The sequence below is a fragment of the Falco punctatus genome (assembly GCF_963210335.1).
Source record: "Falco punctatus genome assembly, chromosome: Z".
Classification (NCBI taxonomy): Eukaryota; Metazoa; Chordata; class Aves; order Falconiformes; family Falconidae; genus Falco; species Falco punctatus.
Genome location: NC_137586.1, coordinates 55,146,334 through 55,434,691, shown reverse-complemented (window position 1 = coordinate 55,434,691; position 288,358 = coordinate 55,146,334). Strand labels below are relative to the sequence as shown.

At 42.7% G+C, this 288,358-nt stretch overlaps 2 protein-coding genes and 1 long non-coding RNA gene across 11 annotated transcripts; 2 read left to right on the top strand and 1 right to left on the bottom strand.

Annotated features, from left to right (window-relative positions):
* Nucleotides 1–131,405: 131,405 nt before the first annotated feature.
* LOC308056867 lies at nt 131,406–141,970 on the top strand. Its single transcript, XR_013925007.1, has 2 exons — nt 131,406–131,773; nt 133,307–141,970. It is a non-coding gene; the product is annotated as an uncharacterized lncRNA (long non-coding RNA).
* Nucleotides 141,971–150,280: 8,310 nt separating this feature from the next.
* Nucleotides 150,281–212,659, bottom strand: PCGF3 (polycomb group ring finger 3). 8 transcript variants are annotated; one of them, XM_080372739.1, is made up of 11 exons: nt 212,092–212,229; nt 206,941–206,995; nt 178,432–178,474; nt 169,637–169,754; nt 163,506–163,602; nt 161,260–161,315; nt 160,192–160,302; nt 159,645–159,733; nt 158,231–158,368; nt 157,419–157,499; nt 150,281–155,656 (listed from the first exon to the last, which is right to left on the bottom strand). In XM_080372739.1, the coding sequence occupies exons 4-11, from the start codon at nt 169,743–169,745 to the stop codon at nt 155,609–155,611; spliced, it is 729 nt and encodes a 242-aa protein (XP_080228865.1). In that variant the 5' UTR covers nt 169,746–169,754; nt 178,432–178,474; nt 206,941–206,995; nt 212,092–212,229; the 3' UTR covers nt 150,281–155,608. The 8 variants fall into 8 exon arrangements, with proteins under 8 accessions (XP_080228865.1, XP_080228862.1, XP_080228867.1 ...); XM_080372736.1 differs by lacking the exon at nt 212,092–212,229 and adding an exon at nt 198,656–198,814 and having other exon boundaries at nt 206,941–212,013; XM_080372741.1 differs by lacking the exon at nt 178,432–178,474.
* On the top strand, nt 212,159–287,775 carry SLC49A3 (solute carrier family 49 member 3). Of its 2 annotated transcripts, XM_080372732.1 has the most exons (11): nt 212,159–212,256; nt 219,700–252,262; nt 261,325–261,483; nt 262,409–262,628; nt 268,508–268,584; nt 268,702–268,839; nt 269,406–269,522; nt 271,111–271,263; nt 273,349–273,506; nt 274,420–274,532; nt 275,368–275,981. In XM_080372732.1, exons 2-11 carry the CDS (start codon nt 252,134–252,136, stop codon nt 275,526–275,528), a joined length of 1,425 nt encoding a protein of 474 aa, XP_080228858.1. In that variant the 5' UTR covers nt 212,159–212,256; nt 219,700–252,133; the 3' UTR covers nt 275,529–275,981. The 2 variants fall into 2 exon arrangements, with proteins under 2 accessions (XP_080228858.1, XP_080228859.1); XM_080372733.1 differs by lacking the exons at nt 212,159–212,256; nt 275,368–275,981 and adding an exon at nt 275,989–287,775.
* The last annotated feature ends 583 nt before the right edge of the window (nt 287,776–288,358 follow it).

The following is a 288,358-nucleotide window of genomic DNA, read 5'->3' as shown; positions in this document are numbered from 1 at the left end:
CACACTCCATCAGTGGGAGCTATTTATCAAAGCACAGTATTTAGAAAAAAACATTGTTCGAAGTATTCATTAGCTGCTTCAACAGAGACGAACATTACAGAAAGTGACCCATAGCAGTCTTTCTCCAAATATTTAGCCTGTTCTTATTTTGTCTCTCTAATGCAGTGATGCCTCTGACCTCCAGATCATACCCATTTCGCTATTCAACATCTTGATGTCAGCTTACAGCAGATTTGTGAAAAACAATGAAACAACCCAACCTCAAAACCCACAAAAAGGTTACTGAACTGTTTACAAATATAGGTCAAATTTAACAAATACTTTTGCCCAAAAAACCCCCCAAACAACAACAACAACAAAACCAAAACCCAAACCAAATAAACAAAAAAAACCCAAAAACCCAAAACAACAAAAACAAATGGAAGAAGTAGCAAGAAAATGAAATCAAAATTTTAAGTCAAATGAAATACTTTGATACTCTCTAAATAACTTACTGTTTGTCTTACTAGTAAAAAAAAGCAGAAAAGAACATGTGTTTCATGCTCACCTAGAATTAGGCCACCTGCATAAGTACTAATAATTACTTAATAACTGCCAAATCCTATGGGTTTTGTCACTTACATACATGAATTTAGAAACACTAATCCATGTTCTTCACCATTCCTATAAACTGAATATGAGTCTTACTTTTATGTTCTGTCTCCAGTTCACACCATCCTGCCTTGTAAGATCTCTGACCTTGCACACCCTGGTGGTATCTTGCTGACATCTCTTTTTATCCTACCTTTTAGAACTTGCAAAGTAGTGGACGGTTTTCATTCCCACTGTTTACATACTCCATTTTGTATTATCCTTCAAAAAAAATAAGAAAGAAAAAAGATGGTTATCTAGCACAATATTTGATAGTGACTTTAACAGACAGCCCGACAGAATTCCTATAATGATATCTAATTTGGATTCTGTGTAGGCATCTCCACTTATGTAGCCTATTTGTTCTGTTTGGGTTTTGTGGTTTGTTTTGGTTTTTTTTAACCAGCCCTTAGTCTGACTAATCTGCTGTTCCCTCTGCTGGCTGGCCACTTACCCAACTATCTAATCTGCTACAACTTTCTCCTGCTAATCAGGCTAATCAGGGTAAACCAAGCCTGTAATTGTTTCTCAGCCCTGTAGTTTAACTGTTGAAACCCACTCCTGCTCCACAGCCACTCATGTCAATCTCCCTAGGAGGTAAAGTTTTTATCTGATTTGCATAAAACCTTCAGAGCTCCTGAAATATATATATGAAGTTGAGAAAACTGCAAGGGAATCCACTTCAAACCAAAGAAGAGAGCTGGTAGGAAAGGGAAAAACACTTGAAACACAATATGAACATAATCTATTTATCTATGAGCTCCTTTTTCCTACCTCTAGTCACACTAAAAGCCTGCCCAAACCTCCACCCATTGCAAGGATTCATGTCCTTTTTATTTGAAGAATGGAATTGTGTAAATTGCCCTCTTAAACCAGCTGCCAAAAACACATAAGTTTGATGTAAAAAAGCCAGACAAAACAAAAATATTGCACTTTTCAAATTGCATATATCTTTTTTAAGAACCTATAGCAAGCCTTATCCAAACTGAGATTATGAAAACATACTTCTTTGAAGTACACTGTGATTTCCATTTTATTATACCTTACAGTACTAGCAGAAGCTACAGCTAATGTTACATTTCTATTTTTATTCTAAACTATTCCCTTTCCATTCCTTTCTGCTCAATTGAGCTTTCATTGTTTTCTTTATTCTCACACCTAGGAAAGAGTAAGAATGACAAAATCTTACATACATTTGAGGGTAAGAACCAAGATTTTTGTATTGGAACTTCATGACAAATGTCTAAATATGAGAACTGCCCAGAAGGCCAGAGAGCAGCACTTACCTCTGAAATGCATGTAATTCTGAACTAGCTTACCGATGTTGTCTTTTTAAGGCCCACAGCTGCACTTGAAAAGAGCAAAGGCAGTCCCATCCATGTTCTGTCTATTTTAAGGACCTTCCCCACTATCACTGAATTCTTTCCATAACCAGTATGCAGACTTATTCTCTCCAAAATTCTGCTAAATATTTCCCTGCAAAACTATACATGACAAGGAAATCATGACAGTATACAGGACTGCATTAGGCTGGATGCCCATCTAGCTGTTTTACATCTTGACCCTTTCAGTGGCAAGCAGAAGATGCTATAGGTGAAACTGCAGACTCCTTAGTAAAAGATGAGAGAATTGGTCTTGCTTCCCTAAAGTATGTCTTTCCAATACTGTCATCTGAGCTTGCAGAGCTGAAGGCAGAGTTGAGCCCAGAAGCTTGACATTAAGCTTTACTTCCAGAGTACACACAGATATATGTAAGCACTCTGTGATGAGAATAGACTTGTTTGAAGATGTAGTTTGGAAGACCAGTTCTTAATGATAACCTGTTAAATTCAGCGAGCAGTTGAATGAGGCCCCACCACATTTCACCCTGATCCCATTCTTCTCAATATCTTAACTATCAGCTTGAATAGCACAACCTGCAAATGTTGCAGCCAATGCAAGAGTAAGGGCAACACATATATCAGCCATCTGATGCTGGGAGCCGAGATCACAACACAAGAAGTAGTCATTGGCAGTGACAGCAGCAAAGGCAATAACCAGTTCCAGAAATAAGGAAGAAGTTAAATATGCGAATAAATGGGGAAGTACCAGTAAGCCATCTAGAAGGCAGCATTGCACCCAGCATATGAGGTAATTAATTCAGAAATACCCAGTCCTCCCTAACATGCTGCATGGAGTCCTGGTGTTCTGCACTACTCTCAAAACAAACTGGGAAGCATGGATCTAGTTCTAAGTATCTAAAGCAAGAGCATACACAAAAGAACACCCTGTGCTGCAAAATCAGTAAGCTTCATGTATCGATCCTGATTGGAAGACCACTGTACATTGAAGAGTTACTGATTCATGTAACAGCTGATGTAGAGTGGGCCCAAGCCAGGGCTGTGCTATGTGACATACACAGCTTGGCCTTCAGGCTTGTCTTGTGCTGTGCGTATCCATCAGCTGCAGAATAAACTTAAATGGTTGACTGTAGCAGAGAAACCTACAGGCAGCTCCCATCTGGTATCAGTGACTACACCACGTGTATGTCCTTGCCTTTATCTGATAGTGCAGCAACAAATTCCCAAGGGAACATCCTTTTGGTGCACAGTGGAATGATGAATAAAGCTACTTCCCTTGTAAGAAAATCCCTTAAGAGCTCAGAGGAGCAAAGTGGGATAAACTTCCCATGGATGGATCTGTGGAACGCGCCACACCCATTCAAACCTGTGCAACTTGGGATTGCCAGCACCTGAAGTGATGTAAGTTTGTCTGTACTATGCTTTCTTTCTTAATAGTGTTATCTCTAACAAATGTTGTTTTAAAGTGATATTTTACAGTCTTTCATAGTGTCTTTCATTTTGGGATCATAACAAACCAGACCCTTCTGGTGCTAAACAACCCTGTCATTCCTTTATCTGTATTTTCCACTCCAAATCCTGAAATGAGCAATCATTTAGAACAATCTTCAAAGACCTAGGATATGATGGTGTAGGATATGTTCATCAGGTTGCCATCCATATTATGGAAAACACTGGAACCCATGTTAAAAAATGGTTAGGATGGCAGAAGGAAATCGCTGTCCCACTGTATCATGAGAAAGCACCATTGTGCACTTTTCTACTCAAAAGAACTTCTGCCTTAAACTTAAAAAAAAACCAAAAAACCTATTATGATTGTAATAAATAATTGTCTTTCTCAGCTGTTTTTACAGTGCCAGGTGGTGTTTAATTGGTTCATTTCAGTTATGAAACTTTTTTAAATTGTAATATGTCCTAGGTGAAGCCTGCTTATTCTTACAAACCCTCTGATATGTGCCCAGCATCCGTCATGGAGTCAAGAAGAGATTCAGCTACGGAGCTGACCACCTCCTTTTGCCTCTAATTGTTGTGAGGTTTGGGCAAGAAGCAGCAGTCTTAACTAGCTACCTCATTCACATGCAGGACAAATCACAATAAAAAGAAAATGAAGCTGGAAGTGTTACTGTGGATGCAACAATACTGTACGATTGTGATTAGAGAAGGGATGGGGCACTGCTTCCAATGGTCAAGGAATGGAGCAACAGCCATTGTCCCCTCCTCACAGAAGAAACTACATGAATCAGATGGATGTGTGGCATCTTTGCAGAAGAACCCAAAACCACAGTGACATAATTTTTTCTTGGGAAGGTGAATGGAAATTCCGTGCCTAGTTAATGTGTGTCACAGACATACAATGATGTGTCTCCCCGGATAAAGATTTCAAATGGTCTAATAATTCCCACAGCTGGTCTATCTATTATCTGTTACACTGTTACCTTCTCTTGGGATCTTCATTTCCAAAGGTTCTTTTACGATTTTTTTTCTGACAAACATCAATGAAACATCCTGAATTTATGGAGTGAAATTATCTAGAATTCTCCAAGATCAAGATGGTTCTTCACACTGCCTCCAAAGGATTTTGCATCAAGCTCTAATCCACAACAGAAACGTTCTGGAGTACACTTAAGGATGAAATTAATGCATCGTGCAAATAAAACTAAAATTTTGTATAATTTCAATGATTATATTCCTGCTAGTCAGCATGCATTTTAATGCATTCTTCCAGCACCTGGTGCCTGAATAACACCTAAATAGCATGCTACCAGCACAGCTTATTTGCTTTATTGAGTTATAGATGGATGAGTGAGAGAGGGACCCAAAATGTGTTTCATGTAATTCAGATTTCTGCTTCAAAGGCTGTAGAGGAAGGAAGCTGGGTTAATTAGCATTGATAATATCCAACTGTGGGCTGGCTTCAGGGGCTTCGGGTTGGCTGATGTAGATAAGGCGCAGCTGTGGCTGGTTCTGTTAAGGGGTTGAGAGCCAATGAAGAGAGGGCAGCTGAGGAAGAAGCAGAGAGAGGAAAAAGCAAGAGAAGAGAGAGTGGGCCCTGGATGAGGAGAAGGCAGCAGAGGAACTGGCATGAAGAGTGTGTTGGTATGAGATGGTAAAAGACCTTGTTGCAGCTTGATAGTTTGGAGAATGATGCGACAAAAGGTTACTGTTCTTCCTACCTGTACTTTTCACAGCAAAATAGTCCAAAAACCTGCCAAACATCTGCAAGGACTGTCATTCTTTTCCACCATCTTACTTGCATGAATATATGCGGGGGTGCTGTGGTACAGGTTTGGCTGAAGTGGAACAAAGTCCCAAAATAGCAAATCATGCATTGTACTCCAAGCCAAACGAACAGTCACAAGACAACTAATTCTACTATCAGACAGGTGCCTGTATCTGTACAAAAGGGTCCACAGTGAATTTCTGGTCCTTACAAATTAACTCTGGGCAGCTGGAGATACAGTTCATCCCTGCTCAAGCCTATTATCTCTGTATGCACTCCGATGCCTGTATTATTCAGAAATAAACCTGAACCTTAGGAAGGGTCCTGCAGAGGCAGGTAAAAGTCACTCATGTCCAGCATCCCCGGATGGCCAAAGGCAATCACAGATCCCTGCTAGGTTGCAGTAGGTGTTGCCTAATGAAGAACTTGCAGAAATTAACTTGGCTTTTATTTTATTGTGTTTTCTTAAAAAAAAAGGAGGATGACTTTTTTGGAACAACACTAATGTGGCTTTGTAAGGGAGTATCATTCCTTATCTTATTGGGGAAGCAAGGTTTTCTCTTCACAGCAGTCCTCACTTGGCCACCCTGTGGCAAAGGGTCGATGAACTCCAGTGAACCACAGTGTTTACCCCACTTGGCCTAGCATGAACACAGAGGGAAGGACAGGGACTTTAATGTGTTACTGGGAGGAAAACAGGAGTCGTTCTACAGCCCTGAGCATCTGTGTGAAGTGTAATTCTTTGTCTACTTCTCTAAGTATTGCAGCCTGCCTTGGTGTCAGCTCAGGAGGTCATACCCAGCTCTGCAGGGCCTTTATAACTACAGCTATAGAAATAAAAAGTCCTAGTCCCAGAATGAGATAAGCAGACTCCATTACTGAGCAAATGTTACTAATAACAGGACCAGCTGTCACAAGGAATTGCAAGAGCTGGAATAAAGATTTCCTTACACATTTGGCTCACAGAACCACAGGAAAGGAATTAGAACAGGCATCTTATGGTGTGCTGGCCAGAAACACATCTGCAAAATTGAGCTAATGGATTCTTTTTGCACAAATTGAAACTTTTAAAGTGAATTTAAAGTCCTATATAGAACATTCCACAGAAACTGAAAATTAGGCCAGCATGACAGATGACTGGAGAAAAGGAAAGGAAAAGACTCAACTAGCAAAGATAGAAGAAATGGTGGTCCCTTTCTCCTTGATGTTCTGTAGCTGCACACAGCAATTGAGGACTGAAGAGAGAATAAAAACTAGCCGAAATAGACCACAAAGCTTGGGAAGATCCTGGCAGCAGGTCTAAGACCTGCTCATGTTACTAGGAGTTGGTCAACATAACATTGCATTTCAGCACAAGGGTTTGCATTTACTGGTCTTGAAGACACTGTGATCTTCTGCTGAATATTGTCCAGGCAGTTTTTCTTTGGAATGGAATGTCATTTAATTTGTTAAAACACAAGTAATTGCTTCTCTGCTTTCAATGATTTTCAGAAGCTTTGTCAATTCCAACCACTCACAGTTCTCATGCTTTAATCCCAAAGTCTGAGATTGTCTTCAGGCTCTAGTCCCTGGAGTAGCATCAGGATATGAACAATCAGCTTCCACTAACAAAGAGAAGGAAAAGAAACAAAAGCCTATCTTCTTACAGGCTATTTACAAATACAAACCTAAAGCACTGTGTTCTTGCATGTATTTAATTTTGGGCACACCTAAAATAATTTTTCATACATAGGATTAGCTTAAAAATAGATACCATTAAATGATATATGGTTTCCTTTTTTAACTCTGTGATTTTTTTCTGTTTTGAGTCTTTGAAGTTGAATATGTTTTATTCTCAAGCCTTTGTGTGTACTGAAGACTTCTAAATGCCTATTTTTATGAACAAAATGTAGTAACCCCACAACTCAAGAAACTGGTGTTTTAAAACAAGAGAGCTGATGAAATGCCATGTGCTGATCATTATGTACTGCTTCACACCCCTCCAGGAACAGATCTCTGCCACTAACACCATTCTTACCAGACTGTCACTCACCCATCTTGGAGATTTGTTAATCCCACTAAGAACAGTGGAAGCAGGGTACACAAAACCTGCAGCTCAGAAGATGCTCCTGTCAATTCACTGCACAAAAACTGTCTTATTCCTGCTGAGACAATGCTAAGGAGACTGCAAATACCTACTGTATCTGAATAATAACATTTACAACTAAACTCATGTTTTATTCAGAGGATTAGATTTGTTTGACAGTTTCACAGATTCAGACATGATTTAATTAATATTATGAGGTAAGCTAATAGTTTTTTTTTTCTATTTTTCTTTTTAGTGACTAACTACACTTAGGTGATGAAAGTCATTACTATAACCTAATGCTGCAGCATCTGGTCTCCTTCAGTTTCTATCAGAATCATCAGGTGTAATAAACAGATGTGTAATTACAATGAAGACCCTACTATTTAGTGCCAATTGAATTTCTAAGCATATTTCTAGGGTTTTCTGGTTTCTGACATACAGGCTAATGTCCAGTGATAATGATCATCTTTCAGTGACCGGTAAAAAAGAAAAAGCTTGAAGCAAGCCAAGGCTCACCATGACAGTGCATGCCTTGCAGTTCCAGCAACGCTGCCTCAACATGTTCTGTTTCACTGTCAAAAGGCCAGGCAACAGCTGCAATTTCATCAGCTGAGTACAGTGTCCCCCCCTCTCAGGAAAGATGAGCATCATTATCTCTACTGAGAAAAAAAATGTAATGAAGAGTAAAGTGTGGTAACCTATAAGTAACTTAGATTTTTTTTTAAGATTTTCTGGGATGAATGAAGTAACCTGAAGACAGAACTAAACCATAAAATCTGAATCCCTCTATCAGTAACCATTAAACTTAAGGATCTACACTATTCTTCCATTGATATTGTGGCAGCATGGAAAGGGAAGTGTCTCTGGTAAGGCTCCATGGAGATACACAGCCAGAAAGAACCCCTTCCCTGAATGACACGGGATAGGGTTTACTGATGTCAAGCATGAGTTAAGCAGGAGAGGCAACCTCAGGATTTGTCTTGCCTTAATGACATGCCAGTGTCTAATGTATTATGAGATGCTGTAGTCTAACTGATTTTGGTCTTGTTTCATGATGGACTTAACTGAACCAAATAAACCCCCACAAGATAATAAAGCAGTAACATTTCTAGCCTAAGACGCAAACTATGCAGTCTCTGTCTCATCAGCTTTATAGTACAGAAGACTCTCGTATACCTCAAGTCTGATGCAGCAGAAAGCAAAGGTTACTTGACAACCTAGTCTTCATCCACTGCCAGTGGGACATACCCTGGGTTTCGATAAGTCTTGACAAATGAGGAAAAACCTGGAGAGTGGAATGCTTGTGCCCTACTGACATTTCATATGATACTAGCAATAGGCAAAAGACTGCTATATTCAAACCAGGCATCAGTACTTCTCTAAATTACTGTATTGCCCACAATTATACAGGTAATACTTCTGTAATGTCTAAAATAAACAGAGGAAGCAGGAAGAAATACAACTTCATCAAAAATTGGATGCAAGCCACACACTGAGTTAAAGTTAGATACAACTAATTTTAGTTTCTTAGAGATAATAACACTTTTACCTTGCTTGGGGAATAGGCAGCCCGATGAACGTGGAAGAATCTAACCTCCAATGGGACTTAATTTACCAATAAATGGCAAAACCTTCCCTAGTGGAGCCTGCAGCACACTCTAGTCTTCAGGTGCTTCTGGAAACTATGTATTTTGCTGACTCCAAAGAAAGAGCTTCAGTACATGAATAGTTCATCATAATGAATTTCTCTTCTGCAGCCCCCAGCCAGCACTGGAAGGCTGAGCACCACCTGGATAAAAGCTAGATATGTAACAGCACACAAGAGAAAGAGTTGAAGAGACTATAGACTTTGGCTGTTAAGCCTACTTCTGGATACACTCTGGCTTGTTGCTGATGCTGGCTTACAACAATGACCAGTTAGTTTCACTTAAGCCGTCACTCAGTTTTCACATTTGGGCTTGTAAGCTGACTCACATGAGGCTTTCCTACATGACAGCAGACAAAAATGATCCTAAGAAAGCAAAGCCGTATGTACCAGGGAAGCAGAGTTAATCTCAATTCAGCCTCTCTCCCATATTCTCATAAAAACTTTCCTGCCTGAATCTCACAACAGGTTTCTTTCTCCCTTGAAAACCGTGCTCTGATCCACTGGCCAGTGATGGAGAAGTCAGCTTTGTCCCCACTGCTGCTGCAGAGCTGCTTGGCTGTGTATGGATCAGCCAGGCCAGCTAGCTCTACCTGCTATTTAATATCATTAACACAATAGTTTATATAGCAAGTTTAGATAGCAAAATAGGTCTCTTGCAATGGCCCAGATTTTACCTACCTCTCCTGAGAAGCGTAACTGGTTAGACACAGCTTAGAAGGCCAGCAGCCTTAGACCCCTTCAAACAGAAAGTTTGCCAATCAACAGAAGACGATAGTCCCATTCCAGAGGACAATTCAAATCATAACACGGAATGAATCACAGTGATTCTTTGTGCTGTCCAGAGGCCTCTTTGTTGCCAGATTGCCTGTCAGACAAACCCAGGACAACCTCGTTCAGATGCTTTGTGGAAATCAGGATCTATTACACTAGCAACTTTCCTCTTGATCTGCAACACCAGATACAGTGTCAGAGAAGAAAGTTTTATTTGTTTGATATGATTTAATTTTGGCAAATCCATATCAACTGCTTTCTATCCTTTTAATATGCTCTTGAGAGCTTGTAAATGTATTTCTTAATAATGTGCCTAAGAATCCTTCCCAAGTTGAAGTTGTTCCCCATGGTCTTGTTCTCCCTTTTTTCAAAAAATTAGGATACCCGACTTTCTCAGACTCCTGGGAATTTCTTCAGCTTCCGTGACTCATTAAATATTGTGTGGTGGGCCTCATGAGTCTCTATCTGGTTGCAAAGAATCAGATCTTAAGAGCTTCTTAAGGGATTTTACCACTCTGTGTTGACCTTCCTCCAGTTAAATTAGTAATAACTGGCTGTCTTGTGTCCCAGGTCATTTTTTGTTTTTCTGTGATTTAAAAAAGATATTTGCAGAGCAATCAGATGGGATGGCACAGACAGTGGTGGTGTGAATGAATACCTTTGAGGCTAGCACAGGCCAAACTGTTCAGACAGCCAGAGACTGAGTTCAGTCCTTGTTTCCTAGTTGTCTTGTAGATGGCTCTTTCTGATGCAGTTCATTTGCTAGGTCCCTATCATTCACCAGCATCAGTTCCTCAAGATTCACTGAATGACTGTGGAGATCTAGTCCAAGTCCTGGGAGAAACTAGAGGAAGAAAGAACACCTGTGACTTAAAACAGTGAAGCAGCATATGTTTGTGATAAGTATTCTGTGATTGCCTTTTCTTTTCAAGCTGTGACTGAATTTCCTTCTTCATTCTATCAATGCAGCAAGCTTCAAAAAACTCTAAGCCTTTCAGAGTCTTGGTTTTGTCTTCAGTCTTTGATTCCTCACATATAGGTTTCCAGGTCTGAAAGACCATGTATGTTAGGACAGTGACCACTGCAGTGTGCCGTGATTTATTCATTATCCAAGCATGATGTTTGAAGTCAGGTCTGAATCAGAGCAACAGCACAAGCCACAAAACTAAAATGACATACGTATTTAATTATACTAACATAATATATGTAGCTTATATAATACACGGATAATAACATACAGAATTTTTTAATGTCTCTGAAAATCTGCACATAGCTCAGCTCTTTGTTCTGCACAGTGTCACATGGCCTTCCTCTCCAATGTGAACCCACAGAGGGGATCTAACCAATTGCCATTCCCTCAGCAACATAGAGCAACTATGTTCACTGTACCACAGGACGTTTTCTTATGGTTGGATAACCAGACTTCATGAAAGGCATCAAAATATATAGATAATATACAGATGCTGTCACATCTTTGAACAAATTCCTGCAATGGTTAATTACCTTCCACCTTAAAACCAGGAGCCTTATTTCTAATCTGAATAAAGTCTAGTTATAGTTTCCAGGCACCAGTTTCTTGTGGCAGATCTTGCAACTAAAGAAGCCTTAGTGATCTAAACCTGTGGGTCCCATGGGCTTTTATTAAGTTCCTGGTTCTCGACCTTTTCACTGGTTTAAGTGGGAGAAAAAATAGGTTTCTTCCCACTTAACTGAACTCTTTATGTCCTCCTTTTTCTCCCAGGTATGCCCATTTACTTAAATGAACTCTTTATGTTCTCCTTTTTCTCCCAAGTATGACCATTTCCAGAAACTGTTAGAGGGACTGCAGTCATAATGATAGCCTGTGATTCAATGCTGGATACCGCTGCTGGTATCTTCCTCCAAAGAATGAGCATGTGACCTCTGACTGAGAAGTTGAACTCAGGTGTGGTTACCCCCATGTTACAGTTTTGGTTTTGCTTTTTTTTTTCCATTTGTAAAAAAAATATGAAGAAGTATTTTGTTTTCTATAATGATACAAAATTTCCATGAAATTTTCTGTATTGGGAATATTTAAAAAATAAGTGTAACTTGCAGGTCCATCTGCAAAATTTGTGTTCTCCCACTTAGAATAAAACCCTCATCTATAAAAAAAATGTAAAAATTTGATGTGTCTGCCATGCCACAATGACAGAGTGCAGTGCACTTATAATAAGTGGGTTGCAATGTTTAATCTCAGATTTCATCACCACAGCACAATGTTCTCTTTTTGTAACAAATAACCACAAGTAAGTTGGCAAAGCATTGAAATGGAAATAAATTTCAGAATATACACAAATGAGACAATATATTCTGGGATTCTCATCGTAGTGCATAAAAAAATGTTTGCTTGTGTTTTTTGATAATATACAAAGACATGGGGAGATATTCAGTTACATACAAGTCCAGCTCCAAGAAGTAGTGCATGGATGGATGGATGGATGGATGAATGAACAGATAGACAGATTCATGGAGGAATTATTTAATGAACAACTGACTAAAAAGATGGGAAGATGGATGTGCTTCAAAGCTAAGAAATTTCAGAAAAAGTCAAAATAACAAATTACAATATCTTTTATATTACATGTATAAAAATGGGTACAAGTATTTTATTAATATTATGACAAGGTTGAGGTCAGAACATTCTTGGAATTACCTTGAAAACAAAAAATTACATTACTGAACATTATGAATTTGTTCTTCTCTGTGCCCTCTACCACCTGACAAAATAAAGGTGTAAACCCTAAAGACTTTAAGATTGTGCCTGAAAAAACAGTTGGGATTCTCATGGAAACATGACCACTAAAGAACTGAAAAGTGGCTCAGAGGCCATTCTGCAAAATTTAACCTTCTCCAGGCAGATATAGAGCAGAACAGTCTGATCTAAAGGAATTAGGACAATAAAACACAAAATATGAACTTAATCTGATATCTGTAAGGAGATTAATAGATTTAACAAGTATAAACAAAAGGTAATCTCTGCTCAAGCATCATTGGGAAAATAAGGTTACTTATCCTTTTCATTATTTAATCAAATCCAAATGTTCAAGCACTAGCTACAGTGCTCAAAAACTTGAGCTAGAAAATTATTCTTCCTGGAACAAGTGAAGCTCACAATGTATATTTTTACTTCAGTTCCTTCCCTCTTAATGCTTGTTTTTACCACTGGGGAAAAAAAAAAAAAAAAAGAAGTCAATGTTCCTCAAACTTTTTTGACTGTACAACCCTATCAGAAAAAAAATTTTGAGCACACAATGCGACTATGTTCATTTATTATATACATGTACCACTGCAACAATATAGTATGTATATTATAAAACATGTATGAAATCAGAAATTTTTAAAGATGACATAAAGATTAAATAAGCAATGTTTTAAGTTTTTATTTATTAATGGTACAAAACCCAATGGATTGCCTTGTGTAGCTCCTGCAGTGTGTGCACTCCACTTTGAAGACCACTTCCCTAGAGGATGTCATTCTAGACAGAGATGGGGAGAAGTGACAGAACTGCAGGAAGGTGTGTCCTAAGTACCTATTGGAAGAGAGGACAGATCTGGGATTTAGGCCATGGGAATGGGAACACTTGGCAGGATTACCAGGTACAAGCAGCATTGCCTTATTCCAAGCATGAAAACACCATAATTCAAATCTTCCAATTGTTCAGCTGTGTTTAAAACAGGCAACTAGTTCATACTTGTTGCTTTGTATGATATACTCAGGTCTACATTCAGGTCTACTTTCAGATATTCTCCTCAGCCAGGGAAGCTAAAGTTTTCTCAAAAAGAAAAAAAGAGAAAAAAAAAAAAGAAAAATAAAATAAAAGAGTGCTACTCTTCCTAGTCCAGCTGTTGGAGCTTTAAGAAAGGCTTCACTCTCAACCTGTTCAATAAAATCCCAGGAACTGAAAACATTTGGCTATGCCCTTTGGAATCTTCCCTTCCCCTTCCATCTCACTCTTAAAAGAAATGGTTAGATGGACTAAGCCATTTATAATCCACAAAGAGGACACCCAACTCCTGAAGCAGATGGGAAGGAAGGTACACAGTGCATGAGACTGCAAGGTTTCTTCTCTTGCCATATGTTTTAATTACCCTTGGTGCTATACACAAACAGGGAAAAAATGGCTCACTGAACAATACCTGAAAAGCTATTGCTCTCCAGCAATACAGGTGGGTCACATTGACAACACATTAGCTATTTACAGTTATCATTCAAGCAAACAGTAGACTCCAAGCTAAATGGAGTTCTACTGGCACAAAAGTTCTCATGAATTCAGTAACAGAGAGGTTATCAGCTACCCACTGTGTTTATTTGGAAATCAGAGAGGTGACTGCATAATGTGCAATAGGCAGAAAAACAGGATGAACTTCACACAGCAAACCCATCTGATAGATTCCCAGAGGGCTGCTGCCAGTACAGCCAGTGCTGCAGTCCCTGCTGCTTCAGTTTCCCTGTTGTGGTACACATCGATGCTAGTACAAGTCATCTTTGGAAACAGTATCTGCTCTTGCTGTTGGCATCACCCTAATATAGGATCCATGTAACACGTTTTCCTCTTTGTATACAAAGCTGCTGGACTGTAAAATGTGAACAGTAGAAAGATGGCAGCTCTTTCACAGTTTTCCAGACTTGTTCACCATGAACCTATAACCGAGACAGTATCTTCAGTACCTTTCCTTAGTTTCTATTGTGACAGTTAAGATGGTGCCAATGTCTGTGGCAAAGTTCTTAGGTCTGCCTTTTTCTCTTCACAAAGGTAACAATGAAATAATGTTGTTGCTTGACTGTTTAGTCCTCACCAAGGGCCAAATTTGCTTCCTAATCCCAGTCCTCACCTTCATTCTCTGCTAGCTAACACCAGAAGGGTAGAAAACTAATTGAAGGCAAATAGAAATGGGATTGAATAACCCAACAAAGTGCCAGTACGTCTCTGTAGAGGACCTAAAGAAAACCTAAAGAAATGAAACCAGTCTTTATCAGTATTTTCCAAGAGGATCATTTCTTGGTGAATACTGTTATTCCTGCATATGATATATTCAATAAAAAATCTGCTTCCACATTCTAAGCAAAATTCCTCTATGACTGCAAATCTCTTGTGAGACTGAAAATGCTACAGCATTAAGAGCTAGGGCATAGAATGCTTTATCTCATGATAGGTCTTTCATAAGAAATGTCAAAAAGGGATTATGTATCCAGCCTGTATGTGTTCAGAAAGGTCTATCAGGTTTTTTTATTTTCTTCTCTGTCTCACACATAGCTTCCTTACCAGATATAGGAACCTTGCTGTTTTACACCATCTGATTGTACCTTTCAGCGCCAGCTCCAGCTCCCTCTCTAGCTCTTTCCTAAACAAAATTAATACTGTTCCAAAATTCCAGATACCACCAGGATGTATTATTACTGTGCTGTCCAGACAGATACGCTCTGTGGTCTATTTCTACGCATGCTCAGACTGAGGGGTCATCCCCTGCTGGAAACAGTTTACAGCAGAGGTGCACAGGGAAAGCAAAAGGATCAACACCTAACATTACTGAAGTAGGGAACAAAGGTAGTATTTTCCCAGAGCTATACGAGCAGACTGTGATAGCACTGAAAAAATGAAAAGCCCTTAGATTTATTTCAAAGACTTATAGAACCTTAGGATGCTTTGGGTTGGAAAAGACCTTCAAAGATCTAGTCCAAGCCCCTTTCCTGTGGGCAGAGACATCTTTCACTAGATCAGATTGCCCAAAGCCCCATCCAACCTGACCCTGAAAACTTTCAATAATGGGTCATCCACAACTGCTCTGGGCAACCTGTGGCCATGTCTGTCCACCCCCATCATAAAATATTTCTTCTTATGTGTAATCCAAATCTACCTTCTTTTAGTTTATAACCATTTCCCCTTGCCGTGTCACTACAGCCCCTGGTAATCTGTCTCTCTCTGTCTTTCTTATAAGCCCCCTCTATACTTAAAAGGCCACCATGAAGTCTTCCTGGAGCCCTTCTTCTCCAGGCTGAACAACTCCAACTGTCTAAGCCTTTCCTCATAGGAGAGGTGTCCCATCCCCCTGATCATTTTTGTGCCCCTCCTCTGGACCTGCTCCAACAGGTCCATGTCCTTCCTATGCTGAGGACTCCAGAGTTGAATGCAGTGCTCCAGGTGGGGTCTCATGAGAGTGGAGTAGAGGAGCAGATTCACCTCCTTCAACCACTGGCCATACTTCTTTTAATGTAGTCCAAGATACGGTTGGCTTTCTGGGCTGTGAGTGCACATTGCCAGGTATGTCTAGCTTTCTATCCACCAATACCCCTAAGTCCTTCTCTACAGGGCTTCTCTCAATCCTTTCATCCCCCACCCTGTATTGATACTAAGGATTGCCCTCACCCAGGTGAAGGGCCTTGCGCTTGGCCTTGTTGAATCTCATGAGTTTAGTGGCTTGTCAACTACATTGGCCAGTTCCCTCAGGAAGCTGTGTTCCTTCTCATTCGGTCTCATGGACTTATCTATGCCCAGGTTCGTCAGCTGATCTTGAACCTGATCTTCATTCCCCCAGTCCCTGCATTTCAGTTCAGGGATTTGAGAGATGTGGGAAGTGGGATTACCATTGAAAACTGAGGCCAAAAATATTGCCGAGTACCCCAATCTTCTCCACATCTGTTGTCACTAGTTCTCCTGTCTTATTTATTGGGGAGCTACATTTCCTTTAATCTTCCTTTTCTGTCCAACATACCTGTATAAGCCCTTATTATTATTCTTTGTACCCCTTGCCAAGTGCAGCTTCAACTCTGCCTTAGCTTTCCTGTTCCCATCTTTACACATCCAGGCAGTATCCCTATATTCTTCCCAGGACACCTGTCCCTGGTTCCACTGCCTTTGCATTTCTGTCTTACACTTTAGTTTGACCGGGAGGTCCTTACTAAGCCATGCTGGTCTCCTGTCTCCCTTGCCTGGTTTCTTACACATGGGAATCAAGAACTCTTGCACTCTGAGAAGAATGGCCTTAAAGAGCTGCTAGCTCTCTTCAGCTCCTTTATCCTTGAGAGTAGTTTTCCAGAGGGTCCCAATCTACTAATTCCTTAAACAACTGAAAGCTTGCTTTCCTAAAATTCAGGAAACTTCACTTGGCCCATATCTGTCACAGCATGATCATTGTAGCCCAGACTACTACCAGTATTGACATCTCTGTTTAGTTCACCTGGGCTGGTAAGCAACAGGTCTGGTAATGCTTCTCCTCTGGTTGGGCTTTCTATCACCGAGATTAAGAAATTATCCTCAACACACTCCAGGAGTCTCCTGGACTGCTTACGGTTTCCTGTGCTGCTTTTCCAGCAGATGTTAATTGATTGAAGTCCCACAGCAGGATCAGAGCCTGCGAGTGTGATGCTTCCCATAACTTTTCCAACAGGCTCCCCTTGGCTGTGTGGCCTGCAGTAAACATGAAGGTTTCTTTTGTTGGCTCAACCCCCAGTTTTTACCCATAAGCTTTCAATCAGTTAGTTCATCACTGTTTTTCAGTGACAGCTCTGTGCAGTGTATCCATTTTTGTAGAGTGTAACCCCCCCTTGCCTCTCTTTCCTTGCATATCCCTTCTGAACGGTTTATATGCACTGATTGCAGTGCTCCAGTCATCCATTCTGTCCCTCCACGTTTCAGTGATAGAGATCAGACCACAGCATTCTAGCTGCACAGTGGCTTCCAGCTCTTCCTGTTTGTTACCCGTGCTGCGTGCATTGGTACAGAGGCACTTCACCTGGGCTGTCAACTGTTTCACCTTTTCAGATGAACATACCCTAAGTCTTTTGAGGCATTTCACAGGTGTTTCCATGTTGGTTCCTAATATACCAGCAGCCCCTGGCTCTTCTCTGTTGTTCAAAACTCCTTCCTTGCTAAGCCTAGTTTAAGACTTTCCATCTAAGTCTGGCCAGCTTGTTCGTGAATGCCTTTCTGTCTCACTTGGTCAGGTGAAACCCCCCAGCTCATAGCAGAACTTGCTTCCCAAAAGTAAATCCATGATCACAGAAGCCAAACCTTGAGCATGGCAGCAGCCACGGAGCCAGGCATTCACCTTCTGTCACCTCCTTCCTGAAACCCCTAACTCTGACTGGGAAGATAAAGAGGAACATCACCAGCAGTCAAGATCCTTTTAACATTGCTCTGAGGGACATGCAGTCTCTTCTGAGTGTTCAGTTGCCTTGTCACAGACCCTACATAGAACAGTAGGACCAGATGGTATTTGTAGGGTTCACTAGGCTCAGCAGCCTCTCAGTGACATTATGAATGCAAACTGCTGGTAGGCAGCAAACTTCTCTGGAAAAATCATCTGGATGGGAAATGGATGCTTTGGTGCCTCTCAATAAGAAATCTCCAATTACTTTATGTACTTTTCTGTACTTTGTGTGCTTTTCTGGTGGCACTGGTTTTAACATGGGTGGTTGGATTAACTTTGAATGGTTGGTTCTCCCTGCATGCTGTCCATTACTGTGTCATTCTCCAACCCCACAGCATTGTATCTGTTATGTACAGGCACGGCGGGGGAACTTCTCCATGCAGAGACAAGATCCAGTCTCCTTCATCTCATGAGATACTACTGTCAGAAAGCTTAAGTTTGGATTCAGGCTTACCTTCCTTTTGTGCAGCCTTAAGGCAGGGCTGTTATTCCATCTGGGACAACACACAACGCCACTTACTGGTCTGATCACATTCCCAGATACCGTGCTGCCTGGTGAGCTCCTCGTGGAACAGCTACTTTTTTGAAGAGTTCTTCCAGCTGAGCCCACTTGCACCTATGATATCCACTCCTAGGAGCAGATGCTAGGAGGGCTTCCAGGTGCTGGAGCCACAGCTATTTCAGTTCTTGGGAAGTCTCTTTGGGTGGGGACATCAGCATAGGTGTTGTGATTCTGCTTGGGTTTCAGCCTCAGCCTTCCAGCTGCAGTGAGTGGACACCATTTTCTCTCAGGAGGCAGTCTCCTTACAGCTTACAGGAAGAAAGGACCACGTATAAAATGGCAATTCTTTTGAAAGACTTTGTCCTTCTGATTCAAATTTGAATTCTCTGGAGACCTCAGGCTTCTGGGTAGGTTTGCCCAGCTAGCAGCTAGCTGGGGCGACTGTCGGGGTTGCAGCACAAGCAGGTGAGCAGAGCAGGCAGCAGCCAAACAACCGGCAGAGCGCACTGCCCTTCCTGAGTTGTTTTTCACGCTAACACCCCTTTATCATGTGGACAGTTCAACATTTCCAAATTAAGGAAACTACATTTTTAAACTTTTATTTCTGTTTTGCATTGCTATCCCAGGCAAATCCCAGTTTCCCGCAGACATTAGAATCAGGTCTTCTGCGTGTTCTGTAAATTATACAGAACCAAATGCTTTCATACAAAGGCATACAGAAAAAATAAATTCAGAGCTCTTTTAATTCTTTCAGCTTTGTGCATAATCATAGGTGTTCCAGATTTCTAGCAGGATCTAGGGACTATGCTTTTTTCCAGAATCTTCTGCTCTACATTTTTTTAGATTTTTATAAATGTATTTAATTATATAGTGCTTTATTTTACAGGAAAATGAGAAGTCATAAGACAAACTTCAGCACATAGCAAGCAGCAGCAAAATCCCAGAAGTTTAAAACTTCTTATTAATGTATTTTTTAAAACTTTCTAAGGGAGAGTGGAAAAAAAATAACTACAGCAAACTTTGCTATTCCTTTTCCTGTAATTTGCTGTCCTGTGGAAAGCTCCCCAGAATGTTGCAACATTATGCAACAGAATGGTACAATAAGAATGCAGAAACTTTATTAAGGCATTAGGACTAGAGCCAAGAAATGAAAACTTAATGGACCACATTGTGAGTTTCAGCAAAGGACTAAAGTACTGTCAAAATTACAAAGGCTATCTCCTTTGCACCACTTAGTATCTAGTGTAAAGCAACTTAAGTTTATTTAGTACTGTAGCACTTTTTCAGTATTGTCTTTCCCTTTTATCTTTTCCCAAATGACATAAAAGCAGTTGGTAGTAGTTTCATGTATAAAGTGACAACTGGCATCTTCTGACAACTGATGTCTTTTCATAGAAATATGATGTAAAGCAGGAAATCTCCAGCACTCATTGGTGCATTATGACTTGTATCTACCAGATAGTGCAAGGTTCACAGCACACAGTAATTTGGCTGAAGTCAAAAGCAGCAGGACTGGGAGGTATATTAAAAAAAAACTAAGGGGTTAACACATATTTGAAAGACAGTTTGTGCCCTGGGAAAATGCCGAATGCAAAAGCTGTGTCTCTGAATCATCTTAAAATGATTCAGCTCCTTGATTTTTCTTCTTTGGTTTAGCAGAAAACAGAAAGCTGTGCTCTTCGTCCACATAACCCCAGAGACTTACAGCTGTCCTGGATTACAAGCAGAAGTTAAGACAAGGAGTGACAGACAGTTTTGCTACAAGATCAATCAACCTACCTCAATTCTGCCCTGACCTTTGGGCCAGTTAGTCTTGTGGTCAAACAAAACCACTTAGTGTCTTACTTCTTTTTAAGATAGCTCACACATACAGTACTTACTCCAAGGTAAAAAGGAAGTCCCATTTTCATAAGCCATGAAGGCAAGCTCCATCTCTGGGCTCTAACTCACCTCAATATTGACTTAGTGCCTCATAGCCTGACTGATGTCAGACTTGCCAGGAGCTAATCTGTACCCAATCCCTATGTCTCTCCATCTCTGTTCTTCCCATTTGAGCAGAAGAGTTTGTTGTCACAAATCAGAAATCCTTTAGAGACATGTGTCATGAAGAGAATGATCAAAAGGAATCAGTGTTCAGAAAAGGGTACATAAAAGATGAATGCACCTATGTGTTATGCTGTGTGTTGTGCAAGAGATTTATTGGTGACATTATTCGGTTTGGCAAAGTAGTCCAGACTTAGAGAAGATCAGCTAACTTTCATGAAAAATCAAATGTTTTCTAAGTACATTAATAAAAGTGCATTATATTTAAGGTCATGGAAAAAAAAAAGAGTAGGGTAGGGGTGCAGTTGCAGACAAAGCACTGGATGTCACTGACCTTGACCTTAACAAGAATTTCAATATAGTTTCCTACAGCATCCTTGTATCCAAAAAAGAACTTAATGGTCCAGACAGGCAGATTACTGCCTTGGTGAAATGTTGGCTGGATTGTTGTGTTCAAAACATAGTGGCTGATGTGTACTCCACTTGGATCGAATGACAGGTGGCTTTCCTCAGGGATTTGTCCTGAAGCCTATTTGATATTAGACATTGTTATAAATGACTTGCATGAGAAGATAATGCATCTCATCACATCTGAGGATGACACTAAATTGGGGGTGCAGTTCACCCATTTGAGGGCAGACCTGTCCTTCAGAGGGACCTAGACAAGCCAGAGAAATTGGCCTGCAGATACATCATGAAATTCAGCACAGATAAATGCTGTCATGCACCTGTGACAAAGTCTTGATCAGTCTGGAGAAAAACACAACTTTGGAGGGACCTAATAATTGTCTTACAGTACCTACAAGCTCATAAAGAAGACACAGCAAGACTCTTCACTGTGGCGCATGGAAGGAGTATCAGAGACAGTGGTAAAAAATGTAATCAGTGGAAGTTTAGATGGATATAAGGAAAAAATTGCAAGAGTTTTCCTAGAGAGACTGCACAGTCTTCATTCTTAGAGTTTTTCCAAGACCTTCTTGGATAAAACCCTGTGCAATTTGGTCTGAATTCAGTATTAGTCCTGCTTTGAGGATGAAATTGGATTATATACCTATGAATCAAATGCAGGATTCTATGAATCCTGCAAGGAATGAGAAATAGATCATATCTGTTATCTGGCTTCCTAATTTCGCAGACTCTGAAGAGCCTCACCATCCCATCCAGCCTTAGATAAACTTTGCTATTTCGACAAATGTAAGGGTGAATCCTCCTCCTGAGGAGCCAGCAGAGTAGAAGTTGTTCAGTGAAAGCTCACACCACACTCTTGCATAGAGAGGTAACCCTCTCAAAGGCCACCTGCAAATAATGTCCTCTGCAGACAGCTGCCATGTCCACCCACAGTAGATCCATACGGTCAACTATACCAAAAGGTATTGTCCATGTACTCTGGAAAATGGTGGTTGCACGTTCCCAGATCATTTGAGTCAGCTGTTAAGCCACATGCCTCATCAAGCAAAGGTTCTGTCCTCATTACATTGAATACCTCAGGAAAGAAACAAGCTTTTTCATCTTGCATTTGCTGAAAGGGGAAGAGACATGAATTTCACTGTGTTCCTCCAATTAGCAGAAAAGATGGAGAATTCTGTCCTCATTACTCTAATAGTTACATTGTTCCTCTGCAATGGCATGATCCCAGACGATGCAAAGCATCCATTGCCTCAACGTATGTCATCTGCATGTATCTTTCTCAAGAACAGTTTTCTATGGTAATTACATTGAAAGATTAAAACTGAAAAATTACCTTCATTTAGGGGCAAAATTCTGACTGCCATTTTGCAATGAAATGTGAATGACAATTCCAAGTGAGAGAGGCAAGAAATGTTTAACAGGCAGGTCATTGGACCAGGACATCAGAATCTTGCGTTAAACTCCTTGGGTCTAACTCAAAGCAGGGCTTCAATCTCAGTGGGAACCTCTGAGCTTTACCATAAGGTGAAGAGTTAATAGCAATAACATGCAACTTATACAGGTAAATAAAGTTTATTGATGCATTGTTCTAAGTTTTTGTCAATGATGCAGTGAGTAATCGTATTTACTGTCACTTCCCATCTTTAGTTACAGCCACTGTGCTGTTGTTAGTCTGAAGTTTGCCACGAAGATGATGAAGCCAGAAACATGGCCAGCATACAAAAGACTTAGGGATGATGGGGTGGAAGGCAAGGAGCAAAATGGCAAATAAGAACAGAGCTTTCCCATCTTATTCCCCATGCATAACTATTTGCATTTGAAAATTCAGTCCCAAAGAGAATCTCTACAACTTTGTTTATAAACACATGTAATTAGGAGTTTATAATGTGCCCTGAATAATAGAGGCATCAACATTACCAGTGAAAGACAAGATTATCCCTATATGAGACAATTAATTTTATACCTTAGAACTGAACCAACTCAGAAAATAAGAAAACATTTCATAGGCTTCTAAAATTGTGATAGCTTTCTCCTCAAGTTGTCTACTTCTCTAATACTACTCAACATCTTTATGGCCACATTTAATCCTCAGTTCCCTCCATTATTTATGTTAAATCTGCTAATGATGCTCTAATGAGTTGTGTACAACTCAAAATCGGATGTCATTTTTCAGGGGAAATAAAAAAAAAACCAAATGTATCCATGTTTTGTTTCCTAAGGAGCTAGAAAAAATGTTCTAATGAAATTAGAGCAAAAAATAAGAGTGAAGATACTAGATAGATGGAATCAACTTAGAGAAAAGACAAGGATTACATTACAGAAGTTCAACATAGTATACTGCATAGTCAAAAACTTGTGGAAACAAATATGACAATCTCCAGATTTATCTGCGCTGGATATGGAACTGCCCTGTTACAACTCCTTCTCACAGGTTCGCATCACAGATGGGTGAAAAGCAGGCTCATGTTTTTAAGCCCACGAGACCTACTTTACACTGAGCAAGCAAAGTCACAGTGTGCAAGGTGATACTGTGAAGTGTATGTTTTTGAGTAGATTCTCTGAAGGCTAATAAACAGAGATATTTCTTTTTTAACCTGTTTCCTTCATGTGATAACTTGTATTATCTGCCCCTCTATCTGGACCCCTGTTTCCTCAAAAGGGATGAAAATGAAATGTAATTGGAGTCTTCATTTCTCTCAGGAATATGACTGAAAGTGAACACCAGTTATTAAATTTATTAAACAGGGTAAAATATCCATGCATATTTATAGAAAACCTAGGGGTGTTACGCTCTTAATTTGCCTGAGGGAAACATAGTAGAAATTGGCATCCATCAGAGCCTATGCCCTGTGACAGCATCTGTTCTTCACCTCTATTGCCTTTCTGTAGAGGGTGTTGTTACTTCACTGATTTTTTTTTTGTTCATTTTTCCCTGTGACCGATTTTTAGTGTGGAGAGAGTGGAGAAAGTAAGTCCACTTACTGCTGGAACCTCAAGTGAATTCTGTTCCATACTGCACAAAAAGATCTTGCCTCAGTCAGGCATTTTTAAAATACAGACTTTTGACCCCCATGTCATACAGTTTTGTCAAAACCTCCGTCATGTGAGAAAGCTTTCAATCTTATCAAGACTTGTTCTTACAGCAGTTGGGGGGGAATTGTAAGAAAAAAGAGTTTTCAACTGGCAACCTTCTCCTGCATTACTAAAACTTTATTTTTAAATAATGGAAGCATTCTTAATGAGGGTATTTGGGAAGGCAAGAGGAATGCCCTGTACCTAGCTTGTTCTTTTTATAACACGTGCCAACTGACATTTGTAACTAGCCATAGTTTTGCTGTTTCCCTGTAGGTTCCAGTCAGATGTCATTGTCCCTTGCTGATAAAGGAACTCTAAAACAGCAATAAAGCAGGTGAGGGGGGAATGCAGCATGTAAAGATGGGCTACAGTCTCACAAATTTACCATGTGAAAGCTGTGTTCAGCATAGCTGGAATCCATGTCTGCATTCAATGACACTCTTTGGCAGCCTTTCTAGCTATGATTTCTTCTGAGGCAAAGGCAAAACTGGTGTTTGGTGATAGCATGGCTCTGTGTTCTCATACCCTTGTTTAGATGCTTACAAGTAGCCTTGCCTTCAAAAGCTTGCAGTCCCTAGACAGGGTGGTGACCAAACACAGCCTTACTGCCTTCAAGCATCTTACAATGCCATATCAGGGTTCCTGTTCTAGAAGAGTGAGCCCCAGAAAGTAACCAAATATCAAAAGATTCAACACATATCAACACAAGATTCCTTTTATTTACTTCTTCTTTTAAGTTCGTACCAGGCAGCAGGAAAAGAAGGCAAAGTCTTATCTGATCTCTGCAGCTTGGAAGATTAGAAAAAGACTTGAATTACAAGGGGCATGCCACAGGCCTGAAGAAGTTTTGTAGGTAAAAGCTTCAAGTGTCTGAAGAAAGCTGTCCTAGCCAGTGCTTTCTAAATTTGGTCACTGCTTAGGTACAGACATAGAAATCTGGGCACCTCGGTTTATATTTAATATGGAATCAGAGCGAGGGGAGCTGGACGCACCCTCTGGAAGCCACCTGCTCCACTCTTCTGTCCCAAAAGACCAACTCATTCTGACACAAACTAGAACACACTTGTCTTACCTGGCATACAAACAGATCTAACTCACATGGAAGAAAGCTACAACTAATGATACTTTCCCCAAAGTGTTTGGCTTTTCTTTCTTGAAAAATGCTGGTCTAATAACAAAGTAAAGAATATTTCAAGCCATATATCTCAGTACAAGAAAAACATGAACCTGTATGAGCATCCTGAGGACGGCCACAAAAATTATCAGAGGGATGGAACACCTCTGCTGTGAGGAAATACTTAAAAGAGGTTTATATGGGGATAGACTCTTTAATATGCCCTGTGCGATAGGACAAGGGGTAATAGTTTAGTTAGCTGTAAGAAAAACAGTTTTTATGATGAGAGTGGCAGCTGGAACAGGTTGCCCAGAGAGTTGATAGATGTTCCATCCCTGAAAACATTCAAGGTCAGGTTGGATGGGGCTCTGAGCAACCTGATCTTGTTGAAGATGTTTGTGCTTATTGCAAGTGCATCGGACTACATGACCTTTGAAGGTCCCTTGCAATCCAAATTGTTCTATGATTTTACGATTTCAGTATTTCAGGAAAACACATCTTTAATGTTTGTTACCATAAAAAATATCATTATGAGCAAATGGTATATTTCCAAGTAATTTTTCTACCAGAAATAAAATTTTTACATAGCTTTACAACCACAATAACAATGGTGGGTTTTTTTATGAACAAGAAAGAAATTAAATAAATGAAAAAAAAATGGAAATAAATGTAATAAAATCCTATCTACCAACAGTTAGATTAGTGAACTGTCTAAAACCATATACTGGAAAGAATATCTAATAGAGGTTATTCCAATTAAAACATTCTTCCTTTATCAATTGACTATTAAACTAATGTACTTTCAATTACATTAAAAATTTGCTTTGCTCTACCTTTCCTTTCAGCAGAGCATAGAATCAACATTTCCAGCCCAAACTTTTCCTTTTGAATACACTAGAAGAACTTCAGGATGTTCCTGGAAATGTGGAAAAATTTAAAGGCATCCAAATATATTCATCACCACCAGCAGCCTCTTTTCTCTTGACATTTAGCCCTATGTGAATAATCGTGCCCTGTTACTTTAAGATATTTCTTTCTATAGTCTTTCAAGAAGATTAGAAATAATAACCAACTTCTGACAACCACTGTTGACTGTATAAACATGTTCTCTGTTTCCAAGCCATTGGAAACTTATAAACAAGAATGCAAAGACTTTGAAAGTTCAAACCGATTACCTGAGCAATTGTTAATAGTTATACAAAAATGCTGCTTTTCTCAGCAGTAACCACCAACTGAGAGAAGGTTTGGCAGCACTACCTTAATTAGACCAGAGTTTTTTTTATGTTAAGTTGAGGGCAACATCAGATAAAATGCTCAGTGAACACCTTACTGAAACATGTTTACTGAAACATAATGCTGCTACATGGTATAGATTTGAAGACCTTTTTTTTTCCTTTGAGCAGCACTGGTCATCCCCACTGCAGCAATATTGACATCTCATCTCCCACCCAGAAGCAGTAAGCAGATGGCTTGGTCATTCTTTTCTATTCCTTCCATCTCTTCTGAGATCTTTGACTCCTTGGCAAACATGTCCCAGCTCAGGATTTGCAAGCACTCACTGAAAGAAAATTCTTATCCATGATTGGCAGGGTAACAGCCAACACAGTGACCAGGTTCCTCCTTGAGCACCATAAAAGAGGAAACTTTCATTTCCAAATACTGGAAGAAAGGTAGACAGTTTCTGCTGACAGAGTTTCTTTGTGAGGAGCTGGTCTGATAACAGAGTATATATGAAAAGGGAAATAGCAGGGCAACAGCTAGTTCTTGTTGGAACTGTTTACTATGTAGTGACCAGCCAAGCGGGAGCTAACTGATTAAGGTGAGAAGTTTAGGTGTCTGGACATTTCTTACAGCACAGAAAAGAAACACCCTGTAGCTATTGCTGTTCAGTCACACACTCAGGCTGTTCAGCTAGCAGTGTAGCTATGGGACTCGTACAGAGCTACTCTTTTAAAGTCCAGATCGTTTGTATTTTCTGGTTATTAATAAATTGAAATCAGCACTGTGACAGACAGAAATAAGGAGCCTGGCATGTCCCAAATCTACTGCAAGTGTATGGTGGGATGAAATGAAACCAGGAAGGCTACAGGACTTGGCCAAGGTCACAAAGCAGGTCAATGTAATTAAGAGTCAGAGAGAGATCCCAGGCACTCCAAGTCATGGCCAAACTTCCCTTTCCCTAGCTATGTCAGTGTATTTCTTTGAATTGAGAACCATGGCCTAGATTTCTCATGGTACATATTCACCCAGACATACTTTTGCTCTCTCCTGTCTCGGCTTCTCTTCCCTCACTCAACTCCTCTGTTTCTCCCCTTCTTTAACCCAGGCATTCTCTCTCTGGGTTCTTTTTTTCTGAGGCTTTCACTTCCTCACACTTCTTGTGGCCCCTTCATTCTCTATGTCCATTCTCAGTGTCCTATCCCTGTTCCTTTGACTGTTCTTCCCTCTCTTTTCACATCCAAAGATCTCTCAGAAAAAATTGCTACCAGAACCATGTTAACATAAGGGTTGCTGCTCTTAAGTATAAAAACTGTACATACCCATAACAGCAAGAATATCTGTCCCCAAACATTGGTGCAAGGGTAGGTAAATAATCTGCTGAGATGCAGGTCAGAAACTATCCATGGTTTAGGCAACAACAGGTTTAATTTCATTTGTCTTACAGGCAGTGAGTTGCATGCACCAGAAAGCCTTGTCTGTTATCTAAGTTGTCTCTGTGCCCTCCAAGTCAGATGGTTCAGCAGATACAGGACTTGTGTTTTAGCATACCTGAGAGCTTAGCACCCTGCTAGACCTTCTGGCAGACTGCCCAGTGCTACCTGCAAGCTCTCAGAGCGCTCTCTCTAAGAAATATGAAGAAATAACCAGATGCCAACTGACTTTCAAAAGTTACCCACTGACAACAAAACAGGCTTGAACATAGGTCTCAGAAGTCCAGGATGACTTCCAAACTTCTCACACCTCTTCTCACTCTTCTCCTATCTCTTTAGACTGAGCTCATTGTGGAAAGCTAGAGAGCTGTAATACTCCACCAGTCCCATGGTTTTGGGTTGATGTGGTCAATATATGATGCCAAAGGCAATTTCTTCAAGTCCTTGTGAGCCCCCCCAGCATGGTAATTGTATCTTGCCAGCTTTTTCTTACCACAGTCTTTCTCACAGCAAGTCTTGAGCAACTAAACGCACAAATAAATTAGCAAATAAGATTATTTTCTGTCCAAGCCACAAAATGAGCTGTCCCTCTGCCCCTTTTCACACCTTGTGTTATTTCAGTAAATCATATCTCATACACAGTCTGCCACACTTCAACAAGTAGTTTGTTTTGTCCCAAGTAATTTCCCCTTACTGGGCAGGATTCCCTTAGCATTTTTTTTTTCCCTGTCACTCTCCTGTCTTAGCCTTCAAAGTATATCTTGAGGGACTCCACACTTTACTGAATGATAGGGTGCCAGGACATGCTTTTCTAGCTCCTTTACATATCAAAGGAACAGAACAAACCCACAAAGACTTTGTCACTCTAGAAACAGTGATTTGTAATAACAAAACCAAAAGCATTCTTCATCTACAGTAATAATAGCAAGGCCTCTCTTTCCACTATACTTAACACAAGCAGCTAAAGTAAGACTATGAAAAACAAGTGGGGGGTGTAAACAGAAAAAAAATACAGAAGAATAAGAATTTTCAGAATGGCAGTGGCATGGCATGGAAGAATCCATCTCAGAGTTTTGAGAGTGATTACTTTTCCAGCATGCTGGCTTCAGTCCTGCAAGACTTCAAGGTAGTTTTCAACAAACAACAATATGAAAAAAAAGGCATATAGAATGCTTTAATTCATAAATAACTGTATTTCATTTTTTTTCTTTTCAGGCAGACTGAACCACTCCCCTCTGAGTGACTGCAGCACTCCAACGCAGCAGTTCAAAAGTCTTCCATTCTCTTCCAGGGAATTTTTCACTGCAACCAACTACTTTTCAACAGATACACATGAATAGCCAGAAACAACAAAGCAATGTCAATATGGACTTAAGATTACAAACCTCTTTGCAAAAGAGCCAACACAGAAACTTGCATTAAACCCCTGTGATTACAGCAACCTCACCCTATCACAATATCCTCAAAGGAAAAGTCTCTGCAGACGTGTTGAATATTCCCAAAATCTGACATCTGTCCCAAGGAAGGGATAAAAATCCTTATATGCTCACATTTGTAACTAGACCCTTCGAGAATCACAACAGCCCCTTCAATTTTGCACCTGCAAACATGCTAAAATAATGATCAGTTACTTTTAAACAGCTTTGGTGGGTTTTTGCATTGATACAATGACTGAAATGACTCTTCAACAAAATGCATTACAGCATTAGACTGTAATCTGATCCTCTGATTTATTTTATATATCTAATTATCTGATGCAAGTTTCCATCTGTATATTCCAAAACAGGCATATGCATAATAGGAAAATAATGTCAAATTACTCCCTGCTTCCCACCGCCCTCCTCCACTTTCTGTGAGGGTAATAATATCACAACTAGCCTTTTAACTTGCTCTACTTTTTTTTTCTGTTCCAGTGCCCAGGGCAATAGTTAGAAAATAACCTCTCTGAAACAGAGATTGCAGATCTGTCCTATTATTGCATCTGAACCCAGCCATGAAAGAAACATTGGGAATGTCATTACTTGACTCAAGAGGTTTGAATGGTTTTGGTTGCTTTCTAGTGAATCAGGGTAGTTTTCAGAGGATCTTGATTCTCCTTCTCTTTTCTGCAGGTAGTGTTTCAGCCTACTCATCCCACTGGTGGATTGTAAAGGAACTGCAAAGCAGCCTTTTTCGATCCTGGGATGTCTTTGACAAAGGCACCTCATGCACATGCTCTGTGGAACACAACTGCTGACTTTTCATCACAATTAGAACTTCTGATTTTATTAACTTTCCCCAAAGTAGCATTCATAAGAATTTGTAATAGTATGTTAGAAATGATATCTCAATTATTCTGATGTTCAAGTGTAAATTGGAGGGGTCTGTAATTGTTGTCTTGTATTTCATTAATGAAAAGACTTTCATCTTCCCACATGTGTCAGTCAGACATGTGTTTCTAATTCTGTTTTCTCTTAAGGAAGATTTGCATCACAATAAAATAGAAATCTTTGTAGTGTTATGCCACTTTCTGCATGGATAATGTATTGCTATTTAAGGATGTTTTGGTGCTATTTTTAAAAATGTGGCAAACATTGCTAACTGTTTATGTTCTACAGGCTTTGCTCACTTTTTAACATCTCTCTTTAAGACCACCGTTGAGCTTACATAGGTAATACAAAAGAATGTATACCAACAAGGTAATTTTTTTTCCCCTCTTCTTGGCAATCGTTGGATCACAAATGAAATGTTTTGGAAACATTTAACCAGAGACACAATCTCTTCCAAATGTGTTATGTGATCAATAATCAAACAAGACATGCTGGGCTGAAGCTGCACATATGTCTTATTTTGAGCTGTCCATTGTGTTAGAATTGCTGGACTGACACTTATTAGCTTGAAAAAGAGTGGGTATGTTAGAAATAGCTTTCTGGAGAAATGTTTGTTCTGCAGGCTTGAGAGGAGAAATCACCACTCTGCAGACAGAGTTTGTCTCCCATCCTCTGAAACCACTGTGCACAGAGCTCATCAAAGACATAGTGGCAGCTTCACCACTCCCTGACACACAGTGTGAACGAAATGGGCAAGGCCCTAAATCATCCTTCTCATTCCCTTCCAGGAGAAGGCAGACAAGATGCAGGTGGTTATTTGTTTACAGTATTCAGAAGGGATCTGCCTATTTCTTGAATTTTTCTGGTTCTACCAACATGTAATGCTCCCTGCTACTATCTAACTGAAAAAAAAAAAAACAAACCAGAACTTGAGAACAGCCTTCCTGTGTCTAATCAAACATGCATCTGCCACAGGACCTGCCCTATGAACTGGCCGTTTCAGAGAGTTTACAGGAACAGGGTGTGTGCAAAATCACCCTCTGATCTCAGGTAGAGATACTCCAACTTCAGCAGTCCCAAACCTCTGGTTCTTAGCAAGACCTTCAGTGTTACACGAGCTGCTGCAGACCTTTTTCCTAGGAGAATCCTATTTCTGCCAAGAAACACAGGCAGCCCCCTGTTTGCTATTCCTTTCATTTACATGGCAGTACTCTTTGTACGACCATTTGAGGAGGAGCTCTGCTTTACACAATTATCCATACTCATGTATAAAGTGAGTCACATTTGTATCTGATTTGGCTTATTTACATCTGAATATACATGCCTGTGACAGAAGTCCTTGTCTAGCCACATCATATTACTTGTGGGGACTACAACAGGGGAAAGCTGAGTGATAAATTTGCTCTTTGGTTGGTAAAACAGAACCACCTCTGCTGTTTTCAGAGAGGCAGAGACCCTGCTGTTTTTATATGTAGGCATCCAAATATATCAAAATGCTTTGTGTTGTCTTCCATTAGGAGCACACTGTCAGATTGTAAATATCTGAGATCAATCCTAGGCCAGGTTATCTCAGCTCATAAAACACTACATTCCAGTGATTTCTCCTTGGCACAGAACTGGCTTTCAGAGGACATGACCCTGCAAAGATGCTATAAGAGCACTATCCTATGACCTTGCTTACAAGAGCAGTTAGCCGGTATTCAAAGCAGTTCTTGCAGCAGTGGGCTCCCCCAGAATGACCTCCACTCTTAAGCCTCCAGACCAAACATCCTCACAGAGCCTTATTGTGATCAAGTAGTTCTGATCAACAACTAGTTTGGAGGTGCCAGCTTTCACCGTTCAGAACCACCAGCAGTGGTCAAGGGTGTGTGGAAGAAAAGGACAGCATTGGGTCATCTTGGAAAGACAGCTATGCTGCTCCTCATCTTGCCAAACCAACTATTCATCATCGCAATCCCACAGTGCCTGCCCCACCCAGCCTTGAGGAAGATGCAGGGAAAACTTGCAGATTCCTGTTGGATTTTCCTGATCACAGCCAGGACATTCGAATAAAACCCCCTCAGCACTCCTATTGAGCAGGAATTTCTTACCCTGTGTCAGCTCCCTGTTCTGTGCTGCTGCTGGTCTTTCCTCCCTTGCACCAATACTATAAAATGTAACCTGCAGAATTTTTTGCATTGTTTTTGCAAGCAATGCAGCATGCAAACTGCTTTGGGGCAGCACTCAGGAAGCCTGCCAGATCTACTCCCCTTTCTCCCATCTGACAAGGAAACGGAGGATTGATTTTCAAGTCCTCTGGCTGTTACAGAAGTATTTGCAAAGAACACAGTCTGCTCACAGACAGCAAAACAGGTTTAATCCCACAAGTGAACATTTTGCTTGTTTGACCACATGTAACTGCAGCTTTTCAAAAGCTCAGCAGCTCTGCAGTGTAGCCTTGCAGTCTTACATTGCAGCCTCCGAAGCCTGCATTAAGAGCTGATGACCGTGCACTGCAGTGCGACACTATCCTATCACAGTACTGCAGTATGTGCAGGCTAAGTAAAGGACAGCAACAAAACAAAAGCTTCGGCATAGCTCAGTATCCCGTTTAACTTCAAGTACATTGCTTTGCTGAAGCACAGCCTTTGCTGTTTTAATGCAAAGCTCAAAAAGTGGAACGCTACTGCTTTGATTTCAATTTGATTTCAGTTTAAGGATTAACTCTAAAATGACAGTGGGACCATGGGAAGTTCTGTACTGTACTATATTTAGCCCTAAATTTTCTTTTTTCTCTCTGATGAGGACAAGTTCCTGGAAATCTTTTCAGTACTCAATAGCTTTCCAAGTGATACTGGAGGCACAGCAAACAGCATGTGCAGTTACATGACCCATGTCATAGAGGCAGCTGGAGGGGGAGATCAGAATGAATTTAAAATGGTAACACCTGGCCAGACACAAACAGTATCTCACTTGGAAATTTTTTCTACCTCACTTTGACTTTCTTTTTGTCCTTGTTCATTTCCTATTCACCTTCACATTGCAGCGTTTCTATGTCAGCTGGCAGAGCTGGGCTCTGGGAGGCCAGTCTGATGGCATATAGTTCAGACTGCAGAAGCAGGCCTAAGACAAACCTGAAGACTGTAGTTGTTCCTTGCCTAGTCTCTCTTCAGAGGGGTTACAGTGACAGGGCAGAAATATTTCACGTAGAGCAGATAATCAACAGAAATAAATAAATATGTCAAGGCATAAGAGAGTTTGCAGAAAATGCAAGTATTGTTGAAAGACTTATCAGTTCTTGACTGAAAAGCCTGAATATGCAGAGGCAGGCATGAAGGGACCTGAAAGAAATACAACCACATAAAGTCACATGAACTTGGCTAAACCTTCCTCCCTCTGTTATAGGAAAAAGACTCATTGAACTCCTTCATCCTCCATTAGTCTGTGGTATTGTCACATTTGTTACTTCATGTGGCTTGACCCTAATGGTATTAAAGAGAGAATCAAAACATACAGAACGAAAGGAAACCCAAAGCACACAGTAAAGCCCATCTTGCCATGCTGCCCACTTACAGTTAAAGGGAAGTACTCTTCCCTCTAGCGCAGGAGAGACATTTAGTTTGTGGAAAGGTGAAGCAACAGTTAAAGGTTTTGCATCCTTGAATAGAAATATTCATGCTGGGCGTTCATTCTTGGTTCTTAATTCTGAGTTGGGTCTGATAAGAAGATGCAACAGAGTTGTCAGGCACTTTCAGGAAATACCACCTAAGAGACTGATTTCTCTTGTAATAACTGTTGGCATTTCAATGTCTCTAACACTGTTTCTGGACCCATTCAATAATGCCACTTCAGTATTCTCTGAAATACTGAAGAATCTGGCAAGCTGAACACTTGTAAACTAGGGAAAAAAAGAATGATCTCAAAGTCATGGGCAGAGATGACTCTGGACAGCAGTTCACTGGGTTTCTTCAAACTGCAGGAAAGACTTCTGCAAGCTGCGAGAAATGTTCTTTGCATTTGTCTTGATAAATATTTAATTTAGCCAGGGCTGCATTTTTCTACTTCAGTTTCACAGCACAGGAAATCCAGATGCATTTTTATTTCCTTTTGCATTTTCTGGTATGGGTGTTTTCCTCTACAGGCTTTATCATGCTTATCTTCAGCTTCAGAAAGTTAGCACAGATTATCCTAGGCATCTTCTTTTAGAGTCTGTTCTGCCTTTCATGACTCAAGCTGTGCTTCTCTGGTCTGACCTGCCAGCCTGCTAGATTAGAATTTAACTCTTTTACTGGCAGGTCTGCCAAGATGCCAGGTACAGCACAGACAGAGGAATTCAGTGTGAAAGAGAACAAAACCTCTTGTCTTCAGGAGCTGTGCAACTTGTAACACTTCCTCCCTGTCCCAACCCTCAAATGGTCAAAGTCGCATAAACAATCACAAAACTTGGTTTGATTTTGTGCTTACATCTTCTGCATACATCACTGGAAGAAAAGGAACATCTCCAAAAGGATATTTTGCAGTGCCATGCACAGATCCAGCTCATCAGCTGCCACAAACTAGAATAATAATACCTCTGTTACAGAAGCTGTCACCAACTCACTTCATTGCTTTCTACCATGCTCAGAACCAAGGTGTTTGCCTTTGTTTAAAAGCCTCTTCTGTGCCATGGCAGGAGTCACACCTAAGGCACCAGGCTGCATTCCCACAAAAGTGATTTTCCATAAGGCAGCTCAGCCCCTCACACCCTTTAAAAGGGTTCCTTACATACATCCAACATCCCCTCATTCTCCTACAAATGCCTCCTTTAAAACTTGCCACAGGCTACAGAAAAACATGAGTCACAATAAGTCTCTACAATGCTAATAAAAATTACCTGCTACTTTCTGTGATGCCATGTCCGTCTGTACTTACCAGTCCTATCTTGTCTTCAAATGCAATTACGTTTTTCTGTTCAATACAAGTACCTGTGGTGATGAGATGAGATTCGCTGTCTGGCAGCAGAACGAGGTGCTACAAGAGTACATGCAGCCAACCAGTTGTGTCAGTCTACTCTTGACCTCTTGGGCAAAATTCACCCCAGAGTGATGCCAGCAAGACTTACGTACTGCTGATGCATTGAAGAAAGCAGTACTGTTGCTACCTGAGGTTTAGCAAAGATAGTAGTGGTGTTGTGATCAGTTCCTAGAGATGCAAGCTATTTCAGTAAGAGAACATTAAAAATCCCATTTAGATGCCAGAAAAAAGATTTTTTTAGAAAGTGTCTGCAGAGTAAGCATCTCTTTACTAAGTAGATTCATGACAATGATAGGTAAATAAAGAAATAATAATAATATATATTATATGGAGATCCTGGTAAGGCACAGTTGCTTGTTACAGAGTCCAAGTCTTATTGTGTGCACTTGTCACATCGGAAACCACCCTTCTGGCTACTATTCTGCCACACGGAAAAGCAATCACATGTGACAGGAACACAAGGCACTGGTTTACAATGCATGCAACAACATACCAAGATGAGAATTGGAGCCCTGGTGAGGGAAAGTGTCAGAAGCAATATATGCAGTATTAGACAAGGGGTCAGAAACACACCCCATTAATATGGGTTGACAGTAAAGGAGAAGAATCAGTGTCATCTTTATGGCAGGAGGGTTACCATATCTCCTGATGTCCCCAATAGCAGTTCCACTGTCAGCCAAGCAGTTCCACCCCTTTTCCGTGATAGCAGACACCTTGTGCACAGGCCCTGCTCACAGGCACTTGCCCTGCTGCAGGGTGGGAGATGTCTCGGGATCTTTGACACGCTGTCTCCAGCTGTTGGCACTTACCATAACTGCATGCCATACAGCAAGAGGCACAGCAGAACTACCTCCTTTGTATATACCCAAGGGGACATGGAAAGGCTTTTATCCAGCATCAGCACCATACAAAGCCTACTCATTGCTGAAGCTGGCCTTCAGAGCAGTAGGATGACTGATGAAAAGCTGTCATTCAGATAAGGATGCCAGAAACTAGCTGCCCCCATTTGAAACACTGTCTATTGTATAACACCCATGAGGATTGACTCATCAATCCCAACTTTCAACATCTTCTGCACCCAGAAGGAGCTCTGACCTAGGTGGGAATTTTTCCCATCAGGCAGAAGCATTCAGATCATGACTATTCTGACATGTTTTGATTGTCTTTGTTAACATGAGCTGAATCACAGCACTCTAGAGAAGTGCAGATTCCTCCTGCAGACTCTGATGGGAGATTAGAGAGGTGTAGATGCAGATGTTGGCAGACCTAGACAGAACAGGCAGCTCCTTTCCAAGCTTGCCCTCTGCAGCACAGGTCCCAGAAAGCTGGCTCTCTGAACTGGTTCCAGCTTCATGCAGATCCAGCTTCATGCTGCACAGCCCTCATTCCAAGGCTGCAGTGCGTTAGGGGAAAGATTGCCTAGTAATGCTTATGTCCTTGTCCTCTCCAGCAGAAGAGACCCAGATATTCCTTGCTTTGCTTTTCCTTTGCTGCTCAGCTCCAAGACAAGACACTGATCAGTTCTAGCCCAGGGGCAAGAGGTATTAAGCACTTGAGACACGTGCATTACCAGCTATCTTAGGGCTATTGTGGTTGTGAATAGCTCATGTACATACTTGCTGGGAATATTTAGCTGGACTTGAGGAGCACAGTCACAGTTAAGCCAAGACAGACAGCATGGACAAAGATGTGCATACTCCACAATACAGGTAGTTCTGGGCTCCTGCCTGACAGGAGCTCTAAAGATGTTTCCTTGCAACAGAAGAACTGTTTAACAGAAAACAGCTCAAGAACAATGGGCTTGGATACATGGCATATATCACTCAGTGTGTTCAGTAAGGGATCAGAAATGGCGCTGTTGCCAAACATCTTCCTGAAGATCTTCCAATAAGCCTTGCTAAAGAAAGAGGTGTCAAAATTGGACTATTCTAACGACAGATTCATACAGATGTGGGGAAATGGCAAAGGTTGAACCCTCTTGCTCTGAAGAAGAGCTATGTAATGTCTGGTCTGCAAAGTAGATTATTACATGGTCTGAGTTATGGAAAAGCATGTAGCTACAACAAATCACTAGAAAAAGCTGATGAAAACAGCACAGAAGGAGTAATTTTGATCTCTAGCAGGTTTTCCATTCTTCCTAGCCTTTCACATGTGCTGGAAGATGTGTCCATTGGTCTGATAATGGCTTGGATCTTGTGAAAAAAAGAATATGTCCATTTTCCTCTGAAGCTGAGTAATAGTGGTTTCTTAAGAACATGAGATTAGAGGTGTTCTTATCACTAGGTTGAGAAATCCATTTAGGGAATCAATTTCCTGTCACAGGCCAGAGGGAAAATGACAGTAGTTTCTGCCTTACTTCCCTGTCTCTGTAATGGATAAGCAGAGGAGGAAATGAAATGGAAGCTTTAAAAAAGAAATCTTTGTGTAGATCCTCTTATTATCACCATACAATTATTTATTCAATAGCAAACCTCACTCAGGGTATATCCCGGACCAGCTTTCAGCAATCATGTTTGCGCAGGCTTATTTATTTGATATGTGTGCCTACAAACCGGAAAATTGCACATGCACATAAAGCACATACAAAGCCTGCAGGAGCGATGGGGTAAATCTGCTTGTACCTTAGCATGTCTAGAAAGGCAAGTCTTTTCGTGCTCCACCAAATCACTCACAATTCAAAGTAGCCACCATAGAGAATGAATGAAAAGATACTAAAAGGTAAACAAAGAGGATTTTCAGTGCTCCTAAGCATGAAATAAAGAAACAGAAGTAGTCCATTTAAGGAATGTAAGATAACAAACACTGAGTAATTGCTTATTGTTTCAGGAAATCTATTAAGCCAACAAATATATCTTCACAGAAAAGAGAGAGAAATTTTTGCTCTGGTTCCTTTATGCATAATTCAAATTCTACAGACTGGGAACTGGCCCTTACTGTGTGAATGGATGTTTTCAGAGAGGAGGGTTGTACTCTCACCCAGAGTCCTTGGAGCTCCAGTGATAAACCAAGTCCCAGCCATGACATTTTAGACCACATGACTCTGCTAAGTTATGCTAGTACATACCTCTTCCAGTCTATAGGCAAAAATTAACAAAACTGAAAATCAACCCTTTGTTTTGAAAAATGTAATGGAAGTGACTCTATTAACTATACCATCACAACAGGTTTTGAGACAGGAAATAAATTTTCTAATTCAGTAGTGACTGAAATGCATTCTCACACAGTCTGGCCAGGGGTCAAGTAGCTAGCACACTGGATAGAGGTGTAAGAGCTCTAGGATCTAGCCCAAATTCAGTTATTGATCTGCCACATGGTCTGATGCAAGCCTTTCACTCTCCATTTCTCCTCATGCTTCTTCCTAGGCCTTCTGAATTTACATGTGAAATTTCCAGCAGCAGGGAAAGGTGCCAAGTATGTGCATATGTCTAGCACAAGAAGAGTATCCAATTCTGAGTCAGGGCTGCAACTGCAAAAGTAGCATAGAGCACTATGCTACTAGGATATGGATATGGATATGGGTATGGGTATGGATATGGATATGGATATGGATATGGGTAAGCATGCAAGCAGAAAATGTCTTAGCTAGCCAAAACAGCAGATTGCTTTTAAAATGTCACCTTTTATTTTAACTAAAAGAATCTGCCAAAGACTGAAAATTTTATTACTAGGAAATCAAAATTGTTATTTTGACATTAAAGTAACCTTTAAAAATCATTCCTCAGAGACAAACCTAATCTTTTTACCCAAGCAATAAGAAACATACTTTGCATAAGTCCATATTGGAGCTGAGCTGATACTTCTCATCAGCTACAAGGAATGTACAGTGAGGGCATCACATGACTTTAAACTCCAAAGACAGCTGGATCAGACATATCATGCAAGATGGGGTCTTTCAAAGCAGCAAGAATTTATTTTTCTGGAGTTTTTATTTAATACATAATCCCAAATATCAGGTAGAGGCAAGTGTGGGGATCCATTGATCTATCTTCGGCTGGGCTTCCCAAGGGATGGAAGTAGACGAAAGGCACTGTCACCTCCTTCCCAACCCACAGCAGAACTAAAGTGTTCTGTCCATCCAAGCTGTGAAAATCCCCATCTGAGGTCAGGGAATCTACATTGCTGTGGGAATGAACCCAATTTATGGCCTGTCCTGATTGCTCTGTGGACAAAGGTTAACACTGAGTAAGGAATAGGATGTAGATGAACCTGGGTCCTGAATGTTCCCAGCATGGGTGACAATAAAGAGATATTTTTGGTTTGTTTCACTCTAGTAATGCCTAGGTGGTAACCCAATAAAACAGACTCTACAAGGCGCAAGTGGAAAACACTTGCATTAATTAGTCCAATTTAGCAATGTCCAATTTAGCAATGTCCAATTTAGCAAGAAACATGGCAAATGGCATTTTGCAGTGTGTGCTGGTATTCTTACAGTTAATTCATGAATTCACATGAAGAAAATTTGCTGCAGCTGGCATTTAATTGAGAAATAATTGGGTAGAGTGCTAGCCACTAAAATATCTGTTGAAAGCTATATTTACATTGCATGAGCTAACCAAACTGCATGTTATCTACACATCATGTAGCAGGGTAGTGTCCAAGTCATTTTATTACATACTCGGGAAGTTTGGCAAGTGGAACAAAAAGGCATAAAACAATATACTTCACGTCACTGTTTAATGTGTTTCTAAGTCTGTATTCTTCCATACTCTCCCAGTGATGATAATACAAAGGAGGCTGCTGAATGGCACTATATTCTCATGGTTCCTTTTCAAATACAGATAAAGTGCAGGTCTCGACTCCCTCACAGTCAATGAATTCTGAATGTTGTCAAAGTGGCCCTTTAAGTCAGAAACATTTCTTTGTCTTAACTCATATCTGTACCTTGAAAAGTTGCAAGCATGTTTGGGCCAAAACGGTTCCCCAACGTGTGTGATCTCTTCTTGCAAACACTGGGTTGCTGTGGTTCAGAGCTGTTCAAGAATCAAACTGTAGGCCAACAATTACCATCTCTCAATCACAAAATTGCTCAAGGGAAAGCATCATGACATTTCCTACAGAAATCATAACACACATGACAGAGACTGCAATCTAACACCACAGCTTTATGCAACCTCCTGTCTGAGGCAGTCATTACCAATGCTGTTTTACAGATGGGTGAAAAAAGGTTTTAGAGCACTGCCAGAACATGCCCCCCTTGTCCACTACCATAATTATAGCCGTGCAGCATGCTGCGGTCTCACTGCACCCCACCTTGGACAGGCAGTTTCAAGAGACGCAGAACAAACAACATCAAACCATCCAGAGCTTTCTGTGTCATCTCCCCTAGTCTTTCCTCATACACACACACCCTTCTCATCCTCCGCCATCCCTCACCTCTCCCCCATTGCTCCTTTCTACCTGTTGAGTGGGCTAGAGGCAGTGTGTGTAGCTGACCCGGAGCTATTGGAGTGCTGGCTGGTGCTGCTCTATGCAAACAGCATTACTGGCCAGCTGGCTGCTGCCTCCAGGGAGAACTGAGCTCTGCATGCCTTTTCCTGAGCAAGGGGCATTGTGTTTGCACTTCTTTCCTTTCAGAGATCTCCACACCTCAATCAATTTCAACTTTATTTGGCAAATGTTTAAAATTAGGGGTGAGAAGGAACACGAGATCTTGAAAAATAGCTGAGTGGAAATAGCAGTTACTTTTTTTTTTTTTTTTTAATAAATGGGATAAAAATATAAGTCTGTATCAAATGGAATAATATAGTAGCAGAAGAAAAGCCAGGCTAAATATGTCTAGCTGCTTCTAATCTAGAAAGGGTGTGAGAATGTATTTCTAAATGACCCTCACAGAAATGGCTTAAAACCAGCTGCTGTATTTTGAAGAAGTTCTAGCGACACCTCTCCACTCAGGAAAATATAAAGAAGGCAGCAAGGCCATATTTCTGCTGGACTAGTTACTACAGACTCATTATTGGGCAACGTAAGCTGTCAGGAGTGAAATGAATTAAAGAATAGCCCTTCTGAAAGAGTGGGGTGTGAGAAACATTCTGGAGTGGTATTAGGCATGCAGAAAACAATAGTTTTGTTAAAGTAATACAAGAAAAGACCAGGTAAGAGAACATATCTCCAAATGACAGAAGAATGAAGAATCTGTCTTTCAAATTGTAGGGCTAAAACTGCAATAAGACATTGTGGAATAGCAGAGTCTAGCACATTTGGGGGATGGAGGTTGTTGGCGGCAGAGGGAGAGATCACAGGAGACCCCAAATTAACTTCTGATAAAACAATGATAATTCTGTTCTGAGGAAGTTTTGCATATCAGTGATATGTCTATGGTAAGGAGAACAAGGCTGTGCCATTTTGAACACGAGCCCAAATACTGAGAAGATCTGAGACAGAAAGGTATCCAGAGGTCATAAGACATGAAAGAGTGTGTGGGTTTTACTTACCGCAATAGACACTGCAGACTGAGACTATGCTGGCACAGGGTGCAAGAACTGGCAGAGTCTCATTTCCCTACAACTGTCTTTGGACACTTACTAAACAGAATAGCACAAAATGCATGAAAAAACCAGCAGTGAAATTGTTTGCAGCAGCAATAGCCAGTGCTGTATCAGAAGACAAATGGACTATCAAGCTGGAGGCAAATGGGATATTTATTCATTTTATGTTGAAAACAAGGACACCAGCCAATAGGCAGAGGTCTGCCAAAAATAATCATGAGGGGGAAAGGAGCATTCAATAAAAGTTAAGCAGTTCAGACCCTAGGGCTCACAGTAATGGTTTTACACCAATGAGTACATGAATTAAATAGATGAATAAATAGCAATCTGGAAAAGACACTTGGAAAAGTACCACTATTAGAATAAAGTGTCCTTTATCTTATGAAGTTGGTACTTTTTCTTTCTGGAGGGACAGATGACAAAAAGTTTTCCAAAGAGAGAGTAATCCTCACCAGAACCTGCGGCGAATGAAGAGACGGGACGCAGCTTGATGCAAGCAAATGTCAATTTATTGTACGGAAGCACGAGTTTTTATACACTTTCAGAAGCTGCGCGTTTTAAACAGATTGGTTCTTTAAGGTAAGCATGGCATACTAGGCAATCCCTGATTGGTGGTTAACTACCAGCAATTAACAGCAAGGTGTTACCTTTCCTTGACGCCATCCGTCTCCCACTCCCCTGTGCTCTGTAAACACGCCTCATCATGTTAATTGTTGTCTAGACAAGCCCGAGCACATTCCCCTCAGCTAACCGATTGCCATGCATGGTCCTAGTTTCCAGCCCGCTCCTGCAAGAGCCTACCTGTTAAAAAGAAGGTTGTGTCTGGAAAACAGGTGTTATCACCCAGGATAGGCATGAGGAGAGAGCTGCTACTGACAGCAGCAGTATGCCAGTGACCATAAACAGTGTGGTAGGATCTGGAGACCAGTGGCATATAATCATGTGGCCCTGTGATACAGCACTGCCATTGCTAGTATATAAGCCACAAACCTTGTAAACATTTTGCAAGACTTGTGGACTGAGGCTTGTCAGGTTTGCTCTTGCTGAACTTTCTTTGACCTGCCTGTAGCTTTGTTTTGCTTCTCTGAGGTGTGAGAGGAATTTCTCCAGCTGACCAGGTGTCCACGCCTGATTTGTTTTGCTTTGGCTTCTCTTTGTGTGGTACAACCATAGCTTTACATAGGCAGCAATGACAAGCAGTTACACTATGTGGGATGAGATGTACTCAATAGTAACAGGATGACAAGGTGTTGACAAAGCAGAGGCCTTGAGAAGTGGAGACACGGGATGCAACGTAGAGGAGCACAACTGCAAACAACTTGCCCATGGTCACTTACAGTGCAGAGCCGGAGCTGGACCAAACTGGGTTTAGGGGTAACAAAGAGAGCAGAGAGATGACACCCTGAGACAGCACCAGGTATAGTAAATCTGCATGTAACACAGAGCTGCAGACCAGTGGATAGAAGAGAAAAGCATCTCAGCAAACATGTAAGAATGATCTGTCTTATGACAGTCTCATTCTGCACTTCCTATACCAACTTGAACTTAGCAAATCATTAAACAGAGTTTATCTTTAATGACAGAATTAAATCCAGTTGGCTTCAGCAACACTACTTAAGCGTTTAGAATTAAGGAAATTAAGCTTCGCTGAACCAGGCCCTAGGAAGAATTTAATCAAGCCATAAATTAGCACATCAAATCCCTATAAAAGAAGATAAAGCTTGTACTTCATTTGGAAATGGATTGTTTAAAAAAAAAAAAAACTAGTTTGTTTTTCTTTCTCTTCCTTTTTTTTTCTTTTCCCCCTAGAATCAATGTTCCCAGAAGTAATGCATTCTTTATAGCCGAATGTGACATTTCTCCAGCCCATTTTATGTCTTTTATAACTCTGTTAAAGTACATTTTTTTCCAGGGCTTTCTTAAGAGGATAAGGGGGAAAGACTCTCAGTGATTATGGAGGGTTTAGTACAGATAAGAGCAGTAAGAGTGGGAGAGAGGGTTAAATACTCTCTCTTAATTCTTTTAGATCTCTATTAATGCCTCACTATGGACTGTACTTTCAAGTGCTATCAAACTTCAAATATCAATAAACATTGCATATATTATATGACTCCCTCAAATACAAGGTAAATGAAAAGGTCCAGAATTTTCTGACTGTCTGACATCAGCAAAACATGTACCCCAAGTCACCAAGAAACTAATTAAAGGGAGAAGGGATAACCAGGAGATTTATCTTGCAGTCTGGTAGGGAACTTGCATACACGTTCATTTTTTTTCCTCTCCCCACTGATGTACATTTACAATAACTAGATTACACCCACCAGAGTTGTCACCACAAATATTGCTGCCTCATAGGCCAATCTAGTGAAATAGCATGAAGATGAGAGAAAATTAAACTGGTTTGCAAAGGTTCCCTGGGGAGTCACTAAAAATCCTATTGCCTTCATTGTCTGACAGTTTTATCCATTCTCCCAAGAGCTGTTGTGATGACAAGATCAACATCTTGACCTTTTGAGAGGTGCCTGAGCTCAAGCACAGGATGAAAATGGCCAAACAACACAAAGTAATATCAACCCATAACTTTATAACATACATATTAATAGCAACATTTTCAAAATTTCAACCTTGAATAAAGCATGTAAAGCTACAAAATTAACTTGATATTTTTCTTAGACAAGATGTTGTGTTGAAGTAGTTGGGGAAAAAACAAGATTTATGTAGGCAATGAAGGAACACTGAACAATATTATTAGAATGAGTCCTTTTTATTTATAACACTATACCAACAAGTCTCCAGGGAATCTATATTTAAATATCCTTCTGAGAATATATTACAACTGTAACAGATTATTTGATCCAATTATAAATGTTGTTACTGTAGCTAGCCACATACTGCATATTAACAGAATACTTACAGAATTGAGCCAAGACCATAAACCAGGACATCCAGTTATCCCTATGGCTGTACTCTACCAGGCCCTGTTATAATGAAACCAATCAAAAATAGCTCTCATTAAAAGCTGCAATACAATCTCAGAAAATTATAAACAGGGGAGGGGGAGCAAGGCAGGAGAGTGTTCAAACACAGTGGCAGTACTTCAGATAATAAAATATATTTGCATATCTTCCCTCAGCTAGAAAACTTCTCCCCTTCCATGGGGAAATTTCCTGAGAGATGAAGATTTCATGAAAAATGCAGGCAAGGCAACCACATTGTGTGCAGCTGCTGTATTTCTTCCCTGGAACCTCATTTTGAGGAGACAACCTTCGTGTACTTGATTCTTCACCACACTAAGGGGGCAGCGAAGAATTTTGCATCAGTGGAATCCCTTACCTCAGAAGGACCAGGGCTGGGTAAAGGGTGGCTGGGCAGCACCCAACTTACTTCTGAAGCCTCTGCCACTCCTGTGTCTGATCTGCACTGTATCCATCATAGTTTCTTGCTCATAACCTGCCAAGAGCTGCCTGTCTTTCCTCCTCCCTGCAGCTTCTCTGTTGCTGGGAGGAGTCAAGAGGTACATGGAAGTATTAAAGGTACATCCATATTAAAGATGGCTTGGTCATTAGGATTAAAGGGGCACAGACAGGCTTCTTCCTGCTGTTGGTATGTTCCCCAGAAAGACCTTTCAGTCACTAGCAGGGAAAGCAAACCTGAGAAGGAAAAGATTTTAATAAAGGTCAAACACTAGCCTGTTAGCCAGTACCTGGCTGAACAACTTCATGTAAAAATTCGTTCTCTTGTAAGCAGAGCTGCCCTACAGCTGCAGTGAAGAAACACCAGTCTAGACTCACTTGCTATGAATAAGATGTCACCTCTCGTGTTAAATGCTCACTCACAAAGTTAAACATTAGCAGGAGGTATCACTGGAGCAAGGGGGAATTTTGAGTTCCTTTGTTCAAGCCTGAGGAATGATACGGCAGGACAGCAACCTGTTAACCGGATGAGGAGAAAGCAATGGCTATTGCCTACCTGAACTTCAGTAAGGCCTTCAGCACTATTTCCCACAGGGTCCTCATAGACAAACTGTTGATGTACAGGGTGGATGAGGAGACAGTGAGATGTACTGAAAAGTAGCTGAGCGGTCAGGCCAGGAGTGTGGGTGTCAGTGGAAGAAGGTCCAGTTGGAGGTCAGTAACTAGCAGTGTACCCCAGGTGTCAATATGAGGTCCAACGCTAGTTAACACCATGATTAGTGATCTGGATGATGGGGCAGAGTGTACCCTCAGCAAGTTTGCTTATTACACAAAACTAAGGAGTAGCTGACATGCCAGATGGTTGTGCTGGCATCCAGATGGATGTCAACAGGCTGGAGAAACAGCTGACAGGAACCTTATGAAGTTCAGCAAGGGGAAGTACAAAGTCCTGCACCTGGGGGGTCACAGCCCCAGGCACGAGTATAGGCTGGGGATGCTTGGCTGGGAGGCAGCTTGGCAGAAAAGAACCTGGGGGTCCTGGTATGTGGTCCACATTTGCCCTTGCCACAGAAGTGGCTAACGGTGCCCTGGGCTGCACTGGGAGTAGTGTTGCCAGCAGGTGGAGGGAGAGGATCCTTCCCTTCTCAGTACTGGTAAGACCGCACCTGAAGTGCTGGGTCCAGTTCTGGGCTACCAGTACAAGGGACATATGGACATAGAGTGTCTAGCAAAGGGCTACAGAGATGATTAAGGGACTGGGGCACCTGTCCTATTAGGAAAGACTGGAGAGGAGGGATCTTGTCAATGTGTATAAAGACCTAAAGGGAAGTGACAAAGATGATGGTGCCAGGACCTTCTCACTGGCCCAGTGACAGGACTAGAGGTATTAGGCCAAATTGTTACAATTGTACCAATTTTTGCTATAATTTGTAACAATTTTTTGCTACAGTTTGCCCTGGAACACGCACAGGGAGCAGGGCAACCCACACACCCAGCAGCCGCACCAAGCTGGGCCTTCTCTGCGTGCCACTGCTGCGGTCCCTCCCAGGCCACCGACTGTTAAATGACTGCAGTTAATGACAGCACTTCAGCTTTGTGGCTCTTCACCCAAAGTACCTCTGCAGCACCAAAACAGTTTCATTTTGCCAGCCAGCACTCTGAGGGGTGTTCCACTTGCAGTTGCCAAGGAGAATTCCTCCAAATTAGTGAGGACTGCAGATTTAAAGTGGATTTGTTAAAGTACAAAAAGGCCTTGTTAATCTGGTGCTTTGCTGAAGAACAGCAGCTTTCATGCAGTATAACTCCCCTCCACTCCAGATGCAAGCTGAAGTGATCTCCTAGGAAGATGTAGACAGCAGCTGTATCACTCACGGAAAAATGTACTCTATCACACACCTATTACATGCACGAGACATGATGATAAAAGAAGAGCAGGACTAGGCTTCTGTTTGCTAGCATTATTGAGGTTTAAGATAGGAATATTTCTCTGTGTTTCTACAGAGTACTATTTGCACTATAAAGGTTACCAGAAGTAATACTGACTTTTACACTTTTTATTTGAAGTTAAGTATCGCCTTAAATAACTGTCTGAAAATCTGGGAAAGGACCATAGGCTCGTCTCAGTTTCCTCTTCACTCTCGCCACGCATATGGTTGCATGTACTCCTCCCAGTATTGACCTGTCTTTCCACATCAGGCCAGCCAGCTTCTTCAAAAGGTTTTGTGCAGTCTTTTTCAGAAGCACGAATGACAGCATGTTCAACTGTATACTGTGCACTCACTGTACTTTCTTCATGACTGGGATGAAATTATATGCATGCAGAAATTATAAAGCAAACCCAGCACAACATGAAACACAGGCAACAACTGATTGACATAATTTGTAGCCTGAGCACAGGTGTGCTGTGGCTGCTAAAGATGATGTCTTGGAATCTGCCTAGCAGAGCACATCTAGTCCTCTGAGATGGGAAGAAGAAATTTGTCTAGTTGCTGCAGAGAGCTGGCAGTCCATAGACTGCATCTATTTCCATTTGGTTTTGAAATTATGCAGAAAAGTCATTAAATGTTATCTAGTCTTCGCAGTAGCGCTCAGTTGAAGATCTGGTTTTATTTCAGCATTGCATTCTGTCTAAATTGTCCTTCTCTGTAATATACTGAAAGACCTCTTGAGTGGCTGAAGGATCATGCAGTGTGAACCTCCACAGTTTAGCAAAATTCAACAAATATCTCTTTTCCCCCTACTGTTTGGCATTTAAAGTTACCAAAAAAAAAAAAAAAAAAAAAAAAAAAAAAAAAAAGGAAAGCAACAGACATTGCATTTCTGTGCACAGCCCTGGCAAGGGAGTGTGGGAACTAGCTGTTCTTCAAGGAAGCTCTGAGTGTGTTTGGGTTTTCTGGGTCTCAGATCTCTGAGGCTGGGGAAGGTGGCAAGAAATCAGGACTTCTTTCCAACATAACAGATTAATTCGGTACAACAGCACAGGAAAGAAGGTGTCATTTGTCTTCTGAATGGGAGAAGACTTCACCAGCTTCAGTATGCATACATAAGAGCCATGTGAAGAGCCTCATCAGTGTTGTTTATTTTTATTAATCTGAACTTGGATGTCTTCACTCTTCCAGGCACTGAAGAGTTGCCTCACATGAGAAAAAGCTTTCTTGATAAAGCACTCTTTGCACCCTATCTAGATGTTAAAAAAAGAAAAAAAATTTATCAAGTAAAACCACTTTAATCTTTTTTTTTCTTTTACCTATATGAAGTTCTTTACACAATATTTTAACTCTTTTAACTCTGAAAGAAGAGGACTCTTTATTGCCCTAAACATGGTAGAATCCAGCTTCAGAATGATCCTTAATCCAGCTTCACATAAATTCAGGACAGTTGATCGGGATATTACTTTACACATTGCAGATAGTAGAACTGTTTATAGCTGTACCATCATCTCTTTGTCTGACATCCTCTCACAGGCTCCTATCTTTGAGGGTTAATGCCATTCCCCATTGGTCCACACCAAATTGTATTCAGTGTTCCCTTAATCCTTCTTTTAATGTCGCTTGAGAGCCATGTAAAGGGAGAGAGAGAAGAGACAGGGAAAGAGAGTTCAAGAATACAGAGTCACTGAATCTGACAGCAACACTGATGCAAATGGCTTCTTCCTAACCTGGCAAATCAAAAGCAAGACTCAGAAGCTGGAATTAGCCACAACAAAACCAGAAGCAAGGTGTCTTGCTTGCTACATGGTGGGGAAGTAACCCTCTAGGAGGATTAAAACTGGGTAGCAGTATTTGGTCCCACACACAGGGAAGGCTGGATGGGGTTCTCAGCTTGTGCTGTGCAACAGGGCAAACTTAGATCATCACAGTCCACCATTTCTGGCCTTCAGATCTCAGGTGGCAGTAGAAGGAAATTACTGAGACTATGGAGATGTAAGTGTTCCTAAGTCCCAGGTAAGAAATATAGCAACATAATGGATATTGAGCAAATTCTTCTCACACAAGAAACACAAACAAGTTAAAAATAAAAGCACCAAAACCATTTACCTTCTCCAGGTAATACAATCCAATCCTTCTTTTCCATGGAGACATTCTTCTTTGAACATCAAGTGCTTCCAGTACAGCAACTGCAATTCTTTCCTCTTAAAAGAAAAAAACCAGTATTGGTACCTGAAGAGTATGACAAGTAACTGCAGAGCTGCTTCAGTGCTCTAGCTAACAAATACTAATTTTAGAGCAAGAAAAGTCATAAGATACTGCCTTTGATCTTTTTATTCAATGATCTTTTGTTTTACATTTAGTAATAAAGGATGATCTTGGCTGGGCATCTGGGACACAGGAAAGACTCTGGATCCAAATAATGCTAGCATTCAGGCTCGTTCCTTCACTTCTGTGTGGTTCATTCTCCCCACTTTCACAAACACACAACTCAACAGTTTGTTCTCCATTTACACATGCACTGCTCACTATACCACTAGTTATACCTTTATGCTCAACCTCTTCTTTGCTGGGCAGGATTTGGTTTCCATCCTGCTTGTTTGTGCCCTTTAAAAACTGTAACTGTGCTAGACCTCACTGAACAAGGAAAGCCTTTCTGGATGACTATCATTGCTGAACTGTCCCTTTGGAGCTCTTTATGTATTTCATATATTTTAAAACTAACAGTCTATTGATAGTAGATACAGGGGTCAAGGTTTGAGTTTCCCAGAGAACTCCTGTGTGTGCTGCAGAAGGGAAGAACAAGTCTGTCTTTCCCCACACTGCATAGTGACCCTCTTCTAAAGTGGAAAACACCAGACAGCACACAGTGAGGTAGCACAGGAATTCCTCCATGAGATCCTTTACTGTGATTCTCTCATGCATAGGAATTTTCAGACTTCTTTTGTTTTGTTGTAAAAAAAACCTGTTAAGTTCAATGCTGTCACAGCCCTCCACATCTCCACAGGAAATGGAGGAAAACACTGAGAACAGCCTATCCGCTGAGAGGGCACACTCTAGGCATGAAGTATTAGTCTGGCAGGACACACTAGTGTTCCACATCTGACTACACTGGAAATTCACAGTGCATCTGGACCATTTTCACAAGTATAACACCAAAGAGAAAGCAAGAATAACACACATCCCTGTGGTAGGGGTCCTTGAGCTCCTCGCTTGCTTGCTGTGGTCTCTCTGAATCTTTTGTCTAAAGACAGGTCAAACATAATGTCAAACGTAGGAGCAGAGCAGTCACTTCACTTTTTTGTCCCACCTGGACACCTGGTTGTATAATTTATGCTGGCAGTGGGAAGTCACAGCCTGGCCTAGTCTACGTTAACAAGTTGCACACTGGCTGTTCAGTGTGACTGCTCTGAATTACACTGAATTAAAAAAAGGGAATAGTACCACATTTGGCAGATGGGAGCTGGTTCAGATCAAAGCAAATTAAATGACTGAGGATGTACATCTTACTTTCTTTTCCTTCTTAAACCCCAAATGCATTTCATTCCAAACCATGAATGCAAAAGGCTTCTCACAAAGTACAATTAGAAGAAGCTTAGGGATGAGAAACACAGGCAGCCTGAGCACAGAGCAGCTGCAGGCAGACAGCTGAGCTGGCAGAGCAGTAATCATGGGAAAACAAATGGTCTGAGTCAGGCTTCAGCAATTTAACACACCAACATATACCTTCATTAGGGCAAACCAGCATACAGAAGGAGAACTAAAGAACAGCTTTGTGACTGCTTGTTCTAGAAGACTGTAAGGAAAGCAGTGAGATGACATTTAGGTCAGGGCACAGAGGCTAGCTAAAGATGATCCTAAACTAGCAGCACAACATACTGAATCCCTGATTTAATTTTCCCTTTAAACAGGGACACAGAGATAGCAGGGGAAACCAGGAAAAAAAGTAACCGATTAATGAAAGTGCTTCCAAAGTTATGCTTAAGTGCCAGGATGAGGAATACATACAGTCTGAACCTGGTCTACCTCTCCTTTGAAGGTATTTACAATACAGAAAGAAGCACTAATCTATGGGAGAACTCAACAGTAAGATACCTCTTATAATATGTAGTCAATGGAAAATACTGCGATTAGCAAATGACTCCTTAACAGATTAATTGCTTTTTCCAGCATACATTGCTTAATAGTCCCTCCAATCCATTGTGGTCCGGATGGTGTATTTCTTACAGAACTACCAGTTTCTGATTTTACATTGCCTTTTGTTCAAATCTAAAACAAAGAGGCAATAAAAGAAGAGGAAAGAGTTGTGACTGAAATACAGCCAGCAGGAATCCAAGCTCACCAGCTTTATACAGGTAATGATTTCCCTTTATTTTTCCAACCTCTAGCTCCTCCATCCCATCCCGCACAAGCAAAAGTAATGGTCAACTAGCAAAAATGAAACCAGCATGATATCCCCTTTTCTTCAGGGGTATTTGACAAAGAGTAACATCTTTTTGTGGATGGAATATGAGAATGAGTTTCTGTATTTGCAAAAAAAAAAAAATAATAATGTTATGCTATAATCAGTACTAAATCTGGACAACTTTGTCCAGAACCCCCCTGGCATGGGGCCAGGTTTACACAGTTGGCCATAAATATCTCAAGTATTTCAGATGGGATTCCAATGTCAGCTCAAAGTCTCATGAGAGATCCCTGCACCCTTTTGTTACTTTTTTTGGAAAACTGTTCCTCTAATACAAATTCAGGAGCTGTATGAAATCAAAATATTCAAGTAAAATATTATCAGCTGATCATAAAGCACAGGCTTCAGTCTTTAACACATAGACCATGTCATAGTTTGTTCTCTATAGTTGATGAAATTTATAGTTCATGGTCCATGTATAAAGACTTACCAAATCTAAACAGATGAGGCAGAAGTGGATACGACCACACAGAAAAGGCAAAATAAACAGAGAACTGATCCTGCAAAGAGAGGAGAGCCTGGTGCTGCTCCTCAGGACCCTGACTAGGCAGACAGCCCTCGATTGATTATAGGAAAACAAAAGAATGGCCTTGCAGAAGAAAAGGCTTTGATGCACTGCTGCAGTGGCAGAACTTGCTGGAGGCCAGCAGAGGAGCACCAGGTAACATGCTGACGATATGTCCCCATGAGAAGACCTACCTGTGCCTCAAGACACACCTGTTCCCAGCACCTGAGCAATCCTGAGGGCATAGCTGGTCCTATACATATTTCTTGTAGTTACACCATACCAGAGGGAAGGCGGAGGAAATAAATGGCTTAAAAGCTGTTAAATTGCAGAGGTTCAGCATCAGACTTTCTGCTGATGTACATCTGCAAGAATTTTTCACGGTTCAGTCCTTCAGTCTAATTCATCACTAAAGGAAAAAGCAAATCAAGCAGTTCAAGAGCAATTTCACCTTTTTAAACAGCTTCTCCTCACTGCCCTTTATGCTGTCCTTTCTCTTCATTGAAGCACTGCATTTCAGTGTGGGCACCTCAAATCGGTTGCACTTTACAGGCATGAGATTCTCACCGCCAGGTATCGACAGGAGCAGCATGGAGCCCGGGGGCTCTATGGACAGCCTGCAGGCAATTCTTGGGATGCTGTAGGTTGAAGTGTTAATTGTTTCTATTTGTACAGGCTGCTGCTCTGAAGCATGACATCCCTTCTAGGCATATAAAATAGCAATTAGCAATGCCAAACAGGTCCAGACAACTTTGAGATACTCATACACATCTTCATGCTGGGTCTGTTAAAATATTCCCATTTGCCACTGTAGTTGCTGTGAGCTTAGCTGCAGTAAACACCAGACAAAGAAGAGGTAAGTCAGAGACCAGAAATTGCATGTCCAGTGTTTAGGTCAGATGTTAGACATTCCCAGGGCACTCTGGCTTTCAGCTGTCTTGCTGAGGGAGCAGGAAGGGTCTTCAGGCTCAAAAAATTACTATTAGGGCCCATGCTACCAGCTTTAACAAAGTATATTGGTCCTTTTATTCTCAGGGTAGATGTCTGTGGTCACATGCCACATATTCCAGCAGCTGAGAATGAACAAAGGAGGGTATTGAACATGGACTAGGGCCCAAAACAATCTTCAAATAGATATAACAGGCTGGACAATGCCACAGTGCCATTCCAGACTCTGTAGAGTCTGGAGCAGCCTGGGAGATACAGAACTCCATGTAAGTAGCGTTGGACTCCTGGGGAAAAACAAACACTGTACATGTAGTGATGGATCTGCTGGGTGAGAAGAGTTGTAGAGTCACGTTCTGCAACAATACTAAGGCATCAGTACTTGTTAGGAGCAGTCTTTCAGAAAGGTATGGAGCACTTTTGGTGAAAACCCATAAGGCAGTAATAAGAATGTTCCAGATAGGTCAGGAAAACAAGAACTACCACAAAAGAGGACACCAGCAAGCAAAACAGACTAAAAGTCTGGCAAAGAGGAACAGAACAACACTGCTTCCCTGCGAGAGAGGGCAAGAAGACTTACATCATGGCAGAAAAGATTCATCTGCACACTGGGAAAAGCTTTCAAGCAGTCATGATTGTTAGACTGGAACTGCCTGGGGAGGACCCAGACACACCATCACTGAAGGATTTCAGGAACGCGCTAGACACAGATCTGTCATGTCTAGGGCATGCATTGGGGCAGTGAGGGAAAGACTACTTTTGTTAAGCTGTGCACATGTGCCCAGAGCCTGTACTGGTAAATGTGGTATAGGAACCAGGTGTAGAGTGCCCTGGAGTTCCTCTGGGCTAATGCACCACGTGCCTAAGTATCACACTGACTTTCCTGACTGCTGCTTACTCCTAAACAGTCCCTGACCACTACTCTACAAAAAATGTTGTAAACTGACAAAAGCAGCAAAAATAAGCAGGGTTTAAAAATACACCTTATACACAGATCTGTTTATTTATCCAAGCCTAAGGCTAAAAGATTGCATATTGCTATGCAGAGAGAGAGTCTGAGAAGTGTAAGACTCATAAAACCAGCCCTCGCCCTTCTGCATCACAAAGCCTCTGAGTTCATGTGTTCCACCAGCCACTTCTTCCTCACAGGAGATTTTTTCTGTGATTTTCACCCCACTTCTCAGTGTAAATAAGAAGTGACAAACATTTTTTGGATTCTCATTTGCTGCGGTAGAATGCTTACTTTTTTCAGACACAGACTTCCCTTTCAGTACAATAACAATCCTTATTTTCCCTTTTCCTTCCTGTCAGCAAAAATTTGGTGCTTTGGTGTCCAATTTATTCTGGAGATTCACATATGCTTTCATAACTAGTGGGATCTTGCAGACAGAGTGCACTTTTCCACCGCAGCCCTTGGTCTGCTGACTTCACCCCATCATGCAAGTGACAGGAGCTGAGCAGGCATCCACCTCCATTCAGTTGTTATGTTTGCTCTGAATACGCTGTGAAATACTTCAGAAAGAAAGATCTACATGAATGGCAAAGATCGTACTGATGGGGCTGCTTATTAGCTTTTTCAAGCCAGTCTTGCCTGTCAGAAGAGACAGGACTGGCGTTTAGAGGTCTTCAAATGCCATTATGAGCAATTAACTCTCTTCAATCTGGTTTTCCTACCAGATGGGCACTCAATAACAATTTCCACTCCTACTTTGATATTCAGTGTTTTTACATAAAAAATATTAGCCACTGTTAACGTTATATTCCCACTGCTTAATATTTTTGTCTTGGTCTGGATTATTTTCCTTACAATGCGTTATTGTCCCAAGCAAGGAAAGCTATCCTGGAATAAGCAACTTGGATGTATTGCACTATCAGACTGCCAGAGAAATCCTAGCATGGGTGATATAATATTGGCATCAGTGGTCATTCACATATAACAAAATCACCCTTGAAACAAACTAAACCGACAAATTCCACTTATTTCTGCAGTAGTTCATCTTCAGTCAGCTCACTGGGAAGTCAAGCCAGCAGTCTACATCCATCAGTGGATTTAGCCCAGCTTCAGACTAGTGTGTTTTAACCTGTTTGCACATTTGTGAATTATAAAAAAGAGAGAGTGAGAAAGCAATGCAACATAACTTGAGGATTTTTCTTATCAAAATTACAAGACTGATCCAAACCTAGTGTCATCTTCTATGACTAAGAAATCAACCTTATACAAAATTGTTGGTATACAGGACATCAGAATAGCATACTCCAAACCTTTTTCCTGGTTTGATTAAAGACAGGAAGGTTTAGTTTTCATGTTCTCAAAAAGATCAGAAAAATATTTCACCGTATTTTACAAGTGAAAATCTTGTAATATTCTATTTCAATTAATTGAATATAATAATTATACGTAATATTTAGATTTTACAATAGTTTCAATATAAATGAAAATTACGATTAATGAAAATTGATATTTCCAAATCATTGCATTTTAAGACTGTTTAAACCATTACAACATTTCTCTGGTAGTCAGAACACTTTTTCAGTGTTCGCACTATTCATGAGTTTAATTACTAACATAAGGTGTGTCAATGGTGTGTTAAAAGAGAACAGATGCTTACATGGTAGCAAATCCAATTTGTATAATGCAAGTTCCTGAACCAGCATTTTTTAAATTCCTTTTGAAGTTAAAAAATGCAATTTATTTAAAATCAGCCTTTGGCTATAAGTAAAAATGTAACATTTCAGCCCATAGTCTCTTTTTATCATCAAAATAAGGAAACTGGAAACTTAAAAAAATTCTCCTTTACACAAATTTTCTTCCATTAATGGGCAAAAGCAACAGAGACTTAAAACCTACTAAACCCTAGAAAAATGCTTACACGGGACTGGGTGAAGAATCCCAGTCAAACTTTGCAAAGTATATTGACAAGAGCTATTATACAGCTGGACCAATGTCTGAACAAACCCACATTTTGATGTTTAGTGGGGGGGAAAACAGCCTAAAAAGTATGCATTTGATTTAGGGGTCATCACTGTGCTTATATCTGATGTATTGTGACCTTTTAACACTCAAAATTTTGTGGTTCAGGAGTCTCAGCTTCAAATCCAGCTCTGCTACAGATACCATTGTGTGACCTCAAGAAACTCCACTTAACCTTTCTCCATCTATAAAACAGAAACAGCATTTCTTCCCCCCTTCATTGGGGCAGGATGAACAAAAGTATTCCCATTTTCTTTATAGACCCTGCAGTCATGCTGGGGAACTAAAATAGAAAGGGAAAGAAATAGCAGTTACATGATCTTACCATACTAAGATAAATTTACAGACATACAGATATGTATATAAGTATACAGATTAAGTATTGTACATATCTTTAATGTGGAGTTTGGGATTGTTTTCCGATTTTTCAGGGATAGGACTGTGAAATGACTTTTCATGGTAAAGGTATCTTTAAAGGGACATTCCTAACACAGGCTTATCAGCAACTGATATACAATTTCATAGTCCCAGTACGTTTCACCTTCCAGCATTCTGCATAGGCATTTTATTCAACAGCCATACATGACTGCTTCATGACATAAGTCCTGTAAAAAAAACCTGAACAAGCTTTTAACTCAAGATATTTGCAAGGTGGCAGCTAATGGTTAAAATAAAAACATACACACATATAATCTCAGTTGCTGAATAGAGGTCAAAATCTAGTAAGAGTCACTAAGAGAAAACAAGTAGTTTATCAAGGAGGAAAAAAGCAGAATTATCTTCTGCAGAGGTAATAATTCACAATTCCTGCAGGAACAGGTCACAAGTCTCAATACAGCAGAAGACATAGAAATTTTCAAGTAGGAAAGTTACCAGCTTGTGTTTGTTCCTAGCCTGCTCATGGAAGCAGAAAATATATTTATAAAAAAGGAAAGACACATGGATGAGATCCCTAGCTATCCCTTTTTCTTTTACTTCTCTGCAACTTGTAAAGGCCCTGTCACAACCTACGAGCTTAAGCAAGTGCAGAAATGACACCCAGACTCATGGCACATGGGTAGTTTCTTTCTCCCACAGGCTCACCATGCATCGTAACACAACCTGTCCATTTTCAAAGACATACTTCCTGGAGGTGATTTGTCACTCAGTTCTTGGCATTCTCGTGCTGTTGGCAACTGAAAAGACATGTATTTTTGACTGTATAGGCCACCCACAGTTTGCTGTTTATGTTTGCAAAATGCTTTGCAGAATTTTGTGCTTTTGAATAACACAGGCGTTCTCCATGTGACATTGTTTTTGTTTTGTATGAAAAGATGCTGAATGACGGAAAAAATTCCGTTTAGCTTTTCATTGATAAAAGACTGAATAACTCCCTATGAACTACAGGCAACCTTCTCTATGTCTCTTTGTAGAAGGTCAATAGGGTGCTTGTAGGCCTTGGGGAAATTTTTCAATTCCTGGTTGACTGTCACTGGTATTTTACTTCTGAGACATCTAGAATCCCAGTTAACACTAACTCACAGAACTGCAAAACAGACATATATATCTGACCCTTCCAGTCAGCTGACTATTACTAAATTCATACCAATAGCAGCATGTCATCTAGTTTATACTCAATTTGTGATGGGAAGCAGCAAGTATCGATGGCTGTGCATTTGCTGTTTATCTTACTCCATCTGCTGGGACATGCAGCTCTCTGCAGAAGCATAGCAGAGGGCACAAACTTCATGTGTACTTATGGCATCAGTGTATACTCCTCTGCTTATGAAGTGAAGCCAAACAAGACCAACAAGAACTTATGTAGTTCTTATCAAACTGTTAGTCCCCAGATCAGTGCTGCAAATGCTGCACGCATCTGAAATCCAGATGGGAACCAAGGCATGCACAGGGAAACGGCTGAAAGACAACAAGAAAATGAGGTGAGTGGCTGTTAAGATGAAAAACAAGTAAATGCTAATGCTTTGTAAACTGCCAGAGACAGATGATAAACATTCACTTCCAATTCCTACTTGGAAAGGGAATCAAAAGGGGATGGCATGCATACAGCCCATCCAGTAGGTAGAGCAAAGGAAAATGAAATTTACTTTTCTACCACTTGTCACATACTCAGTATTTTGCAGTGGTAACCAAGTTCCCAGTTCAGGTTTTGTTTCATGTCGTGAACGCTGAATTGGTACAAAAAGAACTGGCCTGTCCACTTGTTTCTGCTGCCATCCTGCCCTTTCCCAAATAATGGCAAAGAACAGTCACTGCAGAAAATACTAAAGAATTTCAGAGGTAGCCACTTTTCACCAGTTTGCACAAGGTGCCCAGAGTAGTATGCATAATGTAAAAACAGATTCCATCATGAAAGTTTTTCAGCCTAAAATGTCAAAAAGAGTGGGAGAAAGGAAGGGTCACTGTTCCCATTTAGCAAACAAAAAGCTGGCCCTGGAGTCCTATCTTCTGAACCCCAGAGCCTGCAGGTGCTGCATCAGTACTCCTCACTAGTGCATCTGAAATGCCAGGAAAGTATTATAAGTCACATCTGTTGTGAAAGCTAGAAATAAGGCACATCTTACACATTTTTCTGCTCACAAGCCTGTCATGCAACAGTATAGTCAGCAAACATCTAGCACCACCACTGGGGTAGTGTGCCGTCTCCTAAATTGATATCCAAAGTGCCATCAAGTACTGATGATGCCAATTGTTTTTCTTTCTGCTACAGCAAATGCAGAAGCCACTCCAATATTCTTCACCGTGCTCACACCAGGGCACAAGTATTCTCAAGCTGAGTACTAGCGCTTTTCATAAATAGCTCTCAGATTCTACTTTCTTATCAGTACTGCAGGAAATTCTCCACAGGGATACGAAAAACTCTCATATTGCATGAAAACAGGGCACATGCACATGCATGTACACGTACGCAAACCAGAAAATCAGGTTTCAGGTAGTGTATTCAGCTGGTGCTTATAATCAGAAGATCACAGTCGAACAAGTAGCTTCATAAATCTATTGAACTGCTATTCTCCTAAAGACTCTAAAAGAGTCCTCATGATCCAAAGGGGTTAAGATACTTCAGTGATATTAGGCAGATTATGTAAATTACAGAGGTCACTGAAAATGTATCTCAAGATGGCTAACCTACAAAACTACCCACACCTAGGGGAATATTCCAGACAATTTCACATACAGAGCTTAGATCACATCAGCTCATACTTTGAAACCTGCACTTCTAAGGATTGTTTAATGACCCCCAGGTTTATTACACACTTTACATTGATTTCCTTTATTTCAAAGTTGGAGGACATCACGGGAAGATTCCGTTTTCTTTATACTTGTCAGCATCACTAACTTCTGAGGACAGCACAGAAATGAGAGACCTGGAAGAAACGATGGAAAATTCTGTAAGCACAGTAATAGTAGTAGGATAAAAATTGTCAGGCAACATCTGCCATCTCAGTTTGGTGGCATAAACCAGGCATTGAATGTGCTGGCTAGTACAGCTATCAAGTATTTGCTTATTTCAAATTGCCTTTTTACTGTGTCTTCTTATAAAACTTCAACGATTGGCCACTGCTACAAAAAAAATGTAACTGATTAAAAAGAGGACACTAGCATGGTCTATGTTTGGTAGTCTGTCATTCCAACATCTGGTGGCAGGAATGAGGATTCCTTTGCTATCATGAGGACTTGGGGCCCTTCAGGGCAGGCCTGGGATGTGGTACCAGTCTGAACAATCAGGCTGCACAAGCCAGCAGCTCAGAAACAGATGGGGGCATAGCATGTTGAAATGTAGTACATACCTGAAAAAGTGGCCTAAAAATTAGTTTATTTACTTTTCACACTGTGACAGAGATCAGGAAAAAGCACACCACACCTGCCTTGTTTACTCCAGAAATAGGGAAGGCCTAGGAAAGGCAGTATGAGCTTTCTTTCATAGGCTGTTCCATACTGCAGGAGTCAGAGATGAACTCAGAAATCAGGTGCCCTTGAGCCAGTACACTGAGCAGACTACAAGAGTCACAAGCCCCATAACTACATGCAGCCTTCCACAAACAAAATAACTGATTCCACATTATGAGATGGTTATTTTAGTGGCAACAATGGCACTGCTGCAGCTGCAGAAATTCATCATGATGTATGTCAGGCTGCCTTATAGCGGAACAGTCTGCACAGCTTGCATAAAAGCAGCCTGTAAAGTCCCTCTGATGAATTATCCCCTAAGTCACAGATAAATGGTTGAGTGAGGCACAGAACACCAGCCCTTGTTGTTGAGGAACAATGCGTCTGCAGCACTTTTGATATTCCCTTCCGGGTCTAGCTGAACTAGATACAGACAGTACACATAAGATGACAACCGATTCAGTGACAAAAAAAACCCAAACATTTAAAAGCAACAAAGTGATATAAGAAGACATAAAGAAAAACTTATTTGGAGCATAATCAAACACTGGAACAGGTTGCCCAGAGAGGTTGTGAAGTCTTCATCTTTGAACTGGACACAGCCATCTGCTGTAGTTGACCCTAATTTTAGCAGAAGGGTTGAACTAGACAATCTCTAGAAGGGCCTTCCAACCCCAGCCCTGCTCTGAAACAAGCATGGTTTATTGTCACAAGTCAAGGTAGAGAGGATATTAGGCACAAGCTTCGGTCTGCAGCATTATACAGATTTTGAGCAACCCTGAAATCGTTAAAGAGCTGTGCAGATGCTAGTTTTCACAGACTGTGCAGTCAGTCCTTACAACATCTCAAGATCAAGAAGGCACAAAGGTAGATTTAAAGCTGCTCAGAGGTTCTCCTCCATGTCCCAGACCCTAGGGGTGATTCTCTGCTACAAGAATCACCACTCTATGCACTTTCTTTAGATATCGAATTTAAACCCATCTTAGAAGTGCTTTGAGGTAAGATTCTGTGCTATCACAAAAATTGTTTTGAGATCATTCTGGCTACCTTGGACAAGACCCTCATCTCATTAACTTGAATAGCAGTGAAGCATACATAATTTCCTACTAAGAGGTCATCTAGGACATGCTAGATAAAATTCTGCTCCCCAGCACTAAAAGCTACATGTCTCTCCTGTACTCTGTGATTGATCGATTTAGCATTCAGTACGTGTAATCTGTGTGTTCTTACTGCAGCACTAAAAGGATTTCCCTGGCTTTACTTTCCTGTAATTCTATGCCCAGAGGCAATTTGATTCCTGCCTGGTACTGCGCAAGATGACTCACTCTTCTCTTTTAAGAATTCCATTACAACAAGCAGTGACTCATCACGACCAGATTAGCAACACTGAGCTTTTGTGGCTGGCCGTTTCTCAAAGTTCATCCTCTGAATACCTGAAATTCTGCATGCTCACAAAGTGTGGGCATTTGGAAAAAAGTGCTTGTATACGTTGAACCTGTGATTTTCACTTTGCAGTAGGCATGCACTTGCACTCATTCTCCTATCTGCTACCCAGTCCCACACATAAACTAAGGTTTCTCAGGACAGACATAAATATTTGGCAGACAGCTATGTGGAGCTCTTTGGGGATAGTAAAATTAATTTGGGCAAAATTAAAGGTCTTAAAACAGTGTGCTTCCTCACTTAGTCTGGCTGAAAAGCAGAGGGAATGTAATTCCTTTCTGCAGTATATCTTTCTGGTAAATTTGGTACACTGATAATCCTGCAAGAAAGTTTTTGTTATATTGGAAGGTGTTTCACTGGTGGTTTTTAAATCTTGCCTTTCAAGATCAAAGCGATCAACTCACTGTTTGCTTTCCATGCCCTCAACTTATCAGTAAAACATTTCATGCCACATTACTGCAGCAAGTGCAGCATGAGCAGTTTGGACTTAACTTCAAGAGGTACAAGTAAGATAACCAGAAGTCAGGCCCAAGGCAAGGACACTGGGGTAGTCTTCACTGATTGCAGAGCTGAGAACATGTGCGAGAACAGATGGGATACTGTGTGACCAGCAGCAGGATGGGGGATGGCATGGTCGTCACCAGGTCTATCCCCTGCCAGGCATGGTGTGAGGGAAAAGAGCATGAAGCTCTCAGTACACATTGCTTCCTTCAACTACTATTGCTCCTCAGCAGGGAAGAGTCAGCAAAGCTGAGCCCTGCCCACACCATTTAGACATCTGTAAAAAGAAAACTGGGCTCTTCACCTAAAACAGCACTTGACACTCCTCAGCTCCAAAACCTTACTGTGAACCACAGTAATAAATCTGCTGAGCAGACAACTTTCAGAAGCTAAAGACAGGTCGTTTGGTGACCAGCTGCCTGTTGCACATTCACATTCTGTCCCCAGAGCAGGTCTGAGTGGTAAGTTTCACCAAAGCAGACACAGGATTTGACTGGTTGCTGACACAGAGCACTGAAGTGACACATGCAAAGTGACCTTTACTGTTAGTAGCAGAGCATCAAGGCACACAGTGCTAGGTAAGAAATGTTGGGAGGTTTTTATTTCCACAAGTAATAGAGACTACTGGATGGTGTTTAACATGATTTTTTGGTTAATTAGAAAATACTGTGCAGAAACTATAAGTAGAGGCAGCCAGACAATTCTGGAATGGACCGCATGAGGTAAGATATGAAATATGACTTCCCTAATGCCCTCTGGATCCAAGAATTAAGTCCTAGGACCTTAACAGTTTCTCAGCACCGAGGACTACTGGACTAATGGTGCTAGCAACACTGAATATCTAAACATGTCAAAATGGCATAAGAGTCCATATACTCTTTCTTTAAAAAGAAGAAGATTAAAGAATGGTGAAAGTAACACAATTCCCCAACAAACATACAAAATAAGAATTTAGTTCCAGCTTCATTTCTAAAGGAGGTCCCCAGCAGGATTAAAGGGCAAAAGGAAGCAGACCTTTACTGCATTCCCCTTCTCTAAGTGCAAAAGGCCCCCTATGCTACAATTTCTCATCATATCCCTCTGGTTTTGATTAAATACATTTATAGACTATTTGACCTGCTGTCCAAAATTACTTTGCTTATTATATTAAGATGATGGGAAAACCAAATTAAAATCTCTCTCCAATTTCATCTTTTTGCTGAACAGCTTCCTGCCATTATGCAAGTTTGTCTTGACCACAGATTAAGCAATGTTTTCAGGGTAATTTGTCTGCTTTACTGATGATGATTGAACAGAACGTAATGTATGAAGTCCCAGCACTATTTTTTTACTTCTCCAAGGAAAGAAAGCAGTGATTAGAGATCAAAACAGCTGGAATAGTTACACATGAACTCTGGTCTAAGTGTTATCAGTGACACAAGTTCAGAGAGCCAAGTATAAAATAAGTTCTGAAAAACCTAAACAATAACTGTTCTTTCTTCTCAGTATGAACTAAAAAAAAAAAAGTAATTCCACATAATTTAGGGGTTATAAGTGTTTTCTTATTACTGAAAGAGAATTAAATTAGAGCCATATTACACATCAGCTGCAACCACTTAGAAAACACCTTAAACCATTTGTGTCAGACACAAGTAGCACCCAACATCACCAAGCAATGCTGCTTGTTTGGCTACTGTTATCCTTCACTCCACATAGGCAGAACATCTCTAATACTTTGAGGCCCCATCACCACTAAGAGCAATGCTTAAACAGTAGAAAGGACCTGAAAGCCAAGCTGAAATTAGAAAAAAAAACACCTTTTTTTGGGTATGTTAAAATGTAAATCATTAAGACATAAGTCCTCTCTGTCAGAATTAAAGTTGCTTGGTAATTTTAAAGTTGCAACCAAACAACTGCATCTTTGCGTTTTCTGTCATTGCTGACAAAATTCTTACTGCTCTGGCTTGCAGAAAATATAATTTTTGAACTAGGATCCCACAGAATGAAAGAACATATCCTGTCCTAAAAACCTTACAAGAAGATGATGCATAGTGGCAGCCAAGTAATGCAGAAGAAAACACAGATTTCCATAGCAGATGGCTTACAAAACAACTGCAACTTAATCCAGAAATCAAGTTTTGTGTGCAGCTCAGCAAAGGTGAATATTCAAATAAAGCTGTTCAAAAGGAAATGGAGAAAGATTTGAAGACACCGTCAAGGCATCACTTCTCCATCCTAGCACAAAACCAGCTGGTGGCTAGACTGACAAATCTATCTGTGCAGGCTGGTGCTGTTGATGAAATGGAGGCTAACGTTCACCTTTTCATATTTAATAAATAGGAAAATGCCTTGATAGACCATGAGAAGTGTGTAAGTACTCAATATTTACGGTACAGAGAAGGGACATTCAGTCCAGGCAGATTAATAGAGGTATGATATAATCAAAGCATGGGACTGAGGACATGACATTTGCAGCAAATATTTGCAGCAGCATCTGGAACATTTCCTCAAAAAATGTCCAGAATACCACTGCAATACACTATTATTTGCCCTTCATTTCTCCTGTCCTTTCCCTGGCTGCACCCTCTGCCTCTGGTCCCGCTGCCTGTTCCATGCCTGTACCCTATGCCAAACACAGAGTGCGTGTTGCTTTGCTAAAGAGCCTGAACAAGGAGCCGGGTTTCACAATTTAATTAGCACTTAATGCAGGCCAACTTAATGCTGTCTGTGTTATGGAATCATGCAGTAGTAGGGCCAGAGCTTGTCACTACCTGAGTTTTTGCCACTTGTTTGTTGGTTGTGTAAGCCTCATTTTGCATTAACATGTAAACCCTGAAAGAACTGAACTCTATTAGTAAATTTATGAGCTCAGGAAGAGAAGCAGCTTGGGACAGATGGCTTCACCCAGGCTTCCAGAGCTTTAAGAAAGCAGAGCTGAGGCCAGTCTGTGAAGTCTTCAGTGACAGTGAATGGGATTGAAATCATAGCTAGTGCTAGTAGTCAGGTCATGGAGTGACACGTAATCAAAAAGATCTGTTGGCGAACCTGCTAGTGCTTTTAAGGCCCTTGAGGGCCAATAATCTATTTGTGTCACTCAAACCTGGTGCATATAGACCTGTTGTAACACCATTGTTCCTTCTTGTCTTGCTGGTTCCTGAACTCAAGTGGATTGAAAAACTAATGACCACACACAACATCATACACTACAAACTGCTGTTCACCTGTACCTCTGAAACCCTCACCCACACCTCACTGAAGTGAGTGAAAATGTATGCCTCTATATAGGTTTGGGAAAATTCACTCATTAATTTCCAGGGCATAACAAATGTCAACTGCTGGGTGATTAAAGACCCATTCTTAATTCATAATTGTTCACTATCCAAAAGATTACAATGGGGATTTCAATTTGTTTCTGCCAGGCAGTAGGGTGCAATATCTTGCTACCTAGACCATAGAAACTTTACCATGGCCTTTCTTGGGAGAAGCAGAACTTGCTTGCAGATAACATGCTTGTTGTTTCCCAGGGGTTCTTGTTCTGTTTAAACAAACTGAATGCAGTACTACAGGTATTCATTCCTTGGTGGGTTTCTAAGCTTTTTTCAATTCAAGAGGAAGAGATGACATAACTGTAGCTAGGTCTGCAAATGACTTGTGCCTTTCAAATTGTTAGTTTAGAGATTAAGACTTCAATGGTAGATACTTGCTAATAATTGAAAAAACTATACTATGGGGTTTTTTTAAATTGACAGTGTTCTTTCTGACTTCACTTTCTCCTCCTTGTACTGGTCCTCTGGGTTTTCTTTTGAGTCTCCTTTCTTGCTTCCTTTTCTAATGATGCTTTGAAAAAAAAAAAAAAAACCAACAAAAGAACTACACCAAAAAACCCCCACAAAACCTGCTCTGGGGAAGCTAGAGACTATTAATTATGGTTTATCCCTTTTTGTCATAGGTCACCTAGTGGTGTCATGACACCACAGAGCTTTCTATAATTCACAATGTTCCCTCACTTCAGGCTGCTTGCACAATAAATGAATTGTATTTCATATAAGCCTTAGTAACCGACATGGCAATTTTCATTAAAATACATTTACATTTTTATCTCCTATTACAGAAATAGTATTCTTAGAGTCAATGGTTGTGCCATATTAATTAATTTCAGTATTTTTTGGAGAACTAGAAGGTGATTTCAGTAAAAATTGGAGAAACTAGAAGGTGAATAGCCCAAGGAAGGAACTAATTTAATTACTGTAACTGGGATTGAGTTAGGTGTGCATCTTGAGTGTTTTCAGCCAAACCAGCTCAAATTTAACAGTGAAATTTGGTCTGCTGTCACTGGCAATTTCTTCAAAGTGATCAGAAATGGCTGACAATTATTTGTTCAGTTTCACTAAAGGATGGTTTCTCTCTCATAACGGGAAGCAATTAAAAAAGGCTGAAAAGACCATAATTTTTGCAGTTTGCTGATAAATTCATAGCCTGCTACCAGGGCATGGATTTAGATACAATATAGAACATGTCAACAAGAAAACTGTCAACAAGATAGTGTGGTTTGACTCCCCTTGAAAACATTAAAAAATTATGACAACATTGCAACATTGGATAACTTGCTTTGACCAAGTTACTTAAGGCACAGAACATATTGGAAACAAAACTTACGGTCATACAACACAACCAGCTAGGGGCAACTGGCATATCTGAATGTCAAAGCATGCAGAACTCATTATATGAGCTGGCCAGTCCTCTTAAAATGTTACCAACAGTTCTTGCACCACTGCAGATTTGTGAAACCCTTTTTCCATTTTACACTACTGTAATAGAGAATGGACTGTTACAAGTCAGGCACATGTACGGAGAGGCTCTGCACTGCAGATGGGCTCACGAAACTCATAAAACAGCAACCAAGGCAGCACAGGCATCCCAAAAAACGATACTGAGTCCCAGGGGGCAACAGATATATATGTCTTCTCCTGGCTAGTTGTGGACATTTGACATGGATCAGGGACCTAGATTGCAACTCTGCCCCAGCCTGCATTGAAAAGATGTCCCAGGTGAAAGAAGAATCTCCTGACTGACTTAATCTCAGCACTTCTCATTCTTTCAGGCAGATTTACCCAACCCTAACTGGAATATGGCAGTCTCCTTAATACTTTGGGACACCACACTGTAAAGACAACACATTTGCTTAGTTATAATGAAGTTAGATCTTGTTTTACACCTTTCATAGGTCAGTTATATCTCCTCTGGAATATTCTCACTCTGTGGTAAAGGAGAATTGAGCAATATCCCTAGCTCTTCTGACACTGCTATCCAATGAGGAAACTCCAAGATGGTGAGAGTAAGATGAGCAGAAAGGCTTGGAAACTGAAGAAGGAAGAGTAAAGATCAACACTCTGAAGCACAACTGAAGACCTGTCATCTTTCAGCTTGGTAAATACAAATCCAAGAGGATCTTTGGAAAGAGGTAATCATTACAGGGGAGTTTCAAATCTTCTCACCCTACCAGCAAGCTCCCTCTTCTCAGCAAAACAGTTATCTACATCCTTACTTCCACCCAAGGTCAACAAATTGAAGGGTAAGCAGAATTGTGTGCTGGAGTGGGAAAGGAGTGAAAGATTCTTGACAGTTTATGGATCCTGATTCAAAACTGATAACCACAGCGTCAAACCTAGCTACCAGGCAAAACCAGCTCTTCCAGGACAGCAACCAAGTCAGCTGAGAACTGCAAAACTTATGTTTCTGTGCACTGAGGCTGGGCAGAACTCATCAGAAAGGGAAGTTACACTGCAGGGAATTGTGACTGACCAATAAACTCGTATAATGGGAGAAGGCTCAGAGGAGATAGGCACAGGTGATGTGCCTATAAAGCTCAGAGAATAAAGTGGGATGTTATTGACCATGGCTGTTGCAAAGAAAGTTAACTTTATTTCAACACAAAGGGGACTTGAAGGTGGCCTTTGTTTTAGATAAACAGCTATGTCACTAGGATAAAAACTGAACAACTAAGAATGTCAAAGAGCTTGAGCTGGCTTCAGCCAGTGTATGCCTTTCTGGTGAGCCTGGGGACACCCAGCATCATGATGGTGAGCGTATTATAGAGACTGGCAATGGGAATCACATTGTATTGTGATAGAACTCTGTATTGTGATTACTATATTTTGCTAAGTGTAACATGTTTGTATTGTGTTTTCAGTGTATTTTGTATCACTTTGTTAAATAAAAAATCCTGTGTAACATCAACTATCTTAAAATTATTTTAAGTAAATTTGTTGTTAAACATTACACCTTCCACACATGGACTATCTAAAAGAACCTGATCAGATTGCAGAGGACTTTGGCATTGATCTGGGTCATAGTCAGTGTATACAGAGACCTGAGATTCCAGACATAAAGCACAGAAGAGTGGAAAGAAAAAAACCCTTTCTTCAAGGTGTTTATAAAGTAAATAAGATGCTAAAGTAACAAAAATTACCCTCTTAGTCATCTCCTTGCTGAGAAACAAGCAGTGAACAAGGACAGATGGAATGATACTGTAACACTAGGCAAACAAACAGAAATGGTCACTAAGGAAAAGCAAGTAGAAAATGACAAAATGTGTGCTTGTATCTTTCAGATTTCTGATGTCATTTTCAGAGGAGATAACCACTCTTCCCTGCTGGGCAAGAGATGAATTTAAACCTAAGTCTAGCATGAACTGTTTTCCTAGCACTAGGGAAAAAATTTACAAAGGAAACATGGAGACAGAAAAGGTTTTCGAGTTTTCACCACAGTTAAAATGTTACATGAGTAAGTCAATAACCAGAATTCATTTTAGAGAACAATTTTTCTTGGATGGGTGGGTAGTGGGCCACATAGTGTGGACATTCCAACAAAAGATTGTATTTGGTTTGCTTGATTTAATCATAGGAACAAAATACACTGAAAAACCATCACAGTATCATGAAAGGCGGAGGCATTGCATCTGCACAAATTGGTAAAACAACAGCAGCATCCATAGCTGTTCTGCCAGCAAATATAAAGCATGTATCACTTTAACAGTGAAATAGCATAACCTTGTGATCTGGGAATGAAATACAAAAAAAAAAAAAAAAAAGTAAACAACTAAATATTGCTGAGGGCTTTGCAGCTGGAAATTGGAAGAAGGGAATAGTATCTACATAAGTAATACAGAAATGCAATCGAAAGAGATGTGGAAGGTTGAATGAGACCTAAGAGAAGAGCAAAGCCGAAGGAATACAAATATTGACCATTTTCTTGCTGCTAGATAGGGGTCATTTAGGTCAGACTTTTCAACCATAGCCTCACAACTCGAAGAAGTAGAATGAAGATCCAGGATGCTCAAGGTAGGAAGTGGCCAATGTGACATTTCACAGTTCCTCCCTGCCCCGTCTTTTTTACTGGACTTATCTCAGATGGAGGTCATGAGGGCTTTTTCAGGTGAAAGGCTCCAAAAAGAGCCTTAACTGTAACAGAAACCAGCAGCTGAAATTATAGGAGCAAGTCCATGGTGCTCTCACCCTCTCTGACCTGTAGCAATAAGAAGAGCAGTGCTTTGATACATCCGTATCCATTTTGCTCATGACTAAAGGAAATATACTTGTAGTGTGTGTGTGTGGCTTGTAGCCCCTGCCCTAAGCAGGTGTGCCTGTTTGCAGTCACCACAGATGCTCTGCACCCTTTTTGGCATGACTGCAGCTGAGGCAGGTAGAGCACATGTGTCTGCGCTGCTAATTATGAGTGTGGGTGAGTGCTGCATTTCTTCATAACACTGCAGAATTAACAGTTGGCTCCTCCCCTCCACTCTGCATGACTGCAGACAAAGCTGAGTAACTGCCCTCCTAAATGGCATGGAAATAAAGTGTCCACCAAGCAATGAGAACACATTTAAGCCTATTCACACTGACATTTAGGAACAGACAGGCATGAGAAAAAAAAGGGATTTTTCTTCTCCTTCTACAGCATGAGGGCCAAGCAGAGTACTAGAAGGAGGGCACAGTTTTAAAAATACTTTAATTAAACAGAAGCCCCCATGAAATCCACAGTCTAATACAGTCCAATTTAAAAGTGCTGACATTTCTTTTCCCTAATTTCACTCCTGTTTGAAGAGATGGATACATTCTGCTTCTATTAATCTGACAAGTTACTTAAGCTATAAGTTGTACACTATCCAATAAAAATAGAATAAAGCTGATACAGAGAAAGGGCTAATCAAGGAGAAAACTCTGGAGAAGTACTTCACAGCAGATGTTTCAGAAAGATGACACCATTATCAGATCCAGAAAATTTCTGCATGCTGTCAGACTCTGCTGAACTCTACCTGGCCCTCCATGGCCTGAAAACTTATTTCCAGCCTATCTTAGATTTCTGGTGTCAGTTTTTGGAGCAACACCTCTCTGCATACATCATAAACCAACAAATAAATGAATAACTCTCACCAGGGTGGCCATATGGTATCACTTGGCTGTACAGAGAAAGGTAAGAGGAAGCAGCAAGCAGGAGTGGCCGTGAGTCTTCTGCCCTCCCAGGAGCAATGCCCATTCTCTTACATCGCTCTGGGAGCAGGCAGGCAGTCATGCTCTTCTCCTGCACAAGCTACTGGAAAATACGTCCATTCAGGCCCTCTGCATCTCCAAGTACACGGGTTTTGGTCCACCACAGCTCTGGGTTGACTACATCTAATCCTACCATGGACAGAGCTGAGGTCCTGATGATAAAAGTATTGGCTAACCTCACTAAAATTCATTCCAGCCACATCAGGAAGATGTACTGGAACCACCTCCTTTGACTAATAGAACAATTTCATTTAAAAACATCTTCATTTTAGGATACAGCCTTATCTGATCCTCTCTCTTTACAGCCTGGGGATCTTTTGACTCTCAGGGTACAGCTGATGGAAAGCTGGTTGCTAAAGAGAGCAGCAGTGGAGTGCAGGTACTGGAGATCCCAGGCCGTTACTTCTCAGGCAGAAACTTGAAGATAACTCCCCCGAGTACCTTACACCTAACTACAGAAAGACTTCCTTATTTCACTTCAGACACCTCTTGGCCTCCTTTGGAGATAGCATGCAGCCAAAAGAGAACAGGTCATATCTCTAGGAAAAGGCGGACTGGTAAGGGATATTAGGAGCATCTTCTAGAGCCCAGCCTGGGCTCTGGTCTAGGCTGAGGAATGTGGCTGCCTCTTTCCCATCTGCAGGCTCAACCAGTAGCAAGGCTGAGCATGCCACAGGCACACAGAAGGCAGTGACACGGCTGGTCACACACACTGCCACAGACAAGGCACTGCCTTCAACCGCACCCACATAAGGACTCACACAAACACAAGGACAGACAGCCAAGTCCCCTCCTCCTCATGGGAGGACTTATCCCACAGGCATCCCACACTCACAGGTCCCCCCAGATGACAGCACAGACCTTCCACTCACCTGAAACCACAGCCTGAACCTAAGGCTCCCCTACTTGCCAGCTTCTCCGGTTTGAAGATTGTCAATGAATTACACACACACACACTCCACACACACCCTCATATACAGCAGTTTTGAGGAAGATACAGACACTCGCCCACTCCAGCAGCTGGCACCTCACTCACACCAGTCCCCCCAGTAGCTGGTTTTCAGGATACAGGACTATTTGCTGACCTGGCTGAGAGTGGAGGGCCTTGGAAGATCCTCTTCTGAATCCTGCTAGGACACTTCTTGTTGCCCACAGGTGGAAACAAAGGTGGAGAGGGGGCTGCTGGGACCCCAGAGAAGGGTGGCAGCTGTGCATATGGGGAGCTTGTCTCTTCTGGCTCCAGCAGGGCTGCTGGAGAGAGCTAGGTTGGGGGCAGAAGACCTCTCTTGAGAGGCAGCCACGGGGCTGCCCTTCCACCTCCCAGCAGCACAGGTGTTCTGCTGGCCCAGCACATGTTGGGGATCCCCTTGCACCATCATTTGGAAACATCAATGAGTTGGTGCATGAACTTTGCTATGCTGCTTCAGAGGGAGACCCACAGCAGCTGGGCCAGAAGATTTTTGTCCAGCCCAAAGGAGCACAGTGTGGATGTGATGGTGTGCTCCACCATGACTGCCTCTGAATGCTCAGCCCCAGAGAGCTGTCTCAGGTTCCTACACAGCCAGGGCAGCAGGGTCCGGAAGAGACCTGAGTATTCATGTAGAAGGGATGGAAGCTGCCCACTGGGTCCCTTGGCACAAGTGCCACAGCTGATGTCTGGGATGCTGCAGGACAATGGCATCTATGAGTGGCTAGGCAGCCAGAATCTCCCCCTGCGTGGTGGAAGATGACTGATAATCCCACAGATAGTCTGAAGACATGCTTCTCAAAGCCATCATCCACTTGTACTGAATGCAGAACAGAGGTCACCCTCCTCTTGCAGGGATGGTACTTGGTCTTCCTTTCAGCCCACCACAAGATGCTGCTGTAGCAGAACTGGTGGAGGTATGGCATCATGTAGTTGGCCTCCTCCCAGTCGTCAAAGTATAGGGAACGGAGGTTGTCAAGTGTCATGGCTGTGCTCTCCACGTGCTGCAGTGGGCTGGGGAGAGCTGAGGATGCTGAGCTTCTCCCTCTTTCCAGCATCGCAGCAGTGAGTGTCATTCTAGAAAAGGCCAGGCCCCATAACTGGAACCAGAGAAAGGGGTCCAGCATAGCACCAAGCTACGTGGCAATTTAGTCAGGGCACCTAGCTACCCAGGGCTTTGTCTTCTGCATCAACACTTGTCCTGTCCTGATATGGAGGTTATGGTTATGGTTATGCAGCAAAAGAAAATACCAGCAGGCCCTTGGCTCTCTTTCCTTTTTTTTGCAAGCTTTTCTGCCTTGCTCTGCCCAATGCCGGTCACAGATGGAGGTCTCTTCCTTGGAGAGAGATGGAAGCAGACAGCTTCAAACAGCCTGCCACAACAGCCTGCCACAATCATCTCTTTCTGCCTGGACATGGCAGTGCCCCAAGAGGGACTCACGTGTGTCTCCCTCAGAGGCCCGCATCCTGCTCTCTCCTGAGCAACAGCATGGCCCAGTGGGACATTAGGCACGACATGGCTGTGCATCCTTGGCCAAGTAGAGGCTATAGGGCAAAGCAGCCTCCCCATCAGTGTCATAAACAGCCCACCCTGCACCTTGTGGGGCTGCCAGATGAGGTGTGACATATGGGACCAGCCTGGGACACTATCCCACCATCATGGGCAGGCATAGATGGCAGGGTGCAGGCTGGCTGCACCTGAAGCTCAAGCACCCATATCTCCTGCTCTTTGTACAGACCACTGTGAAGGATTGTCTCGCTGTCTCTCCCCTGAACATCTCTAGGTTTGGAGAAGGTGGAGGATGGAAGATGTACCTACCGCCCAGGTGCCAGGCATGTTTAGCTGTTTGCCACACAACAGAGGTAGTGGGGACAAGAGAAAAGAGGCTGCCTGTGTTGGTTTAAACCTAGTGGGCAGTTGAGCCCCACATAGCCACTTGCTCACTCCACCCCCCACCCCCCCACCCCCGCCCCAGCGGGATGGAAGAGAGAGCCAGAAGGGTAAAAGTGAGAAAACTCATGGGCTGATATAAAGACAGCTCAATAGCTAAAACAAAAGCAGCACACACAAGCAAAACAAAATAAGGAATTAATTCACTACTACCCAGTCCATTACTTTAATCCAATTGTTCCAATTAAGCCAGTGATTTACTAATACAGGTCCCGTTCAGGTGCCCACTTTAAGTTCTAGATGGCTGGTTACAAATTGAACACTTAGGGTCATTAGTAAAGGATCAGTCCCCTACCACATTGGGATTATATGCACGTACTCTCAGGAATACGCACAACATGATGAGTTCCTGCTGACTATAAAACTGTTAAAGGACATTAAGAATGGGGCAGATTCCCCAGAAGCCTCAGCCAGGACCCCTGCTGCCCAGCTGCTGGAGCCCAGCTGGGGACCAGAGACCAGTGACCAGGGTCCCTGCCCAGGCTGAGGGACACGACTGCCACTTCCCTGTTTGCAGGCTTAACCAGCAGTGAAGCTGAGCATGTATCCAAGATAAGCACACAAAGACAGGACATTGCCATGGCTGGTCACAGAAGCTGCCACTGACATGGCATTGTTGTCAACAGCACTTGTCTATAGGATAAGACATAGACTTCCAAGTCCCCTTCCTCCTCTTCAGCTGGTGGGGATATAAGTTCAGTTAGTGAAAACACACAAACACGCACACACTACCTGTTCTCTTGCTACTTGTGCCTTTAGAAGCACTCATCAGGGAGCAGCCCAGCATGGTGACAGAGTGTGTTTTGATTTTAAGTTCTTTATAAGGACTCAATCTCCAGGTGTCAGGTCATGGCATGGCATTTCAGTTGGTACGGGAAGCAAGTCTTCAACCTGAGAGGGCACTAATTTGACAGTATTGGGTAACTCAATACAATATCCTAATAGATGAAGAAAATAGCAGGGCATTAATGGCATCCATGGGGAAGTCTGGTCTAAGTGTACTGCTGCCCTTGGTAGTGAACGTAAACAAAACCTGAGTCAGAATATATGGGGATAATCCTTAGTCTTCCAGTTCCCTCCATTATCTCCCTTAAGTGTTTTCTTTTCTCCAGGTGCTCACAATTAATAGCTTCCGCTAAAGGCTTCAGATTACAATTCTCCAAATCTGGATCTGCTAGTAACCCTAAACTACCTGGGGTATTAGGTGGGGTGTCCATGATCACCAGAGGATTGGGATACTAGGGTAGGACTGGTGCAGTAATACCAGGTACTAAGCTTAGGTACAGAGATCTAAATGTTGCAGGCGAAGTTTTAGAAGGATGTTTACTTTCATTTTTGCCTAATTTTTTCAACTTGTTCTTTCATTTTTGCATTATTATCCTCTAGGCTAGCTATAATGGATTTCTGGCAGTGTTGGTTTGCCTCCTTTTCCTATGACAATCCAGCATGTATTTTTTTCCCAGGTTATTATCATCAAAGTAAATTAATTTATCCAGGTCAAGGTCCCTTGCCTGGAAATTGCAGCTCTGGCTTGGCACAATTACAGCCATTACAGTCTGGGCAAGTTGTACCCATTGCCTGCCCCCACTTTTTTCCAGTCATGAGCCACAATTATGGCACATGAAACCTAACAGACTTTTAGGATCCAAACAGGAGGAATCTTGAACCGTTTTCCCAATTAATTTTCAACTTTTTTCAGTGAGGAAGAGCAAAACTAAGGCCTATTCATGGCAAAGAGACAGAAAGAGAATTTTACGTATCACCGAGAGGACATTCCACCTGATCACTTTGAAGCAAAAAGCGTTCCAAGCTTACTCTCATTTGGCTTTTGGACCCTTAAATACTGCGGGAGCATGAAGCTAAAGACATTACATAGCAAAGGGATAGAAGAAGAGGTTCAGGTGCAGTGAGAAGACAGAAGTTTGACTTTATTCTTTCAAAACCTAGGCCCACACAAGAGATAAATCATTGTCACCCATGAAGATGGCTCCAGAGCTCAATCTGAGCTTTCACCAGATCAAACACAGCCTACACTGGTTTGGGTAAATGAAGGCCTTTTCAAACATTTACCTGCTTAATTTTCCCCCAGTCTTTGTATTACAAGCACAAACGACGATAACATGGGATTTACTTACTGCTGATGTGATGGCCAGCCAGGAGACATGGTAGGGCATAAGATCACACACAAGTGAGATTTTGAAATTGGGATCTCTTACCTCTTGTGGTGGCATGAATTTGGGTTGCTTTTCCAGTTCCAGGTTGGCAGCTTCTGCCAGTAAGCAGTAATCCTACTTTTGCCATCAGACTTCTGGGGAATTTATATTCTATTCCTTGAGGCAAATTAAACACACATTTGTACTTATATATAGATTTAATGAACAACGCATTGGACAAAGTCCTACCACCATAAGTGGTTCTGCAAAGAGTCTGCAAAGATGCAAAGCAAGACACTTACACCAGCACCTGATGGGTCATCACTGGTACCAGGCTCCCCAGACTGGTGTTTGGCACATGCCTCAGCCCAGCTGTTTACCAAAAGTGGCCTCTGAGCACACATGTTCCACCGTTGCTACAACACTGCAGCACCTCTTACCTTATCTGCCAGTTTAATCCCTTCCGCAGATAGGTCTTCTTGTCCTCCATGTCACATCATTCCTTAATCATGAATTACCATTGCTGAGCAGTTACAGTTTGGATTTCTGTGCTCATTTTGGCTGGGATAGAGTTATTTTCTTCATAGTAGCTAGCAGGGGGGTATGTTTCAGACTTGTGCTGGAAACAGGGTTAATAACACAGGGATGTTTTAGCTGTTGCTGAGCAGTGCTCACACAGCGCCCAGGCCTTTTATGCCCCTCACAGCGGGCTGAGGGGGCACAAGGAACTGGGAGGGGGCACAGCTGGGACAGCTGACCCCAAAGGGGTATTCCATGACATGGGTGTCATACTGAGTATATAAAGCTGGGGGAAGAAGGAGGAAAGGACGGATATTTGGAGTGATGGTGCTTGTCTTCCCAAGTAACCATTACGCCTGATGGAGCCCTGCTTTCCTGGGGATGGTTGAACTCCTGCCTGCCCATGGGAAGTGGGGAATTAATTCCTTGGTTTGCTTTGTTTGTGTGTGCGGCTTTTGCTATACCAATTAAACTGTCTACCTCAACCCATGAGTTTTCTCACTTTTACTGCTCTGATTCTTTCCCCCATCCCACCGGGAGCAGGGAGTGAGCCAGTGGCTGCGTGGTGTTTAGTTGTCAGCAGGGGTTAAACCACAATTTCCCTTTCAACATACTCAGTCACTGACATTTGGAGGAGACCAGGAAGATTGTTTATTCAGCATAACAGAATTCCCAGTAAAGCCTACCAGATTCAGATTTGAGTCTGTACCCTCATCAATGTACCTCTCACATGACTCAACATCCCCATGCAGTCAGGCTGAATCCTAGAGAGTATTCCCAGACACCAACTTACAGTACCTTTCAGGCTAGATCCAGTCCCCACAGCCATAAATCACCCTTCCTCTGTTTAATGTTGCAAAGAAAGAAGCAAGAAGATGAATAAAATCTTGTTTGAAATGCAGCATCTGTGTTTTAAGATGCTTCATGGAATCCTCCTACTCTTATCTCTTAAGAGTAAGCTACTGGCAGCAATTGATGCATCAGCTTTAATTCTAGTGCAGCTAATTCATTAAATGTGCCTACAACCTGCAGGCAATTCCCAGGTGCTATATTTAGACAAGGATTTCCAACAGTTATTAGAAGTTGGACTGGTACACCTTGAGGAATCATCTCACCCATGCTGCCCAGGATGGGAGAACTACACTGAAATTTAACTGTAACTATTCTTCAATGAAGAACCTAAGCCAAGTTGCGTGCTCATCTAGCTGACCACCATTGTGAGTGTAATTGAATGGGAGCTACGCCTAAGACACACATTTTGAAAAATGTTGTTATAAAAAATCAGTATAGATTTGAAAGAGTTAAGTGGTTTATATAGTCTTTGTGTACAGATTCAAAAAGAAGAAAATTTAACACCATAATACCTTAAACGATTTTCCCCTAGCAGTTATATGGAAACCCTGAAGAGAACTAGGAGAGAATTGATTGTTTTAATACTGCTGGAATGGCACAGAAGGGAACTGATTGTTAGAAAGGTTTAATTCTCTTTCTCTTGCACTACATTTAAAATAAATTGTAAAAAATTAAGAACCAAGCTGAGATAGAAAAAAAAAATTTCTTAGCCTTAAAAAGATGTTTTTCATATCCAAAATTGAAAATAATTCAGCACCATAGACTGAGACTGGAATATGGCTAACACAAATGCCACAGAAGTGTATTTTGTCTCTTCAGAGTGATGATTTTCACCTGGAAACCCTTTTCTGTTCTTTTGAGCAATAACAAAAAATAAACAAGTGTATTCAGGTGAATCACACAGCACCAGAACGATAATCCAAATATATTCTTCTAAAGTCTTATCCAACAATACAATTTAAAGATCGCTGAATGTAACAAAAAAAAAAAAAAAAAAAAAAAGCTATTAGATGGACAGATTATTTTTTGCTGTTCTATAGTTAACAAAAAGCTGGACAACCTGAGTGAGCCAGAACACCGGTACATGTCTTGTCTATTCTGAGCCCTGATTCTGCTTAGTGCTAAATCACACATACTGCTGAATCATCTGGCATGTTGTTTTTGACCAGTGCAATGTCACCTGATAGAATTCCATGAACACAAGTCAGCTGCAGGTGCTATCTATTTTGTATGTGCTTTTTGCCCTTCTGCATGCCAGCACAAATAGGAACAAAAGCATATATGCCTAAAGGATCCAATCAACTTGTAAAAGCGATGGGGTGGACCCTGCACTGCCTTCATTTGATACCCAAAATATAGGACTAACAAAGGACCTGGCTATGACAAGTAACAAGTTCTTGGTGGCCCTGAGTTAAAATAAAAGGGATGTGTTGTATGGTGTGGATGCAACACAACTCCCAATTCCCTGAATCCCAAGGGCGGCTGGGAGAACAAAGTCCCTTCCATTGTAGGAGAAGGTCAAGTCTGAGACCATATGAGGAACCTGAACATACAGAAGTCTGAGGGACCCAATGAGCCAGGATCCTGAGGGAACTGGCAGATGTAGTTGCTAAGCAACTCTCCATTATATTTGAAAAGTCATGGCAGTCAGGTGACATTCCCAGTGACTGGACAAAAGGGAACATCACAGCTGTTTTTAAAAAGGGTAATAAGAAGGACCCTGTGAACTACCAGCCAGTCAGCCTGGATACCTGTAGAACATTTGACATGGTCCCACACAACATTCTTGCCTCTAAATTGGAGAGATATGGGTTTGATTGATGGACTATTTGACGGATAAGGAATTGGCTCATTGGCTGCATCCAAAGAATTGCAGTCAATGGCTCAATAACCAAAAGGAGATCTGTAACAAGTGGGGTCCTTCAGGGGTCTGCACTGAGAGCAGTACTGTTCAATACCTTTACTAATGGCACAGACAGTGGGTTTCAGTGCACTGTTAGCAAGCTTGCAGATGACACCAAACTGAGTGATACAGCTGGTATGAATGGGGAGAGGGATGCCATTCAGAGAGACCAGAACAAGCTGGAGGACTGAGCCAACATGAACCTCATGAGTTTTAACAAGGTCAAGTGAAAGGACCTACACCTGGGGACAGTCCCCACTGTCAACAAAGACTGGGGGATGAATGGATTTAAAGCAGACCTGTGGGGAAGAACTTGGGGATATTGGTGGGATTTGGGGGTATTAGTGGATGAAAAGCTGGACATGAGCCAGCAACGTGCACTTGCAGCCCAGAAAGCCAACCTTATCCTGGACTCCATTAAAAGAAGCATGGCTGGCAGGTTGAGGGAGGTGTTTCTGCGCCTCCACCCTGGTAAGACCCTACACAGAGTACTGTGTCCACGTCTGGAGACCTCAGCACAGGAAAGACATGGACCTGTTGGAGAAGGTCCAGAAAAGGGCCACAAAAGTGATCAGGGGGATGGAGCACTTCTGCGAGGAAAAGCTGAGGCAGTTGGGGTTATCCAGCCTGGAGAAGAAAAGGCTCTGCGGAGACCTTATTTGGCCTTCCTATGTATACGGGGGACATGAGAAAGATAGAGAGAGGCTTGTTGCTTGGACCTCTAGTAACAGGACAAGGGGCAACGGTTTCAAACTAAAAGAGGATAGATTTAGATGCACGGAATATATATATATATTTTTTTTTTATGATGAGAGGGTGGATGTGCCATCATTGGAAGTTTTCAGGATCAGGCTGGATGGGGCTTTGAGCAATCAGATCTAGCAAAAACTACCCCTGCCTACAGGAACGGGCTAGGACTGGATAATCTATGAAGGTCCCTTCTAACCCAGCCTGTCTATGATTCTGTGGGGGAGTGGCAGGGGGCAGCAAACTGCTCAGGGACCAGCTGGCAGTGAGATGGGTGACACTGAGTCCAGGGCTTCCTCTGCTGCCTCCTGTCATAGGAACCAAGTCCTGTACCCTCACCACTGAGTTCAGCTGGCAGCATGCCCTTGTAGTTTTTCACCCAAATGCCACTGGGTAGTGATTTGTCTTTCAAAACAGGCAAACAGTGTCCCTCTGCAGAACTTGCTCAGGACTTCAGAGGCCAAGCATCGTGCTCTACTATGCTTTCTACTTAAAAGCCAGTCAGACACAACTGGTGGCCAGATCCACATCCAAGCAGGTTTGTGGGCTCAGAACAGAGTATCAGGGCTCTGGGTTTCAGCACTGTCATCTCCTGTAGGAAAACCCTTCTCCCACTCTGCAACATCCCCAGCTCAGGAGTTTGGAGGGAACAGACACAGGGGAAGAAAAATATGCAGTCTGCATTGCCACATAAACACACAGCAGCACTGTCACCACAAGAAGATCTGTAAGCAATGCTGTAGCATCAGTAAAAAGGCAAAATCCGACCAGAATCAATGACCATGGCAGATACTTTCCTAAACGTCTGACTGAAAACTGCCTCATCTTCACCTGAAACTGAAAACCAATAATGTGCTTAACAGCCTGCTCAGTCACAGAGAGACGAAAGAAATCATGTAGAAAGAATTTAGGCTTATATAAATCAAATTCACATGGATTTTGCTGTCTTATAGTTGTGTTTGTCCAGGGCCTTAGAACCAAGGCCACTCACACTCAGTGTGAGTAATGACATATTCAGGAGATGAGAATTGGAAGATAAAATAATTACGAAGGCCCTTGACTGTCCTCCCAGGTTGTTCAAATCAGCATGGCAACATCACTAACACATGCTGAAATTCTCTGTGGTTATGCATAAATACACCTTGATTTGTCTTCCACTCGTGAACGCTCTGAAAGTAACTCTATCAGGACTCAGCCTTGACAGAAGACAAGCGGATTAGGTGAGTGAGTATGCAACCTAGCAGCATTGCATCCCCAGCAAGGCTTCTGGATTTGCTTCTAGTTTGATTTACAGTAGGCTGGGATCCTCCTTTCAGTGGAAGCCTTGGGTGTGATGCAAATAAAGTTTCTGCATGTGGCACTGTCAGCTGGGGAAACAGAAATGGAAAGTTTACTTTCAGGTCACCATTTGTCTCTACTGAGCTGTACTTCACAGCTTTAGGAAGTCTCCCTTGTGTGCCCCCCATTTTAGGAAAGCACCTCAGGGTCTTCTCTGAGCACAGAAGCAAGTCAGACACACATGTAGTCAGAGCAAAACAGACCTATTTTCCTGTTTTGCTGTGCCAGTCTTGCTCAGTAGCTTCCCCGCTCAGCCTCACCGGCATGATTTGCTTCTCCTTATATACCCTTTTCCTCTTCCTTGCTATGTTATTGCTTCTGACATCTTCATACCCTTCAAAATAAGCAGTCCACCATACTGAGTCATTCCCCAGTGGTCCTGAATTTGTTGTACCTTTACTTGATACTTGTGATATGGTTGTCTTCATAAGACCCATAATTGGTCAGCAGCTTCTTTAAACTAGTATTATTCTTCTTGGTGTTTCTCATCTCTGCCATTTTTCATATTTCTGTCTTATTCGAGTGGGTCAGTGCCGGCTATCTGCATGCACAGATACATTGGTATGTCACGTACACAGACCTTTCAGCACCTTACGCTTCCACTCTTCTCTGTGAAACTTGCTCTTCAGCAGAACAACATCCCTCATGTTGCGCCATGGCTAAGTCATCCTGTGCAGAGGTTTACAGATGTGGCTTTGTTTCTTCAGGGCTTTACACACCCTATTCACTGGGTGTTACACCAGGGGAAGGAGAAGAAGAAGGAGTTAAAAGACACAAAATCCTGTAGTAGGCTGTAGACAGAAGACAAGAGGATGTAGTGGCTCAGTGCCAAACCCACCTAAGAAGAAAGGTGGAAACATTTCAGAGAACTGTCAGTCCAGAAACACTTGAAATTTATGATGATTGTTGTTGTTGTTATTTCCACTGTGGTAAAGAACAGGGGTAAAATTAAAATAAGGAGAATTTCTAAAAGCTGGAAACACCATTTGAAGGTCTATGTACTTACGGACTGGTGGATATGTTCCTGTGTAAACAAAACCTCTGGGTTTATCTGTATGCATGTTATTTTCTTATGATGCCTATCCATCCACCTTTGCACTTACCTGGTTCCACTAGCTGCAGTCAGACCCTGGTGACAGAGCCATCCCCAAATTTCTATGCCTGCTGCAAGGAGTGGACAGTGGAGGGACTGTATCACAGATTGACTTGGTGACAGTGTAAAGGGTGCACAGGAAGCCTGTGGTGATGCAAAAAGCTGAACACTGGTCACCTGTGTTTCCCTGTCTCCATGCAGACCACTCTATACAGAAATTTCCTTAGCCTGCCTTTAGGAAAAGCCAGCCATTTCCAAGAAGGGCGTAAGAGAAGGATCTTCCTCTTCTAGCTGTTTACTTTCACTTCTAGCCTGGAGCGCAGGACATGATGGTTAACATGGACTTGAGATATGAGACCAAGATCTGTCTCCAAGCCCTCCAGCGCCTCACACACAGGACCCTCAGAGCAGAGGCATTTCCAGCACAAAGCTCACCCAGTGTCGTTGCTCGTTCTGCCCCCTGTGTAACTGTGTAACCCTTTATCACAGCACTGCCATTGCTAGTATATAAGCCACAAACCTTGTAAACATTTTGCAAGACTTGTGGACTGAGGCTTGTCAGGTTTGCTCTTGCTGAACTTTCTTTGACCTGCCTGTAGCTTTGTTTTGCTTCTCTGAGGTGTGAGAGGAATTTCTCCAGCTGACCAGGTGTCCACGCCTGATTTGTTTTGCTTTGGCTTCTCTTTGTGTGGTACAACCATAGCTTTACATAGGCAGCAATGACAAGCAGTTACACTATGTGGGATGAGATGTACTCAATAGTAACAGGATGACAAGGTGTTGACAAAGCAGAGGCCTTGAGAAGTGGAGACACGGGATGCAACGTAGAGGAGCACAACTGCAAACAACTTGCCCATGGTCACTTACAGTGCAGAGCCGGAGCTGGACCAAACTGGGTTTAGGGGTAACAAAGAGAGCAGAGAGATGACACCCTGAGACAGCACCAGGTATAGTAAATCTGCATGTAACACAGAGCTGCAGACCAGTGGATAGAAGAGAAAAGCATCTCAGCAAACATGTAAGAATGATCCCAAGTGAATCTCAGAGGAACAAAGAAGAAATCATCAACATGAACATCATATTCTTCCTGGGAAAGGACTCCGGGTGCCGACAGCTCACTTTAACATCCCCCACTACCACCACCAGTGTGAAACCACTAGAACACAGGGGAGCAGTGGAAGGGTGAGCACAGCACCAACAAAAGGGGTGAGATGAAGTGTGTGCGTGTTACAATTTCATAGCACTATTCTAGCTGTGTTACTGTTCCTTCATTTTTGTAACAGTTAGAGCTGGATTAATAGCATATAGTCTCTTAACAATCCAGTTAAACTAACAATAGATTCCTGTATTTACTAGTAAATAAGGTGTGCTTCCCCCTGGATGATAAACAAGATTTTCAGTGTAACAGGTTGTTCATTACAGGGACCAGTGGACTGTAAAGGTGCGTGGCTTTAAACAGAAGATTGCCTTTTTGCTTCAGCTTACAAAGCAAAACTGAAATAAAACTCTGGCCTATCTCTCAGGAACGCCAAAACTGGCTAAAACTGATGGCACCAAAAGGTGACAGGTGGTTAATCCCTGAAATAAAGACACCATTCACTTCACAGAACCACAGAATTGTTGAGGCTGAAAGGGACATCTTGAGATCATATGGCCCAACATGCCTGCTGAAGCAGGGTCAGTTAGAGCAGGTTGCCCAGCACTGTGTCCAGCTGGGTTTTGAGTATCTCCACAGATGGACACTCCACAGCCTCTCTGGGCAAGTGTTTGACCACCCTCACAGTAAAGAATTTTTTTTCATACATTCAGATAAAATTTCCAGGGACTCTCCTTTTCTATTGCTGTTATGGCTGAAGGTTTGGAGCAAGAGATCTCCTTGCACTTGCTGCTTCACCTTCTTTCTACATCTTGGACACATGTTAAGGAGTAAGGAGATGTTTGAAGGGTAAATGTTGAGATGCTGTCTAGATCCCAACATGCTCGTAAAGAATTGATCACAGTGGAAATTCTCCTTTCTGAATCCATTGAAACTTCAAAGAATTTATGTTCTGCAAGCTTTTCTAGCAAAACTTGCCTCAATAAATAATGTCTATAAAGTGTGTCTCACCAAAAGCCCCACAACCAAAACCAAAATCAAAAACATTATTTTTACCTTGGGAAGTGGATGGGAGTGCTTCAGGCAGGACTTTTCTCATGTATTATGTACTAAGTAGCATTACCACAACTTTTGTTTTTAATGGCCATTCATCTCCATTTAACAAAAAAAAAGTTCATAGGAAAAGCAGTGGTTTGCTGTTGTGTCCATGGTCATGTCCAAATTGCTGGATGACTTCACATCACGATGTTCATCTCATTCATAGATCAGTCACAGGCTGAAGAGTAAACAAAAAAGGCAAAAGTTTTCCTGAGATCCATGACTGGATGAATGGCCTACACAATATAAGACATAACCTCTATTAAGGTTTCTGCTGGAGTACTATGTCCGGTATGGGAACGGGACCTTTTGAGAAATACATGTGCCACTTCAGTGAAGCAGAAAGAATGAGCAGAAGTCTACATAGCTGGAATTCCCAAGACTTGAAGGGAGCTCTAGTAACAGTTTCAGACACATAAAAGGCTGCCGTTAAGAGGCAGAGAATAACCTTTCTTAATTGCAAAGTGGATAGGACGGGAAGCAGTGGAATTAAATAAATGGAAGGATGTTGTGTGTTAGACATTAAAGAAAGGCAGGAAAAGTGTGCTGCAGAGAGTACTGTGATCTTCATACTTGGAAGCTTTTAAAGACAGGCTGCATAATGATATATCAGGCATGTTTAAGTCCTTCAGCAAGACAGGAAGGTAGGCTACGTGTCCCTTTCACAGCCCTTTTCTGACAGTCTGATTCTACACTTCCTATCCCAGCTTAAACTTAGCAGATCATCAAACAGAGTTTATCTTTAATGACAGAATTAAATCAAATTGACTTCAGCAACACTACTTAAGCATTTAGAATTAAGGAAATCAAGCCTGGCTGAACCAGGCCCCAGGAAGAATTTAGTCAAGGCATGAATTAAAACATCAGATCCCTGTAAAAGAAGATAAAGCTTTTGCCTCATATGGACATATAACATTGTGTGTTACAATTTCATAGCAGTACTCTAGCTGCATTGCTATTTCTTCATTTTTGTAGCAACTAGATCTGGATTAATATTGATTAGGCTCTTAATATTTAGGTTATATTAAAATTATAGTCCTGCCTTTACTTCTTTGATATACTTCCTTCTTGACCATAAACAATATTTCCAGTGCAACAACTGACAACAGGATATTCAGAACACCTGTGTTTCCTGCCCACCGACAATGCATTACAAGGGACTGTTCACCATTAACCTTTTTCAAGGAGTGGGGAAATACAGGTCTGCTTTTTGTGTCCTACCATTACCGCTGCTATCAATGCAGCAGCAATTCTAGCTGTCTATGTTGATCTTCACACCAAAAGCGCCACATATATGGAGATAATTCTGTTACCCATTCTATGTTTTTCTTAGAGGTGTTTCTTTGAATAACAGCAAAAAGTTGGCAAAGAAAAAAAAAAAAAAGATGAAAGCTTTGCAATACCAAGGAAGTAACTGCTTAGTTATCTTCGTGATCTGGGCTAGGACAACCTCCATTAACAACACAGGCTGGGCAACAAACAGAGTGACAGCAGCCCTGAGGAGAAAGACTTGGGGGTGCTGCTTGATGAAAAGGACAACATGGCCCAACAATATGCACTTGCAGCCTAGAAAGCCAACCGTATCCTGGGCTGCATCAAAAAAAGAATGGCCAGCAGGCTGAAGGAGGTGATTCAGCTCCTCTGCTCAGCTCTACTAAGACCCCCACTTGATGTATGTGTGCAGCTCTGGGGCCCCGAGCACAGGAAAGACATGGACCTGTTGGAGCAAGTCCAGATGAGGGCCACAAAGATGATCAGAGGGGTGCAGCACCTCTCCTGTGAAGAGACGCTGGGAGAATTGGGATTGTTCAGCTTGCAGAAGAGAAGGCTCTGGGGGGATCTTATAGCAGCCCTCCAGTGCCTAAAGGAAGCCTACAAGAAAGCTGGAGAGGGACATGTAGTGGGGCATGTAGTGACAGGACAAGGGATAATGGCTTTAAGCTGAAAGAGGACAGATTTACATCAGCTATTAGGAAGAAATTCTTTATTGTGAGGCTGGTGAGACACTGGAACAGGTTGCCCCAAGAAGATGTGGGTGCCCCATCCCTGCAAGTGTTTGAGGCCAGGCTGGATGTGGCATTTTGAGCAACCTGGTCCAGTGGAAGGTGTCCCTGCCCATGGCATGGGGGTTGGAACTAGATGATCTTTGAGGTCCTTTCCAACCCAAACCATTCTATGATTCTGTGATCTGCACAGAAAAATCAACTTTTTTTTTCAGTTTGTCAATTATTTTCAATGCATCAGAAAATCTGTCCATAGGTTTTCAAATCCCTGTTGAGTGGCAATGGATGTTCTCAGAGAGGAAGCACCAGCTAAAGATGCACTTTAAGGTTAGAGTCACAAGCCACAATAATTGCTTCAGGCTTCTTTTCCCTCTGTTCTCCACTTCCCTTGCACTGCTCATAGTCCTGCAGCGACCTTCAACGCTACACAGAACAATCTGCTTGCCCAAATATGTCACCAAATATCTAGCACTCCCTGTTGCCCTGTCAGAAAGAGTCCTCTGTGAAATATGCTGTCAGGGAAGGGTTCCCAAAAGCCCTGAGAATAAAAATGTCCCTTCTCAATCTGACTTTAAAAATGTGGACAGATGGCTGAGTTTCTCCATCTTCCTTCCCTCCCTCCCACATTTATTTCAGAAAAGTCCTGCCTACATGAATCCAAAGCACACTGTGAAACATTTTTTAACTTGCCATTTGTGTTGCTGCCAGGAGGAAGCCAAAAACAGTGAAACCAGAATTCCAAAGGGCTTCCTACCAACTGCGTAAGCCTCCCTCAATGTGGTGCAGCTATTTACAAATCTCAATGTTCCCTCACTACTCATTAGGGCCTAGTAGATTTGCTTCTTTGCACCACGCCTCAGGAATCTTCCAAGCAAAGCGTAAGATTGGAGTAAGTTTAATAGTCAATCCAGAGTCACTCTGCAGAAGAGGGAAGGGGTTTGCTTCTCCTAGTCCTGCAACTCTGACAGGCCTTTCCAATAAGGAAATGGTTTGACACTGGAGAAGAATCAGTAAGCTAATACTCCAAGTCAAGCCATAGTACCATAGTACTCACATTGTCAGTGTAGCTTACCAGCCCTGGGTGCAGAGATGAGGTGAGAGAGGGAGAGAAGTGAGACCTTTCTACACTGTTATAAATTTCAGAAACTCGGTCTTCTCCCAAAACTCACTAAGTGTCAGGGTCTTCATAGGGGATAGCACAGTGCAGGTTGGTAATAACCCAATTGCCCGCCCCCCTCCCCCCCCCAAAAAAAAAGGAAAAAAAAATCCCCCCAAAACACAGCTTAGGCTCTTGTTTTGCCCTGCTCTTTGCACTGCACTGCTAGCTTTCTGACTGTCAGCAGAAAATAGAAGAAGCTTTTGAGCTTGCTCAAAATCATTATGAGAATAAATTTACATGAGAATTACACTGTTTATAAACTGATAGGAATTATTACCCTTCATATGTATTGTTACATAGTCACACACACACAAAGCACTACTAAGCACAGTTACAGTACTGTAGGAACAAACAGAGGGCAATGGAGATTTTTATCCACAGTGGTAGTGACATTTTATTAGGATATCATCAGATTTTTCCCCCAGGGTTTTCAATTTCAGTTCATGGGATAAAGTCGTACTTTGGTGCCAATTTGTCCATTTATTTCCTCCAAGAAAACTGCAAGGAAACGCTGCCATGCCTTAGTTCATGAAGTCCTGCATAAGTCTCAGTGGATTACATTTACATCATTTTGTGTCCCACTAGGCCATTTGCGGTGTGTGTTGTTGTTACGTAACTTTCATGTCACATCTTATAGCATCACAGCCGATCAAGGTGCAGCATGAAGCAATGTTGCACCATTGGTGATGCTGTTGTTAATAAATCAAGCTGTTCTCTGGGCAGACAAACTAAGCAGGCAGTCCACTTCAGTGGAAAAACCTGGCAGATAAATCATTCTGCCTGGATAATGTGCTACTTCCCATGTAGCAGAAATGATCTACAGAAAATATTTTGATGTATATAGAATTACTCTGACCACTCTGACCCTCATTCTATGTTTCTGTGTTTGTGTGATGCTACCTTCCCTCTGCTAGGGCTACTCTTACATGTATATACGCTGTATATTTACATATTTAGGCTCTGCCTGTAGCAGTGATGACCAAACACATGGAAACTGCTTGAGATGACACGGCTGGAATAAACAAAAGCCAAACACAGGCTGCAAGTTTAGTTGATCATGCTATGCATTCTGTAAGGAAAGCCAGTGCCTGCACAGCTCTGTGACACGCACAAGGAGCTAGAAGAGGATAGTTTCCCCTAACACAAATGAAATCACAGATAAAACCAAGGCAAAACCAAAACAAAGGAAGCTTTTGGTGAAAATTTAGAAATTTTTGAGAAAATTTTTAAAAAAGAAGGAGACATTCCAACAGTCCAGCCTGGTCCTCACATCACATGACTGGGTACTGCCACCTTTGATCAGAACTGACAGCATCCTAGCAGTTATACAAGCAGGCAAACAAACACATGCAATGGTTCATGTTTGAAAATAAATACCCCTGGGGATATGTATTTGCTATCTCTAGGTACCTTAATCATCAGACAAATTCCAGAAATGCTGTTATATCAACTACTGTCATATTCATGCAGCAGGGTAGGGGGGGTGAAGTGAGTGCTGGGGCAGGCAGCATGGTTTTGCCCTGCAGAAACTTGCTCAATATCTTTCAAAATGATTGTTGCAACACACTGAGGTAGACACTGTGGAAATGATGAATGGCAAATTGTTGGAAAAGAAATAGAAGCCTAAGAACTGCCAGCAGCAGACAGTACTCCCTGAATCACCATAAAATTCACATCACTCAGGAGAATTTTTTCTTGAAGTACCATGTGAAACACTAATATGTCATCCCTCCCCAAAACCTATTGTTTACAAATAAAAGCAAAAAGCCATTCTGAGGTGACTATCAGTATTCTCTTACAGACTATGGATGTGAGTGTGCTATGCCCCTGTGCCACTGAGTTTGTGGAGTGTTAAGGCAAGCAGTTTCCTTTACTGTCCGATTGGCTGCTTATTACAGGGTCCCTGACTCCCTGCAGTAACGCCAATTTACTGGAGCCATGGGAAGGCTCCTTTACTCCAGCCCGCAGAGAAGCATAGAGTGACTCATCTCTGGAAAAGCGGTGGTAGGGTCCAGCTCTCTGAGTACAGTGCACCATGCCAGAAGCAGGCTCTAAAAGAGCAATAATGTACCCACTTTCCTACCTATGTATCCTACTCTCTTCATGCAGTGATGAAGAGCATTACCAGGCTGGCATTGAGATTTGATTAGCAGAGATACTTCAAGCAAGCCATATTAATACATATATATGTGCATGGAGCATGTGTTTGTATAAATATATGAATTCATATTTGTATTCAAGAAGAATGGATTAAAACTGCAACAAACAGTAGTGATGTACCCTTGCACATTCTTCTCCTAATTAAATATCAAGATTAATTTTCAATCTTTCCAGACTTTGTTGGATTGTTCTTGCTCTATCATTATATTGCAAATGCAAAGTGGTGAAAAGGACACAACAAACATCCTGTAGGGCAAATAGAAACAACATGTGCAGCAGGGCTCTCATGTTATTCTAGAGCATGAGCAAGAGGTTTGCTTATCTTGATTGTAAACACAACATTTTGTAGAATGTAGTGTGAGAAAGAAACATGAAAAACCCAGGACAAAATGTTCCTGTCACTTCTCCATTACTCAAGCTGAAATACCGTCTCCTGTCAGTATAAAATTGCCTGTATGTCTCGGGCAACACCTGTGTCAGAGCACCAGTTATGTCTGTAGGAGGGGATAAGGTCAGAGGAATTAAAAAATTGTAGGGAGAAAAAGACTATCAGGAGGAATTGTTACCATCTTCAAAAGTTTATAAGTCTGATTTGCTGTCATCATAAAGACATTTTCAGCACAAAAAAGAAAAGGGAGAAATTTTCACTGTGGTAGTGCCTTGTCCAACAGGTGTCCCATTGTGTTCTTCAAGATCTGTGATTTTAGCAGATGAAACTCCAACCATATTCACACTTTTCCACAACTTTTCTTGATATGTTCCACACACAGATACCAAGATGGTTTGGAAACAGTCTGTTTGGAAAACCTGACAGGGGTTATCTAAGAGCCAAAATTTATTCTTTGTGTTTTGGCCATCTATTCATTGAAAAAACACTTCCAACACATGTGACCTGGTCACAGCTGCAGTGTCAGCCTTCATTGTTGCTTCTGTTTCTCTATGCAGATACTTCCATGTGTCCCCTTCCTACCCCAATACTCTGGTGGAAAACAGCAGCTATAGATAAGAGAGAGGAAGCAGCAGTCCTTGTAATAGCAGCAGGCAATGTGTAGTGTGTAGGACCAACCACCGTCCTACAGGTGCAAGGCAAAAAGAGGAAAGAGCTGAGAGTTAAGAGAGCACTTTTGAGAGCACTGGGGCAGTCAAGGGACAGGAATGCAAGTTAAAAGGTCAGGACAGATCCTGACACTCCAGACAAAGACCTGCACTTGTGAAACAAAGAGGAAGAGATAGGATTGTGATGACATGATAAGGTTGCCATGGCATACCATCTTGCTTGAGACTGACTGTCCTTGCTGTCCTCTGGTAAAAAGAATGCAGAAGATCCCTTTTTCAAACCTAATGTAGCACTCAGCCTGATATCCTCTCTCCCCAACCTCTGTATCTCCTCTACACCAACATCTCCGCTTCTGTGGGCTAGCTCCAGCTGTGTGCCTACAGTCAAAGGGCACCTACATCTTTATTCCTGACCTGGGTAGCTACAGAAGCAGTAGCACAAACTATTTAAGCACTGATGTTCTTGCATGTTCATATATTACAGCTCCCCTCCCCTTTTATTAAAGAATACCACTGTGCAATGTTGGTTGCTCCAAGGTTCCAGAACACTCCCTGGTATCTTGACAGTCATGTCCAAATATGGGACATTTCAAACTTTCCTCATGACTTTGCTGCACAGTCTTCAAGCTGGGCTGTAATCCTGAGCCAACAGTACTTGCCAAAACTGCATTCACTAGGAAAATGACAAGGCAAAGGTGCAACAGAGCAGAGAATAGAAACAATCAATTCACAGGGATGCTCACAAAAAAGAGAACTGCCATTGCCTGGAGGTGCAGAAGTCAGAGCACACACCATCTCTCCATGCAGCCAAAGCAATGGCTTTGGCAAGGTGACTTCTCTCTGTCTTGCTTGTCCTAACACTAGCTGACCCAGTCTATAGTGGGACTATACCAGTTCTTACAACGTGTCTCCACACAACACTAAAATATAAAATAAGGTCCTGAGCGTACCGCAGGATAACTGTGCAGATGCAATGACCATGTGCTGAAAACTGAATTGAGTGCATCCATCGTTCCTGCAGCTTCCAGAGGTCCTCCAGTCACTGAAATCAGGAATACAAAAACTCCTTAAGGCCAATGTAGCATTAAGAAGCATGCATTCTTTCTTGCAGTTCTGAATGCGCAGAGGATTGTTCCACCTAACATGCATGGCTTCCTTCTCTCAGGTAGCTCTTTTTATGCAGTACATGTACACATATTCCATAAACTTCCTGGAAAAGACACATATATTCATGACATTACCCAAAACTAATTACATTTGCCTTCCGTCTTGCACATGTTCAATTGTCCAGAGCAGGGGTCTTCGGTGGTCACAAGGGTCTGCAAATCTACCCACTCCTCTACTCAGCTGGCTAGAGTTCTCCTTTGTAGTCCCCATATATGGCCTTAAACCAGGTCATCTTGGTCCCTTACTCTTTCTTGGCCTGAAATCACTGGCCTTGGGCCAGTTTTCCTTCATCCTCCACGGCTAGCTCTTTGTTAGAACCTGAATTTATTGCTTGCAAGTATACAAAGATTAGTTTCAAACAAACAACGTATCTTAACACTAATTGTTCAAACCTAGGATGCATGACTACGTCTAACTTCTTAAGATTAAACCTTAACCCTTCTGTAACACTCTCAACTTTAAATTTCACATCTGAGAAAAAACAGCCTCCAGGGAGTGGGAGGCTCAGGCTTCTGGTACCTACAAGTTCCCACAAAACCTACTCACTTTACAAAACATAATTTCCTGCAGACACTGATTGCCCTTGACCTTTGTGAGAGCAGGGAGAGGAACCTGGCACTCCTTTGCACTTCAGCACAAATCAATTCAGCTGCCACTGAACAAGTTGAGCTTCATCTTCTCTCAGCTCTATCCTGAGATGTCTCTGCCCAAGAAACACACAAGAGAAAAACTTTAATCCAATTCACCAACAAAGGCCAATACTGAGGAGCTCTTTTAACACTTTGCAATGCTTCCTCAGAAGCGTGAGAGGGAAACTTCACAATGAGCTTTCAGTGAAGAAAACTTACACGGTTTTTACCAGTATTTATGTCTTGGCTGCAGCATGAACAAAAACTCTTTTTGTTATCATCAGGTCACACCTGAACACAGCTGGCTGCATGTCAAAACAGGGACAAAGCTACTCTGCTTCTGCAGTCCCACATTAAAAAGATAGAGGTTGAGGGATAGAAGAGAAGGTCTCCAGAGAACACAAGAACACAAACACAACACAGCAATTCTTTCATTCTTGTACCAGTTGCATATCACTTCCTGGAAGAAAAGGGAATTGATTAAACTGTGTGTGAATGCACTCCATCTTGAACTGTTATTATGTAGAAAAACATTAAGAATGAAGGGAGTAAACTGGAAACACCATTACAAATCCTTTTTTATCAGCAAGGACTGCTTTATTTCCTATGCCAGATCAGCCTTGCTCAGATTTCAAGCCTTCTTCAGAGCTGCTTCCAAAATTCAATTACATCCTAGTCAAAGGAAGCCTGCAGAGGGTGAAAGCAAGAACAGGCAGCCAGGGAGCAATACAGAGAAATTGTCTGAACACTCAGGGTTCACATTAGGAAAGCTAAAGCTCTGAAAGAACTAAATCTGACCAGGGATGCCAAGGGCAACAAGAAAAGCTTCTGTAGGTACATTGGTAATAAAAGGCAGACTAGAGAAAATGTGGGCCCTCTCCAGAAGGAAAGAGGAGACCTGGTTATGCAGGATGTGGAAAAGGCTGAGGTACCCAATGACTTATTTGGCTTGGTCTTCACCAGTAAGTGTTCCAGCCATACCACCCAAGTCACAGAAGGCAAAGGCAGAGACTGGAAGAATGACCACCCGCTGTAGGAGCAGATCAGGCTTGAGAGCACCTAAGGAACCTGGAGGGGCACAAGTCCATGGAACCTAATGAGATGCATCTGCAGGTCCTGAGGGAACTGGCAGATGAAGTGGTTAAGCCACTATCCATCATATCTGAGAAGTCATGGCAGTCCAATGAAGTTTCCACTGATTGGAAAAGGGAAACATAGCTCCTATTTTTTTTAAAAAAAAGGAAATAAAGAAGAGCCAGGAAAGTATAGGCTGTTCAGTCATGACTCTCTGTACCCAGCAAGATCATGGAGCAGATCCTCCTGGAAACTATGCTAAAGCACATGGAAAATAAGGAGGTGGTTGGGGGCAGCCGCCATGGCTTCACTAAGGGTAAATAGTGCCTTACAAATCTGTTGGCCTTCTATGAGGAGGTTATAGTGTTGGTAGATGAGGAAAGAGCAACAAGTGTTATCTACCTGGACTTGTGCATAGCATCTGACACTGTCCTATAAGACATCCTTGTCTCTAAACTAATAAGACATGGATTTCACAGGTGGACTACTCAGTAGATAAGGAATTGGTTGGAATTCATTGAATGGTTGCACTCAAAGAGTTGTGGTCAATGGCTTGATGTCCAAGTGAAGACCAGTGATGAGTGGTGTTCCTCAGGGGTCAGTATTGGGACAGGCACCTTTAACACTTTCTCGGTGACATGGACAGTGGGATTGAAGGCACCTTCAGTAAGTTTTCCAACAACACCAAGCTGTGTGGTGCAGTCAACACACTGCAGGGAAAAGATGTCATCCAGAAAAACCTTGACAGGCTTGGGAGGTGGGCCCATGCAAATCTCATGGTTCAACAAGGCAAAGTGCAAGGTCCTGCACCTAGGTTGGGGCAATCCCAAGCATAAGTACAGGCTAGGCAGAGAAAGGATTGAGAGCAGCCCTGAGGAGAAAGACTTGGGGGTGCTGCTTGATGAAAAGGACAACATGGCCCAACAATATGCACTTGCAGCCTAGAAAGCCAACCGTATCCTGGGCTGCATCAAAAAAAGAATGGCCAGCAGGCTGAAGGAGGTGATTCAGCTCCTCTGCTCAGCTCTACTAAGACCCCCACTTGATGTATGTGTGCAGCTCTGGGGCCCCGAGCACAGGAAAGACATGGACCTGTTGGAGCAAGTCCAGATGAGGGCCACAAAGATGATCAGAGGGGTGCAGCACCTCTCCTGTGAAGAGACGCTGGGAGAATTGGGATTGTTCAGCTTGCAGAAGAGAAGGCTCTGGGGGGATCTTATAGCAGCCCTCCAGTGCCTAAAGGAAGCCTACAAGAAAGCTGGAGAGGGACATGTAGTGGGGCATGTAGTGACAGGACAAGGGATAATGGCTTTAAGCTGAAAGAGGACAGATTTACATCAGCTATTAGGAAGAAATTCTTTATTGTGAGGCTGGTGAGACACTGGAACAGGTTGCCCCAAGAAGATGTGGGTGCCCCATCCCTGCAAGTGTTTGAGGCCAGGCTGGATGTGGCATTTTGAGCAACCTGGTCCAGTGGAAGGTGTCCCTGCCCATGGCATGGGGGTTGGAACTAGATGATCTTTGAGGCCCCTTCCAACCCAAACCATTCTATGACTCTATGAATTCAGTCTCCACCTGGCTGTTGCTGGACTGAAGAGAATAAATTTTGATTTACATATGTATTCGCTACAAGTACAGGTTCACAGATAGTTCATCTATAATTACATTTTATAAAGGTTACATGTAAACTATTCATTATAACGTGTTAATATTTTTTAAATGTCTGAGAAAATTCATGAACAATATCTAAATAAATTGTCCTTCCAGAAGACCCAAGAAATGCTCATCTGTTTAAATAGGTATCAAATATACATGCATTTCTTATCCTCCACAGCTGAGTACATCTTAATTTTTGTATGGACATGCCTGGAAGCTGAACTCTGGCATTCATTGAGCTTATTTATCATGGAGAATAGAGTTTGGGAAACTGTCTCAAAAAACAAACCAACAACATAGAATTATAGAATCACAGAATCACTTAGGTTGAAAAAGAGCCTCAAGATTATCAAGTCAAACAGTTAGCCTAAGATCATGGGATCCTCATTCAGTTTTCCTACAGTACTGTCATTTTTTATATGCATTATTAAAACCCAGATACCCAGGCTTCCATGGGAAATCTGAGAAGAGCAGTTTGTCTGGTAAGTGAATGTACCACAGAAGAGAAAGGACCGTGACTGAGAGAAATAACATAAATAAAGGCAGGAACACTGGCTGGCTACAATAAACCACCTTGAAAAGGAGTCTGTTCACTGTCAACAAACACAAGGGTGTCACTATGGATGGTGTTGCACAGTCTTCATGCCAGACAGCCTGCACTCTGAAGTAGGAAGACAAAACAGGGGCAGGTGACATAAACTCAGCTGAAGCTGGAGTTACACAGAAGGTCTTTGGTGGAACTGAAATCTCTGAAGCCTCATTACAGTGTTCTGGTCAGTTGTGGCGTTGTTTGAAACTGCTCAGCATTTTATTTATTTCCAGAGGTCCTCTGGTTCATATCAGGTCATATCCTTAGAAACCGTAAGCACAAAACACAAAGGCAGTGATGCAAGACTGCAAATATAGGACCAACATCCTAGTGTTTCATACATGGATGAAGCACCAGAACAGATGCACAAACTGAGTCAACTCACACAGGTTAGCTATAGTTAAGTTCATCTGACCTAACCTATATTCCAATCCAGACACAGTCATTCATAGTTGTTCTCATGGAGAGAACCGATTATTTTTAGAGGCCAGATCATGTGGTCAGTTTTTAGACACCCACCTTAGGATGATAACAATTCCATCCTTAGAGTGCCTGTTTCTCACTGCCCATTAGAAGTCTGGGTGGAGACACATAACATCCAGTCAAACAAGTTCCAACCAGGATATATCGCACTGCCGTGTCTGTGAGAATTGGTAGTTTGCATCACCCACTATGGCACAGGCAGGCACCTGCTTTAACTGGGGACACTAAAGAACTCTCTCGACAATTAAGTCATCTATTTCTGACAAGACACTATTTGTATATGGCAGTAATGACTTACCTGTTCTCCTGCATTTGGGAGCAACGGCGTGGCTGTTTTCAGGGTTGAGAAGGGAAGTGGAGAAAAGGATCTGGGCTGTTTTAAGCTTGTTTTTATTTTTCAATAGTGATGTGTATGGAAACAACCGAAGTAAGATGATGCAGAAATATATCACTAATAGACATGTTAATGAGCTTTATTAAAGGGGAATAATTATTTTTTTTAAAGTAAAAACCAGCAAATTGCACAGTGTAGCGGAGAGCTTCATGTGTGGCTGAATGTGTCAACAACTCTGCCACGATGTCAGGAAAAAACATGCTACAAAAATAGATCACTGCAAAATGGAGTTTGGCTGTTGATTCATGTAACTGCCAAAACTTCTCTAAGAAACATCTCCAGAGTGGAGACTTCTGGCACAAACTGGGAAGGCGTCTTGGAGGAAGGATCCTTCCATACTTCTGTTTCTTTGTGTGTCTGCAGCCCATGTTTGAAAGAAGATAACCAGCTAACACACCTCCAGGCTAACCTGGAATGGGCACTCTATCAGAATCCTTGCCTCATAGGTGTAGTGTTTTTTCAGTTTTTTTTCAGGATGGTGACAGACGGAAACCCTGCTGCCTCCTTTCCAAACTTCTGAAAGAACCTTTCTCATAAACGTATCAAATCAGGAGCTCTACCAAAAGATTGAAGTACAGCAAGCTCAACGCTGTATGTAGGAAATGGAAAACACCCAGGCTATGATCTTGCATGCAGTCAAGCCAAGAGTAAACATGCCTTAGAGCACAGTGAAGACAGGAGCGTTTCTGAAGTGGAAGATGGAACAATGCACAATTTGTGCTTTTGTCATAAATACTTCATGTTTTCCTGAATTGATATCTTGCCCTTAATCACTTATTTTCTAGACAAAGGACATGCACTAGTGTTCCTTTGTCTGGATTTCAATGAAGCATTGATCAGCTGCCAGACATGAACCTTTTACTTAGGATGGAGAGAACAAGAATTGCCAAAAGAAGCTGGGGTTCAGGAGACAATTGGCAAAAATAAAGACAAGGACAAATAGCACCAAAAGAACTGGGCTTGAGGGACACTAAAGACCTGAAGCAGTTTCAGGGAAATTACATTCACCACTGATGCTGCTGTAGGACACAAGGTTTCCACTATAAACTTAGTTCCGTGGCTAAGAAAAGATGGTGAGGGGAAGATAAGTTTCTTGAGTGGGTTTTTTGTCTCTAATCAATGTCTGAGTACAAAATATTTTTTTTCTGTTTGTAGTGACCCAAAGCTGAGCCTCTTGCCTTCATCTGAGATGGACATTTTATTAAAACTTTAACACAATCCTTCCTTGAGACCTCTGTCCTTTTATAAATTTGTCTGAAATCAGCTGACAGGCTCAAAATTTTGGAAGGGAACAGAAAAACTAGCATAGTTTTTCTGCACACCAATGCACATTATTCCATAGACTTCTCCCTCTAGAAAGCCTGGTTTAAAATTTTCATCTATATATAAATAATGTATTAAACTCTTTCCAATGTAGCACATCTAATTATAATTAAATATTAATTATAATAATAAAAAGAAGCAGAACAAAAAGAGCATCTGAAGTACTGAACGCATAAAGCATTAAATAATATTGCCACAAAGTGATGTTCTGCATTGCTACTAGATGTTCAGAGCTTTCATATATTAACCCCCTCAGCCTTTTGTTTGACACTAACTTTGGGAACTCCCTTCTCTGGAGGACAGTGGCAAGGAAGACCAGGTGATCCGGTATGGAGGTGTTGCTGCTGCTGTTGCTGCTTACAATGTTGAATCTGTCTTCTTTGAAGATAGAACAAGACAAACACAAGAAGGAGAACAGAAAGCCAAAGTACAAGAGCAAATACAGCTTCCATGGCTTAGCACCAAGTGTCCAACTTTGCAGTTTCCCTCTGCCTGGTGACGGGCAGCACCAGTACCTGTGCGAAGCCTCAGGCTCTGCAAAAGATTGCCATCCTGACATTCAGTCCTAAAGGTAATTAACTACAAGACTAGCTAGGCACAAGCTGTGTTGATTGCACAGCCTCTGTCAAGCAAAGGACAGATACTGAACAGTGTTTTGCTAGCAGAAGCAAGCCCTCGGTACCTGTAGTCTGTGGGAGATGCAGAACAGCTTTTATCCAAGAGGTGTCTAATCACATGGCCTAATCAAAGAGGGGAAATGGAGGTGAAGAGAAAGGTAGTGAAGCCAGGCAGCCCAAAGTAGTTTCTCACTTTCCCAAGTCACTAGTCCAGAGTATCTATCTATTGCATCCTCTGTAGTCAGGAATGATTAATTTGGGGGAAGGAAAATGGAGATGAAATAAAAGAGAAAACCCTCGTTTTCCCTCTTCTGAAAGATCAGACTCCTAACAAAAATTGTGTAACCCTGGAGATTCAGCAGTTTCCATGGCTCAGTGAGTTAACCAGAGAACCTCATTATCCAGGTGAGGTGAAGGAGGCTCCACTCAACTAAGATACTTTGGCAAGGATGAAACAGCACTGTATCCTGGGAATCAAATGGTGCAGGAATTGCCTGTTTTGATTTTGAAACAACTGACAACATGCTCAGATACAGAGGAAGCAGGCAACTTATAGGGCTTTCAGCTTCACCTAGACAATTTCTCTTCCTGGTCAGCATTCCTACTCTCTTGGTAAAGTATTCTCTGTCATCTCACAATCCCTCACCTGTCCTGTTCCTTTTCAGAAGAGAAACTAGTTTTTAATCCAGCTCAATAGAATCCTCTTCTTAATAGAAGAATTTAGAGACTTGTATAAAGCCAACAATCAATAAGTAAGAATTATGCACACAGCATAGGACCATGGTGGCAAGGTTCACATTAGCATTTCCCATCTTTAAGTGCCCAGCCATGCAATATTTATACCCTTTCAACACAGGTTTTCTAGGGGAGTTTGAAATTGTTTGTGAAGCATGAAAAACCTCTGTTTAAATGTCATGTATCTATTATTAATAGTAATAACACAGGTGCAGCAGCAGACAAGAAAGATGGCCTTTTTGAGGATCACATATGCCTTCCACCAATAAGAACAAAAAAGTGTTTCAAACCCTAGCTCCAACAGAAGTACATACAACCCCTTTGGCACCAAATTCTTGGCTCAACACTAAAGTGCAAAACAAGCCAGAGTGGAACGGGGATCAGTTATGCAGATTCTGGCTAACGTCCTGTATATTGGGGACACCCAGTGATCCAGATAAAGAAAGTCTCCTAGCAGTTAAATGGGAAAACAAGTTTCCAGGTCCCTGTGCACTGTGAAACACAAGAGACTCTAGGATGTGCACTATTTCAGCTGTCACAAATAAAAGCAGCAAAAAATCATCAGCAACGGTCTCTAGCACAAGTTATCAAGCAGCATGTCACTCCCTTCCTTCCAATACACACATCTCCCCTTCATCCCAGGAAACAACATGAGAGGTGCCTATGCTAGAGACACGTCAACAAGGTCTCCCTCCTCTTATCCTGCTCAACAGGGGAAATTGTGCAATCTGCTACACTGCCATGCAGTCCTTCCACACAGCCACAGACAAAAGACAAGCAGGGAAGAGCCCAGGTATCTGCACACCTCCTTACCCCATGCTGGTCCAGCGGCGGGAGAAGTTGGCGTGTCACACCCAAGCAACCTTAGAAAAAATAAGACAAAGGCAGCAAACATCCTCAGTGCTTGACTGTTAGGCAAGGCAGTGACATAAATCCCTCTTCTGAAGAGTCTGAAAGGAAATAAGCAGGGACCACTATGTGCCACACAGCAGCTGCAGCAGCAGGCCAGCAGACAAGTTATGGGCAAGAGAGGGCAGAGCTAGGGCTATGGGATCACTCAGCTAGCCATATTACTGGTCAGCTGGCACCAGATAGCCTTTTCCCCTTCCAGAGAGCTAGAGATCAAATCTTTGACTTAATGGCTTCATTTAGCAAGCCACAGCTAGACAAGCTCTGAAAAACTAGTGGGGAGTTTGTTCCATCAAGTGTCATTTTAGTTTCAATCCCTGTTCTGGCATACTAGCCTCCTTCAGCAATTGTTCCTACAAAAGCTCTCACTCCAGACTCCAGTTACAGAGAGCACATGGGTAGTTCCTGAAGACAATAGAGTGAATATTAAATAGCTTTCATCCCTGGGTTACTGATTAGTTTCCTACACCTGCGCTTGCCTAAATTATTCTTCAAATTAGAAGCAGATATTCACACTTTCCCGCCTTTCTCTCCCTAAATTCAGATTCATGGGCAGATCCCTCCTCCTCTTTGTGTTAAAGATGCCAATGTGACTGCTGGCTGATTGATGGCAAGTTGCGTAGTGCATCCACACCTGTCTCAAGCCAAAAATCACCAACAGTATTTGCTATGGCTCCAGACTGCTCTGGGGCTGCCAAGTTAGAAAATGAGGCTTCCAAGTTAAAAGCTGACTGACATCTGTAAAAAAATGTGTGACAAAACTCCTTCCAGGACTTTTGATAACAACTTCTGTTGGTGCTCTGGCAGGAAAAGCTAGCCAACAACCACACTTGACGAGAGTAGCACTCAGGGAATGAATATGGACCAAGTTGCGCATCATCTCCCACCTGCTCCCCACTCTGAAGCTTGGCAGGGATGCGAATAAGTAAACAAAACTGCAGGTCCAACACTGTTCTCATAAGCCAGATGGGTACAGGAGGTGTTGTGATAAACTGGCAGAAGATACATGAACACACAGGCTTGTATTGATTATTTGCATGGGATCCAGAGCCTCACTGGGGAACAATCATAGACCACCACAATGGTAGTTAATTCTAGCGTTAATGGTAGAAACAGAGTATTAGAGGACTGAACCACAAAGACTCCAACCCCAAGCCCATAGAAGTCAGCCAGATTTTTTTCTAATGATGTCCACACACTCTGAAATCTGAAAGAATAAACCATTCCAATCAGTATTTTTTGAACAGTTAGGTATAGCTAACTATGTAACAGCTATGTTTCCCCTTTTCCAATCAGTGGAAACTTCATTGGACTGCCATGACTTCTCAGATATGATGGATAGTGGCTTAACCACTTCATCTGCCAGTTCCCTCAGGACCTGTAGATGCATCTCATCAGGTTCCATGGACTTGTGCCCCTCCAGGTTCCTTAGGTGGTACTTGAATCTGTATCCGCTGTTAGTTTTAAGCTCTGATATATTCTCTGTATAGGTGCACTTAAGTGATGAAATTTCTTTGTGGGTTTGGAGGAAAACCCTGTAATTTCCTCACCCAAGAATGTTAACTCAGATTTTCTTAGTCGTGAACACTGTTGCATAAATTTCAGCAGCTTGAAGGGATTTAGCATACACAGGGCAATGTTAAACAGCAGTAAATTAAGTCAGGTGGCAATATTTGTCAAAAGAACCAGGTTGTAGGTTAGGTATCTTCTAGCATTTTATTAATGACCTGGAAGATGAGGGTCAACAGCATGCTAGTTAAATTCACAGAAATACAAAATTTGGAAGTCTTATTACCTATTATCATCCCTGGGGTCTCAGAAGTGGTACGAAACACAGACACGAAAAAGAAATACATGGTTCACTTGGAAAATATCACATACCTACATCTGAGAAAAAGATCTAGCTCCTCTGTGGGGAGAGGATGTTTTCCTGAAGGCACATAACTAGTAAGGAATAGTTCGTATTCTTTACAAAGTGAGCTTTGGCAGGTTTTGAACATATTTATTGTGCTTAATTTGCACCTTGAGAAATATTTAGTGGGTTTATGTCTTAGGTTTTAGGGGTTTTGTTTTGCTATTAAAGCTGTAACTAACCACTCTTACAACAGCCAAAAGCCAGGCCACATTCCTTGTTAGCAACAGAACAATCCAGAGCTCAATGAATAAGATTTTTCAAAATGTTCAGTTTACACTGTAAAAAAACAGCAGACACAAAGATCAACAAAAAATTTTAAACTTTAAATTTTCAGGTTTGTGTCATTACAAATACCTGACCTTCCTGTCATAGCTGTGGTAATTTTTATGACACCCTCTGCTTACTAAACAAAAAATCAGAAGTATCATAAGGCCTCCTCCTTAACAAAAAATTTGAAAATCAGAATCAGGTGAGCTTTTGCCTTTCTGCTCCACAGGAGACTTCCCTCTTCCCTGGGCTCACCCTCAGAGACTGCATCTTGGTTTGACAGATACACTGCCCCAGTGTGACTCCCCACCTGATACTGTCCCCTGGCACTTGGAGCCATAAGCCCTCACTACTGTGAGTCACTCATTCATGTAAGCTGAGTGGCCTAGCTGGGAACAAGCTATCATTATTTACCTAGGCCATTCTTCATAGTGTAAGGAAACTAAAATCAGTCAGGTGACAGTGACCCTCTGTTATCTCTTGGAGTCCCATCCTCTCCTAGCATGCTGTCCTGGAAGTATTTGAGGAATTGCTGAAGAGACATCCCTCAAAGGTCTGGCATCACTCTAAAACACAGCAGAGCCATTATGGACACAATAGACCAGGGTAGCTTTCTCCCAACTTCTATGAACTCTGAGGAGTTCAGCCGAGCATACATGGCTAATGGCAACCTTTGGCAGAAGACAAAGTGTTTGGTGAAGCCCTTTCTTTTGCCTTCCAAGACTGCTGCAAGTACTCTTTGACTGACCACTAGGACCATGCTAGTCCCTTCGTCAGAGGTTGTTGTATGTGATTTACAAAATGATCATCTAAAAGTCACAGCAAGTTCAAACATCAGCTTTCTGGTACTGAAATGTTTGTCTTCACAAACTTTTGCAGTATAACTGCCAGAGTTTGCTAGCCAGATTTTCCATATTGCAACTTATCCCCTTATTTTAAATGAATGCCTTCTGTTTGCACCAAACTAAGTTTAGCAGATATTTCTTTCTTTTAGAACAAGCAACAATATTTCATTTCCACTAGTCATGCTTACAGGCCAGTTAACAAAACCTTACAGTTGTAAGCTGATGTATCACAGTCAGAGCAGGACTCCTGTCTCATCACAGAAGCCCATAATCCACGCATCCATACTTTTCTTCATACTGATCTCTGGCAGCAGCAGCAAAAGGCTTAGCTATTGCTAAGATCTCTGTGCAACCTCTACAATCAAAGGTGAAATTCAGAACAACTGAAGTTTTTCCACTCACTTCTTCCCCCTCTGTTTCAAGTACAATGGAGAACTGCAGTTAATCAGAGGCCAAACCCCCTTCAGCAAGACAGCTGCTGTGAATTATGCTAGCTTCTCTCCCTGCTATCAGGAGAGGATCCACTTGCACAACTCTTTGGAGACAGAGATCTTGCTTGGTCCCTTTGGAGAAAGAAATTCACTGCTTGAGGGGGTAAGCCAGCTCTCTTTTCTGAGAACAAAAAAGCTAAATGCAGGGGTTTATTACTCAGTTCAGCCCTGAGCTATTCTCAGGCTCAGAACAGATTTCAGAAAAAAGGGCAGAGTTTATCTCTTTCCCAGATCATTTTTCTCCTCTTCTCTGTTCAAAACCATCTTTCCTCTTTGTTACCCAAAACAGGGCGCTGTTGTGTTCAAGGCTTTGGTACACCTTATGGTCTAGGTACAAAATTGTCACTTGACATCAGCATCATCTGTTAAATGACTTGCTCAGTAGTTGTTTGAGCCTGTTGCCTTCCTAAGGAGATTGAACACTGCACACCTATCTCAAGTTGTCTAAAGTCTCGGTTTCCCACTTTCTCTAAATGTAGGGTAAGGAATGGGTACACTAAAAGAAGGGGCTTCCCTAGGTCAGCAAGAAAAGTCAGAAGAAAGCACTGACTAGCAGCCCCTCAGCTGCTTGTATCCAAAATACTCATGTTACGGGTACAAATTGAATACAGAATTCAATTAGTGCACATTAAGCAGTTTAATGCATATCAGCTGTCTTTTGATTTATAATGTACAGAGTTGTCCTGTGTTCTTCAAAGATTTGTTTTCCCATCAGCATCTTAAAAGCACTGACAAGTTTTCACCTGCCTTCACATATTTTATTCCGTTCTTTATTTCTCAGTTCATCCAGAGCCTTTCTTTTGTATACCTGTTTGCAATCAGGACCGCTTCACTGTCATGTTTCCACTTAGGTGTAATATCCACATCATTATTGAAAACACTTACAGCTTCCTGAGAAACTGTACCATTTATTCTAGGAAAGGAAACAACCAGCACAAGAGTATTATTAGTCCCACTGTATTTCTAGGGATAACAGATTTATGATTTACAATGGCCTCTTTAGAATTTGGTGTGTTGTTTCTTCCACAGCATGGTCAACCTGAAGCCAGCAAAGGGAAATATGACTGAAGATTTATAAAAGCAGAATAGTTCGATGGAATCTACATTTCAGTCAAAATAAACTGTTATTGCAGAACACTGAACTAAAGAAAGAAAGTATGAAATTATTGTTATCCCATATCCTCTCCCTCCAGTAAACTATTGGTTTACCTTTTTTCCTTTGTCATTTGTTTCCTAAGCAGTAACATTTATAATGGAGATTCATGGATCTAAAAGGGTGTTGGATGCAGATATCAAAGTGAATAGAAGCAAGCCAAGTTAGTAAAATCCTTGTCAGGACTGATCCCTGCCTAATCAAACTTGTCTGCACTGGAGTCATTAAAATGCGATAATCAGAACACTTTCCATCCATGGACAAGAAATATCATGTGTTCGAGGAGACATTTCTCTCATGGGCTGATATACCCAATCAGGGATAATTCTGGTTTGGATGTAAAAATTTTTACTAAGGTCACCAAGCCACCCTGAGTGTACCTTCAGGCTTGAAATTTCTCGCAATGTGCCCACATTACAGGACTGTAGCTGAAATTATAAAAGATGAGTACGCACAGGGGAAATAAAGATGACTCTGTAGGCAATAGCACCCTGTGCTGGTTTTGGCTGAGATACAGTTAATTTTCTTCATAGTAGCTAGTGAGGGGTATGTTTAAGACTTGTGCTAGAAACAAGGGTTGATAACACAGGGATGTTTTCATCAGTGGTGAGCAGCGCTCACACAGAGCCCAGGCCTTTTCTGCCCCTCACCCCACCTCACCAGCCAGTGGGCTGGGGGGGGGGCACAAGGAGCTGGGACAGCTGACCCCAAAGATGTATTCCGTGACATATGACGTCATGGTCAGTATATAAAGCTGCAGGATGAAGAAGGAAGGCCAGATGTTCAGAGTGATGCAGTCTGTCTTCCCAAGTAACTGTTATGCCTGCTGGAGCCCTGCTTTGCTCGAGACGGCGGAACACCTGCCTGCCCACGGGGAGTGGTGAGTGAATTCCTTGTTTTGCTTTGCTTTTGAGCATGGCTTTTGCTTTACTTATTAAACTGTTTTTATCTCAACCCATGGGTTTTCTCATTTCTACTCTACTGGTTGTCTTTGCCATCCTACCAGAGGGGAGCAAGCAGCTGTGGTGCTTAGTTGCCAGCTGGGTTTAAACACAACACCTTATCAAACAATGTAGATCTCTTCTCCAGCATCAGCTAAAGCATCTTCTCTTAGCATTGTAATGTTCTCTGGCCTCTCACAAGTAAAACCCTTGCAAAACTTGGGAAGTCCTTTGACAGCATAGCATGTTGCCTAGGTTGTGAGCACTCATACTTTAAAACTAATGATGCCTTCCCCCTCTGAAGGCTGGCTGTAGTTTTTTTTACTGGGATACACTTACACACTGTAGACAAACACCGGTGACCCCCAGGCAGGCCCTGACTGGAAGCTACACCCATGATGTCTATTCCAGTTTGGCCCTTGGAGGCTGTGGTCCTCCCTGTCGTCCCCACACAGGAGTCAGTAAGACACCACCTACACCAGAGACAGAAACTTCCTCTCCACTCCTCAAAGGCTGGAGGCTTGATAGGCAAAGTCAGGGTGCTGACAAAGAAAGATACAAACTTTTCTGGAAGGAGGAAGGCAAAAGGAAAATTGAGAAAATAATTAAAAGGAAAGGACCAAAGGCAGCAGCAGAGACTTTATCCTTCACTGAGCCAGGTGCACAACAGGTAACTGTGTGCTCATCCACCCTGCCACGTCAGGGACGCCATCTCCCAGGACAGACCACAGTCATGGCCTGTTGGTCACACCTTTAAGTCCTCCAGAGGTCTTACTGAGTTCAACAATAGCTATTGGCAGCTCCAGACCTTAAGGAGATAAGCTGGTGATGGATGATAAGCATAAGTTTTCCCCTGTATGTGAGCTTTGGCACAAAAATAAGCACAGCAAGCACTTTATGGCAGGCACATAGCTCAAAATGGGAATGGAAAAGGAGGTTAAGTCACTGCTTAATTTAATTTATTTCTGCAGTATGTCAGTGAAATTTCAAATTCTTTGAATCTTTTTCCATTGAAAATCATGGGCTTGTTACCAACAGTCAGTTTCAGTAAAGAAAACTTAGGTTTTTTCAATCATTCACTATAAAACACAAAGAATTATTTAAAGGCATTTGAAAATAAATCATTGGGAGACTTAGATCTGCACTGCCACTTTTCACACTGGCCCCTCAAATAAACAAACTAGCCTAGAGACCTCTGTTTCATCTCATTATTATTCAGAGTTAAAATCAAAACAAGCTATCAGAAATTAAAGTGGGTTCTCCATATTAAAAGTATAAGTCAAGTGTTAAATTTTAGTGCTAGATTACACTGTGTAGTCATTTCAGGTTACCTAACTGATGCAATACAAAGTCACAGAACTGGAGAAATGCCAAGAATAACACGTTATCTGAGAACAGATTCCAAGCTCTGAATGCAAAACAGTTGTAACCAAGAGCTGCAGCTATGGTTCTGTCATTTGGTGGAGAGGTTTCCACAGGTCACACAGTAATCTGGACCTAATCTCTTTTTCAGCAAGGGATACATATGCAAATTCCTTCAAATCTTACCAATTCATCATATGATTTAACCCAAGACATTTGAGGTCCTGCCTGATTTTCTCTGGTGTGGTTTTCCACTGATTTATTTATATACTACTTCTCCCCAGGTGTTCAGATTGGCAATTGACCAAATCAGGCAGCCCCTGCTAATAACAACATGATTTGGATACATCAGTTAACCAGGTGATCAAGTAAAAACAAATACCTACTTTCTTCTTATTCCCAAATATGCAGCTTTTCCAGACGGTCTTATGCACCAATTGTTCTCTGAATTTACTGTTGATTTCATAAATACAAAAGTTTTATTTTATTGTCCCAAGCGAGCAAGTGTACAATCATATCAACACTTGATTAACATTTAAAAATAACATTGGTCACTGTCAACATCTATTTCCCCATTTTCAGACCACTTTGTTTTGCACAGCTCTGCCAGGGTGTTGCTCCAGTATAAATAACTGTGAAAGTCAGGAATTACATATGAAGAAAAATTCTGATGCAGTACTGTAATAACACCCCAATGATCAAGGCAGACATGATGCATAGTCTGAAACTAATTAGGACAATGGGATAATTACATTCTGGAGAGACCCAGAGTGACTGTTCAGTTCTTACTACAAAACTATCCAGAGGCAAATGCAAAATATCTTTCCTAAGAAACAACTGCAGTGTTCAGGAAGAGCATGCAGTGACCAATTTTTTACAAACTAAAATCATTGCATCTGCAGAGCCATGCAGCTGGAGCAACCAGGTGGGCACAGCAGACTGAATTAATTGGAGCTCATCTGAAACCTTCACCACATCCATTCTCAGAAGGTAGCTCTGATTCAGCATAAATGTGTGTTCAGAGCATTACAGTTCACTCTGTTTCAGGAACATGGGAAAGAGGAACAAAGCTAGATACACAACAGACACAATATATTTGGCTTTGCAGAGACCTGTTCTACTGTTCCCAGCAACCCTCTAGCTTTGCCAAGGTGGAGGTAGACAAGTGTTTCTCCCTTGATTTGTGAAGCAGGCTTCTCTCTTCATTAACCCATTCTGCTTTCAACTGGGGGCTTTGCATGTGCTTTGCAAAAGCCCCTTGTCCCATGATGGCGTTTACTCCATGTCAGTTAGGATACACCATGTCAGGATCCACAGAGGACTTTACCCAAAAACGGACAACTGCCCTGGGAAAAATGCTGCTATGGGATACACTTGCTTTTCACGTTAGTCATTCTCAAAAGAAGGAGCACTTGCACTGTGGATTGAATTCACCAGAGACTGAACTTGGTGTAAAATAATGCCCTTAATGCTGCTTGACCCATTACTCAACAATTGTATCATCTTGGACGGTCTGTGATACAACCTGGTTCTCCCCTAGCAGGAGATACATGGTGCCTTAGGGGAACAACTCCACTGAAAGTTAGGAAAGAGAGCAACGCGACCTTGTGTTTGTTAAGGAGTCCTGCAATGACTATTCTTCCTCATGCCTTGGAGGCGGTGGTTTGTGCATTCAAACCTCATTACAAACAGCATTTCCATGCAACTCTGTCACCACTCTCTTTCATCAGCTAACCTCGTTTGTATTCTTCCCTCGTAGAACTAACATAGCTAGTTAGGTTGCAAATCCAAGCTCATCTGCCTCTATATCTCTCTGGAGAATACTGAGAGGACAGCAAGGTGGGTAGCAAAGAAGAGAATCTGCTGAAGGTAAACCTAAGCAGAAAGATGAAAATACAGACCACTGTAGACAGGCAGAAATATCCCAGGCCACGCTGCAAAGTTTCCTCATGGGCTTTCAATTTGGCCCTGAAATTCAGACACTGAAGGATGGCAGAGAAAATCCTGTGCATAATGTGTTAGCTGTAATGTTTTTACCTCCAACTGCACGTTCATTCATTTTCACATACCTTATTGTGTACAAGGACCTCTGATAAGCAAGCCATTTTGTGTCATTTGTAGCCCTGTGTCTGACTTTCAACAAGGACATGTGTGGTAGTCAATGATCTCACCTGAAGCACCACAGCATCCTTGAGAGCTGCACTCCACCACTGCTCTGCACATGCTGTCTGATGCGTAGTGCTCTGGTAAACTTAGCACAAACAGAAAATACTACTCTGCTTTTATTTCAGGCTGCTGTTTCCTGATGTTCCTGGTCTCACTAGCAAATTAGACAGCGTTGGTAAGTGACCCAGCTGACATGGTCAGTTTCTCTACCCATGCAGCCAGTGCAGTACTTTTCAGCCTTGTGTTATGACTGCAGTGGGCGGAAGACAAGGCCATGGTTTGACCAGCTAGTTTCTCAGAAGTGCTTTACCACCTGGGGATACACTGAGTTTTCAAAGCATGAAATATACATCTATATGTGAGAATCCCCAGAAAAGGAGTTAGGGCTATATTTCTGGAGCAAGGCTCCCACAGCACTTTATCCCTGCATTTCAGGATCTCATTCTACCACTTGCATACCACACCATTAAGATACTGAACGCATCTCTCAGACTGCCCTGACATTTTCTGTCAGTTCCTCTGTGTCCAGTCATTTCTAATCGATGCATATGGCAACATTTTTACTCCTGCTGTCCCACTCTTTCTACCCTCTGTGTGCATACATCTTGCCTCTGTCTATGCACATCTCTAGACCTTAAAGGAGCAGGAATATGCTTTCCTATAACATTGGTACAGCACTTAATACCTAACAGAAGTTGCCAGGAATATATCAACATTAGTTAGCAGGAAAAAAATAGCAATGTTAGCTGGAAAGGTGGGACCACACGGTTTGCTGCTGCATGTTCCATGTTAAAAATGAAGTAGTACTTGTGCACAGCAGCGATCGAGGTCCCATTCTTCACTAATTCTTAGTCTGCTTCATAGGCCTGGCAAAGTCACGCAGCTTATTGAAGGAGCTGCTCCTGCTGAACCTTCGACTTCCTGTTTCATCAATGCTCGGCTTTGTTTTTCCCAGTACCCCCCCTAAATTTTGACAAGCACAAGAGTCTCTTTTGAGTGAATTCAAAGAGAACTCAGATAATTTAAGACTGTTGGAGAATTGCATTAGAATAAGCCCCAAAACAGCCATTACTGGAAACTGTGGTCTCACTCTGCCAGAAATCTAGCTAATTACAGCATAATATTAGAGTAGTTGACATGAAGATCTACGTCCTGTTACCAAAACCAAACATTCAGCTTCTTTTTTCTTCTGAAGGGGGAACTAGGCAAAGCATATGACCTTTTCACTACTTATGTCTCTTGTACCTATGGGAATTTCAATCAATAAATAAAAATTCACTAGCAATCCTAAATAACAGACATTACTGGACATGTTTTCAGTTGTTGCTGAATAGTGTTCATATGAAAAGAAGGACTTCCTAACTTCTCAAGAGGAGTAAGCAAGAGGCTGTGTGGTGCTTTGTTATCAGCTGGGGTTATGACATGCACGGAGAATATATGACTCAGTGTAGAGAGAGATGGGTGATATGGCCTTGGGAATCCATCCTTCCTTACAGTCTATCTCAGCTAAGTCTATCTCACTGCTTTTCCATATCCAACAGTGAGGTATCAGGTAGTATCTGGGGTATCAGCTATAACCTTCCCTGACTGTACATTCCTATAGGACCAAATCTGGGCTGAAGGCTATTTGTCCTGGCCTGCTAGAACCAGCTTTTAAGCTTCATGTTTCCTCCTGTCTCACTGCCCTATCTCATCTACTACAAAGCCCAAGCTTGAATTTTCCTCCTATTTCCAGTGGCTCGGATCCAGAACAACTTCCTTTTAGCCTGCCATCTCTACCCTCTGTCTAAGGCATTTTTTAACATCTTTTACATATCCTCATGAGGCTAGAGTTGAACTAGAAGCCATAAATGTACGTGCAGGGGTAAAACCCACGTACCAAAATCTTGGCCTTGATGTCTGGCCCTCAAGGCCCAGATGTGTGCAAAGAAGCCGTGGTAAACAGAGGTACCTCAGGCCCCAGTAAGGTCCAAGGCCAGTGTGTCTTGTGGTGCTTTCTGAAAAGAAAACAGTTGGCAGTGCAGAGCTGCTCTCCACTTCGTGACTCAGGGCAGAGCCCTTCTATCTCTGCTGGCCCCACAACAGCTCTCTCCACTCTCCAGACACCCAGCAACATTGGTAAGAGGGGACTGCTGCAAATGACACTCCAGAAACTTTGGCACCTTTAAAGGCTCTAAATTATATTGTCTAGTTAAAAGAGACCTAGAACTATTAAAATTCTAGAGGACTTAACACACAGGGCAACAGCCATGATGTGTCCTGCCATGCCTCTCCTGTCCAATCCCTTCCTGGGGATCAGTGTTCAAGACAGTTTCTGGAGGTCAGTGGCTATGACTTCGTCTCTGCTGTCTGCAGAAGACAACCACCCCAATAACCAGGTGCCTCAGTGCCAGATAACCCCAACATGGTGCACAATCAGAAAGCCAAGGAGTAGCAGCATGAAACTTATTGGGTCTGGGACCCTGATTCACTCTGTCATAACATAAGGTCATCTAACAGATCAAACACAAAGACCTGTAACATTTTTGACTGCAGTCCCTTACTTGATCACCTTACATTCAAAAAGAACCTTCCTTATGTGAGAACAATAACAAATTTCCTCTTGCTAGGATGCCATGGATTTCTTGTGTAGGTTTGATTTCTTGTTTGTCACCATGTGATTTAGAAAAGCATTTCATTTCTACACTGAATTAGATAAAATAGGAAGAATAAGATAAACTAAGAAAGGTATATATGAGGAGTTTAAAAATAATGAAGACATTTTACCAAATGAAAAGAATGTTTTGCAAATTGGCAGGCCCATCTGCTGCTCTTCATGTTCATGGACTTAATTATGCAATGCAAGGCTGGACCCTGCATAAAAGCTCAGGAAAAAGCAGAACTGATTCACAAGAACTGCTGAATAAGATACAGTTTTCACAGTTGTGTATGGCCAATAACAAAGCAGGTACAGCAAGCTGGTAAGGTAATGCAGGTATAAATGTCTGATCCACTGCCTGGAGCTTTGGTCAGCTGGCTGTGGAAAGACTGCATTTACCAAATTTGCTGAACTTCTTTACATGAGCGTCTGGAATTAGAGAGAGCCACAGACAATAATGATTGATGGATGTGCTCCATCCCATCTCAATGCAGAGGCATATTTTTTCTGACAGTGTATTTCCTAATTAAGGATTCAGCTTTCTGCTGCCCATACCAACAACACCTAGGATGCTATCCTGCAGTGAGCTAGACCTACCATTCAAATGTTCATGTCTCCAAATGGCTCTCATCATTGATTATTTCCCGCAAAGTCCTGTGTGTTATGGCAAAGCAACTTTCCGTGACCCACCGTAGAGGTGGTTCTGACACTAAGCTGGGTAGGTTGTGTAGGTTGCCCACAGCTCATAACTATAGGCAGGTTGGGTCGGATGTTCCTGTAAGACCCTTCTCTTCACTCATCGGCTCTCAATCCCCAAAGGACATCTTGTACCCAGAAGCAAAACTGCATCAACTGAAGGCTGGCAATTCACTTGAGGATAACAGATACAATAGCATGGCAACTAGTTTCTACTTGTAAGTATTTCCCAAGCGTTTCCCAAGGATCACTGCTTGAAAATTGCTTAAACTGCCAGAAGGTTTCTGAAGACAAAGCCTGTTGCCAGAAACAGCTCTGTATTGATGCAGAGCCAGATTTTCTCTGCTTCTTTCATCTGAATACATAATTTCATTATACAAAGTTACAAAAAATCAAATACATCAAATTACAGAATTTAAAAATTAATCCAGAAATAGGAAGGGTGCAAGCCCACAATTCACACAGTCCTTAATGCAGTTTCATAAAGCCCATAGCAATTAAGTTGCAAAGTACTGTAATTTACATAAACAAATAAAAACAGGGGTGGGTGTAGAAATGTTTGCTTCAGAAACAAAACAAATGTCACAAACAGCTCTAATACAAGACTGTACAAAAAGCTACAGCATGGATAACATTGCTCAGTGATTCTGGCTGCTGCCTGCACAGACTCGGCTTTTTTCCAGATTGGACAGCATTTGAGAAAGAGTGGCTAGAAAAGGATGGACTGTTTCTATCAGAGGTTACCACTCCAGGCACAACAGCTAATATATGCCAAGAGCTCTGGGACAGCTAAGAAAAATCTCTTCCACATCAGCGTATGGCCCCAGAAAGAGCATCAAAGAAATAAGATGCAAAATGGGAATATCACCCCCACATTTTAAGTGACAGCCTGTGACTACAGCCCTGGAACTTCTGCAGGAATGTTAAAAATCTCACCATTTACACACTTCACTGGACAGCATATTATTCCAATGAAAGGGTGTTCACGGGAGTCCTACAAATGCCAGCCCTCACCCTTACCCACTGCCATGGTAAGAGGTGTCTGGGCCTCATAAGAAGAGCACAGATCACTCTCTGAGGACCTCTTTGAGGAATAACAGCCCTTAACTTCATTGGGAAAAGCTACTCTGCACCCCCATTAAACATGTCATCAACTGCACACTTAGCGTTGGGGCTGCTCAAGACAACAGCACGAGTTAATCTCAAAGCTCCCCCACAACCTTTGGGCCATGATGTCTAATTTGAGTGTCTAGGCGTCAGTCCTGGCCCCAGTGGCCAAAGTTTTCCTATGTTTTTTCAGGAGCCATGGAGAACACGCCAGTCCTCCAAATTGTTTTTCAGCTAACTGTGTGACAAGTAGTGGGGTCTGGAGCTTCCAGCTTACTTCAAGCAGGCTGCTGAAAACTAGGAGAAATTTGTCTCAAAAGTGTATTCATAGGCTGGAAGAGAAATGTGTCATATTTTTTTTGCCCTTTGCATAAGAGTAAAAGGTATGTGGGAATAATATGCCCCCAGGAGAGAAACCCCAGCTTTAGACAGCTCACCTTGGAAATTCATCAGCATTCTGTTGTGCTTGCTGCCACTCCAGACAAAACAAGCGCAGCTCATCTTTCCCATCTGTGCATGCCAGCCACAACAGCCAAGGCTAAAGAGAGGAATTACAAAGTGATTCCATCTCCTGTCTCTTCAGCCTCCTCTCATTAAAGCTTTAGCAGATCATGGAAAGAGTACAGTAACCTTCAACCACAAGGAAGGCTTTTACTGGTGAGAAAGTGTAATTGGCATTTAAGAACAGTAAATGTCTCTTAAAAAGGGCCCAGCAATTCCCCAACAATTTCATAGCTTGAAGATTTGAACAAATTTAGTTCTCCTACAATGTCACATTAGCAATTTTAGCATGTTTTCCAGCTGTTTTCCTCACAGAACTGTAAATAGCCTATATTTTAAGTAATAATATACAGTCAAAGGCCTGAAACTTGCAGATGTCATGCTTCCACAGAAGGGTCAAAATATTCCAGGGCAATGGTTTAACTATTTCTAAGTCTCTCTCTAAGAGTATAATCTCTCAACAGTTTTCAAAACCATGCATTGTGAACGGTGAATGACACAATACGTGTCTGACTAGCTTCTCTATTCTGCTGGTGCCACACATTTCATACCAGAATCTTCCACCACTGCAAAGCAGCCCTTTTGAGCAGAGGAAAAAGCATGGTAAACTGAGAAGCACTGACACCTTCTCATGCCCAGAAATCAGTCCTGCTGCTTCAGTCTAGGATAGAAGAGGGACTCTGCTTTAAATTACAGATAGTCTTTAAGGTAACATCAAGAAAATACCAAGCAATTTTACCAAGATCTGTGTCTTCTCTGTGCTTAATTCTGCTGCCACTCTCTTCAGGAAGGTTGGATGTGTACATGCAGTGAGTCCAGCATTTCTGCTTGCATCCAGAGCCAGTAATATTTATAACTCATGCATGCTAAGACCCAGCTCCTGTGATCATTAAATCCTACTGAAAGCCTTTCTGTTGGGGAAAAGCTTCCTTTCTAACTCTCATGGATGCGAAGAAGTATGGGTGCCCTATTCAGCCTTCACAGGGATTCAAGAAAGAAAAACCTTCCTCACACTTCCACAGGTTTTGTCACTTGAAGACCAGTGCTTTAGGCTTCCCACCACCACTGCTGGCAGTGCCTCTCCCACAGGGAGAGTCTGTCCACGGGTTGAATGCTGGGCCCATAGCATGATTGGAGGGGACTGGACCGTGCAAAATACTTGTTAGAGAATATCTAAAGGTCCCCAAATGCACACACACACAGTCATTCGGTCTTCTAGAAGAGAATGGTGGGAGTCACCTGTATGAATCACTCTCAGCTTCTTCTGCAGGAAACTATGAATAAACAAAACACAGACCTGCTTTGCTCAGTCTGAGTCTGTCAGGTCATTTGAACTCTGTTGTTTGGGGCTCCCATGCCTGAGCCTTTGTGGCAGGCATATCTGTTGCCCCAAATCATAAAAGCAGCAGGAATCAAGCTCCTCCGTCCCTGCCTTGCAGGTGCCATTACCAATCTGCTGTGGGTCAGGACAAATATGCCTGTACAGAGCCATCATTGCTTCGTCAACCAAACCAATAACAAATCAATCCTGTACCTTCTTCCCACCTCAGGTAATAGTCTGTTACATGCCAAAGCACGGCCCAAGGAGACCTGAGCCAGTCAGACTCTACACAAACAAAATCTGCCCTACATGGGATCACCAGAGCACGTTCAACGTGTTCCCAGTTGCTCTGTATTTATTAGCCATGGTGACTGTCAAGAAAGACAGCATAGGTGGTGTCTCCCATTGCATTCCCTGGGAGGTGTCCGCCACAGTGCATTCACAACTTACTCCTCTTAAGTCTGAGGAGCAGTGGGCGGGGGGGGGGGGGGGGGGGCACTGTCAGATCCTATTGGGAGCACCCAAGACCTGGTCCCAAAGGAGAGTTTCCCTGGTAACTCACTTCTCTGGAAGACAGCTGGCGATTAAAAAGTTAGAAGCCATTTGGGATCTGGCTGCAGGTGGCTCCCTCACAGTTCTTCACACATCAACACCTGCATACATCCTCTCAGAGAAGCAGTTGGGTGCTGGCTAACATTAACAGGCACAGACTTCCATCCTGTCCCTGGCACTGCCATCTGCTGAGCAGAATACAATGCCAGCACATGCCAACACACCTCAACCTCAACCAAAACCAGAGTGCTAGCACAGATCTAATAAATCCTTTTAATTCTTTTATCTTCCCTTTGTACACTGGATGGAAGTTACTGTAAAAATGTAATGCTCTGAAATGCTATAAAAGGTCAAAATAATTTAAAATTAAATCACAGACAGAACAGACTACAAGCCCTTCTGCTTGTGGGCTGACACCTCTGGCAAGAAGCACAGATATGGAAGTCACAGTTGTACTGGCCATCGCAACAAGTGAAGACTAAAACAAATATTTGGGATTTTTATCTTCAGAACACTTCACAAGCATTAAAACACTCAGAAAAGTAGATCTCCTGGGCAGGCCACTGCATAGTCAGTGCAAATCTAGTGGCAAAAGAACCGACCTCTTCCCTGATGGTAATCTGGCTCCTGGCAAGAGGTAGAATTCCTGGCACCTTAAGCAATGGATGGACATTGCTGTAGGATTTGATCTTCCATTGGCATGGATTGAGTAAATTTTCATATTCCCTACAATGTTTACGCAGTTCTGTTGATGCAGTTCTATTTGAGCCTGTATCTCCCTTCTGCAAAACTTCACACATTTGCTGTGGCAGCTCAAAAGATACTCCACAGCATCTTCCATCAACAAATCAGCTGCATTCGTACTAAATGCCTATGTACTTCCCTTTGTCAGTGTGGCTTAGAACTTTTTTAACCTAGACTTATTAGACTTGAGAAGATTCATAGCCCTCAAGAGGACTAAATATCTACATTTTCAAATTTCACCTCCTTGGCACTGCACTACTTCCAGGTAGTTACCTACTTGCTAGTAAATTTCCTATTTAGAAACTTTTCCTGAGCACAAATCACCTAAGAACCTACTGAGCTTTTCACAATCTTTAAAAGCATGGTTACAGATAAATGTAGGAGTTCCTACAGTCTAGCCCTCCTGCTGTAGTGGTTAACTTGAGTTATTTGAGAATTCTGATTTGCATTTAACCACAAGACTTGGGATCATGCAATGTTGTATTTCATCTGCTAGTACTATGTGCTGGTGTGATTGGATTTTTTAAACTTCTCAGATTTATTTTTCTCATTTTGAGCTGAAATTTTCAGTGATTCATTTCATTCCCAAGGTGGTGGCCTGAGAAAAGAAATTGGATCATGGATGTTTCTGAATGCTACTTCCACATAAGCTATACCATTTCTTCATGTTTCAACTGCAAACTGGTAATTCAATAGCTAAGACAATACATACTGTTTACTTTTTAGTTCTATATGCCATGGAACAAGCTGAGACCACTTCATTAAATGTTTTTTTTGATTATATAAAGGGAATTCACCTAATGAAGATGTTTTTCACTATTTGCGATTCACTGAACAGGGTTTGCTGAACTGCCCCAGTATCGCCTATCGATGCACTGTCTGGCTCCAGTTACAACACCTTCATATGAAAAGGCTGAGGTCTGTGCTGCTTTTTAACCTCCAGCTCTATCTAACTGCAGATGCTGTGGTCCCTAGGTTACACTGGAAAGTTCATACAGATCACATGGGAAAAGCTGGGTATGTGGGGCTCTAGGGTATGAGAGGTCTCGGATACGAACACTTACATGTCACCATCTGAGGATGGACAGACTTTACAGGCTTCTATTTCTACTCCTTTTTGGGAATTTCTATCCAAAACTCTTCTCTTTTTTTTATTTTGTTATTACTTTGTTAAATCTAAAGTTAAAAATCAGGAAATGCATCATTAGATGAGAAAGATTTACATTAAAATAAATAGCACATCTACAACACATCTACAACTTTATTCACTGCCTCAAAATTTGACGAAAGTCTTCAAAAAAAAAAAAAAAAAAAGACACAGAGAAGGTTTCACAGTCAGTTAAACAAAAATTCTCTACTAATGTCTTTGAAACAGAAATTGTGCCTTCACACATAATAAAAGACCAACGAAGAACAAAGCCACGAGCCAAAGCTTCTTTTTGGCATTCCAGTGTATCTTTGGATAAAAGGAAATCAACAGTAGCTGGGAGATTCATAACAGAAAAATCAGCTTATTTAGGTATAAGCACAGCTTCCTGGCACCTTAAGGATGTCTGTGCCATCCCTAGGAGCAGGTCAGCCTGGCCTGAGGGCAAGAAAAGCCCACCACAGAGTACTCAGAAACCCAGAAGTGGCATGAGCCTTTGATCTCTGATAAATTGAAGATGTGGAGGAAGCAGGGGAAAGGATGCAGAAAGTTTTGATATTCAATATAGCTGAGGAATCTATTTTTAAATTCCTTCCTGTGCAGCAAAACTCAGAGAAATTTCCTTTTTTTTTTTTTTTTTTTTTTAATTTCTTTGTTCTGCAAAATTCATTTTTCTGCTGGAGAGGTTTTCCTCCTCACAGCAGAATGGGGATATCTTCCTTGGGAGCGATGTATGTGTGTATCTATACACACCAAGCAATATACAGTATAAATGTGTTTACCTAGGTACTCTAATTTTCTGAATGACACATATTTGGATTTCTGTGCCCCGCTGAAGTCCCAAAGCAGAGGCCAGATCTTTGCAGCAAACACAGGCAGCTTCAGCACTGTGCTACATGGCACCTGCTGACATACGGGTCTCACTGTTGGCCTGCCACCACACCATGGGTAAGCCCTCAAAGAAACTCAACAGCAGCCTTGAGTCTGGGAACCAGGAGAGGACATGAGGTGTCAGACTTTCAGAAGGTACCCTGTCCTTCACAAGACTGCACTAAATTGCAGCGGTAAAGAACTGGGACATGACTGCTAAAAAGAAAATACTACATTATAGAGCCAGACACTCCTCCTCTTCACTCATTTTACTGGTGCTAGCATTGACAATTACAAGCAGCTCTTCCTTGTCATATTTCTGGATTAGAAAAAAGCCAATTCACTTCAAAAATCTATTTTCAAATCCAAACTTACCATGAATCCAAGCTCATCTCCAGCTTTGATCCACAAATACCAAATGCTGTCTAAGATACTTGGCACACGAAACCAGGAGACCAAACTGGAGGAAGACCAAGAGAGCTTCCCATCTTCCAGACTGCCTGAATTTTCTTTCAGAAAAGGAAATACTTCCATTTTTACAATGGAATCACTCATGACAGAGACTGTGAAACACAAACACCTGGGCTGGGCTTTGAACAAAGTACACAGAGCCTTTAATATCCATCACTTTTTTCTCCCTTCAGTTTCCAGAGTTCTCTCCCTGAACAAATGGTGCACATCCTGGAGAGGCTCTCTCCGTGACCATAGTAGCTGCAACAGCAGTGTTGATTCAAGTTTTGTTACATTTTATTTGGAAATTTATGGGCTGCATCTCACAGACTGTAAAGTTTATGAGCACAAGCACTGACATAAATTTTGCTGCAATATAAAACAGATTGAATAAGAAGCAAACACAAGTTTAAATACCAGATAGTACTGAGAGACTCACATCAGCATTAGAGCACACTAGTGCATCGGTAAAGCTATAATAAGCAATAGACAGTATAATTATGTTTACCAAGGTACTTCAAATTGCTGAAATTTTCCCTGGGTGTCCATAAAATGTTGCAGCCTTTGCTTTAGGTTATAGCAAATCTCATCTAGAAGGAACCGGCTGAGACTATTCAGTTTCATGAACCACCTGTGGGAAAGCAGGCAGAACACCATTCTTTCATTCCCTTATTTCTAGGAATTAAAGATGACTATCTGGGGAAGTGCAGATTTTTTTTCAAATGTTGCTCAACAGAGAAATTGCAAGATAAAAGAAACATCCCTTACTAAGCACATAAGAAATGGATTTAGAAAATCCCATGTTCACACTGCTCCTGTACAAAATTTGACCTGCCGGGGCATTGGAAAAATCCTCAGGCATAAGTGTGTGTCTGTACGTATTTTCTGCCAAATACCAAACTTCAAAACTTCAAACTGAATGAGAATGGGACAAATCTAGACATGCTTTAGTATCCCTTTAACCCTTTAAAATCCTGGAGGCTCTGAAGAAAACATTTCCAGAGTGATAGACAAATCCCCCGGGGAAGTGCCTGTTTCCTGTCAGGAAAACACCTGACAGGCCTTTTATGCCTTTTTTGTATGTAATACGTAATGAAAGACCGACCAGATATTCACAGGTGCTGTCTTCCCTCAGCATACATCTTACAGGTAAAACAAAAGGTTTTAAAAAATAAGGTGAGAGAAGAATGTACACTTGGGTTTAGGAAGGACCACTTCCTACCAAAGATCTTTGTTCTTTGGTAATTGTAACGGAATTAAGCCAGGAGAGACAGAGTTTACTGGTAAAGGCAGGAATTGCTTCAGCAATGTGAGCTGACTCAAGAATCTAGATGTGGAAACAGGGACCACAGAACTGAAGGTAGTGCCTCTCTCACAGCTTCGTACCTCAAAGCTGTCTGCCCACTTGACAGGACACTGCAGAGAAAACCCATTATCCTGATCCTCTGCTAACGGCAGTGGAAAGCTTTCACAGAGCTTCCTGAGGATGATGCCTCACTGTGTTGTAACAGCAGATGTGGAGACTTGACTCCACTTAGAAAGAGGCAGTCAGCTGGGAAAAGTCAACACAAAGAGACATGCACCTCACCTGTGCGATTTATCCTGACTCTCTCGTAGCAGTCTCAACACCTTTGAAATTCTCCTTTGGGAATCACCACTGGGCTGGTGTGATGAGATGTGAGAGAGTCCTGGTGAGGCTGGAAACTCTCTAGGAAAAGGAACTTAGCTAAGAAAAGCGGACAAATGAAAATAAAACAGGTTGTGTCACCCCAGGAAGACAGCATGGAAGAGGTGGCTGGGAAAAGAAGTAGTACTTCCGACCCTCTGCACATGCACATGGCACAAAGCAGACCCATCCAAAACATAAAATTCAGGGGAAAAATAAGAACCACATCATTGCCAATGGTGAGTGTGAGGGGGAATCTCCTCAAATCCTGATGAGGCAACTAGTGCAAGTCTCAGGGAAGACCAATGGCAGATTAACAGACAATTGCATCAACTAGCCAAAGGGTAGGTGGTAAAGAACTATTCCCATGGGATCAGTCAGCCAAACACAAGAGCTGGAAGAAGACTGGATCCCAGAGACAGACAAATACACCCCCCAAAAAAGTCATCATCCTGCAGCCTGTAGTAAAAGTTCTATTTCTGCCAATGGCTCCCATAAAGACATTTTAACAAAACAGGAGGTTTATAATTTTCTTGGGTTTAAATATGTTTGCAATTCAAATTGAGTACCAAATTTGTTTCTGCTTTTGAAACATGTATGTGCAGAGGCTGATGCTTTCAATTTTTCTATTTTCAGTCCACAGTTCATTTTTAGAACCTAACCTTTTGTTCTGAGCTGGGAAGGAAAAAGATAAAGCAGTGAAAATGCCCATAAGGCAGGAGAAAAAAAAAAAAAAAAAAAAAGAAAGGAAAAAAAAAAGATGTTGCCAAAACACCAGTTCTTGAGGAAAACCCAGAGTATCCCCAGCCCTTCCTCAAGCCTCCACGAGATGATGCCTATGACTTCGCCTATGTCATTGTTTTAGCCCTCATCTCCTTCCTCACTGACTCCTATAGCTCTGCCCCTCAGCAGCCTTCTTCCCTGACCACATCACACTCTATTTCTATCTGTTCCCAAGATCTTTGCAGGTTTCTGCAATGTGCAAAAGCCCCATAGCAGGCAGGCCAGCTCAAACTTTGGCTATCTACATTCACGATCATTGCATAGATCAGTGGAGACTGGCACAGTACGTTGGAAAATGTTATTGTTTAGAAAACACTGTCATCTTGAAACATCCCTGAGTGTCACAGGGAAAGGGGGAAATATTTCACAGGAAGAATACCAAATAAAGAAATCTGCTTTACACAAATGCACTCAAGCACTTCTGTGTACAATTGATGTCACTGTTGACAAGTTAAGCTGTTTATATTGCAAGGGAAATAAAGGAGAGCAGGTTTTCACTTGCAACTGGAGTTTAGCTTGATTCCAGGATAATATCATGGACCAAAGAAGTTTCTCACTTTTGCTTCCTTAGTCACTCACTTCAAAAAACATTTCTGACAAGAAGACTGGTCACTCTTAGTTTACGGTGCAACACGCATATATACATTTTGCAGGGCAACAGGTGCTGGCATTAGAAAGCTAGACTTTAGGTCACATCAAAATTTGGATATGCATAACTACTGTAAATCACAGCTTGCTTTGGCCTTCCAGATTCGATTCAAACCCAGAAACTGCATCAAGAGCCACTTATTGCACATGGTTAAGAAACTGCATTGGCTCTAAAGCACTTACCCAGCATGGTTTGAAAGAAGTAACATTGGCTAGGGATAGACCACATGCATGCACCACACATGGACTGCGATTACTCAAGTTCTTTCACTTAGAAGAACAGCAACTTTCACAGTCTCAACTCTTTCACAAAGGTACTGCCCAGACAATAAGTTCAGTCAGCTCATTTGCTGCTTTGCACATGCTGACTTAAAGCCTTTTGAAACCCAGGGGTTTGGCAGTGCAGCAATGCTGGTTGCTAAGCTGCATGTGTCTCCTCTAACACGCTAACTGGGTGACAACTGCACAAGTGGAGCAACCCACTGCTCCCCTCCTCTCCACAAGATCCCACACAGGCGACCAACCCTCCCAAAGGTAGCTCCGAGGGAGTGCAGTACTGCAGGCCATAATGTAATCCCAAAAGAGCAAGAACCTGGTGAAACCCAGTGTTTTCTTGCTAGTGAGCACCGTAAGATGACAAGTTGCACTGCTGTGTCACCAGAACTGAAAAATAATCGACAAAGTTACCTTTTAACTGAGGAAAATTCTGCCAGTGGAGTCAGACTGAGGAAAAGTGTTTCCAAACACTGTTTTGTAGCAGAGGGGCATCTATTTCTCCAGCCATGTTCCCAACCACTTTCAGCTTTCTGAGCTGAAGGAGTCCCACAAAGACCCCAGAAAAGTGCCTCTTTCTGTCACTGGCCATCTTAAAGTTGTCCAGTTTCCTCTCTCACCTGCACACTGAATCTCTCAGCAGAGTCAAGTGTAACCCTTACTGTCCATCTGCTAGAAAAGCACTGTTTTAAGGCAAAAAACAACCTTGCTGAGTTTTGCAAATACTTTTTTCTCCTCACGTATAGTCAAGCAAGCTGAGCATATGGACAAGACATTTCAAGAGTGTTACAGTCAGGGCCAGGAAATGGCCTTTGTTTCTGTTCTGTGCAAATTTCTGTCAACAGAGCAGCCAGATTTTGTTGCTGGAAAGCACCACACCTGTAGGTTGTTTCTCCCATGGCACAACCTGACTACTGGTTCACAGTTTTCAGATGCATTAGGAAAGACTCCAGCACCTGGCATCTAGACACAACAGTTTCTGAAGGATTTCCCAGTGTTTTGCTGAAACTTGCATATCATCCATCAGCATCTGTTTTTTAATTTACTACAGAAGCAGTCTCAAAGACCCTTTTATCAGTTCTTTCAGGTGGTTTATATGAACTTCAGAAAGTTTTGGGAAGTACATACATATTTCCCATTGATATATAGATGGATGAAAAGATGACTATTTTTTCACCAAACAACTCTCCAGCTACTTTTTTCCAAGTGAGATAAAACATGGGATCACCCAAAAGAACAGAATCTTTCTCTGTTGGTAGACTCCTGCACTGTAAAACTCTTGTGCAGATAGATACAGGTTTTGTACTTTGGTTGGCTTTCCTCCTGTGGTTTCAAAAGTTCCCAGTTTTCATATGATTAAAGCATGGAAGAGGCTAGAAGCATTTTTGTGTGTGTGTGTGTCTGAGTATTAGATGGTACATGTTTGAAAGGACTTCATAATCCTCTTCTCCCAACTTACAGACTCCACTTGCTGGTGCATGCACCACAGCAGATTTTCTTTGTAACCTCTTCTCATCTCTGCAGTATTTGCCCTTTTCTTTGTGTCACAACCATGCACAGAGGCTGCCTTATACTGCTTGTGTGAACACTGCAAGAAGAAGAGCAATAAGGCCATTCTGAATCACATGCCTGTAAATCCAACTCTACAGCACAGCACAACGCAGTTCATAAGGGAAATGAGGAGGTGTGCCAAATCACATGCATTTCTACATCTGTTTCTGGGATGTCATAGAACCTTGTCATGGGGGGACTAATAGAAACCGTGAACCTGACTACCATCAAAAAAATGCCTATGAAGAATTACGATTCAGCTTATTAATTCTCAGAGGCTTGGGAATTGCACAAGAGCAGATGCTGTAATGAAAAGGCTGTGACTGTGAATTCATCAAAGCAGTACCACTACCCATCCAACATCTTTAAAGAAAGCCAACTGGACAGAGAAAGAACAATCTGGTACCTAAAAATTTGTCTGTTGAGCCCTAAGTACGACTTTTGGAGGAGGGAAGGAAATCTTAATATACCTATACATGTACACTGGTCACTTAAATGAATGTAAGAGAGGATTTATGGTGCTGTTACAGTTCTTTTTCAGTCACCTAAAGGAAAATGCCTTTGTTACTATGAGACAAATGCTGCTGAAAACTGAGCAGAAAATTATAGAATCAGCGATAATAGCTTTGGAGAGTGGGGAATTCACAGCATTACATTTTAGAATTCTGGAAGTCTTTATGATCTGGAGGCAAGGTTACCGTTTTTCTGTTATATCAACAAAGAAATGATCACAAAGTGTTGAACACTAAATGCAACTCTAGGCCATCAGCTTTTCAAGGTAGCAATCGTTACTTTTTCCTGCCTGTATAGCCTCTACTATAATGAAGCCTTCACTCTATTAGTCACACCTAAAACTTCCTGCTGCCACTGATGATTGCACTAGACTTTTGGCCAAATTCTGTATTATGAGAAAAGTTTAATGTCATATTCTTGGGGCAAGAATGGTACAGGAAGGTTTCATGCAAGATATACTGTTTCCTGAACAGCAGCTGCTGCAAGCAGCCCAGGAGGGCAAGAACAATTGAGGCAGTTTTAGGGCAGATGGAATAAGCTGTCATGATGGGCAATGCCGAATGTAAAAACTACTCTTGATGCAACTCCGCAATTAATACCCAAGTCATATCTCCCAAGCATGTGTTTATTTGTGCACAGGGAGAGAATAAGCTTGTGCTATAAAAAGAAGCTTGCACTGCCATGGATCATTTTTTCTACCTGCCAGAGTATTTCTGCACCTATCAAACACCATCACAACTGGGCATAAACATCCTTACCTCTATGAGTCTATCATCAATTCTCCTCTGCCAAAGCAGATTTGAGCAGATTTGACTTTGATTTGAGGCTCAATAAACATAACCTGGCTGTTTGCTTTTATGCTGCTGCTTCTCTTATTTATGAATCATCAACAAGGAGGTGGAAATTCTTATTTCTCCACTTTCTGCATTAGTTTAGCCAAATGTCACACTATGGATACCTGTGTGTCCTTCCTGAAAAGCAGCATTCTGTCACTAGTTCTCCCATTATCTCTAAACATCTTTCTGTTCCTCACCTAAGTTCCCTCATGCAACCTTTTCTTTCAGTCTTCTGCCACTCATAGCAGAGAGCTGAAAGCTCCTCTGTTCCTTTTTGCCCAAAGCTCTAAAGGGCAATGAAGAGCCTATGTGGCTGCTTCTTCTTCTGTTTTTCCTTTCCAGCATGGGCCCAGATAAATCTATATTTACCTGACATGGTTAACATGTCCAGACTCTGCTGCTGACTGGCAACGTCTCTAGGGACTATCAGATGACCAACAGCCAAAGCCATGATATCTGGGGAGCCACAGACCTGCAGTACGCTGTCTCTATCAGGCAAACTAGCAGAAAATCTTCTCGTGAGCAGAGCTGGTAGGCACATGGACAACCCAGAAGTACTGAGGATGGGTCATAGTGGTGTTTGTGAAGGAAACCTGTGCCTTACAAACCCATTGGTGTTCTTGGCATGGCTTGGAAAACATGCCAGCTTGAAACAGTTTGAATGGCTTTCAACTCAGGTTTCAAGAGACATGAATCTACCATGGGATAACAGGTTAAAGTCCTCATACAGACTTAAACACATGGCTGAAAGAGAAAAGCTAAAGAGCAGAAGAAAGCAGTATTTTTTTCCAAGAGAGGAAAATCTCCAGAGAGAGGTGCAGTAGTGATCTTTGCTGTTCAACATAACCTCAAATAAGCTGTAAAAGGTCAGCAGAGAAGTAGGCAGGCCAGAGACTTCCGTAGCTTCATCAGTTATCCAGAAAAGATCTGACTGTGCATAAGTAAATGGTAATACTGAGTGACTACGCTACAAAACTGAAGATTAATTTCCACGTAGATAAGCATAAAGCGATGCACACAGGGGAGCAAATGTCACTGATTTCATTTATAAAATGATGATATCTGAGTTAATTATGACCACAGAGCAATGAGATCTTGAGTGATGATATATCAAAAACACCAGCTCTGTGCTCAGCAGTAGTCAAAAATATCATATATTCAGAATTATTAGAAAAGGGGTAGAAGACACTGAGAGAACATCATCATTATCTTCCTGTATAAGTGAATAAAACTTGAATGCTCTGTACAATCTTTTTTTTTTTTTTCTGGCACTCAAGAAAATACAATGGATTCACAAAAGGTGCTAAGACAGCAAGAGGGATAAACAGATGTCTGAGACAATTTCTGCCTAAGGAATATCTCCCAAAAATGGTTGGAACAGATGGAGGGGATTGCGACATTGGCTGTGAAATACTACAATACAGAACCAAGGAAGGGTAAGCTACATGAAGTGCCAAGAAGCTCAGAGAGAATGACCACAAAATATTCGTTCAACTGTCTCCTCTGGTAAAAAGTTTGGGACATCAGATATATGTATCCATTGTAAGTTCAAAGTGACTTCTGAAACGTGTGGGTCATCTGTACGACTCCCTGCTGCAGAATGCCAGAGGTTTACACAAGTTCAAAAAAAACCTGGAGAAATTCACCAAAACCAATCAGTCCAGGGCAGCTAACTTAGATCTGTCATCTGCAAGAGCCCAGAAGAAAGTGCTAGGAAAGAATCATGCTTGACCCATTCTCACACATGTCTCTTGATACCAGCTGCTGACCAGGATACTGGGCCAGAGCCAGACCTTTGGTCTAATTTAGGTCAGTTGAACTTAGCTTCTTAGGTTTTCATGCTGACAAAACTGTAAAGCTTATACAAGGAGCAAAGCAATACCATTCTTACAACAGGATGAGGGGTTTGGATCTGTCAGAGCCCGTTAGCAAGTTCCAAATTATTATCTCTGTCCTTATGCCCTATCTAAAGCTGAAGTCGAAATTGTTTTAACTGGTGGATAAGCAGAAGCTGCAAGGATAACAAACTACAATGACAAACCCATAGTTAGAAAAGTATATAACTATATAACTATAGTCTAACTACAGACTATATCTTGCTTCCCTGACCTGTTAGATGTTGTCAATGCATTTATTCCTTATGCATCAGCATAGCACAGTATCTTAGAGAAGGGGGTACAGAACATGAAGCAGAGCTAATAGCTGAAGGAAGGAGGAGTTTACAGGGTTAAATAACTTCAGTAACACTGATGTCATTCTTTGCAGCATGTTTTCTAGGCCGTGTGCAAACCTATCTAATTACGGAGTATGACTGTAAAGCCTAGGCATGCTGGAATACTAGCACCTGCCAAAATCAATGATGTCAAAAGGTGGACATAATTAAAAACAATATAATTGTAACCCTGCCAAGAATCAGGTCTGGCACACTGTACTAAACAACTTAGAACAGAGCTGTTCCAATGGGTTCATCAACATCCTAACTAAGCCATGGCCATTTCCTAAGGTTTGTAATTACTGCAATCATGTAATGCTGTTTTCCTCTTATTCGCTCTTTCCTCTAAAGAAACAAGTGCTTGATTCCATTTAACCTCAAAGTGCCCAAGTTCAATGTCTTTTAAGTAATTTTTGGCTGTAGTCTGACCACAAATACCTCCCCCCTTGCTATGCACCCCATTTCCACTAGAAGTTTCAAAATCTTCCACTTGGATTGTTTTAACTTGTGCCAGAGATAGGCTTAAAGCAGAAGTAGATGCTGTGAGCAGCTGAGGTCTTTAGCGGTTTCTTCATCTTTTTTCTTTCCATTTTCAGGTGCCTTTTATGCTGCCTTTTGTTAGTAGTAACGGACCAATCATAGCATATATTATCATATCATGGGGGAGGCAGAAATCTTTACTTCTTCTAGCTGAACCAGGAAAATCTCCTTTTCTCCCTCTCAGAGTTTCTACCTTCCAGAAGGAGCAGGGAAGCACATCCAAGCAACTCTCATCCGCGTGCTAACAAATTAAATTCACTTCCCAGACAGAAGAATCACAACCTGCACAGGCCACAGGGTATCTTCCAAAGCCCCCCCTGCAGAGTTATCAGTGAAATATGTAATTTACCCTTATCCATAATGCTGCCCTGCACACACACATAGTGCAATGAATCTGAGGGATCAGACTGCTGTGTTAGGGTCCTTGCAGGGAGGGGAAAATTAAAATTCTTCCCTGCTGATATGTCTACCAAGATTTCCAAGGAGCCTTCAGTCTACCTCCCTTTGCCCAGTTCCAGAAGAGCCATCCCAGGCAGCCCTCTCCAACTTCTTGGTCTCAGGAGCCTTACATATGCAGGGCAGAGCTGCTGGTGACTAACCAAAGTATTTGCAAGAGGAATCATACAGCTTGTGGCTCCATACATTAGGCTGCATACCAAGCATCATGCCACATTACACTGCTGTGAACTCTTCTTTTGGATCATAATGTAATTTGTTCCCCATGGAGACAGAGAAGCAGGCAGGCAGTGACCTGCAACAGCCTCCTCCGAAACCTCTTCCCAGCCTCTGGGCTCCAAGGCTGGTCCTGCAGACCTGAAGAATACCAACGGCAGCCATGTCTCCGTAAGGTGGAATGGGCTGCTTCTGTAGAAGATGTCAATTAACAGTTTATGACATCATCAGCATGGCAGGAGAGAGGGGGGTGGGGGTGAAAATTTATGAGATTTAAAGCCAGTTAGAGCTTAGTGCAGTGTTGATATCCAACCCTTTGTCCCCCACCCTGCAGACTCTGGAAAGATTTCATTCTGTACCAGCCCAAAGAGGCACGATTTGCTTACCATGTGTGACAAAGTTTCAGTGGATTCAGAGCAAAAAATAAATTCATGTTTTAGAACAGCTGGACCCAAAGGATGTTCCTCCCCAGCTCTTCCCAAGTCTTTTCCATCCCCACCGGGGTCAATTTCACTAGCCAGAGCTTCTCTGTGATGTGAAAACAACCTTACTGTCTTTCTGGAGGTGGAATAAGAAGGTGCTGGCATGCCCCACTGCAGATTGCTGCTGGTTTGGCCACACTGCTCAGCCAAACCTGACATCACTGAATTGCTCTATTAGCCAAAAACCATGTTGGGATTTCAGATGCTCCAAGTCAAGGGTCCATCAAGGAATTGCCAGAGAACTGTGAAATACAGTATTTTGTTCAGAGCCACACCACATGATTAGACCTATCTGTAAAATCCATGCCCTGTTCAAGGGAACGTGCATGCAGATGTGTGCCAGAGATACCACTTCCCCAAAATTTCTGGATTTATTCTGTCATAATGACTCTCTCTCTCTCTCTCTCCCTCCCCCTAGCAGGCAGCTGTCAACAGCTCAAACACTCGTCTGCCATTAACCCTCACTGTAACCAATCTCTTTACCCATTTCTCTGGTGAGGAAACAGGGCTTCGAACAAAAGTACTCAAAACCCTTCACCAGTAGTTGCTGCCTTTGCAGATTTAGTAAACAGTGGTTGTTTCTGCCCCAAAGCAGTCTGCTGGTCAAAAGCAGAAAAGATTTGTCCTTCCCTTCTCTGAGCTTTTGTCTTTGTCTCTTGTCCAGGCTGAGATACAGTCAGGCTCCATAGAAAATGTAAGGATCCCATCCACTCTATTGCAAATTCCATACAAGAACATGGAGTAGAAGACAAACACTACTCCTAGCCAGAAAAAAAATATCTTATCTGTAGATCTATGAACAGTATGGTTTAGTTCAAAGTCTAGTGTAACTTTACATAACAAACAGGTTATTCCCATTCATTTTCTAGAGCTTGGCAGTGCATTAAAAATTATCTACTCTGATACTCTATTCTTACAAGGCATAAAGTAATAAATCATAGAGAAATAAGGACAAAAAAATAAATCAAAAGATGTAGTGGTACTTTCCTCTGTATAAAATCATCTGCATGACTTCCTTGGTCCCGATAGGCTAAAAAGTTTAATTAAAAAAGAACACACTTATCAGACCAGTTGCCGAAAACCCATTTTAGCATGCGTTCCAAGGTACAATCTCGGTCTCCTGGGGCAACTGGAAATGACTTTTTCTGACCCGACTTCTGGAAGCGGGCTAAGCAAAGCACAGGTACACAGGAGTTACACCAAAGAAGGTGTATGTAGGAAGTGTGCAGTGACATTCTCTGCATTAATTAAGGAATGAGACAAGGGCTTGCACTCTCAGAAAAGGTAAATACATGACAAGTCTGCCAGAAAACAAATCTAGATTACTGAACGTTCTTATGCATTGAATTAACAGGTGTTTTAGTACGCTCTGTAGCATTACACAGAGTAGAAGTTTTCTGAATATTTATAAGGGTGGGTTTCAGTTTTGGGTTGTTTGTTTTTTTTTTTTTATTACCCACCCAAACTACACTGCTGCCGTTCGGCTGTGGGGCTGCGGTCCGCAGAACGGGGTAGCGGCATTTCAGCGAGCACGAAGCCGTGTCGCCGCCAAAGCCGTGTCGCCGATGCACTTTGGGCAATTTTGCCAGCTGGGACCGGTCCCGAGTACAAGCCAAAGGCAACGGGGGGCAGCTGCCCCCACCCGCAGCGGCCAGTGCCCGCAGCGCAGCCGGGGACCCGCGCGCGCCCATTACCCTCCTCAGCCGGTGGCGCAGCGGCGGGCAGCGCGCGATCGCCACCGGGCGGCGCCAGAGACCGGCGGCGGCGAGCCCCGCCCCCACACCCTCCCGCCTCCGTCCGGGCGTATGATTCCCCTTGCGAGCGGCGGCCGCAGCGGCTGCGCCGGGCGGGGGGCGGGGGGTGCGGCGGTGCGGCGTGCGGCGGTACGGAGTGCGGGGGGGGGTGCGGGAGTGCGGGGGTGTGCGGGGGTACGGGGTGCAGGGGTGCGGGGTGCGGGGGGGTGCGGGAGTGCGGGGGTGAGGGGTGCGGTGTGCAGAGGTGCGGTGTGAGGGGGGGTGCAGTGTGCGGGGGTGCGGGGTGTGGGGTGCAGGGGTGCGGGGTTGCGGGGGTGTGCGGGGGTGCGGGGTGCTAGAGTGCGGGATGGAGGGTACGGGGTGCGGCGGTGCGGTGTGCGGGGGGTGCGGGGGTACGGGGTGCGTGGTGCGGGGGTGCATGGTGCGGGGTGAGGAGGTGCGGGGGTGCGGAGGTACGGGATGCGGGGTGCGGGGGGGTGCGGGGGTACGGGGTGCGGTGTGCGGAGGGGTACGAGGTGCGGGGGTGCGCGGGTGCGGTGTGCGGCGGTGAGGGGTTCAGGGGTGCGGGGTGCGGCAGTGCGTTGTGCGGGCGTGCGGGGGTGCAGGGGTGCGGGCTGCGGGGGTGCGGGGGTGCGGACACTGCGCCAGCGCGCAGCGAGCACCGAGCTGGTGCGGAGCGAGTGGCGCCGGTGCCGTTGCGGCTGCTGTGCGACACGGGCGGCCGGTGCAGGCGGAGGAGCAGCCGCCCTGCGAGGCAGGAGCCTTGCTCCAGCTCCGCGGGGAGAGCCCGAGGCGGAGGATTCCCCAGGTCCGCCCAGGGCGATTCCTGCGGCACGGCAAGTGGGGAAGGACGGCGGCTCACCGCGCTGCTGCTGCTGAAACAGCCCCGCTCTTCCGAGGGGCGGTGTGGGGATTCACGAGAACTGCAAGGGATGGATATGGAGCAAGAACGACTGAAGAGTCTTAAGTAACTAAAGGCTAAGCTAAAAACTAAAAGGTAAATAATTAACTCTCTTGGATCACCTTTTTGCCTAACAAAAGGTGTTTAATAAAAAGCTGATCCAAAAGAGTTAATTATTTGGCAGCCTGTTTTTTAGACTAAGACAAACCACATGATACAAACATCTCCAAGTAATGACGTGGGGTCTTCAAAAAATGACCCTTCCCTTTTGGATCCTTTTACAAAGGTGATCCAAAAACTTTTAAAGTTCAAAACTTTTAAAGATCAAAGACTTTTTAAAAATTGATCCAGAAGGGAAGGGTCATTTTTTGAAGACCCCACATCATTACTCAGAGATGCTTGTATCATGTGGTTTGTCTTAGTCTAAAAAACAGGCTGCCAAAAGAAATATGCTCCTACTGCTACGGCTCAGCTAGGAAATCCTCAGCAGCAGTCAATATTGGCAGGTCAGGGAACGCAGAAGAAATAGTAACACAGAAACTAGGTGCAGAACTACCGGTTTCAACTACCTTTCCAAAAGAAATCTAACACATTTTTTTTGTTCAAGTAACTGATGACAATACTACGGCAGACTCAAATGAATGAAATGGCCTGGAAACCAAGATCAGAAAAAATGCTCACGCCAGTGATGCATCAGTGTCATTAGGGCTGATTTACCCATCTGCCTCTACACACAGAAAGCAACACTGACCCACAGGCACAGGGACATGGGGGAAATCTGTCTGCAAGGTCAGTTCACATACAAACCTCCCGGGGTACTTATGTTGGAGACTCTGACTGAGGCATCTTAAGGCTTTGCAGCCATAGTCTGGAAAACACAGGCAGTCTGTATGGAATGGAGAAGATGCAAATCTGTAATGACAGAGGAGTTTTACTCAGCCTGCACCTGCCGGCTGGCCAGGCCCTGGCACTCTCTGCACAGTGACATTGGCTGCCGATGGCACCAAGCTGCTGGGCAATTGCACAGATGCTCAAGTCAAAGACCCGTTTTCTTCTGAAAATCTGAAGTAGACACATGTCAGTTGGCTTACCAAAGCACAGCACCACCTAAAGAATAGCTGTCTAATAGACAAGGTAAAGTGAGGAAAGGAAAAAAAGACAAGTCCTTCTGCAATTTAGTAAACTTTGGTTACTTAAAAAAAGTGCTGCTGCAAGTGGCCTCAGAGTTACTAAGAAACATAGCAGATGACTCCACAGTTCAAGAGCTGTATTATGAGCAACCTGCTGGTGCCTTCCCTCTAGCAGGCAAGTGTTAGCTCGTGTTAGCTGTTTACCATCAAGCTACAGGGAGAGATCAAACAGGCAGAGATGACCACAGAGATGCCTGTTTGGTGTTTGATTGGTTTGGGGAATACTAAAGCTTACCTCAGTGGCCCACAAAAGAAGAAGCTGTGAAATAAATGAGCCCTGGGTCTGAAGCAAAATTTCTTCCCTCTCTCAGAGAGAATCTAAGTCAGTGTCTGATGTCTTGCAGATTTTGCAGTGCTTTGTTGCATCTCCCATGTAATAGTACTGGACAGTACCACCAGATCACCATGATAACCCTAAAATACATCTTTGATTTCGCAGGTGTCAGTACCTTATGAGCATTCCTGATGGTTCTGAAGTTGTTGCAGAGAAGATGAGAAGGCTGTCCAGAAGCTGAGGCCTTAGAACAAAAACCTAGGATGTTCACATGCCATCTCTGTGTTGTAGTTTCTGAAACAGGAAAAGCTGTTTGAAGGTACTGCAGGAAGGGTTCTGAAAGATATGTGCTCTGGGAGAGGTTCTGGGGGGTAGGGAGTGGAAGAAACCAGTGATTCTTTCTGCCATTACATGTCCTTTGCTAAAGCTTGAACAGAAGTGACACCACCCGACCATTCTGGTTCAGAGTTCACTACAAATAAAGGTAACAGCCTTGGTGATTAGGGCATATGCTCCATCCCACTGTCCTGTCAGATTATCTGTCTGTTTGTGTATTTATCTTTACTGCAGAGCAGACCTGACGTCTCATTGCTTTCAGACAGTGCCACTTCCCGGTTCAATTGAACCACTGCACTTCTTCAACCACCGATTTGTAAGAAAAGCTGGAATGTGGACGAGACATTTTGTTCTAGGCAGGAATCAGTTCAGGAACCTGGCTTGCACTACTGTAATGAGCTAAAGCCCTAGGTCTGCAAGTGAGGGTGCTTGAACCAGGAGAAAGTCTGATACTCTCCTTTCACAATCTGTTCATATCCTGAGGGAAGTTTCACTAACTGTTTTGGGAGCACCCCAGCCAGTTCTAAATCCTCCATTTGCCCTTCCTGACTAAAGCAGCTTAACAGCCACTAAGCTACAGCATGCTTCAAATGTCCCCAGCTAGCGCACCAGGACAGATGGGAGAACCTCTACTCATTACAAAGCTAACGTATTACTAGATGAGCCTCCCGAATTTTACATCCTTCTACTATCTCCTCATCATTTCAGATGTTCCTCCAGAAAGTTAAATAAAATTCACAACAATAAAATTCCCAGAAATTGCTGCCGGCTTTCCATAGCTGAGTGCATTGCATACATCTAAACTGAATGTTTCCTAGGGCCAAGAGTTAATTTACTTCAGGTATTAGCTGTGAAATCTCACAGAATCCTGCAGTCCTTCGATGTCTTTCTAAAGCAGGCAATGATCAGCTGCAGGTTTAAAAAATAAATATTTGAATGTGAAGGGACACCATGAACGTTTAATCACTTGCATGCGTTCTTGTTAGGGTACTACAGATATTTGGAGAACAATAATCTCTGTCTTTCTCCAAGTGTAAGATAGATGGTGGTAATGAAACTGCAGTGGGTGGGTATTAAAAATAACCTCCCTGCAGAGATTTTTAGAATGGTTTATGTGACTTTCACACAGCTTTCTCTAGTACTCTTTATAACCAGCCCAGCCACCTGAGGTGCCCTTGAAATGTCTCATTATGTCAGCACGTAGCATTCTGCATTCACTGCTGGTGCCCTCAGGCACAAAGCAGTTAAAAGACATCTTCCTGCAAAGAGTAGTATTTTTGGCTTTAGGTTATGTTCCAGAAAGCCCAGGAAAGCCTCGAAGAGCTCCAAAATGATCCAAAGCTCCAGGACTAACCTGAGTTACACCCACAATCAGTTTCTGTGGCAGTTGGAAAAGCTCAGCTTCACTTAACTATGTCCAAGCTTACTGCCAAGCAGCAGATCATGAGAGCTCTGCTTGTTCTGTCCTCAGCCCCATTAATTCTGTCCAATACTGTAATCAGTGAGCCAAGCCCATTGAAATACCTTCATGCCCACAGACTGCACAAAAAAACCCATGGCTGGATGAGGGAAGTTTTACAAAATGTCAGGAATAATGCAAGGCTGACCAGGCTGAAGGGAAGACATCAAAATTCACATTAAACTGAGCTCAGCTTTTGTTGCACTGCCTGGACTAGGATGCATTCCACTGAACCCACAGTTAGCTTAAGAAAATTGGCTTTTGAGGGTATGAGTAGAGACAGCCCCAGAGTGAAAATCCAGAGGAGGTATAGCATAAAAACAGCCATTAGTTTGAGTGCTCTATAAATGACAATCCTCCCTCCTGCCACACAACACAAACAATCCACCCCTGACTGTGACCTCACTTCCAGACCTCTAAAAAGCCTGGTGCTTTGAAAAGCCATCAGGTAGCTGCCACGCTGCCGTTAGCGCACTCAAAGCCTGTGGGCAGCACAGCGTGTACTTCCTTTCCCAGCTATAAGGAAAGCTTTCCATTATTCTTGCCCTGGAGAAATAGATTCCATCCCCAGCAAAGCTGAACATGTGAGGAGAAGAATCTGTGCAAAGCAGTTATCAGACCTCAGGATGATCACCTATAGAGGCTTTCCAGAAAGTACTGCTCCTCATGCAGAAGTGAGCAGCACCACCACCACATTTTAGAGAATTCAACCAGCATGGTATATGATGTCAGCACACCTGTGTCACCCTACTTCATCATATATCCTCCTGCAAGGCACTTGCCACCACCCCAGCAGCGTTCAAGCTCTCTTCTTTTTCCCAGGAATCAAGGCACAGTCTTTTGTTTCTGTTTTGAGGAACACTCCTGTTGCTGGAGACCTGCAAGGTGTGGAGCTGAGGAGCACAGAAACCCTGAGCTCAGATACTTAGAAGTGAGGAGGAAGGTGTCAGAAAGCTAAGGAACTTTCAGACAGCATCGCTTGGGGTTCGGTGATATGAGCAGATATCTAAAGTAATTTGATAGAAAAGCTGTGTGGGACAAACACAGCCAAAAGGCCAGCTGGCCCACCCAAGCCTATAGCTCTGCTTGAGACATTCATCTTAGATTGTGCCAGATTGTGCCCAATTTCTGAGCTCTCCATTGGAGTGTAAGACCTTAGACATATGAAAGACACCTCTGGCAGCAAGCCAACAAGCTTCAAATCATCTTGATTGGTATGCAACATTTAGTTTTAGCTCCTCGGGAATTTGTAATTAAGTTTATTTCCACCTATGACAGACTAGTCAATGTTAAAGATTCTTTCCCTCAAACAAGTGATTGTTGTAATTAAAAGGTTTCCAAATAGCTGTGTAATGAGGCAAACAATGCTAGTTTGCCCAAAGACATTGAAAAACTTTTTTGTTGTTGTTGTTTTGTTGTGTTTTTTTGAAAGATAGTCATGGGATGAGTCAGAAAGCTCTTACAGTGTGTTTCACTCCATCTCACTGATGGGACAATTGTTGCAGCTGAAAACAAACACATGCAGTAAATACCACTTTCACTGCCCGTGCTGTGAACTCCACCTAGTGCCATCTACACCCCTACAGGATCCTGGGTATCACAGTCTGAAAAGATGAAACACTGATGGCCAGAGCTAGAAGAATGTAGATGACTTTACTGGCAGGGGATGGGGGCAGGGTGGGTTCTGAATGTAAAGTTTTTATGATCTGAATGAAAACCTGTTGGGGAAGCCAGTCTGGAAAACACTCTCCTGCAGTCAGTCTGGGTGTCTAAGGTGATCTTCACTTTATTTATCATGGAGATTACCTCTTCAGCAGAGGAATAAGTGAAAAAACAGCCAGCAGGAATGACATGTATGCCTTTATTCATGAGGGTTTAACACAGCTCCAGTGAACTGGAGAGATTATTACAGCAGAAGCAACAGTAAAGGTTGTAAAAAGCATCAAGAAAGTTCACATATATGTAATCTGGATTAAACCTGCTAAAAGACAGCTCACATCCAGAGGCCTTGGCCAAACCACTGCTATTTTTTCATGTGGTACAGCCCAGTAAAAGGATCTTTTCCTCATATCTTTCTCTCCTATGTTGCCTTTTCAGTGTTAATGTAATAGAATATTGGAACTTGACCAGTAAAATATTGCTCTAGAGAGACCTGTGAACTGTAAATCCAAGAATCCTAGGTGTCAACCACCCATATTCCCCTGCTCTCCTAGAGCTGTTGCCTCGAGCACTTTAAATACTACGTTGTATGCAATAGCATACAAAAACCCTCAGAACCTTCCTGTCTTTGTAAATCTCTGACTCATTACACATGAAACACAAAAGCTGAAATAGCAAAGGAACTGAAACAGAGATTTAGAATATGATGCCAATAGCCATTTGACCCTCAAACTCAAGTGATTAACAGTGGCTATGCCCTCTGCATGACAGGCAAGCTAAGCTCTGGTGTGACACCAATACCTCTGCTTGAAAACATACTCTGGGAGCCCTTCAGCCAGCAACGTGTCAAAGTATTGCTCCAGATAGTTGGTCTGGGCATCTGTTCTAAAGAGCAAGAACTCATGTCCCTCACAAGACACCTTCTTACCTAATGGTGGAGCAGCGTTACCCCCACCAATCTGCAGTGGCAGCCCGGACCCCGTCCTCCTCAGCCGGCAGCATCAGCACCGTACTGTTGCGCTGCACCGCAGAGCGTTGCCCCAGTGTGTGACACCCATGTAAAAGAGCACAACAGGTCCCGTATTTATGTTTTCCAGTGTGTGCTGAGGATGACTCTGGTTACGACACATATGAAATACTACTCCAAGGACAGTTTCTTTGCACAGTAAAATGACACAGCATCCGAAAATTGCCCCAGCTGAGCCGAGGGAGAGCCCAGAACTCGGCAGTGGGCCAGGCAATGGGCCACTGTATGGCAGGCATGTCCAGCAAAGTTTTAAAAGTAAATTGCTTTCCCCTCCCTACAAAGTAGGTGGGGGCTTTAAAAAGTTTGTTCAAAATGCCTTGGAAATTTTGTAATGTAATTAAAAAAAAAACAATAAACCCACACAAAATAACCCACACACACAAAAAACCCAAACAAACCAAACACCACCAAAACCAAAAACCACAACCTACCTGTTTTACGGATTAGTGATAAAAAACAATACTAAGGCTGAGGGAATTTGGTGGTGCTTGAGCCGTGAGACAAAATATGCATCCCCATAGGGCTAGCAGCATGTTTGTGATGCAGCATCGGCCTGCCCATCCCTCGCTTCTCTGCATATTTCGTAAGCTTCAGGGTTACAGGTGCAAAAAAGAGACAGTAACTTATTCAAAATGGCATCAGGCAGCAAGAAAACCAGGTGGTGGTGTGTTACTAGCCCTGTGAACGGTCACAGTAAGGTACTTGGGCCATCTAATGAAGGAAATGGGCTCCATCCCTGGTCTGGCACTTCCTTTCTGCCGTTACCTGGTTGATTCTCCCCAGATAAGAGCCAGGCAAGTGCTTTGTTCACAAAACACAAAAACTGTGTGACAGATGGTTAATCCCCTGTTGGCAACCATCACCTCTGCAGCAGAATGACAGTCTGACTGCCATGCATGCAGCTGAGCTGAGAATGTGTTTCGTCATCCATGCAAGGATGACTTGCAGCAGTGAGAATCCCGTCCAGTCTTTCCAAACAAGAAGTGGGAAAGGCCTGCAACCAATTCTCCTCTGCTACCTCTCCCACTATTCTGCACATCCACAGCAGAAAAACTCAATCACTTTTGCACCAGGAGGATTTTTTTTCATCTCTAATTCTGAACTGAAGCAAGCATACCACTGGAGGATATTTATTTGCGCTTCACGTCCAGTTCTAAGGATGCTTGAGGGCAAAGGAACTCACTAGTAGCCATGTTATTTGCATTACTGAGTCTTAAAATAAATAGGCTGGTGGATGGCAGCAGGGGCAAAGGGGTAGGAGTGCAGAATTTATTTTGTACTGTAATTAAACATTATAGTTTAGCATTTGACACCATCACTTGAGCATATCACAGCTGTCCCAGGAAGCCTTGAGCAAGATAGCATCCTCTGAGCTAGGTCTAGTGGGACAAACAAGCAATCTGAGGGGCCAGAAGATCTCATGCAACTTTGCCATGTCTGTACATCACCTGTGAGACCTGTTGTTACAGCCCCTCTCATACTCCAAAAGTGTTCTGCTCTGTCAGGAAGATGCCTCTCCTGTCAGATGCACGTACCCCGAGATGGGCATGACCCTGACACTGCCACATGGGTTGGACCTCATGTTTCAGTCTTTCCATGTCACTTCGCCTAATGCATAGTTGTTAGGTTATGTGCTCATCACTTCAGCTTATCTGCACACCTACAACAAAGCACAGAAAGGCAGAGGCAGAAGGCAAACAGTACCCTGCTGGGCTGCTCCCAGCCCCACCATAGAAGCCGCCAGCCCACAAAAGGCCATGTCACAAGCCCAGAGGAGCACAGGGGCACAATGGCAGGCAAGTTAAGGACTCCAGAGAAGCCTGGTCTGGCCCCTCCTGGGGCTGTCCCAGCAGAACCATCAGCCCAATGGCCAGATGTGGTAACAAGCATGACGAGTCATCAAAGCAGCTATCCAGATGAGGTATCTGAGGGGGCTTGCTGTTGTCCTGGTTTAACCCCAGCTGGTAATTAAGTACCACTGCCTAGGGCTGTAAGACATACTATGGGATTCAGGGGGAAAGCAGTTCCGGATTGCACAGGACTTATATGTGATGTTTATGAGAAGAACCAAAGGCAGGAAAATGTAGGAGTTCAGGTGGTTTGGGGAGGAAAAAACATGGGGAAAAATAAAGGGAAGGGGATTGAAATGGCCAGTTTTGCATAAATGTAGTCAGATGGCTCAGTATTAGATGAGATACATGCATATATGTGGTTAATAAAGGATGAATCTGTTATTTACCTTGAAGTTTAGACAAAATATGTAAATATCTATAATGAAAAACAAGAAGGAATTTGAAAAACGGAGGATGTTCCAAACAGTTAACAAAGCATGGCCTTGGGAGGAGGAATAGACTCCATAAATATGTCAAGCTGGGGCATAACAGGATAAGCTCTGGGAGGACCAAATGGTTAACGAGACCAAACAGAAAATTACTGGAACTATGTGTGAACCATCCCAACCAGCATACTAAAAGACTCCTCCAGTAATGAAAGGTCCCTGCTAACAAAGCCCCGTCCCCACAGAATGTGTGTGGTGAAGGAAAAAGAACGCTGTATCTTTAAATGGAGCCAAGTCTCTCAAGAACCAGTGGGAATTTATTTGTAAACAATTGTTCAAAGTGTATAAAATGTTTCACTAGGTGTTAAGAGGGGCCTAGCTTTGTGGATTACCACCTAGTACCCATCTCTGAGCAACCCTGCAGTAGATAACCTCTGGGCTCTGTGTGAGATTGGCTCTGCCTGCACTGGGTAACAACGGCATCTGTGAGACCACATAAACAGCTGCTGGTCAGTGCCACCCGTAACCATGCCCTGGGCCGGATCAGCACCTGTCTTATCTCCACCGTGAATTCTATGTCCTTCCTGGGGGAGCGGCTCTGTTCTGTGTGTCTGGGGGTGCTGGGTGCCAGCCGCTCTGCGGGTGCAGAGTCAAGGCAGGTGAGACAGTGAATAGGTGAAGTGGCCTGTGAACAAGGCGTCAGGTGGGCATGCAAGGGCTCCAGATGTGAGAGTGCCTGTGCATCCAGGGGTGAGAGCACAAGGGGGGTATGTGTCGGGGAGCAGGGGAGTCCTGGCCAGCTGTGCGTGTGTCTGTACCAGCAGCTAGAGGGGACCCGTGGCCTTGAAGGCATGCATGCCCAAGTGACAGAACTGGGGAGACTACAATCCAGGGGCCAGCTGCTGGGCAGGCTGAGGGTCTGAGTCCAGCTGCTCGGAGGGTTCACCTTTACCAGTTAAGTTTTCCCTGTGAATGACTACGTGTGAAGCTCAGAAGCCCCAGCACACACAGGCATACCGAAGCACACACAGTCTGCATGTTTTGTTACTGGTGCCGGTTCTGAGCTTCTGTTTCATCCTTGACTTCCAGATAGAAGAGCCTGTGTTTCTCAGAACTTTGCTTTTCCGTAGATCCCTAAGGACCAATACCATCAATCTGTTCTTTGATTAACAATATCAACTAAAATCTGTAGTTCCCTCCATTTTCTGCTCTGTCAAGCACACACCTTACCTGGTGCTGTCAGAGCACAACCTTTTCCACATGGAACTGAGCTCCAGGAACTGAGCACAGCTTTGTATACTGGACTGCACTGATCAATTTATGGGCAGATTAAGAAAGGTGAGGATAAACTGTGACTAACCCCAGCATCAGGACCATGTAAGGAAGTTAAAGAACAGCAGCTAAAGAGAGCTTTTCTCCAGTATTGACAGACAGAGGAAGCTAATGTATCCAACAAGCTTCACTGAGCCTGAAATGTGGCTGTGCTACATGGAAGCAACATTGGAAACAAAACAGCAGAGTGCTGTTCAGCATCTGGTTCTTCTGCTACATAGCCATCTTTTGCTGTTCTAAAGCAGGCTGCGAATGGATCACCAGCTGGTGATGAACACAATTTTGGAATAGGAACCCTTCGCACAGTAAGACAAAAACAGATGCACGAGCCTTAAGGAAATCCAGTAGCTCATACAGCTCAGCTCTCATGCCTGTTAAGCAAGAAGCCAGGCTTAAGCATGGTGGAGGACAAAACCAAGAGGCTTCCTGCATTACAATTCTTAGGGTGAAAAAGATGTATTAGCATACATCCCCGTGGACCTGTAACAAAATTAACTGTCACTAGTGTGCATCAGATTACCTGCAGCCACCACCTACCCCATCCACTTCTCTGCAGATGTATAGACCCTGTAGTTGTAATGAAATTCCTAACTGCTGCTGTGTTGCAGTTCAGAGTACAGATCCACTTTGCCTTCACCCAGCTGCTTGCTCCCATGGTGAATTTTTTTGTCAGCTGAGCAGTCCAACACTGTCCTGTTAGCATTAATAACACTTGAATAAACAAGAAAAAAAAAATAACCTTGGGAAGGAGCTGCTATTGTGTTAAACAAGATTCCTTAAAGGAAAACAAGATAAAAGGGAAAGCCAACCCGTGTTCTTTGATACTTAGAAAGAAAAATTGCAGCTAAGAAAGAAAAATGGCAGCTAAGACAAGAACATCTAGTTCTAAAATAAGCAGAACCATTTCTGCAGTCCAGGACTAGGACAACATAAAAAAAGGTGGGACAAGCAAGGAGCCTGAACATGCTATGAAACTATGAGCACTTTGAATGCAGGAGCTGAGCCTGCTTTCATGTTGAAATCTGGCAGCCCTGTGCTCCCAAGACTCTGTGAGTCCCTGCCAGAAGATGGGTGGGATCTAGCTGACAGTGGCTCTGGGTCAGTGCCAAGTTTAAAATAGTTGCATGCATCTCTGACAAAACGGATCTGTCTGGATAGATGGACCATTAACTTCTCAGTTAATGACTGCACCCTCGCTGTCACTTTTCTGGTGTGGCACACCCATTCTCTGAAAGATACAGCTTCTCTGCCCTGATGCTGCCTGGCCAGTGGCTATGTGTTGTCCCCATCTTTGGATGCCCTTCTTGCTACTTCCAGGGCTTGCCTCCCCCATTGGTTGTTTCATCACTGCAGAGGTGTTCCAACAACCCTGGGATACCCCAGGACATAGCTTCTTCCCCACCAGTTGTGACTGCCAACCTCAGAGTTTCTTAACAAGGATCAGACTCCCTTACAGCCACTCAGTACTGGACTTCTTGCATTACCTTCTGCATTGGGGCTGCCAGGACATTTGCAGTGATGCATGCTCAGCAACCAGCAACATGCAGGGGAAAATTAAGAGGTATTCAACCCAAAATTCAAAGCATTGTTATGTACTGCAATAGGCATTTCCCTACTAGTCTCTCTTCCATTGTGCCCTTTTCCAATCAGCTAATAACTTCACACTCATACATAGATTTGTGAGTCATCCCAAGTACTCCCTGTGAAGTCTGTGCTCTTTATGTTGTCCAAGCACGGCCTTCAATGTTTCCAAGTCAGCTCACTCCTCCTGACAGCCTTCAAGATCTTCTGCAGAATTTCATTTTTTCTTTGACCATTAATAAACAGCCTTCAAATTCAGCCTATCATTAGTTACGTAACTGTGGCTGTACTTTCAAATCCACAGGCACAATAATTACATCTTTTATTTTCCAGGCATTTAGCGTGTTAGTCTACACACAGTTCCTACCTTTTTCCATGAATTGTATCTAGTAGTTCATTAGTGATAAAACCAGCCTCTTCTCCCAGTTCCAATCACAAAACCAGACAACTGTATGCAATTTGTACTATCATCAATACCTATGTATGCCTTTTGTACAAACAAAACGGATCACGACTACCTTTCCTGAGCTTCACTGCCTCTTCTACCCTAACACCCCATCACTTATAACGGGCCATTGCATGGGCCATGCTCTGTCCCACAGCTTCTTGGAACCCCTCAGGACAGTTTAATGCAGCATTTGTTTTGCAGTGAGATGCTTATTCTGCGCTGCCCTTGGGGAAATTGAGTGGGGCTGCTGTTTGGCTGCAAAAGCCTGAAGGTTGCACTCCAGTGTGTTGAGGGAGTTGTTTGATTTGAAGCTAGGCAGTGGCTGAAGCAGACACACATTTCGATGCCTGACTCTGCTCTAACCAGGCATTGCATGACAGTGGCACCTATGCTAGGAAGGTTTCTGGTTTCTCTGGGACAGCCATAGCAGCAGATTAAACTGTATCCCTGGCACTTAAAATCTACAGGAACATGCCAGTGCTGCTCTGGCCAGTGAGGATCGATGCATCTCAGAGACCAGCCATGCACCGGGTGATCTCTGCACTGTACCAGAAACATAGGGCTGTGCTTAAGGTGCCTCTGCGTCTCACACCCACTCTGCAGGGCTGTGTTTCCCTGTCACAGCAGGGCACTAGCCCTTACTGTGCCACCAGGCACTGCGCCAAGCACCTCTGGCTCCTATTGCAAAGCACAAAGCTGAATCGTCATCTGCGCCACTTGGCCATGCTTCATGGAGAAGTTCTCTATTTGCCTCTTTTTCTTTCAAAGCATGCTTACGCAGCTCTGGCTTAACTCAGCCAAGGCACTGTTAAGCACTGAGCAGTCAAACTCTCCAGCAGCTGCCATTGACTCCTTGGCTTTGCCATTTTGCCTAGTATGACAACGTTTAAAAGAGCCTGCCCTGCTCCTAGTTAATGCTCCGGTATGTCCTCAAGTTCAATGGTAAGCCAGGAACACACAGCAGCTTTGCTAATATTTGCAATGTGTTTTCCTGGGCACAGAAACACTTTGTTTACAGCTCTGCCTGTCTTCAGCCCATGCCAGTTCTGGGGCAGAGCACAGCTCTTATCACCCCACAGATAAAACAGAAAGCATACCAGCCAGAGATGTCCAGGTACGGAGTCACCAACTGTAAGAAAGATCAAGCCCATGTGCAAAACATGCTGTAGGACCTGTGTTCACCTGCTCTGTTACCCTCATTAGTAATTTCAGCTTAATTCATTCAACCGGATAACTAGCTCTTTTCCCTCTCACCCTGTCTCCTCCCTTCCCCTTTTCTTATTTCATGGTAGTATAATCATGATAGATGTCCGGCCAGGGCTGCTTTGCAGCCACCTCTCACATGCTCTCTCCCCAGTGCCATCCTGTGAATCGTAACCATCAAGGGGGCAGATCTGTATTTGCAAAACTGCATCACCACACCCAGTCCAGGGAGCACTGGACTAGCAATTTGTACAGCTTTCTTCACCCCAAAGCAGCATCAAAACCTCAGGCACACATTTGGTTTGGTCTGGCAAGAAGAGCTTGCTGCTTTCAACCTCTAACCCTACCATTCTTTTGACAAAGAGGAGGGCAAATTCAGGTATGGTTAGCATCTTCCCTCCTTCCAAGCCTCACTAGGATGCACGCCAGGTGCTCACACAAACAGCTTGTGAGATGCTTTGTCTTGTCCCAGGAGCAGAAAGTTGCTTTGTGGAGCAGAGAGCATAAGAAAAATTTCCATTCCTCTTCCTCCAGGTAAAGTCAGAAAAGCATCAGGGAAGTTTGGCACAGGACCACTTAACAGTTCACTAGAGCTTCCTGCACAAGAAAGCCTCGAAGGCAAGTGCCCAGTCACAGGGAAGACCCTGCAGAAGCAGGAAGTGGGTCATACTTTTCCATCTCCCTGGCTGCAGCTTGCAACCAGGACACTGCCAAGGTGATGAGCTGAAGTTCAGCAGCTGCCTCAGCTGGCAGCAGGAGGTGGAGGGGCCAGTGGAACCAGCACAGAAAGAGGTTTCCCTACAGCTGTAGTGGATTTTTCACACCTCAGAGTCTGAACAAGCAGCTGCCTGAGGAAAAGAGCAGAGGGGCACATTGCTGTCACATCTCACAATAAGGGAGAAAGACTCTAGTTCCAAGATCGCCAACCCAAACTGGCTGCTTATGAGAGTTTCTCATGTGCTGCGACATTCAAGAAGCCTGAAAAAGACAGATTGATTCACTTGGCAGTGTGCAGGAGAAACGCTAGTCACTCTGTCACCAGAGCAAGAACAGCTCTACCACAAATGCCCCTTCTAACAAATGTGCTTGAGCTGAGACTACAGTATCAAATAGACCATGTACCAGGGTAAGTGAACAAGGAGAGATGACGGAAGTTGATGAAGCCTTCTCATCCAGCAAGAAGAGCTCCCTAACCACAGAGACAAAGCCAGTCAACACATCAAAGCCAAGGAAGCAAGAAGATGAGGCCCAAAGCAGTTGAAAGCATGCTTGGCTAAGGAGGACACCCGGAGATCAGATGAATGATACTGAGATGCCAGTCAGCTATGGAAAGTGCTGAAGAAGGGAGCCATCTAGTATCTCAGAACTGTGAGCTTTCTGCAAGGCAATGTGAGGTATCACAACTGCCCATCACAGAACACAAACTCCCCTGCCAGCAACCCTTTGCGTGCGTTTAGCCTCCAGCTATTCTGACTAAACTTTCTGCAAGACTTTGTGAACCAGAGTAGAACAACGTAAGCCTTGTCTGAATACAAGAATCCTGTAATCTCAAAAGTTCTTGAAGAGAGCAGTAGTGAAGCAGTCCTTGTCGTATCAAAATACATGCAGAATTGGGACTGTTTGTTTTTGAGGGAGGGGAAAGAGGAGGCTCTTTTGCCTGAATAAGAAGCCAGTTGAGTCTCAAGTCAAGACACTCAAGATCTGTTGAGGTACTGTCCTACTTTCAGCTGGGATAGAGTTAATTTTCTTCTTAGTAGCTGGTGCAGTGCCTGCTGTAGGGGCTGGAGTAGCTGCAGCACCAATGGTAGAGGGTCCAGAAAGAATTACTCATTCTCTTTGTTTCAAACCAGCACTATCACCATTTTCAAGTAATTTCCACTGCTGCAGTAAAATTCAGAGTTAGCCCCAAAGCTGAGCAGAGGAAACAGTTGAAATCACCAGGTCTCAGGTGTTGCAGCTGTAGACCATACGGCTGAAATGAGGCAGAGAAAGAAAACTTTTCGGGGGGATGTAAAAGCCACTCCAGAAGATACATTCTACTTGACATGCAGGTTCACCAGTATACTATCAGCCTCTTTCCAGTCACTCTCACAAATCAGCAGAACACATTTAAAACAATAATCCAAGAAATGCTGTCACAAGCCATTGTGATACAAGAATTATTTATTTTAAAGAAGAAAAACTAAATATGTGAATAGCTGTAATGAAAAACAAGAAGGAAAGTGAAAAACAGATAATGTCAGTTAATCATTGCAAATAGTTAACAAGACATGGCCTTGGGAGGAGGAACAGAAACCATAAACATGTAAAGCTGGGGCATAACAGGATAAGCTCAAAGAGAAACCAAGTGGTTAATGAGACCAAACAGAAAATTACTGGAACTATGTGTGAACCATCCCAACCAGCATACTAAAAGACTCCTCTAGTAATGAAAAGTCCCTGCTAACAAAGTTCACTCCCCACAGAACGTGTAGTGAAAGAAAAAGAACACTGTACCTTTAAATGGAGCCAAGGCTTTCAAGAACCAGTGGGAATTAATTTGTAAACAATTGTTCAAAGTGTATAAAATGTTTCACTACTTGTGGATTACCACCCACCACCCATCTCTGAGCAGCCATGCAATAAACACCTGTCCCAGCTCTGTGCGTGTATCAGCTCTTGCCCAGGGGGTGAAGAACCCAGATAGGGGGTAAGAATTGCAGCTGGTTACCAAGGCATTGCTTAAGTGGGAAACCAAAAGCATTTAGTGAATATATTGCATTATGAAATATACCAAAGCAGAAATTTTGCTCTGCAGCCTGTTGAGAACTAGCAGTACAGCCCAGAAGCAGCCATTATTTGCTGCATCAGCATTTTTCACAACAGCAATAGAGACTATCATGTGATGTGCCCTTAGAGCATCCAGGATTAAAGGCTTTGCTTTGTTTTGAATGAAGGAGTCAGAAATCAGGCAAGGAACAGTGATCTTCGCATCAAAGGAGAAAACAAATAAATAAATAAATAGCCTTAAAGACTTTAATGAAAATGAATCTTCCCTTCCCTCAGGTGTGCGAAGGAACAATGACATGCTAAAGGCAGGGGCAGAAAACAAGAGGCAAGGCTGTAACGGCAGCATCCCCTCATGCAAACCACCCCATCAGTCTTTCTATTGAAGCCAGTTGCTTGGATTTTTGTTCTGTTCTTATTTTCACAGATATGGTGTATGTTTGGATACATCAACATAAAATCATTACACACAATACAGGAAGCACAGACATGTCTAAATCACACCTATCAAGACAATATCTCTAGATAGTGACAGTACAAGGTCCAAGAATATTGTCATGTGAAAGACTAGACATGTTTGGATAGATGTGGCCCACATCTTACTCTTAGGGGGAATCTGTCCGAGTTGTCTTGTAAACTTTTTTCTCCACAAAGGCCAGGCCACTGCCTGAATTTCTCACAGAAAAGCTAAGCAGAAGGAAGCTTGGGGGGGTTGAAGGGAGTGGGGAGGCAATCAAGAAAAGAAAAAGCTAAATGAATTCCATGTTAGAAGTTGAAGACATGCAGGGACTTTCTACATAAAGGTGCACAGAGAGTTGCATTGCATTGTAACTCCATTCAGACACTTACTCAAATGTTGTACTGGAGAAAGCTTAACTGAGCCGAGATCAATTTAATTCTGACTAAGTCTATACCTGGGTTTAAACGGCTGAATTTATCGATCTTAAGTTCACATATTCGATTGATATGGATTTTTTCTGACTGCACCAATCTCGAGGAAATCCCAAGGAAGTGATTGCATAAAAAGAGATATTCCACTTATAAGTATTGATTTTTATAGCAGAATACTCAATCAATGGAATATCAGTTACATATAAAATAAGAAATACGTTTTGTCTCGTTGAATTACCCTCTGGGGAAAAAAAAATGCAGTTGGCTGCCATTAGCTGCAGGGCAGGTTTATGCTTTCAGGGCTAGCTAATGAGTAGTAGTACAATTTCTAGTTGTGAGGCTTGGGAAATTCAGTCAAACTGGAATTGTTTTTACTCTTATTTATTACATTAGCACCATGTTCAGTGCTAATGAGGAGTTTGGATCCATCACGTATTTCTGTGGCTTAGGTTTTCCACAATGTTTTGCAGTCTAGTTTTAAATGACTCGAACACAAAGTAATGACAACAAGAGATAAAACTTTGAAGAAGTTATTTTTTCCTGTCCAAATCAAAGCCAGAGAACAGAACAGTCTGGATTTCTGGAAGTATATTTTACATGGGACAATACAAAGCACTGACTTACAAAACAATTTTTTGCCACAACTATTTCAAAGGTCACACTCATAACAGATGCTGATAGTGGTGCTTTAATCATTCCCCAAGTGAGGTATACATGTCGTTCCTCCTGCACATCTAAGCCATCTCTTCACAATAAATGTGCCAGAGAAATCACAACTTGTGTACAGCAAGAAGTGACTATGTACTTCCACTTGCATAGAGGAAAGCTTATGCCATCTCTTAACCACTTCAGCATTTACAGAGGTCAGAAAATCTGTAATCACACTCCCACGAAACAGAACACCTCCGTTTGCAAACATCTTCTCTAGATTCTTGTAATAGTTCCTGAAAATGCAGGAAGGAGAGAAGCAGACTGAGCCAGGCCCACACTGGTTAGATCACAGGTGGAGGCAACCAGTAGTACCAAAGTTCAGGGAAGTATTAGAACTACTAATAGAGAGCACCGAAGGTTTACAAAATGTAATGCTTGTTCAATTAGTGCTAACATGCACTCACTTTTAAGTGAGTATACATAGGCAAAGAGACCTTTCTGCATTAAGTCTCTCAGGCTGGTATTTAAATTAAGCCAGTAAGTGGCAAATGTCCAATTTCCTCAGGACAATTATACATCAGTACTATTACTGCAAGAAATGTGTGTATGAATATAGCCCTGAATTCAAGCCATTCCACGGTTGTTGGAAAGTTCCTAACAAGCCAATAGCAGGAACAAAAGCCCTTCCTGCCCTTTGTATGTATAGAGCAGTTCACAAGCGCTAAGTATGCATTACTGCATGTAGATACTGCAAGAAATTCAACTACTGTAGCAACTGATTTGCAGCTTTACTCTATTGTCTTGACTAGGCATTTTCAATTAATTTTACCAAAAAATTCCCCCATGCCTTTGATCTGTTCAGGTATTGAAACTCACAGGTCTTGAAGCTAAAAAGATCTTAAGTTATAAACAGGGCAAGCACCAACATCTGCCAAATACCACAATAGGCCATTTTTTTCCAAAGGCAAAACATTTTCAGTTCATTAATCAAAGCTCCCTGTAAAAGAACTCTTTTTTTTTTCCCTACCCGCACACTGAAGCAAAATAAAATACAACCAAAATGTGTGTGGATATGCTTTTTCATTTGGCATTTGTCTAAGTGAATGTCTGTGTTCCAGAATACTGCAGTCTGCCCCTGAGCATCTCCACCAGGTAAGGGCAAGATTGAATGTAACACATACAGGTCAGTTAAGTACCTTCTATCCACATCCACAGATACATAAGGACACCAGGGAATCTGTGCTCTTCCTCTTCGTAGCTGAAGCAGTTTTGTTTCCTAACTGGCATGTGCTTACTCGCCACACACTTGCCACAGCCATACTGCCATTCTGTGCAGTGCAGTAATACTGTGGCCATGGCTGCGTTTTGAGTAAAGTCAATCATGACAGTGGAATGCCACACCACCATTGTTTTTGTCACACTGTGTTTGTTCGGAGCTATGATGATGGCTAGTTCCTTATGTTCTTGGGGAAAAATGGGGCAATAACTTTCAGCCTGACAGTATTTCAGTTAGTTTCTCTGCTTTTATTAACAAGCATATAATATTAATTGGCAAAACACTGGATACAAGCTTCACTATCATAAAATCAAAACATTAAGCAATAATCCCAAAAGGCTTATTCAGACAAAACTAGCCACCAATAGTACAAAAATTACACAGCAACACAAAGCATAAAAAATTGTAAACTTTCAAATGAAGCTAAGCCAAAAATATGGTTTTACACTGTGACAGTTCCAGAATCTTTATTATGCCACATATGAGGATAAAGGCTTAGTGGTTGCACTGGCTTATTGTCCCTTAACAATCAAATAATCTTGTTGCAGAAGGAAAGAACAAACTCTCCTTTTGTCCAGACAAGTCACTTGAATTCAAGATTCCGTTAAACCAATGCTTTGAGTTTCAAATAAAAATACTAAAAAAACATACTGGAACATCAGTATTCAAAAATCAGGGCTCCTTCCTTCAGCCACACCTAACCGTTTGCAAGAATGATCACACTGGCTTCTTCTAATAATCTGGATGGTTCCACAAAGTTACCAACATCAGTGTTCATAGAATTGGACATTTAGTTCCTACCTTACCACTAGGATCTGTACAGGTCATTGTGGCTTTGAAAAATTTCCAAGAATCCTGAAGGATGACCAAACATGGATCAAATAGCAGGACAACAGCTTTAATTTGTATATAAATAAACCATAACTCCACAGTAAAACATTACTGTTGACTTGCCACAAGACACAAATTCCCAGAAAATGTTTGTACTGATTGCAAGTTTTGATTAAAGCAGAGATTGAAGTATTGTTCCATGTTGCCTAATGTTTTTCTTTCTGGGACTTTTTACTTCAGCAACAGATGTCAAGACCTTAGTTACAGTTAACTATATCTTACGTAGAGATTTTAGTGTGTGGAACAATTTTTTGCCTTGTTACCAACTGTAGGCAGACTAACTGAAGTATAGGTTGCATTAACATTTCCAGTGAAACATCCAAACTGAAGTGATTACCTGAGGAAATACAGAAACTTGATTTTTCTGTACAGTCAAGCCTTCTGTACAAAATGCATTTTAAGTACTTAAAGATTCATCTTGCTGATGTACAGAGTGGTTGGCTTTTTCCTATTATATTTAGCTCAATGGTAAGATGCTGTAAAATAGTCTAGTTGTATGGTTATATTTATCATCTAGTAGAAAAAACTCAAATGAATCTCCTAGGACTAACAATGTTGTTATAAAGACAATAAGAGCCAGATAAGCTTTCAAAGGCTTATAGCCTATTGGAAAAAAATAGCACCATCATAGCTGTAGTCTGATATTTTTTATGGTCCCATATCCCCAGAGGTGATAGTGTTGTGTATACTATTGCACAACCAATAAAAATAAATATTCCCAGGTTTGATGGTACACAAATATACCAGACATAACAATGGCACAAAACATTTTCAGATAGGCTGCAAGTCTTGCCGATTGCTTCCACAATTCACATTAAGGTTTCTTGCAAGATCATTTATTTTAAAATATTGCTGACAGATAGTTCTTGTACTTACACAAATTTAAATCCCACACTTCACTCTTAAAATAAAAAAAGAAACAAATCAAAAAACACACCCCCAAATAATAGCCCCAAATAAACCCCCATTTGAACAAGTGAGAAAAGCCATCTACATTCCTTTCAAATTTAAGGGTAAGTAGATGTTACATTTACAATTTAAACATATGCCTAAGAAATACATGTTTCAAACCTATTGCACAAAAGCATAAGTAATGCTCTTTATCCACAGAAAACAAAATACAAATAAAAGCTACTCAAACTCAAGGTAAAAGGAAGAAGCTTGTAAAAACATCTTACAATTTCATTTTATATGCCCGTAAATAAAGCTGGACCACTGAAACCAAAAATACTTGGATGGTAAAATAAGACAGAAGGCTTAAAATAGAATAAATAATTTTATAAAGTTAAAATTTAAAACCCCAAATCTTATTTAAATTCAATATTATATATTCTATCTGAATTCTCTATTTTTAATGAAACTATATTTAATGAGACTCTGAGCCTGGGTGATTCATCAGCCTCACTGCTGCTAAGGATAATGCAACAAGATACTTCTTTACTGCAATTATTTACCAGCATAAGCAATTGTGAAAATTACTTCACAGTAATCGCATCTTCATGAGGCCAAAACAAACTAATGATCTCACTAGGACTAAAGAGATATCTATGCTGAGTCCAACTTTTAGTCCAACTTTGAACAGTATCGGTGTTACTTTACCCAATATAATCTTGATATAAATTAACTGTCTCTTAAGCTTCACCGAAGTGAAACAAGGCTCTGACCCAAAGAAGGCCTCCCTCTGACCTCAATCCAATTGCAATGTAGTCTTTTAGTGAGGCTAAAGGAAATTAACATAGGGTCCAGATACAGTCACATCCCTCCTGAGGGAAAGAATTTCTATAGAGAAGATGTGACATGCGGTTTAGAAAAATAACTGAGTGGGTTTGGGTTTTTTTGTTTCTTTTTTTCTTTTCCCTGGTGAGGTTTTATCAGATTAAAACATTGCAAAATCAGTTACAGATAATTATGAGAAAAAAAGCCAAACAGCTGTAGGTATTAATACTGGCTTGAATGTATGTATTTCTGTAGGTATAAACAGAGTTTTCAATATATTGATAGCACCATAACAAATTTGAGTGATGCTAAAGATGGTTATAAACTTCTAAATACATGTTCTGTACTGTCGATTGTTACAGCAAGAGATAAATTTAACAGGCTTCTCAATTCGCATGCTTGTAACTAATTTCTCAGTTGCACAAGTTCACAGGGAAGTACTAAAATCCCAATATACTTTAACAGCACTGCATCGGTATCTAGTCGTACAAAACATTTCTGCAGTATACATACTCTGAGGTAGACAGATCTCATATATATATATATATATATATTTGTTCTTATGTGTGTATACATCTTGATGAAGGTGGTTAATCAGAATGCTGTCAGGCAGCTTTAATTTTGTGTCTACATCAGGTACAGCCAGTGCTTGTGTACTCAGGGTGCACAGAGGGTGGACAGTTACAGTCCTGTTCATATTCTCAGTGCCTCAGTGGCTACAGCCAGTCCCTTTACACTAGGACAGTAACAACTACATGAACAGCTCCAGAAAGGCCCAGTATGTCAGTTTGTGTACACATCCATACTACCTGCATTCACTGTTTTGAAAAGTTTATAAAAATGGTAGACCCATGATCTCATTTGTTCTTTTCTGCCAGTTCAAGTAATGTTAAAGACAGAAAAAAAAGCTAACATACATATATCTGAGTTCACAAACACTAAGACACAATCAGAGCCAAGTTTGATTCCATTGCTCATATGCATGCACACACACCCCCTACACAAACCCAGCCACCCAACCCAGATGTGGAGTTCTGCATAACCCAAACATTCAAATGCAGCTATCCTATACCCTTATCTTCAGGGACAGCAGTACTTTTTTGGCCTTTGTGTGGCTCTCCATCTCCACAGTTCAGTAGGCTTCCTTTCATTCTCTGCTTGCATACTTTTTGATTTCCTTCCTACTCATATCTGACTGTAATTAAAAATTAGGGCCCCTTTTTTTCAAAGGAAAACACAATTTGGAGCATCCCTTCTGCAGCAGCAGAGCTGAGAAAGGAGGACTGAAGACTCCAAAGAAGGAAATTACGGGACACACGCTGAGGAATTTGGTACTTTGAAAACTCAAGAAGAGGAAGAAGATTTAAAATGCTTGGATAAATCTCTTGCGGTACCAGCTTCCTATTATCGAGTAACAAGTAATACCTTCTAGCATACGAGGGGAAGGAGCACAGCTAGAGGAAATAGGGCAGTTACAGGCAAGCTCGTTTTCTTATTCCAAGACAATTTATCAAAAAAAATAGCAGGGTTTATTATTAGGCATAGCAACTAGCATTTTAGCAGACTGGAAAACTCTCCCAAAAATTAGAAGGTTAACTATTTCCAGCTGCCAATAATATGGTATAGCCTGTTTTCAGTGACTTGACCCCTGTGTCAGACAAAAACTCTCACAATCATACTACATAAGCTATACTGTATACAGCTTGCAGAAATCACTTCCAATTACCATTTTCTAAAAGCTAACTATTCCAAAAAGCCTTAAAAAAAGTGCAGTGAACCCTGCTAAGTGCTATTCAGGGTGCATTCCATAACATATATCTGCGTATAGATGTATGCACACATACATACATGCATGTGTATTACCTTGCATCCATTAGGGCTGATGCAAGCAAAATTATCAGTTAAGGCCAGAAGGTGCTAAGATAATCTTGTTTGATCCCCACCTCCTCCACAAGACAGCTAGGAATTGTGCTAAAGAAAATTCTATGGTTTCATAAGAAAACAGGTAAAGAAAATAAAGCTGTTCATAATGGTCTGAGGAATTCTTTGATCAGTGAAATGAAAAATAAGCAGTATCGCCCGAAGTTGTCCAAGAGCCAGTGTTTCAATAGTTAGTGAGAGCAAATTCTCCCTAAATGAAAAACTGATTTCTGCAAGCCACAACTACATAAGAAATGTTTATCTTTTTAAAAGTTCACAAATCTAGCACTTTTGAGTATCTGTCATTACGTGGTGCAATTTATGCCACCGCAAAATGTCAGGGCACAGTAAAATCAACTGAAATTATTCATATTAATCTTACCAAATCAACATGCATAGGGAAGTATCAAAACTTTACTAAAACACAAAGTCAGGAAAAGCAGTAACTGGGAAAAAATGCAAACTTATTGGTTTCCCAGATTTTCAGAGGTTTTTGATGCAGCATAATAAGTTACCACCAGTCACTGTATCATTAGGTATGTTTAATGCTCTACAGAATAACTTTAATAAAACCAATGCAATCAGGCATACTGGATAAGACAATAACACTTTGCAAAAATATAGTTTTTAAAGATTCAGGATGTGAAAAGTAACTAAATGTAACCTGGTGTCAAAAGCAACATTTTTAAAACATCCCACAACATTCTAACTTATTTTTATGTAACTCTAAGAGATAAATCAGGCTGAGCTACATGGAACTGTGAAGTGTTTTCAGTATCTGTAAATTTAGTGCTGGTAGTGTCCTGTTGAGTTGAGACTTCTTTCTTCCATACAAAAAAAGTATAAATAGATTCTATCCAGAAATCTAGGTAACACATCGCTAGAAGAAATATTCAGGACAGTCCACTATGAAAGCTCTACAGTCTTCTAAAATTATTCGGCTGGTTTGTGTCATGTGATTAGTGATGCACTAAGAAGGTGCCAGATGATAGTCTCTGCAAAAAACTCTGTCCAGAAGGACAATAAAGTTCTCTCACAGCAAGTCCATTTTGGGTCTGTAATGCAGCAGTAGAGGTGCTTTCTGCAAGACAGAAATATCAGAGAAGTTAGGAAACAAAACCTGAACTAATCTGTTTAGTAGGCAAAACATTTGTTTCTTAAACTAAAGCTTAAATGAATGATCAGAGTAGTCATCTGACCTGTCAAAATTTCACTTAGACCAAGACAAGATGCAATTTCATCTGTGGAGCTCAAACAAGAAGAAGTAAAGAATCCTTTCTCTTTTGTCTCAGGAGCTGATCTGTTTAACTTGGAAAATCCATTCCCAGTAAGGGAGAAATGCAGATGTCTAAAAAGCAGCATAAGAGCATGTAGTACTTCGTATGTAACAGCTATCACTTGATTCCTCTTCTGTGAACGTATCCATTACTTTTTCATGAATAGGTAAACTTCTAACATCAGTAAACCCCTGCACCAGGGAGCTCTGTCTCATGTGAACAATTGCTTCCTCTTGTTTGTTCTGGACCTCCCACCTACCAGTTTCATTTGACATCCGCCATCTGTTTCACTTGAGATGAAGTTCACAACTCCCTTTTCCATGTGACTCACATTTGCACAGATTTACATGACAAAGGTGAATAGCAGATTTGTACAGAAGCACATCAATTTGATGCTCTTCTTTGGTTGGTCATCCCCCCCAAATCCCTTTGTATCCTTTTATTTTTACCTACAGTGAACTTAAGGTGCTCAGTAATCAGAACAGTAAAGGCTTGCTCCAATCCTTTGTCAACAATCTGTCTTCACTATCCTAAATAACCAAAGTGTTCTCAGTGCACTGTTACTGCACTACTCAGATCCCTTTCCAGGTCATTCAGGAACACCATACCGAACAAATTCCAACAGAATTCCACTCATGACCTCTCTGCATTTCAAAGACTGACCACCATCCTGTGACTCTTAGGTAAATTATTTTTCTACACAAAGACAGAAAATACAGTTCCCTACTCCCACCTGCACCTCCTTCAGACATGCATCCAAAGACATCAAATGGTTCTACAACAGTGTGCACTGTAAGCTCAGACTGTATTGCTTGCACACTGAATACTAACTCTTAGTTCAAATTATCCCCAAACACACATACACTGACTGTTGGCGTGACTTACCTCCAAAGTGTTAAATTCTGCAATTCATTCTTACACCCATTTCACTTGAGCTGCCATTATTAATGTGATAACTAAAACTCAGAATGAACGCCCCACTGTTTAGTATTCCGTTTCGAGGAAGTTGCTTGAAGAAACCACAATAAGAAAGTCAAAGCTGTACTCAAACATTTTAACCAGCTTTGTTTATGCCTACTAAATGCTGCTAGAAGTTTCCTTAACTAAGGCACACAAGACTGCAATTACTGCCTCTCCTTTAGAAGTAGAACAGCCTTCCTGAGCTACAGAAGAGAACTGTGTTGAAAATTTCTGCCTTTTCTCTATCACAATCCATTTCCCCACCTTTGGATTAAAACTAGTTTTACCTGGAATAGTTAAAAAATAACACTTTTTTGGGGCTTCCGCTTCCACTGATAACAATTTGACAGTTGGTGCATGTTCCCTTTTCCCTTGCAATTAATATTTAATTTCCCTTTCCTTAATTTTCTTGGAAAGAAAATTAATTCTTGGTATTTAGGGATGCTGTATTAAAGTATCTTTAATATTAAGATACTTTAAAATTTAAGATATCAAAGTATCTTTTTATTGGATTTGCAGTTACTACAATATAGTTCCAAATTATGCTTATTTTATAAACATTTTATTTGGCTGCTTCATGATTTACTTGGAACCACTGCATCATACCTTAAATCTCCATCTAGTAACAACTACAAACTTCAGCGTGTGGTCCTTGCCAAGAATCTCTTCATTGCATAATATGTCCAGCTGACAACACAAAAGATGACAATTAATTGAGAGGCATACACAAAAAAAATGTATTTCAGATAGCACAACAAATGTCTGACACGATTTTTTTTTTTCTCTGAAGACACTAGAACTGTTCACCTTGCAGACAAAAATAGGACCAGGAAGGAAAAGAGAATGTCTTTTCTCAACATAAAGTGCTGAAAGATCATGTTGCTGCTTGTGCAGGAAATACTGTGTGAACTGGACCTAACTGTTTGATTTAGCTCCCCAAGCAGTACTAATGGCCCTTTACAGAAAGCTTTACATGCTTTTAAAAAGGCCCAATAAAATGATCAAGGAGACACAATTCACAAATCTCAAAGGCAGCTCTGTTATTTAACATGCCATGAAATTTTTTTACCTAATACCAGCCAGGTGGCTTTCTGCTACAAGGATATATTATTTAAATAAACTTGTCTGCTACCTCCTTTATATTCTATATTAATTGGTTTTTTTCAGATACTCAATAGCTATTTTTACTTTTCTACCTCAATGCTGAAAAATCTTGATATTAGAAACAGTGGCAAGTCCTGTATAGACCCAAAAAAGGGCAAGAAAACAACCATGTAACATATAATTCAAAAAATGAGGTATGCTTCTGTTTTCTGAAAACAGTCAGACTAAAAGACATTCCTTTGTCAAGGAAGAACCCTGCACTTTTTGTAAGGTTTTTATATCTACAAATCAATTTTAAAAAATTAAAATATTACCTCGTTAAAAGAAGACAGGTTAAGTTTTTTGGCAATGAACTTCTTTAGATGCAGGACTGTTGCTTGTGCTGAGCAACGAATCCATTTTCGTTTCAATCCACGCAATTTGCTGCTATTGCATTCCAAGCAGATGCTCACCTTCAGGAAAAACTACAAGTCAGGGTTGGCTGGAACAATTTTCTGCGATTGTCATCATGTATTCCATATGTAGTTTTTATTAACACAATGAAGTGAAACAGTACAGTACCAGTATTCCTTAAAGCAAAATGCCTGTAGTCTGTTAAATTCCATTTTCTAACATCTCCTCAGTTTAGTGATAGCACTGCTGCAATCAAAAGAGATCTAGACAAAAAAGCTCAAGAATTTTTGATGGTGGAACAAGGCTGCTTCAATCTGAATTCATAGGCTGTCAACAGCTCAAGAGGAGCCTATGTCAAAAGCCCGAGGAAGATAAATAGTAACAATACCATTGCCAATTTTTAATTATTGCTTCTAATGTAGCTCCTTGTGCTTAATGCAACTCCTATATCCAGTTTAAAACAAGAAATTTAACTCATTTAAAAGAAAATTTAAAGTTTGAAGAAAACAGATACAAACCACATAATGAATCTTTTAAATGCTAAAGATTATACTCCAAAAAGTGTCTCTAAGTTCTGTGCTTCAATTCTCACTTCTTTTTTCATCCAGGTATTCAGTCTAAGCTCTTTGTGATAATTTACTTTAAGTGCTTAAGGATATACCACAAGGTACAAACCCTTTGAAAGTTCCATTACATTATAATTGAAAACAAAATTAATCCAAGCTTAATTTACTCTGGACACACATAACAGGAAAACATAAAAGGGATGTTTTTTATATCCCAAAATGAGATTTCACTTCCAAACATGCTTTGTGCTTAAAACTTAATGGTGAATTTCCCAACTTTCATGCTGTTTTTAGGCTATAGGGCTACTGCTGTCTTAGTATTAGAAGTTTAAAACAAAATATATAGTAAGTTAGTAATAAGTGCAAAAGGTTTTATTCATAATTATTGATACACATTCAGCTCAATGTATCACAGGGCTACACTCCTTTAGAAGGGGAGCCAAATAACCTTTTACTTTTTTTTTTTTTTAATTAAAAAAAAATAAAAAAGAGTAAAATTTGCTTTCAAAACAAATCCAAATAAATACTTCGGGAACTCATAAGCAAACAGCCAGAACTATCAAATCTTAATGAAAATGTTTTAACTATATTCTTCATTCCTGTCAAAACTCAAAGATGGAACTCAGGCACACAAAAAAGCACTGGGTATCTTGTTTGTATCAGAGGACAGAAAAAGTAGCGTGAAACATTTACTTTTCTTCTCTGCTAGCTTACCAAAGCACTAAAGCTAAAACACAAGATAAAACTAAAATATGCCCTATGAGCTCACCTGTTCATCACTTCGGTGGTAGTCATTATCTTCTTCCTGTTTTTCCTCTGAAGTTTCTTTGTTTGAATTTTCATCTGTTTTAGCTTCACCTTAGATAAGAAACCAGATACATGGGATAACATTTAGCAGCAGCTTGTAATGCTAACATGATTACAATGGCACAGTTCAGGACTGCAATATAGAATAAACTTTGCTCTTCCCAAATTGTACTTAACTGCCTAGCACCACTAGCTGCCAACAGTCCCACACATGATACAGAGCTCAACCACTAGCAGCCTAGAAGCTGGGTAATTTCAGAGTCCCCATGTAGGTGCTACTATGGAGATCTCATTTGCCAAGAGTAACATGCTACAAGCAGCTAAAAAGAAAGATATGCACAAATATGGGACAACGCAAAAATCCTACACTCGCTGTTTTCTGCAGTGATATAAACCAATTTTGATTGTAATAAACCAACTACGCACATACCTCCAACAGGCCTGTTCATCAGTTCAGCAATTTACTAGTTGCTACCCACACAAGAAAGAATAAATAAAGTACCATTTACCATTTCGATGGGAATCTAGGTGCTGTTTTGCAGAACATGTCTCCCCTTTGATGTCCCCAGGAACTTCCATGCCCAGTTTGTGATAAAACTCCCTTTGCTTTTTCACTTCCGCTGTTTAAAATTGTAAATATTAATCCCTGTAATAAAGTTCTAATGCAATATTTATGAAGTCATTCCAAATCCCTTCCCTCTTAAGTGAAACAGGCTTCCCAACAAGTAGTGGTACTGTCAGTATTTACTACATTCCATCTCTGCTATTGTATCAAGTCATGCCTCATCTTATTTTTCAGAGTTAGAATCCTATGAATTCATCTCTATAGCCACTATTATAGCATTCTTATTAGAATAAGACAGTATTTAAAATACTATACCTTATTTTGAATCCTTCCCATGTTATTTCAGTCAAACTATTGTTTTTGAATTTTTATTTATAGTTCGGATTTTAAATATGATAGAAATAATTTTTAAATAATCCATCTAATCTTATTGATGTTTTGAGAATGTTCTGGTTATGCAGCTTCAATGGATTAAAATACTCTATTTAAATGAAAGTTGCAGCATACATTAAGACAAGAAATTACTAAGCAGTTACTATGAAGTACTTCTTAAGCTGAACAGATCCACTCTTAAAAAGGATTATGAAAAAACAAATTGAAAGTTACCTGCTACGGACAGACTGACAGTAGCAGAAACGGCACTGAAACTAAAAGCTGTTCTGCATTACATTCTACCTCTGAGAATTCTAAAAAGCTGGCACAACAGGTTAAGTACACAGTTTAACAAGTGAGAGTTACAGTGTGCCAACATTTAAAAAGTTGAACTACTATTCTGCTTTACTTAGTGCTACTTAGTATATTTCTTCCACCACCTCCATCTGCTGCTAGTACAGGTATGAAATTAAACTAATCCCTACAAATGACAGAAATTAAGGAATATGGCTTTTCATTGTATTTTTTTCTCAGTTCCACCCCCTCCCCTTTTCATCACCTAAGACTTTTTTTTTTTTTTTAAAGTGTTAAAGAAGTATGTGCAAAACAACCTCTAAAAAAAGGCCGTACCACAACTTACCTTCTTGGAGACCTGGCACAAGTTTGTAAACAATATCTTGCATTGTTCGGTCATGACTCGCAAGAAAAAAACAAAATTAAAAGATTAAGTCAACCATCTAGATTCAAAACATTTCTCTTAAAAAAAGTTCTATTATTAAATTGATGTGAAATCTCTAAATTCACATATGAAGAATTTAAATTTTCAAATCAGTATTTGTATCAAATGAGAGAACAGTAACATGAAACAAATTATGAAAAAAAGTACAAGCTAAAACAGAAGCCCAAGGGAAGTTTGAAGAAGAATACTCCTGGACATGTGGAAGACAATGCCGCATGGAACACAGCCTCCTGCATGAAGACAAGTATGTCATTAATAATTTCAAAATTAGGCACTGGTGAGGCTGCACCTTGAATCCCACGCTCAGTTTCAAGCCCCTCACTTCAAGAGGGATGTAGAGGTGCTGGTGCGTGTTCAGAGAAAGGTAACAAAGCTGGTGAAGGGTCTGGAGAAGAACTCCTACGAGGAGCAACTGAGTTGTTCAGTCTGGAGAAAAGGAGGCTGAGGGGGGACCTTACTGCTCTCTACAGCTGCCTGAAAGGAGGATGTAGGCAGGTGGGGGTCAGTCTCTTCTCCCAGATAACAAATGACAGGACAAGAGAAAACAGCCTCAAGTTGTACCAAGGGAGGTTCAGATTGGATATTAGGAAAATTTTCTTCACTGAAAGGGTGTTGAAGCAGTGGAACAGGCTGCCCAGGGAGGCAGTGGAATCACCATCCCTGGAGGTGTTTAAAAAATGCATAGATGCAGTGCTTAGGCACATGGTTTAGGGGAGGATTCAGCAGCCCTGGGTTTATGGTTGGACTTGATGATCTTAAAGGTCTTTTCCAACCTAAAGGATTCTATGATTCTAATTCTCAACCCCATCCAGGAGGTCAAAATCACATTCAGTAGTACTAGCAACAGTATCAGGACTAGTGGCTATGCTGATTACAACATTCCAAAGACATTCAGAATTTCCAAAAAAGAAAAGCCAAAGGTGTAATTATCAGTAGATAGCTAGCACCCAAGTACAGGGCTGACAGCAATTCCGAGTACACCGACCAGATGAGCTTCACAGCCACCAAATCCAGCATTTCATAAGCCAGCACTATACAGTACAACACAGAGATGACTTTAGCTTAGACCCCAAGACAACAAGTGGCACAAAAGGGAATGAATACTGCAAGCAAAGTAAATAAAACAACCCTGAGATCATGGACGACAACTTTAGAAGCAAAGAAATCTGCATTTTGGCTAGTGACCATTATAATCATACAATGAATATTTACAACAATTTCTTCTAACACACTGAGTCAGACCTGTCATTATATCAAAACTTCGAGCCCACCATGCGGCTGCTCAATCACTGCCCCCTAACCCACAGGGAGGGGAAAAAGGATCATGAAAAAGGTAAAACTTGAGGGTTGAGGTAAGAACAATTTAATAATCGAATAAAATAAAAGCAATAAAAACAACAATTATAATGAAAAGGAGGGAGAAGGGGAGAGGAATAAAATTCAAAGGGAAGAGAGAAAAGAAAACAAGGGGGACACAGTACAATAGCTCACCACCCACAGTCCGATACCGAACCCGTCCCTGAGCTGCGAGCAGGGCCTGGCCAACACCCTCCAGTTTATATACTCAGCATGACGTTCTATGGTATGGAGTATCCCTTTTTCGTTTCCCTGAATGGTTAGTTCAGGTCAGCCATCCTGGCTGTGTCCCCTCCCAATTTCTTGTACCCCTCCAGCTTTCTTGCTGGCAAGGCCCAAGAAACTGAAAAGTCCTTGCCTTAGTATAAACATTACCTAGCAACAACTAAAAACATCGGTGTTATCAACATTGTTCTCACACCAAATTCAAAACACAGCACTGCACCAGCTACTAATATGAAAGTTAACTCTATCCCAGCTGAAATCAGGACAGTAACTTTAATGACCCAAGCATACAGAATGAGGAATGACTAAATCCCATTACAACACACACAGAAATTAAACAGTACACACTTTGCTTGCTTTTAAGTCTGCAAGAATCTAACAGATGTCAAGGACTTGCAAATTCATAGCAAAATTTGATCCCACATCTCCTAAATCAGCTTCAAACTTCCTTTTAAACGTTTAAAGTGCTGATAAGCAAGTAAGAAAATGCAGGAAAAAGCTGTGCTATATTATAGAGGCTGGAACAGTCTAGAGTGAAGCTAGTTCACTTCTGCTTTCATACTTACCCAATATACTGTAATGGGTGGCTCTGATGTATAACAATTCTGCAGGTGGGACAGGTGTTGTTTTCCTCCAAATATTTCACTAGGCAGCTTCTACAGACTGATAAAAAGGACATTCATGATTAAGAAAAGAAATAAAAGCAGCATAATGAAAAAAAGAGCTTGGTTTTATACAGTCACAGATACGCACCTTAGTTAAATTTACACAAAAGTCATGTCTAACATGCAGAACACTGTTTCCAATATCTTTCATTAACGTTCTTGATAGAGGGATGTGATACACTAGAATTAAGGCATATGTACCTAGCCAGATTCTTCCTAAGGAAGTATATAACACACAATCCCACTCCAGAATTTCCCTAGAATGGCAGTTTCTAGCCAGTCAATATCATAGTGCTTGCACCATTCAGCTTGCACAAATGTTACAGGAACTGTACGCCATTAAGATACTAAGCCTATTTGCTTTATCTGTGGCCACAAACAGAAGTAAAGTGTACAGTGGCAACGAACCCAACAGATAAAAATTATTCCAAAGTTGGGTAAGTTTCAAAAAAGAACAGAAAATTTTCAAAAAGTGGATACCCAGGTGCTATTTTAACTGTCATACGAGTACACTACAGTTAAACTTCCACTGGAGAAAAAAAAATTACATGGGCACTGACCTTCAGTATTTGTAAAATGTCCTGGCAGAAGTTGTTAAAGCAGTGCTCATTATAAAGCTGCATCTTTTGGAACTGTTTCCATATGCATAGACACAATCATCCACATCTCATTTAAAGTAAACTCTTTATACCTCCCTACCCTGTTTCTCCAGAAACAGTACTCATAATACACACTGCTATATGATATCCTGACTCACTTGAAGTTACAACTCAAAAATGTAAGGGAAAAGAAAAAAGCTGGCAGGAGGGAAATAGCTTTTCCTTTAACATCAGTAGTTCATGCAATCTTGGTATTAACGCACTTTCTTATCACCTAAAATGAAAGAATTTCTGTAACTATAGTGCCATCTACCTCTCAGACAAGATGACAGCACAGTTAAATAAGCACTTGTTAATACAAAAACAACCTTACACAGCAGTGAACAAAGCATAGTAAGTTTGCATTCTGCATTCTATTTACAGAGTTAGGATGATAGTACTGATGTTGGCAGAGGTTAGACCTCCACCTCATAGCTTTGCACACTAAGCACAGATGTTGCACAGCAGTCTTTCAGTGGAGCGTCTGAGCAGCAGATCCATTCACAAAAGTGAAGCCAAATCCCAGTCTTATCAAGTCAGTGAAAGCAGGACCTGACAGTGGAAGCAGGGACAGGTATTTTGGGAAGAGTGGGGTGTGGTTCAGCTGTGTAGGGATGGGGTCAGGAAGCCCATGGCACAGCTGGAGCTCAACTTGGTAAGGGATGCAAAGAACAATAAGGGCTTCTATAGGTATGTCCGCCAGAAAAGTAAGGTCAGAGAAGTGTACCCCCCCAGTGAACACAACTGGCAAATTGGTAACAATGGACTGGGAGAAGGCTGAGGTACTCAACAACTTTTTTGCCTCACTCTTCACTGGCAACCTTTCTTCCCACACCTCTCTAGTGGATGGACCTCAAGGCAGGGACTGGGGGAGTACAGGTCCCTCCCACTGTAAAAGAAGACAAATTTCATGACCACACGAGGAACCTGCACATACTGAGTCTGTGCGATCTGACGAGACGCATCCCAGAGTCCTGAGGGAATTGGTGGGTATCGTTGCCAAGTCACTCTCCATGATGGCCATGACAGCCATGTGAAATCCCTGATGACTGGAAAAAGGGAAACACTGCACTCATTTTTATGACGGGTAGAAAGGCAGGATCCTGGGGACTTACTGACCTGTCAGCCTTACTGCTGTGCCTGGGAAGATCATGGAACAGAGCCTCCTAGAAGCTATGCTAAGGCACATGGAGGACAGGGAGGTGATCTGAGACAGTCAGCATCGCTTTGCCAAGGGTAAGTCCTGTCTGACCAACCTACTGGCCTTCTATGATGGCTGTGTATGACTACGTAAGCAGACAATGTTTCCCACAACATTTCCTCTCAGTTGGAGAGATACCGATTTCATGGATGGACGATACAGTGGATAAGGTATTGGCTGGATGGTTGCCTCCAGAGAGCAGTGATTAACAGCTCAATGTCCAGATGGAGATCAGGGACAGTACTGTCTACTATCTTCATCAATGGCATAGACAGAGGAACAAGTGCACCCTCAGCAAGTCTGCAGACAACACCAAGTGTGCAGGTGACACGCTTAAGGGACAGAATGCCACTCAGGGACCTGGACAAGCTCAAGAAGTGTGCCCATGTGAACCTCACGGCGTTCAACAAGGCCAAGTGCAATGTCCTGCACCTGGGTTGAGGCAACTCTCAGTATCAATACAGGCTGGTGGATGAAGGGATTAAGAGCAGCCCTGAAGGGAATGACCTGGGGGTACTTGTGGATGAAAAACTGGACATGAGCCAGCAGCATGTGCTCGCAGGCCAGAAAGCCAACCAAATCTTAGGCTGCATCAAACAAAACATGGCCAGCAGGATGAGGCAGGTGATTCTTCCTCCCCATTCTGCTCTCACGAGACCCCACCCTGCATATTGCATCAAGCTTTAGAGTCTTCAGCACAAGAAGTACATGGACTTGTTGGAGCAGGTCCAGAGGCGGCCCACTAAAATGATCAGAGGGATGGAACACCTCTCCTATGAGGAAAAGCTGACAGAATTGGGGTCGTTTAGCTTAGAGAAGACAAGGCTCTGGGGAGACCTTATTGTGGCCTTGCAATACTTAAAGGGGGCTTATGAGAAAGATGGGGACACACTCTTCAGCAGGGTCTGCAGAGATACCACAAGGGGTAATGGTTTTAAACTAAAAGAGGGTAGATTCAGACTAGATATAAGGGAGAATTATTTTTTTTACCATGAGGGTGGTGAAACACTGGAACAGGTTGCCCAGAGATGTGGTAGGTGCCCCATCTCTGGAAAGATTCAGGGTCAGGTTGGACAGGGCTCTGAGCAACCAACATATCTAGTTGAAGATATCCCTGCTCATTGTAGGGGTGTTGGACTAGATGACCTTTAAAGGTCCCTTCCAACGCAAACCATTCCATGATATCTTTTAAAACAACAGCCCATTTGGGTACATCTTCCAGTTTGGACTGGGTAAACGTTAACTCCGTCTAAACTGAACTTGTCACAAGACAGCTCAGGTTCTGGAATGTTTATTTGTTTAAGCACAGCATCCAAATAAATGCAACTAGATAGCTTATGGAGGGTGCTGAAGCCTTCTAGATTGGTTCTTTATTCACAAGGCCTGTGAATTTTCAGGCATTAAAATCTCCTGAAACCACAAGTCCTAGAAGTATGGGCCAGCCAACATAGGAACTGTTCTAGGTTCTGAAAAAATAGTATTGCTACAGTTTTTCCATTACCTGTGATTTCCAAAGTCTCTAACCTCCATTTATTCAAACAATCGGGCACTGATTGTAGGCCTAAACTGAGCTGTGCATTTTCTGATTACTTTTACATTACACTTAAACTTATTAAAGAACTTTCATTAGAAAAGGAACAAAGTTAATCCCCACTTTTTTTTTTTTTTAATTTCATTCCTGTTGACTTTTAAAATTTCTGTTTCTAGTTCAAGAAATATGGTTGGTCTTTCATTGTCCTCATGAATTCACAAAACAATACCTTTCATAACACACAAGGACAGCTTTTACACATGAACAGTAATGAAACTCCTACTACAAATGTGTAAGTTTAACAAGACTTGCATATATCTGCTAACCTAGAATTCTCATCAGTAAACAGATGTAAACTGAGATACTACTAATGCAGCTTTTATCTACTGACTTATAGGCCTGCCTGTCACCAACAAACTAAAGCTATAGCAGAGAAACAAGTAAGAAAGGGAGCAAAAAAGCTTGGTTTCCCCTGAATTCTGTTACAAAAGAAGTTGGCCACGTCCCTCCAAAGGGCTGACCCTGGTCCTCCAAATTATTCTCAAAGGACTCATGATCTGTATTTACTACTAAAGTGAAGAGTCTCTGAACAACTGAAGGGCAGGAAATTAGAAAAAAAGTAATGACAAAGGTAAGACAACTGTGCAGTTCTGAGTAGAAACAGAACATTTCAAGGTAGTGTAATTCAGCAGAAAATTCACAATCTCAACAGACAGGGCAATTTCAGGATACATTTTGCAAGAATGTTTTTCCAGAAATGACTATTATTACCAATAATGTACGTAATACAAACAATGTCAACATGTATAAAGTTTTTTAAAAAAGAGAGGGCTGTGTGGCTCTTCTCAGAAACTGCAATTCTACAGGACACACATGGAAGTAGTATTATGAAAGATAAACAGCCAAAATAAAGGAGGGACATGCCACAATGGAAGAAGAAAAGAAACCCAAAGGAAGCAGAAGCTAGCAAGGAGCATTCCATGGCTTTTGAAGCAAGCACTGTAGCACTGTGGATTAATCTAAAAATTTTCACTATAAGCAAATTTAAGAAATGGTGTAGATTATGTCGGTTGAGGGGTTGTTCTGGGTTTTTTTTAAGAAAAAAGAAAAATGACGTGCCAGCTCTATGTCAGCCATGCCAACTTGTTATAATACTGCCTTTGTATATTATGTTGTTAATCACAGCAGTAAAGAATTGTGGGGCAAAGCTAAGTAGAAGTCTAGCTTAAGGATCCCTGCACTTCAAAAAGAACACTATGGAAATTTAGATGCAAAACAGACACAGAAGGGACATGAGAATAACCAAAATGACATGGAAAGTATGACAAGAACAACAAAGTCATTAAAGCTGATGAATAGAACTTTTAACTTAAATACAATGGAAAACTTAGTATCTGACAAATCATGAGCATTGTATTTCCCCTTTGTAAGATATTTTAGGTGAAGAATAAGTATGCTAAAACTTTCATTTTGTGGAGATGAAGACACTGCCACCAAATAATTTCCCTCCAAGAAAGTTTAGAACTATGACTCATTAAGCTATTCAAACAACATACTAGCTTTATCAGAATAAGAATAAAATACTGTGACAGAAGCATTTTAAAACATGGGATGTTTGAAGTTGCATGGCAAATACTATTTCATAGATTAACAGAGGTCTGTATAAACCAAACAAGTGATATTCCAAGCTCTGAACAGACAAAACTGGAGAAATGGAAGCTGCTGGGTGGCAAGGATGAACTGGTAAACTGCAGGGATTCTGAAGACACAGAAAAAATACTTTTGGCAAAACCCTGTAAGATAAGGCGTAAAAGCCATCAATGTGGCTGCTACAGAGGATATTTAAAGTCACTACAGCAGGCCTTCTGAACTGAAGGGTTAATTCCTCAGCTGATACCTACCTTGGCAAAGGAAACTGAGGATTGGAACAGATCCAAGACAGAAAATAGTTTTGGAGTTACCACTCTGCACTATAAGGGTGCTTCTCCTCAGAAGGAAGCTTTCCAGATCTTTAGTTGGAACTGTGCTAATATGTAAAGTTTCCATCAGAATATTGCAAACCCCAGCACTCCTATATCCCATGATGTCAACAACAAAGATGATGGACTTACATATCCAGTTTTCTTGATGACCAAAGCTTTGCAAGATACTAGGGCGTACTTCACTGATGTGAAACTAGAAATTCATAAAGAAACATAACAACAAACAACTACCTCATCACAGTATTTTGGAACAAATACTTATTTCTGGGGTACAATACAATATACTTATTCTTTATCGATAAACTAGGGCTGCTTTCTGCAGAGGAACAGGAGAGAGCAAGAGACATGTGGAAAGCTCCAGGTAGAGAAACATATGCTATGTCAACTAAAACGGAAGAGAGAACTAGGCATTCCACACTCCGACAGAGTGCATGCTTGAATGCATACATTATCAGTAATTGTATATGGCTTCAAGTTTGTGCAGTACAGCTTTAATGTTCTCTACCTTTGCTTTGCTAAAAAAGCAAATAATCTGTTAAAAAAAACAAACATTGTGTAGTAAAGCACACATTATTTTGGCTGATGCACAATAGATGTTTTTATTTCAACTAAAACCTATTAAAATATGTTGCACATCAAGTTAAAAAAAGTTTCTTTAACTTAATTAAACTTCTACTTACAAGTATGTAAGCATTCTGTTACAGTAGTAGCATCAATCAGGTATCCATTGCACAGACGACAGGTTATATGGGCATTAATGTCCCAAAGCTTAATCTTTCTCGTTAGCATCTTTGGTGTCTGCAGAAAAGACATATTATAAAATAACACAGCTGTAGTAATCAGGTAAAAGTCATCTGGGAATAAATGATTAATTAGAATTAACCCTAAAGATATTTCTATACAGCTTTAGGCTCTATATACTGCATATGCATGTGCATGCATACACGCAAAATGATAGCATTAACTTTTAAATGACTTAACGGAAGTGAAACTATGTAAAACCCACACTATTTTGCAAGTCAAAATTTTAATAGCATAGAAAACAGTCTTTCCAGCATGCTATTAGGAAGTTCCTTTACCAACTAAGGGACTTGGATTCAAGTTGAAACCCTACTATTCTATTGATCTAAGCCACCACATTCAGTGCAGTAACAGGGGAAAATTCACAAAAATTTGGAGAAAGAAAAGTTCTCAAAGCAATTTGATAAATGAAAGCACTTGATAACTGAAAAGTCGAAATAACCAAGTCTGATTTGGCACAGTAGGTTTGACCACATTTGTGTTTGCTTTGTGCCAGTATGGTTGAAGCATAATTTTGAAGCTGTGTCTCAACAATGGAGCTGAAAAAGAAACATCCTGGAATCCCACTTTACTTAAACTCAAGTTAATTAAAGAACACATTACAAACTAAAATAGTCTAATTGGCAGAGCTTAAGTTTGTTATACTAAAACTTGAACTAGAAAGTTTTTCTCTCTTCAGAGCAAGGGATGGCATAACCATCATTAAAAGGAAGAAAATTCAGAAATGAAAAGTGAAACAGCTCATTTAACTTTTTTGCAGCAACCCCAATTGCTTTTACAGAAATCACCACACAGAGCCCATGCCTTAACAATCAAACTGTTACCTTCTAGATATAGCTATATTTTATTTTTTAAAATATATCAAAAATAAAATTGTGCTGTTGCTGTAAGTTGACAGCATTTGAGTTAATTAACAGAGCAGGCTAAACTGCCTTAAAACCTATTACATTTTGTTCCTGCACAGCAGAAGTCACTGAATTACACTGTTTTCCATTGAAGTGACTTTACTGTCCCTGGCTCACAAATACTAGTTTTCATCTAACTTAGATTGGAATACATTTCAGAATTTGAATGGTGGCACTTGTTCCTCAAATTTCACAGAAATACTCTAACAAGGTTGTCTGATTTTAATTTCATTTGTCATATTCTTTTTCTATGTTTAATGAAGTGATGCTAAGAAAAAGAACCATCAAAAGGCAAACTTTCACACTAATCTGAACCATAACAGCACTGAAAAAGTACTTTATACTTCATTATAACCTATGGAAAAGCACATCCGACACCCACCCACTAAAATCTGCACTGTCCTATACAAAAATGACTAGGAAGACTTCCAGTTAAGACTTCACAGATAAGTCACTTCAAAAAAAATATCAAACTTACTTTATGGTATTTGAGATTTTATAATTAAGCTAGAGACTAGCCATTATGGAAGAATGAAAGCTCAACTTGGTTTTGCAGTACACAAGATAGGTCAGAACCTCCACTAGAAAACTGAATTACTTTTCTAAATTGTGTTTGATACTTTTATTTCTAACCAATTGAAAACCAGCCACATATTAAAACCTTCAAATGTTAGTGCATGAGGTCTCCAGTTAAACAATCTACTGCATGAAGTACATATCTATAGCACTGGGGAAGAGCTATTCAACATCACTCTTTGAAAAGAGTTCAGGAGATGGCTTAAAACCACAAGTTAAATAGAAAGTCAGCACACCGGAAAACATTCATGATAGGCAAAAGAGAAATTAAGCTACAAGGGTACTTTAAAAGGCACTATCAATACAACTGTAGTTACCTGCCTAGGCAGTAATTCAGAAAAAGGTGTTCAGGATCACTACAGACTGAATCCAAGCACTAATAAGGCAGCAGAGCCAAAGATATTATGGTGAAAACCGAAGCAAAGAAATTATTTTCTAGAAAAAGTATGACAGTTTTCCCCCACTACAGCAGAGACAAGGATTGCCACTAGAAAAAAACCAACACCCTGCAACAATTAAAAAACCGTTCAGATGAGGTATAATATTATGACAACAATGAATGAACCATACAATGAACAAGGTGAAAATACTTCAAAATGTTAATAATGCCCATTGTGCCAGAAGAGGAGGATAGCAAAGATAATACACACTTCACTGACTGAATGGGAAACAAAATCACATGCTTTCTGGCAACGGCAAATATATGTCTTCCAAAATATCTAGATCAAGCTTGTCAAATCAACCTTACGAAAATGTTATACACCTTTCAAGAATGACACAAAACCCCTCTCATTAGATGTTCGAAGAACAGAAACTGGGAACAACTGGAAGAAGCAGCAGAATGGCAACAGGTTTCTCCTGGGCAGTAGAAATCTCAGTTTCAAAACGAGACACAGTAACATGTATCTCCAGAAGACCTGGTCCATACTGTTATCTTAAAGCTGCTAAAACAAGAGAATGATATCTCCTCTGCATATGCAGAGGTCCAGGCAGGGTAGCTTCAATACAGCTTGGAACCTCCGATATACAATGCAACTTTTAAGGTCTGTAAGCAAACTGCCAGTGTCAAGACTCCACTTTAGCCTGCATTTTGTGCAGTTGAGACCTGTGTCCTCTAGTCTCAAGAAAAAGAATAAAACTGTAATGCCTCTTATTTTTCAAAACAGTTTAACAGTAATAATAAGAAGCCTTATTAAAAAAGAACAAAAAGTCAGACCAGTTCATATCTGTTTAGAAAGGGAGAAGCCAGCAACAAAATGGCTGTTACCAACATGACAACATAATTAAAGACTCAGACTGAACAGCTTGAATTGCTTCCCAGAGTGAAGAGGAAACAAAGAGGAAAACAAAAAAGTTTAGCAAAACTACTGACGTAGATAAAGAAGCAATAGGACTAATGTTACAGCCTCAGAAGAAATTAAATAAATTACTAACAGCATCAAATCAAAAATACAAAATAATTCCACATTCACCACCTGTCTGTTCTGTATCACTTCAGAGGAAAGTAAATAACGTAACTGCAAATTTCACCATCAACTACTTTTTTTTATTATTAATGTCTTTGAAAAGGATGCACAGTCATACTACAAAATATGAAGCTAAGCTACCTCTCACAATACTTAGTTCCACATTCCTGGCTACAAGGAATAGGGGTATTAGCCTATTCAAACCACTCATCTGTTCTTGGGAAGGAGTCCCAACATTCCCATGTTCCTACAGTCCACTGCCAAACAAAAGTTAAAAGTGATTTTCATCCTATAAGACAGCCAATTTCTTATCAACCCATGATAATTTTTCAAGTAAAAGTTTTCAAGAAAAACATAATTTTTCAAGTAACCGTATATATGTAAAGTACACTGCTGCAGGGGAAAAAAACCCCATGGATTAGATCTGAAGATTAGAAGCAAACAGAAGATACAAAAATTTCCAAGACATTAATGCTGACAAGCATATCATAAATAAAGCCCCAAGCCCTATTTCTATGTCATCTTAGCTCCACCTTAATATTATAAAGACTACCTATTACTTCAACATTATGAGTAGGAACAACAGTAATGAATTAAAAATTTAATTTACTAAAAATTTAGGATTTTACATCACTCTAATCAGCTTGCAAATTTCAGTTGAAATACTATTTGAGTTTATCAACAAAGCAACTGAAAACCTAGCTAATGTTTTTTAATTGCTGGGCTCCTATAAAAGCAAGATGACATCTATCAATAAAATCTCAGCATCCTTCAGAAGCCTCAGTACCTGTTTTTACTCTCAGAGTACCTTTAGCGTATTAACATACAGCGTCATCAATAAAGGAGGAAAAGCATGTTTACCAGCTGCTGGATTTCTCTGAACAATTCTGAATGAAGTGACATACTTCTGCTTAGACTGCTGGCACTTCCCGTACATACAATTAATCCATGTTAAAAATTGCATACAAACTGGAACTAAACAGCAAAACTACAGAATGCCCAAAACATGAAGTTTGACTAAGAAACATTAAGATTAGCCAGCTTGCTTTAACCAAACTATTTTTCTATTTTCTAGGTAAATCCAGGTTTCCCTTTAATACCTTCCTTTGAAAAAGGGAATGAGCTTTTTCCAGATCTGAACTCCAGGTGGTATCTTCCACAAATATCATCTTCCCATCTCTCTCAAACATGACACGTTAAAAAGAAAGCTAAAAGTGAATTCAGAAACTTCCAAAACATGTAATCTAACTTGAAGAAGAAAAACAACAGAAGTCCAAAGCCATCTCCAAATATACATCGCCAAGTAAGCTCACAGCTTTAGAGCATGGAAATGTTCAAACTGGATAAAGCACTGAGCAACCTGGTCTGACCTCACAGTTTACTCCGCTTTGAGCAGCTGGATTACATTATCTCCTGATGTCTTTTCCAACCTGGATTATCCTATGATCCTGTGAACGTCCCACACTATTACACTACCTTCACCTACACATGCACTAGATAAGCTGAATTTCTTACTATTTTGACTGCTCTCAAGGCACTCTTCCTTCAGGCAACTATTACCCAGTCATAATTACATGGGTATCAACTCAATGAAGTCAGCATGAGCTCAAAATCTAAAATTGGTTGCTTGAGAAAGAAAACTGGCAGAGACAAGTTGAGGTTAAAGTCACACACACCAGCTTGAAGTAATAATAATAATAATAAATAATAATTTAATAATGATAAAATTACTTTTCCAAAGCACCACCTAGGCATAAAATTTTAAAAATAAATAAATAAACCAAACTAAAAAAAAACCCACCAACTTACCTCCAAATTGAGACTTCTTTGTTACAGAGACTTTATATACTCACTAGACTGTACAGGAGTTAGTATGAAAGGCAGAATTCTACAATAAGATGAGACTATTTGAACTTATTTTGTATTGTGACCCATCGGTTACTGCACAGAAGATGCATGCTCAAGAGCTCCTGAATCTTTGAAAAGATCGCAGCCAAGTTCAGAAGCAGAAGTCACAAAGAAAATTATCATCCTATCCAGAAGCAGGCAACTTCAGAGGACAGACCAGAATCTGAACTGAACATTTACAACATCATTTTCTGATGCTGTAATGCCCCTTTTTCACAGTTGAACACTTCAAACCTTAGTCTCCCATCATACCTCTATGGCAGTCAGCAAGTAACAGAAACATCATACCTTAATCTAGTTTTTAGAATGTCAAAAGTCAAGCAAGGCAAATCTGTAGGACACAGTGGTTCCATAGTAAAGCTTTGACAGGGTCTCCCACAACATTCTCATGGAAAAACTGGCTGCTCATGGCTTCGACAGATGTACTCTATACTGGGTAAAAAACTGGCTTTTGGCTAAGCCCGAAGGGTGGTAGTTACTTCCAGTAGGCAGTCGGCACAAGTGGTGTTCCCCAGGGTTCAGTACTGGGGCCAGTCCTGTTTGATATCTTCATTAGTCACCTGTACGAGGGGATCGAGTGCACTCTCAATAAATGTGCAGACAACACAAGTTGGGTGGGAGTGTTGATCTGCTTGAGAGTAGGAAGGTCTGCAGAGGGATCACCAGTCACGGACAGGCTGGACCAATGAGCCAAGGCCAACTGTATGAGGTTCAACAAAGAGAGGTGCTGGGTCCTGCATTTGGGTCACAAAAACCCAACACAACACTACAGGTTTGGGGAAGTGTGGCTGGGAAGTCATCTGGCAGAAAAGGACCTGGGGGTGCTGGTTGACAGCTGGCTGAGCATGAGCCAACAGTGTGCCCAGGTGGCCAAGAAGGCCAAGAGCATCCTGGCCTGTATCTGAACCACTGTAGCCAGCAGGACACGTGAAATGATTGTCCTGTACTTGGCACTGGTGAGGCTGCACCTCAAATACTGTGGTCAGTTCTGGGCTCCTCACTTCAAGAGGGATGTAGAGGTGCTGGAGTATGTCCTGAGAAGGGCAACGAAGCTGGTGAAGGGTCTGAAGCACAAGTCTTTTGAGGAGCGGCTGAGGGAACTGGGTTTGTTCATTCTGGAGAAAAGGAGGCTTGGGTGTGGGGACACACACCTTATTGCTCTCTACAACTACCTGAGAGGAGGCTGTAGGCAGGTGGGGGTCAGTCTCTTCTCCCAGATAACAAGTGACAAGACAAGAGGAAATGGCCTCAAGTTGAACCAGGCGAGGTTTAGATTGGATATTATGAAAAATTTCTTCATGGAAAGGGTGGTCAATCACTGGAACAGGCTGCCAAAAGGACACATTGGAATCCCCGTCCCTAGAGGTATTTAAAAAATGCATAGATGCGGTGCTTAGGGACGTAGTTTAGGGGTGGACTCAGTAGTCCTGGGTTAATGGTTGGACCTGATGATCTTAAAGGTCTTTTCCAATATAAAGGATTCTATGATTAGTTGTTCTATGCAGTTACCTGCTACAGCAAGCAATCTCCAATAAACTGAAAGAACTATAGGTAACTTTCTGAGACTCTCAATCCACTGACTGAACAGGGATAAAAAAAATCTAAAAAGTTTCTCACCCTTTATCTAGACAACAAGTGAAAGCTACAGGCAAAGCATGATCCTCCCTCTCAAAACCATGCTGCTGGGATAGGGATAAGTTACTCTAACTCCTTGGTTCTATAATCACAAAACGCTTCTCAGCTACAGATGCTTCTTTTTAAAGAAAGCCAAAGCAAAACACTCTGACCTGCACCTCACCTGTTTTTACAGGAAATGTATAATGCAAAAAAAGTGAACCTGCAGCAGGCTACATAGATTCATAGGATAACGTAGATTGAAAGTAACCTCCAGACTGCTCTAATCCATCCGTGCACGTAAAGTACGTCCACTTAAACTGAGTCGCTGTTGGCCTATCACTGCTGCCTTTAGAAAACCTTGAAGAATGGAGATTCCACAGCCCCTCTAGGCAACCTGTTCCAGGCCCTGACCACCCTCACTGGCAAAAAGTGCTCTGACTTTCTCATAGGAATGTCCTGTGTTGCAATTTGTCTGAAATGCCTCTTATCCTACAAGTGTGCACCTCCAAGAATAGTGCAACACCATCTTCTTGATTTCTGTCCACAGATGCATTGGAAGTATCAGTATCTTCCCTTACTCTTAGCATCATTTTATTCAGGAGCTTTGTAAACACAGCATAAAAACCTGCAACACCAAAATCTCAGCCAATAGCACGAGGAGCCACTTTTGACTCAAGTTGTTAGTACTACTACATTGGGAATTATTTTTTAATCAGAACAAAACAAATCAGCACTGTACAGGAAACCTTCAGAAGTGCTGTTGTAGTTTAACCCCGGACAGCAACTAAGTACCATGCAGCCGCTCACTCACTGCCCCCTGCTCAGAGGGATGGGGCGGAGGATCAGGAAAAAGGTAAAACTCAAGGGTTGAGATAAGAAAAAATTAATAATGGAAATAAAATAAAATACCAACAACTGCAATGGCAAGGAGAGAGAATGGGAGGGGAATAAAATCCAAAAGGGAAAGGAAAAAAACCCAAGTGATGCACAATACAATTGCTCATCACCTGCTGATCAATGCCAAACCAGTCCTTGAGCAGGGATTGCCAGGCCCTGGCCACCACCCCATCCCATTTATATACTCAGCATGATGTTCTATGGTATGAAACACCCCTTTGGCTAGTTCAGCTCAGGTGTCCTGGCTGTGTCTCCCCCCAACTTCTTGTGGCCCTCCAACCTTCTTGCTGGCAGGGCCTGAGAAGCTGAAAAGTCCTTGACTTAACATAAACATCACCTAGCAACAAATAAAAATCAATGTGTTACTAATATTGTTCTCACACCAAATCCAAAACACAGCACTGCACCAGCTCCTAAGAAGAAAATTAACTCTATCCCAGGCAAAACCAGCATGAGTGCCTAAAAAAGAATTAAGAGGTCCTGTTCAAAACAAAAATGAAAACAACAAGAGCCCTGAAAAGACTGTTAGACCAATCTGTCTCTTCAGAAGACAAACAAAGCCTGCTTTTTCAAAATCTACCACTTATGATTCCTGAAATGGATGGCAGACATAATAGAAGAGTTATCAAATGTAATTTTGAAGAGACTGCTTTCCTAACAGCCGTAAAGCAACAAGTTATTCAGAAACAACGTATCATCAATGGAGAGAGAAGAGGCAGTCCCCTTAAATGCGCAAACATGAAAATCCAGCACAAACACACACAAAATGTTCCAGACATCCAGATAATACACAAAAAAGGCGACTTGCACAAGGATTTGTATTTCTTCATCTTGTTTACAACTGACATTACTTTATACCACACTGTTGGTATGTCAGCCGGTCACTGTCTGGTAAGTCTTATACCACCACCAGCAGGAAGCATGTGAAGACAATTACAAAGGCATCTGGACTACTACTCCCAATTAAAAAACAAAGAACAAATAAACCCCCACACACAGAGTCAGAACATGTCAGCAGGGATATGCACATGTCAGATAGTCAACTGGTTTTGTTCACGCTACACTTCACCCACTAAGGCAGTCTTCTGTTAAGATGATCAAGCAAAAAGGTAAAGCCGTATATTACAGATCTCTCTAATAAAACTGTGTCACCAATAAGACAGGCCTGATTTAGACCAATTTCAGCACTGAAAACTATCATTCATGCAAGCTGACAGCGAGGATCAGCAGAGGGACTCCTTAGAAGTATGGCCTTATCATTTATATACACACTAGTCCAGAGTATTAGGCCTACACGAGGCATACCTCTTAAAACAGCATTTCTTTTCAGAGTCTGCCATCCAGAGACCTGAAAAGACAGAAAAATATTCTGAAAGTTAACATCCAAAATTCCTCAAAGTCCAGCTGCCACAAAGAAATACTTAGCTAACTAAATTCACCTAGAAGTATCTAAGTATATCTATTAATTTGAGATAACAGTGGGGGCAGGGGCACTTCTGAGTAAGAAAAAGAAAGAAAAAGAATTAGATCCTTCGAGGAGGAAAAAAGAAAAAAAGACATAATACAGTCTCCTATGAAAGGACACATACAGGCAAGGAAAATTACTCAAAAATCCCAGTAGTCCTGTCACCATGTGATGGTGAAATGAAAAGAAATTCATAGCCTTTACAAATGACATATGTGACATAACACAAAAATAACCAAATAAATAAGCAGAAACCTTGAACCATAAAACCTATGGACTAGATACTGATCAGTCTGCAAGAAAAGAAAAGATTTTTGGATTGAAGATCCACAGCCAAATAAGTATTATTCTGAGTTTTCAAGCTATATTTACTGTTAATCTGCTCTTTGTATCTTAAGTTTCAAAAAATACTTTCAAGGAAGTAATTCATATTTCTAGAAACTCTGGATATTTTTCCAATTAAAATTATATTATTTTTTAAAAAAAAAAGATCTTCACATTGGCTTTAGCCAGAAGATAATATTACATGAATAGATTAGCTTGATAGAAGGCAGCAATTCTTATTGAGGCACACACAAAACACTCAGATGTTAGAGACAGGTGAAGAGTACTACTACTTCCATCTTCCTGCTCAAAAAAAATTACAAAAAAATATCAAAAGCATAGCCTATAGTTATTGATTTTACTGTTGTATTGCTAAAGGAATTATAAATACAATGATACAACAAGATACTAATGATAGCACTAGGTGAGAACTTCAGAACAATGCAAATAAAAATCTCTTAGCAGTTCCACTGTGAATTGCTTTGACTGCATTCAAAGAAGAACTTACTACCAACCAAAAGCAATTCATGAGATGCTCTTTTGCTGGAACCCATTAAAAAAGTCCTCACTGAAGATGGAAAGTCCCTCATATGGACAGGAGAAAGTCCAGAAGGCACTTACCACCAAAAAAGATCTTTCTGCAGCAAAATCTGAACTGAGCAGTCAATGACACTGCTTCTGAAGAGAATGAGTCAGAGGTTTATCAACATTCTTAGAGCACATCACAACATAAACTTCTGAGCAAAAGTCTTTCAAAAGAAATCATCATGCATTTTCCTTCAATGCTATTGGAAGAGGGCAAGGGGATCAGCTGGAAGCATAAAGGAGCACTCAACTTGGAAGGAAAAAGCTGACAACCAAGTTGGTCCTAAATCACCAACCATATTCTTCATGTTCTGGTTACAGGAATACAGTGATGCACTATAAAAGCTAAAAATTTTTTTTAATTTTTTTTAAAAAAAGGGAAATTCAGTTCATTTTTATATCCAGACAGTTGTCGAAGACCAGACAAGTGGATCACTCTCCTGATCCTGCACAGTGACAATTCAGACGCGAGTAACTAATATTCTAAAAGGATTTTCTTCAAGGGACTGCTCAACTGCTATGACTGCTCTTAATAACTTGACCGATTATCAAACTGTAATTCTCACTGGTACCATCTAGCTTTGTAAAGCAAAACAGGAAGTTACTCTTACCAGGTACAAATCCAGAACTTAAGTCAACGCCTCAAGGATTTACAATTACAAATTTGCTCTATTTTAAAAGGATAAGCACATGTATCTTTCTTTTGCTGAAATATAGCATAATAATATTACTTCATCAAATAGCAGAAGTATAGTGCTCAGAGTGGAGAGCCTGGGAAAAAAAGCTCCGTATGGCAGATGCCAGTATTTTTGCTGAGTATTTACTGCAAGGTACTATGGTCATACAGCACTAAAAGCTGAACAACAACAGTAATAGAAGCAGCAGATACACCTCAATTCACAAGGACAGTTGTCATCAAAGTCACAGCTCTAAGAACAAAACATTACAACAGTGGAACTTTGTTCAGATGCAGAACAGTGTGGAAAAGAAAATTTACAAATCTGATGCTTATGATGGCCTGGTTTTTGCCAGGCATAAGCCTCACACACTTTCGTTAGTGACTGCAGGCAGATGAAACCCAGTAGACAAACCTAGGTCTACAACAAACTGAATTAAACTGTAGAAAAGATGACAGTCCTTGCTGTATTGCTAAAGGAATTATAAATACAATAATACAAGATATTGATGATAGCACTAGGCAAGAACTTTGGTACAATGCAAATAAAAATCTCTTTAGCAACTCCACTGTGAATTTCTTTGATTGCATTCAGAGAAAAAAATTAGTATTACCTGAAAGCAATGCAGAGTTGCATGTGATGCTCTTTTGCTGGAACCCATTTAAAAAATCTCAATTATTCTCAAGGATGTCCAATAAATAATGATAAATTAACTGTTTAAATATTAATTGAAATATCAATATTCACTGCTTAAATACTATTAAATATGTTTTATTTTAGCAGCTGTTTCCATCTAATTCCACAACCTACCTCAGCTGAACAGGCCTGCAAACACCTCATTCCACCAAGACAGGATCCACAAAAGGTTCCTGACATAGTGAACATAATCATGGAACTAGAGAACTAATGCCTGATTAGGTTAAGTCTTAATTCACACTTTTAGCATGATGCAACTGAAGGCAGTGTTGCATGGTCATGAGGTCAGAGATTACAAATACAAGCACAGAATTCTTCATGCCTCTTCATCTAGCTGGATTAAAACAGAAAAATAGCCTGTTACGGTACTCAATTGCAAGAGACAAGTTGGAAGTTGTTAATGGCTGAACAGACTGACCTCTGTTCCACAAGGAAATGTATTTAGCAGTAACTTAGAATAACACCATGCTGACCTGCAACACATCAAAAGACTTACAGCTAAGTCAAATGAATTTAAAAACTCTAGCATCTTTATATAAAGTACCCTGCACTTCTGCAGATCTTTCCATGACAGAATACGACATTTATGAGTCAGAAATTTATTTCAAGAAAACTGGAGAAGTAGTCATAGTCTTACTTTCATTGCTAACAAAGTCAATATAGCCTACACAGTATTCTAGAGAATGATGAGGGTATTGCCTCAGGTAAACAACTTACGATGCAGGACACCTTTTTTAAAAGATGGAAGGATAAAGAATACTTGTGGTAGCATTGGCTTCAGATATCAAAACTGTTTATTTCAAATGTTGTCACGTTTACCTTGTTGAATTTTTATTTTCAAACTTAATGTCTCAACCACTTAAAAAAGTAAAAAGAGAACAGCAACTTCAAACATACTAACAGTGAGAAAGTTGTGCTAGGTTCAATAAATCTATTAAAAAAAGAAAATTTTGCTTCCAAATTCCATTTTAAAATATTGTAAACGTCAAAATTCTTCATGTTATGTTTGCAAAGCACTATTTAATAAAAGAAATACCAGAAAAAACCTTTTTGTTGAGCAAAAAGAAATATGGTTCAAGATTTAAATTTGCTATTACCAGCCCATGTGCATCTTTTATGACTTCCTTCAACTGCATAATTATATGTTAAGGCACCAACTACATCCGTGTATTCTTGTTAGTACCATGCCAGCAATTTCTCACATCTCACTGGAATTCCTCACAAGCCGTTTGTTCCACCTCTGGGAATGCATCAACACCACCAGATGGCACCAGTGCCGTAACTTTAATAAAGCAGGTCTCCATCCTAACACAGAAAAAGCAGCCCCTCCCCATCCCCAAACAGAAAAAGAAGTTTAAAACAACCTTTACACATTTGTTGTCTCTGTCTTCTTAAAACAAAGATCTACTAAGCACAAACGCAGCATGCAGTTAATTTGAAACAATACATAGTATTTTGACATTACTGTGAAACCAGCACTACCCCCAGAATGTAGAGTGCTGCACGCTTCCTGATGCATTTGTTCAGGGGGTTTTGTTGCTCTTTTAAGTTTACCTTCTGTTGAGTGGAATACTGCGTTTTAGTTCTGTACCCACTTCATGGGTGTGCTGAGTAATTCACAGTAATTCACATACATAAGAACTAACTGACAGGTCAGGTTTCTCCAGTTCCAGTGGAAATTCAGGTATTCATTTTTCACCAGCTCAGAAAAAATAAAGACGGCCTGCAAGAGTAAGTACACTACTTTTTTTCTTCACTCTTCTGAGCATGTCTCACAGTTACATGGTGAAAGCACTACTAAAATCCAATATGTAGTTGGTCCCAAAAAAGGACTTTAAATCATCTAATATTACTTATGGAAATGAGTGCCATACTCTATTACAATACTTCTGTAAGGACAGCCACTTGCCTTCCAGCATACTTAAAAGCATTTATGAGAAGACTCGAGTCATGATCAAGCTCTCCACTGGTGAACACTGTGGAGGTGAAAGGCCGGCACCAAAGAAAAATCAGGCTGCACCTGGCAGCCCAAAAGAGGCAATACTTCCGCAGCTCCAAGCCCCCAGATACAACTAGTACTGAGGAGGTTGTAGACAGGTGGGATAGGTCTCTTCTCCCAAGGAACAAGCAATAGGACAAGAGGAAACAGCCTCAAGTTATGCTAAGGGAGGTTTAGATTCGATAATAGGAAAAACTTCTTCACCAAAAGGGTGGTCAGGCATTGGAACAGGCTGCCCAGGGACATGGTGAAATCACCATCCCTGGAGGTGTTTTTTAAAAAAAAAAAAGTAGATGTGGTGCTTAGGGACACGGTTTAGTGGTGGACTTGGCAGTCCTGGGTTAACGGTTGGACTTGAACATAAAGGTCCTTTCCAACCTAAATGATTCTATGATTCCTACCAGGTGCGCGTGCACACACAGAGCACATGTATACAACAGATACACACCACAGTCAGTTACAACAGATCAACCAAGACACACAGCATGCACATGAACACAAATGGCACCAACAGCCTCACCCTGCTCCCTTCTCTGGCTGAGCAGAACGGAGGTCCATTAGTGAGAATACATACTCATACGTGCAAGGTGGGTCCCCCAGCAGCTGGACTCGGACGCCCAGCCTGCCCAGTAGCTGTCCCCTTGCAGTCTCGACAACTGCTGTCACCTGGACATACATGCCTTTGATGCCAATGCTCCACTCCAGCTGCAGGTACAGACTGGTGTCTGGTTGCTAGTACACATGCAAACACACAGGCATACACAGAGTTGACTGGGAATCTCCTGCTCCCCCAGTAGTTCCCCCCTCCATGCCCCACCATGGCCTCACACCCTAACACACAGACACCAGATGGCTGCAAGCCCACTGCTCTCGCAGTAGCCAGGTCCCCATGGTCTTGCCCTCAGAGCTACACATTCCCCAGAACCTATGGCATCACACTACGGACTCACTTAGTCACTGCAACAGCCAGCCTCTCCTCTGGTCTCTCCCTTAGAGAGGCACACACACCTGGCCACTTCACCTACATGCAGGCTAGCCTGGCTTGCTCTTCACATTTAATGCTCAGTCATTTACTCTAATTGCTGGCACTATGGACACATGGACTTCGACCCTGGTCCTTCCCCACTGTCTGGCACTTTGTTTCACTCACTCCAGCCTCTGCAGCCGCTGGTGGTCAGGCACACTACCCCTCTGACCTGCAGTCACACTCCAGCTGCAGCGCGCGGAACCTCACTTGATCCAGCTCCTGGCACCACCGACATATGGGCCCCACAGACCCAAGTTTCCACTCCTGGCACTCAAATCCACTCATGCCAGCCTCTCCAGTTGCTTGCACCCTTGGCTGACTTAAGAGTTGCTGGCACTCAGGGCCCTCACAGACACACATGCACACAGAGAGGAGCTCCTCCAGGAAGAAGTTAGGAATTAACAGAGAAGGTAAGACAGACTGCACTGATCAGATACAGGGCATGGCTAGACACATGTACTGACCAATCATGTAGTTACACATGCTTGGCCTTTTAAATCCCCTTGCCCCTCTCTTTTCCTGTGTTTGCTCCTCCCCAAACCACCTAAATGCCTCCATTCCCCTGAATTTGGCTTCTCTCCAAATCAACCAAAGTCCTTTGTAATCCCAAAGTGCTCTTACCCTGCACCCTACATGTTCCATACTCCTGACAGTAACAACTCCAGCCCCCAGTTCAAAACATGCTCCCACACTGACTCATGGGTATGGGTGTCATGTCTAGACAATGGGACTGATGGCTCCCCAGGGACAGCCCTTGTCAGGTTACACACCTGATGGGCTGTGCCCTCCTTCAGGTCCTTAATTTGGGTTCCCTGCCTGTCACTGTGCCCCTGTGCTCCTCTAGGCTTGAGGAGGTGGGCCTTTGACAAGCTGATAAATCCTGCGATGGGCCTGAAAATCGTTCATTAGGCAGGGTATGATTATCCAGCATTGTTGCTCTGTGCTCCTGTGTGGGTGTGCAGATGACCTTTACCATGTAACCTAACAGATCTCTCTAAACATGTCTACAGAAACATATTTCAACTAAGGCAGGAGAGATGGGTTTGATGGATCAGCTGTTAGATGTATAAGGAATTGGCTGGAGGGCACAACCAAAGAGTTACAGTTAATGGCTCAATGTCCAAGTGGAAACCAGTAATGAGTAGAGTTCCTCAAGGGTCTGTATCAGGAGAAGTACTACTTAGTATCTTCATCAATGACATAGTGGCATTGAGTTGCACTCTTACAACCTTCTGCATGACACCCAAGAGCAGTGGTGTAGTTGATACACTTGAGGGGAGCAATTCATCCAGAGGGACCTTGATAGATTTGAGGACTAGGCAAATGTTAACTTCAACAAGTTCAACAAGGCCAAGTGTAAAGTCCTGCACCTGGGTTGGTACAATTCCTGGTATCAGTAGTCTGGTGGATGAAAGGATTGAGAGCAGCCTTGGAGAGAAGGCCTTGGTGACAAGGATGAGCAAAAAATTGGACATGAGCCAGCAATGTGCACTTACATCTCAGAAAGCCAACCATACCCTGGGCTGCATAAAAAGAAGCTTGGCGAGCAGATCAAGTGAAGTGTTTCTCCCTCCCTACTATGCTCTCATGAAACCCTACCCAGAATACTGCGTATGTTCACAGAGTATACCTCTGTGTCCCCCGCTACAAGACAGGTGTGGACCTGTCAGAACAGGTCCAGAGGAGGGCCACAAAAATCATCAGAGGGATGGAACACCTCTCCTATGAGGAAAGATTGACAGAATTGAGGTTGTTCAGACTGGAGAAGACAAGGCTCTGGGGAGACCTTATTGTGGCCTTGCAATACCTAAAGGGGGCTTATGAGAAAGATGGGGACACACTCTTTAGCAGGATCTGCAGAGATACCACAAGGGGTAATGGTTTTAAACTAAAAGAGGGTAGATTCAGACTAGATACAAGGAAGAACTTTTTTTTTTTTTTTTTTTTTTTTTTTTTACCATGAGGGTGGTGAAACACTGGAACAGGTTGCCCAGAGATGTGGCAGGTGCCCCATCTCTGGAAAGATTCAAGGTCAGGTTGGACAGGGCTTTGAGCAACCTGATCTAGTGAAAGGTGTACCTGCCCATGGCAGGGGGATTGGACTAGATGATCATTAAGGGCCCTTCCAACCCAACTATTCTATGGTTCTATGATTCTAAGCAAAGTAAATGTAAACTGTTCTTCAGCCCTGCAAAAGGGAAATACTTAAACAGAGTGTGCAGAACACAGGAATCCTCAACAAGAACAGTTCTTCCAAGAAGTTTTTTCTCAGCTGGTCAGCAAGCAAGCAAGTCCTCCAAAAAAAATAGGGCAGTCTGCTGCATGCTTAGAAACTGTTAACCCTCTCTAGTCTCCCACAGCAATGCTTGCGGAGCATACGAATGAATGCCAAACCAGAGTAAACTGCTGACAATTAGATACATATTCTTGCTGCAGTTCAGTAAATAACAAACACATATGCATGACCAAGTAGCATAACTTTACTTCCATGTTCTCAGGTCTTAAGATAGTGCAGATGATCCCTTAAGGAAATCACTAGGAAAACTGTTAAATGAACATTTTGTGAAATCCCCTTAATATTTACAGTTTATCCCAATTAAAAAGCACAGTAGTCACCAAGCCTGGAAGTCATAATGTGTTACTTTCAAACCTAGTTAAAACTAGACCAAATGCTATTTCCCTCCACTTCCAAATCCAGAAGAGTCTACCAAATCTACTTAAGCATAAGGTGAATCTCCAGGGACTTTAATTCAGATATGATATCTATTACTCTATGTATTGAAAACTGGAAACATTTAGGAAGAATATAGCCTCTCAAAGTTCATGTTATCTTAAAATATGACATTTAAAGAGCCTTAATTTACCATCACATCTAAAATACTAGCTGTCTTTACAACTAGAAAAATGGGTTTAAGTACCTCACCATTCCAATTATATAGCACAGAGTGCACATAATTATTCAGATAAGCCACTACCCTAGTGTTTCTTTTTAGGGACTCACATGCCTGCTACAACTAAGTGTGGGTTAACAGCTCGACTCTTGCAACCAAAATAACATTCTCCACTATTTGAGTTTCTAGCTGATTACAGCCCAGTTTCAGTTCATTCGTAATTGCTACTTCAAAATACAGGTATAAGTTAATTTCACTACATATCATAGAACCATAGATTCATTTAGTTTGGAAAAGATCTTTAAGATTATTGAGTCCAACCGTTAACCCAATACTGCCAAGTCCACCATGAAACCATGTCCCTAAGCACCACATCTACATGTCTTTAAATATTTCCAGGGATGGTGACTCAAATACCTCCCTGGGCAGCCTGGTCCAATGCTTCAACACCCTTTTGATGAAGAAATTTTTCCCAATATCAAAACTAAACATCCCCTGGTACAACTTGAAGCCACTTCCTCTTATCCTATTGCTTGTTATCTGGGAGAAGAGACGGACATCCATCTCAGGTAGTTGTAGAGAGCATTAAAGTCTCCCCTGAGTCTCCTTTTCTGCAGAATAAACAACTCCAGTTCCCTCAGCCGCTCCTCAAAAGGCTTATGTTCCAGACCCTTCACCAGCTTCATCGCCCTTCTTGGAACACACTCCAGTATGTCTACATCCCTCTTGAAGTGAGGGGCCCAAAACTGAGCATGGTATTCAAGATGCAGCCTCACCAGTGCCGAGTGCAGGGGGACAATCACTTCCCTTGTCCTGCTGGCCACACTCTTTTGGACACAAGCCAAGATGTTATTGGCCTTCTTGGCCACCTGGGCACACTGCTGGTTCTTCCACTTTTCATGGGGTGGTTGTGACTCAAGTGCAGGACACAGCACTTCTCCTTGTTGAACCCTATAACAGCTGGCCTTGGGCCATTGATCTGGCCTGTCCATGACTGATGATCCCTCTGCAGAGCCTTCTTACCCTCAACATTCCAGCCCAACTTGTGTCATCTGCAAATTTACTAAGAGTGCACTTGATAACCCTCATACACATGACTGATAAAGATACTTAACAGGACTGGGCTCAATACTGAGCCTTGGGGAACACCACTTGCGACCAGCCACCAGCTGGATGTAACTCCATTCCCGACAACTCTTTGGGCTTGGCCATCCAGACAGGTTTTTACCCAACAAAGTGTGTACCCATCCAAGCTGTAAGCAGGGAAATGGTGTTAAAGGCTTTACTAAAGTCTAGGTAGACAACATCCACAGCCTATCCCTGATTCACTAAGTGGGTCACCTTGCCATAGAGGGACATCAGGTTAGTCAAGGAAGATAAAAACTAGGATATTACAAGGCCTATATAAAAGTTATATTATCAGAATGTACTTCTCTGTCATGAAGGGATTAGAAAGTAATCATGTCTTCCTGGAGCAAGCAATCATCAGTATCTATTTCATTTTTACATATTCCAGTATTTTTGGTTTTTCTGGGGGGACGAGGAGTAGGGTGGGGGTGCTGAGATATTTCACTGTTCCCTAATGAATCAGGAGCTTTCTTTAGAAATTATAACTTTATAAGCTGCAGGTGAGTTATTGATTTCTTCCAAGTATCTTGAATTATCAGAGGTTTGTGCCAGAGGTATTGCCTCCAAGCATCAAGAACACTTGCCTGCAAAAGATATTCACAAAGCCAGTCACACAAATAAGCAAAAGGAGAAGTGAAAACAGGACAACTGCAACAGTACCTAAAGCTCTAGACTGCTATAACATTTTTCTCTCTCAAATATTCCCCAAGTCTATCTGTTTTAAGCACTGTTTTGAAGAACTAGCAAAAAATACCCACCTTTTTCTGTCGACTGCAAGTAAAAACCTCTTCCAAGACAGACAACTAAAATTTTTTAATTAATACAGTAATACTACTGTCCTCATAGAATATAGGAAAAAATAAAAACAACAAAAAAAAACCAAACCCCGAAGCTCACGATCCCTGTTTTAAACTATGTGAACTGGTAACTGGGAAGGCTTTTTTTGGTTGTGCGTTTTTGGTGTTTTGTTTGTTTGTTGTTGGGTTTGGGTTTTTTTAATTCCTACTGCTGGTTCCATACCTAGACAAATCAGTGAGATTTTTTTCTCTCCCTCCCTGCAACTACCTGGCAACCAAAGTAAGTACAATACTTCTATAGTAAAAGTGCCTGTACATAAGTATGACTTCATGTTCAGTATTACTCCCTAAGAGACTGCTTCAGTGATGGGTTTTATACTAGTCAGATTTTTAGGACAGGAATTCTTACTGTTCACTAGTCACTACACATTACTCTTAAGGTTTTTACAATTTATTCATGATCAAAAGTCAAAGGTTAGTAGGTGACTAGACAAGCAATGTATGAGTAACGCAATCTTTAGCCAACTTGCTTGAAATAAAATCTGTCATGCTATTTTAGACGATTTAGATCATGATTAATGGTGATGTCAGTCATCAGGTAGCAAAAAACAAAGAGGAGGCTAATACCACACCACTTTCATGAAAACATTCTCTGAAAATGACCATGTACTACTCATTTCATTGATCTTTCATGCTCAAGAGTACTATGGTCTTTTTTGAGGAGACTTGACTAACAGCCAAAAGAGGAACTACCTGGGCTATAGTCACGCCATAACTAATAGTTGCACTAGGGTGGCTTATGGAATTTCCACTCCAAAGGAAAACACATTCACTTTTACATAGGTCTCATTCATTTAAATGTAAAATAAATGACACCTTGTTAATAAACAACATGTAAAAAGTGACACGAATGTTTGAGATAACTTAGAAGTAATAATCAGGATACAGTAGAATCAAATCTACTCATTTACTCTTCATTCACCCCACATACTTACCTTTTATGGTATGATGAGAGTCTGATCTACCTAATACTCTTCCATAAAACACCTGTTTCTGTCTACACAAAATGAATTATGCCCGGCAGTAACTGTCAAAACATGACAGTTCAAAATTTCTGTCTTGCATGTTATTACTGAAAGACATTATGAGTGAAAAAAGGACTTCAGTAAGGCAGGAGAATATCAATGTAGTTGGGAGACAACTGAGTGACTCAAAACTGGGTCCTACATCCCTTCACACATGCTTTGGTAAATTATTTTCCATCATTTCTGTTTGCAGAGAGAAATGAGGAACATCAAACACCACCTCCTGTCAGCTGTTACAGGAATTAACTTTCTTAGAAAATTCACAAAATATAAGTACTATCAAAATGTTAAATATATATATAAAAAGACCCATTCAATCTCAGTTTGGCATCTAATCTTGAAAAACTCAAAATGATTAGACACATGTTTAATACCAGGGCTGGATACACAGACATTATAATATAAGGGTTTATTTAAATATTTTCTCTAATACATTGCTTAGATTTCGAGTCTGTATTAAAAACAACTGTATTAGTGTCCTGAACAGCCAACTACTACCCGCTTGCTAAGTTTTACCTAAAAATTGTCACACAGGTGATCTCTCAAAGTATCTGCAGCCAAAGAGAAATCCCAAATTATGGAAGCTAGTTCTTTTCTTTAACTTTTCACCTGACAACAGATGCTTATAAAGCTCTAAATTAAGGAAGACACTTTGAAAATCAAGTAAATAACTAACTGTTACTCCTTCAATAAAGTCAACTAAATACAGTAAATGCCACTTTGTCAGTAAAAAGGCAAAACACTAGAGTTGCAATACCCAGTATTTTACTGTACTTTAAAAAGTCATCTACATCTTTGTCTATCTGTTAACATAATAGAATCCTACAAAGAAGATGGATGTTATGCCTATATTAAGACTCGTACTATTTTCTAGTGTGTGTTGAGTTTCATTAGATTCATAGTAGATCTGAATTCACAGTCACCATGACTTAGTAATATAAAATCCTCCATAAACAGTGACTTTAATCCAAACACATGAAAGCACAAGTTTCAAACAGCAGCAGTATTTACTGCAGTCATAATCAGATATTAATCCAGATTGCGTCACGGGTCAAGTTCAATAGCCACAGTCTACTGTCAGTGCAATTTTGTAAGCCACTGATAAAACACCTTCTAGAATCATGTTCAATTCTAGTAGAACACATTAAGGAAGAATGGCATCAAACTGAATCAAGTACCAGGAAGAGTTATCACAATTAGGAGAACACAAAGCATCAATGAAAAACACCTCTGTCTTTCCTGTATTCACCTATTATGTCCTGGTCTCAGAGGGTAGTATGACTGCTACTTACAAGGAGAAAGCAGAAAGAACACACATATATAAATTATCTAAGAGTTAAGTTCAGGAGGACTTTAGAAAAACACTCCCAAATACCTGTAGCAGTCTTAGACTTCAGTTAATGTAGGTAATCAGGAATCTTGTTTACTTACTTGAGGGAGACAGTGGAGACATAAGTTAACTAAATGATCCAAACATTTCAGGCTTTTATTGTTTCTCTAAGATGAAGCCCCTGATAACAGTAACTCACAGCAAACTCAGGAAGATGACAATAAATATGTGTTTTTCCTTCTCAGTATGCCAACTGCAGATCAATAAACACAAAGTATGTCACACCTTCAACTCTTCAGTTTGCAGTGCATCCATTCTTAATCCCCTCTTGTAAAGACTACCTGTAACCTTTTCAAATCTTTCTTACAGAAGCCCACTACAAAGTTTTGTGGCAGATGTATAGACAAGGAAAGAAAATGAAAGCACACTGAAAATCTACAAATGGGAATTCAAAAAAGCACAGAAACTAAGCACCCTGCTTCTGTCAAGCTGGAGACAGATTTTGGCATTAGCTGCCTTCAGCTCTGAAGGTGAAAGCAAACACACTGCAAAGAAATGCATGTCTAAGGTTTTCCTGACTTCAGGCAATGATGATTGAAAATTGCCCTATATGAATATGCATAAAAGATCAATACTAAATCAGAGCTGGCATTTTAAAAGGTTCTGTTTAGGAAGAGGAGAAGTAAGAGTAAAAAGTAAGACTATGGCAGATTTTTAAAGTAAGGAAAATGTATATACACACTAAATGCAACCTGGCCTACTTACTTGATAGCCTGCCACCTACCACAACTGTCAGCCCCAGTGTGTTATTCCCCATATCTTTCCTCCTCCACTCTTTCCACTGCCTCAGCTCCTCTTACAGAGTCAGGCAAGGGATAAATAATGTGTAACATCCACCCAAGACACATTGGCAAGTGTAATTATGGAAGAGATCACATTCTCATAATTCAGCAATAGGAGGCTTTTCAAGTTGTTGCATCAAAAGGCAACAGATGGCAGGCATCTCTTATCAGAAATAAAACATGATCAGGAAAAAAAAAAGAATACATGATACGAGAATTTTTTAAAGGTACTTTTTGTTTTCTTTCAGTTAGAGTATTAACTTAAAAAACTACCTTAAGTGCAGTAACCATGATCTAACTTGAGCTTAGAGATTTCAACACAGATTTAATTGTATAACAATGTATTATCTCAAAATCAATACTCAGAAGTCATTGGAACTATACGCTGACCATTGGCAAGGGCACTCACCCTAGAGAAAGAACCGTTAATTATAAAAATCATGCATTCATCTAACTAGTCAAAAACGTACAAAACACAAGATCAATAAAATTCTCTGAGTACTTTGAGTGGCTAAAAATATTCTCCTATTCTTTTACTGAAGTGTATTACAGTATTAGGGTCGGGGGGGGGGGGGGGGGGCGGTGTTTATATGGTGGTTTGGCTTTTTTCCTTCAAATAAAGTAGCTGTCTCAAAAGCAGCATACTACAGCCACGGTTCCTAAATTGTATTGGTCTTGTGTACTAATAACATGAAACTAGCCTGTAAACCTCAAAGAAAAAAAAAATGATTAAACTTTGCTGGGTTTCTTGAATGGACATTTAAAATGGCAGTGAACATACTACCACAAAAATACAGGGCCATTTAGTATTGCGAATTTCTATCATTTAAGACAGCACAGAGTTAATAAACTTCTACATCAGTTGCTAGAACACACCTTAGCTAGACAGTCAAATTTCAGACGCTGAATCTCCATTAGCACTGGACTCCAACCACCAGGATCAGAACTTCCAACTTTAGAACCAGTAGTGAAGTTCTTCATCTGTGGAGGAGAGGTGTCTTCAGCAAAAGATCTGCAATGAGTACCAGTGCCTGTGGAGACCTGCAGACTGAGAGTATATGAGGTGGCCCTACTGCAACAGCACGCAAATTTTAAGTTCTGTTGTGCCTGCAGCGCCACCTGCTAAGGCAAACAGGATCCTCTCCTTTTCAACCCCAGCCTTCCCAACCACTCACTCCTTTTAACCAAGTATTGTAGTGGGCAGGGTAGGAGTCAGCAGCAGAAACGCAGAGGGAAGGGAAAGGGCAAGACAGGTTCTGGGAACATCAAAACTCTTTTAAACTTGGTGTCTTGCACTGGTTTTGGTTGCTCTGTTTGTACTTAACTTCACTGAAATTAAAGGTGTAGCACTTAACTACTATGCCAGTTACTACGATAACATTAATCCTATTTAAACAAAGTTAGGATGAAATTTTATTACTGAGAATGTTATGCTGTCCTTTTACACATCGCAACAGACTATCACCTCAGAATAAAATTTTTTAAAAAAAGTTATTAGATAGAAAGAATCATAGGACAAGTAAATATCTCTCATAACATTTGCACTCATCTGTTAATCAGGAGGCGGAGTTTTTAAAACTTGACTGTCATGGACAAACCTCTATAGGATTGTATTTAAGCTCAGCCCATACCTTATCCTCCACTGAAACCATTTTCATGCAGTTCGCTTTCACTGATTTTGAGAGCTGCTGAGCTATGCAAACAGCGAATAACTGCAAGCATTCAATGTATCTATCAATACTCTGACATTGTGTTATCGTGATGTAAGCCATTTCCATTTAATTCTCGTAGAGCTTAGGCAGCTGTGGCACAAGCAGAGAAGAACTAAGATGGAAAATGAGGAAATACATTGCCTCAAAGCAGATGTTTCATTTAATATTAGATAACCTAAAGAAATCTGTCCCATTTGTAATATAATCCAATCAGAAAAGGTGATTTAATGATCTCAAAGCTCTAAAACATGAACACAATTCTTTTTAATTTTTATTTTAAGGGATCTTTTTTAATCAAATGTACGTACTACTGTATTTGTATTTTATTGTATACCTGTATGTGCACAAAGTTCTCTCACATATACTAGTTTATAGATTACATCATTAGTAAACTTTCTAGCAAGAAAAAAATTCTTCTGCATTTTGAAGCAGAATACATTTTTCCTTATCTGCCATCTAGCTGCCTTGATTAGTAGAACTTTAGAATGCTGTCACTAAATTGCTCAAAGCAGGACTTTAAATAGCATTAAACCAGCATCTTCCATACAGGTAGTGCTCTCAAGGCTTAGGGATGCTTTGGGAATGACTCATAAATCTGTGGACAGTCTTCTGCTGGACTTAAAAATTTACATATTCACAGGAAGGTTAAAAGAGAACTTGAGAATGCTCAGGGGAAGAAGATGCACTGTACAGTGCAAACTGGCAGCAGCAAGACATTAGCTTAGCTCCACAGCCTGTGAAACCACATCCTTCAAAACACTTAAGCAAGGTGCACTCTAGACACCTCTTCCAATTAAAACATGCTTAGTTATACAGACCACGAGTTCTTCATGGTAGGGTCTTGACAGTCCTAAGAACAGACTAACAAATACTGGGATGCAGGAAAATATCCATGCAACAAAAGTTAAAATTTTCTGCGAAAAAGCCTGCATAAAAACAATGTCTGACTCGCCAGATTTGATCCTACTACACAATTTTCTATTTCTGAAAAAAAATCACTAGTTTAATTACATTCAGATTACTCTTTCCATTTTGCTATTTCCTTTGTTTAGTGCTGAGGGTACAAGATAATTTCCAATTAACATGCATTACAAGCACTGATAAAACTGGGAAGATGATCTAAAGTGTCAAAGTTCTTAAAAGTCTTTAAAAATACTATAAAAACACAGCATTATATCAGGAGTGACTTTCATTAATGACCACTACTACAACCTTCTCTGAATAGAATCGGGTTCCTTATCAGAAATTAAAATCACTGCTAGAGGCAGGAGCCTTTTGAAGGAAAGACTACTCTTAACCTAAGTACTATCCCAGCTTAAGTCTTGACAAAATGTTATAGAAATACTTGTCATACACTGGAAGAGTATGTTTCACCATGCTCCTTACTGAGAAATGAGAGACAGAAACTACAAGCCATTAAAAGGCACTATGTTTTAATTCAGTACACATCGATCAGAAAAAGATGAAGCGATCCTTGACTTCCACTGATCAAGTCAGTCAAGAATAGCCTTGAACCTCATGAAGAGCAAAGTCCTTTAAAATCAAATCTTCTGTGAGATTCTATTGTCTGAACCCACATCACTTTTTTGAATAATATCTGTGCACTTCAGAGAAAGTAATCTAGGACTTAACTACTGCTGAAACAGATTGTAATCTTGATTACTATGTCCTCTGCAGATGGCTGAGCAACTCAAAATACCATGTGACTTTCAGTTGTTATTTGAACTGATGGGTGTACATTTCCACTTATTGCTCTATGACTCCATGGAAATTAACAACAGCTTGAAAAGTTCACCATGGAGAAGCAAGAAGCCTTATGCACCTATGTCATCAGCTCCGAAAAAACTTGTGTTTTGGTGATTTTTCCCTTCCTCCTTCCCCTTATATAGGTATGTTTTAACTTCCATTGTTGAAAAGTCCTAATCCTACAATGAAAACATCTAATTGCATAAAATGTTACATGTGATTCTACAACCCCAGAAACCAACCTCTTATTAACAAAGACACAGAAAAGGTGTATCCCTAGCAAGTCACTGTATACTAGCCTGAATACTAGGATTTTTGTACCTTTTATCTGAACTTGTTACCGATCTCTATCAGAAACAACAAATTTTCCCACTCTCATGCAAATACTGCCTATTTTTGAAAAAGAGAGGATAAAGAATATTCATGTAGGAACAAAAGACAATTCATTATGGTATTTAGTAAAAGGCCTTTAAAAATTAAGGTTTTCAGTCACTTGACTCCATTTACTGGTCCAGACACACTGGCAGCCCAATGAAACAGTAGCTGTCAAAATGGATATCTGTAGTGAGAGGCCAGAAGCTATCTGCAGGCAAGAAGTAGGAAGGTGCTTGCAGTAGTGGGCTGGAAATTAGGACCATGTGTGGCAATCAGTTATCTGAGGGGAATGTGCTTGAGCTTGTAGGTCAACCCTGGGAGGACAAGGAGTGTGAATAAACACAACAATTAACATGATGAGTCATGCTGACAGAGCATAGGGGAGTGGGGGACGGATGGCGCCAAGGAGAGGTAACCACCAATCAGGGATTGCCTAGTATGCAATGCTTAGCTTCAAGAACCAATCTGTTTAAAACACGCAGCTTCTGAAAGTGTATAAAAACTCGTGCTTCTGTACAATAAATTGACATTTGCTTGCATCAAGCTGCGTCCCGTCTCTTCATTCGCAGCAAATTGGTGACCCCAACGTGATGGGTTTATGAACCGCCAGGCTGAGCGGCAGGCTGCGAGTCCCACAGAACATTGAATGAGCTGCTGAAAGGAAGCAGGAATTGAAAAAAAGTCCCTCTGGAATTGAGAGGTGAGCTGTGTGAAACCTGGGAATCAAGTGTCTTCCCCTATGGGAGATGTATATGGACTCATGAAGGGTCTTCTGGTCAGATCCGGGACTCCGTGCCTCAGTCTCCTCAAATGGTGACCCCTATGGTGGTGTTCTGAAGCCTTGGAAGAATAAGGATGGAACTGGTCGATATAAACTCGTGCTTCTGTACAATAAATTGACATTTGCTTGCATCAAGCTGTGTCCCGTCTCTCCATCGCAGCAGGTGCTACAATTAACTGAACGTATATTCCACCAACAATCACTTTTCTTTTTAACATCCCCACATAGCATAAACCCAGATTACAACACTTGATGGTTAATTAATACAAACAAAACAAAGATTTGAAAGAACCTGAAAAATTACATATCCATGACTCTGGTTAAAATAATTCAGTCATCAAAGCCTTCAGCTTCACTCATATGTCCAATAATTGCCTCTGTGCTGTTATGACAGCAGATGAGCAAATGTTGCTAAAATTGACCCATACCTTGCAAATGCTTAGTAGGTATTCTGTATTCTTCCTGGATTCAAATATACACACACTAACTTACATAGAGTTAGCTACCCATGAAACATACAACTCAAATGAAAAGGAGCCTTGCAAAATATTTCTTCTTTTGTTCTTGAAACCCCAGGAGGACTTTAAGATACACTCTGCTCACATTTCTATTGTATTTAACTTCAGCTCTTTCAGATATAAATTGAAGCAACAACGTAACTTAGTCTCCTTTGAACAATTGCTGCTGCAGCCTTCTTACCCCAGACAAAATCCAGCCTTTCAATTGGCTGCAAATACGAAAAGAAACCTGATGGTTAGCATTGTTTATTTAATATCAAACTATATAGCAGGATTTTAATCAATAGAGCAAAAAAGCTTTTCCAGTCCTCCATATTTTGCAGTATTTGGAAGTATCCGGAAGTTGTGCAACTTCAGTTTTGAAAAGTTTCATTCTTTTTTTATTTTTTTCTTTCTCAAAACAAATACAATTTTTAAAGTAAAAACACTGGGGAGGAGACACGGGAATGCAATACAGAATCAGGACCATCTGAGCTAGAACTTGCAGGTGTTAAAACAGAGCAAAAGCACCAGAGGTTTGTATATGTTACTTCCAAAGACTGCAAAATTACCAAAGACTGGTAAATGCACTCTCAAAAGCTTCCTTTTTCTTAACAAATAAACATGTACATCATGTCAATAGTACATCAACCCATTAACAGCTGGAATAAAGCTATAGCTGGCAATCACTGCCAGAAGGGAAAATATTCATAACCCCTGAAGTTTTCCCAGTAGTGTGTAATTCTTTGTCAATATACTTGCAAAGGGCTGGAAAAAAACCCAACAATGCTACCTCATTTCACTAGTGTGGCATATTTTTCAAGTATCCAAGCAACCTCCCCTTACTGTCTTCAAGAACATTTTACTTTGTTCAATATAAAGGAGCTTGCACAGCTAGACATTGTGAATTTTAAGAGAAACAAGTTAGCTTTGAGTCTTCACTAGAATAAATCCAAATGATTATAAAAATGAAAACTATATGGGCTTTAAGCCCTGCATCAAATTTAGATACCACTGATAATGTTACAGCAGACAGTATTCTTCAAGTACTTGATGTTTAGAAGATGCAAAGTACAGTTAGTATAAATAGTAGAAAGCTCTGGTTTCATAATGCAAGGCATACAACAACTTTCTTTTAACTAGATGTTAATGCAAGTGAAACAGAATGTTTTCACAGGGACAATTTCCAAAGTTTTATAGGACAGACCTGTTGCAACTACTCATCATCACTTGAAGAACTCAAGTACAATAGGAAAGGAGAGAGGGAGCTATTCAGATCACCTGCACTGACACCATTTATGACAAAGACTGAGCAACAGCAAATAGAATGGCACAGCAGAGCTAGTTTTCTTGACAAGTTGTTGTGGTTCAATCCCAATACCATGTAGCTGTTTGCCCACTCTCACCCCGCCCCAGTGGGATGCGGAGGAGAATCTGAAAGTAGGTAAAACCCACGGGTTGAGATAAGAACAGTTTAATTGAAAATAAACTATAATGATAACAAAGAAAAGGAGAAAGAGAGAGAGGAATAAACCCGAAGGAAGACAAGTGATGCACAGTACAATTGCTTACCACCTGCTGATCAATGCCCAGCCAGTCCCCGAGCAGCGATCCAGCCGGCCCCCCGTTTATATCCTAAGCATGATGTTCTATGGTATGGAATATCCCTTTGGCTAGCTTGGGTCAGCTGTCCTGGCTGTGTCCCCTCCCAGCTTCTTGTGCACCTGTTCACTGGCAAAGCATGAGAGACAGAAAAGTCCTTGACTTAGGGTAAGCACTACGTAACACCCAAAACATCAGCGTATTATCTACATTACTCTCCTGCTAAATCCAAACCACAGCACTGAACCAGCTGAAACTAGGACACAAGTACTCATTAGTTTTTGGATTTCCAACATTGCCCAGTTCAGTGTAATGTGAAGAATCTGAGGGTGCCAAAGCCAGTTGTGAAGTCTAGCATACCCGCATCTTAAGCTCCAATAGCTTAACCAAGGACACGGACAACAGCCTTTGCCAATCTAGTTCTGGCCTCCTGTGTTTGTATTCTGCAGTTCTTGCTCTACTATGCACATCTGCCTCTTCCCTTGAACAAATACACCAGTCTGAGCACACACTCAGCCAGTTCAAAGAGTTGATTCAGTCCAACACTAAGCTAAGATATAATTACTCAAATTACATTTGCTCAAAAGCTCCAGAGTACAGAAAACTTCATCAGGTGACAAAAACCTCCATCAGTACACTGTTAATCCTCATTGATAATACTACATTGTACAAGTCAAGCCAACCAAATCAAATTCAACACCATTTTACTTGCAAAAGGCTTGAGTATTTATAATAAGCAGGAACCCAACAGTCCTAGACACAGTAAACATCTGACTTTTCTGTTATGAGGACTTGCAATTCTCTTCACTAAATACTTCGATCTTAGTCAAGTAAAGTACTAAAATGTAATAGTCCTAGGCTGAACAGACTAAAGCCATAAGTTTCATGCTTTCAGTGAAACATGAGTTGTCATTTCCACTTCTTTGCCGAGTAGAATCTTTTGCATAAATGAAATATCGGGAGCCTAAGTATTTTTAAAACAAAATTAATCATCAGTTCAGTATGCTGATGACTAGAGAGTAATACCTGATGTAGCCAATTCTATCTTCTCAGGTGCCTTCAGGGAGAAATCTACAGTACTTTATATATTAATTTCAGTTTCAATGCCTTACAAGACAAACTTACTGTGAAAACCTACTTTGACCACAACAGTAGCATGAAACTTTTCAAATCCTGCCATGAAGCTGTCAGCCCAAATCATGTCACCTAACTTTAAGCCAAGCTACCCTGGTGCTTGTTTGCTATCTTCCTCCCTCCCCTTCCACCAGTGACAGACATACTAAAATACCAGGAGAAAATCATCACTTATTAGAGGATGCACTTACCACAAAGCCGCATCAACTCCTACTCTAGCAGACCCTCCTTTAGTGTCAGCCTTGTAGGCCCTGAGCAGCACACATATTTCTTGTAAGTCTTCTATTCAAGTATCATCCATTACACATGACAAACTTCCCTTGAAAGACAGTGGACAGCCAGCCACAATGCTGAAAGCACAAAGGGCATTTCAGCTGATCTGCAACAGAGCAGCTGAACTATCAAGACACTGTGAGGCCCTCTATTCCACAGCTGTGCAGAAAACGCTGAAGGCTATTTGCCCTCTGCAGAATCAAGGCCAATGAATAAGCACTTGTCAACCCTAAAAAGGCATGAAAATCCAGCAACCTGGACAAAGGAAGTGTGCTCAGCAGAACTCTCCTTTTCTCCTGCTGTACCTGCGTAAACTGCACTCAAACCCACTGAGAAACAGGCTTCTATATAAACAGCAGTTAAAATGAAGACTGCCGTAAGAGTGGCAAAAGCATGTATACTTGTAGTAGAAGAATGAATACTTGAGAGGAATCAGGAAAGAAATGGCAACATTCAACAGGTAATAGAAAGGAAAATGAAAAACTGCAAATCATGCCCAACCTGGCAGCCTTCTGTGATGGAAAGACTGGCTGGGTAGATGAGGGTAGAGCAGTGTGCATTGTCTACCTTAATCTCAGCAACTCTTTTGAGACTGTCTCTCATAACATCTTCACAGGTGAGCTCAAGAAGTGTAGGTTAGGCGAGTGGACTGAGAACTGGCTGTATGGCAGAGCTCAGAGGGTTGTGATCAGTGGTGCAGAGTCTCGCTGGAGGCCTGTAGACGGTGGTGTTACCAGGGGCCAGTACTGGGTCCAGCCCTGTCCAACTTACTCATCAATGACCTGGATGAAGGAACAGAGCGTACCCTCATTAAGTTTGCTGATGACACAAAGCTGGGAGGAATGGCTGACACACCAAAAAGCTGCGCTGCTATTCAGCAAGACCTGGACAGGCCAGAGAGTTGGGCAGAGAGGAACCTCATGACGTTTAGCAAAGGCGGGTGTAAGGTCCTGCCCCTGGGGAGGAACAACCCCACACACCAGCACAGGCTGGGGGCTGACCTACTGGAAGGCAGCTCTGCGGGGAAGGATGTGGGAGTGCTGGTGGACAGCACGTTGCCCATGGGCCAAGAGTGGGCCACACATGCAGTGTGCTCTGGTGGCCAAGAAGGCCAACAGCATCCTGGCTTGTATCCAAAAAAGCATGGCCAGCAGGACAAGGGAAGTGATTGTCCCCCTGCACTCGGCACTAGTGAGGCTGCATCTCAAATAGCATGCTCAGTTTTGGGCCCCTCACTTCAAGAGGGATGTAGAGGTGCTGGAGCGTGTCCAGAGAAGGGCAACGAAGTTGGTGAAGGGTCTGGAGCACAAGTCTTCTGCGGAGTGGCTGAGGGAACTGGGGTTCTTTAGTTTGGAGAAAAGGAGACTCAGGGGGAACTTACTGCTCTCTATAACTATCTGAAAGGGTAGGCAGGTTGTAGGCAGGTGGGGGTTGGTCTCTTCTCCCAGATATACGTGACAAGACAAAAGGAAATGGCCTATCAGGAAAAATTTCTCCATCAAAAGAGTGGCCAGTCTTTGGAACAGGCTGCGCAGGGAGGTGGTGGAATCGCTATCCCCCAAGGTGTTTCAAAATTGTGTAGAAGTGATGCTTAGGGACATGGTGTAGTGATAGAGCTGGCAGTCCTGGGTTAACAGTTGATGATCTTAAAGGTCTTTTCCAACCTAACTGATTCTATGATTCTTTTCAGTAGTGCCAAGCGACAGGACAAGGGGCAAAGGGCACAAACTGCAACACAGGAAGTTCCATCTGAATATGAAGAAAAACATCTTTACTCTGAGGGTGACAAGAGCACTGGAACAGGCTGCTCAAACAGGTGGTCAAGGCTCCTTTTTTGAAGACATTCAAAACCTGCCTGGATGCAATTCTATGCAACTTGCTCTAGAAGAATCTGCTTTAGTAGGGGGTTGGACTAGATCATCTCCAGAGGTCCCTTCCAACCCTGACCATCCTGTGAAATAGTATTTTGAGCAAAGGAGGAAGAAAAGGAAGTTACGCTTTTGGAAGAAAGAAACACTGAAGTGTAATCTAGCTTACTGTGGGAGGGTTTTAATTCTTTCCCATTTATAAACAAAATGGACTACAAATATAGGGGAAAAGCCTGTACTCATGCAGTAAGCACAGAAAACATTCCTCCAACACGGTAATTCTAGCTTTTTCAGCTCTTGGCTTATTTCAACATGCTGACCATACCATCTTCACCATACTAAAACATAACAAGAGCATAAAGAGCAGCACTGAACTACTAACGCAAACATCTTAACAAGTTTTTACCTTTTCAGCAAATGCAGTAACTTTATCCATCAGAAGCAGCAGACACTGCAAAGTTTTCAAAGTACCTTTTACCAAAACACAGAAGACATAACTACATTTCATCAGCCACGTTTCTTGTAGGTCATATGTTCTGAACTTGCCTTAAGGTGTTTGTATTTGGTATCAGTCATATTGCATAAGGGAAAGATTCCACCTCATGCTTTTGGCAGGCTTAATGAATTGATTACAGTAACATGAGCCTAGTATCTCTGAAATTTCCTTAAACTGCTATGTGTGCTCATGTAAAACAAATACTGTATTTTCAAGTCAGCATGCAGAAGCCAGCATTCTCAAGTACCTGTTTGACTACAAGTACATAGTTTTAATGGTTTTGTTTGGGTTTTGGGGTAGTTGTTTGTTTTGGGTTTTGGGTTGGGTTTTTTTTTTGGGGGCGGGGGGCAGGGATTGTCTTTTAAGAACTGAAATAGCCATCCTTTTCCAACCCAACCACATCACGAATGACTGAAGAATGCTCCAACTTTCCAGTTCAAAAATGTTCAAAACATTCTCAACAGAGTAACAGTTTTTGAAAGCTTACACTTTTAAAAAGAATTATAAAGGCCTCACATTCCATTTATTTTCATTTCTTCATCATCATTAGATCTAGTTTCTGCATGCATCTAGGAAGGGGGTGAAAAAGTTAAACATCTAGCAATATGAAACCATGTATTATCTTCCACTAAGAAACAGCACTTCACAGAAAAGGTATCTGCAGTTTATCAAACCATGTTGTTGTGTTTTGGGTTCGGGTTGGTTTGTTTGACTTTTTGATGTTTCACTGGCCATGCTGCAGCAACGAAAGATTTCAAAATCTTCACTGTTAAGACATTTTTTCACTGCTGCAGCAGGTGCTGAATAAGCTGTGGTAAGGGACCCTGGTAATTGTTTACTTTCTCTGAGATTTGGTTAAGCTGTTGGTGTTTGGCAATTTTGAGAAAGTTTGCATGGCTTATCATTAAAGTGTGTATCTTAGTGAACATAAAAAGGGAAATACAGATCATAATTTTGGGAGATCTTACTAATGTATGCCATAAGAACAGCACTCCAGAATTGTGGCTGACAGCAAGTTGGTGGATCTAGCTCTCATTTCACCTGCCTTTCTTCCTGAAGTTTCCCCTTGCTCTTCTGCTACGCTGAGTCTGTACTGGAATAAAGTCGCCTTCATTAGCGGTTTGTGCTAATATTCTATACTGTTAAAATAAGCACCTGATATGCAAGGAATTTTTGAAATCTATAAGCTAAAACTTGTATCAATCTTTTATTCATTCTATATGAAAAAGTATTCATCATTGAAAATATCACTGAACTTACAGAATTATGAGAGATTTGATAATTAGCATTCAAAGAGATGGCCATTACCAACAAAACTCTTCAACCACACATTGATACAAACCATTAAAAACCTGTAGGAAGAAAATATTCTCTGAAAACATTTAGCCTAAATAGGGCCTGATAGTCCATGCAAGGAATAAACCAGTAAATAAATAAACACTACCTTTGTGATTTATCATAATAATCGCATTCCAGCTATACCTTAAGTCTCCACCCAAGAATTTTTAAAAGCAAAATCAATTTCATAGACCTTTATTGCTTCCCACAACAAATTTCAACACTAGATGGATGTGTGACACATACAGCAAAAAGGGAAGAAACAGTACTTCAGTGCACGATGTTAAATATTGCAGCCTGCTAGTAGTATCTATAGGCTTAAATTTGGTTCCTCTACAATTCACCAAGAATTGCTTTTGGAGATTGAACTATGCCATAAGGGACAATCAAAATAACTTACAAGCATGAATAAAAAAGTAGTAATTGTTTAAATAGATGACATCTTCACTGACATTCTCTCCCTCCATTCTTTAGAACACAACTTAATAAAATACCTCACAAGAAATAACGTATTGTTGGAAGTTTGGCTGACAAGGACTGAAAGGACGCTGCCTCACAGCGATCTCCACACAGCAAATCCTGAGCATCTGGAAGACTTTTTGTGTCAGGATGTACCATGTGTAGATCTCTTCATACGCTATGAACAGTTGAAAAAGTAATTTTAAGGAAAAAAAAAGTTCATTCCTTTGGTTTTGAATTAAAGCTGGGAGAAGAGAGAGCTGGTTGTTTGGTTTTTTTCCATTTGCATACTAAAATTGTCAATGTCTGCAGATGGTATAATGGATGACTAACTTGAAAAAAGGTTACTTATCATGGGAAGCAGTAAGTGTCTAAGGAATATAGCAGAGAAGTTAAAGCAGCTCATTTTTCCCTTGTCTTCACTCTTCCAGTGAATACATCATACAGTAATATCAGGGCTAATAATGGAGGCTACAGAAGAGGAATCTTTCACTTCTGTCTTTCCACATTCTAAAGATAAAACAAAACTCCACGACACGTTCCAATCATCTCCAGAAATCCAGTTCAGTCTTGACTCATGCTTGTGATTGAGGAATAAATGCCCTGCAGTGGCTTTGGAAACCTACGTCAAGTTCCACTTAGGCAAGTCATTTGACCCATTTGGTGGAGCGACTGAGGGAGCAACTGAAACATGGGGACAGAACATACTTTCTCTTCCCAAAGAGAAGTAGCAAAAATACTTCATTTCAAGACCATAAACCATTTACATACTTGCTCACAAAATGAGTTATATAGTTAGACCTACACTTCTCTGTGTCCTCTTGCAGTGTTACAGTAAAAAAGAAAAAAGAATAAAATAACTTTTTGTCAATAACAGTAAGAACAATAATAAAAAAAAGCAAGGCGTTATCCTCTCTTTGTAACACTTGGTCCAAATTCAAGCCATTTTTAGTCATAAAATCACAATCACACAACCCATGAGCTATTATCATCTGGGCACAATAACCTTACATTATCTAAATAACTACTATAGATTAGAGCAAACATATTCCTGATAAACAACTTCTGGTGACAGCATCTAGGATTATGCCTAAAAAAGTTGCATTAAAAGCGACTGCAACTAATACAGTACTTTCTACACCTACATATTTCAATGACATTAATAAAATGAAACCTTCAAGTGCCAACATTCACTTAATACCACGTGGATCAATATACAGACTGCTTCTGATAACATCTGACAAATCTTGAAGAAGGTGAACTGAAGAAAATTAGCTCCACTAGCTACCCAGAGCCTTTTTATCTGCCCAGGTGCCATTAAGCTACTTCAGATATAAGCCTAGTTTTCTTGTGGATAATGGCCGTAATAAGAAGTACAAATGAAGCATTTTTTTTTTAATATACACACAAGTCTTTTCTGAAATTATTACACAATGACCTGAGCTTGGGCGGGATTTCTATGTATTCTAGCCAGGCAAGAAATGGAAGTACAGGATTAGAAAACAAGATTAATAAATTGGTAGGCAAATAAACTGCTTATTCTGATGCCACCAAGCATAATGCTACTATTAACAAGGATAAATGTTATTAAAAAGCACCTTTCAATTAAACTACTCCTGCTCAATAATAGTTAGATTGAAACTTGTGGTAAATTGAGGTATTACCTCAGTTTTTGAAATAGACTAGATTTTAGATTTCACTGCAGAAATAGACATAGACTGGAATTTAAAAATACAGATTCAAGGTAAGTTAGTGCCAATTTACTTGCAGAAGGAAAATGCATATATGGATTTTCCAGGGGGGAGAAAAAAAAAAACCACAAACAAAAATACTGGGCACCTTGCTATAATTTGTCTGGTAACAGCACGAGTATAGAACAGAGAATTTTTTTTTTTACCAAGATTTTAACCTGTGAAATAATCATCATTTTATGACAACGCAATACAAAACCCATGATCTTAAAGCATAAACTGATTTCAGATGCAAGGCTACTTTGCAATCAGTCTTAGGAAACTGCTATAGCAAAAGGCAGCTTAGTTACTTCTTCATTCAACAAATGAAATCAAACCACGTAACTGTTCATAAAAAACGTAAATGTTTGTTTCTAAACCTGATGGATTTCACTCAGAGAATATAATTTTTTACTATGTTGTTTCCACACCAACAGAAAAGAACTTTTCCACAAGCGCTGACTTTTGCACAGGGCAAGAACAACTTGTACTTGTGGATAAGAAATTCTAAGTGAGCATTTAACAAGTGGTGGTGTTATGCTTACTTTTCCCTGAAAAAGATTCAGTACAGCTTGGAAAACAGACAGGAAACAACCAACTAGTATAAGAAAGTCTATGGGAATCGCTTGCTGTAGCACTGCAACTGAGGGGCTTCACAAATATAAACAGAACCAACCAGGCAAACACTGTACACTGGTTTGGGGTCCACACCTAGAAATGAGTAATTCACAGGTGGAAAGAAAAGCATTTCAAGTATTAACAGGACTGATTTGATTACAGTGTCTTAGCACTCTCTTACAGTGCGGAAACAGTATCAGAAGTATCTTTAACTGATACAGGTTTAACAGAAGTTACAAGTTCGAAATATAAATTATTTGATTTAGAAACAGGGGCATATGTATCTTCAGCAGTGTGTATGCTTAAGTCCTTAAACAAGCACATTAAAAATTCTCTTACCTCTTGCCTATTTTGAATCCTCAAATCAGACTGGAGTCCTTGTGTTTAGAACATACTTTATATTTTAGGAAAAAAAAACAAACAACGAAACAAAACCCAGTTATTATCACAGCAGAACAGTATGAAATACAATCATCTGAAACACAGTTGTTACGAAAAGATCCCAGTCCATTTTGACCTCAGTCCCAAAACACAACTTTAACTTTCAAATATCTGTATGTCCAAATAATTTTTGGGAAAAGTTACTCTACAGGAACAAGGCACGCCACTATGTTAAAAAACAAAACAAAACAAAACAAAACACTCCCATCCCTCAAATAAATTCTACTGATTGCCACTGCTCGGTACAACAACAAATTTGTTATAATAAATATTTTGTCTAGTTAAAGTTAAACTACATTTGGCAATCTTTTAACTAAGTAACCAAGTGACCCATGGCTTTTGTTATGGCAATCTGTGTACTAAAACTAAACATTCAGATACAAGAAGTGTCAGAGATAATTATTTATACAAAAAGAATATAAAAGTTAGCTATCTGTATTGTACCTTTCAGCTTGTCCTTTCAGGTGAAAAATTTGAAAAAGCTGTACAGCACCACACATTACCTGGAAAATCAGCCAACACTGCACTGGCAATGCTTACATATTTTCATTAATAAATGAGATCTTTGGTTACAAACATGTTAATGTTTGCATGAACACTGCAAGAGAAGACAGCAGGGATGACCTGTTCTGGCATAATATCAGGCATAATTCACGCAAGATTTGCATTATATCCAGTAACATCACAATGATTATTATATAATCAACTACAGATAGTGTTATACACTGACTGTCTGGTTATGCAGAGTGTGAAATGAAAATTCTTAACTAAAAATGAAAAACTTGGCAAGACAGCCATTTGTAAGTCAACAAGTAACATGATAATCATTTTGGCAATCTGAAAAAATAACTTCCCTCTCTTAATTAAGCAAACACTGCACAGCACATTCTCACCCATACCTATCATACACAGAATGCTTCTGACCTTAAATGAAAATGAATTTACGCTGTTCACAAGGCATAGATATCCTCAGTTCCCAACAACTAGTATAGCCTCAGTTTCAAACAAGAAGGATCCTTATTGCCACCAAAACATGAGCCCTTTTAATGTAGACAAAGTTCTATGCTATCAGACACAAGGTTAGAATATGAAATAGCTATCTGTTAACATCAACATAAATATATGTCAGTAGGGATAATAAGCCTCCTTCTTGCCATTTTGCAGAGAGATGGAAAATAATGGTAGAGCTAGGTTAAATAAGTTCTACTTGCAGCAAATCTGCAAAAAAGCCTGGTTTTCTTCATAGTTGCGTATTTCCTCCTTACAGTCTTACCCTGCATTGTAGTAATGCCAACACACCTCGATTATCTCCAGTTTTCCCCTCAACCCCTTCAACAATTTCCCCCACTGGCTCTGTCAACTTAAAATTGTGATCTGAAAAAGAGGCAGTCGTAACTGTGAGAGCAGTCATCTTTTGGCACAAAGAACAAGTAACTTGAGCTCACCATACTCAGCCATTCCCCCTACTTTTGAATGATCTGTACTACCCCCTACTTCTAAATAATACATGCTGCGTTTGACAAAGAAATAAAAAGACCCTTACGTCCTTACGCATAGTGTGATGGGGGAGGGGGAGAGGAAAAAAAGGGAAAATAGTATTAATGATCAACGTACTGCTGGTTTATTCCTTCCTAAAATGCTAGCTAGCTCTGCAACATGGCTGCAAGACTTCAGGTCCTTGCAGCAAACTTCAATCAAACTTTCAATAGCAAATAAGGCTTTCAATCTCACTAGTTCTCACCACACTGAGTATTTCATTTTCATAGTCTGCTGATTTAAATATAGATGCACTTATTCAGTAAAATTAACTTGAAAAAAACCTAAGTCAGATAAGAGCAGCAAGGGTTTTTTTGGCTCCTTAGAGCAATTATAGAAAAACATAAAAAATATCTTTATAGTATGTCTTCAGTTAGCAACAAAGCTGTGTTACATATCACAATAGCAAAGATTGCTTTTAATACAGAATAACCCCTTTTGCTTTTCAGTTTTAGTGCATTTATGACTTCCACTTACTAGCTAAGCTTACAGTCTAATACAGCAAGCTTGCATTTTAAAAAGGGAGGTGCAAAGAATACAAAACTGTGAGTTTACCTCAAGACAGAGCTTCAAAATAAATCTTGTATAAGATCAAAATACACGGACAGCTTGTGCCTGGCTTTTAACCTACTCTAATCAAACTGCCCTAGGAAGGTTTTCTCTACCTTTCCTTTAAACATGACAGCATACCTAACCTAGCAAATCAGAGTAGTTTCAACCATTGTTAAACATCTTTAGTAGCAATAATGAAAAGAGAAGAGAGTTTCAATTACTAAACTCTCAGGAATGCCAACAGTCTTAAATCCACTGCATCTGCAAATACCATTGTCAATACAAGCCTCCATTTAGTAATGCTTACTTCCACATGTGTACCAATTGGACAATAATTCCAAAACAACAACAAGAGAGAGAATGTTATAACATACAAGATCTCATCAGACTTTCTTGTAAGCTGGTATCACCTCTTAAGACAGTAGCTGAAAAGTGAAACTCTATCAACATACATGTTTTTAAAACATCATGCCCACATTCTCTTTGTTGGTTGCATCTAGCTTAGAACTTCAAAGGAAATGCTTCTACTTCTTCTTACAGTGTTTCCCAGCGAGTATTTCAGTCCTGGGAGAACATTACTAAAGCTAAAAAGGCCACCTAGATTAAACAGTCACATGGGAAAAAGGAAACAGAAGCTACTAAAGCAGACATAAAATGGTTCTTGCTAAGAAAGCTTACCTGTATCACAAACACAAAGCTTAGAGACGACGTCCTCTAAATCAGGTAGGTAGTCAGGACAAGTAAGGGTAGGTTGGGCAGCTGCAGCAACTAGAAACTACACTTTAAAGTCTCTTAGTAGCAGAAGTATTTCATAGCATTGTAATTAATTTCTGCCATTCTCAGCATTAGTATTAGGCTAGCATAGTTACAAACTCTTGTAAGTCGACTTCAATACAACATTTACAAGTGTTCAGTCTTGATTTTATATGGTGACAGCAGAGTAAGAAGATCAAGCTGACTAGATCAGCCCACATAAAGAAACCAAATAGATTTTTCTCAAAAAGTGATTTACAGAATGCTTTAAAATTTATTTCCCAGCTTTCTGTGGCAGAACCCCTATGCATCTCTTTAGAAAACCACCTAACCCTTTTGTAGTGCATCCTACACGATCTCACCAAGTACCTTCAGTTCTGCACAAGTTCTGTATTCTTTTAAAGGCATTATAAAATATCTACAAGTACAACTTAAACTGAAATTGAAATAGGGAAACTACTGCAAGTGTACAAGGTTTCTGTGTCACCAACCAAGAATTTTTACAAATTGCGGAGCATCTTTATGAGACGCATGATAAATATCACAGTTCGGATTCTCACCTGACCTGCCATTATAAGAACAAACATAAAATTCACAAGTATCCTACCGAACAATAATCAACAATAGATTTTTAAAAGCACACTACCTAGTACTAAAAAGACTCATAACAATATATTTAGCATATGCCTAGTTGTTTGTGCTAAATAAAGGAAAGCAGTTTACAATGGAAGATAGATAGATGGGATGCTTCTTGAACATAAGGTTAATCTCAACTTTTTTATTTCGAATTCAAACTTTTTTCATCCACAAACTTAGCTCTTCTGTGAAACTCTGGAAGACAATTATATAGGATTCTTTTGAAAAATACCAAAGTATTCCAGAAGAACGTTCCAGAACATGCACAGATAATAAAACAGAGTATCTTGAACTGGTTTCTCAGAGGCACACATTTCATACAGAAATCAGGAAACAGCTAAACCGATTTGACACAAAGCATGCATAGGCCGACAGTTTTACAACTAGTAAAAAAAAAAAAACCAACCAACCAAAAAAACCTCAAATGTGAAGTAACAGAGGAACATCTAAGTACTTAATAATCAAACCTCCTGTGAGTCTTACTAACTTTAGGACATGCTCAACTTTCCACTCGGGACACTCCGAAGTAATACCCGCCAGCTGCAGTCTAAAACAGACCTACTGAAGAGACCAAATCTGACAGCATCACAACTCACTAAGGCTCTGAGGTTGAGAAAACAGTCAGAATTTTGTGGTATTAAATATGTGTGTGTGTCCTTAGACCTCAGAACAACTCACACCACAATCATTCTGTATTTCACGTACAAGTCCTACTTAATTTCCTCTTTCTCACAAGACTTGAAATCCCATATGCCACTACACAGACAGCACTGAAGCCAGGTCCCTGCATAGCTAGGGTCGCACAGGCATGGGACATGTCTCCTCCATTCCCCCGCTTTCGGGAAACGGTACCTCCACCGCTACCAGCCGCCATCCCATCCCTCAGACCGACCCGTCTCCCAAAGGCGTGGGGTTCCTGAGCCCCGCAAACCCAGCCCTGAAGGGGGGCGCGCACTCAGGGACAACTCGGGACAGCGCCATCCCCGCGGCCCCCTCAGGCTGCAGCACCGCCCTGGGGGCGGCCGAGCTGCCCCTCCCCCCCGCCCCCCGCCACGAGCGGCTCCGCGGGCGGCGGGAAGGGGCTGCCCGCGCGCCTTGCCCCCACAGGCCACGGGCCCCCGTCCCCGAGGCGGGCAGGAGCTGTCCAGTCGGGCTGGGAGACACCGGCGGACCTTTCCCCGGCCCACGCCAGACTCCTGATCCGGGAGGGGCGTCAGGGGACGGAAGCCCCACGCAGACCCCGGCCTCCCCTACTAACGGGCACCCCCCGCCCCCGAGAACACACAGCGCTCGCTGCGGCACGGAAAGTTCAGGCGCAGCCGCGCCCGCCCCAGCCCCCGACACCGTGAGGCAGGAGGCCCGCTCCGCCGCAGACCGCTACCCCTGAGGCAGAGGCGACCCTCGCCCCGCACCCCCCGCACGCCCTTGCCGGAGGCCCCCCGCGGCTCCCACGGCACAGACCTCGGGCTGGGGGGGTGGGGGGGCAGCCCCGCCCCCAAAGCCCTCGCCCGGCCCCACACGGCCCGCGGCCCCACAGCCGACCCCCACACCACCCCACGGCCCCGCACTGACCTGGCGGGGGAGGGGCGGCGCCGTGTCCGTTGGCAGGGGAGGGGCGCGGTCGCCTCTCGGGGCCGGTGGGGGGTTTTGCTCCCCGCCACCGCCACTGATCGCCTGCTCGCCGGCCCGTCCTTCCCCGGGCGCCGCCACGGACAGCGAGCGGAGGACGCGAGGGAGGTAACGCGAGACAGGGGGAAACACCGGCCCCTTTTCCTCTCCCCCGCCAAAAAAATTAAAAAATAAAAAAAAAAGGGGGGGGGGATAAAATTTAAAAGGCTCGGCCCGGAGTTTAAAACAAAGAGGCGGAAATAGCCGAGCGCGGCCCGAGCGGAGCCGAGCGGGGGCGCCACGCTCAGGGCGCATGCGCGCGGGGCGCTCACCCGGGCACGGCTCCGGCCGCCCCCTCCCCCGCCCCCCCCCCCCTCCCCCGGAGAGAACGGGGCTGGCCCACGTGCGCGTGCCGGGGAGGGTCGGCGGCCGCGGGGCTGCGGGTGGCACCGGCCGCACGGCGGGGGGCCTGGCCCGGGGAGGGGCTCGAGGGTCCGGCCCGGGAGAGCGGCCGACCCCGTGAGCGCGGGGCGGGTGGCGGAGGTGGCTCCCGTTGGGGCGGGGTACGGCCTGCCTGTCCTGCGTCTCAGGGCTCTCCCCCAAAGCCCGTAGGTGGCCTTCCAACTCGTGGATGCCGAAAGTTGGGATAGGAGCTGGGAGCGCTGGTGGCCGGGTAACACGGTTTGGTGACAAACTGCAGGTGACTCAAAACACCCCAGCTGACGAAATTAGATTTTGGCTTTCTCAAAGTTGAGTAGTGTGAGGTCTCAGGTCAAGGAGCACGCATAAAGCTTGGGAAGCCCATGCCAAGTTCAACTTCACATCGAGTGGCAGAATGCCAAGAGAAGTACTCTATAAATTGACCTGTCCCAACTCTTAAGACACCAGGGCAAGCTTTGTGTTCCCAATTACAAGTACTTTTTTGAGTATAATGCTTTAAAGTGCCTGCTTTTCCCTCTTTCTTTCCTCCCAGCAAACAAAGAATGAGCCCCAAGGCAGTCTTCCATCTAGGAATGCAACCAGCAATGGGCTGTCTGACATGGCACAGCCCTGGAAGATGTTTTCCTCCGTGTCCAACAAACTATTGAGCCTTTGTTGTGTACCAAGACTTCAGCGTCAGCCCTGGGCTCTAGTAGCACCATTACCCAGAAACTAAGCCTGTGTTAACAGAAAATATGCCAGCACTGCAGTTTTGCTCTGTTCAACTTCAAGAGTTGTGTGGTTAAATGGGTGCATCTTGTCAGAAATTTAAATTATGTTTTCAGTTTAACAACAAATGACTTTGCATGGGCCTTTGCCTACAGAGATGTATGCTAGAAAGTATTGGGGCTTCTTGCCTGGTTTCTGGAATTGGGGTTCAGGTAGCCAGAAGCAAAAGTAAGAAACTGTAAGAATGTGCATGAAATTATAAACTGGTTGAACTGGATGCCTGCTTCCCCCTGCACCCACCCCGCCACCCCCCAGTATTTCCAGAGCCAAACACTGCAGCATAAGAAAACCATTAAGGCCAGAGTCTATGGGGTTTGGTTTTCTCTTACTATAGGTATTTTTAGAAGATGATGCCTGAAGCAAGGTGATATGGCCATGTCTACTCAAACAATTAATCTGCTTTAATATACCCCTTGTGACAAGATTGTTGTGACCCTCAGAGTGCTAAGGCAATGGTTTACTTTCTTTTCAACCTCATTACCCTAACATCAGTTGTAATGCCTTTGGCAATGCCATTACAGAGTGTGTTAGCCTATAAGTGATATTTCTGAAAATAAGCTTAGCCAGTGACTAGAGTATCTACAATCACAACTGAGTAGATATGAGTGCCTTGTGTGAACTGTAACACTTGGTATTAGGAGAGAAGTGAAACTTTTTGTTAGCATTGCAGTCAGTGAGCTGTAATCAAACTACAGAATTTCAGAGAATGACTCGGGCAGTGGAGGCGAGTGGGGAACTAGCAATAGCATTTAAAGGATTGTATCTGTTATCTTTACATGCATTAGTCCTCACAGTTTTCACACAAACAGAAGCATAACGTGAGCACAGGTAAACTGAAGCTTTAGCTTCTGGAAGCATGTATTTCCTAGCTAAAACAGTTATATAGGAGAATTTATCTGAGACAGAAAAAAAAACCACAATAACCAAATAAGGTAAAAGAAGTTCATTGTCTCCTTTAGAACTTCGAACAGTGAAAAGATACTGGTCATCATGAGCACCTTAATGGTAATGGTATAAACAGAGAAATGACTAGAAACTCAACAAAACAGGATATTCTCATGAAAGGTAGTAAAGCACAAAGTGGGCAAATATATGACAAAAAGATTCTGGTTTAAGACTGACATATACAGTGTTTACAACCAGTGAAGTTGAGAACTACTATTTCCAGTAGTTGCTCAGAGCAATAGAACTACAGTCAATCCTGTAGGTCTGTGAATTAGATAGGTTGCATCCAAGGGTGCTGAGAGAACCTGCTGATACCACTGCAGGGCTGCTCCCTCTATTACTGCTGCAAGATCATGATGCCCAGGGGACTCCCCCACTACTGGAGGATGGTAAATATTTCACCCAACTTTGAAAACAGCAAGAAAGATAATTCAGGGAGCTACAGCCTCTCTTTGGTCCCTGTAGAGAATCATGGAGCAAGTCCATCTGTGCCATTTCTGAACACCTGAAGGACAAGAACACGTCTTACCGAAGGTAAATCAGAGTGGACCAACCTAATTGTCTTCTATGATGAAATGACTGGTTTTGTGGATGCAAGGAATGTGGTGGATATTCCATACTTAGACTTTAGCAAGGCTTTTGATACAGTCTTCCACAATATTCTTGCCCCACATTAGGACATTATGGCCTGGATAGTTGAACTACTGGATGGGTGAAATACTGGCTGGATTGCTGGTCTGAGAGAGTACAGGTTAACAGGTGATATTCTGTCTGAAGGCTGGTGACCGCATGAAGTTCTTCAGCATTTTTCCCTGGTACCTGTTTAATATCTCTGTTAATGACTTGACATGCAGAAATGTCTGTGAACAGCACCAAAATGAGAGTGCAGTCTATATGTCTGCAGACAGGGCTGGCTGTTGTTAGGAGGGACCTAAACAGGCTGTAGGAATAAAATTCAACAATACAAAGTCCTGCACGTGGAACAGACAACTTCCTGCAGCAGTACAAGATGGGGTGTGACCAACTAACTGGAAGGCAGGTCTGTTGAAAACACTTCATGAATTCTTGAGGACGATAGGCTAAACATGAGCCACCAGTGTGCAGTGGCACTGATGAGAACTAACAGCATCTTGGGATGTATTCACAGGCCCAGTACATTGGGGGACGTGATTGTTCCTCTTTATGTGGTACTTGTTAGAACAAGTCTGGCATAGTGCATCCAGTTTGGGGTGCACCCATATGAGAAAGATACTGATGAACTTGATCAAGTCCAGCAGAGTCTTTCAGGATGGTCATGGTCTGGAGAACATGCCCTTCAGGGAGAAGCTGAGGGAAGTGGAACAGTTCAGCCTGGAGAAGACATCGCTTCAGGAGGACCTAATAGCAGCTTTCAACACTTACAAGAAGGTAATCTACAAAAAGTGGAGCCAGACTCTTTAGTAAAGCACATGGCAGGAGAATGAAAGACAGTGGCCATAAAGGGAATCAGGGAGATTCTGATGGGACAGAAAGGAAGAAAAAAAAAAAAAATCAGTATGAAGATAGTTAAAATTTAGAAGAGGTTTCCCAGAGAGGCTGTACATTATGCGTCTTTAGGTTTCAAGACCAGGCTGGGCAAAGCCCTGATTTAAGGAAGAGGTTGTACTAGAGACCTCTGGATGTCCCTTCCTATCCAAATGTTACTGCAATTCTGGGATTAATTGTCAAGCAGAGAAATCAAAATTGTCCAGGAGAATGTAGATTAACAGATGGAAAAGTATCTAAAATGGCTGAATCTTCTAGGGAAGACAGAGCAACTTTCTCAAACCACTCAAGAGCAGCATTGCCTTTTAGGTGATGTGTGAGTAGGCTGATCAAGGTGACTACACTTTGTCAGTGAACTGTTGGCTGCTTTTTCCATGTTTTACCTTTCACCTTGGCTGCTATTAGCTCCCAACAGGCCCTCATCAATAACTACCACTCTTGAGTGCAAGCACTTACCTTTTAGTTGTGACTGAGAACTCGGAAGCATTTCTGATCACCACCTTTCACACTCAGTCTTTCTCAGTCTTTTGCAGTTGTAAATACTGAGTCAGCACTGGATTTACTCAGATTGCTTCATTCAAGTTCCAACGGCAGGCAGCAAGCAAAACACTGTAGTAGTAACCATAGATCTCAGAGCTGGGCTTCAAACATCTTGCAGCCAAAAGCCAAAGAACCCAAACATTCACCAGCTTTTGTCTTCTAGATGAATGTACCGTGCAATGATTATCTGAGTAACACATTCTTAGAGGAAGTATCTAGAAGATTTGGGCATTAGCTGCATAACTTGATCACTTCAGAGCACACACATACACACTATATACATTTATATAAGTATACATATACATATAGATATATATGTAAAATGCTGCATTGTAACATCTTTTTTTTTCAGATGTTTTCCTTCTACACAGTTAGGTTTCTTTTGTGGGTATCTGCACACATGTACCACATTCCACTCAAATGCATTTACGTTACAGGCCTGCATTGTGTTGCATTAGCCTTCACTAAACCTTTACATCAAAAGTATAGAATATTCCTCATCACCAACTTTCGCAAAGTTAGCATGCTTTTAATTTAAAGTTTCAGTTAGTGCCCGGAGATGCAAGATGCAAGTTCTTGTTCCTGCAAGAATATCGAGATACATGTTACAAACTTGTAGATCATGTAGGTTTAAAGAAATGCTTAGACAATGTGGCCATGCTTCAAGTGTTCTAATAGCAACAGAATTATATACAAGTGCACTTCTAGCATTGGGGGTGGAATCATGATTTTTAAAGTCTCGGGGAGACACCACTTTCATTTCTGACTGACTTTGTGGTGTTTCCAGCCATATAAGCCTCCATTCTCTTGCTAATGACTGGAGAAGTCTCTTAACAATAAAGAGATGTTGTGCGGCATTTTATAATAGTGTTGGAGAATGGATGAGGTTGGAACGGACCTTTGGAGATTGCCCCGGACAGCCTCCCTCCTCAAAGGAGGGTCAGGTAGAGCAGGCTCTCTTGCTTACTCTATCACAAGATCAAACACTGCCATTCTTACATTGTAGGTTCTGCATGAACATCGTAATGACTGAATGATAACTTCATTCTTGCTCAGGAACCACTTGAGAACCAATCCTCTGAATGTCACCTTTATGGCAAGTAAATTCTGGCTTCAGAGATTTAGTCTATTAATCTTCTCATTTAAAAATGAAGACCTGTAGAGGTCCTTTACAGGAGGAGATATGATTTAGCTCCCATATGCACACAGCTGCATAGGTGACAGGCCAATCAACTGGAGAAACTGATGAAAGAGCATCTGTTGCTTCAGCAATAAAACAGCTGAAGCAGATGAATGGTATGTTTCATGTAGGTAGTGCACACCATTTGCTAGGACAATGAGGTAGGACCTTGAAAGGGCATTTGATCTACCAAGGGATACAATCAGTGGTATCTGTACTGTGTAAGCTTCTGACAGGTGAGTCATGAAGACATACAGTGTCAGTACTCTGTCGGATAGGTTTGACAACCTTGGTCTGACTGTTAGAAGGTATTTCCCAGTTTCTGATAATGCTCTTCCTGCTATGATTTTAGTAGACAAAGCAGTTCATACCCTTTGTCTTTGCAGATAGTTGTGATATATCTGACATAACCTCCAGTCAGTCTTCTTTTGACTAACTACTTAGTTTCCCTCATTTTGCATTCTAGGTTTTGGGCTTGCATACTACTGTGTTTCTTTATCACAGCTTTCCCAGTTATCTGCCCCAATAGACCTTTCTTCCTCTTCAAAAGACTAGCTGAAATTTCCAAGACAGACACCTTGCCTTCCCTCAGGAGAGCACCTTTGACAAGATCTGCTTTCACCCTCCAGTTGCTTTGCTCTAATATGTACAAACCCAGAGAGGCAGTCTGTTGACATAAATCTGACTTGGGATCCACACTTTCCCAGAAACACTATGACAAACAGGGAAGTACACTTTGTCATATAAATCTAGGGAGCTGTAAATCAGAGGCGAATTGGAGGTTCACTGCCCCATAAATTCAGACACATTCTGAAGTATTAATCAATAATTTGTATAGACTTATTTTATATTAAGCATAAACCTAAACAGTTTTTAAGTCCCTAACTATTATGCAATTTTTTAAGTCCCTAAATATTATGCAACCTTAATCTGTAAAGCAGTAAGGTACTTCTGTTTCTTTTAGTAATGTTAAATCTTTGGGGTTTGGGGAGTTGATATCTTTGTCCCTGTAGTCCCTGCTGTAGAACTGACAGCGCATGCTGTCTCAGCCTCTAGATGAACAGGTTTATCCCTGTTCTCATCCGCAGCAGTTTTTTACTATTTACCACACAGGTGGTATCCATCAATCACACAGTGCCATGGTTTAAACGCAGCCGGTAACTAAGTACCACGCAGCCACTCACTCACTCCCTCCTTACCCAGAGGGATGGGAAGAGAATTGGAAAGGAATGTAAAACTCAAGGGTTGAGATAAGACCAATTTAATGGTTGAAATAAAATTAAAAAATGAAAGAACAGTAATAACAATAACAGTTATAATGAAAAGGAGGGAGAGGAATGAAATCTAAAGGGGAAGGAGGAAAGAAAACAAGTGATGCACAATATAGTTGCTCACCACCCACTGACGGATGCCCAGCCAGTCCCTGAGCAGCGATCAGCAGCCCCAGCCAACCCACCCCCCACCCCGCCCAGTTTATATACTGAGCATGATGTCCTGTGGTATGGAATATCCCTTTGGCTAGTTCAGGTCAGCCGTCCTGGCTGTGTCCCCTCCCAGTTTCCTGTGCCTCTCCAGCCCTTTCACTGGCAAGGCCTGAGAAACTGAAAAGTCCTTGACTTAGCATCAGCAACAACCAGGAACATCAGTGTGCTATCAGCATTGCTCCCACACCAAATCCAAAACACAGCTACTAATAAAAAAAAAATTAACTTTATCCCAGCTGAAACCAGGACACACAGACATGCAGAAGTCTATGGGGCCAGATGGGATCCACCTGAGGGTACTGAGGGAGCTGGCAAAAGAGCTCACCAAGCCACTTTCCGTCATTTGTCAACAGTCCTGGCTAACTGAGGAGGTCCCAGAAGCCTGGAGGTTACCCAGTGTGACGCCCATATATGAAGAGGGCAGGAGAAGGATCCAGGGAGCTACAGGCCTGTCCGCCTGTCCTCGGTGCCAGGGAAGGTTATGGGGCAGATCATCCTGAGTGTCATCATGCAGCATGTGCAGGACAACTGGGGAATCAGGCCCAGCCAGCAGGGATTCATGAAAAGCAGGTCCTGCTTGACAATCCTGATCTCCTTCTATGGCAAGATGACCTGCCTAGTGGATGAGGGAAAGGCTGTGGATGTTGTCTGCCTAGACTTCAGTAAAACCTTTGACATTCTTTCCTACAGCATTCTCCTGGAGAAACTGGCTGATCACGGCTTGGATGGATGTGTTCTACACTGGACAAAAAGCTGCCTGGATGGCCAACCCTGCAGAGTGGTGATGAATGGAGTTAGATCCAGCTGGTGGAGGGTCACAAGTGGTGTTTCGCAGGGCGCAGTATTGAGGCCAGGCCTGTTTATCAGCAATCTGGTTGAGGGGATCGAGTGCACCCTCAGTCATTTTGCAGGCAACACCAAGCTGGGGTGAGTGTTGATCTGCTGGAGAGCAGGAAGGCTCTACAGAGGGATCTGGACAGTCTGGACCTATGGACCAAGGCCAATTGTATGAGCTTCAACAAGGAGAAGTGCTGTGTCCTGTACCTGGGTCACAACAACCCCACACAATGCTACAGGCTTTGGGAAGCGTGGCTGGAAAGCTGCCTGGTGGGAAAGGACCTGGTGGTGCTGGTTGATGTCTGTCTGAACACAAGCCAGCAGTGTGCCCAGGTGGCTAAGAAGGCCAACAGCATCCTGGCTTGTATCTGAGTGTGGCCAGCAGGACAAGGGAAGTGATTGTCCCCCTGCACTCCACACTGGTGAGGCTGCACCTCAAGTACCATGTTCACCTCACTTCAAGAGGGTCATTGAGGTGCTGGAGCATGTCCAGAGAAGGGCAATGCAGCTGGCGAAGGGTCTGGAGCACAAGTCTTCTGCAGAGTGGCTGAGGGAACTGGGGTTGTTTAGTCTGGAGAAAAAGAGACTCGGGAGGGACCTTAATGCTCTCTACAACTAACTGGAAGGGTAGGCAGGTGGAGGTAGGTCTCTTCTCCCAGGTAACAAGTGACAGGACAAGAGGAAGTGGCCTCAAGTTTCACTAGGGAAGGTTTAGATTGGATATTAGGAAAAAAATTCTTCACTGAAAGGGTGTCAGTCATTGGAACAGACTGCCCAGGGAGGTGGTGGAGTCACTGTCCCTGGAGGTATTTAAAAGCAGATGTGGTGCTTAGGGACATGGTTTAGTGATGGACTTGGCAGTCCTGCATTAACAGTTGGATGTGATGACCTTGAAGCTCTTTTCCAGCCTAAATGATTCTATGATTCTATAAAATCTAGAGAAACCTAAAGCCAATAGACAGGTATTTAACTATACCCTAGGTCATTCCAACCCCCCTGAGATCTTCATGCCTCACTCTTACTTGGCTTTCAAATTCCTCCATATCCCTTGGCAAAAATGGTTTTCTTTCTAGTGTCAAGCTTAAATAAATGAGGTTCATTAAGCCCTTTAGCCAAATCCACTCAACTATACAAACCAACTGGTTCAGCAATCATTTGGAAAAGACGAAACACACTGTTTTAGCAAATATCAGTCACTTAATTTAACTCTGGGCTTACAAATATTCCTTCCCACTGGTAAGTGAAAGACTAAGGCTATTGGCAGAGCATGTCAGCAACTGTTTGCTAACAATTAGAAACTTCTGGTTATGTATTCTTCCTCACCAGAAGACCTCTTAGTATTTCAAAGATGAGCATTAGGTAGAAAAGTGGAGATAGAGGGGGATTTATGACTCAAGAAATAAGTATCTGTTTGTTACCACTAACTACTTACATAAACACAGCTGACTTTCAAGGGTTTGTCTTCTAAATACAAAAAGCTTCAGGCATATCCTTACTGTTAAATGATAAGATTTACACTGGGAGCAGGGGGCAGCAAGGGAAGCAAAACAAAGCACCACTCTTAGTTCCCAGGAACTGAGGATGATATGTTTCATTTTCAGAACTTGGATCTTGCTCCAGTAAGAGGAAGTTTGTCAGCAACCTACTGCACTGTGCAATTCAATGTGTTGTCCCTTTGACTGTCAGCTGTATTTACTGCATTTACCTGAGGAGGAGGTTACCTTTCTGACTGGTACAGTTCTTTATGACATCAGTTATAATTTGTCTGCTAACATACAGATTACATGTATATGGAATGCTGGTGAGATTTTTAATTGCCTATGCATGTAGAAACTACTAACCACCACTTAAATTCCAACAGTTCAGTTTCAGATACACTCCCACACAACAGGTACAAAATCAAAACCAGAGATGTAAAATCAGAAATAAATACTGGGAAGAGGAGCAGGCTCAAGGAGGAGGTGGTGGACATTTGGAGAAAGGGCTCAAAAATTTTCTTCTTAAATTACCAGCATGTGCTGCTACTAAATTGCAGTGGTAAGGGTGTTTTAAGCAGATAGGTGCCAGGCTATTAGAATGCAGTATATTATGTCCTTTCCCTTGGGGATTTTTTTTCTTTTAATCTGAGTTGCAGCTTTGATGTGAAACTGAGGTGCAAGACGCACAATGAGACTTGGCAGAATGCTGCCTATCCGTTGTGATGAGCCAAGGCACACTTTGCACAAGGCATGCTTGACTCACATTTCTTTAGGTTCCTGACTTCTTTTTCCAACAGACTGCTGCTAGACCAGTCCATAAAGAAACTGTTAACCAAATGGACAAAGCTGTATGCATCCACTCTGCTCACATTTAGCTGCTGCTGTGTTGTCCCATGCATACATTCAACCTTCCACATGTTTTGCAAGTTAGAATACTGGTTACAGGACAGTGTGGAATTCACGGTCCACCTGCTACTTGGTTTTCTGGTTATGATCAGTTCTGGCTTGCATTCCTCTTCAAAGAAGAAGAAAGTAGCGACTCTGACTTGGGTGTTGGTCATCCACTGCTGACCAAAACCAGCTTATGATAGAATTTTGCTGATTTCTATTATTTGCTTTTGTTGTTGTTGTTGTTTTTTGTTTAATCTGGGGTAAAATCTGTCCTTCAGCAGACAGATTTTATTAGTTAAAATCATGTAGGAAAAGAAGGAGGTTTGTCTTCCAGCTGAAGCGTATCACCTTCATACGTATTTAAAGTTTGGATTTTTTTTTCACCATATACATGTTGTGATAGACAAATAGTCCTCTACACAAACTGTGCCAAGTGCACTATATACAGCCAGGTACAGTTAGCAGTCACTACTTGTTCACAGTTCACTAATATTTCGGTGGATCCTGACTGAAATTTAAGGTGTCAATTCTTGAAAGAGTTTCATTATATGAGCAAGGTATGAGTTAAGAGATGAGAGGCATATTCAAATATCTGGTTTTCCCCTTTAAAATACTTGCTTATCAAAACAGAATACCAGGAATCCTGATCAGGTCTCCCTTGAGAGAAAGCAGGTGAAGTGCAGAGTCATGCAGTGTATAGTATGTGTCACCAGGGTCATGTAGGCAAGAGGACACCTCAGACAACACTCTTGAGCTGGAATTAACAGTGGTAAATGAAGGAATAAACAGAACATCAGCTGTAATGTCATCTGGGAATCTCCTGAGTGACTGAATACATGTCTTTTTTCGGTCAGCAAAGTTCTTTTTACTACATCAGACGAGAGGGAGGGAGGGAGGGAAGGAAGGAGGAAAGGAGGGAGAAGAGGTCCATGCAAATAACCAATATGGGAGCATTGTTTCTGCCTGTTTGCATTTCTGGCTGGGCATCCCCTCAGGAGCTCTGATGAGCCTCTGGAACTGTCTGGAAAGCAAATGAGCATCTCAGCTGCATGCAGTGAAGGAAGTCAGCACCAGTCATGTACCTCAGTCTGTGAGAAGACTGACTCTGAAAGTAGAACTGATGCAGTGGGGTCAACGGCAGGGTCTGGGGCCCAGGAAAGGGAACTGAAAGGACTACAGCTTCTTATAAGCATTTTATCTTGTGCAAAAAAAAAGTAAACCTAACTTCATGGCATGTAAAAACAGTATGATGTCTAAGTCAGTGGTATGTTTTTTCCATATTGTTGGTACTACTGGCCAAGTATCATGCTCGAAAGAAAGGAATGAGAGAAAGTGCATGAGGATAAAACAGGCATAGAAAATACAAGAGGAAAGACTAGTGAATCGTGGTTTTAGTCTAAATGTGTTTGAGGGAGACATATCAAAGATAGCTGAAAGTTTTGAGGTATTAGGGGGGATATTTTTTCAGCATCTAACTATGAAGATGCAGTGAAGGTGTGCAGTCTCTGTCCTAGGAAGTTAAACAAGCATCTGCCAGGCTGATAACAAACAAGTCTGTAAATTCAGTTGATCTTACCTCGGGGTGGGGGGCCTATTTTTTACTTGTGGGAGTCTAACTTCCAGCGCATCCTCCCTTCATCAGCACTTCAGCTTAAGTGAACTTAGTATAATCACCAGTTGCTTCTATGTAGATTTCCCAGACAGTTTAGTGATCATACAGAACTGTATTTTGTAGGGTGACAGCAGCCCTCATTTCTGGGATTAAAGTAATTTCAGTGAACAGTTCGGAGCTGTTAGCCCACAGAGATCATCTCTGACAGCCCCCAGTTGAGTTTTCCATCTCTTCCTGCATATACAGCAGCCCTGTTGATGCTTGCATCCTGACTTGCTTTTGCAAGCACGTAATTTTAGCTTCACGTTTGCTCTGATCAGGTCTCACTGGAATTTTCCTTGCTTTAGGGTGAATCACTGCAATGTAAAGGGATTAATGTGTACAGGTCCCCCTACTTCTCTCCTACATTTTTGTCTTGCTCTTTCTGAATTCCCCTGATTATATAATTCCAGTTACATCTTCTAATTTTTACATTTTTAATCTGCTAGGTGGTTATCTATTTCTAAAGGCAAACTTGCCTCAGGTTTCTGGATAATGTTTTTTAAAACACAACTTTAAAATTAAAACAGACAATTTTCTTTTATTACATTGGATCAATCAGCTCAAACCATTTTTTCTGCTTACTAGAATAGTCTCACTAATACAGGAGCTTTACCCCCAAGTTTCAATTAATTAGAGATCTGTATCACCTGTTGTCTTGTTGGCTAAAGTGGCACGTCCTTCCTTCCATGGGAAGACACATATAGCCCATGTTGTAATCTCCAGCACGGCTGGGTGATTCCTGTGGCCTTTGATGGACTCCTTTTTAGTTTTTTCCTGAGCCTCCTTGGACTTTCCCCCTAAGCTTTCCATTTCTCTGCAAGGTTCCCATACAGCATTGTGCACAATGGTATTACAAGAGATGTGTAAATTGTCTTGGAAGTATTTGGGCAATGTCTACTATGCTATCAGAAAACTTATCCCCAGTAAGTGTACTCACCTGGTAAGTCATCCACATGGATTTGGACAGGTCATCAGGAAAGACCACCACAAGATTTATAGATTTGGGATCAGATTTCTCATGGAAAAAAAAAATATGGGGACATGCTGATGATATGCTAAAGCTTGTGAGATCAATGTCAATAGCAGAGCAGATTCAGCTGATGTACTAGAAGGCAAATGTTTCAAGATGCTGCTGCAGCCTTTGAGGTGAAGCGTACTAATGATCTACGAATCAGGAGGGAGACGGGGATAAAAGAAAGCTCAAGAAGACTCATTGACGACCATCAAGACTTCAGGAATTCATATGTTCAACTTGTAATCATACCTGTTTGTGAGACTAACATATTCCTAAGTGCACCAGGCACGACAAGCAGCCACCTCACTCTGAAGAAATTTTCATAGTCCGTTACAAAAAGGGCTACATTATGACAAACTGCATCAGATGGCGGGACTGGAGTATGACAAGAACCGGCTGCACCTGCAGGCATCGGGAACCATGTCCTGAAATGGAGAAGCTCCAGGTGGGGTGAGCTGTGACTTCCTGTCCTGGTTTAACCCCAGTTGGCAACTAAGCACCACGAAGCCCCTTTCTCACTGCCCTCCCCCCCTCTAGAGGAATGGGGAGGAGGATTGGGAAAAAGGTAAAACTGAAGGATTGAGATAAGAACAATTTAATAATTAAAATAATAACAACAATAATAATAATAATAAAACAACAGTTGTAATGAAAAGGAGGGAGAAGGGCAGAGGAATAAAATCCAAAAGGAAGGGAAAAAACCCAAGTGATGCACAATACAATTACTCACTGCCCACTGACTGATGCTCAGTCAGTTCCTGAGCAGTGATAGACCGGCCCCGGCCAACTCCCCCCACTTCCCGCCCTCCCCCCGCCCAGTTTATATACTGAGTATGATGTCCTGTGGTATGGAATATCCCTTTGGCTAATTCAGGCCAGCTTTCCTGGCTGTGTCCCCTCCTGATTTCCCGTGCCCCTCCATCCTTCTTGCTGGCACAGCCAGGGAAAATTAAAAGTTCTTGACTTGGTATAAACAATACCTAGAAACAACTGAAAACATAAGTTTGTTATCAGCATTATTCTTCCACTAAATCCAAAACACACAGCACTGCACTAGCTGCTAATAAAAAAATTAACTCTATCCGAGCTGAAAACAAGGCACTTTCCATTGTGACTGTGTCCAAAGGGGTACAGGGATTCTGCATGAGACCTTCTGTGCTAAGTGACACAGAAGATACAGTCTGAGCCATCCTGTGCAATAGCTGGGTCTGCCTGACATAGGTAATTCTCACAGCCTTTCTCAAAGCAGGGACTGCTTACACCACCACCTAATTATCACGACGCTCCCAAGGAGCATGTGAGACACGCAGCTTCAGGTAGAGGCTCTCAGGACTGGAAAGGATTCAGGTGTTTATATGTGAAAGGGAAACAGGATGTCTTAAACTGCTGTAATAGTGACCAGGGCTTACCAAGAGCTGTACCCACACCTGGGAAGCACTTTTTATAATTTCACATCCAGTTAACTTATGTGGCCCAGTGAAAAATAGCTCCACCTTCCCCCAGTAAAGACGAGACACTTAGTTTATTGTAAATCAATTTCTTTGTAGTTGATCTTTATGGTGCTGTCTCACAGAGGAACCAAAGCACTGTGCTTTTATGGTGTTTACTTAGAATACTTGATACTTAATATATTACGCAGGAAGGAGGAAGACATACAGATGGAAGACAAAAATGTTTAATGGTGAGTGTAAGTCCCCAAAGCAGATATTTCTTTGGGATGGGATACTGATGCCTTGAAGCCAATACTTTTGTGAGATAATTGTCCAAAGGCAGTCTTGGACATCTGAAGTCGCAACAACTCTCTTGTAGATGTTAACACCAGAAGTGTTTGGATTATACTGCTCTTTATTACCACAGAACCTCATCATTAATCTTTACCTGGTTCCTCCACCCTCCCTATCATCTGCTACTGTGTAGTATTTCTCCTTTAAGAAAAATGTTACTCGAAAACACAGGGGCAAGTGAGGAGTAACTAAGGACAACATCCCGTTGTCCCATTAACATATTTGCACCATAAGGTCCTGCAGAATTTGAGTATTTGTCAATCCTTGTGGCTCCAGGGACATGGCCAGGAAGGCAGGGAGCAAGAGGGAATTTTCACCCCCAGCATAACCAGGGGGAAGTCTGCAGGTTTTTTGCAGAGACGACACAGCTGTCATGCATGGGAACTTGAGTTTAAGGTTCTCTGGTTGCTGAGTCAAGTAGAGCCCTGCTACCGTGTACCCAACAGAGAAAGGATAGTCTCTCCCAATGAAAGAAACAGTAGATCAGCAATTGAAGCACACCCAAACTGAAATTGTAGAGTTTCCACAGATCTCCTCTATCATTCTGGCTCTATTACTTCTTCTGTGCTTCCACCTTTAAGCTAGATGAGGAGGAATGTGAGACCACATTGGTCTGAGCAAAGCTTTCCAAGCTTTTCTGAGGTACTACTAAGCCAGCATGAGGAAGAAGGCTGCAATTTGTTGGGGCAGAATACCACTCTGAAATTATTTGCATACCCATACCACTTCTAGGACATATAATTTGGAACCCCCTGAACCACAGAAAGGGGAAGATAGAGGGATTCTGTATTCTTACGTCTAATAGTTAAATGGACAAATATATTGCCTCCCCCTTGAGTCCTACCAGTGAAGTTGGCATCACTCCCTGGCATGCCACTTTTTTCCTAGGTGACATTTTGAAATTACTTCAGTTTTTAGGACTCAGCAAGATTAAAAAATATGGGCCACAGAGTCAGACCATCCTTGGAATTTTGGAGAGTTGGTGGGCAGGTAAGCAGGAATCAGGATTCTGGCAATGGCTTCAAAACATTACAATGAATAATTGCCCTGTGTAAGAGGAAGAATGGTTTGCCAGAGCATCAGCAGTTATATTTTTTTCTGAGCTCAGGTGATAGGTAGAAATCACAACAGCTTAACATTTCACAGACAAGAAAGTGGCTCCCAATTTTCTTATAAGTCAGAAAATGCTTCATTCTATGAAGCATGAAGAGAAAACAGTTGACTACCAGAAAGGAATGCTGTGTACCAAATATCCCATCTACTACCTAATCCACCAAGAAAACTAAGCAAAACTGAAGGATGAAAAGAGAAAAGTTGCTTTTGAAAGTGTTAAATGCAGTTACTATAATCTAATTTTCAAACTGGTACCATTTTGCCTCATTTTTATGTCTGCCCAACTCTAACTATTACTTCAGACATTTAAATACATAACAAAAAATAACAGTTCTGACTGTATCTAGGAGACGAGGCTAGCTCAAGGTAATGCATAACCATGCAAAAGCTTTAAAGAATTGTTCTCCTAACAAAGGGCTTTAATTGTACTAAACCTTGGTACTTACCACTTGTGGGAATAGTACACATTGCCCACTTTCTGAATGACTTCTAGTATAGGTCAGTACAGTTAGCAACTGGAGACCAGAAGCAAATGAGCATGTCAATTGGCCATCCCTAGTAAGGGGGAAAAATCACCTCCAGTGCAGAAGTATGGTTGACAGCTGGAAAGCAGAGGTGGCCACCATTTCATCTGCATACACCCACAACCAGATGTCTCTATATTTGCCATCCCTTGCAGAATCTTGCCCTAGGCAGAACCATCTGTTCTGTCTGCTTGCTCATGTCTGCCCTGCAAGGAGATATATTACTCAAGGCAATAAAAGAATCATTAAATTGTGAAATAATGTACATTTTCTCTCTGCACGACTGGAAAAATAAGGTCCCACACCAAAGTCATGGACAAGTTTCCTACAGCCCAGTGCCTGAACTCAGACAAAACTCAGACCAAGCACCTTGTTGAGTTATGTGCACCGCAAAACTAATGCCACACTTATATTTCCTCAAGAAGCTTGTTTCAAACATTTCTCTTTTCTTCCTGGCTCTTTATTTTCCTCATGCTTAAATTCTGCTTTGGAGCAGGTTTGTACAGCACTCTTATTTTTCCATCAAGACATGTACAATAACTTGAAACCAAGGAAAATTTACCTTTATTTAATGCTTTGGTTGCAGCCAGAGCTTCATAAGTTCTGCTAACCACTGCACCAACATATAGTATATCCAACAATTCCTCCAGGATGCTTCAGCTTCAGCCTTAGAAGCTGTTGTGCGGAGTTGGCACTTGCTGTTCTTTCTGAATGGGAGCACAATTGTCAGTGGACATGTTAGGTCACAGGTCAGATGCTAGATACGTTATCTGTTTTAACGTAAAATGCTTTTGGAATATTCTTGGCCAGAATACAAGCTGAAGGTTTTCAGCCTCCTTGTCTTTTAAGGACAGCTCTGTTTCAATGTTTCAAGTTGAAAGAACAGGTCTGCTTTTGTAAGTTTATGTGCTCCAAGACCCAAGATCAGGGTTTGTAGTTCTGTAAATAGAAAAGGGTTTGAGGAAAAAAGGATTGTCTTTGTAGGCTGCAGGTGGGCTTCCCTCAGTTTCCTAGGGTTTATTCCCCTTAGGACAAGGAGACAAAATCATTTGTAAGGACTCAACTGTTAAGTGAGATTGTAGATAAAGTAGGGGAACAAAAAATGCTTCTCCAAATGGTACAGAGACTTAGGGATGATCAGCAAGAGGTATACCTACTAATGCATGTCTTCCCAAGCCTTCAAGCTACTGAAGAAATTTAGCCAGAACCATCCACTGCATACCACAGGCAACCTAGACATGCTGCCACAACCAGAAAACTTCCTGACAATTCATTACTGGCTATGGAAACAAGCATTAGTGTTTCCATTGACAGCTGTAAGGACTTCTCTGGGAAAATAACAAATCAGTAAGACCACAGACAGACAGACCTAGCTAGAAGCCATTGGGGGATGGCTGAAGTCCAGCAGAACCAGCTGCTAAACCAAGCAGAAGGTCGAGAGGGAATAGAAACTATATCCTAAAGTGAGTTCTGAGCCACTGGCAGGCTCCACTGACAAGCCCGTGTCTCCAGTGACAGATCTGAAAACTGGAGTTCCGGAAGCTTGTATGGAAACTTCAGCCTAAGAACAGACATTCAGTCTCCTTCATAAAGTGGAAGATGGTCATATGGCCAAGACATTTGGAAAAGTCTCACAGGTTATTACATATCAAGGGGTTGGCAACTCCCAGATAAAATACAGAGTTTTGTAGCAGAAACTTGTCATCTCCTATGGGCTAGGAGAGATCTCAAGTGATGTCTTTTCCAAACAAGACAATCTCCCAGTTCTCCACTGTATCAATGTCCCTCCCTTCTCCAAAAAAGAGTCTCAGTTGCCGCTTTTTCTGGTGGCAACATCATATTGCTTGAAAAGATGATATGAGGAGTCCTCCATCCCCCCAGCAGGACAAACTAGTTTATGCACTGTTTCATTCCAGCATAGATCAGTCTTGATGCATCCTTATTTATGTCCTGCATTGGCCTGAAAGGACTAGCTAGGCTAACACGTTTGTAGTACTCACTAGACAGGAGTTTAAAGCAGCAAGCTCACTTTCAGGGATGAGCAAACTGAATTTCTCTTTGCCTGGGAGAATTACTGCCCTTATTTCTAGTGTGGATGTGCTAGGATCATTCTTTTGCCCAGGAGGCTGAGGTAAAGCTAGGTATTTTGCCTCACTGATGCTAAAGAACTCTTGAATGTATGTGGTATGGGAAAGGCAGAAGGTGGTTAGCACTTTCATCCATTTCCCTAAGGTAGTCCAGCCCAGTCATGACTAGAATGAGATTGTCTTCACAGCGTGGTGTCAGCTTGCACATTATTGCTTTCTCCAGACAAAGCAGTCAGCATCAAGCAGGATTGCCCATAGATGTTGCTTCTTGTAGGGGCCAGGAGAAGCTGCTGTGATGCCTTTTCCTCTGTGCTTGGCTGTTAGTGTCTAAGAGCACAGTGAGGCAGCCACTGCCCCGGGAAGCATGAGGAAGCTAAGCAATATGTGGGGATAGTGTAGGAGAAGTTTGTTACATCAAGGAGGTAAGAGTAGATGCCAAGGTGAAGTTCAAGCCAGATTTCAGAAGGCAACTGGTTCCTGGATGTACTAGGGCAGGGAACTAACAGTGAGAGAGGGGGTGGGCACATATCCACATGGTTGGTGTTGCCATATCAGAGTGGGACAGTGATGGGGTCCTACAGCCAAAAGGCAAATCAGCAGTCAAGCAGTGAAGTACCAGAAAGTGCTGGGGACAAAGAAGACAAGGGTGCTGAGGCAAGTGTGGAGGACAGCTGTGGTGGAGAAAAAAAAAAGAGGATTCCTTGGGCCTGACAGTACAGTTAAAGGAACTGGACAAGGGAATATGCTCAATGAAGAGTGATGTGCGGGTTTGACCTCGGCTGGCTGCCAGGCTCCCACCCAGCTGCTGCTTTTCTCCCCTTCACCAACAGGACAGGCTGAGAAAATAAGGTAGAAAAGTTCATGGGTCCAGATAAGGACAGGGAATTTGCTTGCCAGTTACTGTCGCAGGCAAAACAGATTAAACTGGGTGTTTAGTTTGTTTTAGGCAACAAAATATATACTTTTGCCAATTAGAAATAGAGTAGGATGGTGAGAAACAAAGACAAGACTAAATCACTTTCCCCTCATCCTACCCCTTATTCTCAGGCTTAACTTCACTCCTTCAGTCCCAACTCCTTTACCTCCTCTCACCCTAGACATGGAGGGGAATTGGGAATGGGGGTTGGGGTCAGTCCATAATGGTTCCGCTCTGCCACTCCTTCCTCTGCACACTGTTCCCCCACTGCAGCGTGGAGTGCCTCCCATGGCATAAAGTCTTTCACAAACTGCTCCAGCGTGGGTCCTTTCTACAAGGTACAGTCCTTCAGGACCAAACTGCTCCCATTGGCCACAGCTTCTGCTGGAAAACCTGGTCCTGCATGGGGTCCTCTCCATGGGCCACAGCTCCTGCCAGGAGCCTGCTCCAGCATAGGCTCTTCACAGGGTGCAGCAGCTTCTTTCAGGGTGTCTCCACCTGCTGCAATGTGGGGTCCTTCATGGACTTCAGGGTGGGTATCTGCTCCACTGTAGTCCTTGGGCTGCTGGAAGACAACCTGCTCCACCATAATTTTCTCCATGAGCTCTTTTTACCCTTTCTAAAGTACTTCCTCCCCAAGGTGGCACCATCTTGGCTGAGAGGCTCAGCTGTGTCCTGTCTGGTACAGAGCAGCCCCGGCATCTCCTCACAAAGGCCCCTCTACAGCCCCTCCACTACCAAAACTTTGTCACATAAGCCCAATACAAGTGAAAAATTCTACAGGCTGGGTCTAGGTCTCTCTGTGGGGAGATGAGGAGCACTTGCTAACGAGAAAGAAGGGAGGAAAGGTGGAGAGAGATCAGGAGTGCATGGGAGCCTCAGTCACTGATGGAGAACAAGACAGAGTGAAAGAAGTGGCAAAAGCACAGATGACTAAGTAGGAGGGGCAAAAGGAGCAAATTATAAGGACTGCAAGGAGGCAGAGACACAGGGGAGTGGCAAATTAATGGGCCCATGGTTGCAGGGAATGAGGAGGAACAGCCATGAGCAAAGCTATGGGCTCTGCGAGACGAGCAAAGGGAGGCTAGAAGGCACACCCCAAGATCTGCTAGGAAAGCTAAGCAGGGGAAAATTAAGCACAAATTAATACTAAGGGAGAGAAGAATACTGCGGAGGGGAAAGACTGTTGTGAAAGCCTGTAGGAGGGGAGAAAGAGAGAAAGCGGAGGAGACAGTGTATGAGGCTTGGATTTGTTTTTTTCTTAAGTTTTTACAGGAAATATAGTACCTATACATAAAAGCTGATTCCCTGTTTATCACTTTCAGGTATCCGTACTACAAACACACCCCTTTCTTGCACACAGCTTGAAAGCATTGGTAGGCAAAATGAAATGGTTGGTCCCCCTTCTTTTTGGTGTGTGATCTGTGACTCAGCCCAGGAGGTTAAGTGGCAGTAGCACAAGGCTATGTGCCCTGACATAAAGCCACCTGGCTTGTTGGATTTGGATTGTGTTTCCAAATTCACATTAGTGCATTGCTTTCTCTTTTACTTTGCAACCAAGGTACACTGCACTAAGGTACAGCTGAAGCTGTGAATTTACATCTAGTTTTGAAAGGACATTTGAGCATGTGGACCTTCTTCTAAAAGCCAGCCACTATAAAGCCCGGGGATTTCTGCATTGAGCTTTTCCAGATTTCTTTTAAACAACTTTAGTTAAGGAACTGCCAGGCTGGGGCACTGAGCTAGTCTTTGTCCAGTTCTGGGTACAAAGCTCTGCAGTACGTTCAGGCTCTTGACTAAGATAGCTTTTTAATAGTAGTTTATACTGGAGAATCCTAAGACTTGGGTAAAGTCTACTAACTGCCTCCTCTTAGTCCCCTTCACACCTGCAATATCTGTCCTGTTCTGTAAATGCATGCTGGGATGTGGAAGAACTGTTCATCTCAAACCCAAAAATACAAATAAATCAACCATCTGAGTGGAAAAAATGCAAGTAATTCCTCTGCAGATCTGTAATTGCCTATCAAAACCCCCTTCTGTAGTGGCCACCAAGGTGCACACGAAGGAGAACCTTCCTCCTGCTGCCATGCAGTCACTGAATGTAACGGGCAGTGAAGCCCTGGCTCCTATACCTCTTCTTCCACCCAGGTTTAGTAAGGACTACAACTCTTTCTTTCAAGAGGGCTATAGTAATGTGGTGTCTCTTGACCGAGCTACCTGCTGTCACAAACCTGGTGACAGCTAGAGACTGAGGTCACTACTTTATTGATGATTTTGTTGGAGACTGGCAAAGGAAAGCAAAGATTTTGGGAAGGCAGAGAAATATTTTCTTACGAAAACAGGAATCAAAATGAGAAGACCACAGCTTAATATAAGACATGCAATTTATTTCAATCAGGCATTCCCATAAAGGAGCAAATCTGAATCATGGCTTTGTGGCAAACATAGCAGCATAGCAGTCATCCACTGATTAACAGTCCCCTCCCCAGGGTTAATGAGTCAGCCAAATCACCCACACATTATGAAAACTACAGATAAAATTTAGAAGTGCTGTCATTTTCCTTGAGGAAAAGGCAGTGCTGATTAATGAATCTTAGTCTGTTGATGGTCCCCAGTCATGGACAGGAACATATTTATCCCTTCTGTGAACTCTAAAGATGATGTTACTCACCAGTGACTAATCATTGGGGTGTTTTGAAGAGGTGCAGTGCAGGGAGTATTGTGTGCTCATGCTGAAAACCAGGCATCTAGCATCTGGTTTCGGTTTGTTAAATTGATACCTTTAGTCCCTTTTGAAATATTTTGGTCTCTCTCTCTTCTTTTTTTTTTTTTCTTTCTTTTTTTCTTACTTTTTTTTTTTTTAAGAGAAGTGAAATTAAGTTAGCAACATATTTCCATTCCTAAACCCAATTTTAGGTTCCCTAAAGTTTTTGGCTTGAGTGGAAAAGTGCCGTGTTCCTCTGAGAACAGAGAATATTGCTTAGGCCACTCAATAGAACTGCAAGCAGTTGTACTAACCTGCTTTGAAACCCTGGATTTTTCCCTAACATTTTTCTGACTTCTTTATACTCAAATGCTAGCTTATTAGCATTTTTTAATTGTTTTGGAGAGTTAGTCCTCATTGTTAACCTGGGGGATAAACAGGCTAACAGTGAAGGAGTTCAGAGCAGGTGAGCAGTGAACAGGGCTAACAGCAATTAAGTGGCTCCTTTAGCCAGCACTCTGTGAAATTGGGTTCAGCGACCAATGTCAACCTAAACAGGTTTGTGAATACAAAGGTTTGTTCTTAAATCTATGCTCGAGGCATTTAAGTGAAATTTTCATTATATGTAAAGAGAAAGTCAATTCTTCACATTTACTTCTGATCTACAGAAGCGGGCAATCTGCTCAGTGGGCTGCTGCATGGACCGAGGACAGTGTTGCAGCTCTCCAAGCACAGGACTGCAGCTGTACTATCCTCCTCCTTTAGGAGTGGGCTTCCCAGCAGATTCCTGCAGGAGGACCCTTCACTTCAGTGGGGTGTGGGTAAGGGTGGGAATAGGTCTCTGGCAAAAAGAATTCTGTTGAGTGCTGCAGATTAGAATTGAATCGATTACTGAAGATAAATTTCTAATGGTTAATCAATACCCATTTATTTAAAGATTCAACTTGGCTCATGTAACACTGGGTAACTCGTCATTTTCATGCTACATTATACCCTGTATAGGTGCTGTTCTTTTTTCAGAGTTCGCTGTTGTCATAGCATTTGCATACTGAGCAGCCATCCAGCACTTTGTCAAAATAGCCTATTTGGCCAATAATACCAGCTCTATTACCATAGCATCTGAAATAAATATAATGCTCAACTATAGTTAAAAAAACATATAGATAAAAAAAATCTGCAAGAGCTAAGAGACCTACACTTCAGTAAGTGACCTTGAAAATAATTCTCCTCATTAGCCCCATATCTAACACCAGACGGACACTGAACATCCTAAAACTTTTCTGAATACAAATTAGTGCACGATTCTCCTTTGAGGAGAAGGAATTCTCTCAGTAAGATTTTCAGCACATCCTGATTTGGCAGCATGTGTAGCTTTTAAGTGGTGCAGTATGCAGGGGTTACTGTGCCCTGAAAATAGGAGCCATGAAGAAACAGCATTGCGGGGAACAGTAGGGAATGGCAGAAGTTACCTCCATTTGACCTGACATGATCCTTTTGGGTCCCTGCCTTGTAACTTGCACTCTGTGCAGGCAGAAAACATCCGTGGTTAGACTTCTTTTCCTAACTGTCTTTCCCTCATTAGAAACCTACATTTCAGCCCCACTTATGGCCTTCCTAGAGGTGCTAAGAAATCCATTTCCACTGTGGGTTTCCAGAGGTACTCCTCTGTCTGTGGTCAGGAGACAGCCTCTCAAGCTGCACTTCCCTGTCTGGGACTGGACCAGCCCAGAGCTGAGATATCACAGCTCTTCCCCGTGTTCTTTTCCTCCCACTAACCCCATGAGCCTCCAGCGAGTGGGTTTAAATGCTGACAGGGTTCTTGTACGTAGCCACTCTCCCCAAGTATGTAATCTTCACCAACAGTACAGCTCCATCTGTGCCGCATTTCCAAGCACATGGGGGAGGATCTGCAGGCTGCAGAATTATTTCAGTGGCATATGACTTCCACAAGCTTTTGCAGCCCTGAGTAGGCAAGAGTTTGTGGGCAGGGAAGGTGCTGTCCTACCTTTCTCTCTTCCTGCCTCCCAAGTTAGCCTCAGGATCAAGGTTAAGAATGCAAACACAGGATAAACTGAGACGCCAGGCTCCCACAAAGCAATGACAGCGATTAGTAGTGTAATCATGCCAAGACATTTGTGGGTTAGCTTACTGCAGTTCAAATTTAAAAAAGAAAATTCAGGAATGTTTTTGCATGATGAGAAATGCATGAAAGACTCACAGTGACAGGGTATTTCTATGGTGACCAGTGCGGCATCATATTTAGACTGTACTGGTAAGACATGTCGATGACAGAGTCCTGGCTTCTGAAGCAGCCAGATCTTTAGGGAAGCTGAGTATACTTTAAAAGGAGCAAGAAGATGTTTCAAATAGATAACAAAACAAAAACGCAGAGAGACTGTCCCATCCATGTAGAAATTTGTAGCTGAGGTATGAGGTCTCTTGGATTCCCAAGTACAGCTCTGCAACTACAACACTTTTTTCAGTATTACTGAAGCATTTCAGTACTTCAACAGGCAAAAAACAAGCAGACACAATAGGCACATTTATAAGCTGGATACCAGAGGAATACAAAGGCTGTATTTTCAGCTTCTCATTATTTTTAGCTTCTCATCACAGCTCATTTATTTGAGCATGCGCATTGATGTTTTGTTACTAAGGAAGCCAAGGCAAATCATGGGACACAAGACTCAGACCCAGGAAATAGAAACTAATTCCAAAGTCCGTATCTAGATATAAACCACATAGCATTTCTTAGAGGAGCTACCTGTAAAAGGGAAGCACATTATCCCTTAGCTCTGTGCTCATTTCCACTGCTGAACCCTCACATTCGGACCAAGCCAAGCTGACACTATTCCCTTTTCTTGACAAACTGAAACCATGTACCCTTGTTAGATTTCAGCTCTGCCCCTTTCCTTGCTAAGCTGTTTTTTTCTAAATAACACCTTCATAAACATCTCGTACTACTTCTCTCCCTAAAGGAGGCCATTAGCCCTTTCCACCTGCTTGTACCTGGGGCTGCTACTATAATTTCTGCCATCAACTTTTCTTACCCCTCTCCAGTGGCCAAAGCATCATCTAGGTTTACTTATGGAGGCCCCCAGACTCCCTTTCTCCCTGTAAGGCTTTCTTGAAGCTTTATACCTGGATGGATCCCACCTTATTTGCCTGGCTGTAACACAACACATTAAAAGTCTCTTTTTTAAAAACACTACTAACTTCTGAAATCAGGATAGATTTGGGGATCCTAGTTTGATGAAGAACAGGCAGAATAAATATGTTTGGTGACCTGAGGCCAGGACGGTTGTCACCAATCCTACAGCTTCAGGGCAAAGAAGCCTCACAAAAAATTATCTCCTCTGGCCTATTATTTGTCCCCCAAGGCAAGAATTCAACCAGCACACCGAGTACTAACACTGTTAGCTCTGGAATGCCAATGTTGCAGAGGATATTTCAGGAAAATGAGCAGAGTTAAAGCAATGTTCAGGAAGCTGTGAGATAGTATTGTAAAATAATTTTGTTCACAATGGACCTCTGGAGGTCTGTGATCCACCACTTGCCCCATCACCACCCATGGAGCTTAAAGGAGTGCCAGCTGAGTCAGGCTGCTGCAGGCCTTGTCCAGTGGAGCTGCGAAGACCCACAGGAGTGGGGATCCTATAGCTTCTCCGGGTCTCTCTTCCTGGGTCAAGCATCCTCCTGGGGAAGAAGGGGCTTCTTTGGTCTCTGGCCAGTGTCTTTGTTGCTGTCCCTCTGCACCTCTGGGAAAAGCCTGGCTTTTTCCTTTTTGTTCCCTCCCCCCAGAGAAGACATCCCAAAGATTCCTCCTTTCTCTTCCTGTCTCCAGATTGAGCAAAGGCCTTTCTTTCCACCTCCTTCCAGATGTGCTGTGCTCCAGCACCCTCACAGTCTCTGTGGCATCTACCAAACTTCTCCCATGGAGTAAACGGCAGCCCTGACCCCAAACTGGACACAGGTCCCTATATGCAGTCGGGGTCAGTGGTGCTGATGCAAGGGAAAGATGCCAAGGACTGGGATGAAGTGGCACAGAAGCAAGTTTAGGCATCTCAGTCTATTGGAGTTATCCAAAGCAGTGGCCTTCGTGCTTGCCTGGGTTTGAGAGGGGAATTACTGAGTCAGAAGTTGATGCACAAGATACCGTTTTTTCCAGGAGGAGACAGCAAAGTGTGAATGACACCAAATAAGGTGTATAGAATATTTCCTTAACACTGTGCCAGTCCTGCAGGGGAACATGGTTTAAAACTCAAGGGATGTCCCTTGTCCTCAAGGGATGCTGGACTAGATGTGTTTCTTTCTGCTGTCTCGTACCTCAAGTTCAGTCTGATTTTCTTTGGCCTCATAAGAGAAAAAAAAGTGACAGGTTTAAGCTTGTCATATATTTTTTTGCCATGAAACCCCCTAAATAATTGCACTTAGTAATTTTGGTTTTCATTACTGGCAGATGCTGATGTGTGAAACAGTGATCCGAAGTCTTGCGTAATAAAATGTATGCTGTTCCACTGCTTGTCTGTCCAGGACACAGAGTTTTCTTGTCCAACAGAAAACAACTGAAAGACTGCCTAACACTGCCACCTTGGGACTTCTACACACGCCATACTAATTCTTAAACGTCACTAGAAGTTTTTTAGTTCAAATTTTTGTAAGTACCTTCTAGAAATTACACAGAGGCTTGTCTTTGTATGAGATGATCTCATACGAGATCTCTCTCCAGTGATCTAAAAGCTATGCATTTCCATTCAAACAAATTATTTTCAGGACTAACTAATTATCTAAAAGTGTCTTAAAAACTTCTCTCTCAAAACCACAGATTAAATTTGAGACATAAAAATGTCTAGAAATTATCTTAGGTTCTTTATATAAGCTATTGATTTTGGAGCTTGACTTCAAAGGTGATCAGTTACAACTGCACTCTAAGTAGCTTAAGTAAGATCTAAATTTGAAAAACTAAAATGAATGGTTTTAGCAGAGTAAACCCCATGGTTCAAACGCAGCCCTACTGTAGTCATTTTAGTACTTGCAAACCACTCTAGAGGAAGAGAAAACATGATCAATCCTTTCCTTTGAGTGGAAGGAGCTTGTTGTTCCCAAACCTATAGTCTCAGTGCCTGTATGATGGGGAAGTGAAAACCACATATAATTACTGTATGCAAGATGCTTAACAGTGGTCTGGGAGCCACCAGCTGCTTTTAATTGCAGAGAGCGCAGACCCTGTCTATATAAACGCAGCCATTAATTCCAGCTTACTCTCCCATCTCACCTGAACAACTGGCTCTTGGTGGCCCCACTGAAGCAGGGTGGTTGGACCAGATGACCTCCAGAGGTCCCTGCCAACCTCAGCCCTTCTGTGCCTCTGTGATTCCATGATCCCCACCATAGCAATAAGGAGATGCTATCAGCACCCACCTTGAGACAGTCCTGTCTGAGGCCCTAGTCAAACCCCAGGTCAGGAGGTCTCCACTCTTTACTCCTGCCTTTGCTCTAACCAGAGCCCAGCAAGACCCTTACCAGCTGCAATGGCAGGCTGAGGGGGAAGAAGACAAAGCATTTCCTGCTGGCCTGAAGTCACTTGGTAGGAGCTTGCACTGAGTAGAAAGCTGAAGAGGGTGTGAAGATGGTGAGGCGCTCACCTCAGCACAGTGTGCAGAACTGCAAAGCAGAACCACAGCACCAGAGCTGAAGCCCCATGCATTCCCTGGCCTCACCTGGGGGATCAAGGAGACCCCAAACCTCGGAAGTCCATAAAACACAGGCTCCCACATGAGGTCGGATAGAAGTGTCTTTCAGGTGACAGGCTGCTTCTCTGGAGGCCTGTGCTGGTGATGAGGGTAGCTTTACATTGTTGTGGAAGAAGAGAGACTGGTGCTGAAGAAGCAGTTCTTTAGGAACTCACTGCTGGCTGTCATTGCATATGGGAGGAAGCCCTTTGTACAGATTATGCCTTCAGCTGGCCTTAATGGAATAGCTGTGGTCAGTACATGGGACATGTCAGCGAGGCAGGGAATACAAAAGTCCACAGGCTCACAGGCAGCATGACGCAAGGCACAGAGCTGCGCCGTCCTAGCAGGATCATTGACAGGAGGCACAAGTGCATCCAGTGTGATAAACATGAGAAACCCTCCCAAACACCACAGGCTTCGGGAGTCCTGACTGTGGTTGCCCTTGCCTTTGTAATAACATTTCCACGCTCCAAATAGTCTCCCATATCCACCCACTGCAAACTACCAGCGGGAAAAACAGGCTGCACATCACAGGCAGAGCATTCAGTTTGGCGTAGAAGGAGGTGACATGAGTCTCAATTCATTCTCCATACCCTTTAGGACATTGTTAATGTGAACAAATACATTCCTGCTCTGAAGTTATTTTAAAGAGCAATTTTACAGATTATATGCAGAAATGACCCGAACATGGCTGATGAAATTTATTATGCTCTTTAATGTTCTTGCAACAAAAAGATCTTGTCATTCTGCCCTCTATGCAAACCCGGTTCAAAAGCATGCTTAAAAAAATATTAGCCTAACAAGTCATTCTTGCTGGACATAAACTGAACAAATATAATTCAGCTGCTGACTCAGATTAAATGGAAGCAAGAGACAAAATTCCTGAACACAGAGTGATTTAGAGGTGTCGGTAGGGCAACAATACATTGTCAAGTTTTATGCTAAGCGTGAGTCTGGGTAAAGAGACTTACAAGAAAAAACATATTGGACAACACAGAGACTGCTGCGAATGGGGATTGGGGTTTCCATACCCTATTGCAGTCCAGGTTGCTCTGCAATGAAACCTAGTTCTTGTGGCACTGAATGACTGTATTTGAATGTCAAATTTTCACTAAAAAGCCTCTTGAAAATGCAGGAGTCTTTTGGGAGGAATGTGGAAATTAAATTAGGAAATCCTAAAAGCTTGGGACCAGGAGGCAATGATAAACTTCAGATTTTTTCTCTTAAATGAGTGATTTGCTATCTGGGTAGCATTGGGGAAAACGGGGCAGAGCAGGGATTAGCTTTTCTTCATTAGTGAATATTTAGGTCAGGCAAGTCTAGGGCTGACCCCTAGGCTAAAAGCCTGCTCTCATGTTTTGCTGTTGTTGCATTGTCTGAAAAAGGATTTATGAACCACATTGTCATACCAGATGTGCTATTGTCTAAAAGTTGCTTTTTTCCCAGTTTGCTTGGGACAGAGCAGAGTTTTATAGTAGGCATTTTTCCATTTATGGTTCTTGCCCACTTGCTGCCAAGCCTGTAAATTATCTTGTTAGAAGCCTTTTTTAGGAGGATTTCGTGGAGATAGGTGCTTTGGTGTACAAAAAGATTCATTATTTTGAAATGTGCTTTTTCTCCTGGTTTTAAATTCAAGCCAGATCTTTCAGCATGCTCTACAGAAGGGATGCAGCAGCAGATTTGGGAAGCTTTTCCCCCCATTTCTGAGGCAGTAACCCTGCAGCAGGCTAGAGACCTTAGTTCCCAATATCTGCATGGATAGATGGAAAATACTCCAGAAAAGATAGCAGCAACTTCCCATCAGAACCTTCTATGGCTTAATTAAAGCCAACGTACCTGTATCAGGTGTTTTCATCTTGATAATCGGGCAGGTTCCCCACTTTTTTTTTCCCCAGGTATTTAGCATCAGCAACATATGACTAATGTGCTAAAACAGTGTTTCTTTTCACACTGCTGCTATGGAAAAACTCCTACAATTTCATGCAAATTAGTTTTAGCCTAGCAGTTGCCCTCCAGTGTGTGTGGTATACATTTATATGTGTTATGAGTGGGATTTGTTAAATTGTGGTGTTTCTGATGTGCCTTAGAGCTACAGGTCAAAGGCGAATTGACTGCCAGTATGTGACTGACTCTCATTCCGCAGCTGTTCAACCGTATTTCCAAGGCAAGCCATTAGAGCATTTGACCCTGGGATCCAGAACAATCCACAGTAGGAGGAAGCATCCAGAAGAAAGGCAAAGCATAGCCAACATCACAGAGCATAAGCTTTGGCTTGAGTGGTGCTTGTTGTTCATGCCGCATGCACATTCTCAGCAAGGGACAGTCCATGCTGTTGTTTTATCTACTTTCCCCTATCAATGGGCTTCATCTTAATAAGAATCTCCTTCCATGATTTGTTCACTATTAACTTCGTAATAGTTACTCTAGTTTAAATATTGAACATTATCTAGCACACTTGCTGCTGAGTGATGTTATTCTACCTAGTCCTTTATTTCCCTGATTAGTTAATATGCTGTCACTTGAAATGGTGCTAGTCTGCCAAATTAGAACCAGATTAAAGAAAAGAAAACAAACTATTAATATAGGACCTAACTAAATGCTGAAAAGTTCCCTGAGAGCTTCAGTGATTGTTTTACTATGAAGTCTTTTATCTAAGTGAACTTTGATGTTGAACCTAAATAAAGGTGAGAAAGTTAATTGGACTTTTTACTATAGAATTAGCATAATCAGTCTACCTTTCAAGCTGCCAACTCTGTTATAGCAGAGGCCAAACAAGAAAATTAGCAAAGTTTGAATATATGAATGTCTTTGGTTTTAAGAATGATATCAACAAGTCTTATGCAAGATACTTCCCCTTAGGACAATGAAAATATGGGAGAATGGTTGTATAGCTAAGTTGCAGAGAGATAGTTTTTTGCCTTCTCAAAGGTATTTGAAATTTTTATTCCAATATAGAGGGAAGCCTTATTATTGGACAGTCTTTGCTTGTACACTAACACATGCAGATTGCTATAGGTGTTGCAGGGCTCAGGGGAGAAAACCTGGCCTATATGTATTAAAAAACAGATATCAGAAGCTAGGGTCTTAATCCCTGCCCCAGGATCTAAATAAATTGCACCAGTGTCAGAAGTGGTGAGCATGCAGCAGCTGACTGCAAGGAAGGCTTATGAGCATGCGCTGGTGAAGTGCAAATCCCATGGAGTCTCTAAGCTTCCTGTAGAAACCAATACTTTTTCACATTGTTATGTTTTGTTATTTTTCTATTTATATGTCGCGACGGAGGGAAGACACAGTCTCTCAATATGAGTGATCAGCAGACTTCATTTATTGTGCCTTACAGTCATCTTTTATGCCTTGTTATAATTAGCTCATATATATTACAAAAGTTAAGCTTATTATTGGTTAGTTGCCTAAATGCCAAGCCCGCCCCTAGTTTCTCTTCTGTAGTTATCTGTTCCCACCGCGATCTTCCTGTTACTGTGTAACAAGAACAGCCAAAGACAGTGCATTTTTGCTTTACTTCACCTAAGCTGAGAGCAATGTGCATTTTTGTCCAGCCAGCTGGACTATGTCTATGTGAACTTTTTCAGCTAGCCAGTTATCCACATTTATATGCTTTATTTTTATTATAAACTATAAATAGTATTTATAATTTTTATTTTACATAAAGTTTATTTGTCAACATTATTAAAATAAAATAATGTACTGATAAATCATTATTTATTACAATAATATTATACTCTCATTATAAATTAAATATTTTAAATATTATCTTTATTAAATTATTATTTAGTATTTAGTAAACAATAGCTTACAGTCCATTGCAGACATCATCTCTACCCTAGCTGTGGGACAAGAAAGAAAGGAAGTCATGGAGGAGGAGAAAGTGAATTCTAAGATGCAGCCCTCTCCACTCAGTTTTTTTTATTTGGCCTGTTTCTAGATTTCAGCACCAAATTGAAAGCTTACCTTGAACAAAATTCCTCGTGCCCTGTTGGCTGTTCAGTAACTGCACTGACTGAGCAGTTTTACTGTGGTGCTTATACTGACTGTACTTGGAGACAAAGCGGAGGAGAGCAGCTTGATATATTGTCAGTAGCAAGCTGCTTTTTCCACTTTGGGGAATCCGGTGTCTCAGGAGGCAACAGGAGCTTTGGCTGCAATTCACGGTATGCTCCCATGAGAAAGACAAGGGCACGCCTTTTTGCCCAACATTGCTATTCATTTTCTGAATGCGTAGGTGCATAGGTGAAAAGTAAGCAACCTCACCTGCATGAAATGAGTGTGCACATTTCCCCATTTATATTTAAAATACGGGATCTTAACTGGAAACCTTTGAGTCAGCAAGGGAGCCCACCTAAAAATGCAATTGATGGTGTGCTCCACGTGGAAATGCACAGCTGGATTTTACAGCGTTAATGCAGTAAATTTTGGTAAATTATTGTCATGGATTTTTTTCTTTGCATTATTAATGAGTCAGCATAATGTATTGCGACATCAGCCTGAACGGCTGACTGGGTTGGCTTTGCTATTACAGTTTACATTTGTTTTACAAGCAATCAGTTCTACATGGATTATCTTTACTGGCCTCTGCTATGAAGTTCATCACAAGCTCTTTGTATGAACAACTCTTTATGCTGTCTCTGTGCAACACTAATATATCTTCTGAGCATGCATAAAGGCCATAATGACAGTTAAATCTGACATTTCTTCTGGAATAAAAAATGCATTCAGGTCTGTCACTGAGAAGTCTTGCAGTCTGTGCAGTCTATCGGGTTTTCTAAGTCAAATGATTATTCCAGCTTCCTAGTCTGAAGCCACAGGATGTAAAAACCCCATCATTTATACAGATCCTAATTACTTGCTAAAAGTATCCAAAATTATCTGTAACAATTCTGATTTTAAAAACTTGTGCTATTAAGAACACTTAAATGGTGTAATTGCATTTCCAGCTATACTAGCATGTGTGACAGCACGGAATAGAGAATGAATCAGCCTCTAGGTGGTTAGTTTATGATGGGAGTTTAGCTCTGCAGCATCAAAAGAAACTTCAGTGATTCTGCAGGGCCATAAAGGGAATTTCAAATTATAAAAATTGGGATGTCTATAAAATATTTCTGCCTTTAGATCTGTTAATAATGCATTGGAGCAAGAACTGGGTATTTGCTCAAGGTGGGAAGCAACTGTGGAGTTCAGCATGGGAATACAAAGAAGGTACTTTCTGAAATACGATCCTAGTCTAGCAGGTTAAAGGTAGGACCTGAAATATATTCCACACATTTTCTTAGCAACTCTGTGATCCTCTGAACCAAGAATCATTAAGACTGAAAAAGCACCAAGAAAATAGGCATTGGTTTGGGTTTTCTTTAGCAGCTGATTTTTACTTTCTGTTCTGGTATAATAAAAACCCAAATTGTTCTTTCTACAGAAGCTGTCTTCTCCATGGGTTTCTGTCCAGTATCCACTCTGCCACATCTCTTGTTTTGGTCTCCCTCTAACACCTGGTGTGACTCCCATGACCCTGAGCTCTTCATACGTAAGTGGAATGAGGGTTCCAGAGGCAGTGTGTGCTGCGGCTGGCTTGGCACAGGAGTCAGGGTGCCAAGCTGTCCAGCTTACCAGCAGGGGAGCTGGCCAGAAGAGAGAATGCCTGACCTCCCTGTCTTCCCTTACATACAGTAGCAGCCATCTGTCTTCCCAGATACCAAGTTTTACTAAATTTATAAGACATCAAAGTCTTTGGGATATCCACCCTTCCATCTAGCAAGACTGAAGCTGGCCAGTAGATACAAAAGTTACTTGGGAGAGGGACCAAGAAAATGGATACGCACAGATAGCATGGATGCCTAATTCCCTTTTCCAAAGCAACCTTCTAAAAAGGCTCAGGGCAGCCTCTTATGGCAGGATATTACAACACTTATGAGACCACTCCTTTAGCAATGAAAAGAAAAATAATAAGCAAAGTGTAATCCACAGTAAAAACTCACATGATAAAAAAACAGAAGACATGACAAAGGGACAGCCTGTACTCAGAAAAACAAAGCATGCAGTTTCCAGCTAAATCCTTGTGCCTCACAGTCAGCACTGAAAAATACATGTGCCTGATGGAGAAAGAAAAGGAGGAGGGAGGAAAAGATGAAGTTGTAGTATAAAAAAAAGCCACTAGGAAATAAGTTTGAGGGGAGTGAGGAACAACAAGTGGAGAACCTTGAATATTTCTTTCCTCTGAATTACCTTATACTATGTTAAGGAAAGCTTACAAATTGAAATTACTGATTGTCAGTGTGCAAACAATTGTTTTTATGTAGACATACTGATAATTCCACTCACTCGTCTTATGTGAGTGGGTAACTGGTGTAGACATAAATGGAAAAAAAATGGCTTAAGGATGATTAAACACCAAAATAAGAAAACATTTTAAAATATCAGGTAATATTTTGAGTCTTCCATTGAGTTATCTTAGGCTTCAGAAAAGATTGGCAGCACAGATACAGCAATCAGGTGTGTGTTTTTCTTCACATTCATACAGTCCACATGCAGAACTTTCTAAGGCACATGTAATTTATCAAAAAAAGTCCTATTGTCATGTTGGGTCCACCCATTTGTAGAAACGGTTGCAGCTACAAAGACAAGTCTGTGCTTTGCCTTGGAAAAAGGAACATCCCCACAAGAATGAGCGAGCTGAAGTGTAGACAAGTCTTTAAAACTTTATTCTGTAGAAAAGTTTATTCAGAGATAAGACTGAATGACGGACTAGTCTTTCACTGCTGTTTAAGAGTGGTGGAGGTGACTGTTGGCTGCTGCACTTCTGTCAGCTGCTTCCAATTCTTTTAGAGGACTTGTTGGTTTTCCGGGCTCACAACTGCCAGAGGTGGGAACAAGAGGAACCGTTTCCAGGACTTGCCTCACCATGAAGAGATTCAGCACCTTGACAACTGGTTTGCTACCCAGAGTGTTGGACATATATTTTTCTGTCTCCTAAGATATTTTTCTAGTTTGACTGGCTTGTTTTGCTCTGTTTGGCCAAGAAGCAACTATGTCTGGAGGAAAATATCAGGTTCAGCAGTCTGCAAGCATGCCAGTGCTGTGACTGCTGCATTCTTGTTTCCTTTCCATACCTGCCAGTAATGCAGAACTTGCAAACGCAATAGTCTCTTGCATTCTGGGAGATCCTTTGTGCTGGTTTGCTCTGGGTGCTTAACAATTGCTCTCCTTTTTTCCCCCCCCCTTTTTTTTTTTAGAAAAAAAATATGATCTTCTGCTCCGTGAAGGGTCATAGACTGGCATTGGGAACAGTCTTGGAAATAAAGATTTTACTAATTTTTTCCAATTCACCTTGGACTGTCCACTGTGGAAACAAATAGGATGGTGGCCTCCAGGTCTGCAGTGAGTCTTCAGATCCCTTTCTGCCCCAATCCATACAAATACATACAAATACAAATTAGCATTAAAATGTCCAGATCAACCAAAAGCCAGGATTCCTGGGAAAGTCCCCTCATGCTTCTAGTACCAGGCTGGAATACAGTACAGCAGAGGTTGGTGGATCTATCTATGTAACACCAGCACTTTAGACTATATTTTTGTGGCATTAAAATTAATGAAGACTTGCTAATTTAAACATTAAAACCTTAGGAAATGCCAGAATAAAAATTGTTTGAGCAATCCTAATTCCACCTTCACCCCCATACACACACTGTGCACCCAATGAGCCTGCAAGATCTTTAATTACACTTTCAGGTACCATTTTAACCTGGGCTCCTTAGATATTAAGGAATGCACAAAACTAGTGTGTCTGCCTGTTTTCTTCCCCTTTCCCTTCCTGTTTTGTTTTGTTTTGAGTTTTTTTCTTTACTGTTAGCAAGTTTTAATGGAACTTGCTAGAGGGACAGCCTTCTCAAAACCAGCAATGTTCCTCATTTTCATTAAAATCTGTGGCTGGAGAATAACGTGTTAGCCCCCCAGCACAGAAAATCTGCAGTGTCAGCAGCAAGCAGATAATCCATGCAGCAGGGGGATATTACTAATGTCCCAACCGTGATGAAAGGGTGCAACTTAGTCAATGCTAGTCAACCCAATGCTAGGTGCACCTCTAAGGTATCTGGCTTCTTAGCTCTGCAGCTCAGGACATCTTGTTCCCTGCCTCTTTCAGTGCATAGCAGGAGAAGCAGCATCCTTTCACTCTGTCACTATCTCCAGCAGTGACAAAGTCTCTGCAACTTCAACCAAGTGCAAGAACAAGCCATCTCAATATTCAGGAAAAAAGGAGATGTGTCAGCAGACCAGCTTTCGTGAGTAGGGAATCGTGGCAGAACTCCAGTGCAGAAGAACATACGGGAGGTGGAAGCAGGGATGGGCTACAAAGGGAGAAATTAGAAACATTGCCTGGGCATGTAGGGATGGTGCCAGGAAAGCCAAATCTCAGCTGGAGTTTCAACTTGCACGTCAAGTGTAACAACAAGAGGTTTGGCTGCTAAATTAGTGGTAAAAGGCTGAACAAGGAAAATGGCAGACAGTTACTGAACAGGCTGAGTGATTTAGTGAGAGTGGACAGAGACAAACCTGAGAAACTCAATGCCTTTTTTATCTTAGTCTTCACCAGCAAGGTCTCCCAGGCTTCAAGGCCTGGCATTCATGGAGGGCAAGGATGACCATTAGTGGGTAAGCCAGGGACTGCTAGATAAAACTTGTACAAGCCCATGGAACCAGAAGAGCTGTGACCAAGGATGCTGGGAGTGCTGGCTGATGCCACAGGAAGGCCACTTTTGATCGTCATTGCGAGAACATGGATACCCCTGCCAGCTGGAGAAATGTTGCATCTGTATTCAAAAAGCACTGAAAGGACAGCCCAGGCAGCTGCAGGTTGTCCAATCTCACTTCAATCCCTGGAAAAAACATAACCAAGTTCTCTTAGATAATATTTCTGGGCACATGAAGGAGAAGTAGGCAATTTGGAATAATGAGTATGGGTTTACTGAGGATAAGTCATACCCGATGAACCTGTCTGATCGCCTTTTTTTGATGACAGAATTACATTTGTGAATGGAGGGAGAGCAGTGGATGTCATTTAACATGAGTTTAGCAACATTTTCAACACTCTCTCCCACAAAGTTTTTGTATCTGAGTTAGGATATTATGGTCTGGATGGATAGCCAACTGGATGGGTAGAGTACTGGTTGGATTGGGTCAGTGGGTTGTGGTTAATGAGCTGTACTCTGTCTGAAGGCTGTGCTGTGGCATCTATCCTAGGACTGATCCAGTAGTAGAATGGGTTGCTCAGAGAGGTTGTCCAGTCTCCATTGTCAGAGGTTTTCAAGACCAGATTGAGCCTCAGGCAAGCTGTTCTGACTTGATCATTGACCCTGTTTGAACAGGAGAATCAGAGACCTCCTGAGGTCTCTTCCAACTTGAATGATCCTATAATTCCTACCATGAGTGCTCAATACTGTAAAGCTGCTTTGGATGCAGAATCCTCTCCCAACAGTAAGTTTTTCCATGCCCATTTTACAACCAACGTACAGAGACTTCAGCTACCCATTGCTGAAAACCTTCTTTCACATGTCTGCTGTCTCAGCGTTCCCCTCCCTGACAGAAAACAAACATGGTCTTTTTGTTGTTGTTGTTGTTGTTTTGGTTTTGGCTGTTGGTGGTTTTTTAGCAGGGACAGTTCAGTGTGCAAATTGTGTAGCTGGGTCTGTTCAGTGTGTATTACATGTTCACACATCAGAGAACACAGGTGCCTCAGTACAACTACCTACAAAACAAGAAGCTGCTTAACTGAGAAGCACCTGTAACATCTGACTTATCCTGCCAGTTCCTGAAAACAAAAGCCAGGATGAAAAGAAGGTATAGAATGTGCTGGGGTGTGGGGAAGAGAAGGTGGCACTGGGAAGAAAGGGACTGGTGGAAATGTATCAGGCAGAAGCAGAGCACCAGGAAAGAATCAAGAGGTGGAAGGCAGATGAGGCCATTCTCCTTAAACACTAATCCTACCACTGTCCTTGGTGTGCTGCCAGTAACACAGTGGCGCCCCTGTTGATGGGAGACGTCATATAGAGCAAAGCAATGAAGTTGCACAGAGCTGCTCTGAGTGGTTTTAGCTCCCTACAGCCCCAGAATAGTCCTTGCAGTGTACATACAGCAAGGCAATATAACTAGGAGAAGCATGAGGAGGGTGGGGGGAAATTGAATTTCCTCCCAGATACAATCAACTTACACAGGTTTTTCTGATTGTTCTGGTCCAAACAGCAAAGCAGTTCACTTCTGCTGCAGTTGCTTTTTTCCCTTTCTGTGGCCTTGCTTGATACATACTTTCTGATGTCTGCACCCAAGGTGACAAGGCTCACATAGACAGCATGTCCTTCACTGTCCAGCTACAATGCATTCCTGGACTGGATTTCAAGTAGAAAACAGCACACCATGTTATCTTGATGTAAAAAATAATGCAGAAAGGGGCTAAACAGGGCAGCCTTAATTTTGGCCTACAAATATGTGCAATTTGAGCTTTTTGTGTATTCTAGTAACAAGATGGACAGCAGAGAGCAGAAGCAGCAGAGGTATTTCACATGGGATCCTGGTTTCTGCCAGCATTATTCAGACTTCTTTGATGGTAACACAGATTTTGAGCTGAAAAGGAATGGACGCAATGGACAGATCACATGAACAGAGCCTCAGAGAAGTTAGTTTTCATACAGGGCCTGCCTGCCAACGAGAGAGACAAGGGAGAGGAGGGAATGGTGTTTCTCTTAGAAAGTACTGACTGCTGGGTCTTTCTGCTGTACCATACACCTGGGCCTCTTTCCAGTATGTTGATATGCAAGTTTCTCCCCATGTGTCAGCACTGATGGGTCAGAAGGGCAGTTAACTCATGCACACAACCCAGCTCACAGCATGTCTTTTCGGAGCAGGACAGACGTTGCTGTACGTCGGCATGCAGCATACAAACAGCAGTGCTCTTTGTCAGCAGCTCGTAAGCCAGGCAAACCTGGCCAGGCATTTGTAGACAGAGGAACAGGTCAGTCATTAATATTACGTTAATAGTCCCACCTGCTATTACTAAATGTCAAACCCCAGTTCCAGCTGAGGAAGACTGGAAGGCACAATCTGTCAAGTCAGTAAAGCTTGCTCATTAGCACAAACAACCCATGCTTCTCTCTACCCTGCAACAACAGGCTTGACTTTGGGTTGAAATGCTTTCTTCTCCCTCCTTCCTCTCCCCACCTCCTCCCTCGACCTCCCTCCACTCCCCCCACCCTGGCATGGGAAATTTCAGCTAAATTTGTTTCATGAGAGAATACTTGCATGCAGGATAACCCTTCCTATCCGCTCTTCCAAATATGTCCAAAGCACTTGAAATAAGGTTTTTCTCACAGTAAATGACCCCACCTCTGAAGAGAGGGTGTAGAGTTCTTAGCAGGCTGTGGTGAGGAATGGCACAAGTTTCAAAGGGCTGAGTGAGAGGTGACAGGTGGGTGACAGTGCCTTGGGGCCACTTCTGGGAGCCTGTTGGCTCAGCGCTTCTGAAACTGAGTGGTGGGGTTGTGGGAGGGTGATCATGTCTCGGGGCTGGGAGAAAGACATCCAGGCATTGCCAATGTCCAACCAACCTGAAGTCACATAGAATCATAGAATCGTTTGGATTGGCACATATCTTGTTTAGGAGTGGAGAAGGCTTTTGCTTTGCACTCCCGGCTTTTTCTCTTGGTGAGTATTTCAGAAGATCAGAGCTAGTGTGGGTGCCTCTGCATTGGGGGAAGAAGCTACTGCCGTCTGCAGCATCATCAGTCATATAAAACCATAACCAAACTGTACATCCCATGGCTGATAAACCTCTGTGGGTCTTAACAACCTCCCTTCATTCTCCTCTGGTCCTTTTTCTACTCCAGTAAGCCATCACCCTGGGACAGGGCTTCCCCCTCCTGCTGCCACCAGCACCCCCGGCCGCGGAAGCGCCACTGAGGATAACGAACGTGGGGCTGCCGGAGGGTAGCAGCGATGCTGCTGAAGTTCTTTTAACGACAGACGAGGAAAAAGGGTTTTGTCGCCGACCGCCCTGGCGGCCCGCCTTCCCACCACCTCGGCAGCCCCGTGCCGGAGCACCGGGCCTTCCCCTCTGCCAGACGCGACAGGGCAAACCCGGCCCCGCGGGCACCGGCAGCCCGCTCCGGGCTGGGCCCAGCACCCGCGGCGAGCGGCTGTCGCTCGGCTTCGGCGCCGCTCCGCAGGGCGCCTCCGCACCGCTGGCCCACGCTGCGTGCCGTGCCGTGCCGTGCCGTGCCGTGCCGTGCCGTGCCGTGCCGCGCTTCGGCCGGGGCCGCCCCCGGCAGGCCGGGAGCGCGGCGGGGCGGGGCCGGGCAGGGCAGTACCGAGCTGTGCCGGGCCGTGCCGTGATGGAGGGTTCCGAGGCGGCGAGCCTGCTGGGGGAGCGCGGTCCGGGGGGGCAGTCCCCGTTCAAGACGTACCGGCGGCGCTGGCTCCTGCTGGCCGCCGTGTGCCTGCTGAACTGCTCCAACGCCATGGTGAGTGCGGCCCGGCCCCGACCCGCCGGCCCGGCTGCCCCGCCGCGGGGAGCCACTCCCGCCGCGCCGCTGGCGCAGACCCCGCCGCCGGGGGGGGGCGGGGAGGCCGGACGCGGACGCGCAGGGCAGCGGGGACGTTCCTCCGGCGGGGGGAGGGCGGCCCCAGGCCGGGGGGGGCAGGGGGAGGCCGGCGGCGCTCGGGGTCCCCCAGCAGCCGTGAGCGCGGGAGGGGGCGCCGGGCATAGGGCGGCCGGCCCTTCCTCCTGCCTGCGCCGAGCTCCGGGGGGCAACCCGGGCTGCAGCTGCCGGGGTAGGAGGTGTGCAGGGCTCGCCAGGGTCACACCACCTCCCGCCAGGCGTGTGCCGGGCTCTGCCCCCGCGCCCCGTCCCGCATCCACCCCGGGGCACCGGCACTCGGCTGCACCCCACAGTGCAGAGAAGCCTCGGCCTGGCCGTGCCTTGGGGACTGAATAAGCGGCTTTTCCTTCCCAACTTTGTTCCTTTGGTTGTGACTTCGGGCTGCACACCTGCCTTGCTGACCGGCGGGACCCAGAGCCGGGAAGGGCGCTGATGGGGAAGGGCAGGATGGGACGGCAGGGTGCCTGTGGTCTGGAAGTACCGAGCGGCAAGCCAGGCTGGGATGAAGCAAAACATGTCCAGGAGCACAGCTAAAGCTGCTGCCGAGTCCGGGAGAACAGCTAAAGCTGCTGCCTAGTACGCTCCTAGGCCTTGGGGAGGAACAGAAAGTATTTGGCGCCCGTGAGTGTCACATGTTTCAAACCGAAGAGCAGTAGAACTACGCTGAAACCCTCGGGGCAGAGGTGCAGGAGTTAGCTCTGCCTTATTGCAGGCCTACGGCAGCGTATCTGCCTGGTCAGAAACAGGAGCAAGTAGGTTTCCATTTAGGGTCTGTTGTTGCACATACAACACAGTATAGGAGTGATTCTGCACTAAATGTACTGGTACATGAACTTCTTATTGCCTACAGGTACTTTATTTTGAAAGACCTGAAGAAAAGAGATGTCAGATCACACCACACCTGTTGAGCAGATTAAAATTAAGTTCAGTAATTATCAAGATAAACCATAAAGTTTCCCCTTACCAAGTCCTATTATATGGGATAGAAGCCCAAATCCTTGCTCACCAAGTCATTGAGGACATAGTTGATAATTATCAGACTGGTGTAGAATTATTCATGCACTTGAGGATTACCATGCTGCAAATGCAGGCTGTCTGGCAGCCAAGATCAGGTGCTGTCACCTGCAAACATTTAAATGCAGCAAAGGAAGAGTAGGTATTGCATGATGCTATTGCATTATACAAGAGTGCTGGAGCAGAAAAATGAAAAAAACATAGTGAGAATGTGGTTATATATGGAAGACACAAAATGAATGTGCCTTCCCTAGGGAAAATCGGTTTGTCTTTCAAGGGTGTAAAAAAGTGTCCTGCAGAAAAGTGATGTGAAGCCACACTGCTCGCTTGCAGTTAAATTGGCACAGCACAGTAACATTATGTAGCAAGAAAAAAACCACTCTGCTAGGAGTGGACAGTGACAGCGGGGGTGAGGGAAGCTGTTCCGGGATGCCTTGTCAGACTTTGACTTTGCTGGCCCCTTAACTGTGAAAATGGACGGTTACTTAAAAAGCCCCTTTCAATGCATTTGCAAGTTCAACTGTGACCTGAGTCATGTGGCTGAAAACTTTGTAGCCCTGAATGATTCTGCTGTTGTCCGTCTCCTTGGCAGCTTGCCAACTTCTTGTCTGTCCATAGTAGCATTTTTCCACAGCATGAATGTTAACCCAGAGCTTCAAAACTGGGTGCTTAATAAATATCCCAGAGTAGAAATACTGTTTCTAAGCCACTGCAAAGGTCTCGAATGGCAAGTATGCTGACACAGAAGTTCTAGTCAAACATTTATTGATGCTAATGTTTCTCCCAAATGTTCCTGATGAAAATCACATTAAAATGGAGGGAGTGGTTGAAAGCCCATGCAATCAAAGAGCTTGGCTGCTGTTTTAAGAGTTCCAGATGGAAAGATTAATTTACCAGTTCTGTGGTCTGAAAATTGCTTTGCAAGTTAAGGTGTGTCCTCCATTCCTGTACAGATGTTGCATGCAGCACTGTGTTCTATGTATTCCTGCATCAGGCTATCTGCAAAATGCATATGGTGAGGACACATGATTTTGAATTGTCTGACTTAGAAAGAACAGACCACCTCAAGTGCTGGACCAAGCTTCCAGGATGCTGCCTTGTATTCCCCTCTCTTACCTATGCACATGTGCAGGTTTTATTGGTGGCCTTCAGTGTCACTAGAAGTGGCAGAGGGGAGATAATCCTGAGACGGAGAGACTGTCCATGTCAGGAAGACAAGGTAGAAGCAACTTAACTGCAGGAAAACACACTTGATCATACAGCAAGGGCAGGCTAAGAAAAGTGTGTTTCTTAGTTCTGTCTGTTTTAGGATTGTGATTGAGCAAAGCCAGGCCAGACCATGAAAAGGGCACTCCTCCCAGCTTCCTCCTACTCCACATTGTTGTTTGAAATCCTTCTTTAACCAGAACACAGTGAATATACATAAGGGAATATGATATAAGGGAAGCTTTTTACACCAAGGATAAATAGCCCATACTTGATTCTCTTTTACTGACCTGAGTTCAAAAGCCTCTGCCTCTCCCTGCTGCGCAAAAGGATTGGGTCTCATTTCCTAAACATGGCTATTCTGGAATTTCCTAGCTGCCAATGTAGTGTGAAAAACCTTTGTGTCATTCTAAGAAGTCTATAAGCAGGCATCAGTATAATTCAGTTGCTGCCTGAAGTCCTGGGAAGAGAGGCTGTTCTGACCACAGCTGAGCTGAGCTGGTCATCTCCAGTTGTCTTTTGCAGCACTCCTGGTAAGCAGTGGCATAACTATCCCTAAGGTTGCTCCACAGATTTGTTTTGTCAAACTGATGCTGTAGTTTTGAGTGTGTGCGTTTTTTTGATCTGAAGACTTAAGGTTTAAGTGTATTCATGGTGTGCTGACAGCTGCTGTAACACAAACAGTTGAGGGAAACACCTCCTTCCTCCTCGCGTCCTTCCTGTGAAGCTGAACAGGTGGGAACTTTGTGTTTCACAGGAGAAACTTTTTCTTGCCTTAGCACTGGGGACAGAAGAATGAAACTGAGAGTGTTTTCTGCCCTGTTCTCTGCCTGTCAGCATGAGCAAGCTGGGGAGGAGGAGGGGAGCCGAAGGTTGGACATGGCTCACACTTGGCTGGGTGGTTTCTGACTCACCAGCCTGGAGGACTTCCACCACCACTTAGTGTACTTGGGAGAGGAAGGAGAGCTGCACAAGTGGAGACTGGCGTGTGCCAGGGCAGTGGGTGCACACGCCTTGCCCACACCCATCCATCAGTGCCCCTGTAGATACACATGCACACAGAGCTGCTGCTGCCTGGCTGGACCATTTTGAAGATCGTGCCTTTGTCCTTACTTCCTTGGCTGCTGTGTCAGCACGGGTGCTTTCAGCTGAGGCCAGAGGCTGTTTGCTCCCAGGCTGTGGCCCTTTTGACGCTGAAGATGAGGAGCCTGGTGTAAGGGCTTCATAGCCCAGTCCCAGGGGAGGAGGAGGCAGCCCATGTTTCTCAGAAAGACATCCTACCTCACCTTCAGAGCAGTGTCAGGGAGAAGGCGTGCTGGGACCAGCAGAGCTGCTGCAGACAGTGCCTGCCTGGGTAGTGGTGAGCTGTGGCTATGCCTGTTACAAAGTGGAAGGTCCCATTTCACGTATGTCATCCCCCTTGTCTCCTCCTTTTTAAGCTGTACATAAGAGGTATTACAGGGGCATTGCTACACTGTGCATAGTTACATAATATGCCAGGCACGAAGAGCACTCCATATAGCAGCCTTTGCTAGCTGATGCCACCGCTGACATGGCAGAACGGCTTAATTTCTACCCTGCCTGATTGCCTGCACTTGCCATTCTGGAAATGATTTTGCTTTTCGCTTTTAGAATCTTGATTTGTTGGTGAGGAGGTTAACATTGGTTAACAGCTTGCCTTCATGAAGAAAAATTTTGGTACCACTTCTGGCAGGGCTGCATCTGATTATATGTGCGATGCATCGACTTATCATTACTGCTCTTTGAGCTCTGAAAATCCTGGGGCTGTGTTTGTTTATGCTGCCTTCTGCAGCTCACACTTATTGCTTACCAAAGTGTAGAGTCTGTATGGAGTCCTTCAGCCACCATCTTGCTGCTATTGCAGGCAGAGAGAATAGGTGGCTCACAGCCCCCCAGTAACCTCCCGTGGAAGTGGGAGAGAGGGCAAGTGCTGGATTCCCTGGGAATGGGTGGAGGGAAACCAGATCCTACAGGTGAAACAGGTCCTGGAGAGTCTGCACAGGAGTGAAAACAGTAAAGGCAATATTGCAGAGGAACTGAACCTGGAGAAGATGGAGGCAGAAGGGGAATAGAGCAGGAGGAAAACTAGAGGGTTTGGGCCGATTCTGGGAGGAGAAGGGGGTGGATCCAAATCTGAGAATCAATTAAGGGATACAAGAGAATCAGAAAGCGCAACAAAGAAGCTTAGAAATGGGGGCAGGATGAGAACAGCTGTAACCTGCTTTTGGTTACAGGACTGCCCAAGCAGATCTGCAATTAATGGGGAAGGGAACAGGCAGTCTCTGGGAGGTGCAGAAGAGAAAATGTCAGCTAGAAGAAAGATAAAGCAAGCAAAGGGAGGGAGAGCAGAAAGTGGAGCCAGTACCCCTCCAATGTCAGTACCAGTCATACGTTTTGAGTTTCAGGGCATTTGCTTTCCCTGGTGGACCCACATGTTCCGTTGTGAAAGGATGTATGGAGGGGGCTCTCCTGCAACTGAGGATATAAATAGACTCTGGGAGGAAAACATTACTGTTCTTTTCTTCTAGTGATGGGGCATGGCTACCCAATAAGCCAGCCATGTGCTCAGAGCAGTGGGAGATGCAGCTGTACCCCAGTGCAAGCCAGAAAAGGCTTACAGGTTTTCAGGGGACCTTCCGTCCTCTTCATCAGCTGCGCCCACTGTGTAAAGCACAAGATTTTGTAGTGAAGAGTGTGTCATGAGGTACGAATTCCTGCCCAGACAGCATGCACTGGAGCTTTTGCTGTCTCTAAATTCAAAAAGCACAGAGCTCAGGTGAGGACTGTGGGAACTACAATTCCTGCATCTGGAAAAGAAATGGTGTCTATTATTACAGCATCTATTTCAACGTCCTGATTGATGCATATCTGAAGGGAGGGAAAAGTTCATCCCAAATGCTGAAGAACCAAATATTATGGTCTACAACATAAGCGACTGTGGCCAATGATATTGGATTATACTACAGCAGGAGCTGTCCTTTGAGAACAAATATTGCAAAATCTGTGAGGTAACTCTGGGAAGTGAATTTTGCAAAGTGTCGGGGTTTGGGCTCATGAAGCCATTGTGGTTGGTTGGTGTTCAAAGACAAGAGTCCATGTGCTTGGATGGCTCTCTGTGGACTTCTGTATAAATGACTTGACCTAACTATGCCATGGGCCAGAGAGCGGACTCCTGCTGACTTCCAAAGTCATCCACTCCAACTTGTGAAGCAGCACAGCTGTGTTCTGCTGTGGGGACTGTGCAAGGTAGTTGTTGAGCAGTCAGGGTATGGGGCTCTGAGCTGGGTGCATTTGGAGCCTCAGAGACAAGGCATTCCTGATCTGTGGGGTGCCAAGCTGGGGATTTTGTCAAAGCTTGCTAAAAGGTTTTGGTTAATTATAGCTCTGTCAGGGCTCAGAAGGAGCAGAAGTCACATGGGTGAATGGAAATTGCTTGTCACCATTGCAAGTCAGGAAGAGACATTGGCAAGGGGCTGGACTTTCCCAGTTTTGCTGTTGTGACATCCATTGAGCTGCCTTCAGAGGAGCAAATGCGGACATGGACATAGCAGTGCAGCATGTAACACAGACTCCCCTTGATGCCTTGTGCATCTCACACTGAGGCTCTAAGTCTGTGTGGCTACACAGGCAATGGAGCTGAATGCAGCTTGGTCAGACCACAAGGGCATATTTTCATAAAGTGAGGCTTGTGCAAGGACTGAACAAGTGTGTAAACAACCCTGCAGGGGCAGAGGTTCCTGTCTGTCTCCTTCCTTTATCTGTCCCAGGAGCAAACAGCTTTTGGTGGCTGGCATTCTATAACCCTATACATTATCTCTTCTCCTGTATCTGTCACGATGATCTACAGTAGGGAGCTTTGACGCTGTTTTTGGTGTGCCAAGGCTGAGTTAAGGCCCTGGGAGAGTAGAGGAGGGAGGAACCTGTCTCTGTCTCTGTTCTAAATCTTCAGAGGTTACAGGTCTGAGACACCACCAGGAAAGAACTGCATCATCCTCACCCTTTTCTGCCTGAGGGGCAGTCCCTGTGTGAGTATCAGCCTTGGCAGTGAAGAGTTTCAGAAACAATAAATGGGATAAGGGCTCTAGATCCCAACAGAAGAGCTTGCTGTCTACTATGGATGAAGTCATTGTAGCTGGGGCAACCAAAAGCAGAAAGTGGCATACTCATTTGCTTAGCATGGCAATTTCCCTATGTTGGCAAAACCCCACAGTGCCACCCTGTTGTTGCAGGGGCATTTGGAAGCCACTTTGACCACAGCTCCATTGCCCAGCTCTCAATTTCTCTGTTAGAGTGACACATGGTAAACAACCCCTGCCTGAATGGAGGCTGAAACATACTTTTTCTCTCCAGACCCATAAAGAAACCCGCTTGCTATTATGAAGAACAAACTCAGGCTTGTACAGGCTGCAACTTCCCACCTTCTGTGCTCTCACACACATATGCTGGAACTGGACCTCTTGCTCAGAATAGAAATACAGGGTAGCCACAATGCTTGGTTTTCAGCAAGGTCTGATGGAAACATGCTAGAGTGCTTGATCACAGCTTGCCTTGATGTATGCAGCCACTGAACACAAAATGCTGTGCTCTGTCTTGTGGCATCATTCTCCTAATGATGTCATGCCTAGGTGAGCGTCTTGTGTGGAGGAACAGGAGAGGTGAAAATGTGCCTGAAGCTGGCTTACAAAATATATCATCTCTTTAATTACACTGTGTCCTGATACAGTGTTTCATCACCACCACCCCCATCTGGAAGGCAGTGAGGAACAGAGAATTGCTGTTGCTGGAAATACATAGCTGGGTTTTGTTTAGCAGCAGTTTAGCATCCCGTAATCAAATTAATGCTCATGCCTTGGTGATGCTCTATTTATTTATTTTTAAACAATTACATTAGCATTAAACTAATTTAAATTCCCATGCCAGTCTGATGAAGTTCAGTTCCAGAAAAACAAAGGTGGGTGAAATTTCTTCCTGAGACAAGACAGTAACATTACTATAATGTATTATTTCAAGGAATTTTTAAAGAACTCCTTTTATTAGAAGACTGCTGCAAGTCTCCCAATGACCTGGAATAGCCTCCTTGTTGTGTAACAAGAGTACAATTTCCTTCAGCATTCAGCATCTTTGTCTACCTGATTGTAGATGCTGAGTAAACAAATCCACCCCCTTCCAGACCTTTGACTGATCCCACATGGGTGTATCTGAGCTCAGCATGGTGCTATGAGCTTTGTGTTGAATGCAGGACATTTGGCATGTCAGCTCCTTTCAGAGTAGAGGAAAGGGCTGATGCTAGGAATCCTTGCTAGGACAGTGATAATACATTCAAAACTTCTCTGTTACTGCCATTTATGCATTGCATCCCTGCTAGGAGAAAAGCTTGGCTAAACAATGATTTGCATGTGGCTATTCTCATGCAGTAACATAAGAAAAGTCCATCTCCCCTTCTGCTTGCATTTAATGTGGTAGTTTTTATGGTCTCTAGCCTGTAAGAAGTAGATAGGAATGCTGGAAATAACAAGTAGCAGAATGTAGGGACACGCCTTCTTCTGTTAGGTTATCCTAGTCCTTTTTTAGTTACACATTAACGCTGGAGCTGACACTGTCTGCAGGATGCAGGTTGTGGAGAGGAAGACTGCGATGGCAGGGAGGGGTACCTGGAAGGAGGCAGTGACTGGAGTTCTTTTCTAGGAAGCTATAGTTGAAGTTTGTGTTCACATTTCTGCAAACTTTGTCATCTTGAGTATTCACCAGCTGCAAGATCACTTTCTAACAGTGGAGTAGCGTACATCCACATTATTGAAACCTGTTCTCAGGCTAGGTCAGTCTTTTTGAAAAGCACCAGAGAGGGTGTCTTTGCAAAGAATCCACAGAAACATCCTAAAATTTGGGCTAGTACCCTAATTTCTTCCTTGTGGGCATGATCTCAGGAGCTGATTTGAGATCAAAGCAGGCCTTGTCGTTCCCAGAAGAAACCAGAAGCAGACAGCAACCTTACGAAACCAGTACCTAAAGCAAGGTTTAGGGAAACGTTTTCAGATACGGCATTGGAAGGAAAAGACTGAAGTACCTCATATATGTCCCTGTTATGTGTTATGATGTATTGAATAATGCAAAGTTCTAGGCCCTTTCCTAACCATCGACTGTGTGCAGGACAGCATGGAATACTGTCTGTCTTGGCTGACACATGGCAAAGATGTTTTTATAAGGCTGCATACAGGGGTTACCAACGCAAACATAAATACCAGGCTGAGTTTAAGAGGTTCTTAAGGGCAGAGAGGAGACGGCAGCCTCTGTTTTGTTTACACTAACATAGAAGGATTGCCTGTGGTTTACATCAGGTAAGTACGTGGATCAGGGGCCAACATATTCAGCTTGTGGACAGAAAAACTTACTGACCTCTGCTGCTGCCAGCTCCCAGCAGCAGGAGGGCTAGGGGACCAGGCATGAGGTAGTGAAACGGATGGGGTGCTCAGGGAGAAGATAATGATGATATCAGTGGTGAAATGGTCCCAGCATGAGTAACTGCAGACACTGGGGGTTTGAATTTTTATTACCAGCCTTAACATCCTAATTTCAAGGACAGACTAAGATAGCAAGTCCATTCATAACTCAGACAGTTTGAGAGGATGCTGAATTTCTGTTGTGGTGATGTGCGTACTTACCAATCTTTGTTCTCTACTCTACAGCTGTGGCTGACATTTGCTCCTGTGGCTGATAAGACAGCTGCCTACTTCCACATTTCCCTGGAGATGGTCAACTGGCTCTCAATAGTGTACCTCCTCATCTCAATCCCATTTGGTCTGGTAGCAACATGGGTTCTTGACAGCATGGGGCTCAGATGTGCTGTGAGTTGAACTGTTCTGTTTCCCTGAGGATGTTTCACCTGGAGATAGCAGTAGCTGCACAGAGCACTAACATGCATACTATGAATGGGAGACTTGCCAAACGCTGCAGAGGATGAGCAAGCTCTGTCCTAGTTCAGTAATAGCTGTAACATCACCTCTGAGGTGAGGATCAGTGGGGAAAAGTCAGAATAATGTTGCATCCTTATTTGGCATTTCCTGCTTTAATTTTTGTTGTCTTAGCCAACTGACCGGAACAGATGCTGTGAGCTGACTCTGTGACAAGCTTGCTGTAATTGAGTAGGATTTGCCGTGGCAAAGTGTTAGCACAGCTGTTTTGTTTGCAGGGCCAGTTTAAGGAGCAGCAGGGCAGGGTGCAAGCAAGGGACCCCTGCTCAGCTCAGAGCCTGGTCTATGCTAAGCCAGCTTGGGACCTCTACGCAGTCTTATCAGAAGTAAGAGTGTTGTGTAATTTGGCACTGGAATGCTAGCATGCTAGTAGTATAGAAAAGCATTGGCAGGATGCATATCCTGGATGATTTATTGCCATGATCTTTGGATTGTCACAGCAAAATATGGGTGGATGGCGCAAACTTGCAGACAGAGTGTACTTACTGAACTTCTGATTTCTCATCAATTTCACGACAGTCTGCTGTCTTGCATGAGCTACATTGTGGTGTAGTCGTTATGTGGGGCCAGGGCAGCCACCTTGCTCCCTAAGGAGACAGGTAACTCACTGTTGGATCATCCAGGAGCATCTTGTAGTGGCCCAAAGGGGTGGGGGCCGTCTGCAGGCAACTTTCTGTGCAATGATTACTAACACCAGTGTCTCCTGTAGTGCATCTGAAACTGCTCATGCAACTCTGTTGTATTAAGTTCTGCCCTTCAGGCTTCAGCACAGAACCCCTGGCTGTTTCTGTTTCTGCAGGTGATCCTGAGTGCATGGCTGAACATGGTGGGTAGCATCATCCGGATGTTCAGCGTCCTGAAGTTCTTCAGCTTGGGTCCCCAGAGTTACTGGTACCTGTTTATTGGGCAATGCCTCTGTGCACTGGCACAGCCCCTTATCATCTTTTCACCAACAAAACTGGCAGCACTATGGTTCCCAGACCACCAGAGAACGACAGCAAATATGATCGCATCAATGTGTAAGTGATAGCTGCAAAGCAATATTGCTGCTTCCCAGAACTTGCTAGTATTTGTTTGCCTTTCAGAGGCAGCAGGCAGAGGAAACCCTGTGTACTACAGCCATTTGGGCCTGCAAGTACAGCTCGGCTTGAGTCTCATAGCCATGTGCAATAAAGCAGTGCCTTCAAGGCCCTGAAAGGCAGGCAGGCATTACTATGGTGAGGAGCAAGAAAATGGCCTTAGCCACATCCAGGTGCAAAGTTCAAAGTAAGCCACCCAGGCTGCCAGTCTTCCTCTCTGCTATGAAAAGGTGATCATCTTTGCCTAAATATAGAGGCTGGGGACAGCCCTCAGTGTTACCGTATCTGAAGTGTGTAGCTGCCTTAATTTTACAGCTTGTTAGGAAGGTGCCCAAATTGCATCCGATGCCAGTGCTCACAGTTGCCAAATTCTGTTAACTGGATAGAGCTGAGGCTGCTGTAGCAATTGTGTCCACCAGTTCATCCAGTAGCAAGGCTGAGCACGTATTCCCAATTGGCATGTATGCATGCACAGATAAAATATACTCAGCCGGCCGCACAAACATGTTGTGTATGCTAAATGCAGCAGCACTACCCACACAGAAACCACATCTGCCTCGCAAAATGCCTGGAAGCAGGGAAACTGGAGCGGAGGCACCAAATATGCTTGTTCTAATTTCGTTCCTCTCTTGGCTCCTTTGGGCCTTGCTGGAGACATGATACTGCACTTGACAGATCTGTTTCTTTCCTCCATGTGACACTTTTCCCAGCAGCCAGAAGAAATCTCTTCCTCACTTCTCCAAGGACTTAGAGGTGCCCCAGAAACTGGGCTGGCTCACTGGCTGCAGCTGGGAAATGTCACAGTACCTACATGTGTGAGGGAGCCCCACCTGCCCTTCCCTCAGAACAGCTAATAGCCACCTTCCATGCCCCGCTGCCTTGGAGTTGTGAGGAAAGGGTAAGCGTGGGGAAAAGGGCTGTATAGGAGCACCCCTATACAGCTTTCTCAGTGCAGGTCCAAACCCAGAGCACAGGCACTGTTGTTTAGCAGGAGTGGATTTATGGTGTCAGAACAAATAAATTCTTTTTGCACTGCCTTCCCTAGAATAGGGTAGACCTGATGGCTGACTTTGTTTCCCAGGGCTGAGATAGACCTTCACCTTCTCTGCTAGAGGAGGAGCTCTGTTGCCGTGTGGTGCAATACAAGTACTACCAGGGACCACTGGGCACTCAGTCCTTCACTGCCCTGAAGGTCTCCAGCCTGTAGAAAGCTTGCTCTTTTTGAGAGAGCAGCCAGAGCTGCCAAAGAGCATTTATTTCACACAGTGTCCTCCATCCTTTCAGAATCAAATGGATCTAACTATGGGAAAAAATAAAACTGAAAAGCAAGAAACAGTGGAAACCCAAGACCTGAAGCTGTTCAGTTTGTGGCATGTTGAGATATCAGTGTGAGGACTGAATGGGCTGTGATTATCTGCTGCAACACCTGCATATTGCTGTGTAGAGGGACTTCCATTAATAATGTCTGGTTATACACCCATTACTGTCTGCTGTACAAAATCAGGATTTCATTTCAAGAAAGTTTAAATATTGCCTAGAAGGAGCATCTGCCACAGGCCCACTCATTTACTCCAGTGATTAATTACCTCGCTGGTAAATATCTACATGTTGCTTCTCATCTTGGTGCACCTTATCCCCCAGCTATTTAGTCTTGTTCCACCAGTTTGTCAGGTAGTTATGGACAGAGTCACCTCTTTCGTGCTTTGTCTAGAAAGACTGAATGTCTCCAACCCAGTCACTTTACAGGCATACTTCGCTTCTTCCCACATGTCTCCATGTCTGCCTGTTGCTCACAAGAGCTTTTTCTCTCAGCTTGCTTCAATTTATCAATACCCATTTCATCTCTTAATGCCAGACCAGCACTCAGAATTCCAGTACTACCGGTATTAGTACTGCACACAGAAACTGGCACTACAGCCTCCTGTCATATCCCCACAGCTCCTGGTAGTGCCTCTGGGTGGGCTTCCCTGTCCCTGTGTGGCAAAAATGGACGCTGCACCCAGGATCCTGCTGAGCAGCTGAAATCACTGTGACTCAGCTGTGCTCTTGAGTACTTACTCTCAGTTCTCCCCATCACCTGTAGAGACTTGCTCACAAAGAAGCATTGCAGGGCAAAAAGCTGATCCCCTGTGAAGACCATGAGAAATTCTCCTGTCTCAGGAGAAGAAAGACTTTTCTGAGTGCACTGAACTCTGCTTCATCCATGGGATTCTTCATTTACTGTGGTCTGTCAGCATGTAAGTTTCTGCACCTGTGGAGTTTTCGTGCATCAGCATTACTGTCCACAAAACACACAGCCCCATTGCAGAGTACTGCAAGCCAATCCACCAGGACTCCTGGACCATAGTGTACAGTTGATTAACTCCACTGATCTTTCCATTCACAGTCTAGGCTCATATAATTTCTCTTTCCAGGAAGAGGCTGAAACCCTGTAATTACGCAGATAGTCTCACTTAGTCTTTTTATCTCAATGTGCACATTTCCACCCCTCATCCATACCTTCTGGAACTGGTTTTGCATGCTGATTGTTCATGGAAACACCTGACTCATTTTCAGGCAGTCCCCTACAACACCCAGATGCATTTGACCCCAACAGAGAAGTTTTAATCCATCTTCTCGGAAACGATGTATAATTGTGTCCATGTACTTAGAAGCAGGTAACATTTCACCAGTGTGAATAAGCTAGTCCTTTCCCAAGTACAGAGCAGAAATGCTACAGTTGTGTGCTATAACAGTATTAATTATGCCTCAGCAGAAGGTACCTCTTCAGATTCTTATCCAACGCCCTGCTCAAGCAGGGCTGGGCTAGATCAGGTTGCCCAGTGTCATGTCTAGTCAGGTTTTGACTGTCTCCAGGGATGGAGACGTTGCAACTCAGGAACTTGTTCCAGTGTTCAACCACTGTCACAGTAAAACCTGTGTTACAGTTTGGGCCCACTGCCTCTTATCCTGCCACTGATCAAGGTTCTTTTCTCCAGCCTGAACAATCCCAGCCTCTTTATGTATGAGAGATGATCTGGTCCTTTAATCACATCTTCAGGCCTTGTCTGGACTTGCGCCATTACTGTGTGTCTTGTATTGAGGAACGCAGCACTGGACTTGGCAATCCAGATATTTTTCACCAGGGCTGAGGAGAAGGGAAGGAGATCACTGCCTTCCACCTGCTGGCAATGCTCTCCCTAATGCAACCCAGGGTACTGTTGAGCACCTTTCTGCAAGGGTGCATTTCTGGCTAATGGTCAACTTGCAATCCACCAGGACATGACATTCTGTGCAAAATTACTTTCACAGCTTCTCCAGGCTGATCAGTCCCAGCTCTCTTAGTCTGTCCTCATGTGATAGAAGCTCCAGTTCCTTTTAATCATCTTCTTAGCCCTTTGCTGGACCAGTACATCCATGTGTATCTCATACTGGGGAGCCCAGAACTGAACACAGTACTCCAGATGGGGCCTCACTAGTGCCAAGTAGAGGGGAAAGATCATGTCCCACTGACAATGCCTTACCTAATACAGCCCAGGATGCTGTTGGCTGCCTTCACCATGAGGTTATGTTGCTGGCTTGTGGTCAGGTTGGTGTCCACCTGGACACTTACTTCCCACACCAGGTATTTCTCTGCAGAGCTGCTTTCCAGTTGGTCAGCCCCAGTCTGTACTGGTGGATGGGGTTATTCCTCCCCAGGTGCAGGACTTTACATTTCCTCTTGCTGAACTTCACAGGGTTCCCCTCCGCCCATTTCTCTAGCCCAGGGGTCCTCACACTTTTTAACCAGGGGCCGGTGCGGATGCAGTGGCAGGCAGCCATCTGCGGCTGCTTGGTTTCCCCCGCCAACCTCTTGGGGGGGGGGGAGGGTTTCTGTAAATACCGGGGGCTGGATTGAGGACCCCTGCTCTAGCCTGTTGAGGTTCCTCTGAATGGCAGCATAGACATACCTTTTGTCAGGCACTCCTCCCAGTGTCACATCATCCGTAAACTGGCTGTGGGTGCACTCTGCCCTACTGCCCATGTTTTCCGTTAAGGTTAAGCTGTACCGGCCTCAGTATCAACCCCTGGGGTGCACCACTAGTGACTGGCCTCCGGCTTGATTTCATGCTGCTGCGGCTAATCCTCTGGGCCCAGCTGTTAAGTCAATTTATCTCATCTCACTGCCCACTTACCTAGCCAGCACTTCATCAGCTTGTCTGCGAGGAAGTTACAGGAGACAGTGTCAACAGCCTTAGTAAAGTTGAGACAAAAACCATCCACTGCTCTCCCCTCCCCAGACAGTCATCTCACTGTGCAAAGGTACTAAGTTGGTTAAGCATTTCTCCTTTGGTCACTACTCCTGTTCACTTTGTTGACCTTCATGTGCCTGGAAATAATGTCCAGGATTGGTTGTTCCATGGCCTTCACAGGGATCAAAGTGAGACTGGAAGGCCTGGAGTTCCCTGGATTCTCTTTGCCCTTCTTGAAGATGGGAGTGACCTTTACTCTCTTCCAGACCTCAGGAGCCTCTTGGAATTGCCACAGCCTTTTAAAGAAAACAGAGAATGGCCTTGCGATGAAAACAGCGCGCTGCCTCAGCACTCACTGGTGCATCCCATCAGTCCCACAGACCTGAGTATGTGTGGTATATTGAATGTTCCCTAACCTAAGTCCTCCTCCATGGGAGTAAATCTTCCTTGCTCTAGACTTACCTCTGGTCTCAGAGCCAAAGGCTGGTCTTACCAGTAAAGACTGAGGAGAAGGCAGCATTGAATACCTTGGCCTTTTCCATGTCCTTTGTCACCAAGTGTCCTGCCCCATACAGCAGCAGGCCCATATTTTCCCTAACCTTGCTTTTGCTGCTAATGTAATTGTAGAAGCAACAAGAAGTTACCTGTCACATCTCTTACCAGACTTAATCCCAGGCTGACTTTGCCTTTCCTAACCCCATCCCTGTACATTAGTAGAAAATCAACTTCACTCGTTTGAATGTTTGCAGAAAATTGCCTTAAAGTTAAAAAATTATCTCCCGCAGCTGTGGACGTTCCCAAGCAGAGCCCCAGGAGTGCTCCTTTACATGCTGCTCAGCTCCAGCCCCATAACAATGCAAACTTGCTGAAGGTGCACTCAATCCCAGTGTCCGTATCACCAAGAAAATGTTAAACAGCGCTGGTCCCAGAAGACCAGTGGCATCCTGGTGACCATCAGGAAGATCATGGCCAGCAGCTTGAGGGAGGTTGTCTGCCCACATCTGCAGAGCTGTGTCCAGTTCTAGGCCTGTCAGTACAAGAAGGACGTGGACATATTAGTGTAAGTCCAGTGTAAGAAGATTAAGGGAATGGAGCATCTTTCATGCTAACCAAGACCGAGAGAACTGGGACTGCTCACCCTCAAGAAGGCTCGGGGGGATCTTGTGCGTATGTATACATGCCTAATGGCATAGGTGGAGTAAAGAAGGGACTACCTCTTTGTTACTGCTGCTATATAACATCAGGACAGATGACATGGATTCATCCATCTTCATTTTATCCCTTCAGCTCAGCATTTACTGAGGCAGCTTTGTGAGGGTGAGAACACTGTAATTCACAGATGAAAAGCAGTTTACAGGAGTTAGGGTTTGTAGGGAAAAAGGTTTATAGAATGGACTTCGTGGGGCTGAGGGAACAGACGTGGCAACAGTAAGACTACACAGCTTCTCCGAATGTTCCCCTCCTGGTTTCTCCCTATGCATTCCTCATCCTGTCCTTACTCATTGCTCTGCTGCATACTGCAGTTCTGTTGCTGACTGGCAGTAGGGGTATAGGCATGATTCTGACTGCTTGCATGAAAAAACTGTGTCTCTGTTTATTTCCTTCCAGCCAATCCCTTGGGTGTTCTTATAGCAAACGTGCTGTCACCTGCACTAGTTCCTGAAGGAAAGCACATCCCATTGATGGTAAATGAAAACTATTTTAATCAGCTAGCTGGCCTGGTTGGGGTCCAGCTGATTTATTTATGTGGAGGTGGTGGAGCTGGAAAGACTGGTAACGTGTCTTTGCTTTGTGTTGTGTAGCTGGGTGTTTATGCAGTCCCAGCAGTAATGGCTTGTACTCTAGCAACTGTGGGGATTCACGAGAAGGTTCCTCCAACGCCTCCTTCAGCTAGTGCCACTAACTCCACCTCCCAGCCATTCCTCACGGGGCTCAAAATGGTAAGTGTTGTAGCACAGAGAGACACCAATGCTGGAGCGAGGGATGCAGCCCTGCCAGGCAGTGATATGCTGGGGAATCTGCTGACAAAGCAGGCTCTGAACACCCGACTCCACCAAACCCACTATGGAAAGCTCCCTGAAGGAGAACGGTATCTCCTTCCTCAGGGAGTGGAGGATGCTCACAGCAAAGCTGCAAGAGATGCTACCTGGCTTTTCAGCTGTGGGCTGGTTGCAGTTCACCTGTCTCAGACAGGCACACCTGGGCTCATCCAAGAGGACCACACAACCTGAGCTTTCTGAGCAGGTGTGGTAAGAGGTGGGACAGCACATGGCAAAGTGAAGGAAGAATTTGGGCCCTGTTGAGATCCTTCCTCCCTATATGGTCCCCATTTTAACTTGTCCTCTGGCTGAACTGACAGGGGAGAGTCAAACTTCTCTAATGACCAGAGGGTTGCCTTGTCAGCATTTCCAACAGGGCAGACAGAGCCACTGACCCTAAGACTACTGTCACAACCAGGCCTTTTTCACCCCCTCCACTTAAATTATATGTTAACTTCTTTCTCTAGCTCCTGAAAAACAAGCCATACATCATCCTCGCAGTGTGCTTTGGAGGAGGAATTGGGATGTTCACCTGCTTTTCAGCTCTGCTAGAACAGATCCTTTGTGAAAAGGGGTATTCAAATGTGAGTCTTCTTCCTTTCCTCCCCATTGTCCACATCATCTGTGATACAATCAAAATTATTTTTCCTGATAAGGGACTCAGAGCAAAATGAAGATAGTTCAATATGCTGTACTGTCTCATATCTTATTTGCTCACATTAACTAATGCAGATTAAGCAGTACATTAATCCAGAGCACAGTCAATCTCTCAGGTATAATGGATGATCTGCATTTTCGTTACTGCCCATAGCTAGGTTCCCATTTGCACATGAAAAACCTTTACTCCTCAAACACTTTTTAGGAGGAAGAAGTATTGTGTTTTTTCTAAGTCTATGTTTATGCAGCCTTCTGACACTTCCCATAGTGGGATGGGGCCCAGGCAGGCCCTAGAGTGAAGCTGAAGGCAGGCTGATGCAAGCGCCTTTTCCTCTTTCCACAGTCTGACCAAAGCCAGAGCAGCAGAGGCAGTCACAGGTACTGTGACAGCTCTTCTCCTGTCCTTCCCATGATGCTGGCCAGGTGCTGCTTTTACAGTTGAGCACAGTGTGTGCACAGCTGGTTCCTCCTGCTCTGTCCCTGCAATAGCAAGGGGCTGCCCCAGTTCCTGTGTTTCCCTTTGGGCAGGCAGCACTTCAGTCCTGCTGCTTGTATCCCCACGGAGGTCCTCTTAAAACACATCTTGAAATGTTAAGTATGCACATCTACATGCCTGGTCTCTGCCCGCTCCCCCTCAACTCCCAGGTCTGACACCTGGCTATTCAGTGCTCCATAGCCAGGTCACATTTACACACTACATTGGCTTTTAGTTGAAAACCTTTTAAGCTTTGCTTTCTGTGCATAATAATGTTTCTGTCTGTGTGTGACTGGCCTGCCCTGGCCCTTTAGCTATTTCAGATACCCTTTCCTTCCAGTCTGCCCCTGAGGCTCCCAGAAGCCTCCCTGCTTTCAGGATTGGTGTCTGCATTGGAATTCTTACAGAACTGAAGAAGTGGGACAAGCAAAGATAGTCACTGCAGGCAACAGAGCATGTACCCTGTCCTAACTACTCACTGCCTCTCTAATCAGAGGCTCACTGCTTCTCTAATTAGACCTCCTTGCTACAGCCAGGTGTTGCCATGTCTCATCTAACAAGCTTTAGGGCTGCTAGCCTGGTGGAAGGCATTCCGCCAGTGCAGGTCCCTCATCCCCAGTAGGAAAAGGGCCAGGAGCACAATAACAGACAGGAGCAGACTCCAAGGCAGTTGAAGCTGTTACCACCAGTGGTTGGCCCTGGAGGAGCAAAGAACAGTCTCATGCTGGGGCTGGAGCATTTAATGCCAGGGAACTGCTGCTACCCTGTTCCCAGCCTCCCTTGCCAGGTCTGCAGAGACGTGTCATCTATTGAGACCTTGGGAGTGCGGTGACCCTGCTATCCCTACATACTTATAGCAGCACCTGGGCCTTGTTATTTGCTGCTTAGAGCCCTGGAGAGGCCTCAGTTACTGCAACAGGCAGGGAAGCTTTTCCTGCCTCAGTAAGTGACCCACTAGCAGCAGGCAAATGGGTCAGTGATATTAAAACCTCTTTCCTAACTGCTCTAGTTGCTCAGTCACTTGTTCTTCTGCTCTCCAGGAATTTGCAGGCCTGAATGGAGCACTGTTCACAGTGTGTGGTTTGTTGGGTGCTTTCCTGCTAGGCCTGTATGTCGACCGGACAAGGAATTTCATAGAGTCCACCAAGATTTGTTTCTGTCTCAGTGCACTTGCCAGTATCGTGTTTGCAGTGGTGAGTTCTCTCTTGTGTTGCACCATACCTGTGAGCTTAGTTCTGTTGCCTTCAGATAAATCAATTCAAACCAAGGTCATTTTATGTCATAATATTTATTAAGCCACGTGTTATACTTTGGGATTATCTTTCTGAGCTAGGAATATTTTAAAGAAAAACCCTTTACTGAGGATTTCACAGTCACTATGGAGCCTGAAACAGATGCTTCAGGATATAAATAAATTGGCATAAATTTTCTTCCTTACATTGGATCACCGTGTTTGTTTACTGGCCCTGAGACAATTCTTTTAAAAAAGAAATGGAATTGCTAATTATTCATCTTATAAAAATGAACAAGAATGCCATAGTTTTCCCAACATCTGCCTTTAACAGTGGTGGCAGCCAAGTTCAAGATGACCAGAACTTGCCTAGTTCTGCAGTATTTCCTTGAGGAGGACAAGACAAGAGAGAGGCAGAAAAGAGGGACACTTAATCCATCCAGGAGAGGAATGCAGAACCTGGAAACTTTACACGCATGGGGCTGGCCTGCAAGTACTGCACTCGAACGTAGTCATTGCCAATGGGAGTCATCATGTAGTAGGAACCTGAGCGTGAGGCACAGGACTCCTAGCATTGCAGAAGACCCAGACAGGTGCAGGTCTCTGCTTTCCCAATAGGCTTCTGCTGTGCATTTCTCCTATGTGTTGAAAAATCCAGACTTTCAATACAGCATGATCACAACTTCCTCTGGTCCAAGATCCCAGTGATGTTAGCTCCACTAGGCAAATGCAATGCCTTGCTTGGTGTAAGACAACATGCCTAAAGCAGATTTTTGCATTTCCCCCATTGGAACTCTGGCATTTACTGGGGGGATGCTCTGAATACAAATCAGCATGCCTGGGCTCTGGTAAAGCATGAGTAGGCAAATGGCTGTGTCAGGAGTAACAGGCTCCCTCCTCCCCTTCCCTCTGTCCCCTTCATCCCAAACAGATGAACTACTAGTTCAGTGTAGTAAAACAAAAAACACCCATGCAAATCTGCTCAATGCCTTGACACTCTGAATTTGAATTCTAGACACACAGAGTTTTCCTTGACTTTACCAGTTCAGCTGGGCCAGGCCTGCTGCAGCCATGCCAGGACAGATACCTTGTGTTCCTCTGTGGGATTTTATTACTATATATAATGTAATATAATATCATATAATATGATATGATATAATATATGATATGATATAACATAACATAATATGATATATATTATATAACCATTAGCATGGTTAATGAAAGAGGTACTAGCACTGTGGCTGCAGGATATATGACTTTGAATTTACTAGCTTTGGCTGGACAAGGCCGTGCTCTTTCTTCCAGAGTTAGGGACAAGGCTGTTCTAGGCACTAAACTAATCTCCAGGGCTTCTGAATGTTTCAGGTGGTTTTTTGTTTGTTTTATGTTTGGCTTTTTTCTGTGGTAAAAGCCCAGTGTTACAAACATGAGTCTGACATGATGAGGAATAGTTTTCCTTATTGCTGAGCTGCAGTGACTAATCATAGAATCATAGAATGGTTTGGGTTGGAAGGGACCTTAAAGATCATCTAGTTCCATCCCCTCTGCCATGGGCAGGGACAGCTTCTACTAGACCAGGTTGCTCAAAGCCCCATCCAACCTGGCCTTGAACACTTTCAGGGAATAGTTCTCCTTATCAATGAGCTGCAGCAACCCAGTGAATTCCCATACGTAACCCAATGCAAACACCACTTCTGAAATGTTAGCTTGCACTTGGAGGACGTTGTGTGTTTCACTTGGTCCTGGAGGTATGCTGAGCACATGCCTGGTAAGTTACTGACCAGTCAACTCACAGTAATAAGACCACACCAATGCTTTTCAGGTAATTCTGCTGATCCTCTTTCCCCTTACTTAAATTCAACAGATAAAGCTCCATCCTGTAGCCATTTGTTGACTCTAGAGGGTTGGAGGTAAAAGAAAGATTTCAGGAACAGGTAGGGAAGGTACTGGTGAGCCCTTGGGATTTCCTGAAGGTTATGGGTTCAGAGACTTCCTGTACAGTAGTGCTGACACTGAGACTTCGATGTTGCTTTTCTGCCTGCAGGCTTCTCAGTTCAGACATCAGGCTGTCACACTGGCCATCACCAGCTCGCTCTTTGGTTTCTTTGGTTTTGCCATCTACCCCATTGCCATGGAGCTGGCTGTGGAGTGCTCCTACCCTGTGGGAGAGGGCACATCTACAGGTCTGATTTTTGTTGCAAGGTAAGCAGACAGGTTAAATCCAATTGACAGCTGAACTTGGGTTCACACGCAGACATGCACATGTGTGCATGCACACACATACACTGGCCACAAATTTTGGAACTGGTGTAAAAAAAAGCAAGAAGGAAGATGTAGGTCTTGCTTGGGACAAAGCGGGATTTAACCATGCCCGGCATCACCCATCTTGGAAGCAGATGAGGGTTGTATGCCTGAGACAGGCACGCATTCCCATGGCAGTACAGGGACTTGTCAGGTCTTAGTGCTGAGAGAGATGGGGCTTATCACTCACAGGGCAGCTGGTCACAACAAATGGGGCAGTAACAGTCCTTCCCATGATCAATTTACATGCCTAGGGCTGGCACTGGACTGCAGCAGGAATGACTTGTTGAAACCTTAAACGGTGATATACGTGGCCTGGTGCCGTGTGTGTGTCAGCTGGAGCTGCGGCAGCAAGAAAGATCAGTCAAGGAGGGGCAAAAAGGCTATTGTCTCTCACTGGTTGTGGACTTTGTGGCTGCTGTGAGCCAGCTATGAATGATAAGGAGGCTGAAGTCATAGCCTGAATTTTTCCCATCCTCATTCGTGCTGTGAGAGGCATTTCCAAGTCTCTGCCCAGTGGTTAGGTCTCAGCTCCTTGACGGTTGTAGTTCAACATCTGCCTGCCCCCAGAGGGAGTATATAGTGGTCCTGCCACACTGGCCCCGTGGCTGGGGGTGTGCTGCAAGGCTGATCTGGACACCCTGTGAGCCAGGGCCAGTTAACTAAGCACCTGGGCCAGAGGAAGCCAGCAGTAGCTTTCTCTCTAGAAGAAGCCTGCTCCAGAAAGCAGTCTCACTTTCTTCCCACTGGGGAAGCTGGACTTGTCTGCAGCACTGGTGAATCAGGCAGGCACCGTGTTGACTTCTCCCCACAGCCAAATTGAAGGTGTGATTTTAATGATTCTGCTACAAGCCCTTACTGTCCGAGTTGCTGATGATCCATACTCTACCTGCGCCCTTGACCAGGATGGAGCCCGGGACTGGACAAGTAAGTATGTCCTTAGGAAATGATGCTGGACACTCACTTATACCCCATGTAGCCCCCCCTCTCCTTCAGGTCTCACTGCAAGGGGGCCTGTAAGACCCTGTTGCAGAAAGTCTCTTAGCTACCCTTCCCAACCTGATGGTGCACTCCTTGCTGCTCCTGCTAAACCAGGCCTGCAGGGTTGAAATGGGAAAATGTCTAAGGTGCCATGTATGCTGCTGCTGGCTCTGGTTTAAAATTCCTGTTATGGCCACCCTGCAGAGACCTGAGCTTCACCAAGCTGGAAAGCAGCTGTTCTGGGGGAAAGACACTACCACATAGCACAGCCTGCGCTGCTTTGCAGCATGGGGGGCCCAAGACTACAAATGCATTGACTGAAAGCTACTTCCCTTGCTTCTGCACACACAGTTGCCTGGGTTTATAACATGCCAGTACAGCTTTGTTTTGACTTATTCCACATTTCCCTTCCTTTCCTAGCTGGTCAGGAGAGGAGAGCAACTGAGATGAGCAGCACAAATGTGTTTTCAGTACAGGCTAAGCCCTGGGCTTGATCTCTCAGCTAGTTCATAGTTACGTAGTACTGACACCAAGTCCTGGGGACACACCGTAACACAAAGGCTGGCAAACACCTTTTAAATATATCCTGCTTGGCTGAGCAGAAACTACCCAGAACAAGCTCCACTAGCTGTCAGGGAACAAGGCTTCCCAATAACTGCCCCCAAAAAGCAATTTGACTGCTTCATGTCTGAAAGCCCGCAACTCTCCATCTCATCAGATCAGAGCTGAATCTTATGATTAGGTACCTATTCCTACTAATTTTGCGGTCTGATACATGCAGGAACATCTGTGGAGAAAGGCATGGAGGTGTGTGAGACACTGCTGGAGCAGGAATGTAACTACTTCCAGGCCTTGTTGCACAGCCTTTTAGATTTACTTCTTTTTTTCCTTCAGAAAAGATTCTTTCCACCAAATTTGTGTTTGATTAAAGTTTATCCTTAGTGAACCTTTCCTACACTTTGCTCTCAGGTGATATAACAAGAAGCACTACCTGTGTTGACCCATTCTCTTATGAAGTTGAAGTGTTTTGATTCAATCTTTCTGGTAACTTTCTTCACCACCCCTCAACACTCACAACATGTGCACATACAGAGAAATACACTCTTCCACAGACACACTGTATGCACCACTGTAGGACCTGCAACCTGTGGGGTCATGCAGGACAAAGGTCCTGGAAACCTTCCACATTTCACTGAAATCCTCTTCCTATGCCAGGGTTCCATGAGATAAGGTTTGGCTGTTACCAAGCTGGCAGGCCCCACTGTGAGCTGCACCCTGCCCTCAGGGGTAGCCCCTGGGAGGAGATCACCCAGGCTGTGTGGCTGCTGGGGAGCTGACCTCTAGACTTCTTCACCCGTTGGGGGTTGTGAATTCACTGTCTGAAAGTGTATCTTCCTTGCAGCTCCGGTACTGGTGCTGGCTGGCCTCTGCAGTGCTATGGCTTGTTCCTACGTCATCTTCTTCAACACTAACTACAAGCGTCTCCTCGCTGAGACAAACAGTGGTGATTTGGTCAAGGCAGAAGATACAGCAACAGCAGATGTTCCTGAAGCCTGACCAGACCAAAAAGGGGATGCCCAGTAAGGGAAGGACTCAGGCCTGTGGGCAGGGACCATGACTGCAAATGCTCAGCTGGCACACTGGGTATCTGGGTCCTGTGCACAACAAGCGATGGCTAGAGCAGGGTCACTGGGGCACCTTTGCTTTGCTTCCATCAATCTTGTATTTATTTGTGAGCCCAGGCTGTAAGAAAGGCTGTGCTGCCAGCTACGCAGGTAATGGGGATTTTTAGCTGACTTGATTCAAGCTAAAGAAATGTTGCAGAGGAGAGAAGCATGATATTTCAGCTGTTTTTTCATTTTCATGTACTTGGGTCGGGGGTGAAGCTTTCAGAGGGGTGGAAGAGGGGTTTGCTTATCACAAACTTAGTGAATAACTTCTGTTTAAGAACTGCGGTTCTTGTACGGCATAACAAATAAGGTTAACCTTAACTCTAAGGTTGGAGCTAATTGTACCTCTTAGCTAAAGGGCAGTAGGAGCTACAGCATTCTTCCATTGCAGCAGGGGAGTGTAGGTGTGTGATCTGTAATACAAGTCTCTTATAATGAGCCACTTTGTCCTCTCCTACAGACAGGAAAAGAAAAGCTCTACCTGCAGTGCCACCTGTAAAAGAAAGTATCAGTAAGCGGCAAAGGTTAAACGTGACGGCATTCCTCACCCTTCTGGTCCTCTGCCAGATGCTGACACATTCAGGATAAGTTTGATTTACTTGGGCTTCTGTTGTTTCTCCACCTCTCCTGCAATTCCAGTGGTTTTAAGTTTTCCACAAGGAAAACAAACCCACTGGTGTGAGTAGTGGCCTTCCCAGGCCTAGTCATACTCCCATAGGGGAACACTGAGGAGGCAGCTCACTTTTTGTGGAATGATACAGCAGTGCCTGATGTGGTGGAAACTGGCAGGAGAACTGGCAAAGGTGACCACATAGAGAATGCAAGGGCCTGTCATAAGTTTCTAGAGATGATGGGGGCTTTTTGGGGAAGACCAAATAAGAAACAACATCAACAAGAACCTTGCAGTTCTCTGCAACTGACTGCTGTTCTTCAGTGTTAGAAAAGATGGCTAGTGGCACAAAAGATTCCATTTGAGGTTCAGTTGCCCTAACAATTGCAATGGGTACAACTGGATTTTTCATTTTACAGTGCTTCCACAGCATCGCACTGCTTTTCCAGTGTCCTGCTTTATATGTACAACCTGACAATCTTCTAACCTGTAACATTTCAGTGGTAAAAAAATGGGATAGATGGGGCTTGGTGATGCTTCATACCATGCATCTTGCAAGGGGATCTGAGTACTTGCTGATTAAGGGAACATAATGCAAATTGGACCTGTGACTGGCTTTGTCCAGTTCAGCTATAGGATGATCCCAAAGAAAAATATGCACTTTCCCTGAGGACCACTGTACAGAGGAGTTCTCTCAGTGCCTGAATTCTCTTCACCATTAGCAACTGGAAATCCCTCCCTTTGTAAAACACCTAGATGCATCCTTCTAGGGAGCCTGCTAGTTCCTACAGCTCCAGCCTTGCTCTCACCAGTAAGCACTGATGTTTGTCAAAAGGAGTAGGAGGGAAGTCTGAAACTGAGGTGAAACAAGATCAGTTTGGACCTGTCAGAGGAATGAGATTAGCTGTCTTTTGCAAAACTAGCTGGTCTGTTCTGCAGCCCTGGACCTAATACACTGAACAGATTACCACCAAATTTACCTGCCATTTCTGAGTCCTACTGTGCTGGGAAGCAAGAAGCACTTGGTACTTCATATTTTTATATATTTACAAATGCTTATGTTTTCTAATAAAGGGTGGTTTAAGAAAAGATTAATCTTTTATCACTATATTAAACTTTGAAAAGTATTTTATAGATGCAGGGGTGCATCACATCTGCTATGTAGCACAAACCAAAGGTCTCCACATATGCCAGATGTGCATCAAGTTCTGCTCACAAGGATGATGTGAAAAGGTATCTTATGTCCTTAAAATGACAGTGTGAAATTAGCTGTAAATTGAACTGCATTTAGCTCTATTTAAAAGGGTAGCTTAAAGGACTGAGGAAATGGTGCTAGCAGATGTCTCCAAAATCTGCCATTGACCTGGTTAGAAAGTCTGCCTTGCACCAGCTAAGACACTCTTATTTTTATCCAAGTATATAAAAGAGATTTAAAGAGTGAGGTTTTTCTTTCTACTAATGCAGCAGACATGTAGGTGTGTGAGGCTAATTCTGAATTCCTGATGTGTGGTGGAGCAGGTTGTTCCTCCACTATGTGGTTTGTCATACCCTAGCAGCATGCCACAGAGGTGTTATGGCACTGCTAACAGTGAGGCCAGGCAGCTCACACAAATACCTGCCTTGCACCATCAGCTGTTTCTGCTGGCTCAGCTAACTTCACATTTTGTCTGTAGAACAAAAGAGGCTCACATTTCTCTGCTAGTCTGTAATTGCCACCATAGCTGATGTCAGCTTACTGCTGTACATTCTTCTCCTCAAAGCTGTGTAACTCATCTATCTCTTAGAGCTCATATTTAGATGTGTCATTCCCTGGGAAGCTTATGGAAAGCATGAAGCTGAAACCTTAGCAGGACAGAGGGATTTTGATGTTAAGGCATGGGCCTGGTAAGCTGGGGTGTGGACCCATGTCCTCTCCCTGCCAAAGGAGTGGTCTGGCTGCCTTAACAAGTCTTCTGTGACCACAGTAGCCCTAGCAGAGGCCTCTGCAACAGTCTGTAGGGATCACTGGAAAACTGGTACTGCAGAAAGCCTCTTCAAAGATTAATGGTCCTGGCTGTCGTCTGGTCTCACTAGAGGCCTTCTGCTTTTCTAAAGCCAAAGAAGAGGGACATAAAGTTCAGCCAACTGCTTCCATCAGATCTGTGGAACCTAGAGAAGTCCTCTTACACAGGCAGGGTTACACATTCTTGCCATCCTGCACACAACTGGGGCCAAGACAACACCTCTGTTGCAAGAAATGTTCCTCTTGCACAGCAGCCAGTCCCAAGGACCCTGGAGCAGCTCAGTCTGAAGGCTTTAAGCAGGACACTATCACCACCTGTCTCTAGAGCAGCTCTGCTTGGTGGAATACCCTTACAGGCTTCCTGTAGCCCCTCAGAACAGCCAACTCTTTCTGTCCTCTTTCTGCAGTCTTCCCTCAGGACTTCATGGGGCTGGCAGAGGAAGGTCAAGCTCACACAGGCTTGGGGGTGAGGTATGCTGCAGTCTGAAGACCTAGCAGCTCCTGCCTCTACTGGCCAGACTTGGCTGTAAGTGCCAGGAAGGCAAAAGAGGCACGGGCTGTAACAGAAAGCAGCCCCAGGGATGCTCTTGTGAGTACAGCTGCCTCATTAGAGACATGTAGAGAGGCTCTGGTGAGATCCTTTGTGCTGCCGTGGGATGAGTTCTCGGTGTCCAGTACATCCATACGTGCTCACAGGGGGCAGGGGACACACCAGCAAGTAAGTCTGCATTGCCTCCATGGGTATTTGTGCAGCAGCCCAGGAAGGCCTGCCTCTACAGAAAGGGGTCACCCTGACTGGAGTTAGGGTAGAGGTTGTCTACATTAACGCCTGCAAAACCAAACAAAACTGACATTGGTGCTGTCTTTTTAAGTAGGTAAAAGCAGACTTGTCCTCAAAGTCTTAAAAAAAAAAAATCCTGGGAACTTTAAGACAGAAGATACCTTTTATTTCTTCAAAAGAAAGAAAATACTGCAGCAAAAAAAAACAAACCTGTGTATAAATTGTATAGATATAAAAATATTGCAGGGATTGGAGTGGGAAGTGGAAGGAACACATCATGAAAAAAATTGTGACAACGGCTGGAGTAGCTATTCTGTCAGCTGTTATTGTCCCTCTTTTGGGACGACTGTGTTCCAGCACCTTTAGCCTTGAGAAAAGAGACAGATACAAGTTGAAATCAAAATGAATTATACTTTGGAGCTACAGAAAACTTTCTTGTGCCTTATACCTTTCTGAAGTAGAGGTTTATTTTCTTCCAATCCCCAGAGACTCAAGACCTGTTGTCCACTTCTCACCTTCATCTACACCTCTCTTTGGATCAATTTTGTCACAAGGATTTCATGGCCTACCAGTGAAAGCAAACTGTAATTTAGTTTTCTGGAGCTCTGTGAGGCTGGAGCTCTTCAGAAGAGCAAAAAGTAGCAGCTAGCATGTTCAGGTTCTGTGTGATACTCAGCAATCTTAAATAAAATAAACACCAAAAGCAACTAGTGCTCTAAAACTCCCCAAGGAATTTTTTATCACATGTTTAAAACAAGTGGCCTTACAGCTGCAATGCATTCATGTGTGTGCCTGCTTTGCAGGCAGCTCCCTCAACAATTTTGGCTCAAGTCAGGTGGTGGCATAGGATTGAAAAAAATATATCCTGGAACCACATGTGCTACAAAATGGGAACAAAACTAGCTTTCTTGGGAGCTTCTGTGGAAAAGGAGCCCATAGGAGTGGTAAAATATTATCAACTAGCTGAAGCATCTATTATAGTACTTTCTGCCTGGATACATTTCCCTCATGTACACACTCTGTGATCCTACTTCAGGAACTCCAGGCTTTATTAACATTTGATGATCATACTGGCATTTAGTTTGCTACATCCCATTCCTTTAATAGAAGAGAGTGATTTAATCAAGTGCATCCTTCTGGAGAATGAGGAAATAACACATCATGCCTGGAGGAAGAAACTCTGTAGAAACTTTGCTCTGCTTCACCCTGTCCATTCTGCCTTATCTCTTACTTTTAAAAAGGGACCCACCGTAGTTTCTGCTCCCCCAAAAAATCCCAAACTGCTCTCTGCTCAAAAGCTGCTTTTTTGAGCTAGAAGTCCCCTTGGTCTCTTTGGCCTGTTTCTGTGCAGGAAGAAATCTAGATAGAACCACTTCCAATCACCAAAGCTTCACTTTAACCTTAATACTACTACTACTGCTACCAGTACTACTACTATTGCTACTGCCACTCTACAATCTTTTCTTTTCCTTTTTCTTTTCTCCTTTCTTTCTTTTCTTCCTGTAGCCAGGCTTTTTCAATCACATCCAAGGAACAATTGCTTTGGCATTGGAAAAGGTATGGTTGTCCAGACCTATTGCTGGGGATGAACCTGCTGTGAGAGGGAGGCTGGACTGAAGATGCCCTGTCAGCAGCACATCTGTGATTCCATTTCCTGCATATGACTCAGCTGCAGAAAACAAGTGTGTGATTGACTCACTATGAGTCTGTACCCCAAGTCCCCTCTAGTAACTCAACCAAAAATGGGACCCAAACTTCTAAGATCTCTCCTTGCAGCTTGCAAATGATGCCAAGCAGTTCCAGCAGCTGACATGCCACATGTTCTATGGAGGGTGTCTGTCTGCACCTGCCCCACCATCAGGTATGAAATTTTCTAGGGCATCTTTAGATGGGTCACGGTCTGAGCACTTCTGAGTCCCCTCGCATCCTGTAAGAGTCCTTGTGTCTCACACCCTCCATGGCATCTTGCCCTGCAGGGATCTGCAACACAGGGGGCTGTGTAACCAAAGCAAAATTTTGAGTTACCCATGAATTATAAATGTGCTAATCAGATTAGGATATAATTAATACTAACTTCTCTTAAATACGTGTGTAAGTATACTGTAACGCAAACAGCATCATAGCCAGACACATTTTGTGGCTAAATATGTGAACTGTGTAATCAGCAAAGGGGCAAAGATGGGTGCGGGTGCAGAAGGAAGGTTTTCAAGTAGCTAAATGTTGCCAGAGATAAGCACAAGGAACTGCAAATAAGAAACATCCTGAATATACAGTAGAAAAACAAAACCAAGAAAGACTGTGGGGAACAGAGGAGCCCTCCACCCCATTTTTGGGAAAGCATTAAAGCATCAGGCATGATGGAGGAAAATCAGAAGAGATAGGACAAGCTCATTTAAGGCCTGATCTTTCTCCTCAATGCCTTCCCCTCTGTGACTAGAAGCCACTTGGGATCATAGCCAGCCACGCTAAAGAGATGGCATCAGCCCTGTGGTACTCACAGCTTATTGAGCACAAAGCTACAGACCCACAGCGTGGGAAATTAAGAGAGTACGATGAATATCATCTAAGAATGAATCATTAGCAAGAACTGCATTGTTAAGGAATAGATGTTCCATGCCCCAGCTGAAAACACACATATTCAGGCATCAATCCAAGCCTTCCTTCACAGGTCTCCATTCCTCTTCCCTTTGGAGTTTCCTGCAGGACACGTTCTCCAAAAAATCTGGGAAATCTGACAGCCTTCACTGGGTTTCCTCTGGCACTGAGGAAACACAGAGGAAAAGAAGTTGAGAGACTGTTGCTGTGCCCATCACCTTAGCCTGCTTTCCTCTGCCAAGCAAGTCCTGAGGGAAAAAGGGGAGGTCCCACCTAGGGGCTGCTGTTTCTGAGAGCATGTGGTATGCACGAGGGAGACATGGAAGGGCAGAGATGGGTTGCCAGCAGGCAGTCCTTGGTGTCAGCACTGAGAAGCCAAAGGCAGTCAGACTGGGGCTACTTAAGTCATCTGGACCTCACAAGAGAGGCAGGCCTCAACTTCCCAGTGTCACCAGGAAGGGGTGGCCTGTCCACCCACAGAGTCTCCACCTAGGGCAGGGGCCAAAGGGGCTATGCTCCCCAAACAGGTCACACTCCCTGAGGTGGTGGCCTTGCAGGAGCACAGGAGCTTACAGGCCAGTGTCCTGAAGGTCTTCAGGGACTTTGGCTCCCTGATCAGTCCTACCAGTGACCCTGCAAAGGAGCTGGGGAGGCAATCAAAAGCTGGTCCTCTGCTGATGGTCCACAGGCCTTCCTGGGCTCCCTTGTGCTGTCATGGTGCAGGCAGCTCCTGTGGCCAAAGCAGCAGCTGCCCCTCCATTTGGATGGGTAGCCCTTGCATACCCGCTGCTTCTCCTCCCCATTCCTGCCCTGCCCTGCCCAGCATTCTTCATCCCCATGGCCCTTGCTTGCCCACAGTGAGGGCAGGCAGCACTCCCTACCTATTCTGACTTGGTGCCTTCCTTTTGCACCAAGAACACAGACTGTGCAACCCCTGTGCAATCCCATTGATCATCTGGATGTGGCAGGAATGGGGGTTGCTATGCCCCTCGGGGAGCTCATCCCCCAGAATCCCCCAAAATAAGTGCCGTGACACCTTGCTTGGAGGAGGAAGACATGAATAAAATTGAGTAAGTTACACATCCAAAAATCAAACAGTTACAGCATAAGCATCCTTGCCTAAGTCTATCACTCCACATTGATTTCAAGACCCCGTGGTAGCCGCACGCCCTGTGGGCCAGACAGAGCTTCCCAACGGCTTTGTTAAGTCAGGGGCATTGCAGTTCCCAGCCAGAAAGCTGCCACCTCCAGTGGCTGGATGTGAGTATAGCTACCTGAACTGCAGTGTCTGTGAGGCTGTTCCCAGTGGTGAACACCTTCATTTTGAAAGGAATTAAAAAAACCTCCAAACCTAAAACAAAAAAACATGGCCAAAACTATGGTACATGTTGCACTACGGTAGGGAGGTTAGAGGAGCAGAGGAGGAAAAGAGAAGTTTTGGTACAGCTGCTCCGCAATCAGCACAACCAACTGCAGGAACAGGCATGCCTGCTATGGCCCAGTGGGCTCTGCCCAAGCGGTCTGCTCTGCAGGAAGGTGTGATCACTTATCAAATACACAGAAAAGTTCCACAGAACCTGCCAGGTAATTGTAAAAGTTTATGGCCATTGTGACCCCAGATTGTCGAAAAGCCACACACCTCAGTTTTGAAAGCAGTCCTCTCAGACAATCTCCCTTGAAGTCCAGGGAAGGCAGCTGTTGCACATGCTTTTTTAGCAGAAAGATGACATTAAAATGATGAAATCATCAATGGGGTGGAGGGACTTCAAGCTTAGGCAGGGTTACATGTGGCACTAATCCATTCCTTCAGTCTGCTGCTCTTTGCAGTGCTTTTAAATAAAAGACTGGACATCTACTGACCCTTTGCTGCCTCCTCAAGGAACCCTGACTGCACTGACTGCTCTAGAGCAGGGAATTGAACCTTACCAAGCTCTTGTCATGGAAAGTTTCCCTGGGTCTGCAAGAAACTGCAGCTTTTAATCACTGCTTGCAGTCTGCCTCTGCATACACAGAAAGCTTTGCCAGGCTGCTCTCAGCGATTCCCATCTGTTGCACAGTACTACAGGAAGGCTGAGCTCCACATCTGCAAAAGCCAAAGCCTCCAATTGCTTAGAATTAGCTAATCCAAAATGAAAAGAAGGTCAACTCTTCTGGGGTTTGGCAGGAATGTCCAACTCTCAAATACATCTCCCTTCCAAGCTGCAAAACCTGGCAAGAAGACTGATGATGCTGGGTGTCCCCCTTGGGGCAATTTGTGAAGCTATCCCCTGCCCCAAGTGCCAGTGTTACAGCAAGGAGGCTCTGGAGCACTCATGCTGGTCAGACCCTAAAAGCAGCCTTTGGTCTTCTTCACACCAGGGCTCACCTCAGACGATGCTGCAGCACACGGCTGTGGTCACTTCAGGGGGAGTCAAAGGCAAGAGGTCCAGGGCAGCCAGAGGGGCCGGGGGTAGTCCACTCCTGTCTCTAGGTGCATCACTCTTGCCTCCCAGAGGGAAATTTTCACTCTCTTCCAAACCCACACCTCACTGCATGCTGTCCTCCACAAAGGGGAGTCCCAAAAGCTGTATGACCAGAGTTTCTTGGTCCTGGGGGACCCCCTGGAGACTCTTCACACTAAGAGCCTAGTAGCAGACCAAACATGGCCCTACGAGCATACAGTCATGATCCCTGCAAGGCAGCAAGGTGATTCTGCAATGGAGACTATCACTGCTAGCCCTTCCTGGGGCACATCTGCAGGGAGATGTAAGTATGGGAAGTCAAGGTTGGTGTGAACAGCCCAGCACGGCAGGGAACTGCAGCTGGGCAGGCTATGGTTGGGTTCAGAGGAAGGTTTTTGAGGGCCTTGAAGTAGAGTTTTGGGTGATGTGGGGACCCTAGGACAGATTTTGGCAACTAGTGGCAGTGTTGGTTATCTCTGGAGACACTTGGGCATCACTTGGGATCTTTGCAGAGCCTGGGATATGGTTTGGACAGGTTTGGGGGAAATCTCTATGGGCCATGAAGCAGAGTTCTATGTTCTGAGGTTTGGGGACAGGTTTGTGGGTGTTTGTGTCTCTTGGGAAGGGTTTGCTAGTGTTTCAGGGCTCTGGGGCAGCGTTTGCCAGTAGGGGCCACTTGGGCTAGATTAGGTGATGTTTGGGGAGCTCTGGGGCAGGGTTTGGAGCTCACTGATGGCAGTTGAGCAGAATCTAGGGGGACAATGACTTTGAAGGTCTTGAAGCAAGTTATCAGGGTGTTTTAGGACTCTGCTGCCAGACTGGGAGGCATTGCAGGTACTGGGGCAGGGTGTGCGGAGGCCCTGGGGTAGGGTGTGGGTTAGGCTGCAGGAGGGCTTCAAGGGACCTGAAGCAGGGTCTGCAGGCTTTTGGGGGCACTTTCCCAGGTTTGTGGAGGTTTTATGGCTCTGGAGGCAGAGTCTGGGAGTTTTTGGGGTAGAGAAACTTAAAAGCAGGGTTTGTGTTGTGGCCTGGGAGTAGGTTTTTTGGGATTGTGGGGACATGCAGCCAGTTTGGGGATGTCCATGGCCTGATGACAGCTCTAAGATAGGGTTTCAGGTCTCTGAAGGTCCTGAAACACTTTTTGGTGGTGGTTTGGAGCCCTTGGACAGGACTGTGGGACACTGGAAATATGTGGGCACTGTGTGGAGCAAATGGGATACCTGAAGCACAGTTTGGTGGGGTTTTCAGAAAGACTTATGGTGACCTCAAGCAGGATGCAGGGGTCTTTGGGAGAACTTGCACAGAGTTTGGGGGGACTGGGAATGCTAGGACAGGGTTCAGGGGTGTTTGGGAGAGATCTTTGGAGCCTGTGAAACTGTTTTGTAATTGTTGTTGTTGTTTTGGTTTTGTTTTTGTTTGTTTTGTTTTGTTTTCACCCAGCATTGGGTCAGGTTTTAGGGTTCTTGGGACATTTTGGCAGGTGTTGGGAGAACCTAGAACAGGAATTGGGAGCTGGAAAACATTTCTGGAGGACCTGAAGCAGGATTTGGGGTGTTTGGGATCCCTAATTCAGGTTTGGAGATCTTTGGGGACTATTGATCAGGGTTTGAGGGTCTTCAGTAAACCTGGTCATGGGTTTGGGAGGTCAGATGAAGCTTTTCGTGTTCCTCGGAAAGGGAATTCCTTGGGGAATTTTTGAGCATGAGGCAGGTTTGGAGTTTGTGTTAGGGTTTTGGGGAAGTTTCTGAGTGTCTTGAAGTAGGTTTGCTTGGGGAGCCTGGGGCAAATCTGGGGTTTTGGAGAAATCTGGGCAGGATACAGGGTCTCTTGGAGCCAGCAAAAACTATGGCACATTTGGGGATATCTGAGGTTTGATGTGAGCTTCAGGACAATGTTTGGACCCTTTGGTGTGGCCTGGGGGAGGTTTGAGACGCTTAGAAGTAGTGTTTAGGATGTTTGGGGATGCTTGGGCCAATTTAGGTGGGTCTTTGAGGGCATTTGGATTTGATTTGTTTTGCTGGCTCAAGAACAATCCAGGGTGTTTGGGGGAAGTCTTTGGGGATCTGGAAGCAGGATTTGGGGACTTTCGGGGCCCATGGACATGTCTGGGGTTGTGTGGTCACCCTGGGAAGGACCTGTAGATGTTTTGTGGTTTAGAAGAAAGGTTTGTGGGGTCTTTGTGGGAAATTAGGGTCTGTGGGTCTTTAGAGGATGACTTTCAGGGGCTCAGAAACAGGGTCTGCAATTTGGGGGGGCTGAAGCAGCTTTGGGCAATTTTGGGAGTACCTGGGGAGGGTTTGCAGGTATTGATACCTACATGACATTCTCTGAGGAGTGTTTGGAGGTATTTGAAGGGCTTGGAACTGTGTCAGAACTGGAGAGTACTAGGGATACTCAGGTGGGCTGTAGGGGTACATGGGGGCACCCTGGAGCAGGGTGTAGGGTGTTTTTGGCTGCTGGAACAGGGATGGGGTTGTTTAGAGGCATCTAGGCAGGGTGTGGGGCCGGAGGGGGGAACAACAGCTGTTGAGAAAGATTTGGAGGGGGGGCCAAAACAAGGTTCAGGGGTGTTCTGAGGCCCTGGGGCAACTTTGGGGGCCTTTGGGGTTAGTCAGGCAGGGATTCAGCACCCTGAAGCCAAGACCTCGAGGGCCTCAAGCAGAGCTTTGGGCACCTGGGGGCAGTCTGGATTTTTCTGGGAGCACTCAGGCCTATGTGGTGCGTTTAGGGACCACCGAATACCCCGAGGCAGCTGTGGGAGTTGTTTTAAATTGAGGGTAAGTGTAGTGAAGGGCTGCCTCAGTGCTACCAGGACACGTTCTGGGGGTGCCCTGCCGCTCCCCCGGCTCCCGACCGCCCGAAGACAGCCCGGGGGCGGCCCGGCGCCTCGCACCCCCACCCGGCAGGGCTGCGGGGGCGGGCGGCGGCACAGGCTCCGCACGGCAGGAGCCGACAGGCCGCGTCCGCGGTGCCCGGTAGCCCCTGCGGGTCCGCGAAAGGCCGGTGGCATCAGAGGGGCTGTCGTGGTGCGTAGGCACCGCTGCGTGGTGCGGGTGACACCGGTCTTCAGCAATGTTGTGCCGTCTGCCACTGAGCTCCTGCTACCAGGCGCCAGGAAGCAGCAAACGGTGCCAGCCTCAGCGGCCACCCGCGAAGGCCCACCGGCTGCGCTGCCGGACGGCGCCACCGGGACGCGACCAGCGCCCATCCCGCTGTGGGGCGCAGCGCGGCGAGGGGCCGGGCGCAGGCTGCGGGCCGCGCATGCGCAGCGCTGTGCCTGCAGTACCGCGGGCGGGCAGCAGGCGGGGCCGTGCGCACAGCCGCGGCGTGGCCGCCTTGCTACGGGCGGGAGGAGCAGCGCGCATGCGCAGGCGTCCGGGCGCAGCACGGCGAGCGGCTGCGCGGGGGCGGTGCGCGGGGGCGGTGCGCGGGGGCGGTGCGCGGGGGCGGTGCGCGGTGTTCCTCAGCGCTGCGGTGGGTATGGGCACCACGCTGCGCGCAGTCCGGTCGGGAACAGGACGGGGAAGAGGAGATCCCCAGTACCGGCGTCCTCCTGGAGCACATTCTCCAGGTCCCTGCCCTGTGTCTCACCGCCTCTTTCCCCTTCAAACCAGGGAAAGGCCGCCTTTCCCCCCGCAGCGCCCCGCGCAGGCACGGGGACAGCCGTCTGTCC

Bases quoted from the DNA above. Each gene is read 5' to 3' on its own strand.
- SLC49A3 (XM_080372732.1), top strand. From the start codon at position 252,134: ATGGAGGGTTCCGAGGCGGCGAGCCTGCTGGGGGAGCGCGGTCCGGGG. The intron at 252,263-261,324 runs GTGAGTGCGGCC...TCTACTCTACAG, and splicing joins TGAACTGCTCCAACGCCATG to CTGTGGCTGACATTTGCTCC. The intron at 273,507-274,419 runs GTAAGCAGACAG...TTCTCCCCACAG, and splicing joins GGTCTGATTTTTGTTGCAAG to CCAAATTGAAGGTGTGATTT.
- PCGF3 (XM_080372734.1), bottom strand. From the start codon at position 212,442: ATGCGCCCTGAGCGTGGCGCCCCCGCTCGGCTCCGCTCGGGCCGCGCT. The intron at 157,500-158,230 runs GTAATATTTTAA...TTGTGTTGTCAG, and splicing joins ACCTGTCTTCTTTTAACGAG to CTGGACATATTATGCAATGA. The intron at 155,657-157,418 runs GTATGATGCAGT...TCTGTCTTGCAG, and splicing joins TTACTAGATGGAGATTTAAG to AAAGCACCTCTACTGCTGCA.